The sequence below is a fragment of the Archocentrus centrarchus genome, chromosome 8 (genome assembly GCF_007364275.1).
Source record: "Archocentrus centrarchus isolate MPI-CPG fArcCen1 chromosome 8, fArcCen1, whole genome shotgun sequence".
NCBI classification, from domain to species: domain Eukaryota; kingdom Metazoa; phylum Chordata; class Actinopteri; order Cichliformes; family Cichlidae; genus Archocentrus; species Archocentrus centrarchus.
Window position 1 is genome coordinate 12,371,450 of NC_044353.1, and position 228,951 is coordinate 12,600,400.

General features: G+C 40.2%; 3 protein-coding genes across 8 annotated transcripts; all 3 read right to left on the reverse strand.

The window, feature by feature from the left end:
- Positions 1 to 11,982: 11,982 nt before the first annotated feature.
- On the reverse strand, positions 11,983 to 35,896 carry LOC115785240 (E3 ubiquitin-protein ligase RBBP6). Of its 4 annotated transcripts, XM_030736760.1 has the most exons (20): positions 35,730 to 35,896; positions 35,335 to 35,462; positions 33,103 to 33,190; positions 29,627 to 29,675; positions 26,931 to 26,975; positions 26,740 to 26,828; positions 26,480 to 26,576; positions 25,752 to 25,894; positions 22,384 to 22,556; positions 21,466 to 21,569; positions 21,126 to 21,296; positions 20,122 to 20,273; positions 19,484 to 19,583; positions 19,322 to 19,397; positions 19,063 to 19,108; positions 18,632 to 18,967; positions 18,388 to 18,525; positions 15,561 to 17,678; positions 14,128 to 14,239; positions 11,983 to 13,780 (listed from the first exon to the last, which is right to left on the reverse strand). In XM_030736760.1, exons 2-20 carry the CDS (start codon positions 35,399 to 35,401, stop codon positions 12,521 to 12,523), a joined length of 5,364 nt encoding a protein of 1,787 aa, XP_030592620.1. In that variant the 5' UTR covers positions 35,402 to 35,462; positions 35,730 to 35,896; the 3' UTR covers positions 11,983 to 12,520. The 4 variants fall into 4 exon arrangements, with proteins under 4 accessions (XP_030592620.1, XP_030592619.1, XP_030592618.1 ...); XM_030736759.1 differs by having other exon boundaries at positions 25,752 to 25,891; positions 35,335 to 35,896; XM_030736758.1 differs by having other exon boundaries at positions 19,063 to 19,105; positions 35,335 to 35,896.
- Positions 35,897 to 56,531: 20,635 nt separating this feature from the next.
- cacng3b (calcium channel, voltage-dependent, gamma subunit 3b) lies at positions 56,532 to 88,122 on the reverse strand. 2 transcript variants are annotated; one of them, XM_030736731.1, is made up of 5 exons: positions 86,622 to 88,122; positions 64,859 to 64,942; positions 60,454 to 60,594; positions 58,859 to 59,216; positions 56,532 to 57,386 (listed from the first exon to the last, which is right to left on the reverse strand). In XM_030736731.1, exons 1-5 carry the CDS (start codon positions 86,836 to 86,838, stop codon positions 57,317 to 57,319), a joined length of 870 nt encoding a protein of 289 aa, XP_030592591.1. In that variant the 5' UTR covers positions 86,839 to 88,122; the 3' UTR covers positions 56,532 to 57,316. The 2 variants fall into 2 exon arrangements, with proteins under 2 accessions (XP_030592591.1, XP_030592590.1); XM_030736730.1 differs by having other exon boundaries at positions 56,534 to 59,216; positions 86,622 to 87,399; positions 87,594 to 88,122.
- An 11,190-nt stretch (positions 88,123 to 99,312) lies between these two features.
- prkcbb (protein kinase C, beta b) lies at positions 99,313 to 200,628 on the reverse strand. 2 transcript variants are annotated; one of them, XM_030735731.1, is made up of 17 exons: positions 200,267 to 200,628; positions 198,888 to 198,919; positions 166,076 to 166,158; positions 158,153 to 158,264; positions 157,384 to 157,512; positions 146,954 to 147,110; positions 146,235 to 146,369; positions 144,140 to 144,236; positions 140,116 to 140,259; positions 132,356 to 132,529; positions 130,712 to 130,803; positions 129,617 to 129,679; positions 128,684 to 128,822; positions 126,214 to 126,294; positions 125,643 to 125,750; positions 119,610 to 119,750; positions 99,313 to 100,200 (listed from the first exon to the last, which is right to left on the reverse strand). In XM_030735731.1, the coding sequence occupies exons 1-17, from the start codon at positions 200,443 to 200,445 to the stop codon at positions 100,045 to 100,047; spliced, it is 2,022 nt and encodes a 673-aa protein (XP_030591591.1). In that variant the 5' UTR covers positions 200,446 to 200,628; the 3' UTR covers positions 99,313 to 100,044. The 2 variants fall into 2 exon arrangements, with proteins under 2 accessions (XP_030591591.1, XP_030591590.1); XM_030735730.1 differs by lacking the exon at positions 99,313 to 100,200 and adding an exon at positions 113,702 to 114,753.
- Between the last annotated feature and the right edge of the window lie 28,323 nt (positions 200,629 to 228,951).

Consider the following 228,951-nt stretch of genomic DNA (forward strand, 5'->3'; position numbering starts at 1 on the left):
TGTGTTCGTGCGCGTGTGTGTCACAATGTTGCCGGCCCATCTTTATTCTGATGACAAGACAGCACGCCAATTTACATAATTCCCACAACCTCCCCTTCTTCCTTCCCCCACAAGATAATGAGGTGTTGCCATGGATGTACAAATTAGACAGAGTGCACACTCATCCAGTCAGGAGTACAGAGGAATGTACACATCTCTCACTCTCTCACTCACTCACTCACTCACTCACTCACACACTCACTCACTCACTCACTCACACACACTCACACACACACACACACACACACACACACACACACACACACACACACACACACACACACACACACACACACACGCACACTTGGAGTGATTTCTTTCAAGTGGAAACACACACTTAAATGGACGACAAGGGAAAACCCACAATACACACTTGGGAGACTGGCCTGAAGGCCATGCTGTACCTGAAAACTTATGTATGTGGGAAAGAGAGGCCTAAGAAAAGAGTTGTCTTCTGTAGAGTGCTCACTGCCCTTGTGTCTCTCTCACACTCACACTCACACTCACACAAACACACGCACAACCATAAAGAAGGTGTCTAGACAGCACAGTCGTCAGTCTGCCCTCTGGTGTGTGTTGAACATACAAATCAACAGAGTGACAAAAGAGAGAGAAAGGAGATGGGGGATGGGGGGTGGGTTAATACATATGCATGATCTGTGCGCTCCTTCAGGAAAGACTGATTCATCCAGTTGCCTCGCTTTGCTGGCCCTTACACACACACACACACAAAATAATGCGCCAATCTAAAGGTGTTTAAACAGTCACCTACTATTTTCATCCATCTCTCTTCTCTTCCTTTCACGCACTCTTTTCAAACTTCAAAAGAGTGCAATTCAGTGATCTGCATTTGTGGCTTGATAAATAAGAGCAATTCTAAACTTTGAGGTCAGTATGGCCAAGAAACTGTTAAAGTGCTGAGAAGAAAAAAAAAACCCAATTTAAACATCTAATGTTGAAACCTATAAGCCTGGAAGCTCCAAAGTGACTGATGTGTTAATAGAGAGGAGAGATCATTTTGATTTAACTTTCTTTTCCTGCCTTCTGTTACATCAGATGGTTGTAGATCTCTTATCTATTTTCCTGGGTATCCATTTTTTCTAGTTTAATATAGTAAAAAAAAATTTAAGCAATTCCACTCCTCATCACTGAGCTGAGAAACACATGAAAGCCTCCTGACAGCAAAAGAGCAACCTTTTCATTAATTAAAACACTGCATTCATATCATTTTTAAAGCAACTTCTGTAATTGTACATATTTGGGTTCAGTTTTCTGTATTTCTTTTTATACAAAGTTTATGAACACAATGATGTTAAAGTAGCATAAACACAAGAAGTGCAGGAAAATAGCTGCAGCTTGCAAATGTACCATAAAAAAGGCTGAAAGTGGCTCTTCTTAATGCAGGTAGATGCAAACTTTTAAAAAACATCTGCAGCCATTTATTGTTGGTGGGATAAAACATGCAAAACAACCTGTATGCTACATGTTAGAAAGCGAGCCCTTTCCACTGAAGGTTCTCTGTGCATGCATGTGAGAAGAGGAAAGGAGAGGTGGGATTTAAATCTGTTCTTTAACTCAACAGGGCAACGCCAGCCCTTGGCCAAGGCACACACACAAACACACACACACACACACACACACACACACACACACACACACACACACACACACACACACACACACACACACACACGCGTGCGCACGCAAACACAGTCTGGGTAGCCTGAGACTCTCATTGTTATTCTGCACACAGCTCTGGTCACAGACGGGGCCAGGCAGGAGTGCAGACACACACACACACACACAGACACACACACACTAAAAATGGCAAATAACATACAGGATTTACTCATACAAAAGCAGCTCTGATTTGCATACGCACAATTGCACATACTGCTGCACACAGATGCATTCCACTAGTGACAGAGAAATATCTGCCAGCGATCCTCCATTAAACAGAGACGGGAGGGCAAGACTCACCGAGCGGTAAAAATACAAAGCACAGACACAGCACACATTAACAATCGTGAACCTACGACAAACCACCCACATGTGGTAAATGGACTAGTTCTTATAAAGCGCTTTTCTACTCAGTATGAGCACTCAAAGCGCTTATACAACCTGTTTGCATTCACCCATGCACTCCCATTCATACAAGCACTTCCATTTTTACGAAGCTAAGTGCTTTAATTATGTAACATTCACACGCATTCATACTCCGACAGAACGGTCGGAGAGCAACTTGGGGTTAAGTATCTTGCCCAAGGATACATTGGCATGTAGCCCGGAGTAGCCAGGATTCGAACCGCTGACCTTCCGATCAGTAGGTGACCTGCTCTACCTACTGAGCTACAGCCACCCCATGTGTATTTTGATTTATGCTTAACCTCCAACCATGTACACTATATAAATCCATGTGAACAACAAGGTCATCTGACTGCAGATAGGGTTTTTTTTTTTTTTTTTTTTCTTAAAAAGTGCAGCTCTTCACTAGAGGCAATCAAACATGAAGCCAGTGACTGGAAAAACATAACTTCCCTGACGGAAAAGTCTTATAACAGTTGAATGAAAGCCTCTGTGCTCCTATCTCCTGGAGGCCAATGAATCAGCAGCAAACTGTGAGGATTCAAAGAGCCCACTCATTTTTTGTGCGTGTTTAATGTGCTGGTGTCCCTGTGCAAAGGCACAGAATTACTGACAGTTTATGCAGCAGGTGACTGACCTCTTACCCCCAGATATCATCAGTGTTCCCTCCACAATGCTCTACTTATTCCTTACTTTCTAGTGCCAAGTTCACATAACAGCAAGCCACATATGATTGCTATGCTTTCTTCTTGATTAGATAATATTAATGTGTAGTTTCAAGTACAGTGGCTTAGAACAGCTTGAAACTTCCTGCTACTTTAAACACATCATAATGTTTTGTTGTTTTCCTTTACTCTGGGAGAGATAGGGTTGTCTAACAGACTCTGGGATCAAGGAACAAAACATACAAAAATCTGCACTGGAAGATACTCTAGACCAGTGATTCTCAAATCCAGGCCTTGTGGCCCGGTGTCCTGCAGGTTTTAGATGTGTCCCTGATCCAACACACCTTAATCAAATATAGAAGTCATTAGCAGGACTCTGGAGAACTTGACTGCATACTGAGGAGGTAGTTCAGCCATTTGATTCAGGTGTGCTGGATCAGGGACACATCTAAAACCTGCAGGACTCGGGGCCACGAGGCCTGGATTTGAGAACCACTGCTCTAGACAGTACCAAAGTACAAATCCAAGGTAGTTATATTTTACTAAGTATTTAAATTTCTAAGGCCTCAACACATCCATTCAATTCAGCGGCCTCGATTCTGATTGTAAATTACAGGATTTCCTCACCACCATACTCTTATCCATCTTTTTCCCTCTGCTTAGTTGCAGAGACAGAGTGAAAGACAACCATTTGTCATACATCCGCTAGGTCAGGAGCCAACTAAACTGACAACTACAATTCAAAAGGATTACATGGAAAACAGACAGCAGGTGAAGTGCTATAGATAACAACACAACAAAGAGCAGGAGGAGGACACACACACACACACACACACACACACACACACACACACACACACACACACACACACACACACACAGTAATCAGAGAGATAGATACATGAGGGAGCACAGCTGAACTGAATTTAACTAACAAGACAAGGGAAGTAAAACTGAAAACAAAGCAGACGATACAAGGGACTTGCAAAGTAAAACAGGAAGTAACTAAACATGGAGACAGAAACACGGACATGACTCCACAGGTAGGACGGCAAACTGAGGAACTGTAACACACAGCACACAGGAATGAATATAACAGGGAAGGCAGGCACACTGAGGAAGGAAATGCACAGAGAACAGGAGGTATGTCAGAATGGGAAGACAAGATAGTTAAGGCAATAGGGCACAGATGAAAACAAAAACAGACACAGAAATGTAGAATGACATGGAAACAGAAACACAAGGGAGGCAGGAACAATCAGATAATATAAACAGAACCCAAGAATAGAACTAAACCACAACCAGAACCTAGGAATATAAAGAAACAAACCAGAAATTATAGTACATAGATATTTCAAAACGGACCATTAGTATGGACTGGGTGATATTTTAGGAATGAAAGGATGCCACATTGTTTGATAGAAATGAAACTTATCAACCTACAGAGTGCTGAATTCAAAGACACCCGAAAAAAATCAAGGTGAAAAAAATGATGTGAAAAAAAAAACGATATGCTTGGATGCATGCCTGACAACGTTGGTGCATGGTCCTAATGACAGATCACATCCCAGAGGTGTTCTATTGGATTTAGGTCAGGAGAGCGTGGGGGCAGTCAGTAGTATCAATTCCTTCATCCTCCAGGAACTGCCTGCATATTCACGCCACATGAGGTCAGGCATTGTCATGGACCACGAGGAGCCCAGGACCAGCGTATAGTCAGGGTGCTGTTGCCTAGCCTGTAGAGGTCTGTTTGTCCCTCCATGGATATGCCTTCCCAGACCATCACTGACCCACCACCAAATCAGTCATGCTGAACAATGTTACAGGCAGCATAACATTCTCCACGGCTTCTCTGGACCCTTTCATGTTTGTCACATGTGCTCAGGGTGAACCTGCTCTCATCTGTGAAAAACACGTGGTGCCAGTGGTGGACCTGCCAATTCTGGTATTTCCACAGCTCCACAGTGCTGGGCAGTGAGCACAGGGCTCACTGTTGTCAGAGGACAACAGGCCCTCAGACCACCCAGATGAATTCTGCTTCTGATTGTTCTGTCAGAGACATTCATACAAGTGGCCTGCTGGAGGTCATTCTGTAGCTCTGGCAGTGCTCATGCTGTTCCTTGCACAAAGGAGCAGATACCAGTCCTGCTGATGAGTTAAGGACCTTCTACGGCACTGTCCAGCTCTCCTAGAGAACTGCCTGTCTCCTGGAGTCTCCTCCATGCTCATGAGTCTGTGTTGGGAGACACAGCAAACCTTCTGGCACAGGAGCTGGACTACTTGTGCAACCTCTGTAGGGTCCAGGTATGGCCTCATGCTAAGAGTAGCATGAGACCCGAGCCAAATGCAAAACAAATCAATATCATAAGTCTTATAGGTTTCACATATCAGAAGTTTAACTGACTTGATGCTAAACTCTGATTAAAAAGTGTTCCTTTAATTTTTTTAAGCAGTGTATTACTGAAGCATGACTGTAAATATAGGAAAACCATTTATTTGTATGAGTAGCTTGCTTATATCAGGAAGATTCCCACTCATACTCTGTGTTTGCCAAACTTGCCAAACTCCAAACTTGAAAGATAGCACACTTGCTTCCTCAGGCCTTAGAAAATCTGCAGGTCAACATGATGTCCTTGGCTTTTTACTACTGTGCAAAATATATTTATACTCTGTGCACCATTTTTGTATAAGACATATATCTCTAATATGTCCCACACAGGCACACAGCATGAAGGAATTTGCTGCCAGTACAGTTAACACAAGAAATGTAAAACGGGATTTAAAAACCTTTGAAACAATCTCTATTTGCCCTGAATTTTGACTACAGATAGGAGCTGTTAATCTGAATCTGAGTCATTGTATGTGCTGCAGTAATGATGTTTAATTTAAATGCTATATCATATAAATATTATATTACACTGAACTAAAGTAAACAGCACTGGCTGTGAGCGCAGAAGCCCCACCCACGCGCTCTTCAAACCTTCTGTTTGTGAGAGAAAGCCAATCAGAACTCAGCTGACTTAAGCAACAAGCACAGCTGTGCACTAGTCCTACACAAATCCCGGCAGACCATCTTCTACGTGCTGTAGCTGTGCACTGTCACTAGAGGGCAGTGTAGAAAATATGTGAAACATCCAGAAAACTGGGCTGCTTTTGCTTGTCTCTGTGCTGCTGTTGCTCTCTTTGGTTTAGTATCTGACACAGAGAACACAGAAGTTATGCAGACAAAAAACTAATCAGTAGTGAAGTGTTAAAAACAATGCAAACTACCCCCCCCCCCCCTTTTCTTTAAATATTTGATTATTTTTTGGTGCTTCTTCCTCTTTGGGGTGAACTCCACTGATGCTGCCTTTCCTGCTGATGTTGACAATTCAACCAATAAGCATTCTTCCTGTGCACAGTGTCATCACTGTCGTGATTCACGATGCCAGTTTTTTGGAGGCGTTGGTTGCATTCACTCTGCATAGACAAACCTACCCAAACAAGACGTACACACACACGTACACACACACACACACACACACACACACACACACACACACTCCCATGACGTCTGCTTTAAAGGTAGGGTGGCTTTAACAGCCTTGTTTCCATAGCAGATGAACTGAGGTGCACCAGTAACTCCCTGCAGGATTATTCTGAACTGTGAGTAATGCAAAACATCCAAAAATGAGGTTATGGAGCTGGAAATGAGCATAATACAGTAGATCCACATTCAAGGATGCATCCTTCCTCACTGGCAGATTGCATGGCAGGCCACTGGCTGCAATTTTCTTTCACTGCCTTCCGTAGAGATAAATATTATTTTGGACTTTTAAGGCTTAAGATAAAACTATAATGTGCAATAAAACCTTATAAAGACACTGAACATTTTGCTTACCAGTACATTCAAAATTACTGCAAATTCCAAGCAAATTCTTACATTGCAGAAGCATGAAGTATCATGAGAATCATAACATCAATCATTTCTTTTCTACCAATTGGAAAGGGTTTCACAGTGTTTCACTTTTGAGCTTAATCTTTTCTGTGCTTTGTTTTTAAAAATCTATTTATTTGCATTTCTCTGCACTGTTGAATGATAAAGAAGACTTGGGCTTAATTATGTGAAAGTACAGGCTGGCAGCAGGTCCTTTACTCAATAAGCACCTGCGTGTAACACCACAAACAAGTGTTTACAGCTACCGCTGAACCAAAACAAGCCGATCTGCATACATCAACACACACACACACACACACGGGCACACACTGCCTGGTCTTCATCCGGCAGTGCTGGCACAGCGCCCTGAGACGTCGGCACTCATCAGAGGCACAAAAGGAGGGCAGGAAGCACGGACGAAAGACAGAAAGAAACAAAGAAAGATGGAGAAAACAAAAAAAGAAAACAGGCAAACAAAAAAGAAAAAAAAACTGCACCGGATGGTGGGACGACTGAGAACTCATGAAGGCTGAGAAATAAATCAGACAAAGCGTACCTTGTCTCTGATCCCCGCCACGCTGGGAGAGCAGGAGGGATGTTGCTCTTGATTGCTACAGGGTCCACCTGTCTGTCTGTCTGTCCTTCTGCCTGCCTGGAGCTTTGTCTGTGTGTCTGTTTGGCATCAGTACCTCTGTTTGTCTGATGTCTCATTTTTTTTTTATAAGCCTTTCTGTGCTGGTCAGTTTCCTGGCATTTTTGTTCTTACATCATAGTCTGACATCTACTTTTTTTTTTATTTTGCCACATCTGTGCAAATACTTGTGTGTCTGTTTTTTTGTGTGTCTCACCATGATGCTCTGTATTTCTCTGTCTGTCTGTCTTATGCGTCTCTGTCTGTGTGTTTGCCTTTTTTTAAATATACAATCTGATTCTGTCTGTCAGTCATTTTCACACCGCCGTCTTTGTAGAGACACAAAGCAGTGTAGTTTGAGGATTAATAAATGCAAGCACAGATGTTGCACTGATGAAAGCAGCCAGTGAAGTTTAGCAGCCATCTTGGAGGACATGCAGCAATACACAACAAGCCAACGGAAGAGGACATCTTCTCTTATGAAACTATTTCAGATGCCTTTGTCCCAGAGTGACCTTGTGTCCCTCCATCAGAAGTTTGGACTCAAGCCAAGTGGAGCACCCACCCCCCACACCCATCAGATCTCCACTGTTCAATTCCAGCATGGCTTGGCAAGACACAGGGTGATTACTCTCACAGCAGTAAAACAGAAGAGACGGAAGGAAAGACAGAGAGCCTGGATCTCTGCCATGTCTTCCTTGTAATGAGCTAATGAACCACGAAATGTTTGGATAGACTTCAACCGTCAACATACACACTCACAGATGCATGGTGGGCACAACACCCCTCGCCAGCACAGGCATCAGGCATATTGAGCATGTCTTTCACATTTGTTCTAACAAGAAAACCCGACATGGCGGACAACCGCCAACCGGTCCAAAAACCGACTGCGTCAGCGTGTCTGTGTTCTCAGTTAAACTGTGTTTGGCTCATGCTTTGATTCAAGTGATTTTTGGGGCAGGGTTATTGTGCAAGGAGGAAGTAAAGATGGGAAAAAGGGAAATTTGTTGTGTTCAGTGTGAGCGTCTTTACCTGGCGTGTAGGCAAAGTAGACAGATGAGGGGAGGGGAGTCTGGCCAGCTGGCTGAGATGTTGGGTATGGCTGCTTTTGAACAGGAGTGGAGAGATGGCAACATGCAATGATGCGAAGACAACAAAGATCTCAGAGGTGGTGATCATCATGACAGTCTTGATAAATATTTTTCAAAACTTAGGGTGTAGAGTAAAGTGCAAAAGTCCCGAGTCAACCTTCATTTCTTTATGTTTTGCTAGGACAATGGGTGCAGTGATTTACAGAAACGTGCAAACACACACGGAAATACAGTACTTAAGACAAAAACTGAGTTTGTGCAGTTCTAACAAGCTTGAAAACACTGGTTCAACAGTTGATTTAGGTGATTTTTTTAAATGCCTGAATGATTTACAAGTCAGTATTAAGTGACTCAACAAACAAACAACCAAAAAAAAAAAAAACCCATTCCTGTGAAGATGGTCAGGTACTTGTACTGGACTGAAAATGGGTGAAAATGCAGCCAATGACCAAAGAAAAACTTTGAAAAGCCTGGAGAACTATTGCTCAGGGCCAGTTTAAAAAAAATTACAAGAAAGTCTGGCTCCTTGGAAGGAAAATACAAAGAAATGACAGGTGGCTCAGGAATTTTGCACAGTACTGCACAAACACCCCATAAGCACAGCCACTGTTTGATATTCAGATAGATGTTACAGGCACTAGAAAAGTCTGATGGAGGTTACCAGATTGCACATTAAAAGAAAGAGGCACATCTGGAAAACATGTTACACTCACATGTAACTGTTTCAAAGAAAGTACACATTATTATTTCATTTTAACCTTTATTTAACCAGGAGGAGTGTCTCTTGAGATCAAGAATCTCTTTTGCGAAACTGTCTTGGGTTCAGGCAACCCAGAGTTTTAACAACTTGTTTATTCAGATTAATAATTTAACCAAAAAAGGAAGAAAACAGAGCCCCCAGTAGTGGCAGATAATTAAAGAGAAATATGGCTGTCTACATACACCAATCAGGCATAACATTATGACCACCTGCCTAATATTGTGTTGGTTCCCTCTTCTGATGCCAAAACAGCCCTGACCCATCAAGGCTTGGACTCCACTAGACCCTCAACACCTCAAACTTGTTGTTGTGCTCCTCAAACCATTCCTGAACCATTCTTGCTTTGTGGCAGAGCGCATTATCCTGCTGAAAGAGGCCACAGCCATCAGGGAATACTGTTTCCATGAAAGGGTGTACATGATCTGCAACAGTGCTTAGGTAGGTGGTACGTGTCAAAGTAATCTCCACATGGATGGTAGGATCCAAAAACGTTGCCCAAAGCATCGCGCTGTCTAACCTTCTTCCCATAGTGCATCCTGCTGCCAGGTGTTCCCCAGGTAACACACACGCATCCGGCCATCCACGTGATGAAAAAGAAAACTCAATTCATCAGAGCAGGCCACCTTCGTCCATGGCTCCATGTTACAGTTCTGGTGCTCACATGCCTGTTGTTGGTGCTTTTGGCAGTGAACAGGGGTCAGCAGGGGCATCCTGACTGGTCTGCAGTTATGCAGCCCCATATACAACAAACTGTGATGCACTGTGTGTTCTGACACCTTTCTATCAGAACCAGCATTCACTTTTTCAGCATTTTTCAGTAGCTCTGTTGGATCAGACCAAACGGGCCAGCCTTCACTCCCCATGTGTCTGTGTAGGTTCTCAGTTATAACAGGTCATAGTAGTCTCTGGAGCTTGAAAAAGAAGTCCAGTTGCCTTTTTCTTTTCCAAGCTCCTAGAGGCTTCGCTCCCCATGTGCATCAATGAGCTGTCCATGACCCTGTTGCTGGTTCCCTCCTTGGACCACTTTTGATAGATACTGACCACTGCAGACCCAGAACACCCCACAAGAGCTGCAGTTTTGGAGATGCTATGACCCAGTCATCTAGCCATCACAATCTGGACCTTATCAAACTCACTCAAATCCTTACACTCAACCATTTTTCCTGCTTCTAACACATCAACTTTATGGACAAAATGTTCACTTGCTCCCAAATATATAGAACTCACTAACAAGTGCCATGATGAAGAGATAATCAGTGTTACCTGCTTCACCAGTCAGTGGTCATAATGTCATGCTTGATAGGTGTGTACAGGCTCCAATGTGACAGACTGCTTTTTAAACAGGAAAAATCTATCAAAGCTTTGTATAGATCCTGTATTTTGACATTTTGGCTCGATTAACAGACTGGTAAAGTGGGGATTTAAACCATAAACCCACTTACCTGCCATGTGTTTTTGTGCATATAATTCACCTGACCACCTCAACCACCTGAAATAATGGATACTGAACATATGGAGGTTATAAAAGGAAGAAATATATATTAGAAATCCACATTTTACTATGCTGCAAGGGAGAATGGTAAAACTCTATTCACAAATATTTGAAAGTAAGCATGAGTAATAATAATTTGCCTATTATTTCTAAGAAAACAAAATGTGGCACACTTTAGCTGTGTGCTCACAGTGATGCTAACACTGTACACAGGTTAGTCTCTGGTATTAGGCGTGCAACATTTCCTCCAGAGGGCCCTGCTGACTTAATTTAGGCAAAGGGCCACATATTAGATAATAATAAAAATATTACATGGCAATAGAAAAATTGGTTATATGAACATTTAAGTTAGCTTTTATCTTGTTTAATAAGCACCTACGCAGGTTAAGGGGCTTTTCCAGGATTTATTTATTTTTTTAAATTGAGCAGGGGTTGCCCAGCAGAAATGAGAATATTTTATGAGACGTAAAATCAGTGTAGAAAATACAGGGAAAGTTTTCAGGATCATGTTATGCTACTTTCTATATTTTGGATGCAAATACAATATTGTATTTTGTACAATTTTTTAAAAGCGTGAGTTCATTATTATTTTGCCATCTCTTTATAGTGTGGTGGTTTACACGTTCACCTAGCAAGCAAACGATTCCCTGGTTCAGGCCCAGGAGACACCAGTTCCTTTGGGGATTGTTTCTGGAAGGACTCTCCAGGACTAAAAGAAATCTGCGACATCAAGCCAGCACAGCTACCTGCTGTGGTGTTCCCCTGTGAATGAGGGAGCAGCTGAAAGTAACTTTATTAGTTATTATTTTTCAGATAAACTGCATTATTATAGATAAAATAATCAGCAGCATGACAGGAAGAGTGAAAGGAAAAGTTTACAACAGGGATCCTCAAATCCAGGCCTCAAGGGCCGGTGTCTTGCATGTTTTAGATGTATCCCTGATCCAACACACCTGATTCAAATGGCTAAATTACCTCCTCAGTATGCAGTCAAGTTCTCCAGAGTCCTGCTAATGACTTCTATATTTGACTCAGGTGTGTTGGATCAGGGACACATCTAAAACCTGCAGGACACTGGACCTCGAGGCCTGGTAGGATGTATTGTTTGGAGACAGTGGTGCTGATAAAAAGGCTGGAGGTCTGATCTCTAATAATGCAATTTAGCTGCCAAATAATGACTAAAGCTTTAAAGTAAAAATAGAATACAAAGATATAAAAACAAACATGATTTTAGGAATGTTTTTAAATATTTATTTCCCTCAAAACAGGAAAAACGTAACTTTCCTCTGGTAAGGTATTCGTCTATCAAGCAGTTTTTATATTAGACATATAAAAAAAAAAAAAAGAATGAGAAAAACAAAATACAACACAGGTTAAATCCTGTCTGTTTTAAATTAATCTTTTTTCAGCATCCCTGTGCGAGCCAAGTCAAATTACAGACTATTCAAAATGTAAGATTTCTATCATACATGCTATATAACATAGCAGGTTCAGGTCATGAATCATAACTGCTGGCAGTCCTAAGTTGTAAACAAGTACAAAAATCCTTCAACTCAAAATAATTCAAGAGCTTTAAGGTTTGAAATGTGATTTCAGTCACATTCAGGCTTAGATTTTATATAAAGTGCCATTTCTTTACAATTTTATACGAGCATTATTAATGCTATAAATTAATTACAAAGATCTTAAAGTGATACAAAACCTATCAGGGTCAAAAAATAAAACAAAAGCAAAAAATAAATCTAGGCACCTTTTGGTCAGAGAAAGTAAAATATCATTCAAGTAAATATAACTATTTCCATCACAGTCTAGGTGGCACATGCGAGCAGAGCTCAGTGGTTTTATTTTGGTTTCCACCTGCCGCCCCCCTCTCCTCCAGTCTCCTCGTCTGTGCCCTCTCTGCTTTTCTTTGACTTCTTGTGTTTGTGTTTCTTCAGCTCTCCTTCCTGCAGCCGCTCCGGGGTGGCCTCTCGCTTCTCTTTTTTCTGCCGCGTTTGTTTTTTCTCTTTTTCTGTCCCCTTGTCGTCTTTGCTGTTCCCCTGGCTTGGTGATGAGCCGACGCTGCTGCTTTGGCTGCTGAGCATCTCCCCTTCCTCCAGCTCCCTCCCTCCCTCCCGCTTGCCCTCTCCGCCCACATTGGTCTCATCCTCCCACCAACTACCTCCTCCCTGCCCAGCTGGCATCTCTCGATTTTCTCTCTCTCCTTTGCCGTGTTTTACCAATTTATCAGCCTTGTTTGGTTTCCACTCTCCTTTTCCTACTTTGCTGTTTTTGCCCTGCATTAACCCCACATTAGGGGATTCCCTTTGAGGGTATCTAGAAGATTCAAAGGGGAGCAGGTCTCTCCCTTTACTATAGCTGTGGGAGAGGGAAGGCTGGGAGTGGTGTGTCCCTGGAGCTTTGTCTTTATTTCGGTCACTCCATGATGGATCTTGGTGATTACTGTGGTAGTGGAAATAGTCTTTATCTTTATATTTGAGATTCAATGACAGGTCTCTTTGTGTTTTATATGCATTTTGATTAGCCAGCTCAGGAGCTCTGCTTATTGTGCTGCTTTCCCTGTTTCTGAAACTGGTGAATTTCCCACTGGGACATGATGAACTCTTGTTGCTACCCTGGCTGCCCCCATGCCGCCGCTCTCTCCTCTCTGCATCTTGCGATGTTGAGAAGGAGTAAAAATGAGAGGAGGTGGGGACAGTTCTAGTTGGCGATGAGGCAACGCACTTTCGCTCTTGGTCCCTGTCTCTCCCACTCCCTTCCTCTCTTATTCGTTCTTTTGACCTTTTGCTGTCTTGTTGTCTCTCCCTCTCCCTCCCTCTCTCTTGGTTCCTCTGCCTCTGCCTCTCTTTTCTCATCTCCCTGTCTGCGCCTGCAGACACGTTGGTTTCAACTCTGTCTTTGCCACTAGAGGGAGCCACACTTCTGTATGACCAGGACCAAGCAGAATTTCTCTCTTTCTCCCTGTGCCTCTCTCTCCGTTGGTCCTCGTCACCCTCTGCTTTGTTGTTGGTCGCTGATGGCTGAGGCAGAGTCACAAAAACACTGTCAGTGTGAACTCTGGTCTTTCCCTCATCTTCAGTCTCGCATTTTGATCGGGGCACCTGGGAAATAAAAGCAAAAATAAAATGTGACTCAGATGTCATGACTTTTCTGTTTTCTTGCCTGCTAAACAGGATGAACCACCTACATCAAGAAAACAGTGGTAAAAAAAAAAAAAAAAAAAATTACAGATATTAGCACACAGATACTCTATTATACAAACGCTTTATTTCTTTTTTGGACAAGTCACGGTATAACACAAGTGATGCACAAGTTGACCCAAAGTGAGGTCAAGAAGTAGCTTAAAAAATTTTAAGCAGGTAGAGCAGGTAATGTGACTGCAAACATTTATTTTTATTTCTTTGCTGTTCCACACATTTAAAACCCCCTGGTGGTCGGACATGCACACCTGATTTTGTACCAGCTCCTTCCATCTGTCCTGGGTGTATTTCTTCAGCGTTTTCACCTCTGTCCTTTTCTCTTGAGTCTCTGTTCCTTCACAGCTGCCCACCACAGATGTGCTGTTGTATTTAACACAGACACACACACACAAATTAAACATTACAGATAATCTAGGAGAAAAAAGACACACAGCTGCAACACTAGATCTCTTCAATCCTTAAATGTGCCCTAGGACGTTCTTCAGTCTTTGTAGATCCCTGCAGAGAAAATCATTCTCTGTGTTGTATGGGTTAGGAGCATTGGGCAGCCACCCTGTGGAGACAAACTCCAGATAGAAGTCTCAATCAAGGGCATGAGGAAAATTAACCTAGCATGTTTTGATAGTGGGCAAAATCTGAGATCGATCCAGAAATAAACTTGTGCAAGTGTGTGAATGTTAGACAAGACGCTTGCTGTGAAGCAGCGATAAACAAGTAGCAACTGCCAGGAACAATAAAAAAACAAACTGATAAGACTGCAGTATCTGTGCAGTTCTGACAAGAAAATATTTTCCCACCTGTCAAAGATCAATCCTGCGCATTATGTGCTTAAATTTGAGGTAAAAGTCAATTTATTAGTTAACTGTCAGAAATTGAAAGGGCAATCATTTATAAAAGCTATATTAATCTATTTCTGTAAATTTGAAGCTAAAATGTCAAATGTCTCTGCTTCCACTTTCTCCCGTGCAAGGAATGCTCTCACTTTGTTTTGGAACAGTTTAAACTGAATATGCAAAAAGAAGACAGACAGTATGAAAACATCACTGAGGACTCTGGAAGACTGTGATGAACACTTTAATGTATTTGAACACTTTTATGATTTTCACAATGTCATAACAGACCAATGTGAAAGCACTACCTGCCAAATTCAACATCCCTGTATTGTGTGTCTTACAACCCCCCCCCCCCCCCCCCAAAAAAAAAAAACTAAAGCTGATACCTCATTAATTATCATCATCATCACTTAACCCAATGAAAAGTGCAGATGTTAAACACTTGTTTAACCAAACCAACAGCTGGTGTTGTGGCTCTGATTGTGAGTTGGAAAAAAAAAATCAAACTGGGCACATCTGTGGCTGCCAGACAAAGCAAAGTGGTTACAGTATGAGCTCATATTTGTGCACTCATCAACTCTGTGCTTTTTTGTTTCTACTGTCAGAATTTATAAATAACACTTTGCTGCTAATATATATAATGTTGAAACCACACTGATTGACAATAACAACCTGTTGTGTTGGTAATGCACTTTGATCTAGACTTTGAGAAGCCCAATCATATTTTATTATCAGGTCAGTCAATAAAAACAGTGTTTATTAATCGAAACGCTTCCTAGAAAAGAAATCTAATAAAAAGAAAGAATAAAGTGCAGACAGCTGGGAGAAAGAAGCAGTAACACTCTGACCTGCCATCATCCAGCCTGGGGTAAGGTGCGTCTTGGTGGCCCTCATTGCACCTTGGTGAGCTGATCATCACTGTATCTTCATCTCTCATCCTCATCTTGACACTTTCCATCAGCCCCTCCCTCCATGTTTTTCCCCCGTTTTCTTGCTCCTTCTGCGACGCTCCCATCTCTCGGTCTCTGTCATCATCTCTCACCCTCTCTTCTTCCTCTTTTCCCGTCACACTCTCCTCCACTCCTGTGAGCGCGCAGTGCCATAAGTCTACGTCCTCCTCCTCTTTATCATCTTTTCTTTCTACAGTGTTTTCTTCTTCCTCTCCTGGAATCTTCTCCCCCATCTCTCCATTGTCAACGCTGAAGGTAAATTTGTCCCATGTCAGTCTTGTTTCTCCTTCACCTTGTTTTAGTTTGTCTTCGGACCAACCACGCTGGTTTCTGCTAAATTCTTTTTCATTTACTTCATGTGTGTTGACCTTCTCCTCCTCATCATCTCTATTTTCAGTGTAGTTTATATTTCCCTGTGATTTCCCTGTAATTTTCTCTGAAAAGTTGAGTTTTCCAGTGTTTCCCTCTTTCCTTTTGCCATCCAGGTTGATGTTGATGCTTATCTTCTTCTGTGGCTTCACCTTCATCCCTTCCTCCCAGATGTCTTTCCTTGTGAGAGGTGATGTTTTCTTCTCCAATTTCTTCTCTGTTTTTTGCTTCTCTCTGTCAAGTGGTTTCAGAAATTCACTCAAATGGTTTTCAGGCTCCTCTGCTGTTTTAGTTTTCATCTGTCTGCTGCTTTGCAGACTACTCTCTCTTTTATTCTTCTCCAGATCCTCCCCCTTTCTTTTCCTGTTCTTCTCTGATCTACAGTCAGACGTTTTGCTGCCTCCAGGGCTTTCTTCTTGCTCTTTATCCATCCCATCTGGCTCTTTGCTGGGCTTTCCTTTGTGCTGTCTCTCCCTCTCTTTAGAGTATAAATTTTTGCTTCTTTTCCAGCTATCCACTCTTTCTAAATTGCTTTCTATGAATTTACTTTCACAATCTTTCTCCAAAGGTTGGTTTTGTTTCGGGACAGGTTGGTCTGTTTCTAAGGCAGTGCTGATGGTTGCTTTGTCCTGTATTTGAGTGCCATCCTTGCTGGCCTGTGTTCCACTGTTGTGCCTCTTCTTGTACTTTCTGCTCTCATGTGTACAGTTTGCAACATCAGGGGGTGATGACTCCTGTCTTTTTTCTTCAAATTTCTTCTCCTTTTCTTCAGGTTTCAAGGGACTAGAGTTCTCCAATTTTTTCAATTGCTTGTTGTCTATATTCGGTCCTTGCGGTTTCATTTTCTCATTACTCTTTGTAAGTGTGACTGGTTTATGTCTTGACTTTTCACTGTGCCTCTCAGGAAATGTTGTCAGCAAAGCTCTGTCTTCAGATGGTGTGGAACGACCATCGCTGGAAGACTGAGACGGAGGGGATCGGCTGTCACTGGCCTTATAAGACAGAGAGGAACTGCTGTCACTGCATGACTGAGACAGCGTGGAGCGACTGCTACTTGAAGAATGAGATGGAGGAGAACGGCTGTCACTGGACAACTCCGATGAGGGGGAGCAGCCATCTATTTCGGCAGGGCGTCCACCTTGTGGTTGGAAGCAAGAATCAGAGCTGATGTGTGATTGCTTTCTGCTTCCTTCTGTGCTCACCCACTGAGGAGGAGGTGGAGGAGGAGGAAGACTGTGGAAGGGAATAGGCAACTGGTGGAACTGGCTAAAGCTGCTGAAATATTTCTCATACCACTCTTTGTACTCCTTCTTCCACTGCAGCTCTCTGTCCAGCTCCAGGGTGCTTTTTTGACTTGTATACGTGTTTCTGGAAACACTGTCCTCTGAGTGTGCTGCTTCCCTGCCTGAGCGTTCTGCCCGCCTCCTGGAGTGGTTGTTGCTTGAAGATATTCTCTTGCTATGATGGCGGCTGTGATGGTGGTCCTTTCTGCCTGAAGGAGCCTTGGACCTGGATTGATAATGCCTTCGAGGTGAAGATGATGAGGATGGTGTAGGAGAGCATGAGCGCTTGTAACCGTAGGAATAAGAGCAGGGCTGGCGAGAGTGTGTATGAAGGTTTTTGTGATGAGAGTAGGGAGAATGGTGCCTGAAAAAGAAGAAGAAAAAAAAAAAAGAGTTCAGTTTTCCCTGTATGTAAAACAGATAGTGTTTGTTTGGTGTGCCTTATCAGGCGGCTGTGGAAGAGCAGTGCAACCACTATTCAGAAGGTTGCTGGTTTGATTCCAGGCTCCTCAAGTGTGCACACTTAAGTATCTTTGGGCAAGATACTGAACCATTGGATGCATCCACTGGAGTGTGAATGTGATTGCTAGACAAGGCAAAAAGGAGCGTATGAATGTTTGTATGATTAGGTGAATGAGGCTTGTCATAAAAAGCACTGTGTGCTCAGTGAGAGTGGAAAAGTCCATTTACCATTTTTCATTCAGATTTTATTTTAACTTCAAATTTCAACATTTTCCCATGTCTATCGAACAATTACGAACAGCAGTCATTATCTTAGCATGAAGGCTGGAAATGGGCTAGCCTGGCTACATTACCAGCACAAATAAAGTTTGATAGTTAACATGTTTTCTATGACTTATTTTACCCAACAAATGTGACATTAATTTTTCTGGTTTTTAACATAGCCAAGCTAGTTTCTTTCTTTCTTTTTTTGCTCTGTATTTGCCCTGTATGTTTTTAGCGTAATCAGTAATCAGTTACTGTCAATTCTGAAAATTTCCATTTCAGAATGGTGCAAAACAACACATGCAAAATAATGTAAATAACATTTCTGTAAAACGGACACAAAATACCTTGATCTACTTCTGGAGCGAGAGCGAGAGCGAGATATAGAGCGACTTGAAGAGCGAGAGTAGGAGCAAGAGGCCTTGGCTCTCGAAGACTTTGAATGGGAAGAGGAGTGTCTGGAGTTGGATGCTCTATGAGGTGACCTGAGTGACAAAAAGTGACGTACAGAAAGACATAATTTTTGTTCACTTCATTGAGTACATTATGCTTGAAGGAGGTGCAGACTATATTATATTAAATTTCTTTTACCTGTCCTTTTTCTTTCTCTGATACATGTACCACTCTTGGGGGATGAGGCAAGGGATAGAGGAGGAAGTGGTGGCAGTGGTAGAGGAGCAAAGGGAAGGGATGGGGGCACCCTGGGGGGCTGGAAGGGTCCAGATGGGTGAGGCAGGTGGGTATCTAGGAGGGTAAGTGCTTGGGGACTGTTGAGCTGATAAGTATGTGTGAAAAAGTGGGGAGGGAAAAAGAGGTGGTAGAGTAGTTGAATATGTAGAAGAGGATGATGTGGAGGAGATGGTAGAAAGCTGCTGGGTGTTTGATTCAGTCTTGCCTCCAGAAGGGCAAGCTGAGGAGGAAGAAGAACTGTAGGGAAGATACGAGAAGGAAAAAAAATATCAGTTTTGAAAATGTAGCAAGAGTCAAATACAGACCTCTACCCAGAAACACACACAACTGACCTCTCCAAGCTGACTGATGGTTCAGGGTATACTGGGGTTGGACCTGCTGATTCAAAGGAAAAAGTGTTTTTGTCATTACTTCCTGGTTTTAACAGCATTACTGCCATGTAAATGGTAAATAGACTAGTTCTTATATAGCGCTTTTCTACAATAGCTGAGCACTTAAAGTGCTTTATACAACATGTTTTATGTCCCTAAACATAAAGTAAACAGTAGGGAAAAGATTATGACACACTGATGACATTTATTAGCTGCTCACCTGAGGAGGCGTGCTGTTGATTATCTTGACTCACATTTACTGGCTGAGGCTTCTCTGCCACTAGAGTATGGTTATCCTAAACAGACACAAACATCACAAGATTTCATTAAAAAATTTTTTACTAGTGAGTGCGAATGTGTGATACTATGTGAATGTCCTCACCGGAGTTAACGGCTGTGACGGCGCATCAGTCGGGTCTTTGTTTGAAAACTTAACAGATGAAGCACTCGTAGAGTCATCGCATGTCTTTCCTTCAGTCTCGCTGAGTGAATACATCACAGCAGTACAACACAAACACAATCATTCAAATTCTTCCTATTTTTACTCTTTAGCAACACTGAAAAGCTGTAGTTACAGTGTAATTACTTGAAAAGGTTCTTTCTAACAAAGAAGGTTTTATCTTTAAAATAGCTGGAGCTGCTCTTTGATTTCAAATCAGAAACACAGTAGTAGAATTTATGGTTTATTGTTAGAAAACTAGCTTTACTTCATTGTCAGGCAATTTTAGGAGCTACCAAACAGCTTTAAGTGTGTTACTGCTACCCTCTGGCTGGAGTGGGACAAATCCTTAAATCCCAGGACAGCTTGGTTAAGGTTAGATTTGTGATTTGAGGAAAACATTCTTGAAATGGAAGAAATGCACAGTGAATGACAATTACAATGCCAAATCATCTGAAAAGCAACCTCAAAGCTATTTTGTAACTTTGTAAAATGTAAACATCCTCAAATATGATGATCTTCTTCCACAATATTGATGTACAGCATACCCATGTAAAATCACAGTATAACATTTTACATACTTCTCACATAGCTCTAGCTGGCTTTGTAGAGGCTGGAGGGATGTGCCTGCTGTGTCATTATCAGAGGCAGGGTCTGTTGTTGCAGGAGGAACCCCAGTCCCCTGAGGCAGCAGTGGTGTGTTTGCAGCCTGTGGCTCATCTAGGAGAGAGTCCTGAAGAGGCGACACACCAAGACAATGTTGTAGAGATCAGATTCCAGTGGAACAAACAAGAAAACATTTTAGTGCTAAGGAACAAGGATGGACCAATATCAGTCTAATATGGACTCAAAAAAACTAAATGAGTATTAGTGAATATTTGTGACTAATTTATGGGCTGATCTATTCAATTAAATTCTATTAAATTTGATGTTTTTCACACTGGTTGCTAGAAGAAGAGATAACTTAAGGAGGAAGCTAATAACAAAGGGCGAGTTTAGACATATTTCACACTTGCTGTACCAGTAGCAAACAAAGATTCCTTAGGTCACAGTAAATTTGTAACTTTACCACAAAAAGATCTTAACTGAGTTGAGTCCTCATCAGCACTCTCACTCTTTATATTTTGTCAGGTTAAACACCTTTTGGATGGCTTTTATTATTCTTATATGAACATAAGTGCAATAAAACATAATAAGCTGTTGTGAACTTTATTACTATTATTTTCTCAACATTTTTTTCTTTATGTGGTAAGGTGCTCTAAATAGATAGCCAAAGCCAAGGTGTCTATCAGTATGAGGCCTGAAAAAGTTGGATTAGTGCTCCTTATTAGGGAAAACTTTCAGCCAAGCTATTAAAATAAACAATTTAAAAAGGACAAAAAAGCAATAAAGTATAGGCATATTTCTTATTTGGGGAAATACAGAACATGATGTTTAAAACGTGCCACTTTTAGAGAAAGAGAACTATTGCTGAGACCAAGCAAAAGTCTCATCCTGAAAAGAAAACAGTAATTATTCTCTTTGCTAGGTTTTTTTTTTTTTTTCCTGCCTGCCACCATATGAAACACATTATTAAAAAGGTCACCTGCTGGCTGTGAGATGACTGCTGAGGCTTCTGTGGCTGGCTCTGCATAGGGAGAGGGGGCGGGGTAGGGACAGGCGTTGGTGTTGGAGTTAAATTTTGAGATTGGGAGGTGGCGGATCTCCATCTCCCGCTTTTGGCATAGCCTTGCTCTTTCTTAAAATTGTTGACAGTCTATGGTGAGAGAAAAACAAGTGGAGAACAAGGGGAATACGGTCACTGAATCTTCTGGTGAGACGCCACACATCAACGATGTAACTTTGCCTCTTGAAAAAGAAATCATTGTTACAAACCTACCAAACACTTGTATGAATATATACTTATTATCAATCTGTCAATTCACCTGTCTGAGAAATTTATTGGCTATCAAGGTGTCAGGAGAGACCTCTGACTGGTCACAGATAGGACAGATATGGTACTCTGATTCCAGCAAGGCAGTGCGAATACCTGAGTGAGAGAAAAGAAGGGGTCAAATGTAAAGACTAAAGAGCAACTAGAGCACCATTTATTGTACAAAATCACACATTCCTACATTCTGAATCAGTGTCATGCTTTCAGTATGGAGAGTCTTGGTTGTGCCTGTTTGAAATTGTGTATGCGCTCATGTTTATGCCACTTTTGGTAGGCAATATTTGCATATTTCTTTTATATCTGTGACATACTTTAACTGGTTCTATAATTTTCTAATTAAGTTGTTCAAATCGGTTCATAATTCTTATGGACAGAATTTCTAGGCATAGCCAAGTTGCAGAAGGCTATCGCCTTGGTGGCCTCAGAATCTCATCTCTGCTTTTTTGCAGATGAGGTCCTGTTGGCTTCATCAGGTGGTGGCCTCCAAAGGGTGGCTGGTTTCTCCCTTATAAACAGGGTGAAGAGTGCAGTCATTCGGGAGGGGCTCAGAGTAGAGCCACTACTCCTCCACATTGAAAGGAGCCGGTTGAGGTGGTTCACGCATCTGACTAGTATGCCTCCTGGACACCTCTTGGGTAAGTTGTTCTGGGCATGTCCTTCTGGGAGGAGGCCCTGGGGTAAACCAAGGACATGCTATAAAGATTATATTTCTCAGCTGGCTTGGGAATGCCTTAGTGTTTACCCGGATAAGCTTCCTAAGTTTCTCTGTTTAGGTTGCAGCCCCCACGACCCGGGGAAAAAGACGGATGGATAGAGTTGGCAAAAACTGGATATCAGGTTCAGGTTATTAGTTGTTAATGTAGACCATATGTACATTAAGTTTGTTTTGCTGTGTATAGTAGATACTCACATTCATCACAGTAGCTGTTTCCACAGCAGGGTATGACCACAGCATCGGTCAGCAGTTCGTTACAGATCAGACAGAGGAGTTCGCTTGGTATGGGATCATCCTCATGTTCAGACTCGGGCTGCTCGTTTGGAAGGAAGGGAGGTTTCTCTTTCTTGCCAATAGCGTACGCCACACTATGGACAGACATCAGTACAAGCACGTTTTCCTTTATTTATGGTTTTTAATGCTTTTAACTAGTTGATTTAACTAGATTGACTTCAAATGGGTACTTTTAAGGGAAGGTTGGTATTTTGACATTTGACTTGAAAACTGGCTACTAATAAGCCCAAACAGACTGATGAGTCTATAAATTATTTTTGTATGTATGAAAATTCCACTACTGAGGTCATAGAATATCTACCAATCACTCAACAGACTTCTGCAGGTCTCTCAATGGGTGGGGGTTCCTGGCAGCTTCACATTCAATTTTCCACTTATAAACATTTCCACAACACAAATTAAAATATGAATATAAACATATCTTGTCAGTTCAGGGTAATTAACATTAATTTCAATATATTATACATGTTAAAATAACAATATGACACTTGGATATAGTTTAGGTGCATAGTATAAGGATAAACAAAAGTGCCATTTGACCAGTCAAATATTAGTTCATTCTGGGCTCTTGCACCTGTTGAGGCATAATATTCCCTATTAGTCCAAATCATGTCCCATATAGTTTCCCTCTCCTGTCCATCTTGCCCAATGTCCTCCAGCCTATGTAACATAGATTCATAAGATGAAATTTCCACCATGGCATCGGTCCATTCTTTCATCGTTGGGGGTAAAGTTGATTTCCATTGTTCCAAAATTATCCTAGAGGCTGTAATCAATCCAACCATAATCACAAAAGTCTTTTTTTTTTTAAAGGTACATTTGCCATTTGTGTTCTATCTCCTAACAGACACACTGCGGGCGTCAGTGGGACCACTACACCTGTCCAATTGCTCAACATATCCACCACTTTAACCCAGAAGGGTTTAACCAGTTTGCAGTCCCATATACAGTGTATCACAAAAGTGAGTACACCCCTCACATGTCTGCATATATTTAAGTATATCTTTTCATGGGACAACACTGACAAAATGACACTGTGACACAATGAAAAGTAGTCTGTGTGCAGCTTATATAACAGTCTTCATGTAGAGCAACAATTCGTCTTTTAAGATCCTCAGAGAGTTCTTTGCCATGTTGGAACTTTCAGTGACCAGTATGAGAGAGTGTGAGAGCTGTACTACAAAACTGAACACACCTGCTCCCTATGCACACCTGAGACCTAGTAACACTAACGAGTCCCATGACATTTTGGAGGGGAAATGACAAGCAGTGCTCAATTTGGACATTTACGGGTGTAGTCTCGTAAGGGTGTACTCACTTTTGTTGCGGCTGGTTAATGGCTGTATATTGAGTTATTTTGAGGGAAGAATAAATTTACACTGTTATATAAGCTGCACACAGACTACATTTCATTGTGTCAAAGTGTCATTTTGTCAGTGTTGTCCCACGAAAAGATATACTTAAATATCTGCAGAAATGTGAGGGGTGTACTCACTTTTGTGATACACTGTACAGTGTAGGAAAGTTCCTACTTCTGATTTACATCTCCAACATATATTATCCAACATCAATTTCATTCTATGTAGTCTTAGCAGGGTGTGATAATATCTATCACCTATCTCACCTCTCTAACGTGTTTTCCACAATCTGCCAAAATCCTTAACCACTGCTCCCTTCCTATATTTAGTCCCAAATCTTTTTTGCCACAACAGTTTAATATTTGTAGATTCCTCATTACTTGAAAGTTTAATCAAAAACCTTGAGGCTGTGATTTGTTCTTGTGGTAAGTTCAGATAATCTAGGATTGGGTTCTCAGAGTCAATTTGAATTCTGGATTTCACACTGTTTCTGATTTGTAAATATTTCCAAAAGTGATGTTTCCCCTCCAATTTATATTAACTTTTTATTTCTTCAAATGTTTTAAGTGCCTTTGACAGCAGCTGATTTAACAGCCCTGCTAATGACTGCATTTAATGCAGTTTTACAATGTTTACAGAATAATTTGAACATTTAGCTTTTCTCAACAAACTTTCAATTTGTTTAAGTATTATTGGGGACTAATAAATCCACAGTATTTTATTGTGATCCCTTCAACCAACAACAGTAAATGCTATATTAAAGACAGAAAAACTCAGAACATGACAAGAAGACAGATACACTCACCATGACCTTTATTAGATAAACCTGTTCGACTGCTCATTACTGCAAATATCTCATGTCCAGATGCTTAAACGCAACTCAATGCAATTAGTCACATAGACATTTACAGGCCAAACTGCTGAAGTTCAAAGTGAGCACCAGAATGTGGAAGAAAGGTGATTCAAGTGACTTTGAACATGGCATGATGCCATGGTGCCAGATGGGCTGATCTGAGTATTTCAGAAACTGCTGATCAGCTGGGATTTTCCCCCACAACTATCTGTAAGGTTTACACTTGTTACAGCTGAGGTACGCATAAGAGCATCTCTGAATTCATAGCACATCACACCTTGAATCACATGGGTTACAGCAGCAGAAGACTACACTGGGTGCCACTCCTGTCAGTTAAAAACAGAAAACTGAGGCTACATTTTCACATGAGCTCAACAAAATTGGACAACAGGAGATTGGAAAAACATTGCCTGGTCTGATAAGTGGGGGATATTTTCTTAGCATAACTTGGGCCCCTTTATGCTAAGTGAGCATAGTTTAAGTATTGCTAATTTGCTGAGTATTGTTGCCGACCATGTTCTGCACTAACTGTGTGGTGCTATCATGTCAACAAACCTCTGAGGAATGTTTCCAGCACCTTGTTGAATCTATGATACGAAGAATTAAGGCAATTCTGAAGGTAAACCTGGTCCAACCTGGTACTAGCAAGATGTACGTAAGAAGGTGGCCAGTGGGTGTACAAAACAATAAAAGAAAAAAGTGTCCCTCACACAAACTAATCCAATAAAAGTAATGTTAGACAAGGTACAGCAGACTATTCTTGACTATATTACTGTAGCTGAACTTGTGTGGAAGAAGCTGATAATCATAGTTGTGATACTGGGGGTCTGGCATGGATAGGTTGCTTACTAGTAAACCCCTCAGGAAAGCTGCTTCCCCCTATTCACCCTTATGCAAAGCTCTGCTAACCAGCTGCTGAATGCAGCCTTGCGCAGGTAATATCAATCTGTATGTCTAAGTCTTAGCAAAAGTGTAAATATTTTTTTTCTCCAGCTGTCAAACTATTCTTTTAAGTCAAAAGAAACAGTTTATTAATGCACACACAGTAATATACTCACGCGTCTATGGCAGGGATTGCATAGCGGCCACAGTTGGTCAGCTTGGCGCCTTTCATGTTGGGATCATCCACCTCAACCATGAAGGAACGTGGGATGCCGGTGCTCTTCTTTATCCTCAGCGGTACCTCATTATTTTTATCCTGCTGTCCAAAACACATCTACATTTATTTCTAGACAAGTGCTCATTGCAAGAGTAGATTCCTGCCTCATGTTTTCAATTGATCCTCTGGCTGAAACAAGACATTTTAGCTCCCTTATCTTCTGCTCCTCACAAACAGAAGATTTGAACAGCATTCGGGTGGAGCTTTTGTGCTAACAGTCAGAGCTGTGTGCCCGAGATGACCATATTATATTATATCATCATGGTATATCCACTCTCACTGACATCATACAGAGCCAAGAGTAGAAAGAAATGTTGAAAACCAAAGCATTTAGAGCAGTTTGAAGTTTGAGCTTTGGAACTTGCACATACAGTATGCTGATCTCATTATCTGGAACTTTGGCCATGTTTAATGTGTTGTCTATATATGAGGCAAAATAAGGCATAATAGATATCTAAAGTACATGTACGCACATGCCAACACTACCAGCACACAAATAAATTATGCATTTCTGCATTCCACTAATAAAGTGGATACGTGTATGTAACTGTAAAAATAGACTAATCGGCCAAGTTTATTTTGAAAATCAAGTTGCTGATTCACTTAAGGGACACGTTATGTCCTTACCCCCTTAGCAGGACAGTTCCTGATGTGGTGTCCTGGATTTCCACAGCGATAACAGGTGTAGTTCACAGAAAGGGCATTGCTGGGCTTTGTGTTTACACTGGAGAGACAAAGAGACGAAGAACAGGAAGAGGCGAGGGACAAAAAGGTGAAATGTAAAAAGAACATTAAACAATAAAGAAGGAAGAGGTACAGAAGAGATATGAACACACGAGGACAGTTTAAGAGATGGAAACTTGACAGCATTAGGATCCATAACTCACTTCATGGAGTCGTAGGCGGACTGATTTATCATAGCTTTGATTTTATCCTCCTCTGACACATCTGCATCAACCAGGTTAGCCATCTGCATCTAAATGCAGATGCAAAGATGTCAGGTCAGAACGGTATTTAACTTGAACTGAAGCACATAATCCAAGATAAATGTGTATAACAAATAGAAAAGAGCATGTACCTTGGAGAAAAAGGACAAGGCCCTATTAGAACTGTAGTCATCCATCTGTTAGAATTAAACACAAAACAAGTTTCAGAAAAGTAACCATGAGAGCTGCCTCTGTTACACAGCTTAGGAACAAAGATTAAAAATCTTATATCTAAAAATTTATGAAAATAAAACTTGGTTTTACAAACAAGCACAGATTGTGCTACAATCTTAAAACTATTACCCCAGTTTTAGAAGTGCTTTCCTGTGTAACGTGATTTACCATAAAATTTGCACCAGCATCCATCTGTGGATTTTCATACATTGTGGATAATCAATGCCAGCACATCCATATAACTCACACTGCATCCTTCAAAACTCTTACATTTAAAATGAAGGAGAAACTTTACAATGCAACCCGGGACGCCGGCCTGTCCAGGCAATTAAGCTAATGCCTAACATTAGCTTAATTGCCAACTGTTTCCTATTGCTTGAGTTTTTTAATTATTGTTTTAACAGCTATTCATATTGTCTTCCTCTGCTGTGCTGGAACAGAGGAGCACAGAAAGACTCCAAAACTACATGTGTGACAGAGACCGTGAGTGGTTTGACAGAAAAAGCCGCCTGCTGTTTGGCAGGTCAGAGCACATTTGGTCTAGAGGCCTTTGAATGGAAATACTATAGAAACGCGCAATGCCCCAAGAGGATTAATCCTATCAGCTTTACCACCTGGAAGTTGAGACTTTGACCAGATTGTCTCTGATTGTTGTGGAAAGTTTTGTGCTCCATTCGAGGTGAGCTGTAACAACTTTGGTAAACCTTCAACCATATGCAGGTCAGTATTTTCATTTGTAAAAATATTTGGTTCACAGGTCAGAAAGCTTGGTAAATAAGCCAAGTTAGATGAAACACCCCTGAACTGAGCTTTGAGCTAAAGACACTACCATACAGAGAAATTAAATACATTGTTACAAAGACACCAGCATGGGAGTATCCTCATTCCTTAAAAAAAAGATTAATAGCATTCACAAAAAAACAGCACACACACAGTACGAAACATCTGTTATTCTTTTCTCTCTCTCTGATAACATTCTTTAAGCCCATCAGCAGTAACAATTTATACTCAGATGGTTACATTATTATACAGGGGCTGTTAATGGCATGTGTTGTGTCTACTAATCTTTATCCAAACTACTAATCTACTAATCTTTATCTGAAAATCCAAATTCACGGACTACTACTTAAAGTGTAACATCCAGCTAAAAGTCACTAGTTAAACCTCAAAGTTAGGGTTGCATTTAAATGGCAGCGTGCTACAGTCCAGAGGCAAACCAGCAAGAAACACTTCCTGACAGAACAATGTGATATTGTTAATGGGAATGCCAGGTCAGGTCTTTTTGGTCTGCATCTCTCTCCCTCTGCATATTGTACCAGTTACCCAATTTGAGGAGTCCAATATAAAATGGGTGGAGTAGCCCTATAAGCTTATTAAATGACCAAAGTGATTCCAGTGTTTGCTTCAGTTTACTCTGTCTTTTCTCCCAAGGAGAACCGTCCACCAAAGTTTTCTGACAGTCAAAAAAGAAATGTGTAACAGCATCACTCTCCACAGTGAATAAACATATACTCAATACATAACCCAATTTTGTACAAATGACTTTATTGTTTAAAAAAAAATAAGACAAAATTATAATGTCTGTGTGGTCCAAGAGACTCAAAAAACTAAGAAGAGTGGCAAACACTTCTCCTACTGAGAAACCAAAGAGAGAAATAAGGTCAGTGCACACCAATTCAGACTGCAGCAAGTGAGTTTTACCACTTTTAACTGTATCACACACCAGACCTCACTACAAAATTTATGAATAAAATAGCAACAATGCACAACTCTGTTTCCTGAGAAAGGTTCTTGCAGTAGATCAGAGAATAAGCCTTTTTAAGGTTGTATCTTTAGCAGTAGATGATTGCATTTATTATTTAAGCTCCTGTGACATTATATGCCTACACAACTTAAATTTCTGCATAAATCTGCATATTTCTACACTTGAATGTGTCATTTTGATTACACTGCACAGTAGATCAAACTAGTAATTTAAATTATTGTGGTTCTAAGTTGATCATTGATGATTTACAATATTTTATAATAACTTGCAATTTTACAGCAGCCTAATAAACTAGTACTATATAGCACTTGTCCAGCGGTGATGGAATTTAGACAATAAAAAGTGCTAAAGTGGCTTGTGACGAGACACTACTGGGCAGTGCCAGCATCATAAAACAGTTGGGTTTATCAGCTGTGAATAGCTGGCCTGCATGATAATGTTTGACCCACCCGAGCAGCTCCACCTCTCACAGACAGACACTGAACAATCTTCAACAATAGACACTAACTGGTGACACAGCAGCTTGAAAACTTAACAGCTGAGAAGATTTATTTAAAATAAAGTGAGCACATACCACCTGTTTAATTGCAAACCTCCCTTCTTTTTCATTTACAGTTAGTTAACTTCAAACACTGTAAAATACAAACACTGAGATTATTACAGCTTTAGATCTAGAACTAATTTTTCTCAATCAAATAGCACAATGCACTTCACATGTATTTTGTGTATTATTTTCTGCTGTGAAATGCTGCATGGCATTTTAAAAGACACAATCTTTTTATATAAAAAAAAAAGTGTGTTTTGTGGAGATGAAGGCGCAGTGCTGTGGGATTTGGTTTGGCTACATACTGCTCTGCTGGCTCCAAAGGCGTGGTGAAGCTGGACCTCTGATTGCTCACTGAAACAGAAAACAAAACCATTTTTAACCAGAATTCCTCTGTTCTTTTATTCAAAAAAAGAAAAAAAAAAAGTGCACACAAAGCCAATATCAGGCTTCAAGAGGATCAAGAGGATATCTTCCTGAGATGGCTTTAACAGTATGAATCCTTTGCCTTTCCATACACAGCATTCCCTGCAGAGCTGCACAGCAGGAACAGTACCACACAGACAGAATTGTATATCAAGTAGAACAACTTTGAAAGCTGTCTACTTGATTTGCCTACTTACACTACTGAAGCTTCACAAAAAAACAAACAGGCCTAAAAACAAACAGAGCAGAACTATGGAGTTTGTCCCCTGTGATTACACTGGAAACACCCCAGGAAGGCAGTTCTTACTGTCCACTACATGAAAAGGGCAATTTCTGAAACTCCAGCATATTTGATTGCTCATATGGAAACCTGTTTATATCTTAAAAAGGCTGAAGGTTTTGTGTCCTGAGATAATTTAATTGGGAGGACTCTTAATGCACTCAGACACATAATTTAAAGAAGAACGGACACAAAGGTATAGGACTGGCTAAAGGTCAGTTCTTGTTTTGTTTAGATGTGAAGAGAACAGAAAACAGTGAATCCTCTCAGAGTTCAGGGTTCTTCCTGCTTTCTGCAGTCAATCCTTGGTGTGGATTTCAGAGGTGGAAAGCCAGATTTATATTGTTAAACTTACATACAACCCTCATTCCAAAAAAGTTTGGATGCTGTGTAAAATGTAACAACAAAACAGAATACAGTGGCTTACAAAGGATTTAAAGTCTATATTTAATTGAAAATATAACAAATGAAAGTCCTGAGTCACCCTTCATTTCTTTACATTTTGCTTGGAAAATGGGAAATAGATGGAGTGATTTACTGAAACGTGCCAAAATAGATGGAAATACAGTACAAGGCAAAAACATTTTGTACAATTCTAACACGCTTGAAAGTCAATATTTATTCTCGTTATTCTTCAACACAGCCTGAACTCTCTTTGGCAGCTTTCTTCTCATTTCTTTCAGTACTCTTCAGGAATAGTTCTCCAGGCTTCTTGAAGGACATTCAAAGCTCTTCTTTGCATGTTGGCTGCCTTTTGTTCTGTTCTCTGTCAAGAAGCTCACACATTGCTTCAGTGATGTTGAGGTCCAGGTTCTGGGGAGGACAATTCCTGACTGAAAGTGTTCCATTATGTGGTTTTCTATCCAGGTATGTTTTTACTGCATCGGCAGTATGTTGGGGATCATAGTCGTGTTGAAAAATGAAGTTGCTGCCCTTGAATGCCCTCCATTTAGTACTGCATGGTAGATCTAAATCAAATGGTACTCCACTGCGGTCATAATTCCTCGCTTCGGTTAACAACAGATGGATCAGCTGAAGAGCCAGATGCATCTCTCAGGTCCTGTGTGAGCTCTTTGCTGGAGTTTTTCCTGTTTCTTAAGGACATGACTTTCAGATACTGTTCATCTGCTGTAGATAGTTTTTCAGACCTGTCACTTCTTTTGTCCTCCACTTGTCCAGTTTCCTCAACTTTTTTTAAGGACACAGTGCACAGCATGCTGACATATGCCAAGGTTTTTGGCAAATAGCTCTTTGGAAATCACCTTGTTGGTGCAAAAATACTATTTTCTGCCCGTCAAACTGTGTCATCTTTGGTATTTTTCATGGATTAAACTAAAGAAATGGGAACAAATTATGTGTTTTGTCACAGGCTGCGAGCAACAAAGTGCCTAAAGAGACAATTTAAAATTGGTTCTTTGACAAGTTGTCTGTTATGTGTGGACAAAACTCTGACTCTTCCCTCGAGTGAGGTGTTTAAGCTTGAATGATTCACAGGTCAGTGCTAAGTAGCTTAAACAAACAAACAAAAAAACAGGTGCAACCACTGGATAAAAAATGAGTGAAAAAGCAGCCAATGTCCAAAGAAAAACCTTGAAAGACCTTCAAAAACCTGGAGGACTGTTGCTCAAGACCACTTAAAAAAAAAAAAAAAATGCCAAGAAAGTCTTGGTCCTTGAAAAGAAAATATAAAGAAATGTGGGGTGACTCAAGATTTTACACAGTACAATCTGAAATGAGAACACTGAGAAATGTAATTATTTTGTTTGGAAAATATATGCCTATTTTGAATTAACTGACAGCAAAATGTTCACAAAGTTAGAACAGGCTGCATCCCGTCTTCTTTTAGTGTTTGGGAGCATTTAACCTGCATTTGTGGATGCAGCAGGGAACTACATTCTCTGACAATGGTTTGGTTTTCATGACCACATGCAGTCAGTTCTACTCCCTTGTATAGTGATTTCACCAGATTATCTAAATCTGTTAATGACATTACTTACAGAAGGTGATGAAATCCCTGAAGTCTTCGCAATTTTATGTTGAGAAACACTATTATTAAATTGCTCAAGCAGTCTTTCCCTGAGTAGTCAACACCTCACAATCCTTACTTCAGAGTCTCTTTATAGTCTGAGCTAGTGCTCATTAATTTATCTTTCACAACTTCTTCAACAAGCACACTGATGGCATCAAATTCAAAATGGATATTTCTTTTTCTGTAAAACTTTCCAAAATTATATATATGTTCGTACCATTTTCAATTTTAAAAACATTTGATTTGAATGATCACTGGATTCTGTTTTTATTTACATTTTAAAAGATGTCCAAGCTGTTGTTTGGAAACAGGGTTAGAAATGACAGACTTATTGTTTGAGGATAAATGAGACAGCTCGTGCAGGCAGAGAGCTCATTTTCTGCTTTTAATCTTGTCTGCAGTGTTACGCCACTCTTTAGCCCTCATTCCTCTCCACCAGTCTACAGGGTGCTGACAGGGCTAGTCACGTGATCGCCAGTCTGTTCCAGCGAGGTCCTGCTTTCCAAGCATAAAACCCACAACACTGCTGGCTTTCCTGCGTAAGCCTGACCAATATCCGGGTAACCACGAAGTTTGTCACAGTGTAGTTTCCTCAGAGTATTTTATCTTGATCATGTTATGCAAAACCCTGTAAAATGAAACTTCCTCTACCTGCAAACCTGTGCTGCTCAAAACCAACCTTATGAGCAAGAGTAATGACTGCTCTTACAAATTATTAATTTATTAATTACATTTTCCAGTTGTCTGCATCCACTATTAGCTCATCATTTCATAAACCACAGCATTAGTGTGCAGAAGCTTCCACCATCGCTGGTAAACTGACAAAATTAAAACATGCCAACCAATATTTTGTATAATTTTCTTTTATGTCAACTGAACTGAATCTTGGCTCTTTTGAGAAATCCTCTTACAGTGACATTACAAAATTAAAAGTAAACCTTTGAATTCCAGGTTGTAGCTTTCTCAGGCAGGGCAGAGCCTTTGCTATGGCAGGGACTAATAACAGTGCAGGAATTCAGCTACCAACCCCAAAAATATACACTCACTTGTTGTGGGTCTTGGTGCTCGAGATAGGGATCCTCCTGACGATGACTGAGGAACCTCTGGGGATCACACTATCACTGTCAGTGTACTCTGAGAGAGAGAAATGAATAGTTAAGTGAGGCTTTTAAAGATTAACGATTAGCTCTCCAGAAATCATTTGAACTGGAATTAAAAAAAAAAAAAAAAAAAAAAAAAAAAAAAACAAACTGTTAAAGAACACAAGATTAGCTCTCAGCTTGTCTGAAAAGAAAAAAATGCACTCTTCATTGACTGTCAGAGAGTATTTGGCACGGTCTTGAAATATGCTGCCCATACTTCCAAACACCTTCACCCATCTTACCAGCTCTGATTTCCCCACCCAGCAACCTTGGCTATAGGAGCAAATTAAGGGTCAAAGAAAACTACTAGTTATAGGAGCAGAAGAACTGGTGGAAATGGTCCCGGGTCACTATCGCAGATCAGCCTCTATTTGTCACAAACTGGCATGAGGTTTACAACAAATTGAGAGACCACCCAAGAAGTTTATATAAATAAAATATGATTTATTACAGATATAAAACAGAAATGTCAGAGAAGGTTGCTGTCAGATGGAGTAGAAAGTGGGGGGGGGTGGGGGGGGGGGGGGCATGACACATTTCAAAAGCAAATAAGCTGGATTTGTGGGTTTCATCTATATAAACTTGCATAAATAAATCAACTCTCAAAATAACTGCTGGTGAACGAGATTTTTGCCTACAAATGAATCAAAATGTGCAACTCTGATAAATGCAGAAATCACGCATGTTTATGAGAACATTTCATATTCAGGTTTTTTGTTTGCTTGTTTTTATTTGCATTTCTTCATCGGCATTTTTGAGTGCTCACAACTTCATAAAGCCATGAAAAGCACAAGTTCTTCTATGACCAACATTAAACCTCAAATAACATGGGACAGGTTTAGCAGCAAATTGCACTAATTTAACATCTAAGATGTAAAGTAACAGAATCATGCATTGGTACACCCTGGAAGTTTTATCTGTTTTCAGACAATTTAATTTATTTATACCTGAGTGCTTTCACACATACAAACTCTGATGGACGCACTGGGGACAACTCAGAATTCATTACCTTTCCCAAGGATGCTTCAGCATGTGGACTGAAGAAGTCAGGGATTGGTTTACTGACCTTCTGATTGGTAGGCAACTTGCTCTACCACCCCAAAAACAGTTAAATGTTTCAATGAGCATGGATTACTTATCTTTAACCCTCATGTATAATATTCACAGCAAAACTGCTCCATTATACTTTTGTGATCCCCTCCTCATGGTTACAGTACCCACAGACGTGATTTATCATATGTCACTCCTATTGTTAAAAAACAAGGACAAGATACTGTGCCATAAAACTTTGGAACAAACCACCTTTCTTGATTCATGTTTTAGTCCATGATATTTCTGTGATATATACTGGAATGAAAGAAATAATAATAAAAAAAGCAATCAATTAATGAAAGTCCTTATTTTTACCTATACTTTGATACCAGGCTCATCTTCTAGCAGTGATTCCTTTTGTGCCAAAATCATTTTAGAATACAGTAGCACCCAGGTGGGAGGCACTGTCTGCTTTGTTATGTAAAGAACCTATGGATACTTCCTAAAGAGGCAGACTTCAAATTTACAGTCTGGAAATTTACTTTCTGAACAATCAAAAGTTAAGGAAACGTCAACACTTTATGGTCTTCAGAAATCCACAACCACCGCTACATCATGCACCACTCCAATTCAGGTGCTCAGTCTATGATGGATTAAAAAAAAGTTTTGTTCATGCTCCCAGTATTTGTCAGCAGATACCCTAATTATTCCTCGACGTGCGTGCATCTGGGAGCGCTTAACCGTATGGTCATGGCTAAAGAGGCGCTCCTGTCCCACCTTTGCTATTTTTAACCCACGCTTCCCCTGAGACTCGCACATGCACCGACCGACAGGGCTGACCGACTACCACCATCAGGCCGCATGTTTAAGAGCATGAGGCAGAGGTAAAAGCGGCAGGCAGGAATGTGACGCATTCATTAGACCTCTTTGTCCTGGCTTGGCTTTTCTGACCCCCCCACGTTAAACCTGAAAGAGGTGACGCAATCCTTACCTCTGTCTCCAGACAGCTGTGAAACCCGAACCACGTGCTTTTCTACAAAGTTGAAGCCGTTGATCTGCCAGTTTAAAACACCCTCTTATCAGTGCACACTCATGTTTTATTACCTTCTTTGGTCTGCGCATTTGTGATCTGCAGGTCGCAGTCCCCGGCTCGGAGCTTCTCCTTGCCCATGATGTGCCTCTTCAGCTCATTCAACGTGATGCGCTGGCCATCAAAAACCACCGTGTCGTAGCTGAGTTTGGAGGAGAATTTATAATGAATGTGAGACATGATGAAAAGCAGCAAAAAAAACCACCACCCCCCCTTAATCCTAGGGTGTCTAAAAACCGACAGCTGACAGCTTTTCTGCGATGCCAGAAAACCTGAACTGTGGTAGTTGCTATGGTAGTACAAAGTTAGCTAGCTGGCGCTAGCAGCCGGTGCACCGAGCGACAGCAATGGTTCAGCGCTAACAGGCTCAAGCGTTAATTAACAAGTGCCTGATAAAAGTGGCTTTTACGGGATGACATGTCCCGGCGTGGTCTCTGACAGCGGTAAAAATTCAAATTAGGGAGCCTTCAGTCGGTTTCGAGTCTATTTTGAACTTTTTTTTTGCGGTAACGTTGCTCTCAATCCCGAAGAGTCGCTGACAGAAACCACCAGCTGTTTCCACCAGCAACGGCTCGTCAGCTCAGCGAGCGCACCAGCTGATGCCGCGTTCACGTGACACCCCCAACTTCCGAGCCTTCGACTTAGTCCATCCGCGCAGTCCGCAGGGATTTAGAGAGAAACTCAGCCTTGCGTGCTGATTATAGTTCAAACAAATCGCACATTTTAGTAACATTTTCAGCGCATTCAAACAAACACTTATGATCGCGTGTGCGGGCATCGGAGAAGCTATTGCACAAATAGCAATATTGTTTTAACAGCGGGTTTTCCAATGTCTTCTTTTGTTGTTAACCGATACATTAAGAGTTTCTTGTATCTTTATAATATTATATGTAAAACCAAGGACGTAACACACTGGATCTGTTTATTTGTTTAAAGTCATTTTATTTTGTCAACTTCAAATATAAGCTATAGGCCAGGTACAATTGCGTTAGTGTGCAGTCTAAATAATCCACTAGAGAGAGACAAAGCACCATTTATGATGCTTTTCTGTTGGCTGTTAGCTGAGATTCATATTTTGACTCATTTGGTGCAATAGTCAAAGCAAAACGTGCTTTTTTTTTGTCCTGCATTTAAATAACAGTCCTATGAACGCACCACCACTTTGAGCCCCTCTGTCACTCCTACTGCACACCTCGCCACTGGCATACATGTCTTGCATCATCCTCACATACTTGTATGCATGTACACTTCATGCAGTACCACAATTCCTCTCTTGGCACTCAATAATATGCTTTCTCTAGATCCACAAAGACACAGTGCAGCTCCTTCTCCTTCTATACTTCTCCATCAACACTCTCAAAGCAAACATCCCATCTGTAGTGCTCTGATCATCACATCTCTTTTTAAACTAGCTTCAACAACTCTTTCCCGTATCTCCATGGTGTGACTCATTAACTTTATCCCTCTGTAGTTCCTAATCGGTGCTAATACACTTCTTCTCCATTCCTCAGGTATCCCCTCATTCTCCAGGATTGTGTTAAACAATCTAGATAAAAAGTCTACTGTGCTCTCTTCTAGACACAGGTATGCCAGCTGGCCTTCACTTCCTCCTTAGTAATCCTCTGCACTTCCTGATTCACTAACTTTTCTCCATCTGATCTCTTATTTTCTCCATTCATCAGTCCTTCCATCTTCTCATCACATTCTTTTCACTTGTTAGCACATTACCATCTCTATCCTCACCCTAACCTGCTTCACATCTTTTCCAGCTCTCTGCCTGGCCAATCGATACAAGTCCTTTTCTCCTTCCTAGTCCAACCTCACATACATGTTACTATAAGCCTTTCCCTTTTCCTTTGCCACCTCTCTAGTTGCTGTACGTCTAGCCTCCCACCTTGTGTCTACTTTCTTAATTTCCTCAACTATTCCACTTTTTCTTTGCTAATCTCTTCCTTTGAATGCTTTCCTGTACTTCCTCATTCCACCACCATGTCTCCTTGGTGTGATATGCTTTTTTAATTAGTGGCTTTTGAAGTCACCAGGAGGTGGATTTTCTTATCTTTGGAAAGAGCCAAGTGTAACTGACAGGTCACTGGTTGTGGCCTCACACCACGGAGGTTCAGGTGTGTTCAGTTTGAACCTCCCAGATGGCTGGGATCTTTCTATGCAGAGTTCTCATGGTGTCTCCAGGTTTCTCCTTCACTCCAGGTTAAAGCACCAAACTATGTTTGAATGATTATTTGTCTCTCCGTGTTAGTTCTGTTATGTTGGTGTCCAGGGTGTGTCCCACCTCTGATTCAGTGACAGGTGGAATTTACTCCAGCACCTTCCCTGAGCTGCATAAACTGTTAAGAAAATGAATGGATGTATAAGCTCACTGGCTGGTGACTGCAGCTTCATGTTTAGGGACTAATGTTGCAGCACTAACAGCAATAATGTAAATGGAAAGGCGGTGAGGAAGCAAGACACGAGGAAACAAGTATAGCTTGGGAAGCAGGGCCCGTGACATCATCACCACAGGTTGGTAGGGGACAGCCATGCACTGACACGCAGTAGTGGACTGCAAGCTGATTGGCTGAACTCCGATAAATGAAGGCAGAGAAAGGACAGATGAGAGAGGAATGCTTCTGCACTCAGTCCTCTTTCTCTCTTCAGCCGCTTGCTCTGTTCCTTTCTCTCCTGCCTGCTCTGCTCAGAGGAGGGATTTGCCCTATCTTCCTTGGCTTAGCACACCATTGTGAAGGCAGTGGGAGGATGGAGAGATGCAGAAGGAAAAAGAGGGGGAGAGGATGAAAGGGAAACAGCTGCTGCCTTTAAACTGATGTTCTTCTTATCGTGATATAATACAGGATATGTTCAGTGACTCAGCCATCAAAGAGCTGCTTGGAAACAATTATATCCTCTGCTTTATATGTGTGTGTGTGTGTGTGTGTGAGTGATTATGCATATCTAAATTGTAGGCATGTTTTATTTAAATATGAATTTGTTTATCATGCCTGTGTATGGAAAACTATTTCAATTAGAAGAACATGAAACATTAGATGAAATCATCTGAGGGATGACAAAAAATATATAGTTACATACAGTGACTCATAATAATGTCATAATTATGGCATACAAGTCAAAGATTTGGATTATGAATGCAACATGATTGGTACTGTTATTAACGCTAAATTGCCAGTTTAAATTGTTTCTGTTGGACATAAGTTATATAGGCTCTTGTTGCATGTATAATTCTGCATCTGGTCTATAGTAACCATATGGCCTGTCTGTTTACAGGCTGAAATGAATGCTGATTGGTGGATAAGTGAGTGCTAATGAGAATGAGTGTGCCACAAGCCCTCGTTGGCAGTTTAAACACTAATTCAGTGAATTTGAAAAATGGTACAGTTTTAAATCCCACTGCATAATTTCAGATAATTTCTTTCCGGTCTGGGTGTTCAAGTTAAAGCCTTAGAGGATGTCAGTGGGTTGAGCAAGGGCTAGCTGTTTCCCATTGTTTCCAGCATTTATGATAAAGTATGCTAAATGCCCCCCAAAATAAAATTGGACATACCTCAGGTAGTAGTATCAAATGCCTCCTGATAACACATTGGGCTCATTGTGCAGTGCTATTTAATGTCCTCAATAATGAAGCTGCAGACCAATATGGGAGTGGCATTGGTCTTACTTATGAGACCAAACAGAGCAATTAACAATCTAACCAAAATGAAGAGAAGCCAGTATTTTTTTGGTTCAAACGAATCAAAAAGAATGGTACTGGGTTTTTAGTTTTTGACGCCTATTAGGGTTTTTTCTTCAGTACAGTAGGTAGGCCAAACCCTTCTGAAACCCCACACCTTACAAAAGCATGAGCTGGGAAGGGTGCTGACCACTCACCCAGGCTATGTGGTAGGGTCTAAATTGATTCAAGGCAGCTTAAGTTTCATGACAAAAACACTGCATCTTTTAAAAACACGGATGTGCTGAAAAACTGCAAAGTACCTGTTTACATAGGAGTTTGTGAGTATTTTTAACCTATCAGCAATTTTTTATTCAGTTGATGAATAAATAAGTCCAAGCGGAGGTCTCTAAAGTGTTCATTTTTAGCTGGTGAACAGTCCAAAACCTAAAGATTTATAATTTCCTTTACTATAAAAGAGAATAAAGCAGTAATAATTTGCATTTATGAATTTCTGATTATTTCAGTGCTTCTATGCAGTTAATCCCTTGTTGCTCATCTGTTTTCCAGATCCTCAGTGTAACAAAACACGGGTACTTTGTGCCTTACTGTAGATAGAGGACCAAAAGTGAGAGAAAGCAAACTCTTTAGAGTCTGATTTCTTCTTTTTTTTGCCATCCTCTTTTGTTTCATGGTATCGTTGACTCTCCTAATCATCCCTCCACTGATGTCTTCAGCCCTGGATGCTTTTCTCCCCTCCTCCCCTCCTCCTCTCTCCCTTTTGTCTTTCTGCTTGAGCAGAATTCACAGCTCCAAGGCTTTTTTCACGCTTCAGATGGCCATAGTGTTACTATAGTCAAGGAGCACACACACACACACACACACACACACACACACACACACACACACACACACACACACACACACACACACACACACACACACACACACACACACAAACATATGAGACTGCGCTCTTCGTCAGTGACAATGACTCTGAATGCTCTTCACTCATAGTTTGACCTTCTTGGAAATCACAAGTGTCTCTTGTCCACAAGAACTCAGCATTTACCCACTCAGTCTGCAGCTCAGTGCAAGTAAAAGCTGGAACACTGGACTAACATTACATGATTTAGAAAAGCGTTTCGGTGGATAACAGCCACATGGCTCTTGGGATGCTTGAGTCAAGCGTCTGATGCTTTATACCAAACTGAACTATCTCAGCATTTTCTGGAGTTACCAAAACTTTTGTTGGAGTCTTTGTGACTTTGCTGATGCCTTAACATATTTTCATTTTCATTAGGCACATTTGTGGTTTCATTTGGAATGTACTGTATAACAACAGGATATGTTAATTTGTGAGAATATTTTCTGCATGCATTAATGGTCCTCTTAAGACAAACTCTGGGGCCACTTTGTTGATCTTCTGACTTAATCACTGTCAAAAATTCAATTGAATCAACATTTTGTTTAAAAAGAAAGTATTTGCAAAACTAATGTTTAAATAATGTGTTCACATTAGTCCACTGAAGGCTCAGGTACATGCTCCATAAAGCTGCTTGCAGTCTCTTGGCAGATTATTGATCTTTGGTTGTTTCATAGTAATATTTGTGCCTGAGCATGGAATATATTACTATTCACTCACTGGTCATTTAGTTAGTTACACCTGTCCAACTGCTTGTCAGAGGAGAATGGCCAGACTGCTTTGAGCTGATAGGAAGGCAAGAGTAACTCAAATAACCACATTACAACCAAGCAGGGTTATAATAGTTTTGGATTTTACATTATAGTTTAGTTTTTACTTTTTTTTCTCTAATTCAGTTAGTTTTAATTAGTTTTCAGAGTGGTTTTGCTCGTTTTTATTAGTTTTATTTTTGGTTTCATGCTTAGTTTTAGTTAGTTTCAGTATTAGTTTTAGTATTTTCATACCTGATCAGGTGCAAGATTCAAGGCGCAAAAGTGACTATTGTGTAATGAAAACTTGACAAAAGATACAGTTTAAAGAAATATAGTCAACAACCAACTGTTCACAAGACATGCTAAATTTGTGTAATATTAAGGACACACATGAACATCAACAGGGAGAAACAAAGAAAAACATGAACTCCCAAACTCAATAAATTCTACAATAAACTCCACAATAAAGTTCAGCATCAGTGCAGCAGATTAATAACGCCTACATGTGGTGTTAAACAAAAACAAACTCTTTGAAGGAGTCAAAGCTCAAATCCAGCTGCATCCTGATGTTCTCACCACCTGAAGCTGCTTCTGTTTTGGAGCTAGCTTGGTTAGATGCTCGCTAATTAAACCTGCAGGGTCTTTGTGGCCTCTGTACACAACCTACAGAAGTTGCCGACCTCATGTCCGCATTTATGCTTGTGTAGCTGGATTGTGTGTGTTAATTACCTTGTGGTCGTGTGCAGGTGTTTGTACTCAAAGAACCTCCATACGGGACTCTGCCGCTTTCTCGGCAGACCGCAGCCATTATGGGCTCGACACACGGGGAGCGACAAACGACAGCGACGAATGGGTCGCATCGCCACTGGGGTGAAACCGAACACACGGGAGGCGATAGCGACGGCAGCTTTGCGAATCGCGCTCTTACGTCACTCGTCTCCAAGAAATGTGATTGGTTATGAAACTGGAGGGATTTAGACATTTTCAAAGCAGTCCGTGTCAGACACGGGAATAAAGATGAGGAGTCTGAAGATTTTATTGGAACTGACAGAAATCTTGCTGTTAAGTCTCCTCTACAAAAGAAAAAGACAACCTCGCGTTCATCCTATATTAGCACAAAAGTCCTCTCTATCCGTCTGTTTAACGTTAGTCTTGCACCAACACGTTCTCATATGGCTGCCTTTTATGTTTAACTCGATAATCACTGCGTGAAGTGTCATATAATATAGGAAAGTCAAACACAGCTAAAACGATGCTTTCCTTCCTGCTGAAAGTGGTTGCAGACTGCAGTGTGTAGCATACTCTTCGCTCATTGGTCAGTCAATGAAACTCTTGCTGATTGGTTTAGTGCCACGCGACAGCGACAAAAGTAGAACATTTTCCAACTTTGTTGTGTCGCGTCGCCTGGTCGCGTGTGCACGTCTACGTGTACGAGCTCGAAATTTCACATGCACGAACGTCGCCGGTCGCTTAGCTGGAGGAGGGCAAGCGATTGTCGCCTCATCGCACAAGCTCCATAGGAAATGAATGGAGAGCGAGCGACGTCGCTCCCCGTGTGTCGAGCCCCTTACTTTGCGGACCAGCGCGGTGAGCGCACGCACATGCGCACTCACACAGTTGTCCTGTGGCGCTCCCAGCTTAAACTCGGAGAGCGGAAAAAATGATTTCATATCAATCCACAAGGCTTAAAACCCCCCCCCCAAAAAACAAGTAAATGAAAGTCAGTTTATCGATAATTTCAGTTAGTTTTAGTTAGTTTTGTAAACTCACAATTCAGTTTTAATTAGTTATCGTTTTTTCCTTTTAATTATAGTTTTTATTTATTTCAGTTAACGACAATGTTTTTTCAATTTCAGTTTTCGTTATTTCGTTCGTTTTCGTTAACTATAATAACCCTGCAACCAAGGTATGCAGAGGAGCATCTCTGAACACACCGTACCTTGAAGCTTATGGGCTACAGCAGCAGAAGACCACACTGGATGCCACTCCTGTCAGCAAAGAACAGGAAATTGAGGCTACAGCTCACACGGGGTGACCAAAACTGGAACATTCAGAAGGCAGGGTCCGGGTCAGGTCAGGGTGTATTTGTCTGGGGGATCTTTATTTGGCACATGTTGAGCCCCTTATTACCAACTGAGCATCGTTTAAATGCTCAACCTACCTGAGTATTGTGGAGGATATTATGATATGATATATTATGAAAAACATTAAGAAGGTCACTTGCTTGAAACTCAAAATAAAAAACAACAAAGCGATGCCTGAGATCTAGCCTTTGCACACAGCTTGAACTGCACCACATCAAACACACATAACATGCCTCACTCTCCTCATGTCACATATCAAACACGCACTCTATATTTGGTGGTCCATTTAAGCCGCTGCTGACCTGGATCACCTGGTTGTTTTAAGCCCTCCACCTCCCCAGTAGCCACCTGTAGGCTTCAGGTACACTGAATAAAACAGAGGATGGAAAATATAAGCTCAAATAGCACACAAGTATAACAGACAAGGTGAGGACAGTGAATTAACAGTCACTGATTGAGGACAAATATGTGTATAGAGACAGAAAAACAGGCATCCAGACAGACAGACAGATAAATAATTAGGACATCAAAGCTGGCAGCTATTCTCCCTCAGAGCCTCATTCAGTCACAACCAGCTGTTATGGGGTGCCCAATTGGGACACAAACACACAAACATTCAGACACTCACATTTATGTGTCATGTTCGGCACTTGTCTGGAACATAACTAAACAAAACCTGGAACAGAAACCTTCAGTATTCCAAAAAAAAAAAAAAAAAAGCCAACTATCTTTGTCACAGATTTCTGTTTTATTTTTAGATCATGTGGAGGAAGGACATTACTGTCTGCTACTGCTCTATAAAATAATCTGATGTGGGGTCCTGCTGGGAAATGTTCGGTGTCTTTATGGGCTATTAACATAACGGGGGCATTTTCTCTTATTGGGCCAATGGAGCTGAAGAAAGCAATTACGACAGTAGCACTGCGCTCAGTGGGAGGGTGGGGTTTTAAAACAGAACTATGTGGCAGAGGGGTAGAATAGCTAAGAGGATCATTGGGAGGGTGGGCAGTGCCAAGGTGAAAACTGGAAAAAGAAAAATGGAATAATGAAACATAGGCGATGGGCACAACATGTCTTTGAAACAGAGGAGCTGAGCAGTGTGACAGGCTGACAAAACAGCACACAAAAGTAGAGCGCTATTCAATCCCATTGTGACACAGAGACTGTCCCATAATCCAGTCATCCATTTTAAATCTATAAAACCATGATGTGGAGCTCCATCTGTGACGTCAGAGTCATGAATATTCATTAGGTGAATCCAAACTCCATGCTAAAACCTTCCTTCTCATATTACATACACTCATACTGCCTCAAAGTGCTGTTATGGTAAAGTCAAAATAGGAAAAAGGAATGGCCAATGTTAAAGTTAATGTTAATAATTACTGTAGAAGGTCAAGGTCAATTTATGGTCAAGATAATGTAAAAGTAGCTCCTTTGAGAAGTAATACTGTAAGGTATATTGCATTCAAGGAGGGAAAAAAATGGTTTAGAAACAGAAAAATGAATGGCATGATAAAAAAATAGAAGTTATGGCTAATGATAAAGTATTTGTGGTTAATGTTAAAGTTTTAGTAGAATTTCAAAGTCAAAAAACGGGGATAAATAAGTAAAAATGCATTTCAGGGTTATGGCCCTTGGTCTTGAACATTATAGGAGTTATGGCCACAATATCTTGACTTTGTTTTTGAAATAACCGAACTAAAAAGGAGCTTTTATGTTAATTACCGGCTCCATAGTTTCATTCTCTTAGAGTAGAATGTTTGAATCACAGTTCAAAATGAACTAATTTGCAAACTAATTTTTGTCAGCGTGTGAACCAAGCTGTTTTAGTTATTTTCATTTAAGCTAGCTTTGTTTTAATTGGCTACTCTTCACAAACTGAAGGTTTGAACAGAAGATGGATGGGACTGCTCTCAGCCAATTATATGTGCCAAAGACAACCATATTAGGTATATCCAGGGTTAAAGTGGGCCAGAAAGATCTGTAACTGTGTTCTGACACTTCAGTTAATGAGGTATTAATGAGTTATTATTGCTCAAAACAGTGACATTGCACAGCCTGCTTACACCACATTTTGGCTCTGGGGCCACATTGACTTTTTGAAATTTGACAGATGGGCCAGGCCAGCACCAGATGCATACATATCAAACATAAACATAAAAAAGGCATTACAGTGTTAATACTTACGTTTACTTTTAGTGGGAACAGTGTTGTTTTTGCCAGTGCATCGAAGTCTGGTGTTAGTTTTGTTGTAGCAATTCTCAGAATCCTTGACATCAGTCATAATTATGATATGATTTGGGCAATTCTGTACCAATCTTCGGCAGGCCGGATTAAAAAGGCCAACGGGCCGGATGTGGCCCACGGGCCGTAGTTTGCTCGCTCCTGGTCTAGGGGTTGGAAGTTAGCTTTTTTCATAAAGAGCTGTGAATATTTGAGTTGCTGCACAGGTCAACTGATCACAGCCTGTGCACAAAGAAAAATCTAATGGAGCTCACAAAACAAAATAATTAAGCTTCATTCTTGCTTGCACACACACTGACCTCAATATCTGACGCTCTGACCAGAAAATGGTAAATGAAATACAGATCATCAAGACCAAGATCAAGAGGTTTATTGTCATATACACTGCAAAACACATTGGTTATGCTGAGCAAGGAAATTCTTACTTTGTGAGTACCCTACACACAATTTAAATAAACTAAGTTAAAATAAAATGAAAGAATTAGTATATAGAAAAATAAAAAGTAAATATAAAGCAAGTTCAATACATACAGATTAAAAAATGCAGGTAATAACATCAGTAGCCTGATGGTCCGAGGATAGAAACTGTTTTTTAGTCTGGTTGTTCTTGCTTTTACACTCCTGTAATGTCTGCCAGATGGCAGGAGTGTGAACAGTGTGTGCTGTGGGTGGGTGCGGTCCTTGATGATGTTGTATTATAAGTGTCCTGTAGTGATGGGAAGGCAACTCCACAGATGAATTGTCTCACTTTGATGACACACTGGAGAGTCTTCCTGTCCCAAGTAGTGCAGTTCCCATGCCACACTGTGATGGAGTTTGTCAGGATGCTCTCCACTGTGCATCTGTAAAAGTTTCTTGGGGGATAATCCAAATTTCCTCAGCTTCCTTAGGAAGAAGAGTCTCTGTTGAGCCTTCTTGACAATCTGCACTATGTTGTAGGTCCAGGTGAGATCTACACTGATGTGAGTGCCGAGGAATTTGAAGGTCTTCACCCTCTCCACCTGAGCAATAATAATGGATAATGGGGCATGCTGGTCTTTCCTCTTCCTCGGGTCAATAATCATCTCCTTAGTCTTCTCTGTATTTAAGGAGAGATTATTTTCCTGGCACCAGGACACCAGCTGGGCCACCTCTTCCCTGGAAGCTGCTTCCTCTCCCCTATTAATCAGCCCAATGATGGTGGTGTTGTCAGCAAACTTAACGATGGAGGTGTTGCTCTGGGAGGGGATGCAGTCATAGGTGAAGAGGGTGTACAGGAGTGGACTGAGCACACAGCGTTGTGGGGACCCAGTGCTCACTGTCTTTGTTTCTGATGTCCTGGTACCAAATCTGACTGCCTGAGGTCTGTCTGTAAGGAAGTCCAAGACCCAGTGGCAGAGGGAGGGTGTTAGTCCAAGGGTGAAGAGCTTTTCAACCAGTCTGCATGGGATGACAGTGTATAATCCTGAACTGTAGTCTATAAACAGCATTCGAACATAAGTGTCCTTATTTTCGAGGTGTGAGAGGGCTGTATAGATGGCTGCATTATCAGCATCGTCAGTTGTGATGGTTCTGATGATATGCAAATTGCAGGGGATCTAATGTGTCCGGAATGGAATAATATGGGACATGACCATCCTCTCAGAGCACTTCATTACAAGTGAAGTGAGTGCGATGGGACGATAGTCATGCAAACAAGTTGTGTTGTTTTTCTTTGGGAGGGGCACTATAGTGGTGGACTTGAAGCATGTAGGCACAGATGACTGGGAGAGGGACAAATTAAAAATATCTGTAAAAATCTCAGCCAGCTCTGAAGAGCAGACCCTCAGAGCACGGCCGGGGATGTTGTCAGGGCCAGGTGCTTTTCAGGGGTTGGTCCTCCTCAGGACCTTGCACACCTCAGTTGATGTTACAGTGAGTGAAGAGCTCCGTGCTACCTCTGGTAGTAGACTCTCTCTACGTTGGGTGGTGTTGAGGGTATCAAAGCGTGCATAGAACTCGTTCAACTCATCTGGTAGTGCATTGTGGCTGGCTGTGACCCTGCTGTTCCTCTGCTGAAAGTCAGTGATGTGCTGCAAACCCTGCCACGTGTGTCGGGAATCAGAGTGGTTGTAGTATCCCTCCAGCTTCAATCTGTACTGGCGCCAAGAGGCAGTACAGATTGAAGCTGGAGGGATACTACAACCATCACTTCCTGATGGATCTACGTAGGTCATATTTAGCCTTTTCATATACCATATATCATATACCTTGACTTCAAAATAAATCACCTCACAAATACCAGACTGTCAATGTAAATAAGAATGACCTATGACCCCTATGACCCTGCACAGATACACAGTTTAGAAATATATTGAGATTTTAGCAATTTAAAAAGTAAAATTATACAATGTAAATTAACTAAAGACCTTGACTGCATTTTCAGTGCTCTGGTGTGTTAAGGTTTTAAGTGTTTTAAGTGTTAAGGCTGGAATATATGCATGAAAAGGGCAAATCTAAATTCTTCTAGAAAAACACACGTTGAAAGGAAGTAGTGCAGAGAGGGGATTTCGGAGGGTTTACAGAGCACTTTTATTTATTCTTGGTGACTCCTTTAGGATGAACCGTTTTAGTGTAGTCAGGATTAATTGAGGTTTCATGCTGCAGTGGAAGATGGGCACTGACTCCTGATAAAGGATGAAAAGTGCAGGGGTCATGCCACAATCTAAGTTGACCTGAATTTGGAGGTATAAAAGGACAAGATCTGCCAAGATGTTTAGAGTCCAGGATCTCATCCAGATTCCTCACTGGACTGTCAGTAAGGATCTTCTGGTCTTGGTAAGTTATCTCCTCCTATAAAGACATCCACCTTCAGTCTCATGTGATACACACACATGCATGCACAGAGTCCTAGAGGAATTTCTCTCTTTATCACCTTCAAACACCCCAAATCCTGAATATCCTCCAGTCACCTAATTAACTTTTTCTCTCTCCCTCCCATTTCCCCTCTCAACTCTCATCTTCCTCCCACCCTTCCTCTCTCTCTCTGTCATTCGGACATCTGTGCGGTGGCTGTGGAGATAAGCAGAGGCTTTATCTATCAGAAAGCCAATTCAGAATAGTTGACACAGCACAGCTGATACACATCTTGTGTGTGTGTGTGTGTGTGTGTGTATGTGTGCAGGTTTAGAGGGGAGTGTGTGCGCAAGATGTTGCAGAAATGTTCAAACTGGCTTGCATTAACAAGCAAGGCACCCGCCGAAATCTAAAAATAGACAGCAATTAAAACATAACAAAGTGAAAGTGATCTCTCTCTTTGCATTTCAGACCAGGATTCTGCCCAGTAAAGGCTCTCCTATTGGGGATGTGCAGACATGTGACCACTAACCATATGATGTTAGCTTGTTCACCATTTTGGGATATGTTGCAACCGTGGTGACAGTGTACAATCAACTGAATATGCTCCCAGTCACATAGGTTTGAGATTGCTCTGCACACATCTGGCAAACAGCGGTCATTAGGGAAAAATTGGTATTCCCTGGATGGCTGCATGTGGTTGCTGGCAGTAGCTGGAAAAATTATTGCTAAAGTCCCAGTCACACTGGCCTACAGACCGGTCAGTGACCCCTGGTAACCGTCTGTTACTAGCGAAAAACGTATTTCCCCAACTGGTTGGCAAAAACCTTCTTGTGATTGCTAGCATACTGCTGCAGTTTTTTTGAATGGAAGTGACAGACTTGTCTCTCTGAGCTGTAGTGAAACCGTGAAAAGTGTGCCACAAACTGGAAATTGGAGACCGTCTTCCTTCAAAGTTGTGCTCTTTGAAACATATTGGCTACAGCTTTGAGGTACAACTTTTACTTTGAAGGTGAACCATCCCCAGTTCTGGTTTGTGCCACGCTTAATCAGTTTCTACTACCACTTGGCTAGACGTTAGTATTTGCTGACAAACATGAAAAATTGCTGACAACAACCATGGCTAGCAATCTGCTAGCAACCAAAGCAATCTCTAGGAAGTTTTTGGTGCAGCACCTTCTTCACCCAGCAAGAGCCAGCAACCTATACAAACCACTTCCAACCAGTGGAGTGATACATGTTTCCCCAGCAACTGGTGGGTGTATCATGTCCAATATAGTGAATAATTCTTGCACAATGAGCATATGACAAACCTGAAGGACCTGTTTGGATCAATTCTGTAAATTACTGCTATCTTGTGGCTGCGGTTGGCTACTGTCTCTAGAAGCTAGTGAGGTTTTGATAATGTTTGATTGCTAATTTTACTAAAGAAAAGGTTCTGAAAGATCCCTCCATCATTCATCAGTGTATGCTAATGGTAAATATGTTGATAATAATTACAGAAGTTATAATATTGTATTATTCTTTATCTGGGGAGTAGTGCAAAAAGGTGAAGATGTCCATGCAGAGTGCAGCAAGGTGCAGGAGACTGTCAGCATTTATAAAACAATAAAAGACAGGCAGCAGAAAAAACATGAAACAGTATATTCGAATCTCATCCAATTTGTTTTGTTGGTGTGTTCAAGACTGTATTAGATGGAGTTTTTTTTCAGTGGGTGGGGTTGGTAGAGGGTTGGGGTTGGTCAACTTCTCTGCTTGCCTGTCTGTTAAAGTCACTACACACCATTCGTGTTTTCTTCTTTCTTCTTTGTTTCTGATAAATTTTAGACAGCATTAATTTCTTGGAAAAGAAAAAGACAACCATATTATTGTCTGTGTGGGGGAGAAAGAACAGGAAACAAGAAATCACAGAAGCACTCATCAGGCATCCTGTACACATAACCAAATAGAAAACAAACTCACCACAGGCACTTTGAAAAGGTGACTCTTTATTTTCTAATATTATACTGTATATAATATCCTTCATATAGGTAATCATATTTATACCATGTAAGTAAAAGTGTGCTTTTAATCACAGCATGTGTCTGTGTCAGACTGCTGTTAGTTGGAGGTTTACATTATAAAGTATACAGTGAAAGTGGCTGGCAGCAGTGTGTGTGTGTTTGTTGGTATGTGTGTGTTCTGTGAGAATGATGCAGCCATTGTTCCTGTGTATAGAAAGACAAATGTGAGTGCCAGCATGTTTCTGCATGCATGTGTGTGTGTATATTTGTTTGTAGAGGACTAATTATCTCATGATAGGGCTCAGAGGTATGGAGTGAGATAAAAAAAACTGCCCGCTGACACCGATTTACACAATCTTTAACATTTAAACCTATCATCACAATGCTTTTAGTTATTTATTTTAAAATTACGACCCATATTTTGGAGGATTTCTTTATGCTACTTGATTTTTCAGCTGTACATTTGACTTTATACTTTCACAACTGCTGCAAGGAAACACTCAATGTTACCTTTAAAGACACACAGAGTAACAGCTGATTGCTAACCCTAACCCTAACTTCATCAACTGCTTTATCTTGAAGCAAAATGCTAAAATGCCTCAAAGTTACACTCCCTGAAAACAACTTTATGCTGACTTACATTAAACATATGATGATACAATATTTCTGGATCTTTTGCTCTCTCTTTGTGTTATTCTTGTTCAAAAATTAATAAACCAACTGGAAAATCCATTAAAAAAAAAAAGGCAGACTCTTCTCCTGAGTTTGTGCTCTGGCATTTCTTTTCTAACAGTCCTTGGGTCAGTTTGAAATGGACAAAGTCAGGTTACATTTATTTACCACCAAAAACTGGCAGTGTATTTCAATTTGGATACTTCCATGAGTACACTTGCTTGCTTTATGTGAGGATTTCAACATGATAGTATCAAACCCCGGTTTGATCCTGGGAGGAGGTGCATATCCCTTTGGGGTTGTGTCAGAAAGGGCATCCAGTGTAAAACAAATTGGCCAAATCGAACAAGCAGCGCTACCTGCTGTGGCGACCCCTGTGAATAAAGCAGCAGCTGAAAGTAGCTGCTTCTTCTTTTTAGTGTTGCATCAAAATAGCCTGGAACACTAACTGCTACCTTTTCTATCCTTTTCTAGTGCAAAATTCTTCAAATTCTTCTACAGTGAATAGAAAAAGTTAACAAAGCCCCAAACTATGCCACGACACGTACAATGTCTGTTATTTATGGGGTTGCCATATGTGCTGACTGCCTAGCTTTCTCTCACTGGCTTAAAAATTTGGATTGTAGCCTTTTTTCTGCAAGACAGGCTAACCAATATGGCGACCTCTGTTGGGCAGAAGTGTACACTCAGCTGTTTATTGCAGCTCAATCAAACTGTAGGTGTACAGAAGTATGCAAATTGAGACACAGCATAAGAGTTTACAGCCATGCTAGCCATGCTACTTTGAGCTAAATGACACCATACTAGTATGTTACCTTATACCTGATTTGTAGGGACAGTGTTCAACTTAGTAAATTAACTTAGTACAAAACATAATTAGCACAAAACACAAAGTGAAGCTATCCCAGCAAACATTTTGATGTTGAATAACTGTTGGATGGCACTTTTGTGTTGATGTCCATTCACGGTCTAAATGAAAGCTCAATTGATGTTACGAACGCTACCTCGAAGTCAGTTCAAGATACTTCTCGAACGTCGCCTGGGCATCCTCGTTAGACGTTCTGAGAAACGACAGTGTGTGTTCAAGAAAAAGGTGAAACATTCTTGATAGAAAGATGACGAAGAAAAGAAACAGACTCCAGCTGTAACTGGAAGTTTCAGACCATGTTCTTTTCCTGCTGACTGCACTGAAGTCACATCTCTGGGTTTCTGATGCTCTCATCACTGACAGGGAGGTGATGGCTCTAACTGTCAGACATTTTATGTTCACAGTGCAACAAAAGAGACCGATTTTAGTCCGTCTACGGCTACGTTTTTGCACTCGTACCACAACCAGATTTGACCAAGAAGATGACATTAGGATTTCTATCTTGTTTGCTGGGTAAATTATATAAATAATAAGTAACTTAGTTAATCATGAAGGGGTAAACTAATATAACAGCAATTGTTTTATAGTCTGAAATAAAGTAGTTCACTGACAAGCTTTGCCATTCAGAGTTATGCAGCTAACAAGGCTAAAACCCCAAAGCCAGTGCACTGTCACACTGGTTTCATACACTGAGTAGCCTGACTCTACCCATTACAACATGGCTCAGTAAAAACTCAAGGGCAATTTAGACTCTTTGGGGCATGGCTTTCTCATACAGAAATCTGTGTAGTAATCCAATACAAGTATGTCACATTGTACAGTCTAGATATTTCCCTGCGAGTCTTTTGTAAATATCAGTAAAAATAGATGTCAGTCAGAATATCACATTCTTTCTGTATAAGACCAACTTCTGATTTCACTTGTTCACGAAGAAAAAACTTTTAGCAAATCTTGTTGCTACCTTCAAAAGGATTTTATGCAAGAAGGAGGCTGAATATTCCTGATGCAGAGCAAAACTCTCCAAGCTTGGTAAAACAGTGTACTGTTTTGGGCCTTTCATCCTTGGTCAGTCAACCGTGCCAGCCTCAGATATTATCCGTAAACTATGTAAACAGCACTGTCTGAATGCAGGGTTTGAGGCAAAACCGTTAAAAGCACATTTTAATCGCTCTGTATTCCCTGTCAAAATAATTCATGTGAAATATAGGACAGGTACAAAATCTCTCTAGCTAAAATGCTAAAAATTGGCACAAAACAACTCAAAACAAAAGAAACCAAAGAAATATATCAAAAACAGGAAAACAAGCCTAATAGTCACCAAGGCCGGAATAATTCTTGGAATAATGGTTGCTATATTATTAATAGACTATTCAGAAAACCTAAACCAACAATCACCCTGTCCACAATCTCTCCTTAAATTGCCACCACCATTAACAATGTTTTAAGTTTAAATGCACTCCATGTTGGAAAACCACTGAAATCATTTCGGAGAAGAAATCTGTTGTGGAATTTCCTATAGCACACATTGTAAAAAGCATCACAATTTTACAAGCAAGTCTTTCAGAGCAAACAAACAGCTTCTCCTTTTGTTTTCCCAAATTTATGGGACATTTGGGAACATGAGGAACAGCAGGCAAAATCAGTTTGTGCTGATTCAAGACCAGGTGTCACTAGGGACTCAATAGATCATAGTCTATCCCCCAAGCCCCCTCTGCTGATCCTAAATCAGCTGCACAGACAGAGATGGCAATGTAAGAAAAAACAAGAGCCAAAAAAAAAAAAAAAGAAAGTTTCCATCAGAGTCAACTGAATCCAGAACAGTCCTATTAGCTTGTATGGCTGCATCTGCTGAGGAATGATCGGGGCAGTTAGCTCTAAAACTGATCCCGGTCCAACCATTAAAGGTTAAGGGGATGCAGAGGAGGTTATACTGGAAGCCCCATGGCTGATCTTGGAGCTGTCTGAAGGCAGGACAGGCAGGCACTGGGTGCATGGGTGAGGAGAGGCTAACTGGACACACGCACACAAACACGCACAATGTAAATATTAACACACACAAACATGCAGGCACATAACTCCATCTGTAAGCCCTCCTCACACAGTGACCTTAAGTGTGTGTGTGTGTGTGTGTGTGTGTGTGTGATTTAAGTGCAAAGTGTAGAGTGCTTATAGCAAGTGTTTGTCTCAGAGTTATTCCTTTAAATTCACATTTCTCAAACAGTTTTTCTGGTCCTCCGTGGTTGATTAGCTGGCTCAGTGTACCGAAGTCCCATCGAGGAGCAACACAACAGCAACGCAGCGGTAACAGTTTGTTGTTTTTCTCCCAAAGAAACACTAAACATGACACAGTGATTTTTTTTTTTTTTTCCTTTTAACAGAACATTTCTCTCTGCGCCACACTGGGCAAAGCTGAAGCTGTGAGTATGTACTGTGTGAGTGTTTCTGCTCATGTTTATAAATCCATGGATGTGTCTGTGTATGTGTTTGTGACTATGTATAAGCATGTGTCATTGTGTGCTGTGTTTTTGTGCTTCTATACTCATGAGGACCAATATCCCAAAGCTCACGAAAAGAACATTTCTGATTTTTTTCCTCCTTTTGTGTTTATTTCAAGGTAAAGTTTAAATGTGTAAAAGTGTAAATATACAATCCATAATTTATGCCAGCTGATTAATATAGATGGCAAAAAAAAAAAAAAAACAAATTTGATGACGGCATCGTTTCAGTAACCTTATGCAATGTTTATTTTTGTCCAGAGTTTTTTTTGTCTGCAGCACATTCCCAAAGATTCTCATTCATCTTGAATCATGCCTGTTCTGTAAGGGGAGAACAGAATCCACTGGTGGATTAAGTATATTCAGGTTGTAAGCTGACCACGTTTTTCTGGGCGCGTAAAGTTGCTGAACCTAGACCTGACCACCTAAAGGAAGCTCAGATCATAGCACTGCATCCAGTAAACACTGGATGCATCACTTCATCCATCACTTTCATACCCTGATGCACCCATCACTCTGGAACACAGTAAATCTGGATTCATTAGACCATGTGACCTTTTTCCTTTGGTCCAGAACTCAATCTTTATACTTTTGAGCAAACTGAAACCTTTTATTCCCCAATTAGCCTTACTGATGAGTGCTTTTCTTAAAACTACACAGCTATTTACTCCCAATCACTTGAGTTCTCTTGTGCATGTGGAAATGCTCTTATTTGGCTATTAAACATAGCAGTGAGTTCCACTTTGATTTCACCAACCCTTTAAGTAATCACCAATCTCTTAAATGCTAGGATCACAATCCGATCACGATCATTCGAGGTTTTTGCTGACCATATTTCATCATTGAAGACGATGGTTCACTACTTCGTAGTCTCAGTTGTTTCTAAATTCAGGTTTAAAAGCGAATGAACACACTGAATCCAAAAAAAAAAAAAAAAACCCAAGAAATTCCCAACTCAGGAAACCGGAGGATTTATTATTATTAGAGATGCTTGTAGCCTGGCTATCTGTGGTCCTCTCATGTGCAGTGTCATAAAATTATTTAGGGAACTCATTGGTGCTCCAGTATTTCACGAGTTAAAGCAAACAATAAAAACAAAGGTTGTGCACTGCTTTGGGTAAAAGTCCTCATAAGTACAGTAACTTGTACAGTAAGTTGTATGTATAGTTAGTTGGAATGCATGTATACGTGTGTATGTGTACGTGTACTGCAGTGCTGAGCGTCCTGCTGGCAAATTGTAAAGTGACCTCTGGCACCGGTGAGGTGAGGTTTATGTCCATGAGCGATCGTCCGAGTGCTCCACTCCTGCTAATGTCCTTCCTGTCAGAAACTTCAGATGTGATTAAAACAACACAACCTCACAATCACATCAAAGTAGAAAATGAAACTAGAATAATAGAATATTAGAAAGACTACAACCCCTGCTTCCCGACTCTGCCCCCTGTGATCAACCCTCTCCACCCCCGCCCCAATGAATAGATAACTAACTATAATATGTGACAGAGGTTATCATCCTCTGCACAGTGGCACCTTTAGAATGGAATTTTTTTTTTTTTACTAATAATATATCAGAGTATCAAAGCTTTATGAAGAAGAGATAGACAGCGGTCTAGTCTCAAAAAGCACCCTGTGCTCTACTGAAGTAAACATTACAGCGCAGGCTAACCGGCCCACACACCCTTGTAAGGCGTCTTTTGTGTAGCAGTCGAGTATCCCTACAGAGTATAGAGATTAGGGTGCCATTTGAGACTACAGCAAATGTAAGCGCTGGAAGCAAATGGATATGGCATGCATGGTTTGAATGGTCAACGCTGACATGGCTCATGGATGGCAGTTCTGAACTTTGACCCTAAACAGACCCTCGGAGTCTGAGTTGATGTGAGCTACAAAGCTACTGCTACTGCTGAGTCAGTATATCCTACGCAGAGAAGAGTACTTACAGCTGCAAACCTAAAGCTAACCTGGAGGTCATGATACACAGAAAATATCTCGAGTAATATTTGGCACCAGGTATATTCTGCTAATTTATGTTTGAATCTTAAGCAACTGAAATAATTCTTAATTATTATGCTACCTTTGCTTAAGGCATTATTCTTCATCTCTAATTACTTCACAAAATTACTCATCTAACCTAAAGTTAATCAAAAAAGTAGCAGAGCAGAAGAGTATAGTCGGACTTTCCTCTACCTCTGCTTCTCTTTTGCACAAAGCGTGCATTATTACTGCTTAGCTTGTTTAACAACAATTGTTTCTGTGCAAATTTACTTTTTTTTCCTCCCCCTCCCTCCCACATTACACCCTTAAAATGACATTGCTGCAGTGCTGAGCATAAAAAGCCCTTGTGTGCTCCTGTCCTTTAAAAATTAAAAGCCCTTGCTTGGAGAAAAGTGTTTTTTTTTTCCCTCTTTTCCCACAGCCCATGACAAAAGCTGATGCCGTAGTTGCAAAATTAATATTTACATGTAGAGGACAGCAGCGATGCACGTTTGTCCCTTTAAGCTCCCTTTATGGCGTATAAGACAGGAGATAAAACAGCAGCATAATAAATTAAACAGTGTGAGCGAGGTTTAAAACATATTTTATTATCAGAGTAATAACTGTCAGAGTAGTAGCTTGACAGTGTCAGGGTTGGTGTCGTTTCATGTTGAGCTTATACAAAACAGTGCAATGGCTGTTTATCGGGAGGTAAAAGAACAAAAAAAAAAAAAAAAAGCATTTTTTTTTTCCCTCTTTGAGTTTCACACTTACTTGTTACTCAGAGTCCCAGAAACACGTTGAGGAAAACGGTGTGACTCATGCTCTGTTTTCACAACCCTCCCTGTCTCCTCTCTGTAGATTTTATGGCTATGTTGCCTTTTTCCTCACAGTGTCAAAAGCCTTCCCTTTGTGTTGTGTCTACACTGATAGAAGGTTATTGAGTAATGTGAATAATTCAGCTTGTTTTCTTTTTGAATATGCCTTTTTGGGGGTGTTGGTATTACTTAATACTTAAGAAGTATTTGCCACTTCTTACAAATGCACAGATTGTCCGGAGACCAAGTGTGGACTGGCTGTGTAAATATTAGGTATATAGTAATCGATAAGAGGTTTATCAAAGTCGGTTTTTATGCTGCTTTTTCTGCAGACCTCAGAGTTAGACTCCGCACCGAAACTTTCTGCAATAAATAAACGTGCATCACACGTTAATCTCGCTGGAGAGACGCTAAAAATATATTAACTTGTCTCAAGTCTCAAAGGTGTCCAACACTGCTGTTCGGTCATGCTGTTGGCAATGCACAAGGTGCACTCTAGAGTCAGTGCCTCGATGCACAGGTCACAGCAGTATTAGACACTGGGTGATAATGGTCCTTTTTTTAAGGCTGGAGAGGTGGCAGTGGAGTAAGTAACTAGTTTGTCAGCCAGTATGTACGCATGTAATGGAGGTAAAGAGGAATGAGGAGGCTGATACAAATGTTTTCAATAATACAATGAATATCCTTCAAATCCATCTCCCGCTCTTTAAACTGAGTGCTACATACGAACATTTTCCTCCTATCGGATATGCGTACCTCAGCCTGTGTTTATTCCTACGGCTGTAAATCTGTTTTTAATGTTAAATTAGAAATACGTTCACCAAGAGGTAGTGGGAAAACAAATGTTACTGCCTTAAAGCCTATTCACAGCTCAGTGGTCTCCGCTCCACAGTACCCTGAACCAACAACCTCCAGAAAACCTAACTAGTCTCCAAACACCATCGATGGAAGACAGGAGCTAAATAAATGGGAGGACGGGCAGGGTGAGAGGATGTGTGGCTACACAGAAAAAGGTGAAAGGTGACACATGAATGCAGACAGACAGCGTGACAGACAGACCACCTCTTTAGGTTTTGAGCGAAAAAAATAAATCAAGAAGTGGCAGAAAATCAGAAGGAAGCACCAATGGATCTTATGTTACCATCTGAAAGTGATTCTTTAGGTTGTTGAGTCAGGACTTCTCTACCCAGCCGGCAACAGCTAATCTGCGGTCTCTTGTTCACTCATCGAAACCGCCACGCAGGTTCAACAACTGACCGGGGATCAGAGTGATGAGGGTAAATGTTACCAGGAAAGAGCTCAATCCATTTTCAGTTCAGAGAGTTATGAAGTGAGCTTTCTGATGTTAAAGTCAATCAATATGAAAGTTTATATACAAAATGTATAGAAAATAACAACTTCTGCCACAAATGCACTGGTTTAAATGGGCAAACTGATCTTCAGTTTCAAATTTGAATCCAGCTGAACTGAAAAGGAATCAAAACCCATGATGAGGCGCTAACGTCTTAGAGCTGGGAGCTCTAAGGCTAACGAATCCAACTCTGCTGCTATTCAAAAAGTCAGGAGGCTAGAGGTTCACACAAAGTCTGTCACCTCTTCTCCTCAAATTCACATTATTGTTTTTGTTCGGTTTGGTTTGTTTGTTTCTTTTTTTTTTTTTTAAGGAGAAGTTGCCCCAAACAGGAAACTGCTTAATATATTTTAAAGTTCCCCTCAATCCCATTTCTCTTGTGAGAAAAAAAAGCCTGAAAATCAATTTATGAACATTAAACTCATGAGCATAAATTGAATGTGCCTTGATATATAAGGAGTTACAAGTATTACTACAGTGATATGTGGTGGAGCTGGGAACAACTTCTCCATTAAAACCAACCCTGCTACACGCACTCTCACAGGGCTCAGGATTCACAGTTCAAAGGCTAAAAGTTCACAGTTCACAGTCGAAGTTTATCAAACCCCCCTTCCCACCCCATAACCTTGTGTTGTCCCCTGCTTTTGCTTGCACTCCCCCTGTATTTCTCATCCTCCTCCTCTTTGATACTCTGATTGGGGTGATATCTAAAGCCAGCACCTCTCAGACAGGTGTGGTTCTGCGGTTGGGGTCCTTGCTGTAGTCTTTAGTGAGCGTGCTGCTCTGGAGGAAATCCCTCTCCGAGTTAAGCAGCCCGCCCATGCCGCCGCCAGATTTGCTGCTGGCATTGCCAGGCTCTCGTGGGTTCAGCGTGTACATGGGCATCTCGGAGGCGGCGGGTCCTGTGTAGCCACCTTTCCCCAGCGGTGAGGCATCGCGGCTGGGGGCCTCGGAAGAACGCACGCTGGAGCGGCGCCGGAAGCGGTAGCGATAAGACGGGATGCGGCTAAAGGCAGACTTCTTGATGAGCTCAGTGCGGGACTTGGCCCGGAGCTTGCGATGCTTCTCAATGAACATGTGCACAGCCAACACACCCACCATTTCTGCCATAATAAAGGAGAGGGCGCCGAAGTAAAAAGACCAGCCATAAGAGTAGGACTTCTTGCTGTCACTCTGGCCTGGGTCACCAGAGTTGGCTGAGATATAGACAATAATTCCAATGATGTTACTGAGGCCTGGGAGGGAAATAAAGAAAGAGATAAATATTTAGAAATGGGAGAAAAAGTGTGAGAGCCACAAACCCATCCTAACAAAAATAACACAACTGCAGTACACTAAGAGTCTTCAGTCCTGTCCTCATTTCTCAGCACAGCTTTGAGCTGCATGCTAAGATAAACACACTGATAAACATGCTCACATGTTAAAGTATAATGGTAACTATGTTCACCATCTCCATCTGTCCTGTTAGCTTCTAACATGCTAACTAACACTAAACACACAGTACAGCCGAGGCTGCTGGATAAAAGCCATCTCAATCAAAAATAGTTGATTTAGATCAAATGAAAGGTCTCAGTGAGCAGAAGAGCCCTGCCTGTGTAGGATTTTAAAGACTGATACTGACACCGATATTTGGTGATTTAAAATTCTGATATATCAGCCAGTATTTTTTGTTTTTTCATTCAGGCACACGACAGTCAATAAATGCATCGGTAAATGTTAATGACTTCTTAATAATTCTGATTCTAAAATTGGCCAAAAATGATCACCTTGTAAGATAAAATGAAACCCTGGGAACATAACCAGGAACAACAATTAGAGAATTGGATGTGACCACGAGGGTGTACAATATGCAAAGATGTTTTGCTGTGTGTCAATGAGAGACTCTAGCCATGTGTGCGTGTTTGCACTCATACATGCTCACAGTACATCACAGTGGCATCATGGTGTTCTTGTTGATTGATTAATCAGGTACTATGTCCCATATCCACACTTTGGGTCCTCACGTGTGCTCTTTTGTGTGCTTTAGATGCTTAACGGGCCCCTCAACAAATATTTGAATGCTGTACCTCCTCTGTTTAGAGTCAGCCCACAATGACACAGCTGCACACACTCACAGCACACACAGACAACCCCCTTGTTGTTATCTCAAGCTCCTTTCATCAGGTCAGAGGATGTAAGTCATTTGGCTGGTACTGTATTTAGAAGAAAAAGATGTCCAGCATGAGGCATGAAGTGTGGGATTTGAATTTGTGAATTGGTAACTGCTGTGTCTTTTAGCAAAGAAAAACATCTTTCCTTCAAATGCAGGATCTACTTTATGTACAATGTTCTGGTGACTGACAACCATTGTACCTAAACTCTAAAGAGGAGAGAAGACACACACACACACACACACACACACACACACACACACACACACACACACACACACACACACACACACACACACACACACAGGCAGCGATGACTAACCTGCCGAGACGAAGAAGATTCCTGCGCTGAGGATGACGTTGTGTCGGCTTCGGTAAAACTCACTGGCAGCCACACAGAGCCCACCCAGGAACAGCAGACCCACACTCATGATGGGAAAGAGACTGGAGGCACGCACAGCACCTGTATACACCCACACACACACACACACACACACACACACACACACACGTGCGCACAAAGAGTGGAAACGCATTCGTAAGTGAAAGGTGCAAACTTTTTATTTTTCTGTGTACAGATGTTGCCTTTCAGATCTATCATTTTAAGGCAGAAACTGATGAGGAATAATTTGTGCTGGATGAACAGTGGCACCACCAGTGTCAGTCAACACTCTAATGTCAAAATCATTGTTGTGCATCATTTCTGTGCTAGAGGATAGAGATGCACCACGGATTGGGGTGGGGGTTTCCACTTTACACACATGAGGCAGCGGGCTGCTAAATGCTTGACTGAGCCTGAATTCAGAACATGTTATAGCATTCAGAGACCTTGCTAGAGAGAGCAAGGGAGAGACGGATGGAGAAGGGAAAAAAATGGACAAAACCCAAGACAGATGGAGAGTCACGCTGACATATGCAAGGCAAAATAATGAATATGAAAGCGAGGCTGCAGTGGGAGTGAAATATGTGTGCATGATGCGATAACATATTGAGGAATATTTGCAAACAGCTTGTTGCGCAGAACTGAGACGCGGGCTATTTTGAGACACAAACAAGATGAGAGCCTATGCATCAAAGTTTTAGCATTTACGGCTGTGTCTTTACAAAAAAAGAAGAAAATGAAGCAGATCACTGTATTTTTTTCCATCTGTTTTCTGTATGTTTGTTTTTTTCTTGCGTGACTGAAAGCTGTAGAGACTGAGAATACAGACTCCGCCCCTCTGGCCCACACCCCTGGGCTGTATGAAATGCTGGTCACTAGGTCCCTGCTCCTTATTGGCTTATCAGCTGTGAGGCCTGTGATCTAATTGGCTCCCTCTGGGGATGTTGCTCTGTGTTCAGTGGAGCAATCAAAAGGAGGCACAGGCTGAATCCATTCCCCCTCTTTTCCGTTGTTGTTTTCCATCCTTATGTTTACAGTGGGAGAGAATAAACAGAGGGTCCACTTGTCTATGTTTTCTGCCAAATACCCTCTCTTTATCTTTTTATCCTTTTAAATTTTTTTTCCTTCTGTCTGTTACACTGTTTATGTGTCTGGAATGCACTTTTCCCCTCTCTATCCTTATGATGGCATAGAAAAAATTAGGTTAAATTTCTTACATACTTGCTGATAAAACTCTGTCATTTCTTCATTATGTTATATTATGGGAAGCCATTAAGGTCATAATTTGTTTCATTGTTCCTCCTATTCGACATTTTAATATCACCAGCTGCTGTTTATAAACACTGTTCTTGGCATATAATTATACCAGCTGGCATAGAAATGCCACCCACAATAATTACTGTTGAGCAACTTTACCCCTTTACCATTATCCTTTGGATGAGAACACCCCCAATTTCTTTATATTTCCCTGCACGATCCTGCACCTATTTCCCATTTTCTGAACAAAATATAAAGAAATGAACAGCTCAAGACTTTTGCACAGAAGCTTTATTTGCCCTGCAGACATGCAGTTAATGACTGCACTTGGTTTTTACTGGAGACCAGTTTACAATCCAGCTTGAATAATAATGCATTAGTCTTATATAGCGCTTTTCTAGACACTAAAAGACGCTTTGCAATTTCATGCACTATTCATTCACACCTCAATCATACCTGGTGGTGGTAAGCTACTGATGTAGCCACAGCTGCCCTGGGGCAGTCTGACAGAGGCGTGGTTGCCAATTTGCACCTACAGCCCCTCCGACTACCACCAAACACACAACCACATAGGCAATGTGGGTTAAGTGTCTTGCCCAGGGACACAATGACAGCATGAGCTCAGACGGGGACTCAAACCAGCAACCCTCCGGTTGCAAGGTGAGCACCTGCCCACTACGCCACTGTCACCCTAGAATGAATCTGCTAGCATGGTGCCTCAGCTGTCAGCACTTTTGCCTCACAGCAAAGGGGTACTGGTTTCAAGCCCGTGGAGGGACCTGCTGCACAGAGTTTGAATGTTTTCTCCATGCTTTCACTCAGGTTTCTCCTGCCATCGAGAAAGCATGCAAGCAAGGTCGTTACTACCAACAAATGTGCATAATAGGATTGAGTTAATAAAAATGATTGTGTTGCCTAAGCTGCTCTACTTGTTTTTAGCACTGCTGGTTGAGGTGCCCCCCAGGCAATTTCTTGAATGGAACAGAATGATTTAAAGTTTTATTTGGGGAAAGTGGAGACCAAGAATCAGGTATGAGACATTGCAATTGCCTAGAAATGAGGGCGGTTTGGCTCTCCCATGTTTAGAAAATTATTATAAGGCTGCACAGCTTAGAACCCTGGTTGCATGGTGTGTTCAAATATGTGATGCCAAGTGGAAGGAAATAGATCAGGCTGAAGTTCACAACCCCCTTCCCTCAATATTAGGGGATAAACCATTATTACAGCAGCTTCTAAATAAAATGCCTAGCTGGATCAAGGTACCACTGAGTATTTGGCTTAAAGATCTTAGGGACAAAACTTTGGAGGATGATGCAAAAATGCTATGTTGGCCAGCATATGACACAGAGTTTCTTTCTGCAAAGATTGACAGTAGGTTTAAACACTGAAGCAGAAGGGGCATCACAGTATATTGGAAGATATCATCTGAGAAAGGTCTTAACACTTTTCAACAAATATTGGAAAGTTATTACCTAGAGAAGGATGATTTCTTTAGGTACCTTCAACTAAAGCATCACTTCAATGCAAATATTAATCCCAAACAACAGGATAAAAAGTCACTAATATTTTTATAGACGCATACAAAGGGAAATTGGCTAAAAAACAGTTTTCTAAGATTTACTCAGTATTACAAACTGAAAAAAAAAAAAAAACAGTCGAGTGTATACATTAAGCACAGGTGGGAGAAAGAGATTAAGTTGGACATATCTGAAGAAGATTGGTTAAACATTTGTAAGGCTGTAGCAACCAAATCAAGTTCTGATTTATGGAGGGAATTTACTTGGAAAAATGTTGTGAGTTTTTTTTACTACTCCCACACTTAAGGAGCTCCAAAGCAACAATACGAAACATGGTAAATGCTAGGGGAAATGTGGTTATACATCAGCTGACCATGTGATTAGGACCACTAAACTAATCACCGGGCTTTAGCTGGCAGAGAGCTTCACCGTATTCTATCTTGGCAATAATCCAACTGGATTGACGAAACAGGATAGATACCTGTTACAAATACTACAGGCAGCCAGCAAAAAGGCCATAACAAGAAAATGGTTAAGGGAGGAACTACCTGCACGTGATATATGAACTTTATGCAATGGAGCGACTGACTTTTTCCCTTAGAGACTCTACAGAAAAATGTGAACAATACTGGAAAAAATGGAAACTCTTTCTTTGTAATTAACCACCCTGCATCAGTGTTGAACTCTATGTATAATATCCATAATCTTGAACTAAAACCCTATAGAATGTTTTATTTCTTTTTCCCTTTTACCAGATGGCTTTCCTAATTGTTTGTTCAGTTTGTGTCGGTCCTTAGGTTTTTTTTTTCCTTCTCTGTTTCTGTTTGCCCTTGTTCAATATGGAAAACATTCAATAAAAATAAAGTATAAAAAAAAGAAAATGCATGCAAGCCTAGGACAGTCTCCCCAAAGGTTCTTAATTGAGATTCTTAATCTCAAGAATTAATGGTTAAAAAAAAAGGCATGACAAGACATTTACTAAGTTGATAGCTGGAATATTTCAGTACAATTTCATGTAGAGAAGCAGAGCAGCAGGCCACCATCAAAGGAACAACTTTAGGGCTTCAATCACATGCCTTTTATTTGTGAAAAAATCCATACGCATACGTACTGCGCACATAAGGTAAGCCGATTTTTAACTTTTGATTCTTAACCATACAGCCCCCTGTAGTTTGTCCTGCAGATGGGGCCGGTGCTAGACAGGAGACAGCATGATCGTTAAATACATTCACTTTTGCCCTACAAGCTCAAATCGTGCTTGTGCGATGTTTGTAATGCAGGCTTTACAAAAAGAACAAACTTTTCAATCCAATATGACCATGAATACATTGTTCTGTAGGTTAATGTATAACACCTAATAATGGAAATGGCTTTATCTCTTGGGAACATACAACGTGCTGAGATAAGTGCAAACTTTAAGCTTCAGTGACACAGGAACAAATGATGACAAAAAACAACTATAGGTTTAATGATTTGTCAGACAGGTCTGCTCTAAATACGGTAACACTCGCCAGTAAAAGCTAACCCTAGTTGTGAATACACAATGCAGTGTGTTCTCATATCAGACTTACGTAGGAGGTATTCAGCAGCATCTGCCTCATAGTCAGCATCTTCTGGGAAGTGATCAATTTTCTTACACACACCTCTGAAGGTTCCTGGAGAGGAGACACACAGATCAGTTCAGATCTTCAGACACAGTAAGAGTGTTAGTAAGAAGAATTTACTTTTATATACTCACACACACACACTGGATTTTCACTGGAAATTGTTAGCATATTATAAACAATGCAGACATGCAAAGGTGTGATATCTGATAAATACTCAGTGAACGTTACAATCAATTTTTGGATGTATCTCATTGTCAAACTCAACCAGCGTACACATAGGCCACCGTGAGGCACTGTCCAATCAAATTTGCACCCTTTGTCTGAATCTGAGCAGAAAGTTTAGCCCTGTACACTAAGCAATCCATCCTGCTGTTGCTATCAGCAGTCACATCATCAATAAACACTAGTAACCCAGTTCCACTGGCATCCATACATGCCTGTGCCATAACACCATGTTTGACAGATGATGTGGTTTGGTTCAGCTCATGAGCTGTTTCTCTCCTTCTCCACACTTTTTGCTTCTCATCATTCTTGCACAAGTTCATCTCGGTCTGTTCAGAGAATTTATTTATTTATTTTTTTATAGATGTTTTCTGGTAAAGTCTAATCTGGCCTTTTTGTTCTTGAGTGTAACCGGTGGTTGGCACCTTGCTGTAAATCCTCCGTGTTTCCATTCACGAAGGTGTGTCTTGATTTTGAATTTTGACAATGATATGCCTAGCTCTTCCAGAATGTTAATGACTTGGTTAGATGTTGTGAAGTTGTTTTTGTTAACCACTGAAATGATTCTGTCATCATCCACTTTCAGGCATTGTGGTGTTGCTGAGCTGGTCAGTGCATTCCTTCTTTTTAAGAATTTACCATCATTATTTAATTTTTCAACCTAATGATAGTACATGGACTAGTTCTTATATAGCACTTTTCTACTCAAGAACTCAAAGTGCTTTTTACAACACATTTGCATTCCCCCATTTACACACACATTCATACAAGCACTTTTTTCTACATCTAAGTGCTTAACATTCACACACACATTCACACTCTGATTATACTGCCCAAATGGTACAGGAATCAAACCACCAACGTTCCGATTAGCAGATGACCTGCTCCGACCTCCTTCACTTGGACCAACATCTCTTTGGACCGCATATTGAGAGTTCCACTGAACAGCTATCAAATGTACGTTCAACCCTCAAAATTACCTCCTGATATTTTATCAGCTTCATTTGTCATAGAATAGTGAGGGAACGGACCTCACCTGTACATGAAACTGCTTGTCAGTCAACTGTTTGATTACTTTTAAGTTTCTGAAAATGAGGAACAGTGTATAAAAATGTCTTTAATTCCTGAACAGTTAATGTGATATTTTTGTTAAAGCCCCTTGAATTAAAGCGGAATCAGCTTACTTGTTGATTATTTGATTTAAAATCCACTGTGGTGGTGTAAAGAGACAAAACTAAAATGTGCCATTGTCCAAATATTTATGGCCCTAACTGTATGTACACACGTACATGTTGTTACAAGGTATATTTAGAAGCAAAAAGGGTGATGTCATTGTTTATTAGTGTCCCAGCGATGTATTTCACAAACTACTCAGCAGCTTACCCTGAAGACGTCGCTTAGCTCTGCACCACCATCTGCTCAGCTCAGACACATCCAACTACCGAGGGTCTTACAGGCAGTGGAGTCAGAGCTAAATTACCCCAAGCATCTTTTGCTGTATATTCTCACACACATTAATAGAGCTGCTTTTTTCTATGCACACACACACACACACACACACACACACACAATAGTGGACGCACATTCTCATTAGTCACAGCTGCACCTGTGCAAGCCAGGTATCAACAGCATAGCAGCAACATTAAGTAAAGGTCAGCACAAGGTTAGGGACAACTTTTTTTTAACTACTGCTTGTTAATCATAATATCATTGCCAATAGGCACACTGGTTGTCACTCAGTCACATTCTTTTACTGATTGACATCCGATATAAATTTTGGGAGATCGAACACGAACACTTCTGTGAGCAGACATGAAAGTATATCGACAGGCAGAGAGAGAGAGAGAGAGAGAGAGAGAGAGAGAGAGAGATGACAGATGATGCAAGGCAGAGCTGTAGCCTTCAGGCTGTATATGGGAAACACTAATGAAAAGCCTTATCTCACCCAGCACACACAAACACACACACACAGTTACAATGTAAAAACAAAAACACACAATGGCTAAAATAAAGACATCAAATGAACACACACACCACCAAGTGCACCAAGCTCATTAAAATGATACATGAACACTATCAATCATGCATGCAAATAAAAGCCCTGTGTATTTAGATTGCTTATATGAGTGTATGCTGGTTGGTCCATGTGTGACTGAATCTGTGTGTCTGCGTTTCATGCAGAGAGTGACTCATCCTCCTCAAAACACACACTCAACAAGACACGCATACACACACAAAACACACCCACCAGTAAACTCTGTGTGTGCGTGCTCGTGTGGAATCATGTTTCTATGTGCCGTGGACGTGCGTGGTTGTGCGTGACTACACTGCATGCAGCCTCCTTCCCACCCATCATTCAATCCCATTCACACATGGTCAACACCACAGGGGCTATGAAAGAGAGCGGCACTGAGGAGGGATGAAGGGGAACAGCAGAGAAAGAGAGATGAAGAAGGATGAAGAGAGAGGAAGTGCTGCCTGAAAGAGGTTTGGTGGTAAAACGGCACGGGAGAATTAGAGAGAAATAGGAGGATAGAGGCTGGCAATGAACAAAATAAACGACTCAAGCTAATTGCTTCTTTGCACATGAAGAGGCTTTTTCTAGCACCCACACTCAGAAAGTCATTCATAAATTGATTCATCCAGCTCATGCAGTAAGGGATAGAAACTAACATCTGATTGAGAAGCTGATTGACTGAAGATTTATGGTCTTTTATATTTCTATTTAATAAGATAATTATCCGCAAAAAACATGTGAATCAAAGTCTGTTTTGCTGCACTCTTAAGGCAATAGATACACCACTAATTCAATGCATAACCACAAATTTATATCACCTTAGCACAGTCCTTTTAAAATGTTCCTATTTTCCTCTTTTTGGTTTTAAGTGCAACCAGTCCACAAAGAAATACTTCAATAGAAACTATTTGGAGGCTTGATTTTCTCTCTGTATACTGATGAATGAGAGACAGAGCCTTTTTTCTGCTCCCCTCATCAGCATCTGTCCTGTTTGATGGTGTTGAGTATGAGCAGAATGAGGTCTTGTGTATCCAGATCACAAAAGCTGTTGCTGGGAAAATACTACAGCACGCAATTATAATTTAGGCTCCAGTCCACACAGGCCTAGAGTCTGGTCAGTGACTCTCTAGCAATGGCAAGTTGCTTGAAAAAAAATCACAATCTGCTAGCAAACAAAACAACCACAAGGAGGTTATTGGTACAGCACTTTCTTTGCAACCAGTTTTGCAGTGACAGCCAACAATCTCCAGCAACCACTTGCCAACCAGTTGGGGAATACACATTTTTCCTAACAGCTTGAGGTTGCCAGGGGGTCGCGGACTGGTCTCTAGGCATATGTGACTGTGGCTTTAGTCTATCAGCAAGTATTTTTATAGCCAACTATCCAATATTTTGAATTTGTTTAGTTTTATCCCTCTAGTCAACCTAGTTACAGTATACAGTATATGAAGTCTATGACAAACAAAACAAACATCTGACATTTCATAGTCCAAATCATGTATTAATTAATTAATCAAGAAAATAGCCTTACACCAGACAGATAATATATGAGATATTCAAATACTCCTGAACTGAAGAACTACGGGAGAATTCCAAAACCCCCCCTAAAGAGCCAATCAACTGCTTTGTAACATCTGCAACAGGAAACACATGAACCATCGGTGTTTTTCTATAATAAAGGATTCACAGAGTTGTCTCTCCGGGATTCATTATGACACTTGCAAGAGGCCCTCATTCAACAAAAAGCTACTACAACTCATATAGAAATAAATGTCCATCTATCTGTAGATCTTTAGCTCAGTGGTGTAAATGGGAAATCACTCCTATGATGTGACTCATCAATGCCTTTTATGTCATAAGTTTCTATGGCAACAATAAAATATTTGCCTTTTTAGGATTAGGCACACTGGATGGGATTCATGACAGTAAGAAAATATAAACTGCTATTCTCTTTTAATGCGGGTGGTTTGCATGGATGATACAGGTGGAGTAGACGGCAACTGGAGCCTCGACTGCTGATGCTGTAAAGCCTCATCAGTCAGAGCTGCTTTGTGTCAGGCGGCTGGGAAATTCATTATAGTCCCAGCCTTTTAAGTGAACAGATTTGCATCAAATCATTCTGATGCACAGAGCACTAAACAGCCCTGCACAATAAAATTAGTGATGCACCAATATATTGGCTTTGCTGACTGCTGTCAGGAAACAAAATGACCTATGACACTGACTGACGGTGTGCCGTCTGCAGTCAATTTCATGCTAGGCAAATGTTTAAATATAACCCTATGAAGCGCTGAAAGACTTTTAAAACATTTCAGTTAATTCTTTTATAATAAAGTTATCTGTGTTTCTCTGTGGTTAAAGCTGAAATAAATAACAACAAAACCAAAAATAGACAGGCTCGTGGACATGGGGGAGGAGGGAACACAGATAGATGACCGCTTTTATCTCTCTGTGGGACAGAGAATCTAAATCACAACTGAGAAAACACAAGCGATGAGCGCGCACACACACACACACACACACACACCTTTTGTTTTTGTACATGATGTCATATCTTTCCATTTTAAAAAACAAAGACTGCTAAAAATAACCTGAACATCCACCTACACCTTCAAAACTAGTGTGTTGGACCTTCAGGTCAGTGTGTTCATCATGCTGATGCATGAATAACAGAGCAAGTACCCACAAACACTCAGATAAATACACAAAACCCCCCAAATCCCACCAAAGCTCAAGTAATATATCTTCATAACACCACAGCATGCACACTGTCAGCATCATGCGATTAATAAAATGTTTGCTGAGCTGTGATGGGCTCCAAATGTGCTCCACCACAGAGGACAGGACAGGGTGTAATGCTATTTGTATAAGGACCATTTCTAATGTTATGGGACCACTGTGGTGGCTGCCTTACGTACATCACTCAACTATAAATGACCATGTAAACAGATAAGGACATACAGCTACATGTAACTTACACTTGCTACTTCATTAGGTAGACCTGTTCAATGGCTCATTAACGCAAATATCTAATCACCCACAGCCTACCTGAGTATTGTTCCTGACAATGTCTATCCCTTTATGACCACAGGGATGGCTGCTTCCAGCAGGATAACACACCATGTCACAAAGTTTAAATCATCTCAAACTGGTATCCTGAACATGACAGTGAGCTCACTTTACTCAAATGGCCTCCACAGTCACCTGTTCTCAATCCAATAGAGCACCTTTGGGATGTGGTGGAGCAGGAGATTCACATCATGAATGCACAGCTGACAAATCTGCAGCAACTGTGTGATGCTGTCAACGTGGACCAAAATCTCCGAGGAATGTTTCCAGCGCCTTGTTGGATCTTCGCCAGTCTATGCCAGTCTATGCAACTTATTCAAGTTGCATGAGTTGCATCAATCAACACACCTTAAAACCTATAATGACAATTGGGATTATGCAGTATGTTTATTTTGCCTCTTTTTTATGCCATGATATGCCAGTGATAATTAGATTAGGTAGATTAGATTTTTTTAGCTATTAAAAATATATGTAAATTAATTAAACTGATGTAAACATAATATTCTGGAGGAAAAATGGCAGAGTGTTGCTCTGGTGTGCAACAAAACAGTAACAACAGCATCTGACAAAATTCAGTCAGTGGTGAAAAAACTCCCAATACTTGAATGTGTAATGCCAGCTAAAAAAGCACTAGTGATCTGATGTGTGTTTAGATTTATGGAAAAACTGGTCATGAATGCAGCAGTAGCAAAAAAAAAAAAAAAAAAAAAAAAAAAAAAGGACAATATCTGCCTCATAACTTGACCATTTTTTGTATTTTGTGACCTGTCTGCCATATTAAAAGTGAAACCAGCTCACGGTTTAGGGTGGTCACCCGGTTGAGTGGTCAGCCCATATGCAATAAGGCTAATGCAGAGGCCTGGGTTTGAATCTGCCCCAAGACCATGTACTGCATCTCTTCCTCCCAGCTTTCCTGTCTTTTCTCCACCGTCCTATATAAATAAAGGCTGAAAAGGCCCTAAAAAAGATTAAAAAAAAAAATATCACAGGTTGGAAAACCACAAATAAGACCTTGAGCATAATTTGGGTGAAGACCCACTGGGTGATCATTGTGTGTAAGTTTGATTAAATTCTTTCCAATACTGTAGAGGGAGTAATTCTTGTGAATTGTGGACGGACAAAACGCCTCGCTGTGGTATAAGATGATCGATCAGTCAGCCAGAGGAGCTAAAAAATTTACACATCATATTTCTCAAAGCATGCAGTTAAAATTCTGCATTGAAGTGTGAGATCTTTTTTTGGAGATATCCAGCAGCTCTTAGACAAACTGTTTCTTAAGGTATATCATTGCTTGATGGTTTCCGCTTGGGTCAAAATGTGCTAAGAGTCTGCCGTCTGGTTGTACTACTGTTTTTAAAGATTTATGTCTTTGGGAGAAACAAATCGACTGTGTGCTTTGACTGAAAATGCGTGAGCAAGTCGGATTAACACATGCTCAAAATGTGTATTTCTACATGAGATTTGCAGAATATAACAAAATATATAACATTGTCATCCTAGAAATCAGAGGTATTCATGTTTTATCTTCACTAAACATCTGTCTTGTTAAGTATAACTCAAAGATTTTTAAAAAAAATATCTTTCACTGATTTTATTCAACTCTGTTTAAAGTAAATCCACTGCTGAAGAAACTGAATAATTGCTTTTGCAGCCAATACAGGACTTTTGAGGACATTTTCATATAAACAGTGTATGCATGCAAGTTCATTTCCAAACATTATTAAAATAATGGATGAACAATTGATTGAAAATCTTTACAGTGGTGTGAAAAAATAAGTATTGTAAGTAATGTACATGCTAAGGTGAAGCGGGCTGCAGCCAATCACAGCATGCAGTGGATGATCTGTGATAGTGTGTCTCCAAATGTGTACTTCTGTACTTGCTTTTTTAATCATGTAGGTGAATAAGGGGGAGGACATGAGACATCGGAGGCTCAAATGCTGCAGCTGTCGCATCTGATAATCGCACAACTTCCACGTCACCCTGTCAAGCACTAAGCAATAAATACGTGGTGTACACAGTGTTCTATGGAGGAGTGTACTAATGCAAGGATCCAAAACTGAGGACCAGGTAGCTGTCAAACAGACTTGATGTGAATCCCTGTCAGTCAAACTCTGTCAGTCAAAATCTGTCAGTCAAATGCATTGTCCGGCCCTGCTACTGTAACTAAAAATGTGTGCGTGTATCTGTACATGGGGCTACATGAGTCACATATTTTTTAGCCTACAGTGATGTTTTAGTGATGTACCTCCAAATGCTGTGTCAGTAAGCGAGTCAGTTGTCACATAGACTTATGTCAAGTGTCAAAACCAGCCTATGATCCCACACTCCCTTCACTCTCTCTCTCTCTCTCACACACACACACACACACACACACACACACACACACACACACACACACACACACACACACACACACACACACACACAGGTTTGAAAACCCCAGGAGACCACTATGCCCAAACCACACCCCACCATTTGATATTTTATTTTATTTTATTTTATTTCCTGTGCTGACCTCTACTTTGGATATCCACGGTATCATCTGCACTCGCTAATGCCACTTCATTAGTTATAACTGCTCAACTGCTTGCTAACACAAGCAAGCAGTTGCATGGTTGTTGATGCCAGATGGGATGACCTGAGTATTTCAGAAACTGTTGAGCTATTGGGATTTTCCCCACACATCCATCTCTAGTGTTTACAGAGAATTGTCCAAAAAGGAGAAAATATCCAGTGAGCAGCAGATCTCTGGGAGAAAATACCTTCCTCTTCAGAGGTCAGAGGAGAATGACCAATTTACTTTAAGCTGATAGGAAGGCAACAGTAACTCAAATAACCATTCGTTACTACCAAGGTATGCAGAAAAGCATCTCTTTTTTTAAATTTAATTTAATTAATTTTTATTGTTTTTATTATTGTTTTTATTTTTTTAAGCATCTCGAAATACACAACATATCAAACCTGATGTCAGCTCTGATGGCAAAAGGGGGTCCAACCCAGTACTAGCAAGGTGTACCTAATGAAGTGGCTGGTGAGTATACATGTCTGTCTCCTAGTCTCCTAGGAGTCTCTCCTAGTCAAAGTAACTCCTAAAAAGGAAGCATTAAAAAAATAATAATAATTATAATCAAATCTGCACCACAGCACATTTATAAAACATAAAAAAAGTAAGTGGAAATGCACAAGGGCATGTGGCATTTAAGAAAAATCCAATACGAGGCACTCAGGTGGCTGGTTAAACTAAAACACGTCATTATGGACTTAACAAGCTGGCTTAGAAAAAAGAAAATCTTTCCATCTCATTTACAGAAGATTAATAAGATCATTAAAATAGACCCACACATTTGTCTCACTCTGGAAAGGAGAGGGGACTATTGTTATTATTTTTTTAAGTGTGTTTCTATTCATCAAATTCTACTCAAACCAGCACATCCAAATCTCTCAATGAGGGCATATGGACGACAGCATTTTAATAAATTTCTCTTTTAAGGATGGAATTTTGACAAGCTGAGGCCTCCTTTATCAGGGATTCTAGCAGGCAACCATTTCCCTCATTCCTAAAGGCCACTTTCATTTATCCACTATGTGCATACCACAAGTTAAATTATATCCGTTGCCAGCTGGATATTACTTCTCCTTATTAGATGGAGCTCCTAAAATAATGGGACTACTTAGTATGCTTGGAAAGTTCATACTCGCACTGACGATCATACACTGGATCAATTATTGCTCATACAAGTATTATACTGTAACTCCAGCAGTTATATTAATGTGGGGAAGTAGACAAGAGTGCCAGTTCTCCTCAGTGCTATTTGCCACTGTGTACAAGGTACTAGGTTCCTACACTGATTGGTTTCCAAAAGCTTAATTTCATTATAGTAAACAAGGAGAATTGTGTTGTTTTGAGGTCTGAGCACAGTAGGATAAAATTTGGTAGACTGGCTTGAGTCCAGTCTGTTCTTTTCTCAGTTTCACACAAAGATAATCATTTTACTGCGTGCAAACATTTTTGATTATAAGCGATTGAGTGTATTGATGGACTGACACATTGATTCAAACATATGGGAACACTGGCATACACGCTAATCTGTAAAGTCATGCACGTATGTGCTTGGGCAGTCAAGTGCAAGTGTATGGAGGAGACTGCGTGTTTGTATCTGTGTTTTCAAAGACACAACCTCAAATTTGCTGTTGGTTATTGTTTTTTCAGTCTAATAAACAGCACACTAATGAGCACAGACACAAAAAAGAAAATAACACACACACACACACACACATAGTGGGAGCATCTATCAGGTGATATTTGCCTCACAAAGGTCAGGGTTGCTTGAGGCTTCAACCACCGCCACAGCAAGGCATTATGGGACACAGCAAATGGAGATGGGAGTTTGCACGGGCAGACAATCAAGTATGCATGATTGTCTGCCAGTGTGTGGTGTGTGTTTTATCTGAGTCACGTGGTTGAGTTTCTCCTAATGGGCCCAGCATGTAGCTGTTGTCACTTATATATAAAACATATGTGCATGAGCACTAATATTCACCCCCTCTTGTGTGCCATGTTTCCTTTAAGACACATTGTAATAATAATCACTACTTAAAAAAAGAATAGTAGCATGTTACAAAAGCAGCTCTTGACACACACACACACACACACACACACACACACACACACACACACACACACACACACACACACACACACACACACACACACACACACACACACACACACAGATCTAAGAATTATGAGTGATTAGCTACTGAGTTGCATTGTCAAACTATTTCATTATTTTAGAAGTCAAAGCAGTTAACATTTCAAAGTTTCATTTAAAATACAAGTATTCAATACTGCATCAGTCTAGTTCTTGTGAAGTGAGGTATACTAAACACTCGAAAAAAAAAAAAATTTTTAAATGGATGCCTCAAAACAAGGTTAAAAAGGGGATGAATACAAACAACACAGAATCTGCAAAACCCTGTGACTGTGACAAATTAGCCATGAGGTGGATGTTTGTCCTTGATCCAATTTTTCTCCTTGCACAAACCCTGTATGTGCAGCAAGAGTCCAAACACTGAAGCTGGTCACCAACTAAAACACAATACATTAGTATAAGATGCAACAGCTGAATGAGAAACTGAGGGACACTGCCATGTGTCAGCGACAGCCACACGTTCTTTTATCGTAGTTTTTTACTCTAATGGGGGCCATTAACATGTTGTATTCAGTAAGATGTGATTGAGATAACTAGTGAGTGAAACCATAAACTCATCAGGAAAGTGCTTACTGAGGCCCGAGGGTCATTTTCCTATCTTGTGATTGCAATGTATGCAATCACAGGAGGGCCACTTAAGACACTTCTGCATTGGCTCAACTCTTTAGAGCTGAAAATACATTGCTCTATTATAGGCAGTCTATGGTAAGAACTGGCAAGAACAGCAAGCCATGAACAACCAGTGGGAGGAAAAATATTGCTACTACCTCATCTAATTTGATGTAGTCAGAGTCAGGGGGCTGTGTCTGCATTTGAGTTCAGAATCTAAAGCGCAACTTACAAAACAAGTGATTAAAAGCCAGAAGTGAGCTTTACTTGCAAGCATCCACAGGCAAGGTTTTTATTAAAAACACACACACACACACACACACACACACACACACAAAATGCAAAACCCAAACAGGAAAACAGAATGCTACAAGGCACTGAGCCACAAACAGGCAAGTGAGACGTGGTGAGCTGCGGTGGTATGAATACCGCAGGGCCTCATTAGTGAAGTGAATGCAGGTGAGTGGAAAGGAGAGGCAGGTTTGGTGACTCTTCAGACAGCAAATGGCAGGAGGAGGAAGTGTCAAGGTCTGGAATGATAAATAGGACTTCAGGCTTATTCCAAAAGCAGAGCAAAATTAGTAAAGTCACATTTACTAGAAATGTAAAGTGTAATTTGTAGCACGGCATTGAATCCCTAGAGTAGTGGGCAGCATCACTGTATGCCCATGTGCTCGCACTGCCCTGTCTTCGTGCGAGACTCAGAGCTCGGAGCTAATAAAGCTCAAACAAAAGTTACTTATACTCAAACACAGGAAGACGTCAGATTTGACTGAGTGCATTTATGGATTAATGGTTATTAAAAAGAGAAAAACAGCATGTCTATGCTGGCATAAAACTAGATATTGCATAGGATTATGAGCAAGCTACATACAATTACAGCATAATACATTTTATTTCCCAGAGGTGTCATCCTTCGGAATCAATATACTGTGTTTACACCGTATATCACTACCAAACAATGTGTAATTACACTTTTGGAAAGCTATACTTCAAGCTACACATACAGGGCTACAGCCTATGTCGGATTTAATGGAGATCTATAAATCAGTCAATAACGCTCTGCAACTGTTTACATCAAATGAAACACTTTGATTACGTCACTTTTGCAGCATGTAAAAGACACTGACTTATTAAAATGCTGCCAGCTGCTGGTTGGCAGACCATGCATTTAGATTTAACCTAAAGCTGCTAACATTACACCACATGACACAAGTTGTTGATTTGGATTGGAACAAACCCAAGAGCCTATATTTTGGCATTTTGATGCTATGATTTATAAGCATAAACAATCTCAGTGGCTTGATTAGATTTTAGTTTACCTAAAATTATATATGACAAGTAATGAGAGTGGTGGTTTGAGCCATTAGTCAAGATCCCAGTCACACGGGCCTAGAGACTGTTCAGGGACCCCTTGAAAACAACTGCTTGCCAGGGAAAACTGTATATTCCTGGTGTAGCCGACCGGGTGGGAAGTGGTTGTTTGCAGTGGCAGTCACTACGTGAAACTGGTCACAAAGAGGTATATGGTGCAGCACCGAAAACCTCCTTGCTATTGCTTTGGTCGGTTGCAAGTTACTGTGGTCACCTGTAGTTTGCGTGGAAGATGCAAAACAATAGCCAACTACTTGCTGAGCAACAGCGAAACTGTGAAAGTGTGAAGCAAAATATAACATTTCAAAGTAAAAGCAGTGCCTTTTGAATCATGTTGGTTGCAGCAGCAATGCACAGGAACTTTGATGATCCAGCGACAGCCAGGAACCTTCAGCAACCACTCGCCAACCAGTCAAGGAAGTCACTAACTGGTCTCTAGGTCTAAATGACTGAGACACAAATGATTAACTAAAAACAGAAACAGGGAGTTCCCAGTTTCTAAATGAGAACAAGACAGAAAAAAAGCTTAAGAATCAACACACCTCCCAAACCCAAACTAAACCGAACAAAAAAACTTAAAGTAATTTAGTAACTGAAATGATTTCACCATGTAGTTAAAACTACATGGTGAAATCATTTCATAATTTTTCAGAATGACAGTGTAGTTAAAACTACATGGGGTAAAACACTTTAATTCATTTGATCCTCTTTGGGTAGCATCTAAGGCCATGCTACTGCTCATTATGTTTAACATCTGAGTTTAGTGAGCTAACATGCAACTTTTGGGCAAAATTTGTGACCTGATTTTGACACTACACCAAAAGTTAGGGGATCATCAAAGTGATTCCAATCCATCCCAAGAGGACCATGGCAATCCAGCTGACAAAGTGAGTAATTTCTCTCCCAAAAATATCAGCTGCATAGCTGAGCATGAAGGAAAGTCAAAGTAAGTTACGCCTAGCAATAGAAAACACGAATGCCTGCTGGATTTGAGAGATCAAATAAAAACTTACTGACCAACATACTGTATCTTCTTACTTAGACAAATCTTTAGCAATGGGAAAACTCTTAAACCTTAGCTTCTCCATGGCTACAAAATCAAAAGTTCCTAAAATGTAAACAGGTCTTTTTTTTTTTTTTAGACATTTGAACAAATAACCATTCCTGTAGGTTGTATGAGGAGGACAGCTTCAGTCCCAGGCGAGCTGCCCCCAACCAGTCGGCATGTACTCCGAAAGCTGCATGTAAGTGGCCTCTGTAAACCCAGCCACATGTGCCCACGAGCACATGGAATCAAAATTTAAATGGTTTTGTCAACTAGATAACGGAGGAGGAGGGAGTGAGCAATGGACAGGAAAGAAAGTTGAAAAGCAGAGCAAATTGGACTGCTTGTTTCCTCGGAGCGCCTCTGACAGCTCAGTCTGGGTGACTGTGCCGCTTTCTTTCTCTCTCTCTCCCTTATTCTCTCTGCGCCTCTACCTCTCTCACTCTCTCTGATTACCTTTTTGCAGGCGAAGGAAAGAGAAGCTGGGAGGGAAGGAGGAGGGGGAGGAGGCTAGTTTCCACGGTGATGGCTGATGAAAGAGAACGAGGCAGGTTCTGCTCGGTTGCACACCTCGTCTTTATCGCTCTGTTTTTCCCTCTTTTCTGTCCTTACTCAAACAGCCATGACCCCCCCCCCTTTTCCCCCTTGTCCAAAACATCTCTCTGTTCCCATTTCAAATCTTCTCATCTCCCATCCTTTACTCTGCCTACTTTTCTCTCACATTCACAAAACATGAATTCGTCCCGTTCCAGTCTTCCCTCTTCCCTCTTATCACTTTCATACGTGCTTGTTTCAGGCTTCCCTCCACACGATGCGGCCAAAGAACATGAGCTCGCATGTTATTGTTATGTCTCATTTCAAATCCAGGACCATCAATGTGCTGCTATAACAGCCTCCGCTCTTCTGGGAAGACTTTTCTCGAGATTTCGGAGTCTGGCTCGAGTTCATTCAGCTGTTGTTGTTCAGCTGCCCTGAAGCAAAGTGTTGCCATGAAGCTGGAGGCTCAGTGTTGTCTAAAACATCTTTATGCGTTTCCACACATTATTAGTGTGGAAACAAAAACATGCTAGACTTGCACCTAAACCAAACCAAAACAAACCAAACAAGAACACCCTCTGTAAATTCTAAGGATTTACATATTGGGACATAATATAAACTGTCCTTACCAGGTCTTAAAATTAGACAATAACTGTGACATATTACACTGTAATTTATTTAACAAAAATTAAGCCAAAATGTAGAGGAAGCAGTGTGTGAAAATTATGTAAACCCCAGGATTTAATAGCATGTAAAACCACATTTACCAGAAATAATCATTTTCTATATGATTTTATCGGTCTTTTGCATGCTTGTGGAAGAATTTTGAATCCTACATGTTGAAGCCCAAAAATGCTCACACTGGTACCACGCTGCTGTTTCTCCCGTTTTAGTGTTTGTTATATTGTCTTGGTCAAGGCTATTAGAAAGATGTAACGTGATACCATATGGTGCTCAGGTGAAATAACCTGCTGTGACTGTAAACATGGTGACTTTGCAAACCAATTTAAAAAGTTCTAATAATAAATGAACTACACCTGAGATACACTCACATATTGAATACTGAAATACTGAATTGAGGTTCCTGGAGATTAAATGTTGACATTACTACTAATCACATTCAGCTTCTGGTCTTTGTGTTTTTGTTTGTTTTTTTTTTAAAGAGAGCCATCTCTCTCACTGGGTGTCAAGTCTCTTTCTCTGAGTGTTTGGCGAGCCCCAACTTGACCTCCAGCTGATGTTTTCCCTGATTAAATAATTCAAATTGTGATGTGTAACTTGTAACTGCACAGTCTCCAAATAAATATAGTTGAATAAGAAGGACAATATTTCATTCAGAAATAAAATAGAAATATACGGTATCATAAAATGGAAGTGCCACGTAAAGATGTTTCTAACTGCATTTTATTAGAGCCCCTTCCCTGTAGCTACTGTCAAACACTTGCTATCTTCCTTCAGTCCTTCTCTCCATCTCTCTTGACATTCTCTGATTCATCATTTTTACTCCCCAGATTCAGTCAAACTTTTCATCTTCTACTAGATCTCCTCCCCTCATCCTTCAGCCCACCTAACCACCCAAACCCCCTCTTTAGAAACGTGGCTAAAAGTCCTGTGGGTCTGTCTGAAACTCTCCTTCTTTTTAAGCCCTGGAGCATTTATTTTACATTCCTGTCCAAGCTTTTCAGCTGAGCAAAAACTCTCCTTTTCTGTTATTATTTTCATCACAGCTGTGGCTAAATATCTGTTTTCAAACAATGTCCATCCTTTTGTCAGCCGTTATTGTCTTTTTAATTTCTCTATTCATTACACCCTGTTCCTCTGCTCACCACGTTTCATCCGAGATGTTGCTTGCATCCTACACAGGGCTACATTCTGCTTTCTTCTGTTTCGTATCTCCAGCTCCATCTTCTGCCTTCCTTTCGTTCTTTTAAATTTTGCGTTTTCACGGTGCGCAGTGGATATATTCATGCTAATGTTTATCTTAGGAGGACGGTTTTGGGAAAGTGCTTGTTTGCTTTTATAACAGAGAATAAACTGAGAATCTCTGTTTGACATGAAACTACAGCCCGTTTAGATGAGCTGGGAACAGCGTAAACGAGAAAGCGTGGCTGTGATTACTATTCACCTCTAAAATGTCAACTATTTACATGTTTCATAGTCTTTTTAATCTAAAGGTTTAAAAACGATAGTTTCCTTCATGTGAGTTTATGGATTAAGCATGGTGGTGTTACAGTGGCAGTGTAAATAAAATTACATATTTTGACCATATACTTTCACAGTATTTGGTTTTCAATGATTTTTAAACAGTTTCTTTTTGATGACTGGACTGTGTCTAAAAGGGGGAACATGGTGGTGTCAGCCCCTGAAATATTGGGCTAGGCTCCCGTCAGTCCAGTAATGAAATACCATTATCCCTATATTTTGAAGGGAAATATTGTACTTTTTACTCCACTACATTTAGTAATTCATAGTCAGCATTAGTTAATTGCTATTTTATAGATTTAGATGAATCATAATAATAAATACACCCATACCAATATGTGGTAATTTAATAATCAGATTTATTGGACATTTTTCTTTTGAGTACATAAAACAAACAGATTTCCGTAATATTTGTTATGTGTAGTTATTTATGAGTCCTTACTAAGATAATATGACAATGCAGGTTAAAAACAATCTTATTTTATTGTCACAAGTCATGGATTACTCATTTACACTCTGCTGGACTCTTGTTTTGTTTGTGGCATTCTAAACCATGTTGCCAACAGGGAAGTTGCAACATCAACACTCATAACATGGCTGAAATGCTTTTCTCCTGTTTCTTCTTTACTTTTTACATTTTTGTTTATTGTTCAATAAATGAAAATTATTTTCTTGATACTCATATATGGGCAAAGAGCTAAAATCAGCCAAAAACGTCAGCCTGCATATGAACTTGAGTGACATCCCGTTCTTAATCCATAGGGTTTAACATGATGTCGGTCCACCCTTTACAGCTATAACAGTTTCAACTCTTCTGGGAAGGTTTTCCACAAAGTTTAGGAGTGCGTTTATGGGACCATTCTTCCAGAAGCCCATATGTGAGGTCAGACACTGATGTTGGATGAGAAGGCCTGGCTCACAGTCTCCACTCTAATTCATCCCAAAGATGTTCTATCAGGTTAAGGTCAGGACTCTGTGCAGGCCAGTCAAGTTCTTCCACACCAAACTCGCTCATCCATGTCTTTATGGACCTGCTTTGTGCACTGGTGTGCAGTCATGTTGGAACAGGAAGGGGCCATCCCCAAACTGTTCCCACAGAGTTGGGAGGATGAAACTATCCAAAATGTCTTGGTATGCTGAAGCATTAAGAGTTCCTTTCACTGGAACTAAGGGGCCAAGCCCAACTCCCAAAAAACAACCCCACACAATAATCCCCCCTCCACCAAACTTTACACTTGGCACAATGCAGTCAGACAGGTACCATTCTCCTGGCAACCATCAAACCCAGACTCATCCATCACACTGTCAAATGGAGAAGTGTGATTCATCACTCCAGAGAACACGTCTCCACTGCTCTAGAGTCCAGTGGCAGCGTGCTTCACACCATTGCACTGGATGCTTTCTTTGCATTGTGCTTGGTGATGTAAGGCTTGGATGCAGCTGCTAGGCCATGGAAATCCATTCCATGAAGCTCTCCACACACTTCTCTTGGACTAAATGTAAAACCATCTGCATTAAGCTGCAGAGCACAAGAGCCTGATGATCTTGGACACCAACTGGCCTCTACTGTAAATGGACACTGTAGTGGTATTAATCTTCCATTCTAACTCTCTATAAGCAAATAATGTAAATCTGCTAAAATGGATGACTTTTCTTTTACAGGACACATACAAACTGATTTTTTTGGTTGAAAATGTAGAATTTTTTTGTGAAAAATAACTGAACAGACAAAATGTAATTGATAAAATATACACCCTTCCTTTTCCTTTCATCTCAATTTCCAGCAATCATGAATGCCCCTTATTAGTCATGTTACCCCTCTCACACATATATATATATATATATATATATATATATATATATATATATATATATATATATATATATATATATATATATATATATATATATATATATATATATATATATATATATATATATATATATATTTTTTTTGCCAGTCTTCCTTCTTTTTCTTTTACTCCTCTCTGTATGACCCCTCTCTCTTTAAATATCTCTCTTACCTCCTCTGTCTTTACCACAGTCCCTCTCAGTCAGGTGATTGCTTCTACCCTAGACACGGTCAAACACCCCACATATTTAATTAATGCTTATCTCCCTATGCTGTGACCTCCTTTTTCACTCTGTCCTTCATTGCTCAACCCCCACCTGCCTCTTTATACCTCCTCTCCTCCTTCCTGCAGCCACCTGAGTGATCACTTTTATCTCTGTCTCGGTTCCTTCACTCTTTTACCGAGTGATCACATAGATCCCCGGTGTGGTCACACACTCCCCAGAGATTCACCTGAAACAGAGAGTGTGCACAGCTCATCCATCACTTTTCACCCGCTGCTCTCCTCCTCCCCTTTCCCCCGCTTCATTCATGCACACTGGTTTCTCTTCATTCATGTTTTGCCTCCGTTCTCTAATGGAGAATACCGCAACACCTCAGTATACCTGTAGAGAAATCCCTAGATTTTGAAAAACATCCCTGTTACTTAGATTCAATCCGTACTGTACATTCTCTTGCACTAAATTAAAAATAGACCATTATAAATGCATCTAGAACTTATTTTATGAACTCTGTTGTTGTTAAATTTTAATGCCTATTATACTCTTTTCCTGTTCTTTTCTTTTGTACTTTCTTTTTAGGTATTTGCTTATCTCCAATTGCAGTTAGCTGATGCCTTGCACTGAGGCCACATTCCTGAAACACTGTCCTGAATCTTAATTTATAATTTAGGCATGAAGTGCTGGCATATTTTTAAACAAATACAGTGCATCTGAAGTCAACTATGTTGTATGAGAATTCTTGCGATATGCAAAAAAAGGGGTAGTCTTTAACTTTTTGCCAAGCAGCTTAAGCTAAGGTTTAATTATCCACATGCTGACCTCATTATTTGAACCACTGGACAGGATTAATATGAGCATCCATCACTGTAATAATATATGTGACACAAAGTAAGGAAAAACATAACAAGTTCGCTTTAAGAATGGCCAAGGTGTGCAGTTGCATTTACACTTGGCTTAGTTGGCTTATTTAAAAATAAGTCAAAACATTCAAATAACACAACTTTCTTGCCACTAATTACAGCTGATTATTGGCTCATTGCTGAATAATGTCTGGAGAAAACTTTTGTTTGAAGTAAGAGCCCTCTTTTTTTTTCTCTGTGCCCGTTGTGGATTGTAAAAATAAAACTGTAAAAGCTGCTACATGCTTCATGCTGCACATAATGCATGCATAACTGCTCTATGTATTTGCCTGTACTGTAATAACACTGCATATATGAGGTTTTGCTACTTTCCTCTCTCTGTCACACATACGCTCTCTGATGTTGGACACAGTGCAGGCCACAGGTACACACATCTGCTTCCTGTCAGCTTATGTGGCAGTTATGAATTATAAAAGCACGACTAGCAGTGTGCTAAGTGGGTATAAGATGGGCAGAATGACAAAAGAGATAAGAAGAGCTTATTCACTTCAGTTGTGCAATTGTTGAAGGTGTGCATAAATGACTATATGTGCAAATGATGTTTATGTGTCTGAGCCTGTATGTGTGTGCGTGTCTGTTTGTGTGTGTTAATGCACTGACATTGTGCTGACATTGTGTTAACTTGGCATCCTGCTCTCACAGCTGTGCTTCTTTGGAGGCTTGGGAATATCCAATAATTTGTCTGTTTATTCATTCAATGACATGTGCATGTCACTGTGTACATAAATGCACAGCCACATACCTGCACCATCTGGCCCTTTAATAGCCTTCTATCCCCCCCACCCCCCAGAGTGTGACAGTTATGTCGAAGGGATGCATGCATGCTCATACAGGCAGCAACATATATTTTTTATGCAAACTGAAGAATGAAGTTTACTTGCCCAAATGCATAAAACTGTTAGAAGATAAAAAATAAAATACTTTACAGTGAGCTACGTTATGTGTGAAGTCATAGTGAAGAAAACTCTATATTTACTGTGAAGTTCAACTCAGGTCATGAGTAACTAATCCTCAAGCTTACAGAAATGATTAAATGTGGTACTGCTAACAAGCAGTCGGAAACGTTTACAGTATCAAATAGCAGCTAAACTGAATTATTTATAAAGCAACTTTGGAAAAAACAACTTGAATTGTAAAACGCCATATTAAAAAGGGTGTTATCCCTATCATTTGAACAAGACGGCAAGAGGAAACATACAAAGGTTTTTCATTGGGCAAAAAGGGCCTGTATCCAGAAAGATCTGGAACGCTCTGGAATGCTCCGTGGCAAATCCGACTTTATGGATCTGCCACGTATCCGTAATGTTTCCGGAGAGAATACAGGAAGATCTGATCTGTCACAGTTATATTATCTGCATATTATCTGGATATGTAACGGATGTTCATTCAGAGTTTGGATTTTTCAGGGTCCAGTCTTGTAAGTTCACCTCCAGGGGACCAGGAGCAGCTCGTCTATTAATTGGAGGGTTGGTGGTTCAATCCCTGGCTATTCCAACATGTACGTTGAAGAATCCTTGGGCAAACCAGGAGCTCCCCTGATGCATCCATCAGAGTCTGAATATGTGAATGTTAGGCTGAAAGGACTCAGGCATTGAAAAAATTGCTTGTATGAATGTGTGCATGAATGGGTGAATGAGGCTTGTAGTAAGAAAGTGCTTTGACTTCTCAAATTGAGTAGAAAAGCACTACATTTGTATCAATCAATATAGCCACAAGGCTTTAAAGAGACACTGTGATCAAGGCACACTCTTTTGTGTTGTGCTAAATATGATGGATGTGCAATCAAATGCCTTGAGTTTCTGGAAAAAGTCAAATTTAACAAGAAAATCACTCAATTTTAGGGGGTTAGACTTAATTGTCTCAAATAAATTTAAAAAAAAAATTGTGAAAATAAGGACTTGAAAAAGTAAGAAGCACCAAGTCAAATTTATCAATAGAATAAATGGCAAACCAAACAAGTTATGAAACTCAGCAAACCAGCTCAGCAAATAAGCAAGCAAACACACAACTGTTTGCTTAGCTTAAAGTTTCTGTATCCTGTATTGTGTACCTTACACACGAAAACAATCAGTTTCAATCAGTGATATCTACATGTTCAGTATAAACTTGTGTGTTACGTTACATTGGTCGACTGTGTTGTCACTAAGTTTAAGTCTAAAATGCCACTAATGCAAAAGGAAAATCCAATAACCACACTATGTCATGAAGGTCAGTTTTGCAGCCCATGAAACACACTCTAGACACAATTCATAAAGTTGGACTCAATGGAAAGACCAACCTCTCTTCAAAAAAATACAAAACAAAAACAAGCATAATGCATTGCCCGCTGTGCAACTTTGTGGCAAGAATTCAGTGAATTACTAGTGTGTTAGTTTGCATAATCAACCGGTGGTTGCCAAATTCACACCCAATCCCAGTGCCACTCAGGCCAAAACAAGTATTTTCTACTCCCAGCAACAAGAGGGCAATATGGCTTCAAAAGAATAACTTCCCATAATTCCTATGGTGATGCCAGCGTACAGATCCAGGTTCTTGGTAGTGGTGCAGCTGACTGGCTAATAACACTACCAGCGCTTTCTGTTTGCGCCTGTTAGTGCTTTATTTCTACCTTCAGCTATGCAGCGTGATGACAGCCGCATCTATTCAGTTGTAATCTATTCTGTGGTGGAGGGTGAACTCAAGAAGAGCAGCTTAAGAAGTGAGTTACAGGGATTATAGGCTGCTGTCACACTCTCATAGGCAAACACACAGACCAGGCGCACCAACGCTCCTCTGGTATTAAAAGGCAGACAGTAGGGGAGACAGGGCGTGTGTGTGTGTGTGTGTGGAAACAGCTATACGCACGGACAGACAATCATATCCACGCAGCAGCGCGCGCACTCACACGCACACACGGGGCAGAAACAGAGAGACAGACAGGCAACCAGTCAGACTGATCACGTACCTTCCAGACAGCAGGTTCGCCAGAGGCCGGAGTGCGTCATCACCTCCTCGTTCTTGCGGCTCGTGTCGTTGTCGCCGCTGCTCTTCACGCGGCAGACCCCGCGCGAGTACAGCCAGTAGTCGGTACCGACGGCGATGGTCATAAGGCTGAAGGCGGCGAACGCGCCCACCGTCGTCACGAGCATCTGGACGCCGCGGTCACACATCAGCATCTTCATATAGGCGGCTCCTGTTTGTCTTAATCTTTTTTCCCCCTTAGCTGTTTTAGATTCACCCTTTTATTTCCTTTATATCCCGCGAGACTTGGAGAATCAGGGTGAGGGACTCGGGAGACAAGCGCGCAAATAAACAGTAACAATAATAATAACAAAGAGAATGTGGGTAAAGGTGGCGAGTGTGTGTGGAGGCTATGGAGAGAAAAATTAAGCTGGACTTGGCCGCCTTGTTCGCTGAGTTGACTTGAGGCTCGTGGCAAAGGGCGGGAAGGTGGGAGAGTGGCACGTCACTTTCTCGCGCATCAAAAACCGGGTTTCACCATCACAATCCACATACAAAGGCGCGCGCACGCACCGTAGGATTAACGGCCACCGGTTGTCCCCAACTGCTGCCACTGCCCGCTCTCACTCAGAGTGGAAGTTAACGGCGATAACGCATTCTGCCTCTGCTCCCCTCCTACTGTGCTATTTGTCCAGGGGGTTAAGGAGAGCTTTTTGTCTACTTCTCAGCTCCGTTGCCTCTCCTTTGGCTTCCAGTCCCTTCCTTTTTAACTTCTGCAGCAGCTTTTTCGAAAAAAAAAGGAAAAAAAAAAAAGGTCTTAGTTATTAATCTGTGAAGCATTAACAGCCAGGGTCTGTGTCGGGGGACTCCATCTTTAAAACAGAAAAACGGGGGATCATTTTGTCTGTACTGATGTCATCCCGCAGCTCGATTCTGTATAAAACATCGCTGTTCAGGCGGCTTGCCCTTCACTCACCGCTTCTTGACCGGTGAAGGTTCTCCTCTTTCCACAGTCTCTCTTACAGCACGACCGTGGATTAACTGCCTGTTTTCTATTCAGTTTCCTGTCGAATGAATGGATGAATGAATATGTGGATGGTGAATAAAGCCCATGTGTTATCTATGAAGCGAAGACTGACCGAGATCCGTCGTGTGTTTTCCGCTCCAGCTGTTGACTCAGTGGCATGTTTTATTCCCCCTCGATGAACCAGAAACCAGTCCAAATCTTATCCTATGTTACCTGCAGTGAAAGGGTCTATTTAAGTTAAACTGGATTTAAAAAATGTACAAAAACCACACCAAGAAGGGATTAATCAAATTTCTCCTCCATAGTTGTAGATTCTCTCTCTCTCTCGGAAGAACCGCAACCGGGACAAACCGGCCGATGACAGTTACACCCGCCTGTGTTTGCTTCCAAGAAACGTGCCTGCTGGTAGGCTACAAATGAAAAAGAAGAAGAAGAAGACAGCCGTCGCCTCCACTACTTCGTCCTCCTCTTCTTCTCCTTCCTCCTCCTCCTCCTCCTCTCTGTCCAACCAACACAAACTAAAATTAACCGCGGGTCTCCTCAAACTCCGCCTGAGGCAACGGCGCTCGGCTGGGATTGGGCTCTTTGGTGAAAGCGCCTTTCAGGAGCTAATCATGTGTCTTCACCGTTGTATGTCCCGCCCACCGCCGCAACGCCGTCTCTATAAAGTCAAGCCAGTTTCACTTGTGCAGCTTTAAATCGCATACTGGTTCAAAAGTGTGAACAGGCCAACAGAAACCGGCTGGATACACCCTTCAGTAGAGAGTTAAGAGAAAGTTTGGCTTCCAGTAAAGCCATGCCTCTACATACAGTGATAATCAGACCAACGCATTTATGCCTCTTCTGTCAAGAAAATGAGCGCAAACATATCAAAGCACACCGGGCTATTTTTTTTATTTATTTATTTTGCACTGACCAAGTTTCACAGTTGAAGTGGACATAATATGAGATAATAAGCGGCTAGTATCGCTGTGCGTAGATATTGGACGGCATCTACACACAAAAAAGTTGTAATAACACGAATTGTATTTACTGAAATACAGATCTGGTTTTAGTTTTGTGGCTTGCCGTTACTGCGCCTGACTGTCTGCCGTGTCTGGAGAGCTGTCCCTGGTGCTGAGTGCGGCGCTGTCCTTGGTGCTCATTTGAAACGCAGCGTCATTCCCACCCTCTGTTTTTCTGTTTTCCTCTCTCCTCCGCCTGCCGCGGCGCCAGCAGCTCCTGCGCCGCACTGATTAGTTAGAAAAGAGAGAGAGAAAGAAAGAGAGAGAGAGACTGGCAAGCGATGCATGGAGAATCGCGCCCGGGAGAGAAGCAGAGACGCCACTTAAAGAGCCGCGGACCGTTTTTAATGACTCCACTTCAGCGAGGATTCCACACAAGGCGGCCTACTCTTCATACTGCACTTAACACGTTAGAGTGCGTGTGTTCGCGCAACTGTGATGCAAATCCTGTAGGCCCACGCCGGTGTATATCTGGGTCACGTGACTCATATGTGCAACGCGTGTACATATGAAAATCAAGGATCTGGATACATGGCTGTTTTAAAGCTCACTGTTTTATGTTTAAACAGCAAGAAATGGAAGAGTGGCTTCTTTACTAGAGTCCCATCCATCCATCCATCCATCCATCCATCCATCCATCCATCCATCCACTAAGTGTTTAAGTGCTATAACTAAATGACTGATTTTCTGACTCTATTAAAGGCAGGAAGAAACGGAGGAATTAAAACAATCAAAAACAGAGAGAAAGAAAAGTGGCCACAGAGCAAGAGAGAGGGGAGAAAGATTACTGATAAATAAATGCATGAACAGATCAACAGCGAGAGCGCTGACAGGTCCTATCATTCTTCTCACTTGCTCTTCCCCTGTGTATGTGTGTGTGTGCTTGCATGCGTGTGTCCAAGGCCTTTGCTTGGCTGCGTTATCTCACAAGAAGACTCATTAACATAGAAATGACTTTAGGAAGAGAAGTACAGCATTTCACCTCTGGTAAGAGATGGAAAGGAGGGAAGCCAGAGAGAGGAGGGAGGAAAAGGAGAGCGAAGAAGATGCTGAAGAGAGTTGGATGGTGGTTGACAAGAAAAGTGGAGAGATAAGGAAGAAAAAGGATGAAGAGGCACTGATGGAGTCAACAAGTGAGAAAAGGACAGCTGGAAGTAGACTGAAAGAGGTGAAGAAAAAGGATGTAGACAATTTAATAGTTGAATGGTTACCCCCCCAAAACAAACAAACAAAAAAACAAGGTAGTTACAAGTTTACAAAGCACAAGTGGCATTTTTTTCAGTAAATGAAATGCTATTTTTTTGTAGTGCATACAAGTTATAGAGTTAAGATTCTAAAAGTCTGGCTAGTGGCAGACCATGGTAACAGTTTGTGCAGCCTGCAAGGGTGTCTAAGAAAGACCAAGGGTGTCAAAGAAAGACCAGTTTCATATCTTCTTTTCTGCCCATCTAATTAAAGCTTCCGAATATTAACAAAAACACTACTTTACTAATGGTTAAAAACTATGAACTAAAAATAAAATAAGATTCTCTGAGCAGATTATAAACACTACTAAAATACTGTATGCTTAATATTTGCATTTTTCTTTTCCACTCCAAAGTCATACACAAGCCTCCTAAATTGGCACTTAGTTATCAAAACTTTGAAAACCTCTGCTGTCTCGAAACTGACTTTTCGGTATCCATCTATTCAGTTTATTCTAACGCTGGACAGGTCGCCAGTCCATTACAGAGCTCACACAGAGAGACAGACGACCATTTAAGCTCATATTCACACTTATTACCGATTTTGGGTGACCCATTAACCTAACATGCATGCAAGCTAGAGTACCTGGAGCCCATGCAGATGCAGGGAGAACATGCAAACTCCACACAGAAAGGCACCAGCTGGCCTTGGGATTCAAACCCAGGACCTTTTTGTGACAAGGATAACCACTTCGCCCTGTTACCAATGTAGCATTGGTAACATTAAAAAAAATCTAGGCTTCCTGTCCTCACCTATGGCCATTAGCTTTGGATAGGAAGAGGAGTAGTAAAGACTAATGGGCATGATTTGTGGGACAGAATTGTGAAAGTAAGCACAACATCACAATCACAAACTGTATATAAAGTTTGGATGTGGCTTTCAGGTATATAAAGTGAAACAGTGTGGGAGTGCCTTAAACATTCAGTCTTCTGTATGATCAGCAGGGGTGACTCCTCTATCTGCACAAAGAAGTCAGACTGTTTAAAAATCTATGTGAAAACAACCCTATTAAAACATTATATTAGTGAGTTCAAAGTCTTAATTACTAGTTTTTTTTAATGCAGCATGTTTTTTTTGTACATCACAGTCCTACTTAAAGCAAAAAAGACTAATGCACGGCATGCTTAACTTGTGATCAACAAGCCACTACCTTTTGAGTGTGCAGTATTGTTGGATTGGCAGCCGACAAGCCAGTAGATGACATCAAGGAGGTTAGGGCTAGGATAAGGTGGAGATTTAAGGTGATCTAGCTATTAACAAAAGCATGCTATTAGTCAGTGGACAATACAAACTATATTAAGGTGACACAGAGCGGTAAAGGGCAGGACAGACAAAAGCTTATCTGTTACTGTTAAGAAGTAAACACCTCAGTTCTAACACATTGCTCACAGGTGGGAGATGTGTTAAAATTTGAACAGCAGTAAATGTTACCTTTCTTTTAGGATGTGGGCACCCCACCCACCACCCCCCTTTTACCAATGAGTAGTGCAGATTGTTATATGATCAGTTTCACCTTCTGTCTTTTCCCTTTTAGATACAACATGAATTGCAGACTGCTAACATTAAGTTTTCATAAAGACATTATTAACCGTATTAACTTCTAACCAAAGTGTGATTACAGTGCTGGTGTTGCTAGGTAGCAGAGAGAGACAGGACTCAAGGGGCCCTTGTGGAGAAAGGCATCGGGGACATAAAGTTAGCAATCACCAAAATGTCCTATGTTTGCCCTTTCTCTGTCATTGAGAGAGCTGTTTCCACTCTCCTCTCCTTTCCTCTCTTCTCCTCAGTTACTGGCAATACAACAGAAGGATGAGGATAGAGAGATGGGCTGGTTCTTGAAGCAAGGAGGAGGAGGAGGAAGACTGCAGGGTTTCTGCTCGGTGAGCTGGAACCTTCTCACGCCTCTGGCCAGTGTTCAGAGACTGGGTGGTGGAGGAGGAGGAAGAAGTCAGAGGAAACTGAAAACCACAGAGAAATTAGACAGCAAAGATAAGCTGTATGGAGGACGAGAAATGCGCTGTAAGGAGAGTGAGCTGGTGATGGTGATGTGGCATGTTTGTGGCGTGATGCTAGCATGTCAAAACTATGATCTATGACTCAAAATTTTGCAGGCAGCTTTCAAGGAAATGATGTATAAAAGTGTGCGTTGGTGGGAAACCTGAATTTTTCACACGTGTCTTTTGCCTCATTTGGCAGCACAATGGTTTATGGCCAGAGTTCAAGTTCTATAGGTGGTGCACAAATGTGAAGTAATCATTCATTCCTGGGGGACTGTAATGTACATGTCAAAACTTTGTCGGGGAGTTATGAGATAACTTGTCACGTGAAGGTATTTCTAATGTGTTCTAGTGTTTACTTTGTGTAACTCATTGTGTGGGGACATGAATCTTAGTTTGAAGACTTTATGCTACAGTCACACTTGGGAAAACAGCTGTTGGAGACCACGGCGTGATTGTATGTAATGAACCTGCAATCTGGTCGCTTTTAAATAGTTGCTTTGAAGACAGAGAGCAGATCTGCGACCACTTGCTGTCAGCAGCAGTCTTCAAAGCAACGTTGGTGTGTCAAGATGGTGATAAAACAGCAATAAAATGGAGTCAGTTTTGGTCAAGTTGGCAATTACATGCAATCTGTTTGTGATAATAATATTAACGGTAATAGAGCAGCAAAAATTGCAAATCTGTTACTATCTGCTATAAATCCATTGCCACCTACATGCTTGAATATTTATTCTGGTGGATTTAGGATGTTGATGCCAGGTGCCTTGAAGCTCTGGAGGTGTCAGCATAACATTATATCTCTCCAGAGTCCCTCATGCAGGGTGCAAATTGTGAGAAAAAAAAAAAAAAACAGAGGGAGGGATAAAAATAATTTAGAAGAGGCAGGAATATGAAGACCAGAGGTGGGAGAGAGGGAGAGCCCCCCTAATTTTAGGCCACAAGTTATCCATTTGTTTGAGACCGGCCACAGGCTGACTTCAGCTGATTGTTATGTGTTGGCAGTTTGTCTGGATTTCTAAATTATTTGCACTTATTTTCAAACCTTTGCCAATCTATCTGAGAGTGACTGCCATCAGTCAAAGTCAGACGGCAAATTATGGGAGACAGGTTGCCTCCCATTAGGTGACCATGCAGAGGTTCGGGGCGTGGCATGCTCAATCTCCAGGTGAGCAGCGGGTCACTGTAACTACTTGCAGTCAGTCTCCCACAGCAAAAAATAAAAAGAAACCACCAATTTTTCTTAGTTTTAAGGCGGTCGCTGCACTATTTTTACTGTAGTGTGACTGAGGCTTTAAACAGGAAATTAATGCAGGTCAGTGAATGTATTCTAAAGAGATAGGAACACGACTTTGTGTGCCTGATTAGGTAAGAAAAAAAAAGACTGTGAGTTGATTGATTAAGAATGGGGTGTAGTGCAGTGTGGAGTGAAAGAGAAACAGAGAAAGAGACATTTTAGCTGTGAAGGCACATGTCTGATGGTGTGAAGGTGTGCCTAATATGGTTGCCTAATGAAAATGTCTGTAGGGCTGTATGAGAGAGAGCGAGATGGTAAAAGAGAGGGCAAGAAAGGAGATAGCGTGAAATAAATCCAATAAGCTCCTCTGTCATGCTACCCTCTTCAGCGTTTTAAAGATCCACTGAATGAAAAAATAAGAGAATCTTTTGCTTTTGTCAATTTTCCTTTTTCATCTTTCTTCGGTTTGCCGCAGAGCTGCGGTTATTCACTTGAACCTCCATCATCATTTGTTTTCTTTTCAATCAGCAATAGCAGCTAGGGTCTTTGCTCGCTATTTAAGCACTAAAACAACATTCAGTGGTTAGCATGCTCTGAAAAGCATATATAAAAATCAGTGTTTTCCCAACCATTGCCTTGGGGGTGGCTCCAGTCAACATCCTACTCCCCCACATTGCAAGCCTAAGGGAGACAAACAAACATTTATGAGCCCTTGTTTCATTTCAGTGCCGTGTGGAAGTCTCTCATAGTTTATGCTGTCACTGTGTGTGCTTATGTAAGCCTGTATGCATACAGTATGTGATCAAATGATTTTGGAAAACATGTCTTCAGGGAAGGTTCATGTTTGGTTGGACATCATTTATTTTTACAGTTCTCTTCGTGTTCTCATATAGAACAAATGCTTGTTTGAGTTTCAATTTATTCACAAAACAATTAAAATGCAGTTGCAATCATGGTTACGCAGACATCAAATAACTAATAAGCTGGATCCTATCCCAGCTGTCATACGGCAAGAGGTGGGGTACACCCTGGACAGGTGGCCAGTCTGTTGCAGGGTTAATGCATAGAGACAACCACTCACACCTAAAGACAATTTAGAATTTACCACCTAAGCCCATGTATGTCTTTGGACTGTGGGAAAAGCCAAAGCACCCAGAGAGGACCCACACAGACATGAGGAGAACATGGAGAATAGCAGTACAAATTAAGAGTATGTATTTCAAATAGAAAACCCTCTGGGGTTTTAGTAGTGAACATATGGCAGTAGCAGCTTTTGTCTTTAGCTCTTTTTAAAGCTCCTTTTAAAGACAGAGCAAAATGTTGTCATGTTTGCTTTCAAGCTCATTCCAAAGAAGTATATTGGTCAGACTGCTGTGTTTTCATTTTAAGTCCATGTTCTGTTTCTTCTTCTTCTTCTGTTGACGACAGACGACAGTCAGCAGAGCTGATCAGATACCGAGCCGTCTGTCGTTCAACTTTTTGCTAAATTCGCTACTCTTCGGTCATTTATTTGAAATCTTATGAAACTTGGCACAAATACTCTTTAGGTAATGCTAAACAACACAGGTGATGCACATGGGATTCACATTCAGAGGTGTGTGTATTCATTCTTCTTCAATGCCATTAAAAAGTATGCATAACAATAAAGACACATTTTGCATTTGCTGTTGAACTTTCATTATGTACAATTATTAGGAGGTACCTCATTAATTTCTGTGCATGTTGCAGATTTACTACGTGTAATAAAAAGGGTATCTAAAATCTCATGACATTTTACACCTGCTTAAGATGTTTTCAGTCCAGTTAATAGCCTTTATCAGTTCTTATCACACTCATAGATATGCCAGGAGTACTTCTCCACTCCCTAGTTGGCTCAGTAGGTCTCATCTCATCTTAATCTTGTGCCGAAGTAGCTTTTGTGTGTAAATCTAACCAAAAGTGAAATATCGCTATATTATGTTTCTAATTTTAGTGGGCAGGGGCAGACAGGTTGGAGGACTTGTTGCCAAACTAAACTGAAATAAGTGGCAGCTTTTCACCCCAAAATCAGTTTTTAGTTATTATTTATATTTACTGTCTGCCAGTGTTGCTACCTAACTGACCTAACAGAAAATACTTATGGGTAAATTTATATACTTTTTAGAGTGAAAAGAAAAAGTAAAATACAGTCCTGTGAAAAGGAACATTTTCATAAGACTCTATGCGGGAATTTGTTTACGCACAACTTTCTTAAGGTCCCATCACAGCTTTTCAATCAGAGTGAGTGCTGGACTTTGTCCTTGTCATTGAAACACCTTGGTTCTTTTCTTTTTTAGGTATTCTGTTGTAGATTTGCTGCTGTGCTTGGGATCATTGTCCTGTTACATGGCCCAGTTTAGGCCAAGCTTTAGCTGCCAGTCAGACGGCCTCACATTTGACTCTAGAATACATTGGTTGACTCAATGACTGCAAGGTGCCCAGGCCCTGTGGCTGCTAAACAAGCCCAAATCATCATCCCTCCACCACCGTGCTGACAATGCTGTTTTTTTTTTCTTCCAAATATAGTCCTGTGCATTATGGGTAAACATCTCAACTCTGGTCTTATCAGTCCATTGTTCCAGAAGTCTTGTGGTTTGTTCAGATGCAACTTGGCAAACCTAAGCCATGCTTTAATATTTAACATCCTAACTGAGGCCTATAGAGTCTGAGCTGTAGCTCTTGTTTATTTTATTTTTTATTTTTTGCAGTTTCTCTGAGTGTTGCACTGTCTGACCTTGGAGTGAATTTGCTGGAATGTCCACTCCTGGGAAGATTGTGGCATTGTCCTGAATGTGCAAGACCAGCACACTGCCAAAACCTCTGATTTTATAGAGGTGCTCACACTTGCCGGTGATCAGGTAATCAAGTGAATTTGATTAGCAGCTACTTACCCTCTTGAATTTATGGAAGCAGTAAGGATGTACTTAGTTTTTCACAAGACTGTATAATGTAGATCACATGGTTAATAAAATTGCCTGACAAGCTTTGAAATTCACAGTTAACACAATGGTCTATACCTCTGGTTATAAGATGTAAATAATGGTCTCATTTGACCAAATTGTGTTAGATTAGGAAAATCTCTTACATAATATATATAACAACAAAACAAATACATACAATTAAAAAAAATACTGATGTCAAAGTTTAACCTGTCATATGGCCTATATGCTACAGCTATACTACAATTACTCTACCTACTTAACTGGTTATATTTTTCCACATATTTTTCTTCATAATAGTACAACTTAATTCAATGAGAAAATAATGAATGATCTACATAAAGCTGGTATTTATCAGTCCTAACACGAGCCTGTATCAAAATTATAAAAAATAATCCTTCCCAACTGAAAAATATTCAAAACTAAAAAAGACCAAAAACAAGGAAACACAACAACATGTGATTCTGCAACATGATTTATTACTCTACAACTGCAAACATCACAATACATACTTTTTTTTTTAAATCAGTGAACTACCCTATCTCATAAAACACATACTTACTCATTTCTTGCAGTTTTCTGCATTTAAACACTGAAATTATCTTCAGGTTATTGTTAAATTACTTGTTTAGAATGTGAGCCCAGCTTAAATCAAAGCAGAAGTAAGTTCAAAATGCAGCCATCAAACTTTAATTAAACCTTAGTAACAGCCCATCAGTTGTCATGTTTAGTGTCATGCAGCTTTTAAAAAGCTACAAACTGTAAGAGAAAAGAAGAACGGTAAAGGGAAAGAGTATGAGACTAATCAGGGATAATGAGAGGCAAATGAAACGGAAATGCCTCGAGAAGACATCAGAAGCAATGGGAAAACCTCTAGGAAGGGATAAAGGTCAGGAGGACAGAATTGAAGAAAGAGAAAGACAACGAGGAAGCTGAGTGGGAGAGGAAGAGAAGGAAGAAGGGGAGAGAAAGGTCAGAGCAGAAAATAAAATGACAGACGGAAAGGCGTGATCAAAGAAAAGGTCGGGAGGAGAGAAAGGAGGGAAGGACGGAGGACACTTTCAGGCCAGTACAGTCCACCCTGCGCAACATGTGAAAATGTATGAGTGGCAGAGCACTAAACATCTAGATGTCCCTGTACTTCAGTCAGCACAAATATTTTTTGCTCCATGTTTTCTATTACAACCTAAATATATCATTTTTACCCCTAAACACATTGATTTCTGAGTATAAATACAACTATGGAAATGGAAGACTCTTACTCCTATGTACTTCAAAAATATTTATATCTGTACAAATAAAGCAGAACACAGCCCGTCAATAATATTCAATAAATGGGCAGCAATGACATGAGACATATCATAATTTAAGCAATGCAAAACCCTTTTAATGTCTAATAAAGTAACTATTACACACACACACACACACACGCACCCACACACGCACACACACGCCAGTCTAACACTTAATATAGAATAAATCCATATTATATGGAACAAGATATGAAAAAGAGAGATCGTCACATGCATGCATAGTATATTTCCCCGCAGTCCTTTAATTTTTCTTTTTTTTATGTGAAACATAACTGATGATGTTGTAATTGTTCTTAAACCAGATGAAGAAAACCAGCTCGTGTGTGTTTCAGTATTTGTGCGTCAGTTTTTGTTTTCCTGATAGCTCTCTTAAGGTTGGCTCTGTTTAGTCAGAGAAATTTCTTATTAGATTTAAAGGGCGGCTTATAATAAATCGTACAGTGCCCAACATATCTGAGTTACATGTGTGTAGCATTCCACACTCATTTGTTAACTCAGCCATACAAATTCACAAGACAGCTGGCGAGTGCTATCGACTGCTTCAGGGTGTAGGGTTGTCAACAGCAGATGTTGAGATTGGGCGTGATTGATATTAGGAGATATTCACACCCTTGACCAGAGAAATATATGGCTCTACACTTGAGAAAGGCCAATGCACAAAATGTACTTTTTGTATTTTACAGCCTACAACAAAGAAGCAAAACACAAGGACAGCAGAGTAAAATTTCCAAAAGCTGAAAGACTGTGTGTGCACATTCATAAAGGTGTACATTATAGGTATGCGTCCTTTCATGAAGATGCTGTTTGTGCTGATTAAAGTGGGGGCAGGTGGGGTGGGGGGAATCTAGGCCTGTGCAGCGGACCTACAGTATATGTCTTGTGTGCCTCCAGGAGCAAACATTTCTCAGTCATTGTCCGCCTTGTTACGCTTCACCTAGTAATTCCAACCCTCGGTAAAGGATCTGACTGTGTGGCTGTGTGGGTGTATACAGGTATGGGTGCTTGTGTGTATTTGTGTGTGTGTCAGTGAACGTGTGGGGCCAAAAACACACAGTTAGTTGCCATTATAGCCAGTGTAATTGGGTTAGAAGCTAGAAGGCAGATTTCTCAAAGTTCAGCTAAATATGGAATAATTAGCTTTATCCATTTGAAACACACACATACACACAGATACATATATTCTAATATATGGATGACTGTCAACAAATGTACGCATACAGAAATGAATTAGAGGCAGGTGGTTTAAAAGAAAAAAAAAGAAAAGAAAAGCAGCACTGCTGTTTTTATTATTGCTGTTTCTGAAATTACTCCCTTGGAGGCTGTCAAAGCAGCTCATCGTTCACTGTCTGTGCACGTGTGCATGCCCCACTGGTGACTGCTGCATCGCCAACCCCTGTGACAACTCATCACACCAGGCTCCCACTGAAGCCTTGTCAGACGTGCGGACTAGAGCCAAAATAATAAGAATCATAATGATAATAAGAGAGACATCAGGGAGGTGGAGGGAGTGTTAAAGGAACGAGAGAGTAAAAAGAACAAGAGGAGGGAAAAAAGGCTGTGAAGCTTGCTCATTAGAGTCTTCTGTTACGACCCAGTGTGAGACGCTAAGTCTGAGTGTGATGACACTTCCGCAGCCCAACTCATGACAGTGGGATGGGATGGTTGAAACAGGGAACAATAGTCAAGACACGCAAGTAGATAGAGGTGGTTGGCAGTACTGCTCGTGGTGCGTGTCAGGATAGCTGCACTGTCTCCCACACGAATGATGTCACAGAGTAAATGACTGCAGAGGAAACGACTGATATTATTACTAAATGAAGATGTGCATACAGTTTGTTAGCTTCAAGAAGCTAGAAAATTTTACTCCTATACATTTTTACAAAGACACGAGTAACAACATTAGAATATAGAAAACTTTACATTGCTAACACCATGACGCATCAGTTATGTCATAAAAACATTTATAAATATCTGATGTACATTCCAGTATGCTTTGTAGTTCTTGGTCCCATTTTGCTGTGTGTGACACGGGACAAGAGTGAAACTTGGTACTTGAATATATTTATGTCAGTGAAGAATGTGTTTATCAGTGCTTGTCAGTGGCAGCCAATTTAGCAGTACCAGGAAAATCTGAAACTGGATTTGCATGATGTTACTTTCAGATGTCACAATGATGCTGCGAAACTTGTGGAATAACACAAGAGAACATAACACAATACTTCACTTTAAGAATACTGAGAACAGTGAAAGGCTTGTTGCAAATCCAATGTCACAAACACAGCAGCAAACCAGATTCTATTGTTATCATCACTGTATGGAATAAAGAAAGAGCGCACTGACACAAGTGAAGCGGTACGTTTGTGCTTCCCTACGTTGAATACAACTGGTCAGATTGATGGAAGTGATATTTTCCCTACAATGTCACATTTGCTCCTGCCCTGCACAAAAAGCAGATGTTGACACCTTGGACATTTCTGATTTAATACTTCAACTTCTTTGGTATCCAGTGTTTGGTGCTGTGATTCCTGTTTCGGGCTGCAATATTGGATATACCCCACTATGGCCTAAAAGAAGTGCAGACATTTACTGAAAACACACATTTACTGAAAACTGCTCTGAAACCTCCTTTTCTAATGGTCCATCAGTGTTAATTAGCGGGGGCCACATATTCCGGGTTGATGTACGAGAAGCCGAGGAAGTCGTCCTGGTCCAGGTTCATGATGACGAGCTTGTCTGTTGGCGTCAAGTCCACAGCCATCTTGGTGAACTCCTTGTCAAAGTTGCAGGTGTCCCGACGGTTTCTCTGCAAGTGGGGTTTAGAGATTATGAAGGGGAGAGAAAGCGATGAGTGGGAGGAAAGATAGAAAAAAATATTTTTGGAGGAGAGTGGGATGGATTGGGAGGGAAAAGAGAATCCACTGCTGTTAAACACTCTATAGTGGAAATTCAACTTAAAGCACAACCTCTTTTCAAGGGGAATGTTGTTGCATTAGATTTGAAAGAAATTGTATTATTGTTCAATTTATTACACATGGTGTTGTCATGAACAGATGACAAACATATCATATTAGCAAGTGCTTCCCTTTCCTGCCCAAGGTCAGATGAATCCTGTTCACTCTCATTTCTGTCTGTGGAGACCAATTGCAACTAGTTGTGGAGCGTGCAATACCGTCAACCTCTGGGCAAGTACTTTCAACTGCAAGGTGATCGAACAGGTTGCCTGGTGGGAGGCAACCTGTTTCTAAACAACTGCAGCCCCACTCAAATTGAATGCCACCACTCTCAGACAGATTACAGACAGACTAACTTATAAATGCAGACAGATTGCCAATATGCTGCAATCAGTCTGAGTCACTCTGTGCCAGTGGGGGATTCAACTAACTTGGTTGCCAACTGCTTATATTCTAGTTATATTCCTATATAACAGAAAGATTGCTGAGCGCTTACGTCATTTTACAGTGACTGTGCAGCAACTATTCACCATAGTCATATTTGTGGAGGAATTTCAAAATTTTCAAAAATTTTCAAAATATAAAATATAAAAAATATACAGTGAGCGTGTTGCATAAATGTGCAATGTAAACTAATACTTCATTGAAGCACCTTTTGATTTTATCACAGCATTTGGTCTTCTTGGGTACACGCCTGCTATCAATTAAAGAGAATCTGATTAACCCCAAATAAAGTTCAGCTGTTCTTGTGGGATTTTCCTGACCTTTACTCACTTTGGCCACAATTCCAGAAGGTATATTTGGTGCAAAAACAACACTGAATGAAAGTTTTGGAATGGCCCAGCCAGAGCCCAGACTTAAAACCAATAGAAAATCTGTGGGGTGACCTGAAGAGGGCTGTGTGCAAGCTTTGCTCTCGCAATCTGACAGATTTGGAGTGATTTTGCAAGGAAGAGTGGGCGAATATTGCCAAATCAAGATGTGCCATGCTGGTAAGACTCCTATCCAAGAAGACTGAATGTTATGATTAAATCAAAAAGTGCATCAACAAAGTATTAGTTTAAAGAAAGAAATGTTTAAAAAAACAAAAAAACAAATCTGGACATAAACATATGGAAAGTAAACAGCTAGAACAAAGTCAAAATGGCATCAGGGAATTTGTGCTAGGATATCAGAGGATGAAGCCATTTTCAGTGTATTCAAGGATATGTTGGGAAATTGCATACAGCAAAGGAAAGCTGCAGAGAGGAGTGAACGGTGAGAGAGAGGGATGAGAGAGAAGGTGCTAAGCAAAGAGGGGAAAAAAGAGTTGAGAGAACACCAACTCTGTGCAGGATGTGAGGGATTCCTGTGTGGATGTGTTCGTAGTAGTAGTAGTAGATGGTTTCTCTGGGGCAGGGAATCATTAACGCACAACTTAGCTCATTTTTATATGGATAGAAAAAATTTCAGTGTACCATTTAAGAAGAAGGAGTATATGTTTATGAGGAGGAACGGGCACTCCAGCGTGTCCATTTCCATCTTTAATCAAAGTCAGTATGACAACTTTTACTCCACCCTAGTTTGATATTTTATGTAGTGTTTCACTTGTTCTTTATCAGATTTAGACTGTATTTACAGTCACTCCCTGGATCTCACATCCATCCCCAGATCATTTATATAACAGACACTAAGTGTTTGAGCAACAAACTAAGTCTTTATTGGCATATTTCACTGGTTTTTAGTGCTATTAGATATTTAGGAATTCACAAATACTGTACTATATAATAATATATAAAACATATATTTACTGGCCACGCCATTAGGTATACCTGTTCAGCTGCGCTTTAACACAAATATGTAATCAGCTAATCACATGGCAGCAACTCATTGAATTTAGGCCTCATTCTCAGATGTCAGTGGAAAAGGAGTAGACTGCTCTGAGCTGACAGGAAGGCAACAACAACTCAAATAGCCACTTGTGTCAACCAAAATAAATAAATAAGTCCACCTCTGAACACACAATGCATCCAACCTTGAAGAAGATGGGCTACAGCAGCAGAAGGCTACACCTAATGCTGCTCCCGTCAGCTACAGTAAGTAAGAACAGGAAATTGAGGCTACTATTCACACTGACTCACCAAAATAGAAGATTGGTCTGATGAGTCTTAATTTCAACTCAATTTTAACTGCAACATTCAGATGGTAGGATCAGAATTTTGTGTGAACAACATGACAGCACAGATCCATCGTACCTTGTATCAATGGTCCAGGCTACTTAAACACCACAGCCTACCTGAGTGCTGCTGCTAACCATGTCCATCTGTTTATGGCCACAGTGTACCCATCATCTGATGGCTGCTTCCAGCAGGATAACGTGCCATGTCACAAAGCTTAAATCATCTCAAACTGGTTTCTTGAACATGGAAAAAAGTTCACTGCACTCAAATGGGCTCCACAGTCACCAGATCTTAATCCAACAGAGCATTTTTGAGATGTGGTGGAGTGGAAGATGTGCAGCCAACAAATCTGCAGCAACTATGTGATGCTGTCATGTCAATATGGACTGAAATCTTTGAGAATGTTTCCAGCAACTTGTTGGCTCTGTGCCAATGAGGTGGTCAGTGAGTGGTACTTTTATATGTATGTGACTGCATATGGAGTTGGCAAAATATAGGAAAAGATGACCAGAATAAAAATACAGTCACTGGTTAAGACATAATATTAAAAAGCCATAGAGTCACAGTGGGATGAAGCGAACAGCAAGGAAGGAGAGAATAAAATATAATAAAGCAGGTTGCTTAAATATTCAGATCACCGAGAAAGCAGCGGTTCCATGGGAGAGATTATAAGAGGCAATTCACAGAAAAATCCACAATCATAAATATTTTTTGATTAAAAAGACAGCAAGCAATTTATCAAATACATCCATAAAGTCAACAGTCTGATGATCTAACAGCATGTAAGTCTGAAAAAACAAATAAATGAAGCCACAGTTGCAACATGAAAAGGAAGCAAAAAAGAGACAGGATTAAATAAGAGAAGAGCCAATATTCATAAAGGCAGAAAGTAGATACAAGCTTTGGTTATTAAAATTGTTTCTTTTTCTCCAGTTTGACCAGAGTAAGGAAGACGTTGGAATCAACAAGGAGGACAGAGAGGGACAGGAGAGTTTCTAAGATCAGGGACACTACAAATGTGTGCATCTCCTACCTTTATCTGCCAACTTTCACATAGCCTGAGACGAGCGCCCTCTAGCCATAGGGACGCACCTGCCACAGCTGGCTGAGGTCCACTTCACGTTCCTGGTCATAATATCCACTGGAGTGCCTCCTCTCAGGAGAGGCCTGCACTCCTGGTGGGTACAACACTCATACAGATGATGTGTGATTTTTCCTTCCATGTAGAATAATGGATGTGGTTCTGGAAGTGTTACATTAAATTTTGTCTAACCCTCATTTCACAGTCAACACAAACTGCTGTGCAGTCAAGCATTGTGAAAATGTTTATTCAGAGTTCTAGCAAACACCACAAAGCTTAAAACAATGAAAGCAAAGTTATACAAAGGATAGCTAGAACATTCTGTGTGCATTAGTGACATACTGTATGTCAGTAATCTGGTTGATTAGCTAAGTTCTCAGGTTGATGGGAAAGGTGCTATTCTAGTATTAAATGAGGTCATGTCTAAAAAACATGATTTTTCTTCTATAGATCTCTCTGAGCTAATTTCAACAAATTATTTCAAAATTATTTCAAAAACTACAAACATGTCCACCCAATATGATTATCCTGATCATATTTGATAGCTTGTTGTTTCTCAATGGTCACATTTTCTCTCTCTACTCTACTTTCACCCTTTATTAAAGCACAAAAAACCCCCAAAACAAAACAAAAAAAGCTTGTGTTTTAGCCTGATGGCTGTGGTCTCTTTCAGCAGGCTCATGCCCTCTACCACAAAGCAAAAATGGTTCAGGAATGGTTTGAGGAGCACAACAAGTTTGAGGCGTTGATTTGGCCTCCAAATTCCCCAGATCTCAATACAATTGAGCATCTGTGTAAAGTGCTGGACAAACAAGTCCCCCCCCCCCCCCATATTAGTTTCTCTCATATTAGTTTCAGGAAACATTGCATATATTTCAATTCATATGCAGATGACACCCAGCTATATTTATCAGCCTGGCTGAGCAGTATTTTTTCCCTCTAAAATCAGAGTCTAGGATGTAAATAGAAAACTGAAATAAATTTCTTCCATATTAGCTTCTCTTCATTGGTTCCATTTAAAATCAAATTGAATTTGAATTAACAATAACAAACAAACAAACATATGTACAAGACATAGACCCATGTTATCCAAACAGAGCACTTTGCTATGAATGGGAGTCAGTGTCTTCAGCTATCAGGCCCTTCTCCTGTGAAACAAGCTCCCAGTTTGGGTTCAGGTAACTAACACCTTGCTTTTAGGATCAGTTGTGAAACTGTCGTCTTTGATAAAGCTTATCATTAGGTCTAGCTCAGGTGAAGTACTCAGGCTACTGTGGACCTCCCAGAAGTCAGCCAACACCTATTTCCTCCTTATATTCTATGTAAATTGTATATAAACAATACTGCATGTTTAGTTTACTCTTTTCCCTCACTGCCCTCTCTTTTATCCTTCACCTTTCTTGCAGGTATCTCTTGTTGTGGTGCTATGTGTTTCTTATCTGCGATCACTGAACCTACCAATTTTATAGTTTCTCAATGGTCAGCTTTTTGCTCTCTGCTACTCTCTCCCTAACTGATGGAGGAAAACAGCCACCCTCAGTCTAGGTTTTTCAGAGGTTACAATACTTGCAATGTGAAGTTCCCTGTGATGACTTGTTATAATTTGGCAGTATAAAAAAAAAAATCAATATAAGATATAAACTTATAAGATGTATGCAGATGGGAAGCACAAACACATAAAATGATGCATCTGTGTGTCTGTTGCCAAAACCTTGAAAATGGTCCACTGTGTGCATTCCAGCTATTTACCAAACATCATGAACACACACACACACACACACACACACACACACACACACACACACACACACACACACACACACACACACACACACACACACACACAGCTGCTAGCCATGTAGGCCAGCTCATAATGTGTTCCAACTCAACACGCTTCAGTTGCAGTTAATGCTGCGAGGCAGAGAGACAGAGATATGAAGAGAAAAAAAAGCGAGAGAGAGAGAAAGAGATGACGTAAAGGACAGAGGGTGAGATAAATATCAGTGGCTCTTGGTATAGATGCAAAGATAGAAAGCTCAGAATATGCAGTGACATTAAGGAAAACACACACAATTGTATTACACACGACTGTGTTCTGGAGGCAGTGGTTTTGATGGAGAAACATGACTGAATCTTTAATTTAGTATTTGCCTCCTCACACCTTCCTCCACTTTCTCCCTCTTCCTCACCTCTCCTCTTCTCTTTTGCCTTCCTGCCTGTCACCTCTCTCTCTCTCCCTTTCTTGCTTTCTCTCTCTCATCCCATCTCTTTTCAGCAACAAGAGGATTAGTGGGAGACGAGCCGATGTCAGCTGAGGATGTGGGGAGAGTGGGAGGCACAGGAAAGGGGAGGTGAAGAGGAGAGGAGGGTGAATGAAAGGCGGTATCGAACGCTGACCTGTTTTGGGCTGATAAGCGCAGGCTGCTTTGTGCTGAAGCCACTGGCTTTAATTTGGGGGCCGCAACATTTGGAATTAATTATCATACATACTCCAGCACTGCTGTGGCTTACTGTGTACACTGGCTATTACATCCACTCCAATACAAACTTTATACAGCTTATGTGCTGGAACTTGCTGTTACACAGAAATCTGAATTGCTTTATAAAAAAATTTGCATAAAATACAGCTGCAGTACAGTGTAAGCGTACAGCTAACAAAGAGGGACATAGGGCAAAGTATGTTTTCTGTTCTGGCTGTTGGCTAAAGCAACAGAAAAACATTAGTCTTGACCATTAAAATGCATGTAGCCCATTATATGGTATAATCAGGGAAATGTTCTTTACAGGATATATTTTGTTTTCAATGTCAGAGCTTGAAGTTTCTCTCTGAGCTCCATACCAAAGCCTGAAATTAGTAAACATGATCCTTGCCCTCCAAAAAGTGATTACCACTCAGACATACTCTCACCAGATTCTTTATGAGGATACCTTGATAGTACTGTGTTGGATCCTTTTTTGCATTTAGACCTGCCTTAATTTTTCATGGCATAGATTCAACAAGGTGCTGGAAACATTCCTCAGAGATTTTAGTCCATACTGACATGACAACGCCACACAGTTGCGGCAGATTTGTCAACTGCACATCCATGATGTGGATCTCCCGTTCCACCACATCCCAAAGGCGCTCTGCTGGGTTGAGATCTGGTGACTGTGGAGACCATTTGAGTGCAGTGAACTCAGTGTCAGGTTAAAGAAACCAGTTTGAGATGATTTGAGATTTGTGACATGACACATTATCCTGCTGAAAGCAGTCATCAGAAGATGGGCACACTGTGGCCATAAAGGGATGGCCAGCAGCAATACTCAGGTAGGTTGTGGCCCAAAGTGTGCCAAGAAAATATCCCCCACCCCATTACACCAGCAGCAGCCTGAACCATTGATACAAGGCAGGAGGGATCCATGTTTTCAAGCTGCCTACCCCAAATTTTGACCCTGCCATCCCAGTGTAGCAGCAGAAATCGAGGCTCATCAGACCAGGCAACACTTTTCCAATTTTTTATTGTCCAATTTTGTTGAACTTGTGCAACCTGTAGCTTCAGTTTCCTGTTGGCACCTGGTGTGGTCTTGTGCTGCTGCTTCAAGGTTTGAGGTGGTATATTGAGAGATGCTCTTCTGCATACCTTGGTTGTAATTATTTGAATTACTGTTGGCTTACTATCAGCCTCAAAGCAGTCTGGGCATTGTCCTCTGACCTTTGACATCAAGAAGGCATTTTCACTCAGAGAACTGCAGCTCGCTGGATATTTTCTCTTTTTCAGATCGTTCTCTGTAAGCCCTGGAGTTGGCTGTATAGGAGCAGCAGATCCCAGCAGATCAGCAGTTTCTGAAATAGTAAAACCAGCCAGTCTGACACCAACAAAGTGATTTGCTGATGAGATATTTGTGTTAATGAGCAGCTGAACAGGTGTACTTATAAAGGGGATAATGTCTATAAATTTACAGTGTAAAGAAACTGCTGTAAAAATACAGGGGATTTAGTAATGTACTCTTATTTGTGACTGCAGTTAAATACTGTAGATACTGATGCCTTTGAGACAAAAATATGGATAGAAAGCTAGTGTAGAAACTTACTGTATCATACAGTATTTTCCTTAGTTTCAGTTTATCCAGACTTGAGCCTAAAACTCATCCAAGCAAAATCATGGTGCAACAAGTCACTTTACGGTGACAGCAAACGTTTGTCTTTGCAGAACTTTAATATTTGTTGTAACCATAAATCAAAGCTAAATTATTATTATAATGATTATACTGTTAGCATAATCAGGCATGGCATTTATGTTAATAAAAGCAAGTTTTTTTTAATCTCATTTTTTTTGAGTGTTTATGTGCATTTGTCTAATGTTCTTGTTAAACATTTCACAATTTATGAGTAAAAAAAGCTAACAGTGGTAATTAATAAAATTTATTTTGCTTTCATTCTTTTTGTATCATTTTAAGGAAGAAAACAGTGAGTCACAGCCCTGTTAGTCAGCAGTAAGGGACGATTCAGTCAGAGGCTGCTGCTCTCCTCTACAGCAAGTTGAAAATTAGTTGATGAAAATGTATTCATGCTTGTAAGTCTGCAAATATATATGTATACCAAAATGTTATTTTACCCCACAGAGAACATGCGTATCTGTAACCTGTTAATTAAGGAGAATCAGCAGTACTGGTAGAAGAATGAAGGTGTTTCTCAGTTTTTTTCATTGTTTAAGCCAAATTTGCTGCCAGCTCCAGCTTCATAAGGACAGATGCGAGAGTAGAATCACTCTTCTTATCTAACTCACCAAGAAAACAAGTACGAGCATTTCCCTAAATGCCAAACTATTTGTCATTTTAGAGAAAACAACATTACAGCTGTGATTATGTAGAGGAAACAGTGATTAAAAAAAGAAGTACATTCTGTTGTAGAAACTCAACCATAGTGCCGAAGCTTGCTGACTGATCCGAAGTACTTTAAAGTCGGTGCATAAATGTGGTACAGTACACCTGTGTGGATAAGTCAGAAGGTTAACTTCTGGAGCTGTAGAGTTTCATGACTGTATGTTGCAAATTGATAGATACAGATGTGATGCTATGTTTCAGAGTATCTTAGGGTACATGTCTCTGGAGCTTAGGGTACATGGAATAACGTATTTTTTGGGGGGGAGGATGGTTCAGAAGTGCATGCTTTTAAAAATATTTTTACTCTCATGTTCAGTATGTTAGGCATACATCAGGTCTGGTAAAAGCCTGCACAGATGAGACACATGTAAGGTTTGTTCAATACTAAATAGTAGCTATTATTAATGGTGAATTTGCTGGATATTCACAGGAAAGTATCCTACTATGCCTGCAAGCACCAGTCACATGTTTTATGCTTGATCCAACCAACCAACTAGAACTTGTTTGTCTGAGCCAGATGTTTGATTCATGTGTCTTCTAGGATACCAGGCATGCTCATATAACAGTTTGCTTTGAGATTCTACTAAAATCTTTTGTTTACCATCCTTATTAAACATTAAACCTAGCGTGCATGTTTTTAGTCTTCATTCATAGATTTTGAAGCTCACTTGCCTTCACAGCCAGAAGCATTCCTGGCGGACAACTGTTGTGCTGTATTTTGTTTCCCTTCACACTCTACCATGGGTCAGACATGGTTCACAAACACTGCATCTAGCTGGTGTCCACACTTGTTAACACTAAATGTACTAAGAGAAATAAATGGTGCAAGATACAGTTATTAAAAGTAAATGTGCAGCAAGCAGCGGCAGCCGCTTGACTACAGTGGATTGCAAGCAGCTTTAGAGGCGGTGAGAAGCGGCTGAGTGGCTCAGCAGGGCCGTGTGTATGTAGGCCGTGTTCTGCATGTTATTTCCTTGAAGTCATCAGACCTACGCTCCCCCATCAGGAAAAGGCTCTTATGATAAGTGGCAGCCATGAAATATGCACAGCCTGTCGTAGCCGCCTGCCTCGCTTCACAGAGCCTCGCTTTGCTTCCTCGTCCCCTCCCTCCATCCTTTTCTCCCAGCCACTGTCCCTTCTTAATGCTCTTTTCGCCTTGCCTCCCTTCATTGTTGTTCATTGCCTCCTTCTTCTTTTCATCTCATATTGTTTCTCTTTTCCAATTGCTCAGCAAACCCCCGTCTGTCAGCCCTCATCACTCTAATCTCTCTGTCTTCTTACCTCCTTTACTCTCTCACTGTCCTCTATCCCGTCATTCTCTTTTAAAATCAAATCAGTTTGGTCTCCACAGACAGAAACAGAGCATGTGTTTGTATGCGAATGACACAAATAAAGAGCAAGTAAATGAGGGGCTGAGAAAAATTATGAAAGCGCAGAGCCACAGCACTACAGACATTTCCTGCAGCAGATTAAAACATACACGGTGCACTTGAAAACACATTAAACATTTTGTAATGCATCGCTGAAATTCTTTATTTTAGGTATGTCGGCTTTTCTTGAAAAACAAGCAAAAAAAAAAAAAAAATGGCACATGGAAAGCATTGTTTAAAGCCTTTTTTCTTAACTTTTTTCAGTATATATGAGTGTTTATACATAGCTTTTATAACAGTAGCTGGAATCACACTCTTTAAAGCACTGCTGACACAGAAAACATGGATCATCCTAATATGTTAAATATATATAATATCTAACTAATAAAAAAGGTCAAACAAAAAGTTTTTTTCATGCACAGTCCATGTCGCTTGAAGGAATTATTGAAACAGACACAAATCCTGGAGGATGACTTCTCCTCTCCTTCACATGTATAATTATATGTGTATATCAGTTTTTGACAGTAATATATATGTTTATATGCATTTATCGTTGCTGTTAGAATTCAGGAGAAAGTGGCTGAAATAAATACTGACACTGGAGTTTCGACACAGATAACAGACACAGATGTCATTAAGTCGTAAAAACATCCGCATTCACACTCATGACTGTAAAAACAGTAACATGTTCTCCACTACTGCGCTCAGCAGCTAAAAGGCAAAAGACATCCAACAAGACTGCTTTAATCAAAAATCAAATTACTGAACATTATAGTCCTCTGTCTCTGCTAATATCTGAGTGGATTTGGGGGGTGTTAAAGTATTCTGTGACAAAGCCACTGCTGCATGATAAAAAAAAAAAAAAATACTCAGTGCAGGGCTCTCGCTAACATACTGTTAGCTATGTCAGTTTCCGGCTAACTCTTCCTCACCTGTCTATTTGAATAGGATAATTATACCTGATCCAAATGTGGCCTACAAACACCTGCAGCGTTTTGTCTCAGAAAAAAGCAGCAATCTAACTGCAACATCCTAAAAAGAAATGTAAAGCAACAGAAACTGATTCCAAAAATTATTTGTTTACATTGCACAAACACAAATTTACAGAAAAAAATTATTCTGTAGCTGACTGTGTGACATAGAGGATACTTTTCTACCCAATCTAAAGTAAGTCAATTTTAAGAAAGTAATTAAAAAACAAAGCTCTTTGAAAAACTCCAGAAATGTCTTAAATATTTCCTCCTTAACTCATTCTAAAGATTTACATTTGATTATTATTATTATTATTATTATTATTATTAGTTTTAACTATGCATAATATAGATCAGATTCAACTCTGATCCTGGTCAGGTCTTGGATGTTTAGAGCCAGGTGGACCCCTAAAGACTTCTAATTTTTACCAGAAAAAAAAAAGAAAAAACTGAGTTCATCAGTTGCAGAGATACTTGAAGAAAACTGCACACAAACTCCAGTGAACCAGGTTGTTAATGCACCAACTTTGCAGAAAAAAAAAAATCCTCCAATGTCCCTCTGTGATCAGAGTGTCCAAAAACAAAGTGTGTGAGCTGAATAGACCTACTGCTAACCTCACTGCCTCGACATGTTTCTGCTTCAGGAGGTCTAACTTTACCTTTTGTCCCAATGACTCTTATTGCACACACAGATGGCTGCTTGAAAAACACAAATTACTGTGGGTTGAACCTCAAATCCTACTTCTAAAACCGCAGAGAAAAAATACAGGAAAGCCTGCTATATTAGTCTGTTTCTCTATTTCTCTTTCCTTGAAGAAACTTTTCACAGGCTCAGTAACTTTTACAGGTGCTCAAGTACTTAAACTAGAATTTAAAAGCCGAGGCCTCGGCCAAGTTTTGACTTCCAGAAAAAAGATCCCAACCTGTAAAATAATTGTCTGAGGTGGTGCTTTCCAGGGTCTATAGGGGTGGACTTTGCTATTACTGTTTATCCAAACTCAAGATTTTGCACTTTCTAAGGCCCCGGGTTAACTGACCTCAAGAGTGGCCCGTACTCTCTGGCACTGCCTGATTGTCGAGTGGTTGCTAGAGACTCTTTGCAGTTGCTAGGTGAAATTGGTCGCCAAGAGGTATACAATGCTGCACCAAAAACCTCCTTGTGATTCTTTTGGTTGCTAGCAGATTTCCACAGTTGCCTCTAGTTGAACACTCACCAACTACTCACTGAGCCGTAGGGAAACTGTGAGAAACTAGAAAGACCATTCACCCACAAAGTTAAACTTTGCACCTTTTGAAACATGTTGGCTGCAAATGTAAGGCCCAACTTTTAACATTTTTTTTTTGGTTCTCTGTTCTCTGTTTTCAGTTTTCATCACATTCAGCAAGTAGTTGGAGAGTGTTTACAGAGAAACCACTGTCTACCATGCAAGCTGCGGGTGACCGTAGCAATCTGTTAGCTACCAGCAATCACAGGGAGATTTTTGGTGCAGCTCTCTCTTTGTGACAATTTCACCCAGCAACTGTCAGCAACCTTTTGCCAACCAGGAATGGATATTTTTTCCCTAGTAACCAGAAGTTGCCAGGGGGTTGCCAACTGGTCTCTAGAGGCCTTAGATCACTTGTGACTAGAAAGGGGTGTCATTTTCTGACAACTACTAAAACATTATTTTGTGATTGCTTCTATTGTAGAAAATCCTAACATGCAAATAGAGTTTTCTCTTCTATGTTTATCTCTCTTTCTCTGCCACTTTTAGAGCTGCTAGCTGGAACTAAAATGGTTCATAGTAATACTGCTTTATCTAAAGACATTCACCACACTAACAAACGTAAACACGAGGCCAGGCAAGATGCTGGGAAGGCAGTAAGGACACACAAAAATGTAAATGCAAAAGTCCATTTTCATACACAGTACTTGTTCCCTCACACAAAAAACACAAGTACCCACACACACACACACCGGAGCGTGCACACCCACACACACACACACACAAACACACACACACACACACACACACACACACACACACACACACACACTGTAAACAAATGGTCAGGTATTGGAATCATGCTTTTATAAAACACAAAGAAATTAACTGCTAGTCTTTTTCATTGCTTAAATACTAGATAACAGATCATATCAGATCAGAGAACAAGAAATGGCATTATTTATCAACGTATTTGTCTGCCTCAAACACTCTGTAAAGACTACATTTCCCAACAGCATTTTATAGTACCATTATGAACCCAGTGATGGACAGAAAGTACGTAAACAGAATATCCGATATTTGTGGTACAAACCTGAATGGGTGGTATTAATTATTAAAATAATACTCCATAAGCAAAGATGCTAAAATGCAGTTGGGAGACAAGGTCCAGGGCTACTCTTGATATAGAAACTCATGCATGTATGTCAAGCATTCCAGTTATAAGTATAAACATACAGACACTATTATTAATATATGCCCACTAAGAAGCACATTAACATTATAGGCTTATCAAAATGCACCGGAAAAGCTGAGGAATGAGTGAAAGGAAAAACAAAATCACAATTTCCACCTTAATAAAAGTTTGAAAATGGAGTGCCAAAGCTATGTTACACAGGACGTCTTGCGGTTGTTTATTTGTGGTATCCTGTAGTTAGGTAAATAAATCTATACGTTTAATCATAAGTTTAATCATCCTTCAGTGACACCAGAACTGTGCTATATGAAATCCATTTATTTTGGTCCCTTGGTTTGAAATTCATGATTTATGCACTTTAAAAGATCTAATTAATTACTAATTCTTTTTCTAATTGCACATGCTAAATTAAACACAAACTCTTTGTTCACACTGCAAGCAACGCAATTTGAAAATTGGCCAAAATGCAAAATAAGACAGATTCAAAAAGCAGATCAGATGCTTCTTGTTTTTACCCACAAATGTTATGTACTGTATCATGCATGGTATTGTTCTATACTGGTTTACATTGATCATCCGCAACGTTTAACCCACTGACAGCAGAAATGAATATAATAACACTTATTATACTTATTGCATACCATGCACACCTCGTCATGGCAGTGGTATTCCTTGTTTACAGTGGTATTTGTCTTTGCAGAATAATGTGTCAGGGTGATCAAGTCAAGTTGTTAACTTAAAATTAAATTGTCCAGCTCTCAATCTAAGTCTGATCCACAGAGGCCCCACTTTGAAACTTACAGGATCTGCTGCTAACATCTAGATGCCTGATATCACAGGACATCTCAAGAACTCTTGTGGAACCCAAGCTGCAACAAATCAGAGCTGTTTTATGGTATGAGGGATCTAGGGAATATAAGCTAGGTAGTTTTAATATTGTGGCTGATTGATATATAGTAATAAAGCTCTCAGTGCTAAGAAAAAGCTAATTGCATATTGTATGCTGCATTGTGCTAAGTTAAAGCCATGATTTGATTACATTTAAGCATGACAAAATTTCTTTAAATGCATTTATCCAAAGCTGTCAATTAAATCATTAATTAAATTGTGCAACAGCACATGAAATCAAGCTTTTAAATTTCAAGAAGGGGCCAACACCTTATCCAAGCTGCAACAGTGTGAACAACAAATATGTGTTGTTATTTTTAAAGCTTACTTTGTATGTCAGTTTAATGACACTGGCACCAGAAATAATTTCCAGGATAAATTTAAGATGACACATTTGTGTGTGTATGAGTGTATTCCCGGGTAGATAGGGATTGATACTGGAGAGACGCTTATGTATGTTTGCATGTGTGTCCATGTGTCCATGCATGAGCTGTAATCAAGCCTGCTCGGCGGCAGTGGTGGCAGCAGCATTTCCTGCGAACTCTGGGTTGATAAAGGAGAATCCCTGGAACTCGTCTTGGTCCAGATTCTGAATCACTTCCTCATCGGGAGGGGTCAGCACCGGCGGGTGGCGTGTGAAAAAACGGTCAAAGTTTTCGGCATCCCGTCCACACTGTTAAGGGGGCGGGGAGGGATGGAGTACAAGGTAGGGGTGGATTGGGAAGGGGAAGAGTGGGAATGGATAGGAGTGGATGGATCAAGGTCGGGTGGGGGGTAGAAGGAGAGGAAAGCAAAAGAAGGGGGAATGGCAGGTTGAACCAGGGTGTGACATGACATCACTTGAACAAGGTTTCAAATATCAGAACAAGTGGCAGTACTCGGAGTGTGCTTGATTTAACTCTCCATTAGCCGTGCATACGATGCCATTTTTAATTAGAAGTGAAAAAAAAAATTACTCCTTGGAGAAGATGAATGAAGCACGCCTCAGGTATGCCTTTCTTTTTCAAATATTTGAAGCATTTTCAACTCAAATTTCAAACAAGGTTCTGAAGTCTCAAACATCTTGTGGCAGTGCACTACATTGAATTGGTGACCATGCAAGCATTAATGCATGGGAGTGTAGACTTATTTATTTATTTTTTGGTTAAGAGAATTTCCACCAAAAAGATCCCAAAAAAGAAACAAACACAAATATATATACTTTTCCTTGGTGTTTAATTTAGATATGATAGTTGCAAAACTGGAATTTAAATGAGATTTCTAAAGAGGCTTCCTAGAAAAGGCTTAAAGCCATGAGATAATTATTGGTGTAATTGTGGGTTAATTATATGCTGCAGCTGTGGAGATCTGCTGAGATTTGATAAAACAAATCAGACAATAAGTACTGGAAAAAACTGGAAAATCTTTTTGGATATTTGCTTAGGAAATGCACAGTTTGCCAAAAATAATTTACAAACCTTCAGGATATCCTGTATATGACACTCATTACCTGAAACTGTTGACATGTGGATAATCACAGTCCAATCTGAATCTGGCTACAGTAAGCACTCAGAAAGAAGTAACTGATGTTAGAATGAAATTATCTCAATTACGTAGTGTGAAATTTACATTAGGTAGAATCTGTTTTCTAATGAGTTGGTAAAAAGAAGTCATTGTTCATTTCGGTCTACTTCATTTCCTGCTTCTGACCACTGGGAAGCCAAATAGAGCTTATATACCCTTGAGATGCGCACCCATCTAAGTACATAAAACAAGTTATTAACTTGAAAACTGTATTTTCCCGGCAGTATCCCTCACAGGGACTGTGGGCTGAACTGCTACCCCCCCATGCACCCACCCACCTCCATCTCCATCACTGCACTGAGCTTTTAATTAACACAACAAGGATTCAGTGTCCTCTGAAAACATCACCCAGAGGAAAACTACAAACTCATTAAATCTTTGCAACTCAGAAATACCAAATGAAATTAAGCCAGACTGTTTATAGTTTGGGGAAATAATGTGAAATGAGAAATACACCAGGGTCAATAGTATTTGCAGCTAATTACTCACATTTGTTTAACCTGTTTGGGGAACCAAATGGGAAGAATCAGCCAAGAAGGGGAAGTAAAATGAGTGCCACAAAGTTTAGAAGTTTCTGGAAATCAAAGGCAACGACCTGAGGGCACCATGGATGTAACAGGGTTTATTTTGGGTGAATTGCCCCTTTAGAAGAGAAAAACTGCAGAAAAGTATTTCTTCCTGTAATAATTTGATTTTACATAATACTTTCTTATACTATGAGATTTTGTAGTGCACTCCAGGTTTCATTTGAGACTTCACACAGAGCATGCAAATAAATATATACAACAAAAAAACTGAACACAGAGGACAAATAAAATGTGTAGATCAAAGGACAGATTGATGGATGGATTAGTGGAAAGATGGATGCATGGATGATATCTTTAGGAGGATGATGGAGAAAAAGACTGACACTGGATTGCTGACAGACGAGTGGAAACATTGCACAGTGACAACTTTAAATGAAAAATGGTATTTGGAACATTTTTTAGATGATGGATGAATGAATGAGCCAGCGAGTCAGTCCGTCTGTTAGATGATCAGTCAGTCATTCGCTCATTTGTCAACCCTCAAGCTAATTAATCAAAGCATCAGCAGCATATAAAACCACAAACTGACAATAAATAAATAAAGTTAAAATCTGGTCAAAGCAATAAGGACTTGAAAACTAATAAATATCCCTCATAAACAAGTACCCGCATGAAAAACACCATCATTTCTCACATGGGAAAGAAAAAAGACAAAATTATTGTAAATGTTTATCTGTCTCCTACAACTTATTTTTTCATGCTGGTATTTCCTCATGAAACTGGCCCCATTTCACTTTGTTGCATTTTTCAAATGCAAAATAATTATAAGAATTTGTTTAAGTGTAAATGAAGCAAACACTATATTGCATAAGAAAAATGTAAAAGGGGTTAGAAATCCATATATATGATGATTAAGTCTCATGTGTTCTACTGTATATAAAATATACAGTACTGTGCAGAAGGTTTGAGTCACCACTCACTTCATCATAGACGTAGACCTTCTTATAATTTTTTAAAGTGGTCTTGCACAACAGTTCTTCAGGCTTTCTGAAGCTCTTTCAAAGTTTTTCTTTGGACATTGGCTGCTTTTTCACTCAGTTTCAGTCCAGTCCTTGTGCCTGACCATTTTCAGAGGAATATTTTTTGTTTTTTAAGCCACTTAACACAGACCTATGAATTAAGCATAAAAGTCACCTAACTATAGGGATGACCCATTGTTGTGTCTACATGTAGCAGACAGCTTAGCAAAGAATTAGGTTTAAACTGTACTTTCAAGCACTTTGTTAGCAACACCCTGTCATGCAAAATTTGTTCCAATTTCTTTAGTTGAATCTGTGGAAAACAGCAAAGATCACACAGTTTGTCAGACATAAATGTGATTCCCAAAGAGCTATTAGTCCATGAATCTTGGCATGGTGTGTCCTTTAAAAAAATCTGGGAAACTGGACAAGTGAAGGACAAAAGAAGAAGCTGCATGTCTTTATGAAAAGGAAAAAAGAATGCTTAAAGTACCATCAGATTTTGATTCATCATGCAATTCCATCTGGAAAGTGTCTGATTGGCTGCAGCTTTAGTTTTCAACATGACAATGATCCCAAACACACTGCCAGTGCAGTAAAAAGATACCTGGATCAAAAAACACACAGTGCATCACTATCAGTCATGGATTGGTCTCCCCAGAGCCCAGACTTCAACATCATTGAAGCAGTGTGGGATCATCCTGACAGAGAACAGAACAAAAGGCAGAAACATCCAAAGAAGAGCTTTGAATGTCCTTCAAGAAGCCTGGAGAACTATTCCTGAAATGGCAGAAAAGCTGCCTAAGAGAGTTCAGACTATGCTGAAGAATAAACGTGGTCATAACAAATATTGACTTTCAAGCTCTTTAGAACTGTACAAACTTTGTCTTTGCTGTATTTCCATGTATGTTTGCATGTTTTGATAAATCGCTGCACCTATTTCCCATTTTCCAAGCAAAATATAAAGAAATGAGGGGTGACTCAAAACGTTTGCGCAGTACTGTATGCGACATTTAAATCTTTTGATTTAAATCTAATGAGTTAAATATAAAAAAAATTAAAATTTGAGGGTTTTTTTTCTTTAATTTCCTTTTGTTGGGGTAGCACTCTGAAGAAAAGTGCTCTGAGATGGTTTTAGTGAGAAATAAAAGGAGACCCTCCTTAAAATAACACAGCGGCAAAAACTAACCTACTTTACTGAAAGAAGTCTGGCAACATAGCACCATAAAAGATCAAAGAACCACCTTCAGATGCTAAACTAAACTAAACTTTCATGTGGTGTAAACACAATAGTTCATCAAAAAAGAAAAAAAAAATCCAAACCTATTTATTATCACCACTAAATGACAGGAAGAGAGAAAATAGCAAGTGACAGGGCAGAGGGGGAGAAAGATACAAGATGTTGGAGAGACGAGATCAAACAGAAAGGGAGAAAAAGTAGAGAGGAGAAGAGATCAGACAACAGACTGTATGACTCTGCAGAAACACTTCTAAGTGTTAAAACAGCCAGGTCTTAATGGTGACCTCTACCACACGAGAACGTATACATGTACTGAATAAAGAGACACATTGCAGGATTACTGACTCAACACGCACACGCACACGCACGCACACTGCAGGCTGCGGGAAAAGCTCAACTCCGAAAAACTCTTTAGCAGCAGCATGGCCTCAGGCTGCGTGGATATATGTGTGTGTGTGTGTGTGTGTGTGTGTGTGAGAGTTTGTGTGTGAGTGAGTATTAGATGACATCATTCTGACTCTGTTCATGATCAAACTTGTTTTGTCGTAGATAAAAAAAAGTCCAACAGCGAACAACACAAACACACTTGCTCAGACTGTACAGACTTATTCCCTGAAGGTTTAGCGTAAACTCAGCCTAACCTCAGAGAAGCCAAAAGCCCTTTTATTTCATACAGCAGCACCAAACTGCAGCTACCAATTTGGTGTACATGCATTCAAAACTGTGATCATCATCACCAACATCCAGTATCTTCTCATCTAACCCGTGTTTATATCTGTACCTGATTTATCATTTTCTCCATCAACATCCCTGGCATTATTATCATCACCGACACTGCCCTTGTCACCACACACCCTTCAGCATCACTGTCAACATCATATCCATCATTTCGAGACTTACCTGTGTGCACCGTCCCAAATTAAAGGAGGAGAAAGAGACAGAAACATCACATTGATAGTGAAAAGATGAGTAAAGTCAGAAAGAGAGAGTTGAAAGGAAATAGAGGAAGTTAGAGCAAAAGTAAGGAAGCGAGAGTCTTTATTATACATTTAACCTCTAATGAATTAAACTCCACATCGCCACTCTGGTCGAAGAGTATTTTGTACACTTATTATTGTGTGACTTGTGATTTGCACATGCTTATCTGCAGTCATGTCGGGTTCAGCGAGGACAGACTTACAGCTCTCGGTTTGAAGGGTGGTTGCACCTCCTTGTTCTCCAGTTTCTCCCAGTCCATGTAGCGGAAGAAGCTGTGTTCTCTGATGTCTCTCTCCCCCTCTGGACCACAGCCCAGGCGTTTGGCTGGATGCTTCGTCATCAGCTGTGCAGACAAGGAGAAGAGAAAGGATTACTGTGTGTCACTCCTTTTCCTCCTTCATTCTACCCTTTTTCTGCCTTGTGGTTTTTTAAAAAAAAAATGTTCTTTAATCACAAAAAAAATCCATCTTACCGTCAGTATTTCTTTTCTCGTTCCTGATTTGAAAGCAAATGTTTATTCATCTTTCTACCTTCCTGGCAGTCTCAACACTTTAATAAAGCTAATAGCCATGTTAGCAGCTCTGTGAGGCTGTATTTTCATGCATCTGTGTTATGAAGTGCACCTCACACTTACAATATTAACATGCTGATGTTTTGCAAACATAATGTTTACCATGCTCACCATCATAGTTTCAGAGTATAGTGGGTTAGCATGGAATAAAGGCCTCATTCACACAGGCCTAGAAACCAGTTGGTGATTGGTTACCAAAGGAAAGCCCATGGGGCTGAAAAAAGGAACCCAGTGCTGAGTGCCAAAAACACTGTCGGCCACAAGTGCTACCCCTCAGCCTCCTGGCAGTAGAATCTTTACGTGGCACGAATCCCCTGGAAGTACAAGTACTAGAACACATAATTACAGGTCTCAGTAGATCTTAATGGGGTGCATATGAGCCTTAATGACTTTATTCACCATATCAATTCAAAAGCAAATGGCTAAGTAAGAACCAGGGACATTAAATGATAATATAAATATAATATAAAAATATAAACCACTGAGAATACTGTCGCTCTCTGTGAATGGCATTACATTTGAACCCCCGATGCATTTACTGTATCAGTTTGAAAATCCTGGGTCACATCTTTCTTGAGTTATCGCATTCACAAGCTTTTCAGAAAACCTGACCTCTCAGATTCAATTTCATGCAAGATTTTTAGCAGATCCATCTATGGTATGAATTTGAACACCCTAGGTGACATCGTTCTTGAATTATTGCATTCACAGGGTTGAAAGGTGGCTGCCTGCCCGCCTGGTGGTGTGACAATAACCCATCAGCCTTTTTAGGCTGAGGGGTAAAAACTGCAATTCCTCAAATGGCCACTTATAAATAACAAAGAAGGCTGTGGGTGCTTTGAGTTGGTGCTAACTCTGATTGGCATTTTTAATGTGTTATACAAACCATCCAAAGACTTCTGTGCTCCACTTTTGAGGAATGAAACCGTAGTGCTTTATTTGTATATTACTTAGTGCTGTGTAGGTATCTGTCTCTGTGCAAGCGGCCTATACAGTCTACTGATGTAACTTGTTCACCAAACTTGATAGCACTCCATTGTCTCGTCCAAATTTGAGCTCAGTAAAACCAAAATGCCATAATGCTAAACTTCGGGCTTCAAAAACCAATGGGCCCTGCTTTTTGGCTATAGTCATCTTTTATATAGGTGTTGTGGATCACCAATATAGCTGCAATTTTCACTACGGGTACGAAGAGTGTCTGTACAAAATTTCACTACAATCCACTGAAAATCTGTTGGACCAAAATTGCAGAGTGATCAGATGGGTAACGCTAAAAGCCCTGGAGCAATGCTTCTGGTGTTGCCAAAAAGTTTAATGAGCTATTTAGTCACGTCTTCTTTGCCAAAGGAAAAACGTTGTTTTAAGTGTTAACCGTTTACAAATGAGCTGCACCACTAAATTTTTCAGGACAATAATGATTTTACGACTTTTCATTGTGATGTGTACATAAAGTTACATAAAGTAAACAGCAGTCATATTACTAATCTGCAAGATGAGCCTGAATCTGATTTGTGCTCAAGAGTGTGCTGCTGCTATGCCCAAAATATCCCCTCTGGAATCATTAAAGTTTCATCTAATTTATTTCCGTCTCCTGCCCTGTGTTTCAAACCACGACTCTTTTACTCATTGCTGTTTATGACCAAACTCGTTACAGTTATTAGAGTTTCTTAATCCTTCATTTTAACCATCCTTCCATTTTACTATCTGTCATCTTGCATGCTTCTCCCTGGAGAGCAAATATAAACCACCAAGTAACAGCCTGCAGACAAATGAATAACTGTTGTCTTTCTTTCCTCTTTTGCCACAGCAGTTGTCCACAGGCATAATTAAAGACCGTTTATAATGTCTGTCCACACAAAACCTCCAAGGGGAGTGATGCTAGAATGAATGTGCGCGTGTAGGTGGGGTGTGCCTCCCTCAGGAGCAGCAGTCATAACTCATTATATTACAGCTAGAATAACATTTTCAAGGGGTCAGTCAATCTTGCACTGCATGCACATGTGCACGAATCTGCATGAAACACATTGGCTGCTCAGAGTGCATGGGCACACACACAAATTCCCTTACTCTTCCCCATACACACATGCCTAAAGTAACAGGCAGTGGAATATATACACATGTACTCTTGAACCCTACAGTGGGGGATCCAGTGGTTGTAATGCTGGGGGATCACTGAATAGTCTCATGCGTATGAAAGTGAGTGGAATAAGCTGTTATGGCCTTCCCAGTCACCACATTTCAACACAATTTAAACACCTATAGCAGATTGTGGAGGGACATTTTTAGACAGGACATCCAACCATTCATCTATTAACCGCTCATCCAACTTAGGGTCACTGGCGGCTGGAGCTCATCACCGCTGTCACAAGGTGAATGGTGGGTTACACTCTGGACACGCAGACAGCGACAAAAACTTGGAGAATCACATTTCTTAGTCATTTTTACATCTGTGATTCATATTTCTAGTTCATATTCTGAACTTGAAAAGTTGAAATGGGCACAGAGCAACAGTTTTAAGGTACACTTAAAAACACACCTGTCCTATAGTTGATTAAAATTCCTTTGGCAGCTTTATTTTAAGAGTCAAGCAGCAAAACTTGTTGCCTTTTGAACAGAGGGTACAATCACAGCAGCTACTTAGTGAATATGTACCTTTCCTCAGTGTGAGTGTTCAGGAGTCAGACAGAGCACCACATCCAGTCGACCACAAAGCAGACAAAGTGAAATCGCCCATGATTGCAGAAAAAAATGGCATATGTGAAAATGGCAGGGTTTTCCTCGACTCTCTGTACTAATGGGCTGCAACTGCCATCTGGCAGACATTAGTTTGACATACTGTCAGTGTATCCTTTAACATCTTTTTCTTGGATTTGATTAAATACCTGAAACTCTCTCGGTCTCTAATTTGAAGGTTGTTCTCTGTAAATACACAAAATCCAGTTCTAACTTGGTAAGTCACCAGCGTTTTAAGTTTACACAAACATCTTAGAGTATACAGTAGCTGGCTACCCTGTCAAAGCTGTCTTTAAGTAAAAATCAAGGATTGTGTTAGTTTAGGCAGGACACAAAGTAAATATCAGCCACCATCAAGGCAGATGAGCTGATCTCTGCCTCCACGTGTCAACTGATATAAGTGGCTTTGCAGCCCACCTCCACCCCAACTCCTCATTTTAATGCTGTAGTTTTTTTTGTTTTTTTTTAAATAATAATGCTGTAATTTTCATGCTGTACCATATATGACATTGACTTAATCAATGTCATATCTGTTGTCATTGATGTCTGCTCTTTTCTGTATGGGGGCCTTGGTGCTGCTCTCTCTGCCTTTCCATGTATGCACATAACAAAGTCATACCATTTGATTACTGCAGATGGAAATACATTTTCTTTAAATAAGCTTATATTCTAAATGATAATTTAGCTAATAATCTTCATTTAAACTTAAGCTTCATACTTGTGATCATACTCATGAGGCTCTGAGATTTAATTCACGAAACTTCCAGTGCTCAGTGCAGCAGAGAACACTTTTGCGCACACCTACGTTTGCTTTTGAGGACATATCTGAGCAATTACTCTTTGCTGTAGAATCAAATCAAGTTGAGCAAATCATGTACCTAACACTGCAGCGCTACAAAACACATTGTAACAGCAGCTTGTGCGTGTGTGTGTGTATGCACGTGTGTGTGTGTGTGTGTGTCGCCCATTGCTGGCTATAAAATATGGATGCTTGATAGGGTGGAAGCAGGGGAGTGGAAATGATCACTCCCTCTCCACACATGTCCTAACCCACTCTTCCTCCCCTCCCTTCCCCTCCCACGCACACACATACACACACAGATTTTAAGCATTCAATGAGAATACAAGAGTCTAGTAATATACTGCATGTTGGCAAGAATTGAACTATTTGCTTCTTGTCTAAGATTACTAAGATGTTGTGAAATTGTGCAGCAACCTCAGCAGAGTTGGAGTACCGAAAACTTTTAATACCTGAAAATGCACTAATAATCTGATAATGGATTGGAGGTGTTGCTTTCATTTGGGCAGCGTGGAGCTATTTTCAATTTAACTCTAACATTCAGCTCTCTGTACGCAGGCAGAGAGACCTGTATCTCTGTTCACTGCAGCCAAAAACAAATTAGAGTAGAATGAGTCAGATACATTGTATGTTGTTGCAAACACTGACAAGTATGCTTGCTTTTACTGTAATTTGACTACTTCTCATACTGCAGAGCTCCATGCAGTTTGCTGATTTTTGTCAAGAAAGCATCACCTTCCGGTTACAAACTGGTACTTAAATTTTAGTCATTTTTCATAGAACAGGCTATTTAAGGGAAAGCCTGTCCAACATGTTGACAGAATGCATGAACTTCATGGCACTGAAAAATTAACTTTATGAATAGAATAATGGAATTATCTTGTAGCATTTAAAATGAAGCTTTCATGTTGTCTTCACATGCACACTGACTCTCTCTCTCTCTCTCTCTCTCTCTCTCTCACACACACACACACACACACACACACACACTGAGTTAACTCAGGCAGTCCTAGCAGGGTGCAGTGGGAGCTCTGGGGGTGGACGGAGGCGAGGTTTCATGCTCCACTGAAGATGCACTGTTGTAGCGCTACTACCAAGTAATCATCACTAATACATAACACAGCCCGTGTGGGTGTTTGTATCTCAGCGAACATACTTGTCATTAATTTGACTACGAATGCCTTTGCCTTTAAATTTAGTAGGAGGATGTATGACTCAGGTCATGGCGGAGCACACGTGTGTGTCCTCATCCACGCCTGCACTACACGCTGATGTTAATGTGTAGGTGTGTTCTGTAGGTACTGCAGATCTTTAAAAAGAAAATAACTCATTTATGTATATATTTTTTTCTCTCCAGCTTTAACGTATGTGAAAAAGGATGGGAGTGAACGCTGTATGTCCCCAAAACATGAATAATCCAAGTATTCACACAAACACCCACCCAATCAAATGGGAAGTGTCAGTGCGGCATTTAGTGCTGGCCAGTCTATTCTGAAAAGGAGTTTCTACAGCCAACTGAACACTGCACAGGCTTAAGCTATTAGAGCGATATAGTGTGTGTGTGTGTGTGTGTAGTGTGTGTGTGTGTGTGTGTGTGTGTGTGTGTGTGTGTGTGTGTGTGTGTGTGTGTGTGTGTGTGTGTGTGTGTGTGATAGAGCGATAGAGAGGATGTACAATGAAAAAAGCACAACAATGGCTTGACAATGGACACTGCAGAGTGCGAGAGAAAGGATGGACGAGGAGAGCATTATGACAGAGACAGCGAGCGAGATGGAAGCGGGGAAGATAGTGAGAGGGAACAATGTTGTTTCACTCCAAATAAATGTTCCACCACAATGGCTTTAATTATGCAGATAATTTTGATGTCTCCTTCTTTTCCTTCTTCCTCCATTCACCTCCTCCCTCTTCCTCTCCCTGCTTCCTTTTCCTCAAACAGATTTAATCCCTTCCTCATCCTCTCGTCAGTGCATTTGTGTTAAAGAGAGAAGAGTGTCAGGAAGAGAGGAGGCAAGAGAGAAAGCAAGAGAGAGAGTTTGCGAGGAGGGAGGAAGGTTGAGCTTGAGAGACGGGCGAGGACTTGTGGGGTAAAGCATGCTTTGCGCATGTGAGTGTGTGCGTGTGTGTACTCTCACCCCTTTACAGATAGCGACAGCCTCCTTGGACAGTGACTTGGGATAGGAGACGTGGTGCTCCATGATTGACTGAAATAACTCATCTTCATCCTCTCCATCAAACGGAGGCTTGAGAGGACAGGAGAGAGATGAGCGAGGAGAAGCAGAAGGCGGCACAGGACAAATAGAGGGTATTTAAATTCATTCATTAAAAGCTTTTTTGTATCCTAGGAATCTAAATGCTGCAGGTCTTTAACACTTACAAATTCCAAATATCCACTCTGAATGAAATATCCAGAATTTGAAAAGTCAAATCTATTCTTAACAATTATTAACTCCATGAAAGAAAATCTCATTATAGCATATAATTTAATAGCTAACCTTTCATTACACAGTGTCACATTTTAAAGATCGAGAGTGTTTGTTTTTATTCACATTCAGCCGTGAATACAAAAGCTGCTCTGAAAGGAGCGTGAATCACACATTTAAGTGGATCCAAAGATGCTGTTCTTTCTTCTTTTTTTAAATAAACACACACACACACACACACACACACACACACACACACACACACACACACACACGGACCAACCTGTCCAGCCAACATCTCATAGAGCAAGACGCCAAAAGCCCACCAGTCCACAGATTTTCCATAAGGCTGGTAGGCTATAATCTGAAATAGAGGACACTTTGTTCAGAAAAGTTGCAATCATTGCCTCAGTCTAATGCAAAGCAAGTCAGCATGAATGAAAATGATCCTATCTGTTAATCAATAGCCTCAAGAAACACAAATCTTTCATTCCTTTAATTCTTATAATTCTTATAACTATTACTACTGTCATGGATCAGCTGTGTGGCAGGCAGGAAGGAGGACCCCAATGTAGGATACGCCAGACAGGTAGGATATACTTGGCTTTATTAGGCAGAGCTAACAAAAGGCACGAACAAAACCGAACTCCAGAAAAACAGGGAAAACTGACAGAGGCACACAGCATGGGGAAACGAAGAGCAAGACGAAGATAAGACGACGACGACGCGACAACAGGCACTGAAAACACGGGACTTAAATACACAGGAGGATAACGAGGGAAGTGGAAACAGCCAGGAACACAGGTGACGCTAACTACAAGGACAAGATCAGGGGAAGCAAAACTGAACACAACAGACAGAGACCGGACAGCTATCAACATAAAGTAGGAAGTAACTTAACATAGTACACACCGACTTGACACCTGAGGATATGACAGACACCAACACAACAGAACACAGGGGGACAGAAACAGTGAAACCATAATAAAACAGAACTATATAACAAGAACATAAAATACTGGGCCACCGGCCCCGGACCATGACAACTATTAGTAAAGAACCAAATTCATTTTTTTAAGATGGATGGTCTGGTACTTCTCTACTCAATCCAAGCACTTAAAGTGCTTTCCTACCCCAAGCCTCATTCACCCATTCACACACACATTCATACAAGTCCTTTATTTCTGTGCCTAAGGATTTTTAGCCAAACATTCACACACACACACACACACACTCCAATGGATGCGTCAAGGCCAGCTCTGGATTCAGTGTCTTGCCCAAGGATACCTCAACGTGCAGGCCGGAGGAGCCGGGGGTCAAACCACTAACCTTCCAATTAGCAGATGTCCCCCCTCTACCTCTTGACCAGACCAGAGTTCTGATGACTTTTTATTTGTGCTGTTTTATTTTTGCTTTCTCATCTTTTGTTTTCTTTTTAAAATCAGTTTGATTGCTTTATGTTTTGCTTTATTGTTATATTGCTTTCACACATTTAGCTATACAGCAATTTGGTCAACAGCTGTTGTTCCTAAATGTGCTTAAAAATAAATTTGACTTGACTTGTTATTTGTAATACAAGTACAAGTACAGTACATGTCCCCACTGGGGTACTGCCAATACTTAACAAAGCTTAACGAACACCTTAAGGGCAGAGCAGCATTTTTTTTTTTTAACCAGTACGAACAGGTTATGAATTGTACTGGACATTGCTGATATTCCATCCATCCATCCATCCATCCTCTTGTGAAATAGTTTTGTGTGTCACATTTTTGTATGAGGGAAAGCCAGTTAACAAATCACCTGCATCATCTGCAAGAGGAGCCTGAGTTTTGTAGATCAAAAGTAAGAAACGTGTGGACTCTGCACCAAATTTGCAATTGACTTGCCAGGTTTACATAGAATTATTTCTTTCATGGTTTGATGTTTGTTTGAACTTTTGGCTTTATCGGGGTGCTGTTCGAGTCTTCCAAAATGATAAAATACGAAACTAAAAGATAAAAAAACTTTGTGTACATTTTCAGTGTAAATTTACTGAAGGTCTTCTTTATCGTGTAAATTCAGGCGGTAAGAGTGTTCCAAAAAAAAAAAAATACCCAAACAGACAATCTTAAGGGAAGTTTAGTTTAAACAGGCTGGCATGCTGACTGACTAAAATGAGATCCAGCTGATACTGAAGCTGAAATGTATTAAGGTCTCTTTATGGACTCCAGCTAATAGGAGCTCATTTTCTCACAGCGTCAGCAAACAAACAGCCACGGCAGCAACATCATCACACTGACCCGACAACTACCAAACTACCACCGCACTTTAAGAAAGAGTTTATTTTTGGAAAGATGCTCATTGGCATTCTTCCTGCGTGTTACATAAGAAGACAGCAAGACTTGAGGAAATCCCTGCTTCTGGCCAAGAAACAATCTGGCACAAAAAAAACCTGCAAATTTTTCATTTTGAGCTTTAGGTAATTTAACATTGGACAAATTCAGTGTAGTATTTTAGTGAGCTTTAGAGACTGCTTGTGTTACCTTTAGACAGAACCAAACTAGCTCTTTCCTTGTTTCATCAGTAAAGCATGGCTCCAGCTACGGATTTACAATACAGACATGAAAGTGGCATCAATATGTTCAAAATGCTGAAGTAGCTGTGACTGTCTGTCTAGTGCTGACAACCTTTTGCAGCTTCTTTTATGGCCGTGTTGCTATTGCAGGACAACGATGAGTGCTCGCATACTACTGAGCCAACCACCTTCTTTTTACCTCAGGAGCAATGTAGTCAGGTGTGCCACAGAAGGTCTTGGTTGTGATTCCATCATTCATATTCTCTTTACACATGCCAAAGTCTGCGATTTTAATGTGGCCCTCACAGTCCAGCATTACATTGTCCAGCTTCAGGTCTCTATGGGAGGGTGAAACAAAGGGAAAAGGGAAACAACACAGCAGCATAATATATGTGGCTACATTTTGCAGTTGGGATTCTTAGCAGTGACATTAGAAACAGCAAAAAAAATTTACATTTTTAATCTTAAGGGTCAAAACCTTCTTGAAATTTGTTCCTTGTATCTTTAAGCAAGCAGATATGAAGACATTGCTTTCAAAGGGCTACTCTTGGTCAAAGCTCTACAGTGTGCATTCAGAGAACAAAACTGAACAACCAGATACTTGCAAAGATGGTTCTTGGTTATATTTTCATTATGTTTTTTTTTTTTCCTATGCTTTCTTACTATTTGAAGAAGACTTATAGTATTTAGCTGTAATGTCTATCACAGAGCTCTGGGTGTGATCACCTTCAGTCTGCCCATCAGAGAGAAGATATCTTAGGGGGGGTAGTCTTATATGCGGAAGAGCTAAAACAAGTTTGTTTCAGGCAGACGGGGAACTGAGGGCTCGCACCAAAGATTAAAATAGCGTAAATAAAGATTTTTTTCAACTGTCAGTCATAGAAAGCCAGTGTAGTAGTATTATTCTAGCTGCTAATACTGTGCTGGAATAAACTTGTAGAGTACTTTATTGAGACAGTAACAAATTCAGTCAGAAGTTGCCTGACAGAGTTGGTGTTGTCACAATACGTTTATTATCATATCAGACTTTTTGTTGATACATATTTAGGTTTGAGGTTTTACACGAAGGAGCTCGAGCTCAGCTGTATTTGATTAATGTTCTGCAGTCAGTAGGTTGTGGTATGCATGTTACCTGTAGATGATGCCCTTTTGATGAAGGAAAAACAGACCAATCGCTATCTCTGCAGCGTAGAATCTGCACACACACACACACACACACACACACACACACACACACACACACACACACACACACACACACACACACACACACACACACACACAACAGAAACAACAACAGCAATTAGACAGAGGCTGAGAGAAAGGACAGCAGGAAAACAGAGGGATAATTTGTGTGTGCATCAGCGTGTCAGAATAAAGGTCAGTGCTGTCTCTTCAAGGCCAGAGAGCAGCTGATAAGATCAACAGCAAAAGTATGGACGGACTAACTGCAGTCAAACATGCTTGCACAGGCGCGCACGGTCAGTGTCTGTTTGTAAAGTGCATGTCAAAAACGTCAAGAGTCATTTGGTGTGAAAAATGTGCAGAGCCTGTTTAGAGTTAGTTAGATGTTCTTTCTGTGATCAGAATGACGACCAGCAGTGTTAAAGAATAAATACAGAGGATCACAATATACAAAAAGACACAGCAGCACCGAAGTTGAAAGCAACTTAATCATCTATAAAGCAGGATACCTTGACTACTGTTTAATAAAGAAAGAGAGTAGAATAAGCTGACGGCCTTAGTTAAAAGAGTTCCTCACGTAGTTTAACTTGCCCCCTCAGCAGTCTAAACCTTGTGCCACAGGGTAGAAACTTTAATTCTATATAAATTACAAGAAGGGTGAACTCCTCCACGGCTCTCGCTCTATAACCGACAGCCTGCTTGTCAAATGTGTCAGCCTGCTGGTTCGACTTGACACCAGAGATCTTGCCAGCCACCGTAATTATATTCTGCAGTTTCGGAGGTACTGTGCCACGCACTGAAAACTCTCAGGAGCTGCTGGATTACTTTCATTTCTTTGAAGCTCTTCAGTGCAGCAAGCTGCACTGGGGCAAACAACATATTTCACCTCCAAGCTCTGCTGCGATCGCTCATCCATCACTAGTCAAATTGCTGATGGCTTATTCACCATAATTTAAACAGGTATTACTAAAGTGTGAAACACCTACTTTCAAAGGGCTCTGATTTTGTGTGTGTGTGTGTGTGTGTGTATCTGTGTACTCACACGGCGTGAGGCTCTTTGAACTTGCCGACCTGTTGTATCTGATACATGAGATCTCCGCCATTTATGTACTCCATGACAAAATACAAACGGTCCTGTGGAGGAGTAGAAGGGCAGGCAGAGAAAGATGGGTCACAAAGTGCATTTTGATAAAAGTAGATGACAGGTCAAAAGAGTGTAAAAGACTAAGGAAGGGGAAGAGACTGTTCAGGGGAGAGATGCACAAAAAATGACAGAGGAAGTGAAGAGGACGGGGAAAAAGTGGTGATTGGATTGTTGGTGCAATAAGTCTTCAACTGAGGGAACGCATCAATTTAGGGACCTGTAGTCCTCCATTATCTACAGAAATTGCCAATAAGTTTCAGTAAGTGAGAAAATGTGGAGGGATTTGGTGTGCGGCCACGTGCATGTGTGTGTTTTGGAGTGTATTGTGGAGTTTGTAGTGTCTGTACTCCCTGATAAGTTTTATGAGCAGAACCGTATTTGTGTGTGCGCACTGCATAGACACCATATACTGTATGGATAAGTGTATGCATGACTGTTATAACTGTCTGCACAAAATAACTAAATTCCATGTACAAAAGCCCTCCTATGGTCAGAGAATTAGTGCTGAGCAGGATTAACACACACACACACACACATATCAAGTTTGTCTGTGTATCTGTGTGTGTGTGTCTTGTTTTATTTGTCTATTCTTAAACCACCAAACTCAAATTTATTAATAACACATCAGTAATCAGTGAAAATATACAGATGAGTGTGTTTATGTAGCAGGAAAGTTATATTTAGTCATCTGTTGACTCACTGTTAGGATTACTATGGATTATATATAAATCAGAAGATGAGCATGTATCATATATGAATACAGCCTGTGCATTCCAGCTGTAAGTTTATGACAACACTTCAGATTTTTTTAAGGTTGTAATCATTGTGTTTGTTGGTATGTAAAGAAAATCCACATTTATCCATTAAACAGTTAATGTAATCCACAGACTCTAAGCAAACAGATAAAAACTATGAAACAAACTTAAAATTTAAATGACATTTTGTGAAATTTGGTTTAAAATCTGCATTCCCTGAAATACACATACCATCACTTTAGAAGATACAGCTGTTCATGCAAGTTAATGCACCATGTCATAAAGCTCATATCATCTCAAACTGGTTTCTTGAACATGACGGTGAGGTGTCGTGGAATGGGAGATTCACATCATGGATGTGCAGCCGACAAATCTGCAGCAACTGTGTGATGCTATCATGTCAATATGGACCAAAATCTCTGAGGAATGTTTCCAACAACTTGTTGAATCTGTGCCACAAAGAATTAAGGCAGCTTTGAAGGTAAGGTGCACATAAAAAATGTCCAGTGAGTGTATACTGAACACTTATTAGTTTTACTATAGGTATTAATGTTTTAATGTGTCCACGATTAGAGTGAGATCCATAGCAGTGAATATGATAGTATTCTCTTCATATTGATGACTGAAATTGGAAAAGGAATGACAAGTTAAAACAGTTAGCAAATAGGGCAGCTGGGTTTTTTTTCCTTGTATGAATATATATGTATGAATAAATGAATGAATATATTTTGGAGACCCTATGCATTCCAGCTGTAAGCTTATGACAACAGGGACTCAGCCCACCCACCATAGTCTGAAAGGTAGAGTGCAGCTGTGTTAAGAATGGGGGCTTTCCAGCTAACGCTAACACTCTCTTCTCCACCATGGTGCACTCTACGTCGTCATCTTGGATCACAACGTCCTTCTTCAGGATCTTCACAGCGTACAGTTCCTCGGTTCCTTTACGCTCCGCCAGCATCACCTTAGAGAGAAGGAGAACAAAGAACATATGTGAAATGCAAGAAGATGAATTCATCAATATTCAAAATGTTTAAGGCACACAGCTCCTGTCATGGCTCTGTACCAACAAAGAAAGGAAAGAAACAGAGAGAGGAACGAGGGGGAGAAGGAGAAACAGGGGAGGTATTGTGAAGGACGGGGATAATGGATCAGAGTGATAAAGGAAAGCTTCTCTGACTGTTTTGGGTTAGACAGTCAAAGTAGAAATAAAGAGAAAAGGGACAAAGAAAAACTAATTCATCAGTTTTCAAGATGCCAATGGAGGCGAAATAACCAGGGGGAAATAAAAAGAACAAGAAAGGAGAGAAAGAGGAAAATGGGATAGAGAAAGCCTCTTACACAGAGTGACTCCATGCCAGTTTAATACATTACATCCTGTACATTACATGGGGTGTGCAATTTGTGTCAGATAACAGAAATTTTAAGCATGTCAAATTTGTGAAATCACCTTTATACCATGCTATATTTGAGGGCTACCTTTATTTTGCATTTAAGCAGTTTTAGTAGTTTTGTAAAGCAAAACAAAAGTGTAAGGAATCGATTAAAAAAAATGCAATTATCTGCTCTGATAGCTGAAATCTCAAGCATGTCAGGCTAAATAGAATACTACCACCAGAAGAGAATATTACTTCCAAGGCTAAGCAGCACTGTATTTATTAATTGATGTTGCACAGGTTTATAATATTAAATATTATGTTAGGCCTATGTCTTTACTGAATTTGGAAAATACTCCTGCAGCCATAGTTTGTTAACAGAGATAATGCTATTTTACCCAGAAACAGTGTTAAAGTATGACAAAGTATATATGCCAATGATGCTTTGCACGTGGATTGTAGGATGATATTATGTATACTGGGAATTTTTAGGACTTATTTCAGAATGAATCATCTATAAACAATTAAAAAGCACTGTGGAGAATTTTTGAAGCCCCATTCTGTAGCTTATAAAATCTGTCAGTGTTCAAAAATAAGTGCTTGATGGCTAGAAAAGCTTCTATCAGTCTAAACTCAAGGATACATTAATTAGAATGCAAAACTAACAGCTGCAGCAGAAACCTCCATGCAAGGGGAGGTAGAGCTTAGCCAGTGGTCCTTACACTGTCACCAAGATTATTCAGAGCTTCTCAAAGATTTTTATGCTGTTTGGCTTCTTTTTGCCCTTCATGAACAGTAAGGATAATGCTTATTTAAAATTTTCTGGATCATATGGGGCACAGTTTGGGGAAATTGCAGATAAAAGAAGGTGGATAGGTGAAGAGACTAGGATTAAAAAGCGGGGGGAAAAAAGGTTAAACAAATTATAAGGAGGGCAGGATGTAGTGAGGGATAGAAGGCCTGAGTGAGAAATTGACTGGCAGCAATAAAGTTTTATTTTATTTTTTATTGGGAATTTAGGGGTGACAGCTACTTGTAATCACCCCGTGAGATGCACACAAGTTTAAAACACACCCTGGATTGTGGCTTTATAGGTTTCATAACTTATATGCCATAATATGTGGTTGCCAAGTGTGGGCCAGGTCTCATCTCATGAAAGGCTGACACAGACTTGTAACCAGAGCAGAAGTTCAATAAAGTTCAGCCTTCAAAAGAAAAAATAATTTACATGAGCAATTGTACCTGTCGAAGGTGTTTACGCTGTGTGCGAAACTTGAGAAATTTTTTTTTCTTGTGGAGAGGTAGATCAGACTTTATCTGTGCCAATTAAAAGCTGTGTTTCAGCTTATCTAAGTATATATCTACAAAATGAACTATTCCTTATATGTTGATTTTCTAATTAGAAGCAGATTAATGAACTTCTTTAAATTACAGGTGGTATTCATGGTAGGTCACATATACAGTCATGGGAAAAACTAAGTACACTCCATGATTCAATAGCTCGTAGAACCACCTTTTGCAGCAATAACTTGAAGTAGCTGTCTTCTGTATGACGTTATCAGTCTCCCACATCATTGTGGAGGAATTTTAGCCCACTGTTCTTTACAACATTGTTTCAGTTCATTGAGGTTTGTTTATGCACAGCTTTCTTAAAGTCCCCCCGAAGCATTTCAATCAAGTTGAGGTCTGAATGTTGACAGGGTCATTGCAGCCCCTTGATTCTTTTCTTTTCAGCCATTCTGTTGTAGATTTGCTGCTATGCTTGGAATCATTGTCTTGTTGCATGACCCATTTTCGGTCACACTTAGCTGTCAGACAGATGGCCTCATATTTACTCCACAATACTTTGGTATACAGAGGAGTTCATGGTCAACTCAATGACTACAAGGTGCCCAGGTCCTGTGGCTGCAAAACAACCCCAAATCAACCACTGTACTTGACAGTTGGTAAAAGGTGTTTGTGCTGATATGCTGTGTTTGTTTTTTGGATAAATGTGGTGCTGTGCATTATGGCCAAACAGCTTTGGTCTCATCTGTCCAAGGGACATTGTTTTTCAGAAGTCTTGTGCTTTGTTCAGATGAAACTTTTCAAATCTAAGCTGTGCCATGCTCTTTTCAGAGAGAAGAAGCTTTCTCCTGACAACCCTTACAAAAAAAAAAAAATCATACTTGTAAAGTCTTTTTCTAATTGCACTGTCATGAACTTTAATATTTAACACGCTCGGGCCTGTATAATCTGAGATGCAGCTCTTGGGCCTTTTGCAGTTTCTCTGACCTTGGTGTGAATTTTCTGGGACAACCACTCCTGAGAAGATCATGGTATTGTGCTAATACACACTTGCATGCTCCAGAACAGTAAACTGCCAAAACGTCTGCTTTTATAGAGGTACACACACCTGATGGTGATCAGTTAATCACAAGCTACTACTTACTTCCTTAATCCCTATGGAAGCAGTACAGGTGTACTTGATTTTTCACATGACTGCATAAAGTCTGTGAAAATTGTCTTTTTCACGAGTGTGTAGTAAGAAACTAAGTGTGACAGTAACTTAGTGAAGACTTTTCAATGATTTCTCCGCTGGAATACTTCAGAAGGGCACAGACACCAACATAGTCTTCAGAATGCTGAGGAAAGATGGCAGTGTTTTCCAGATTATGGCTTGTATGATGTGTAATTCCCACAAGGCTAAATTACTTGTGTGACCTCAAAAAGTTGTTTTTCATCTTGTTGTATTGTGTATTTAACCCTATTATTAAACATTAGGGTGGTGCTCTCGCTTGGTGTTGATTCTCACTGTGGTATCACTTCCTATTCCTGTTACAATGCACAGTGGTGTTTTGTGTAGCTCGTTTAATTACAAAACCTTTAGATAACAACTTATAGTGTGACCCTTAGATACAGTATGTTACCCAAAGCACATGCTCTACTGAATCACCTGTAAATTATATTCATAGTATTCACTCATTGTGTCATTAGAGATTTTGCTAGCTTTCTTTTTAACACTCTAGCCAGACTGACAAAGTCAGAGCTCTGTTGAGCCGAGTATTCCTTTAACTAGTGAATTTCTTCACAAATAAAATTTTAAACATTACAGAAAAATATTCATAACCATCTCAAAGATATATCAGCTATTTTCAATACTCCTGATATTTATTTAGACTCTCTCCACCTGATCTTTCTGAGTTGACTTCAGTTCTTACTTCCTTTAAACCATCAACATGTCTATTAGACCCCATTCCTATAAGACTGCTCACAGAAGTCCTACCATTATTTAATGCTTTGATCAATGATATGATCAATTTATCTCTATTAATAGGCTACTTACCACTGGTCTTTAAGGTGGCAGTAATTAAACCATTACTTAAAAAGCCATCACTGACCCAGCTGTCTTAGCTAATTATAGGCCAATCTCCAACCTTCCTTTTCTCTCAAAGATTCTTGAAAGAGTAGTTGTAAAACAACTAACTGATCATCTGTAGAGGAACGGTTTATTTGAAGAGTTTCAGTCAGGTTTCAGAATTCATCACAGTACAGAAACAGCATTAGTGAAGGTTACAAATGATCTTCTCATGGCCTCTGACAATGGACTCATGTCTGTGCTTGTCCTGCTAGACCTCAGTGCAGCTTTTGATACTGCTGACCACAACATTTTATTACAGAGATTAGAGCATGCAGTAGGTGTTAAAGGCACTGTGCTGCAGTGGATTGAATCATATCTTTCTAATAGACTCCAATTTGTTCATGTAAATTGGGAGTCTTCTTCACACACTAAGGTTAATTATGGAGTTCCACAGGGTTCAGTGCTAGGACCAAAACTGTTAACATTATACATGCTTCCTTTTGGCACTATTATTATAAGGCATGGCATACGTTTTCATTGTTATGCAGATGATATCCAGCTTTATGTATCCATGAAGCAAGATGACACACATCAGTTAGTTAAACTGTAGCAAAGACATAAACACATAAAGGCCTGGATGACCTCTAATTTCTTGCTTCTAAATTCAGATAAAACTGAGGTTATTTTCATTATTTTCTTTAAATTCTTTAGGAATAGAGCAATAAGAGTGACCTTTTATCCCTTTTTTCCCTCTGTGATGGGAAACTTAGCAACTTTGCTGTTTATGTCTTATAAATATTCAGGTATGGTAATGTAGAGAGGTTACTGAGTTCAGTATTCTATGGGGAGTGCAGCACAGATGGACAAAGGCACAGTTATATATGTAGATGGGTGTGTGTGTGTGCGTGCGTGCGTGTGTGCGTGTGTGTGTGAGCATGCATGAGGGTATTAATATGCGTTTTTGCCTATACAGCTGCCAGTTTTAAAAACTTTAGCGGGATCTCTACTGGTAGTATACTTTTTTGAACACAATATAAAGGTGAGTGTTTGTGTGTGCATACGGTGGCAGTGTGACTTTATGTAAATACAAACTTTATAGAGTTGAAACAGAGAGGAAGGACACCATCTGGCCTAAAGTTCATTTTATACATCCACAAGGACAAGACCAGCACAGGAGAAAGACATAAAATGTGTAGGTCAAAAAGTAACAACGGGAGCTTTGTGGCATCCTTACACCACCTTTAACTTTCACATTATTATTATTTTTGTTACCTTTCTTCTTTTTTTACCTGATATTTTCACCTTCCCAATTACTGTTCTTGACCACAAAGAGGTTCAGTGTCTGGCCCGTTCATAGACTGGCTGTAGTATGAATTGCGGCATGTGTCACTGTTTGTACCCCAGGAAATATTTCAGGGTTGTTTGCCAGAAAGCCATCCTGAGGATATTAGCTGTCATGTGTCGTAAATGATGCCACTGTGTTTTCTCTGCTGACCTTGCAGAGTGAATTTATCCAGGCAAAATTAATGAAACCACATACTCTACTGCACTGCATGAATCTATGCTATGCTGTATTTCAGTGGGATGTGCGTATTATTACAAACTGTCATTTATTATATATAGAATAGCCATTGTTTCCACTGAGACATTGTGTGTTTCCTCTGTACAAAGAAGTCCTACATGAAAACAAGCTTTTTAAGATGTATTTTTACCTGTGCTTATGCTGTAAAAAAAAAACAAACGAACAAAAAACATCTTGGATCATGTCTAGATTAGATTAGATTAGATTAGTTTGGATTAGATTAGATAAAACTTTATCTATTTAGTTATAATGTCTGTGTGGTGGACTTGAAGAGCATATGTTTTGAAATATAACATCAGTTTGTTTGTTACTCAAACAATTTTTCTATATGCCAAGTCTCAAAGACTGCAGGATCTTCTGTGAGGGGAAAGGGGGACAAAGAGCTGATTTGTTGTGTAATAGCCCCCTCCCGCATAGTCTTAGTTGGTTTAGAGGACTGTCAAACATGAGGTTCGTGGCCTAAAGATTCCAAACAAGGCCCACTGGATGGCTTTGCAAAGTATGAAAAGTGCAGCTATATAAAGGAATGATGATGCAGGTCTAAATGAAGCATACCTTCTGACTGCATGTGTGTTATAATCACGCTGTAAGTGTGTCCAAAGAGAAGTGTTTCAAGCAGTATTGTGATATTGTGGTAGTGTGGTGCAGTAGCAGCTCCTACCAGCCTCTTACACAAACTCAGGAACCTTTGTGACACACCTATCACGTGAATGACTGGTTTCACAAAATGTCCTCGTGTGTGTTTGTCTGCATAACACAGACCAAAAGGACTAATGGATATACATTTGCAGGAATGTGCCCCCAACACGGGCTGCACCTGTGTGTGTGTGTGTGCGTGTGTGTGTGTGTGTGTGTGAATGTGTGTCTTCCACTGAAGCTGCGTATCTCTGCATGCTTCGGCAATCTGTGTTTGTGTGTGCGCATGTGTGAGTTGGGTATTCCAGTAATGATCGAGCCTCAACTCCAGCTCCATTACAATGACGCATCAGTGTAGCTTTAAATGCTTGTTACCATGGAAACAGGCAGCAGGCATACAAGTCTGAGACACAGACAATGGTCTCTCTCTCTCTCTCTCTTTCTCTTTCATGCTCTTTATGTCACTTTCAGTCTCCCTCCACCCTGCTGCTCAACCCGATTTTTTTTCCTTCTCTCTGTCTCTCACAGCATCTTCCCATTCTTTCTGTTTCTTGCCTTGATTTTCATTCATTCATGTCAGCGCCCCCCCCCCCCCCCCCCCCCCCCCCCCGATTCCCCGTGCGCTTTTCATTCAGTCCGACGTTTTTACCTCTCTCTCTCATTTTATTCATGTCAACCTTGTTGCGATGCCTCACGTCTCTGTCTTTCTTCTTTTATCACCACGCTTTGTCACATCATCTTCACCTCTTTCTCTTCATCCACCTCTGTCTACTGTCAGTAATTAATATTTTTAATTCCCTCCTTCTCTAGTTCCTCTTATGGTCCATCTTTTCTTTCTTTTACTCTAAACTCTGTTTGTAGTTATACTATAAAGCACTGATGCTCAGTCAAACACAAACACACACACAAAAGCCTCCCAAATATCTTTACTATAGCACACAATTAAAAAAAAAAAAAAAGGTTTTGCATATGCACTGTGGCTGCTTTGCATATATATGTTTTTCCTTGGGAGGATTTTAGTGTGCAGATGCTTAAAAATGAATGTCATACCATTGATTACATTTTAACATAAAATACTGGAATTTGCTAAACCTATATGAGTTGCAATCAAAACATTCTGCTACACCATGTATTAAAAAAGATGACTCCTGATTTAAGCTACTATCACCTTTGAGGTTGTCTCCTTGTGCACCTCTGGACAGAGTCCAGCACTCCTGCTATTGTAAAATTGCTGCCTGGAAGTCTTGCTCTGACCAGATGCACTTGTGCATTTGCAGTGCATGCTGGTTCCCTTTCAGTGTCAAAATAATGACCTTGCAATTTGAATTTGTTTTAGGTGAAGAGGCCAAAGTCACAGTGAGCCAAATTTGGCCTCATGGCCAGTTGATAAGCTATGGTTGTGTTGTTTTTTGGTTTTTAAGGGTGAGCCCACTGCACTTTTAGATTGCACCTTCAATCACACACATAATGCTTATGTTTCATGTTTTTTCTGTTTAAAAAGTGAAACTATCAATTGAAATGGGTCCATATAATTTTCATCTGCAATCTCCAGCAGGTCAATGGTATTAAACAGCAAAAACAATAACACACACACATACTTAAACATCATGTTTTACCTTGCCAAAGCTGCCCTTGCCCAGCACCATGAGAAAGTTAAAATCAGACAACTTCATGCGGTCTTGGTTGCCATTGGAGTCAAACCGGGATGCAGCATTGGCTGACTTTCCTTCTGTGTTCTTCCCAGGACCAATTTTAGCCCTCTAGATGGGGTGAGAGAAAATGAAGAAGAAGAAGAAATTAGACAAAACAAATCTGGCACACAGCTCCAATATTTCATAGCCAGCTAATATCTTTAAAAATGTTATGATGAGGAGGCTGTCATTATTGAGCCATCTGGACTCATTAAGAAGCGCTGTTTGTAGCATTTTAATGTTAATGAATAATATCAGTAATTTTGAAACCTTGGAGTAATTGCCATAATCAAAGGCTACTATTAGAGACAAACTGGTAAGCATAACCATGACTATAAGCCCTAACAGCTGAGAAGTAAAACTCTGCTCTTTATAGTTTATAAGGTTTATTACAGCAATTGTTATGAAACGTGCCAGTCACAGCATCTGTAGTTTTCTGGAAACTGAAGTGGGAACGGGTGCAAAAATGTCAGGAGATTGGTCGTTGCAATTATAAAACAACTGCTGGCTGCCCGGTGATTGCATAGAATATTTTTGGGCATTAGGCGACCGATAGCACGTAGTTCCAGTATGCAACACCCTCAACCTCAGGTCACCTGGTGGGAGGCAACCTGTCTCCAAGCCAACACGGTCTGACTCTGAGACTGAGTATAATCACTATTAGACAGATTGGTTTCCAAATTATGCCTGTCTAATTTATAAGCATAGATTGCCAACACATTGCAATCAATCCGAGTCAGCCCGCACAGATGAGCACAACCTGTCTGCAATATGTCTCTTTGCAATAGGAAATTCAAATCAATTGGTTGTATTCTCGCTGTATTCCTATACAAAAGCAAGGTTACCGAGTGCTTACGTCATTTTGCAGCAACTATGTCACTATTTTTGGAGGAATTTCTCTTCCAAATCTATGAGGTTCTGGCTGGACTCTGAATTAAGGAGTTAATGTGAATTTCTGTGTATGTGGAAGGCAACAGATTCGTTTTTCACAGTTAGTCGCTGTATTATCACAAACAAATTGCATGTAAATGCCAACTTGACCCATTCAATCACATAATCAAAACTGGTAGCAGACTGACTCTTACTGCGGTCTTATTGCCATTTTATTGCCATTTTGATGCAACAATATCATGTTGAAGATGGCATCTGATTGTAAATGGTTCATATCTTCAAAACAACAATTTCAAAGGCAGCAAGACTGCAAGTTCAGTGTACGCAGTTGGCGTAATTTTGTCTGTGCTGCACTTTTGGTTACGTGTACCACTGCGTTCCCTGTTTTACTTTAAGATATTGACTCCGCAGTCATAAACATAGCTCTTTGCATAGAAGTTTTACAGTCAAACTCATCAATCAAAATGTGTTGAAAGGAGGAAATTTTTCTTGTTCTGTTTCATTTATCCTGTGCAAACTCTTTTACACTTAATCGCACACTTTTATAACAACTATGGCCTCCCTGTGAGTCTCACCATACTCAGTCACCACTGTCACTACTTTCCGCCTTTCATCGCTCTCCCACTTACTCTAAAAGTTTTCAAAACATTTCTCATTCTCTAAAATAATTCATTTGACCTTCATCTTCATAAATTTGGCCTTTGTCTCCAACTTTCAATTTATGCACGTCTGTCAGTCTCAGTCCTCTGCTCACTCTTCATTTCTAACAATCTCTCTGTCTCGACCTTGTCATTCACTCTTGTCTTATCTCCTTTGTAAGAACTTTAATCTTATTCTCTACTTTGCTAAGCCATGCTTCAGTTTTAAAATGCTCTTAATATATTAATCTTAATTAATACATGCCTCCTCACTCAGAAACAGAGGTAGAGGCTGAGCACATCTAATCTTTCCTGATCTTATCTTAAACTGATGATCCACAGTGACAATCTCTACACTTTTTGTCCTGTGCAGTTGCGGTAATTTCTTCACTGCCAGTACTCAGCGGCTCCCGGTACCGCTCGGTATATTTTAGTTTATTATTTTATTCTTTATTCTTTTATTTATTCTTCTTTTGTGACACAGTTATCAATATAGTGGCGCCAAATTACATTGGCAATGTATTGTGATCATATTAGATCACATCATGAATTACTCCTTGTTTTCTACCGCTAAAGTACATATAAGGGCACTTATCAGTATTGCAGTGTTTCAACAATAAAAACTACAATTACCGCATGGATGGACATGTAAGTGCGTTGTGCAAACTGCTTTGAAATTGGTGGTGAGCAAAGCTGATTCATATCAATCCATGATGAAAAACATCAGGCAGACAGTGCTCCTTCAAATACTGTATCAGCGGTAAAGCTGAAATGTCCTCCAACAAGCTGCTTTAAGTGCTTTTTCAAACAGTCAAACTGAACTATAAACCTACAAATCACAGCTGCTTAATCATAAAACTGAAACCGCTTTGTGTTTCATATCTTATTCTGAATAACATTTGGAGTTTCAGCATGTGTGTGAAATGGAGGCATGCAGCTCATGTTACCATACTGAAATCTCTTTGTCTGTGTCTCATTGCAGCCTCTCTGTGGGCTTCACCCCAGAGGTTGAAATCAAGCTTGTGTGCGCGTGTGTGCAAAGATGCATTTGTGCATGTGTGACATCTGGCCCCCTGAGAATGTGTCTCAGTGAACGCCTGAGGACCGTGACCTTGAGGAGGCAGGGGGAAGAAATACAGATTAAAAGAGAGAAAATCACAAGGGGGCAGCAAAGGTGACAAAGGACAAAAAATATATAAGTGAAGGAGAGAGAGGGAAGCTAAATGAGGACAGGGAGAAGGAACACACAGAGAAATGGAGGATAGAAGGCAGGAATACCAGCTCTACAATGCCAACAGTCAAACAGTTAGCAATAAAAATTATTGCATTGCACTAATTTAAAATTGATAAATGTTAAAGTAAAGTAGCAATTAAGAAGAATTATAGCAAAACCATCTAGTGAAAACAATACTCTGCAGCAAGAAAAAGACGATTCTGTTTTTGTAATGGTCCCCAATGCTTCCAGGGCTGGCAGGCTCCTAACTCAGGGGATGAACCAGTGTTCTGTTGACAGACAACTTAGCAAAGAATCAATTTTAAATTGTATCTTTAGGCACTTTGTTACTAGCAGTCTGTCACAAAAACACATCATTTGTTCCCATTTCTTTAGCTGAACCTACAAAACACGCCACAGAGCAGTTTGACATTCATAAAATAATATTTTTGGACCAACAAGGTGATTCCCAAAGAGCCATTATCTAAAAATCTTGCATATTTTGCGCTGGCGTGCAGGGTGTCCTTACAGCTTGAGGAAACTGAATAAGTGGAGGACCAAAAAGAACAAGCAGGGTTTAAAAAAACTATCTACAAGGAAGGAGAATAGCATCTGAAAGCTGGAGGGTGGGTGGGGCTCAAGACCTTTGCACAATACTTTATTTCACAAAATGTTACAATACCTCATTTGCAGGTATTTTTCCTTTTTTTTTTTAAATTGTCCTGCAAGGACAATTGTCTGAAAGAATCTTTTAAAACTGTGACAAAAGCAAATGTGCCCACTCACATCACTACTTTACTTTAACACATTTAGAAAAAGTCTCTCAAGTTTGTGGCTACGTGTCACCAAGACAGAAGGAGAAGAGGAAAAGAGAAGGAAAAAAGAGAAAGGGGATCTCCTCACCACTGCCAAATGCGTGGGTCTACTGGTCAGCTTCAGCTCTTGCTCACACACACACACACACGCACACACACGAACACACGCACGCACGCACGCACACACATGCCTGGGCTTGCAGTGTGCCAGACCGGATGGTACTATAAGTGTGCCTGCCAACTGCTAACAGCTCTCCCGGAGTGGCCCTCACTCAGGAACACACAGATGCATAGTGCTTGCACACACACACAAGCCGACCATACCAAGACATAAAGCAGGCACACGCACACACTACAAACCTTTAATGCACAAACCTTTAATGCACACACACCTCAAATTTCTGCCGCAGCTCCTCGTTGCCCTCCTCCCCCTCTGGAGCGACAGGAACATTGAAGTACTCGCCTTCTTCCTGGGAGAGCAGCTTAAACCTAAAGTGAGAGAATATTTCCAGTCAAATCAATTCCCAATTAGTTTATACAATTGGGGTGTTTAACTGCTGCCATTAACTGAAGCTGCTGACAGTTAGTGCACCAATTTAAAGGCCTAAAGAATAATCAGGCGATTATTTACTAATTCACTCCCCTTCATGGTAATCTAGCAAAGCCTGATAGAGATGGATCCAAATCACAGTGGAAATGCCTATCATCCCCCCAAAAATCAATACAATATAATTTTCACATTTTCAAATAGTAAATAATTTGTGCTGGGTGTTTATTTATACAGTGAAACAGATCTCTGCTCTTTATTCTCTTTGCTGCTGCTCAGTCAGTTAGACTGTGAGATCAGAGCTGTGTTTCAAGCGATTACACCTCATACCACAAAGTTATTTTAGTTAAAATATTTTATTTTTGTTTTCGCAATGATAAAGCATAAGTAGATAATATAACTGGCACGTTCCCTGTTCTGTGGAGCTTGACATGATTATAAGCTGGTCATGGTTGCTTATCTCATAATAAACACTTAATAAATACAGCCACTATGTTTGCATACTGATGGAGTTACTCAGTTTGTGCTAGCTTCTTCACACTGTCAACAACATATGGGAGTTATCACCCTCGAGGAATGGATAATGATATTCTTACATTTGCACATTTACAGTACTGTGCAAAAGTCTTGAGCTGCCCCTAATTTCTTTAGATTTTATTAGGAAAATGGGAAATATGTGCAATTTATTGAAATATGCGCAAATACACATGGAAATAGAAAATATAAAGCAAAAACAGAGCTTGTACAATACTGATGAGGCTTCAGTAAACAGTAGATGGATCAACTGGTCAGATGCACCTGTGTCAGGTCTTTGCTGGATTTCTTTCTTATTTCTCAAGGGCATAATTTCCAGATGCTGTTCATCTGCTGCACATAGTTTTTTAGCCCTACCACTTCTACCACAATTCTTTGAGCACATACTCCAAGATATTCCAAATTTTCAGATAATAGCTGTTTGGGAAGCACCGCATTAGTGCAAATATACTATTGTCAAACTGTGTTATCTTTGGCATTTTATGAAGAGTCAACTAAAGAAATTAGAACAAGTGATGTGTTTTTGTTTACAGGCTGCTAGTAACAAAGATGCTAAAGGCAAAATTTTAAATTGGCTCTTTTCTAAGTTTTCAGTTATGTGTAGACACAACACTAGTTTATCCCTTGAGTTAGGTGCCTTTTTATGTTTGAATGATTCATAAGTCAGTATTAAGTGGTTCAAAGAAAAGGTTTGAACGACCTTTAGAGAGCCTGGACAGCTATCGCTAAAGACCGCTTTAAAAAACAAAGTCTAGTTCCTTGGAAGAAAAGTTTTTTTTAAAATGAGGGGTGGCTCGAGACTTCTGCACATCACTGTACACATCTGGAAAGTATAATTATTGCACAAGTATGTTTCAGCATAATTTCAAATACCACCCATAGGCAACAAGAACACAGAAGTATACAGATTTTTAGCGTTAACAATGAGATGTTACATCTGTGTCACTCTCACTCTGTATCTCCACTTGCCAGCAAGTGTGAGTCTTTTGAGCTGCACCAAGATGGAATAGAGGAAAACCTACACTTGCACAGGTTTGCTCTGAACATCAGGTTTTTAATGGCATCTCTCCACCTCCACTATTCCACCTCAAAACCTGGCATCTCATTAAAAACCCTGACAGGGCAGCGTCAGCAAAAAAGAGAGGAAGATAGATATAGAGACTGGGCTACAGATAGAAAGTGCGGGAGGGAGGGTGGTGGAGATAAAGAAGCAGAGATAAAGAGATGGGGGTAGAGTTGCTCTGGCACTGAGTATAATCAGACTGAAAAGAGAAGCACCAACTAAAGTATTTCTCCTACAGTGCATTAATGAACAAGGTCACCTTCCCTTTCCCTCCTCCTCTACCAGCGCTGTTTCTCTGCCTCATGTCTCACCATACCCTCCTCTATTCCCCCTTTTATCTCACCATCCATCCACCCCTTGTTTCTGGAGCTCTGAGATGCCAAAGGACAGTGATCCCATGAAGTCATTGCGGCTGGTCAGGTCCCAGTCCCACACCTCCACTGACAGGCGGCGGTCCTTATCATATTCTTTCAGGTGGCTGCAAGGGACGGAAGGACAAACGATGATGGCTGACAGTGATAACCGTAGGTGATTTTATTGTCATCTCTCTCATTCAAAGGTTTAACTTTAAAAGACTTGCAGCAGTAGTATTAAATTCATTTTTTTAAATCTCCCATAACCAGATTACTAGTATCATTCCTCAGAGTTACATTTACATTTATTCATAAAAGAAACAAAAATACAGTAGATATCAGGAAGCTTTCCATTTCTATCTTCTGTCAATATTTTTATAGACAGAATGATAGAAATGCCTTTGAGTGAACAAATGCACTTCCACAGCAAATGCAGTGTAGCTTATTAAGTATGTCATTGGAGCTAACTGCAGCAAATGACCCCAAAAGCAAGATTTTACAAAAACGAGGAGCCAGATGTTTCTTAGCTGAGTGCCAGCGGTTACACATGCTTGGAAAGACAAGCATAATATAATGTGGTCTCAGATCACTGCACTGAGTGAGTGAGGGAGAGAAGGAAAAGAGATAAAAGACCACTGAATAGAAGGAAGAGAAAGACAGGCTGATAAATAAATAAGATACCACCACACTTGGTGTGATAAAGCCTTACAATTTAAAGGTCTCATTCCAGGTGGGGTTGAGGCAGCACTTTATGGTCTTGGTCTTCTGTTTACTCTCGCTGCGGGGATCTGGGATCAGTTTAAGCTTCACATAAGGGTCTGACAGACCATTGGGGTCCATAGGAACCAGATTCCTGGCCTCTTTGACTGAAGGGAGAAATAAAAAGAAATGAGATGGAGTGAGGAGAGAGAAAGAATGTCAAAAAGAGAATTAATAATTTCAAGAAGTATTACAAGTTTTCATTTATAAACCTTTGTTTAGGATAAATAAATGACAAGGATGAGACAAAAAAAATATACAAGGGGGCAGGACCACATATTTAATATGAAGATAACCTATTTTTGTGTGTAAAATTAACCAAATGTAGCTAAATGTGACCTTAATGATCATTTTCATAAAACAACCTGAAGTCATTTTCATAATATAAAGAAAATATTAGTAATGGTGTGCATTTATGGTTAAAAAATGTGAATATAAATCACTGTGAAAATATTTATTATTGCAAATTAAAATAAAGAAGAAATATGTTTATTCAACTTTCGCTTTTGACACATTTTGAAGGACACCCCACCTGGTTTCAGTCAAATATTTATAATCCTATATCGGCACTCACTTTGCTGCCTCTTCCATATTAATTCTCCCGCTTAATGAAGCTGGAGTAAACATGAAGTTATGTTTTTTTTTTTTGAGTGATAATTGATAAATGAGGTGACATTGCTTTAAATAGAATTACCACCTCACAGTGAATGCCTATGCCAGCCAATCTCTTGGTCGTTCTATCTGTATTACATCCATGTAGGTTCAGCATTGAAACTTTATGCTTGGCCAAGAAAGCAGATTTTGACAGACCAATGCTTCAAATATGGATGTTGCTGCAAAGAAACTACAAATTCTAAAATGTACACACATCTTCAAGCCTTTAGCACAAAAACTCTACAACTGTTACAGAGTTGGTGTTAATTTACTCTCTGACCACATGTGAAATATGGCCAGAAAGCACTCCGCCTGCTCCTCTATTATGGCCTTAAATTATGGCCAGTGTTTTTGCAGATCATTACAATGCCAGAGTGATTTTTGGATATAAATTGTCATTACTTCATTTTATCCCATTAAGCATTTCTATGGAATTTTGTCATAATTAGCAAAAAGATTCTTGAGTTAAGGTCAAAAACAGTAACCTTTACTACTGACCCTGAAAATCTAATCAGTTCATCCTCGAGTCTAAATGAATGGCGGTGCAAATTTGAGGGAATCTGTTCAATATGTAACAGTTACAGTGACCATGAACTCTGACCTTGGACTAAAAACGTCCAATCACTCCATCCTTGAGTTCAAGTTGCTCCAACCTTTGAGACATTTTCTTCAAGATACTGTGTTTCCAAGAACAGGACGTACCTGTTTTAGTAGTTCTGTACTGTTCATGACTGCAAATTTGTCCAAATAAGACTCTTAGTTTTTAAATCAAAACTCTCCCCTGAAACCAAACTAATTAAACTAGGCATGCTTAACTTGAGGCACACACTCAAACACACTGTATAGGGGTTACAGCCTTGAGGTTACTGAGTCTGTCTATAATGACCATGTAGACCAATGAGGGTTGCCAGTTCCAACACTAATCCTTCTTATGTGGCTGTTTGTTATTGGGCTGTAATTGTATTCCAGTGGTGTAAAAATCCCAAGCGGTCAGAGTGTGGGTTAAATTGTGTGTGTGCACAATTACAGTTCCTGGTCAAGTTGTGAGGTCATATCCAATTACCAAAAGCAGGGCTGCTGCGTCTTAGGCAGCCCGTTAGGAAAGCACTCGACACACGAAAGCACACAAGACCTTTCTCACCCCTTGTGCAAAAATCCACCCACAACACACAAATGCGCTCGGCTGGAGCTCAGTAATTTTTGTTGCAGAATGACTGGCATAACAATGGCATAAAAACTAAGGTAAACTAAGGTATTATGTGCAATATTGCATCTGTAATGCTTCTGGAGCAAACTGTTACATCATGTGAAAATTAATTATGAAGAAAATAGATCCATCCATCCATCCATCCATCTCACAGGACTCTATGCAGGACAAAACGTGTTTACTCACATGACTTCTAGCTTCTTTCACTTGTATTGGTGAAATGCAGGAAGAGCCACATGTGGCCCAAATGTCACAACATATCTCAAATCTGGCCATAAGTTGGACATTTGGCTGAGTTGAGGCAGCTAGATTCACCCTCAGTGCAGACAAACGTGGCCCATAAAAGAACTGCATAAGTGTGCCATTTTAGGCCAAACATTTATTGCAATCTGGGTTGAGCGTGTGAATTTTAGCAGACTCAGTACCAGCTTTGATCTTGCAGTGCATCCTAGAAGAATTTGTGCTGTTTAACGAGTGGAGGAGATGCAAACTTTGAAGAGAAAGGAAAAATGTAGCATGCGCTGTGACTTGTTTTTAGCTTAATTTGGCGAAAGGGCTGTTTTTATACTGACAAAAAGTGTTGCACACTGTTGCAATAAAAGTCAGTAATCCTTTGGGGAACATGCAGCATTGCCAGGAGAGAAACTAGAACAGAAAGAACAGCTTGCCAGTGAACTCACAGTGTGAGGAAAACCCCAAGATGTCAGAGAGATGAGGTCTTCAAGCTGTTTAACCATTACTCTACACTAAACTCCAGGAGGTTAACCACAGCGCACACGCATGGCTGGCATTAAACCCTCAGTGTGGCAGGTCAATAAATATTAGATGATTCCTGTTAAAGTGACTATCAAATGCTAGTTGTGGAGCAGAGCTGTAAAGAGGGTAGCATGCCAAAGAGTCTCAAAGGACACTTACAGTAAAGAGTTGAGGATGTGTTGTTTTTATGTACGTAAATGGAGCTGCTTGAAAATGCACAGGTACAGTAATGGGAATGTGAGAAATTCTTGCTTGCATACAGTGTGTGCTAAATGCAAAGAACATGTATGGATCACTATTTGTGTGTGAGGGGCAGTTAGAGGTGATAAGAGTGCAGTTACAGCAGAATAATATATGTGAACAGCAGCATGGGTGTTGGTAGTGCCCCTTTTCCCTTGTGAAGCTGCTTCATCAGATGTTAGTAGGATTACTGGATTATGTCCACCTTCTTGCTTGCAAAAGCATTCCTGATAAAGTCATCTGGTGGATGGTGACAATGATCACTTTAGGATGTCTGAACAGATGACGACAATAATGATAATCCACAGTCTAAAGAGTTGCATTTCTTTTTCTTGAAAGAACTGGGTTGTCATTTCAGATATTGCTACTCCCTCCTGTACATCTAAATGCCTGCAGTGTCACCTGACCCACCTTTTCTCTTCACTCTTGATTGGCTGCTGCTTCTCAGCCAGTCAATTATGCAGCATACTGTACATGCTTCCAGCTCTCCATCTGTCATCGTTCAGTCTCAGAATAATCCTCAGTTCTTTTTTGAAACATGCTTATGTTTTGGGATCAGCCTACTAACATATACTAACTTATGTCTACAGACAAATTCATCCAAGCCATTACGATGTTACAGGTGAAAAACATTCTGTGCCCTGGTTTAGTTTGACCAAGTGCCAGTTTTCATTTATATTTAGGAGTGATTCTTCTGAAGTGAGTGATTCTGCCACATTTATCCGCACAAGCTGGATGAGCACAGTGAAGCCTCCATTCAGCTTTTAGTCAGAGATAATGCCTTACAAAACAATTTAACCCTGGATCAGCTGGCTTGGTGTTAGATGATGGTGCAGCTGTTATGGACTACAATCTGATGTTGAGGACCTGAATAATAAAATCTAAGCAATAATTGTAAAATTAAGTCTTTCATCCATTTTCTTAACTGCTTATCCAATTAATGGTCGTGGGCAGGCTGGAGTCTATCCCGGCTCTCACTGGGTGAAAGGTAAGGTACATCCCGGACAGGTTGCCAGTCTATCTCAGGGCTAATACATAGAGACAGTCAACCATTTATGCCCACATTCACACAATTTAGAATCACCAGTTAATCTAACATGCCTTTGGACTGTGAGTGGATGGTGGAATACCTGGACAGAATTCACACAGGCTGCTACTGCACCACTATGATGCCCCCTTATTAGAAGTAAAATGTATAGTAATATACATCTTGTAATGTACATCTAGTAATCTTGACTCAATATACTGAGTCAAGATTTATATTAGTAAAAATATAGTAACACAGCTGCAACATTCCTTGCTTGTGTTGCATCATCAGAGTCTTCATTCCCGGCTCCTGATCTGTTATTTTAAAAACAAACAAACAAAAATAAAAGTGTACCAGCTGTGCACTGGTTGGAAAGGAGTTGAACCTTATTCTAATTCTCGCTTTCTTAAAACAGCTTTTTAATACAGTGTCCCAGTTTCAGTATTTACACTGCCATACATCTCACCTCTCAGAACAACTAGACATGCACAACATGTTGCACAAAAACATGTAAATGCTATTCTTCTCTACTGTTAGGCAGCTTGGGTGCAGCACCGAAAATAGGGGACACCTTTAAGACACCAGTTTAGTGCCCCACTGCATTCTCCCTGCTGGAGTGTCCTTGGGCTAGATGCTTCCACGTGAGCAGTTCTGTCATCGACCTGAGCTCTAATCTCTCTATGAAAAGGGGACAGAGGTGAATTAAAATTGACTATGAAAGTGTCACTTTACAGCCATGTCAATTACTTTGATTAAATTCACAACCCAAATGCATTTCTCAGTGTAGCAGCTGTTTTCACCTGATCCTGCTACATTGAGCTGTAAAGTAATTCCTAGTGGTTCTGCAATTCATTCTCTGTGGTGGCATTTTTTTTTTTTCACCTCTACCTCACTGCATCGTAAGCTACTCAAAGCTCCATACTGACCCCTGTGGACAAAAGTGAGCGCTACACCTCCAACTGATTTTTATTATTATCTGCAAAGCATAACCACAAGTTACAAGAATATCAACATATAATCAGTGGATGTGAAAGACTGACATTTAGATAAGACTAAACTTAATGCAAAATACTATTAGTTGTTAATTTACTTTGAAATTTTCTAACATTTAATGCAACTGTCTTCTGCTCTGTTTTGTAGCACAAGTGAATTTGTAGCCTTTTCTGCTGTCTTAGCAGTCTGCCTGTGATAAGCCTGCTCTCTTATCCTTTCCCAGAGTAACCACCAGCTAATGATCAGTCTACCAGCGTGGGAATCGTAAAGATAGAACAGAGAAATAAGAGCGAGAAAAAAATCTGAAATTAAACCCAGCAGCAGGCCATACAGGGGAAATATTCTACGTGCAAAAAAAGGGAATTTGAATGTACTTTTACAAGTTCTTGCTAACATTTATTGAAAACTTAGTGAGGACATTTCTTATATTTTCACTGATCCAATCAATTACTGAAGGAAGAAACATGCACATGGATTAAGTGTCACAGTTTATACATCTACACTTCTTAAGATGGAGCAGGTTTGTGTAGGCAGTGTTTAGTTAATCCGTCCAAACTCAGCGAGATGTAATCAGACTGCCACATTAACTGAACTCACATCACGTGGGTGGAGTCCGAGTCCTGATAAAAGTTTTTCTTTATAACAAGAATGTCTTATTATTTCATTTTAAGGCAAAGCTGTGATTAACAGGCAAATGAGAAAAGTGCATGTAAATCTCTGCAGCCACCTGCAGGTCAGATAAGGCACTGCAGATAAAACAGGGATCAATCTGATGACACTTTTTCTCCAGTTTTCCATTTTTAGTTAAATATACCATGACACAAGAGAGAGATCTGAGCATATAGTGAACCTATCCCTCTGAAACAATTTTTGTTTAAATGATATAGTATGGATTTCTATACATTATAGTGGCATAGATACTAATTATTTACCACAATAATAATTTTAATATGTCTATGGTATACCAGAAAGATTAAACACTTAATGTTATATTAAATATAACAAAATATACATTTAATTAGGTAGAAAGAAAAAGGTAGGAGATATTTTTTAAGTTTTTTTTAAATTACTTTTCACAAATACTAAAAACATTCCTCTTGGTTTTGGGTTAAAGACAGCAGTTCAAATATACTGTTAGTGCAAAACAGATACTGAATTGTTGTTAACGACATAATATAATCAGATGAATGGATTAATGATTAATTTCATTTAAGCTTGGTAGACAGTGCTTTCACTGAGCAACACCATACTTTTTATTTATTCAGAGACATCTTAGGGTCAGTTGGCTGCCAGATACAACTACTGCAGTCCTAAAGGCTTACAGTGAGGGAAGTAGGTAGAATGTCTAACTGGCAAATACATAAAGATGGTTTCATAAATTTTTTTTTACAACTGTGAAAGTGCCAATGGTACATGTACTATCTGACGGGGAAACAAAACATTAAGAAGACACCACAGAACAAATGGACATAGAGTCCAAAGAGGATCCACAGCTACAGCTCCCTTCCCCAGTGTAACCATCATCACATTTACTTTCTGTTTCAATATATTTAACCCAATGAGACCCATGCACTGAATGCACTGGTTAAATCACAGTTCAAGGGGCTTGCTAAATGTGTGAAGCAACTTCATGAAGTACACATAAATTAAAAGATACAGTGTGTAAAATCCCACCACTAGATTGCAGACTGCAGTCAATTGAGTTCTGTTTTCTTACCCCTCCCAATTCAACAACATAATCTTAACTATGGTTGCTGCTGTTCATCTGTGGTGAGTGTAAGTTGTCAGTCCGCTGTTTATCTCAGCTGGTGTCCATGTCTATTTACTTTGTGAAAAAAGTCTGATACAAGCTGATGAGTTAGTGAGGCTCACTTCTGCGATACTGAGATGAACTGTTGAGGATATCCTGAACTTTTCTGTTGGTAAGCGCTGCTGTTTTTGCTGCTCTTTGCTGGCATTTGTGAAACTTTCTTTGAAATGGATCTAACATTGTTGGTCTCGAACACTTAGCGAATAAACTCTCATACAATGTGAGAATGTAATCAAATTGTTTATCAGGGGTAAAGTGTGATTTTTAGGACACTCAAGCCTGACATTAGTTGGAATAATGTGAGCTTATAACCAGCTGCTGTTGTTGTTTAGCTGGCTCATTGTTAGCTGTCCCGAGATGGGAGGGTTGCATGTCTAATTTGCTGAAAATAAGTAATTGTAAATTGTAATTGTAAAAGGAGAAACATACATACCGTATTTTCCGGAGTATAAGTCGCACTTTTTTTCATAGTTTGGCTGGGGGTGCGACCTATACTCCGGAGCGACGTATATGTGACATTTATAACACATGAACCAAAATACTCCAGCCACTTGACATCTCCGTGAACTGCAGCTTTAAGGCAGTCTTGCGTAACCTGTGGGCGCAGTGGATGGAGAGCACAGCTTAACGGCAACTGGGAGAATGCGCCACCCAACTTTCCTGGAAGTCATTGGATGGATCAAGAAAACATGGGCTTCAGTGACAAACCATCCTGTTGGGATTCAGAAAGGCTGGAATAATTGGAACTGCAGCTGACGACGAGTCTGACTAACGCGACACAGAAGAGGAAGCGGCGCTTCGTCTACGGAGTGTACGGAATTGTTTAGAAGTGACACCGAGGATGAAGAATTCAATGGATTGATGGTTTGGTTAACTTGTTAGTATGTTATTTATGCTATGGTTATCTGAATAACTTAATGTTACGTTAACATACTGTAGCGATTCTCTTAGTTAGAGAGCGTGTTGATGTTGTGGGATTTCGGACTGTTCGGGAGGTTCGTGAAGGCAGCATGGAGAGAGAGAAAAAGACCGAGAGCTTGCCTGTGTGTGTGTTGCTGTTCCGCTGTTGTAGTTGTGGTTGGCGTGGCTGTGGCCTACAGCAGCCGTTTTTCTGTTAATAAAGACGACCTTTGTTGTGAATATCGCCGACTTTGGAAGTGTGTTTACAACGTAACAATACCGAACACGTGTTCGTTGTGCGTCATGTAGCTGAATGTGCTACGTTAGCATAACGTAGGTGTAACCGTGTTCGTCCTGTTCTTTAATCCATTATTATTTTAAATTGCCGTTCAAGATGGAATTTGTGCTCTGAGTCTCGGATTCTATCAACCCCCCCCCCAAAAAAAGTGCGACTTATAGTCCAGTGCGACCTATATATGTTTTTTTCTTCTTTATTATGCATTTTTTGGCTGGTGCGACCTATACTCCGGAGCGACGTATAGTCCGAAAAATACGGTACATAATGAGAAAGAAATGAAGAACATTTACATGTACAAATGTTAAATGGCCATATATAGTCTGAAAGAGCTATTTGTGATCTTTCAATTAAAAGCAACTTATAAGGGGTACAACATATGTGGCCTGTCTCTAGCCACATGCATAAAACACGATTAGGCAGTACGGCGATGTCCATCACTGTATTCAAGATGGCGGGCAACATGGCAGCTTCCACAAACTGGTGCCTGCACCTGTGTGTTTTTAATGGATTAATTCTAAGTTTGTTAGAATGCTTCAGTTTATTGGAAGATGTAATAACACACTAATCTAGGTATATTTATGAGTACATCATTCTTTTTTAAACAAAAAAATCTAAAAATGTTACTTACTGTACCTTTAAGTCAAAATGCAAATGTACGACAATACTCTGAACAATGCTAATCTAATCCCTGATATCAATCAGAAGTGATACTATCAATAATGGCAAAGGACAAAGTTACTTTCTTACTTGGCACATTTAACACTTCCTGTAAATGAGCAACAACCAAACAAAGTTAAAGAGCTACAAAATACAAACACCTCTGTGTATGTGTATGTGACACACACACGATGTGAACCTGAAAATGGATTTGACTCCTGTTTTTCTTCTGTTTGGTGAGATAGTAAAGTAACAAACTCACTCAGACTCAAGAAACCAACCAATCAAAATTAAATCAAATATGTCTCACATCTTATTTATTTTTATTCTTGAGCCACATGCTTGATGATTTAATGCCAGATAATCAAGAGTGCAGGGAGATTACTATTGTTATTGCCCCTGCTACTGCGCCACAGCAATAAATTTTCTAGGTTATGCTGTGGTGGAGCACTAGAGTCAAACATTTGATACATTTGCCAAATGACCTTTTAAATCACTGACAGCATCGTGTGAGTTTTGGACCTGGAGATAACATTTCATAGAAATGAGGCCATTACAGAATGACATAGTTCTCACTAGCTGAGTCAAGAATGATAAATGATTTGATGTTCAGTCATACCTCAGTCTGCCCAGAAATACTGCCAAAAACTGCAGTGGATTGACCACTTTAGGCTGGCTCCAAAAAGTAAGTCAGTGCCCACAGACTCCCATGCCAAGATGCTCAACTTCAGAGCAGAAATAAACATGTTTACAGTCTGGTCCAAATAATGCTTTTGGGCTGCATATTTCAACAACTGTATGAAAGAAGTTTTTTTTTTTTAAATACCCAACTATATAAACTGTATAAAGGAGGCTTGAAAGTATGAATTATTAGGGGCATGATTGCTTTAAGTGACAGGTCTAATTGAAATAACTGAACTGGACCTCTTGATTGTGTTCATCATTCAAAATGCATATTTAATGCAGTTACAAATAATATGGCCTAGTGGCGCCATGGTGAAGTAAACACACTAGCCTTACATGTGAAAGCTCAGGGGTTCACAAGCTAGTGTACTTCTCATGCCAGTCCCAAGCCCACATTAATAAGAGGGTAGGGTGAATAAGAAATCAAATACGCGGATCCATCAGCTGTGGCATCCCCTTGGGAAATAAGGGAGCAGCTGAAAGCACTTCTCATCTGACAAATAATATGGCCTGCTGTCCTGTTAATTATCGTAACAGCCCATCTAAGTCTGTGCCCCAGTTACAGTGATTGAAATTCTAGTATTTTATTAGTATGTCACTAAGCGCTAATAAGAATGTGTGTCTGTGTGATGCATTCATGCAGTCCATGGATGCAGTTTGGTAACCAAGCATGTGGGCATTCGCTGATAACTCGTCCAAATGTGGTCACATGTGGATCCAAAAATCTGAGCTGGCCCACGTCCTAAAATTGAGGCTTCAAAAAATTGAGTCCACAAATCTTTTATATATAGTGTATGGTTAAAGCAAATCTGGCTTGTGTTGATTTCTAAAGCTTCTCAATGGCCACTCGCATTGAGTTTACTCCAGGTTCACTTTCATTGCACACAAAATAGTTAAAGCTCAAGATGTTCCTTCAACATCAGCATATTTGAATAAAGACCTGTTAATTATTACTCTGTAATAAAAATGAATGCAGGCCAAATGTGAATGATTTCTAATTCTGAGCTCATATTTTAGTTCCATCCTTCACCTCTGCCAACAGCAGAGGGAGACAGATGACTGGTATTCTCAAACTTTAAAAGTCTTTTTAAGCCTGAAGTCTGCACAGGTGTGTGTGCACTGTATATGTGTGCATGCTTCTGAGATGTACTTACTGGTAACAGTGAGAACATTGGTCTTAACCTCAGCTGAGATCTGGATGCGACCTCTCCTCTCAGTGTGGTCTGTGCCACACAGGCTCGGCACATTGGCCACACATCGCTTATGGATGTTCATCATACAGTCTGAAAAATACACACAGATGTAACTGTAATCTTATGCAAGAATTTTATTTATGGTGATATTTGTGACATAAAAATACTTTCTTCCGGCTGCTCCTTTTTAGGATTCACCACAGCAGGTCATGTGCTTCAACCTGAGCTGTCCCTCTGATGTACTCATTTCTAATCTTGTCCGTTCTGCTCACACCCAGTGAAAATCTTAACACCTCCAGCTCTGCCTCCTGTCTCTTTGTCAGTGCCACGTCTCCAAACCATACATCATGGCAGGTCTCACTACCATCTTGTGACCTTCCTTTCACTCTTGCTGCTATTCTTCTGTCACCAATCACCCCATCTCCACCTGCTCCACTCTGCCTGCACTTTCTTCTTCACCTCTCTTGTGCTTTAATGACATAAGGTATAAATAATGTTGTACAGATTATATATATATATATATATATATATATATATATATATATATATATATATATATATATATATATGTGTGTGTGTGTGTGTGTGTGTGTGTGTGTGTGTGTGTGTGTGTGTGTGTGTGTGTGTGTGTGTGTAATTAAGTATGGTTACTTTTATGCATCCCTCTGTATGAGAGCAATATCTAAATACTGTAATCTAAATATGGATGGTGGAAGGGTGTACGACATACGGTCACATCTCATGCCCTGGTGTATGAGACCATAGAGTAGAGAGCCACAGTGGTCACAGAAGGTGGGGCTGGAGTAGGTGTGTATCTTAAACTTGTGCTTTGCCCTCGGGTCCTGAAGAGCAAGAAAAGACAAAAACAAAGAGGATTAAATGCTTTTTCACTAGAATCATATTCACTCACATACTCGATCTTCTCTTTAAGGAAGACACAACTTTCAAAACTACAACATAAACATTTCTTTAATGATGGCACTGTTCAAAGTGTGCACCATCCAACCCATTAAAACAAAAAACAGAATGAATGAATCTTTGCCCGTTCCCCTCCTCCTCCATCTGTTTGATATTTTTCTTTTATCACCAGCATTCATCTCAGTCTCTCTCTGACTTTCCACTTTCTACTGTTCTGAATGGTAATGGTGCATGTACAGGAAAGTTTGGCAGGTGGAGTTTATGCAGAGGCAACTGCACTGTAATCTGATTAAGACATATTTCCTCAGAATTTCTTTGTTCACTTTAATTTAGAAAGACTACAAAGGATGCTGCATAGCGTGTCTGTGTGTGTGCCTATAGGCACAATAGCGACACAAAACTTTGCATGGAGTCAGTCTTCCATTACATCTGTTAAAGTTGACTGAATAGCAGAGACAGTGCATGGCTAAGAATACATGTGAATCTACCACGCACACACAGAGCTGTGTCCCAACCACACAATTAAATCACATACACAGGTCTGGGTGTGGCTGCACTGATGCTTCTCTTGCCAGTTTCCCTTACTGATAAAAATGAAATAAGTCATACTGTAAGAGCACCAGTAACACTGTATGGGAAAAGGGCTAACAAAAAAAAAAGAAGAAGAAGGTAAAACTGTCAATTATCTGCAATTTGGTCTTTTCCCCATTTTGATGTTAATTATGTGCTTTGGACTGACAAAAAAATTAGATGCCATTACTTTTAATGGACATTCATAACTGAAGCATAACTAGGGCGGAAACAGGGGCTATTTCTGTCTAATGAGTCTTGTGAGTTCATGTGTGTGTGACACCTGCAGCCACACCTGGATCTAAGCACTGTGATGGGAGCGATGTCTACTGAGAGGCTGCTTATTCTTACACTTACACAATCACACACACACACATACACACACTCTCTCTCTGTCACATGAACCCATGGGCCGTGCGCATCCCATAGACCGCTTGTGAAGGATCCAAATTGTGCAGTGAAGCGGGCATACTTCAATGTGGGAGTTTAAATATTTCTGCCAAGGGGACCCATTGCAGTCAGCAAACATGCAGATACAGAATTTAATATGATTTGTAAGGGATCTCCTCCAGTGGAAAGTGCTTTGATGACATCAAATAGTCAAGTGCTTACTGCTGATTTTCCTTATAAGCCAATTTAGACAAAGACCACAAGTTCCAGTTTTCTTTGACATGTGCATTCAGGCCTTTTAATCTCATGAGCCAGAAAAAAATGAGATGATTGATGTCTTCCTCTCCTCCACACCTGTCCTGGAAATAACGTTGGATTTAGGTGACCACTGCCTGAATTATACCGAGCGTCCCCACGGTGTCTTCAGGAGTGTGTCTCTAAGCCTGAATGCGTGGATGTCTGTGATTTGTGTGTACATTTCTATACACAACTTTGTGTCTGCAGTTGTGCATTTGTGTATTTGTTCAAAATACTGTTTTTCGCCTTTCTCAAGGACAATACCACCTCCAGTTTGTTTTTTGTTCCACATAAAAACAAGGGAACATTGTGCTGCTGAAGCTCCAGTGATGAGCAGCAGCAGACAGAGAGCAGTATGAGGGCTGATTACAGTGTGCCAGCTTCTTTATAAATATGAATGATTAAATGCATCCGCAGTGAAAACTCAAACATCAATGAGACAGAAAAATCATTAAGAAGACTGCAAGAAAGTAGTGAATAGGAGAATAAAGACATCACTTTTATTGTCTCCCCCTCTTTGATTAATTTTATTTTGATGGAAAATTACTTTAATCAGAAGAAAAATTACCTTTTTTCTTTTTCCATAGAAGTCAAGATATGAGCAAAAATGAGTCTCAGCTTGAAACAGGAAAAGGCTGATGCTCCCATGTGCCCTTCCATGCACCCTGAACTCCTCCTTACAGGACCAGAGCATTGTCACCTATGAGGTTGCCTCAATGTGACAGTAGTCTCAAGGTCAACTCTAGTCTCAAGGTCAAATGTAATTGCTAATGCTACTTTCATGAGTGGCAAAAAAAAAAAAAAGCTGTGAAAAAGACTGGTAGGTTTACTGTAATCAATTCAATGTTTCCATATACTGTTATTTAAAGTAAGGCCCAAAGTAGCAAACACCATGCATACCATGCAACTACAAATGTTACTCTGCAGCACTTTCAGTCACAGCTCAACAATCAGTTTAATATAGCATCCTAAGATGGTAGGTTAACTAGAGTGTGTTTGGATGTGCTGCCAACTTTTGCATTTAACACTTTCAGATTTGAGTGTGAGCTGATCAGAATTGGCAATTTCAGTATTTGGTCTAATTTTTTATTTTTTTGTAACAGCATCCAGTCACAGCTTCACTGGCTCCAGCATCTCTCAGTCTAGGAACAGAGAATAAGCTGCATGTGTAGCGTCCTCTGTCAAAATGACATTACAATTGTTCATTCAGCTTCGAGTTATCATTTAAGTATAAAATAACCAATTTGAGAGAACAGAGACAGGCATTTTGTTTATCCCTTCAAATCTTCTCCATCCTAGCTGTTTAAATTAACCTGCTCAAACAGTCAATCCATTCTCAGTGAGGGTATGCTGCCAAAAATAAGTATATACAAGGGATTTGGGCTTCTTCCCAGACTCAAAGTGGGGATCTTTTGCATGTTAGGCAAATGTGTAAACCACTACACTATGAAGCCACTGGGCATGCTTTCACCAGTTAAATGCTGATATATGTGTTTTTGTGCATTATCAGTCATCTCAGGAAATTTGCTTACCAAAATGTATTGACGTGTTTTCGTGCCTACACTGTACATCTAGTTTTTAACAGTTTCAGCTTTTTATTTCACTCAATAAGACCCAAGTTACTTAAAGCAGACAGCTGGTGAGTTTTTTTTTTAACAAATTAGGGTTTCTTTATTCTTTTTTTTTTTAGTGTCTAAACAGAAAGCCCGCTCATAACATCAGCCCAGTATGACAGGACAGTGACTAGCCAATTAGTCCATGCTCAGTACCCTGTTTTGACCATTTTCCTGTCATTGTGTTGTCTCTCACTCTCTGCTCTTCTTTTGTTTTTTTAAAACTCTACTGTCTTTTAAATTCCCTGGCATTAGCATCAGCCAGCTCACAAAAATTGCTTACGAATCCTGTCATGTTCTTCACACTCTGTGTGACAGGCAGATCCTCGCTGACAGTCACTCACATGAAAACTTTTTCTTCACTCATTTTGCCTTCAGTCCACTTACTCTTCTAAAGCGAGTACTCACCGCCTTTCTGACACATCGATGGTGGCATTATCGCTGCACAGACTACAGCTATCATCAAACTGTGTCACATCAACAGGCACCCTTAAGGTTTTTGTGGGGTTTATTTTATATGGAGCTCAATTATAAATATATAAATGTGCTCATGCTAGGCAATTTTTATTAGCATTTCCTTTCATATATATGACATATATTCTGCCATCATATCTGACTTAGCTGTGCCTAGGTGAAATAACCAGCTGTCTTTATTAAAAAAAAAAAAAAAACACTACTCAAAACTAAAATTAGGCACCAAAACAATGGGAACTGAAGGAAATGATAAAATAGCTTACAGCTTAAATTTTAGTAGCAAAACACATCATTTATCCTGTAACAATATCAAGATAAAATAAAAAGTAACTGCATCTATTCTTGGTCCTTGGTTGTGGGGTTAAAGACATTTATTGTAGCTTGCATCATCACATAATGTGAAGTAATGAGTACACAGAGTAACATTTAAATTTAGAACAACTTAAGTTAGCCTGACTCATAATATTGTTACTGAAAAAGTACGTGCATTTCCCCAAAGACTGTGAAAATAAACCAGCCACCCACTCTAACTCAATAAGATGCTGTAAACTTTCCTCCAAAAAAGTAAAATGTAATATAATGGAGGCTGTAACAGCTGCTTTTGCTGTCCTGATCAATAAAATAAATGCAGTGCCAAGTGTTTACCTGACTCAGGCTTATAATTCTTCCTCTGGGAAACATGTAAGTGAAAGCGTGTGAGATCTTATTTAAAGGATGTGAGCGAAACAGATATCTCAAGCGATCATTCTTGGAAAAAGAGCTTTGAAAGAGCCGTGAAGAAAGAGAGTAATAACGAGATAGGGGATGGAGTCTGCCACGCTGCATATTTAACAGCAATCTCTCCATCAGCCTTCCTCTGCCTTTCAAAGGTTGCCTTGTAACTTCAATGTGTTTTTAACCATCCCTTCAGGCATACTGCTAAATATCTCATCATACCTGTAAAATACCTTTTGCTCATATGTTGTTGAAATCACATTTATATTGTTTATATACAGAAATGAGAATAGCCATATATAAATGTACACTATGGGGGAATGTGTAATTGCTGTGTTGGTGTACCTGGAGAGGCACTGCAAACAAAAATGTCAAAAAGGGAGAAAAGGCAAGTAAAACATGGAATTAAGTGCTCTGAAGGAAAAGATCAGTTGCTTTATTTTGCAGTTTAGAAAAAAGGGGGAAACACTAATAATTCACATATTGTGAAGGTATGTCAGCCAGCTACGTGGCAAGCTAAAGTTTGACCTCTTTTGGGTCTTTATGCTATGCTCTGGCTCACACAGCTTTGGAGGAAAAAAAAGTAAATAAGCAAATTAAGCAAAAAACAAACAAACAAAAAGCTTGGACAACTCTGTAAAAATAAAAACAGGTCTTCATCTACTCATCTTCTGTGACAAAATTAGATGGCTGCCCTGAAACAGTTTGTATTATTTCTTTAGTTCAACAAATTGATTAAATCTGTTGATATAGTTCCACATCCTCCCACACTGCCTAGTTTCACATAATGTCATTTTATCATTGTTAGTTTTTTTTCCCCTACACATATCATCCGTCATGTTTCCATATGAGAATCTACTTGCTGCACTCTAAAAAGTGTAAGTGCATAAAGTTGAAGTAATTTAAAATTTTGAGTGAAAATCTACATAAACTGTCTACTTTGAAGCAATGCCATCCTTGTGCATCCACACACACACACACACACACACACACACACACACACACACACACACACACACACCACACACACACACACACACACACACACACACACACAAACATTTCAGGCACATACACTATACACCTTCATGCCTGAAATGTAGGTTTCATTAGAGGAGCTCATCCCTCGACCTCTCCCACGGGGAGCCCATTCTATTAACCCAGATCTATAATTGAATTCGTCTTTTAATAAACATACATAGCTGACAGAGAAAGAGAGAGGGAGAGACGGGCAGAAGGTAAAAGGGAGAGATGGGCTCATCGCCACAGAGCACAATGTAATATTTCTGGTAATAAAATCTTTCTGACAAATCTGTCTTTCTGTTTTCTTTGTATGACAGAATTGTCAGTATCAAGGACTCAGCATGATCAACCAGAACAGTTTTTTTTTATAGCTAATGCACATTTATCCATATATATTATTTAAATACATTATTTTTGCTAGTCTAGCATGAAAATACTGGAGTGCTGATAAACTCCTCCTCTCCGTGTCAGCTCAAAAAGGCTGTGTCTGCATGTGTGCGTGTGTGTGTGTGTGTGTGTGTATATAGGTGAAGACATTGTGTGAAGTCTGACATTGTAATTAAGAAATTAATTTATATCCACAATGTTAATAACAAAATTTGAGCACTTGTTAACAAGGTGCTTGTAATGAGACAAATATGCATACGTATGCATATGTTTATATATCTGATCTGACTTGGCCAAAATCCTCATCTTCTCTAACTAAAATAGTTATATGACAAAATGCCATTTTCATGGAAAACAATTTTGTGAGTGCGTGTTGTCAGAGGCATCGCCATCCTCCTTTCTTGTAATCAGGAGGCTTCTTGCCTTCCTGTCGTCTATATTTAAATGAACAACTAGTTAGAAGCAGAGGTACCCTACATTCCCACTGTGCAGTAACCAAGGTCGTAAGGCCATGAACTCATAAAGAGATGACATAGTGGGGATGGTGAGGCCCCGTAATTAAGAGCAGTGGCCCCCTGAGTGGAGTGGCATTTAAATAGAGGACAGAGTTTGGTGTGGTGGAGTGGGAAACAATGGGAGACAGATTAAGAGATGGGAGAGTTGCATGTGCACCAAATATAGAAATATACAGATAAGTGCCAGTAAGGCTGAGGGGACATACAGAGGAAATAGAGAGGAGATTACAGAGATGTGGAATGACATTTGAAGTCACTAATGAAGAAAATGGCTTTCATCTGAACAAGATGAAGGAGAAGACCAAGAGGAGAGGAAGTAATTTGAAAAAGTGTTAACCAGCCGTAAAAACATGTACACAAAATCATTAAACAAAGTTATTATCATATAAAGAGAACAGTGGAGAGACATTAGTTTAACAGCAAGTCAATGCAAGCACAACTTCAGTCTTCGCCTAAACTGGTAATTTACATGAAAACTGAATTTACTGCATTTTTTTAAGTTCTAATTTTATCCGTGTCGAAGAATAAAACAAAACTCAGGCAGATGTTTAGAAATGTATATTTGTGCCCGGCCTGGCATTTGAGGTGCTGCCTGTGACGGAAGCTATCAAAAAAATAAACTATTTGTGGTCATGCTCTGTGGCAGAAGGAGTTAAAGGAAAAAGAAATTAACTACTTGTTATATGTATTTTGAGTGGAAAGATTGCAGAGAATTATCAGCTATACAGTAGATTCCACAGGAAGCCAAACAGTGTTTTTCTGAAGGCGGCATGCTAAGTGTGCTTGTCAGCCTGAAAAGGGTACTCCAGAGGCAGGTAAAGACATGGCTGAGGAAGTTAAGGAGGGGCTTTTGAGAGGATAAAAATGGCATCTGGAGAGTACTCTTAAGAGAGAAAGAGAAAGAAAAAAAAATGGCAGATCATTTTGCTCCTTTTTGGAAGGATATGCTGGAGAATAGATTTGCATTTTAAGAATATAAATCAAAGAAAAGACAACTTATCGGCTCCTTGACAGAGCAGCACACCACTTAACAGCACTTCATGTTGTTAGAGCGGATAAGAAGGTGAAGAGAACATTTAAAGAGAATTAATAATAATACGAGGGTGGCGCAGCTTTTAACCTCTGACAATACTCTTTGAATTCACGTCAAAGAATGCGAACTGTGATCTGTGGCGTTGTCTGCACGAGCCACAGATCACAGTTCGCATTCTTGTCATATAACTTCGCATTCACAATCAGCATGGAGTTTTTTCAAACTTTAAAGATACTAAAGAGATAAAGGGAACATCTGAGTTTGAGTTATTTATAGTATAAAATCTCTGCGAGCACAAAGAAAAGTAACAAGTGAATACAGGCAGCAATTACAGCTACTTTGGCTCCCAGTGGTTAAATATAAGGTCATAATTTTCTCCATATAGAGTCTGAAGGCCAACAACTGTAATACAGTGGTTATATTTGGCAGCTGCAGGTGTTACATGCCGTCCCTGAATTTTACAGTATCACTTTTTTTGTTCTGAGTCTATATATGAATTTACTAGAGAAACTCTTAGAGGTTCCAGTTGAACTGTCAAGACAGAAAAAAAGAAAGAGAGAAAAAGATGGAGGCTGCTCAACCGTAACACTGGTGTCGACAGGTGACGGAGGAAATTCTCTGCGTCTCTCACTTTCCACGTGTCTTTCACTTGCTTGTGCATATTCTTACTCTCATGCTCTCAGCCTTCAGTTTAAAATGATTCATTTATTTGTACTCACATCTGACGCAGGCCCTTTATCAGCACCCGGACAGGAGAAAGTGACAAACTCATGGCAACGTTTGTGGACCACGAAACAACACACTGTGAAGAGAGAAAAAGAGGAAGAGAAAACATGAGTGTTCTGTACACAGTAAAGACATTCTGAGATCTAAAAATGACAATCTTAAATTTTTTCTTTGACCAGTGAACACATAGTGCTTGTTTTCCAGGCTTTTACTTGCTGTTTTTAAAAGGTTATCGAACCTTGTACCCAGGCCCAAACCTGGCAGCTATATATGGGCCAGAATCAGCTCATATTTGGCCCTTCAGTATTTGGGTGGAAAAAGCTCCAACATTCAAAGCTTTTCTTGTATGTTGGCTGCTTTTTGTTCAGTTTTCTCTCAAGCTGATCCCACACTGTTTCAGTAATGTTGAGGTCCAGGCTCTGGGGGGATCAAAGAGCCCGGACCTCAATATTGTGTGTTTTTTCTATCCAGGTATGCTTTTACTGCACTTGCAGTGTGTTTGGGATCTTTGCCATGCTGGAAAATGAAGCTGTTTTCAATCAGATGCTTTCCAGATGGTACTCTTCTGTGTTCATGATTCTATCAATTTTGACAAGATCTCCACTGGCTGAAAGTTGGTGCCCCAAACCATGACAGCGCCTCCACCATGTTTTAAAGATGGCTGTAGACACTCTGTTGTACCTCTGTCCTGACCTCCTCTGTATATACTGATGGCAATTAGAACCTGTTTCCCTTCCTTAAGAAGTGGCCTTTATTACAGCCACCCTTCCACTGAGACCATTTCTGATGAGTCTTCAGTGAGTATCAGATGAAGGGCCAGATACATCTCTCAGGTCCTCTGTCAGGTCTTTGCTGGATTTTTCTCATTTCTGAAGGACATAGCTTTCAGATACTGTTCGTCTGCTGTAGATAGTTTTTAAGGCCTACTACTTCTTCTTTTTGTCCTCTACTTGTCCAGTTTCTTCAAACTTTTTGAGGACCCACTGTGCAACATTCAAGATACACCAAGTTTTTGGCTAATAGCTCTTTGGGAATCACCTTGGTGGTGCAAAAATACTTTTTTTCATGCCCGTCAAACTGTTATCCCTTCCATTTTTTTTATAGATTTGACTAAGGAAATGGGAACAAATTATGTATGTTTGCAACAGGCTGCTTGTAACAAAGTGTCTAAAGACACAATTTGAAATTAGTTATTTGCTAAGTTGTCTGTGATGTACATCCTTTGAATTAGGTGACTTTTTATGCTTGACTTAACAAACAAAAAATAACATTCCTGTGAAAAATGGTCAGGTTCAAGGACTGGACTGAAAGTGAATGAAAAAGCAGCCAAAAACTCTGAAAGGCCTTTAGAAAGCCTGGAGAACTGTTGCTCAGAAACACTTTAAAAAATTACAAGAAAGTCTGGCCCCTTGGAAGCGAAATTTAAAGCAAGTGGCTCAAGACAGTACTGTAGGATTCACACAAAAAATATAGTCATAGCTGACTACAGCTAACATAGATTATATAACAAGTACACTAACCATCTTTATCAAGATCAAAACATCCCAGCCACAAGAGTATTATCGGCATTTACTGACTCACTGACTTAAATCTTGTTGAGGCGAAATCGCTGATATTTTTAGAAGAAGGTTTGATGAAAGCTGAGTTATTTTGCTGTCCCTAGGCTGATAGAAGCAGCACTTATTTAACATAAGAAAAGCTTCAGCAGTGGTAAATGTACACTGGGATTCACACCCACACTCTCTTATTGTCACTCTAGCACCGTTGAATCACTGTCAGCTACTCTTTATAAGAGCACCTTCTAAATGCCTTGGATATCCTGTTAAATGTAACCTCATATTTATGGTACAGTATGTACAAATAATGACTTCTTATTAACAGAATTTGCTGTGTTTCCAAAGTTTACTGTGTCAGCAGATTAAAAAACATCTAAATGTTTATTCAAGGTTGAAGTATTTTTTGTTTTTAAATAACAAGCATACACATCATCACACATGAACGATCAAAGAAAGCCTATACAATCAGAATCCAAATGAGATGAAAAGCATAACATGGCTTCACCTTCGGTGTTGGTAACAATCGGTGGTGCAGAAACATGTGAAAGCTTTGATGCACAGTGAGTCTGTCATCTCCCCCCAGATCAATGTCAGCTCCAGTGACAGGCAAGACTAACAGAGGAAGCTAAATATATCTCACATACACAGTCCTTATGACTGTGCCCAGGAGTATATTTACATAGCATGTATGTCAGATGGAAAATGCAGAGGTGTACTAAATGCACTTTGAGAACAGTGGTAGCCAGAAACAGGTTATAAAACAACTACTGAAACTCTTGCTGTCACTCTATTAAAGCACACTAAAAATAACAAACTGATTAATAAATTACCAAGTGTTTTGTGAATCACCCGAGTCATTTTTTTCAAACCAAAAACACTACTTAAAAACAGCCACGACTCTAGTGAAGGTTTGCTTCCTTTTTTTGTGCCTAATTTAGTATGCATACATCTATGAATATGCAAATCCGCCCTTGCCCCCCCCCCCCCCCTCTCCCCTCCCCCCTCAGCCACTTGCATGCAGTGACCCTGTTCTTCCTTTGCATCTGAGCTTCACTCACAGGTTATCTTGTGAAATGGAAAAAAAAAAAAAAAATGTTTATTTGGTTAATTTGTAACTCAGGAGGTCCCAGAACTCAAATCTAGTGCTGTTCTTGTTAGTTAAATGACAGAAAAAAATTAAATAAAATCATAGAACACATGAACAAATTTATTAGGCGTGAACACACTATAAATTTAACTGTATAAATTAAAACTATCATCACAAGCAAAGCATTTGAATGGCAATCTCAGTACACTTACAGCTGGTGTCAAATTACGTAACATCATCTTTACTTTCACTTGTTTGACAACGACACACACAGTTGAGGAGGAGAAACAAACAAATGTTGGAAAAGGGATAAAAGCAGATTTTCCTGCTAAGCTGAAATGAACGGAGTCCATGAAGACACCTTTGACTTTACAGCTTAATAATGTGTTGCTGGTGTTTAATAAATCACTTATAAGTTAGCCCCATTCCCAGGCTGCTGGAGTTGGGCCTTCTCTGTATACCTTCTGGCATATTGAAAACACCATATTAGTAAAACAGTTATATGCTGTTGATTGTTGACCAGCAGTTATCACCATGATCTCACTTACATCTTTGGAGATCAGCTTGCATTGTGTCATATTCTATCTAATTTTTCCTATTGGCAAACCTGTGGTGATCATAGGGGTTATAATTAACACAAAGAAACTTTCTCCAGCACACACATAAATCATGCGCACCTCAATGGTACTTCACTCCCACGCAACATCCTCTCTTTGGTTACACCACCTACTCACTGCAATGATACTGTACCACATACACACACACGCACACACACAAAGACCACCCACTCATTCCAGTGATATCGCAGATTGAATACATGGGTGTGAGGGTGGAGGGATGGGAGTACAGAGAGAAATGTGTGAGCTGTGTGCACATATTGCTTCAAGGCAACTGCTCTTTTCGAGTATTGCTACTGCCAAATCCCTAATGAAAACACACTAATGCGCGCGCGCGCGCACACACACACACACACACACACACACACACACACACACACACACACACACACACACACACACACACACACCTGCTACTAAAATAGTGGTGTATGCCATTCAAGGATATGACCTTTGAGCCAAAGCAAACACCTCTTTTTACAAAAATAGTGTCAGAACTAAAATATGCCCCCCTTTTCCCTCTTTAAATCAGTGAATTAGTAGTTACTTGATCAATTCTATACACATCCATTTAGCTGACCCTACACACTCACAGAGGGCATCATCTAATATCACAAACACCCAGATCCCATATCCTGGATTCATGGTCCCACGCTGTCTGACACAAAGAGAAGGAGGCCTTCTTGAAAGAAGTCCTTTAGTCAGCCAGTTGTGCTGAGACACAATGCACAGGTCAATTAATGACTGGTTGAAAAGTTCACTTAAAGGGAACCACAGACAGTAATAAAGATGGATTTAGCTTCAGGGTTAAAAAACAAACAAACAAAAACAAACTAACGCCAATATGGAAGTTCCTTAATGCTTTTTTCAGCCACCAGGGGGCGATTGCTGTGACAGCAGTAAGACTTGTGGTCCTAGAACTCTATGTGAAACTGCCCTCGGCAACCTCTTTAAACACGTTCCTGATGTGTATATGGGTTCAGTCACTCATTTCAGGTCATACTCAACAAAACTTTATAAATTTATATATTCTTGGCTTTTCTAAGGATCAAAAAGGAGGATCGTTCAGGAGTACGTTCACTGGCTTCCATGTTATCATGGAGCAAGAAACATGGTGGGGAAGGAGCCTGAGCTAGTGTCTGAGGCATGAGGTTCTTTTCCCACAGTTCGGTCCCTTTACATTGGGGATGTTTCCCTGTTCTTTCAGGTTGGGGTTGAGCTTACATGACAGGTGTCAGTACACAGTTCCCGACCTTCTTGGAGTCTCTGGGTGGGGTGCTGTACCCCGGAGAAGTGATGTGAGAAAAATGATTATTGTAAAATAAATGAATAAAATTGCTTTTAGCTGTAGAGCAAATTCCTATTGAAACTTAAGAACTTTAGCAGAAAAAGCTATTTACTGTGCATTTTTGTATCCAGTGCTGTTAACAAATACTGGGAGTTGCATGCATTGAGGCAAACAATAGGTCATGCCAGTTTCCCAGTTGGATCCCATTAAATGACTGCAGAAGAAGAGGGTGTGATTGTAAGATCATGTAATTTCCAGTCAAAAGATGTGCTTTATTACATGATGAAAACAAAGATTTTATATTTATATCACACAGTGTCATTATTGGTCACATGGTCTAATGTTGCTCTAAGCCCAACTGGAAATGACGGATTGCATATCAGTGACAGCGGGCCGACCTATTCGGTGCTATCATTATTCTGTGTTTACCGCCTAATGAGCCAATAGCAGTGCGCTGTTTGCTAGTGGGAGATGTAAAGAATGGAGGAAACTAAAGGTCAGGTTGAAGGTATTCCACACTTGCTGTCTCTCTCTGCTCTCTTCTCTTGTCCCTCACCCACTAAACATTCGTGCCAGATGGCTGCCCCTCCCTGAGCTTGGCCCATCTGGAGGTTTCTTCCTGTTAAAGAGCGTTCTTCCTTCCCACTGTTGCCAAGGGCTTGCTCATAGGGGGTCGTGTGATTGCTGGGGTTTCTTTCCAGTATTATGGCCTCTTTACCTTACAATATAAAGCACCTTGAGGTGACTGTTGTTGTGAATTTGTGCTATATAAATAAAGTTGAATAGAACTGCTTCACCAACAGCTTATCTTTGCATTTTTGCTGCAGTTTCTGATTTAACTGCAGTGGTCAAGCACATTGAAACAATGGAAAAGTTCAGATGACGCTACTTCTTGTGTCAGCTTCTCTATATATACCATGACTTGCAGTGCACAAAAAAAGCATAGACTGAAAAAGCCAATAGGTAACAAATTCAATCCAGTCAACTTGTGGGGTGGGGCTAACTTTTCAGAGCTGACGGCTGGAACCAAGGTTCAAATACTCTAGAACTGTGCAAGCAATCCTGCTCTGTTTACCTGTCTCTTCCCATTTCCCCACCATGCCCACCTTTTTTTTCCCACCCTCTCTATCATTTCTTAGGGGATGCCAAGCTCAGAAGCCGTGGTAGATTCTTCTGGAAGTGTTCCTGTCATCCTGTTTCTTCCTTCCAATTTGGGAGTCCCTAATACACTAAATATTTTATAAACAATCTCAGTAGATGGTGTGGTTTTTGCTAATGAAACCAAGATAAAACATTTATTTTTCAGCATTCAACAGCTGCAGTTACCAAAGTCAGATTGTGTTATCCTGCTCTGACTGTTGCATGGATTAAACTGAGGGTTGTTCCCTAGCTACATCCCTCACAAACGCTCCCTTTTCCCCCCTCCTTCTACTCCACACATCTCTGCCCTCTTGGTGCCCTCTGTGTACTTTGACACTCGTGTAGCTGGCATCCTGCCGTGCCTTCATTATTTATCGTAGACATTAAATATTTATGATATTCATCAAGACCACACACGCAAAGAGTTTAATGTACATACTACACCCAGGCACAGTTTCTCCCATCTTTATCTTTCCACTGGTCTCTCTTTTTTTTTTTTAGTGTCTCCATCTCAGTATCTCTTATCAGTTTGTTAATCTTCAGTTTATATTGCTGAAATGGAAAGCACCTGCAGAGTTTGGCACAGCATGAAGTTATTGGTTGCATTTAGCACAATTTTTAAATATTAATTTTATTTAGTTATTTCTTTTTTTAACCAATGAGAAACTGGTGGATAAACCAGCTCAAATCTCAAATGGTAGGTCACTGAAACCCCGCTAGCCCTTTTCTCTGTGGTTTTAGAGAATTTACAGCTATGCAAGTGCAAACATGTCCCAAAAGCAAAGATTTTCATAGGCCGTTTCCCCCCCAGGAGTGGACAATCACTGCATGCAGTCAGCTGTCCACAGTATATTATATTTTAAGTCCTGTAATGTGCAATAACAATGAAACTGAAAGGCAAACTCAGATTTATACTACAGTATTTGATAATGAATTACTTTAACAACAAAAAAAGCTTTTCACTTGGTAGCAAAAATGCATTACTGTCATAAGTGTGTAAACTTGCTATATCTGTGTAGCATGTACATTTTTCATTTACAATAAATTTCTTGTTTTTGGCTGACTGTCAGAAGTTAAAATCATGAAGATGAGATTTTGGACTCTGGGTCCAAGCATGATGAACATTTTTATTTTTTTTTTTTTGCTTTCCTCTGAAATGTTGCTTGCAAACAACTGGTTAAATTCTGAAAAAAATAATCTCCAGATTAATCCATAATGAATTCAGTCATTAGCGGTGATTTTATTCCCAAATTGTTTTTAATGGTTGTTCAGGTCTTAATATAGCCATTGGAAGCAAAATGCAAAAAGTTTCATAATGTGTATCATTTGGTGTTGCAGAAGAAATGAAAGCTTTCATACCAAGACAGACACACACACACACACACACACACACACACACACACACACACACACACACACACACACACACACACACCTACACACACACACACTCTGTGACTACCTCTTGAAATATGTTTGTGTAACTATAGCTCTTTGAAGTATGCCACATTGCCCTAATCCCTCTCCAACAGTCACATGACATGATTATATAAAAGCTTATTGTCAGTCAATATCATCTTCCCATCAGGCTTTCTGTCTATCAATACGGTCCAAAAGAGGAATCAAACAGAGAGACACTGCACTACAGTAAGACTGCATCATGAAGAACATGAAGAACATTTTGAGAAAGATTACTCAGTGCACACAAAAACCTAAAAACTTTCTGAGTACAGATAATAAATCCTTTGCTCTCATACTGAACCGAAACAAGTAGCAATTAATGTTTTCATTAGGAACACGTATCAGAGCCAGCATTTACTGAGCTCTAATTCAGTGAAGCGCTTTTCTATTTTTTTTAATCTTCTCATTTATGCTCTTTTTTTCCCCCCCCTTTTAATTTTTTGTTCCCCACTCCGCTCTCTTCATCTCTCTTCTCCAGCTTGCTCCAGTATATTCTGTTTATGAAATGTTGGCAGAACACTGATGTCGTACACAGCCTTTCCCTCTAATGAGCTGCCAATGTGCCTGTGCCTGTGCGTTTGTTTTGGTGTGCATGCGAGATGCAGTGACATGCAGTGATGCCCCAGATTTAGATTTCAGTAACCAGGTTCAATGCCACACCACACAGAAATCTGTAGCTGCACGTTTTTATTAATCTATAGCCACAGTAGGATGTCACCTACAGTGTTTCCTACATGGTCAATGCTTACCATAACTGACATACATTTGATTAGTTACTAGAGAAAAAAAAAACACGGACTGATACGAATATTACTGAGGGTCAGATTTGAACTTTTTCTTCAGAATTTCAGTCATTACTATAAAGCAAACAAACATATGTATAAAAACACACATCAATTAACATGACGAATATAAGAGATGAAGAATTTTTTGCTTCTGACAACGAAGGTCTTCAATCTTGAATAGTTATTTTTCATATATATATATGTGTGTGTGTGCGTGTGTGTCTGTTTGGTTTGGCATTGACAATATCAACACATAACTTAAGCATGTTTATCTTAACCTTCTATGATGTACTGAGAAGCCACAATGTTCCCACTGATGCTGGAGGATCTCTCAGCTTCTCATTTAACTTCTAAAATAACAAGAGCGCAAACCTCCACCAAGGCAGCGCACTCTCAGGGCAGTATTCACTTTTAAGGGAATAGTGTTGTATTTTTTATGAATTCATTTTGCTTTCTTTGATCTTTTTAAATGTACTTTTAAGAAATTTGTAGTGCAGCAAAAAAAATCAGATACGGGCAACATGACAGATGTTTTTTCTGATTACACAAACATTATATGGGAGCAGGTAATGAATAATAGGTATTAATTTGCAAATAACTGGACATGAATAACTTGAGCTTATTAGAAATATACTGCAGCATAATATTATATAACTAGCTAGGTGGCTCATTCTCTTTTGCTTGACAATACAATTAAAGATATAACACTTTTTGGGGTCAACTTGAAAGAAAAGCAGATGTGAAAGGTAAAAGTGAGGTCAGAGGTCAAATATGACACGATAGTTGGATGCAAACTGTAAAGAGATATTTAGAACTTCCATATATCAGTATCATTTCCTAAATGCTGACAATACAAGCAAAGGCAGCAGAATTTTAAAGACATTTTATGTAAGTTTGGCCTTATTTGACCTTCAAGAAGAGGTCAGAGGTCCAAAGTATCATGATATTTTGAATCCCCATATATCATTCCCTGTATGCCTATATGATGACTATACAAACAAGGGCAGTAAAAAAACATCATGCATTATTATCACTTTGACCTTCAGATTAATCTATTTACCTTGAAGGAGAGGTCAGAGGTCAAATGTGACATTTTAAATCTTTATACGATACTTTCTGTATGTTGACAATACACACTACACTTTCACCATAGGTATAAGGCATTTTGTCAATTTTGACCAATAAATCATTAAGTTGACCTTAAAGACCTTGGTGGATGTAAGCCAACTTTTAATGGACTGTTAACATGACCTTACTGTACACCCCTACAAAGTTTTATCAGATTTCATTCAAAACTTTTTGAGCTATTGTGTTTACAAACAGAATAACTCACACACACACAAACATTACTAAACACATAACCTCCTTGGTGGAGGTAATTATGGAAAATAATTACACCAGGGTTTATGCTAAACCCTGGTGTAATTATGTCACAATATAGCCAGGGTTATATTGTGACATAAAAACTTACATGTACACTCCCCAGACACTTTATTAAGTATACCTTGCTAGTAGCCAGTTGGACCCCATTTTTGGTTCATATTTGACATGAGAGCATCACAAAGTTGCTGCAAATTTGTTGGCTGCACATCCATGATATGTATCTCCTGTTCCACCACATCTCAAAGGTGCTCTGTTGGATTGAGGTCTGGTGACTGTGGAGGCCATTTGAGTGCAGTGAACTCACTGTCATGTTTAAGAAACCAGTTTTAGATGATCTGAGCTTTGGGACACGGCACATTATCCTGCTGGAAGCAGCCATCGGAAGATGGGAACACTGTGGTCATTAAGGAATGGACATGATCAACAACAACACTCAGATAGACTGTGGGGTTCATTTTTTTGGTATTTTAATTGGTAGTAAGGGCTCCAAAGTCTCAGTGGTTATTTGAATTACTGCTGCCTTCCTATTAGCTTGAAGCAGTCTGGCCATTCTCCTCTAACATCAACAAGGCATTTTGACCTGGAGAACTGCCGCTCACTGGATATTTTCTATTTTTTCAGACCATTCTCTGTAAACTTCAAAGATGGTTGTGGGGGAAAATCCCAGTAGCTCAGCAGACCAACCTATCTGGCAGCAACAACAATGATACATTCAAAGTCATTAAATCACTTTTCTTCTACATGTCTAAAAGCACTGAGTTGCTGCCACAGGATTTCCTAATTAGATATTTGTGTAAATGAGCACTTGAACAGGTGTACCAGTGGGTGTATCCTGACTGACTGGGTTCACTCATTCGACTGCAAAACACCTGCATCACACCTTCTGCCTGACTGCAGCCTCGCAGACCTGGCACAGTGTTTAAACAGCGTAGAGAAAGGCCTAGGCGAGCACTACTGTTGCTGTTTCTGTTTCTTGCTCTTCCTACTGTCTCAGAGAAGAGGAAACTTCCTGATGAGTGGGGTGAAAGACTCAAAGAAGAGGCTGATGCAACAGGAGGAAGACAGGAAGAAGAGCGAGATGATAAAGAATCGAATGCAAGAAGAAGAAAGTCAATGATGCGAACAAAACACACCATTCACCTTGGGCACCTCCCCTCGTGTCTGTGTGTGTATGTGTGTAACTCCTTATATAAGGGGGGTGAACAGCCTACGCCAATGTATAAATACCCACGATGCCGCTGGTGGAGCAGGGAGAAGGGTCAGAGTGAGTCAGCACACCCATATCACTCCTCCTCTTTCTCTCTCTCCCTTCCATCAATCCATCCACTCTTCTTCTCCTCTATTCTCCTCCTCCATCTCTACGCCGATCATTTTTCATGTTGTTACACAAAAACACAGAGGATTTCACTTGGCAGGCAAACTGCGACCTTGGGTTGGTGATGCTCATAAGACAAGTAAGGGTGTAAACAAAATAAAATAATTAGACTTGAACAAAAGCACCCTTTTCACTCAGGCTTTGATGCAAAGGCTTCCAGAAAATCTGTTAATGCTAAAGAGTTATGAAAACACTCCATTTGTGTTTGTTGCATGTGACTGTTTGCTGTGACTATGGCTTCATTTAGAGAGACTTTTCTTGGCCAGGAAACAACAATAGACCTAAAATCTGCTATAAAAAACAAGCCAGATGTTCACCAAATCATTTTGCAGTTTACTACAGGAGGAGTGCACTGTGACGCAATGCCTAACTATCAGCCTTAAAGTCACAAACGGGTCACAACATTTGAAAAAAGGGGAAAGAAGAAGTAACTGTCAGTTCAACAATTACAACCATACAATCATCAAAGCCAGGAACATGCGCTTTTAATATTTAATATTTTGGACCGTGCAAAATAGCAGTGGACTTGTAGTAAGAAAACACTTTATAAAGCAGCTAGATCTACTATCCCCCAGTGAATATTATTTAATAATATGGTGTCTCTTTTGATAGTTATTCTAATATTAAATAAAATGAGAACAGAGTGACAAAACAATAAAACTGCCTTTTCAGGAGACACTACAGTCTGTCTGGCTTCTCGCGCCGTTCGATTTCAGTTTCAGCTCTGTGCCAGCGCTGTAAAAGTTTTGGCACAGAGCGATTTTACGTGGTCCAGCTAACACCTCCACCCTTATCCTCTCTCTCTCTGTCTCACTCTCTCTCATCCGCTCCGTCTCTTGCTCATTCACTGCATTCACTGTCTTTCATTCACGCCGTCTCCTTCTCTCAGTTTCTGTCCATCATGGCCTTTCAGTCTCTCTTTTTCCTTTCATCCCACGCTCTGCTTCATTCATCCGTCTCCTTTTCTGTCACTGAATTCCATCCCCTACTCACTTGATCACATTTTTCACTGTGCTCGCTGTGTGTCTCATGGTTAATGTATTTGCACGCATGATTTTTAATCAGCATTGCTTTTAATCACATTCGCACAATTGCAAACTTCCAGATCTGGGAGCTGCGTAGTGTTCACACAGTCTGCAACGGAGTCACTGCAGTGTGGGCGTTACGTAGGTGTCTTGCTTTTGTGCACCTTGATAGAGCTTGTTAAGATGGGGAAGCGTATGTTTCCATGTGTATCAGTTTCCTCTAATGGGTGTAACACTGATGGTGTAGGTAGGGCTGTGTGCAATGCTTATGTTAGGTACCAATACCAAAATGATACCTAAAATAAAGGAGGTATGTGGAAACAATTTACTTACTCCTAAGAAATACAAGTTTGGATTAAAAATGTATTTTCAAGAAGATGTGCAGAATAGCTGCATGGCACAGTAAAAAACATTGACATTTGCACTGTTAATCTTTGCACCAACAATTGTTGTCTCCTCTTTCTCTGTTTGTGTGCGTGTGGAGGGCTCTTCGTGTCCTCTCGTTGGAGAAGTACATCTACCTCCGCATCTGCTGAACATGTCCAGTTGACACACACACACACACACACACACACACACACACACACACACACACACACACACACACACACACACACACACACACACACACACACACACACACACTCACTCGTAACCCTGTAATCTCCTGTACTGCACATCAACTTTTCTTCACTATGCTCCACTCTCCTGCCCTCATCCCTCACTCACTCCACCCTTCACTGCCACTCTCTCTCCCTCTCTCTTAACTCCCCCGCAAACAGTACCTGCTGTTTTCGGCCAGACAGCAAGAAAATAACTAAGGGTAGGAAAGAAAAAGCTGAGAAATTGAATTCTTGAGTGTATACAGTGTGTGTCCTTTACATTGGACTTCCTTCTATTTAGAGCTGCTATAACTCTAAACATGCAGTTTTACCTGATCTGATTTACTCATTAAGAGAGAGATAATATGAAGAGGATGAGGGAGAAAGAGTGGGTGAGAGAGGACATAGGGGTGAGAGTGGAGAGCTGATGAGACTGATGAAACAGCTTTCAATACCAAATAATACATGAAATACAAGTAGATATGCTAGTACTGGTTACACAACGAAACACAAAACTCAGACCAATACAGATGGCATCTACCAATGACTTAATGATAGCTAAATATATTTTTGACATGCTCAGCTAAATGCAATCCAACATGAGATTAATGGCTTAGTGAGCTGCGTCGAGCTTCAAGTTAGAGTTTTCTGTGTCCTGGCTAAATCACCATGCTAACTTATGCTGAACACATAATTGGGTAGGGAACAGGTTATGTTCTGAGCTTTGGTTTTAAATTAGCTGGAAGTGCCAAATTTTCACTCATTCTTTAATTTACAGCATATTTTAAGTACATTATAGATTCTCTGCTGAGGAATACATTTCATATGTGCGACTTGTTAAGCCATACATTACTAAAACTGTGTGTTGCATTGTTACTGGAATGTGTATATTAATTTGGTGATTTTTAAAAAAAATGTTTTTATACTTAATTCTAATCTGCTGCGTCATGCAGGGATCCTGCGTGACCATCTATCAGAATATCAGAGGACTGTTAAAGCTGCAAAATCTGCTTTTCTGTCTAACCTGATTTCCAGAAAGAGTCACAAGCCACAAGTTCTTTTAAATATTTTGAACTATTATTAACCCCTGTGACACTCTTCCTATAGATGCTTCTTCTGCACTTTGTGATCAGTTCTTGATACACTTTGCTGATAAAATCTCCTACTTACGGTCTTCACAATCACTGGCTGTTTTAGATCAAGCTTCACCTTCTAAATGCTGTTTTTCAGCAGTTTGAGCAGGTGACTTTTTCAGTTTTAAAGGAAGTGGTCTCTCATCTAAGACCTTCTAATTCCCCTCAAGATATTGTCCCATCTTTCCTGCTCATAGAAACTCTTAACATTATTGGGCCTAGTATTTTGCTCATATTAAATGGCTCACCATTATCAGGCTGTGTAACAGTTGCCTTTAAGCATGCTGTTGTGCAGCCTATTATTAAAAAGAAAAATCTCGAGCCAAGTGTTCTTTATAATTACAGGCCAATTTCTAAACTTCCTTTTTGTCCAAAATATGGGAAAAGGTTGTTTTTAAATGACCTTCTTTTAATTGTTGACTCAGGTTGTTCTGCTGTCTTTGTTCTTTTAGACTTGACTGCTGCCTTTGACACGGTGGACCACAACATTCTTTTGTCTAGACTTGAACATGCTGTCGGTCTTAAAGGCACAGTTTTGTCATGGTTTAGATCATATTTGTCTGAGAGGTCTTTTTCTGTAGCCCTGGGGGAATTCTCCTCTTCCTCAGCCCCTATTAGTTGTGGTGTACCTCAGGGGTCCATTTTGGGTCCAGTCTTGTTTTCATTATATATGCTGCCTTTGGGAGGGATTTTTAGGAAGTACAATATTCCCTTTCATTGCTATGCAGATGACATCCAAATTTATTTCCCTTTTAAATTGGGTGCTTCTGTCCCGCTGCAGTCTCTGCTTAACTGTCTACACGATTTCAAAGGCTGGTTAACACAGAATTTTATTACCTTAAATGAAAATAAGACAGAAACTATTGTGTTTGGATTGATATCAGCTAACTTATCCACAGGGATACGCTAGCTGAAATCCTTGGCCCTCTTGCTTCTTACCGCTCCTCGACTGTCAGAAACCTTGGTGTTTTTTGCTAGTTCCTTTAAATTTGAGAAGCAAGTGAACACAGTTGTAAAGAACAGTTTGCATCAGTTACAGCTAATTGCCAAAGCTAAATCCTATCTTCCTCCCAAGGACCTCAAAAAACTTATTCATGCTTTCATCACCTCTAGATTGGACTACTGCAATTCTCTGTATTCGGGTCTTGAACAATTATCTCTCCATCATTTGCAGGTAGTCCAAAATGCTGCTGCAAATATTCTGATGGGCACTAGAAAACATGATCACATCACTCCAGTTTTAGCAGACTTATATTGGCTAACCATTCAATTTCGTGTTGATTTTAAGATTCTTTTACTTATTTTAAAGTCTTAAATGGAATGGCACCCAGCTATTTAGCTAAGCTGCTCAAACTATATAACCCTAAAAGAGCACTGAGATCATCTAGCCAGATGCTCTTAGTGCAGCCGAGGTCTTGTTTTAAGCATAGAGGGGATTGGGCTTTTGCAATTACAGCCCCTAGATTTTATAGTAAGTTGCCACTTTATATTCATACTGCTGAGTCCATACAGTCATTTAAATCCCCTCTATTTTAATGTGTTGTTAGTCATTTTTATTGCATCGTATTTATTGTATTTTTTTTTTTTGTATGTTTGTTTTTACGTTCTATGTTTGATTCTATTTTATTGACCTATGGAGTTATCTTGCTTATTTTTGTAGTTAATCTTGTAAAGAACTTTGGTCAACATTGTTGTTTGTGCCATCAAAATAAAATTGACATTAACATTGCCGCTAAATCGCTTTTACTCTGCTGGAATTGTGGCAACTAGAACACAGTACACACACCAAGAATACCTGTTCAATCAATAAAATTAATTTCACTTTGATCTGTCAACAAACTAAAGCAATTTCCACACCTCCTTTATTTGACTTAAACCTTTAACGTTTAAATGGATCCAGTTTAAAGTTTCAGAGCTTTAATGTTCAGCCCCCACACTAGAAGTAAACAGCAGCATTGAGAGTGCACTAAGAAATAAAATAATTAACTTATAATGTTTATTTTTCGATTTTTATCACCATTTTACCATCATCATCATCATCATAATCATCATCATCATCATCATCTGATAACCTCTCTGACTGGAGTAGGCTGCACTCACGGCAATCATTTTGTCTCAGAAGAAGAGTTACGTGATCTGTGAAATGCAACGTAGCTCTCCTTCACTTATTAACACATACAAGTGGACAGATGAGATGGGTTAAGGCTGATCTTACACCATGGACTTGATGAAGTACATGATCCCAGACACAATATTATACCCTTTGTCACTTGAACCTGAAATTGTTGTCATTTTAGAGAATGTACTGAAACAAAATATACTGTATCTTTGCTTGCTCAAACAACCTGTTACTACAACATGTTATTGTTCATTGGGAGCATATTCATTCTGCTCAGGACTACCTGAAAATAAGAATCTGCTTGCTCAGTATTTTGTACAGACAACTGCTGTCTGCCAAAAAGTGAGAACAGATAAGAGATTTAGCATCAGTGTTCAGGAAATTTTCTTTATTTTGCTAACCTGGATGTTCATAGTAGAAATCATAGTCGTTCATACTGGTGGATCCAAACAGTATTTCACATTCACCCACTTATTTACACTGTATTAAGTAGCAATCCATGGAGGAGAGTAGCGCTGCAACACTTGCAGGTTGAGGGAGATAAGACTCTGAGTGGCTTTACTGAAGCCAAAACTTATTTTAAAAAAAAAACCCTCCTGGCTCAATCATGATAGTGACACTTTGGCTCAGGGGGTCTCTAATGGAAGGTACTAATCAAGGTAGATTATAGCATCAAAGTTCATGCAGGCACTCAGGCAAAAATAAGGATGGATTTGGTCTGTGATGATTGGATAAACTTGGCTGGTGAAAACTGAATATGTTTATAGGAAAATTATTAAGCTTTGTAGCCACAGTTATAGTTTGCCCCCACCCTCTAATGTCAATGCACTTTTAGCTCATCAGCCATGACTTTGCAAGCATGATGAAACAAGCTTTGTCATTTTTAGTTCCCTAACCTTTGTATTTTTTTTAAATAAAGGTATGTTAGAGTACAACCTTTTTTCATGTAGTTGCCAGTGTTACTATTCAGACAACCCCCCCACTGCCGCCGCCGCCGCCAAACACCCCCCCAAAAAACAAAAAAACAATTATATTTGCAAGTCCTTGGCCACAGCAGGCAGGACACAGTGCTGCTATGTGAGCATGTAACTAGCTAAAACGCATAACACAAGGATTACAACAACTTGTGTGTGTGCATCCGTGCTTGCTTGTGTAACTGCACGTTTTAGAGGGCAACAGAGCAGGAGCTAAACAAAACATACACATATTTTGACAACAAAGAAATTTAGCAATAATTATAGCTAAGACCACACACAAAAAACTCAATGACACATACTTGAATATCACTTGTTTTGTCTTTCTATCGCTTTCTCCCTCTTACTGTCAAACTCAAATTTGAATGCGCTTTGATGGCATGACAGGAAAATTACCATTATGGCTATACAGAGGTTGTTTACATTCATCTGAAAAGAGTACATGAAATAAAATGATAATGCCAAATTGACAATAGTGTAGGTGGATGATATTTAAAAAGAAACGGGCTCTGTCATTAAGTGACAGCCCATAAAGTCAGAAACTTAGATGGTCGGCAAACAATAAGGAAGCTAATAGGGAGCGAGCGGAGGAAGAAGACTGCTGCAGTTAAAATCAAAGAGAGAGAGAGAGGAGAAAGGGACACCTGTCAGATGGGGGGGGTAAAGTGACAGATGTGAAGGGAGAGTGGTACAAAAGGGCAAAGTCAAATAAAGAAACAAAAAGAATAATGGAGGAAGAGGCAGAAAACGAGGTCTGGGATAACTGCTCTCCTGTCAGCTTGTGCCCCTGTTGCTAGGTTACCATCCATAGATGAATGGGTTAAAGCATCTCAGGAGCAACAGTGACATAGTTAGCTGATTTCCATCAGCACATGCACACACACACACACAAAAATAGAGCAACTCTGAAAACTGTGTGTAACCCTATTTAGATTCAGATTTTGCGACTGAAGATCTGCATGCAAACAAACTCACATCAAGAAGACAAACATACCACAGGCAGAAAGTCCAAACTTGGAGCAAGCAAAAACCTGTGGCAAGTCTGCAAACGGATGTGTTCCAGAGATGCTTATGGGGTAAAATCCCCATAACTCACCATAAACACGCTGTTATCGCAATCTTAGCAACATTCCAACGAAACACATCTTCCAGTAACATAATGAAACTTTAATCATCTGAATTTATTTTGCCTTTGAGGGGTTTTTTCTTGTGAAACAATCTTCAGACATGCACTTTGTGGTTAATATTTGCACAAATCCACAACTAAAAGCTGATCCACTAGAGATGCCCAAGCAAAGCGGGAGAGCCACATTTGCATACATTTCTAAGAAGATCTAGACAAAAACATCAGACTGTAACATCTCTATTAGGGGAAATACAGTGCCTTGCGAAAGTATTCGGCCCCCTTGAACTTTTCAACCTTTTGCCACATTTCAGGCTTCAAACATAAAGATATAAAATTTTTATTTTTTGTGAAGAATCAACAACAAGTGGGACACAATCTTGAAGTGGAATGAAATTTATTGGATGTGTCAAACTTTTTAACAAATAAAAAAACTGAAAAGTGGGGCGTGCAATTTTATTCGGCCCCCTTGCGTTAATACTTTGTAGCGCCACCTTTTGCTGCAATTACAGCTGCAAGTCGCTCGGGGTATGTCTCTATCAGTTTTGCACATGGAGAGACTGAAATTCTTGCCCATTCGTCCTTGCAAAACAGCTCGAGCTCAGTGAGGTTGGATGGAGAGCGTTTGTGAACAGCAGTCTTCAGCTCTTTCCACAGATTCTCACTTGGATTCAGGTCTGGACTTTGACTTGGCCATTCCAACACCTGGATACGTTTATTTGTGAACCATTCCATTGTAGATTTGGCTTTATGTTTTGGATCATTGTCTTGCTGGAAGATAAATCTCCGTCTCAGTCTCAGGTCTCTTGCAGACTCCAACAGGTTTTCTTCCAGAATGGTCCTGTATTTGGCCCCATCCATCTTCCCATCAATTTTGACCATCTTCCCTGTCCCTGCTGACGAAAAGCAGGCCCAAACCATGATGCTGCCACCACCATGTTTGACAGTGGGGATGTTGTGCTCAGGGTGATGAGCTGTGTTGCTTTTACGCCAAACATATCGTTTTGCATTGCGGCCAAACAGTTCGATTTTGGTTTCATCTGACCAGAGCACCTTCTTCCACATGTTTGGTGTGTCTCCCAGGTGGCTTGTGGCAAACTTTAAACGAGACTTTTTATGGATATCTTTGAGAAATGGCTTTCTTCTTGCCACTTTTCCATAAAGGCCAGATTTGTGCAGTGTACGACTGATTGTTGTCCTATGGACAGACTCTCCCACCTCAGCTGTAGATCTCTGCAGTTCATCCAGTTCATCATGATCATGGGCCTCTTGGCTGCATCTCTGATCAGTCTTCTCCTTGTTTGAGATGAAAGTTTAGAGGGACGGCCGGGTCTTGGTAGATTTGCAGTGGTTTGATACTCCTCCCATTTCAATATGATTGCTTGCACAGCGCTCCTTGAGATGTTTAAAGCTTGGGAAATCTTTTTGTATCCAAATCCGGCTTTGAACTTCTCCACAACAGTATCTCGGACCTGCCTGGTGTGTTCCTTGGTCTTCGTGATGCTCTCTGCACTTTGAACAGAACCCTGAGACTATCACAGAGCAGGTGCATTTATACGGAGACTTGATTACACACAGGTGGATTCTATTTATCATCATCAGTCATTTGGGACAACATTGGATCATTCAGAGATCCTCACTGAACTTCTGGAGTGAGTTTGCTGCACTGAAAGTAAAGGGGCCAAATAATATTGCACGCCCCACTTTTCAGTTTTTTATTTGTTAAAAAAGTTTGACACATCCAATAAATTTCATTCCACTTCACGACTGTGTCCCACAAAAAATTACAATTTTATATCTTTATGTTTGAAGCCTGAAATGTGGCAAAAGGTTGAAAAGTTCAAGGGGGCCGAATACTTTCGCAAGGCACTGTATTAGTTATGTGTCAAAACAATTAACAGAACCTGTAGGTTAATTACATAATTTTACAATAAAAGTTGGAACTTTCTGTCTAAAAATAAATAAATAAATGAAATAAATGCAGGAGTAATGATAATAATAATAAGAAAAAGAGTACACATACTGTGATGACCCACTCCGCCCTTCCTTTCGGCCTGTTTGCACGCCAGGTCTCATCTGCAGGCACTGGAGGGCTGGTGTGGTTTTTTTCCCAAGAGTGACACTGGCAACACCTGGGCCCAGTGTGCCAGTGCTCAGTGGCTGTATGGCTCTTTACCCTGAGACACTTTTTTAGATTTTGGTTGCACTTTGGTTTGAGTTTTGTGCTAAACAACATTGCATACACCATTTCTTCACCCATGCGGTCATTTACACCAGTGATTGCGCTGCTTACTCACACCACAGTTTAAGTTCTTTCCTTTTTTCACTTAAAATGAAGTCTTTTAATTGGCATTTGTGTGCATTTTGTTTTTTGTTATGGCTGTGTGGCCCAGTTGGCAATAATAGTAACATGACAGTGCAATGAATCAATATAATTCCTGCTATTTGCCTTTTTAGGACCATCTTTTCTTTAGTTACACATGATATCTCGTGGATGACTGCCTTGTCTTTCAAGTACAGCATCATTGTGCAGCTGTATTGTGACACCATTGTATTGTGTGTAACATACTGTATCAAAACTCCCATTCCCACTCCTACTATCATAAATTATTTATGCAGTTGTTCTATTTTTACTCTCCAACTCCTTAAACTGATATACTCAGTATAATTCATTGGCTGAAAAAGATACAAAACACGCAAAAACATGCATGTCCTAATATTATGCTTTTTTAAACTTTTCAATCAATATTGCAATATATTGTGAAATGTGATTGACAAGCAACATGGACTCTGAACATTCATCATTCCTTTTTTAATTTTTTTTATTTTATAATTCCAGTTCATCTCACACCCCTGGCAGTTTCACTTCTTCACACTGCTTTCCTGACAGTTTTTTGTAATAAACGCTTTCAAGTAGCCAACTCTTCAGTATACCTTCCTCCTGTGCAGCTCTTCCTGTTTGCCAGATTGACTTTGCCCTTCTCAGTTGAGCATTCCAGTACTTTCTCCTTTTTATCCTTCTTTTCCCCCATTCAACCAGTTTGCAACAAAATTCATCACACGATTGCATCCCTTTTCAAAGAAAGGCTTTCAAACCCACAATAGCAGCACAGCAGCTTCTCTTCCCCAGCAGTTAGTAATCCAGGTGGGCTATCACACCTACACACCATGACTCATGTTTTAGACATTTAGCTCTTCTCATCATCATCAGCAATTTGCCCTGAATGCAATAGATCAAGTTCAATTCGTAGATCACCTACGCTACAGTCAGGCAACAATGCAATGAGCAATGCAAAGGTGCTGTGACAGTGATCAGGTAGGAGACAAGTGTCGGGAGAGTCAGTCATTTAAAAAGATGAGCCAAGGGGGGAGGGGCTTTGATTTTTGTGATGACAGTAAATTGGGCAGAAAGTGTTACCGAACACAGAAAGGAAAGCCTGCTTAACTTTTATTTCAACAATGGCACGTGAAATTATTTTGAGGTTATTACAAGCGACAGAAATACAGCCATCGCTCCAGCACAGCCACTAACCAATTTTCTTTTTCTTAAAGCTCTTGAACCACATGAAGAAGCTTATCTGTACTCTGATTGAGAATCCTTAGATAAAATTAAATTAAATTAAAAAACTGACTGGATTCCTAAACATACTGTATTACAATTCATCCTCAGCTGAATGTGAGCATAACGCTTTACTCAAAACCACAACCTCATGGTATGAACATGTATACTGCCTGAGGAATGCTGAAGTACGTGTACTTCTTTAGTTTTTACCTCTTATTTAACAGACAGTGTCACATAAATTAACACATTAAGTTAAAAAAATTATCGTTGCTGTCATTACTGAATATATGGTAGGAGTTAAATAAAAAAACACGCACAGGCCTAACAGCCAAACACAATTCATCAGACTTTGAATATACAATGTTAGAGTAATAATAAGATAGAAGTCTGTCTTGGTTGGAGTATTGATTCAGTACATGTTTCCATGAACTACACTATTTACACTATGTTGCCACAAGTATTCACTGGTCTGCCTTCACATGCATATGAACTTGAGTCGCATCCCATTCTTAATCCTTAGGGTTTAACATGATGTCAGCCCACCCTTTGAAGCTATAACAGTTTCAGCTCTTCTGGGAAGGCTTTCCATAAGATTTAGGAGTGTGTTTATGGGAATATATGACCATTTGTGAGGTCAGACACTGATATTGGACAAGAAGACCTGCCTCACAGTCTCCACTCTAATTCATCCCAAAGGTGTTCTATCAGGTTGTGCTCAGGACTCTGTGCAGGCCAAGTTCCCAACTTTGTGGGGAGTATGAAATTATCCAACATGTCTTAAGAGTTCCTTTCACTGGAACTAAGGGGCCGAGGCCAACTCCTGAACAACCACACAACATAATCCCCCCTCCACCAAACTTTACACTTTACACAGTGCAGTCAGACAGGTATCGTCGTCCTGGCAACTGCGAAACCCAGACTCATCCATCAGATTGCCAGATGGAGAAGTTTGATTTATCACTCCAGAGAACACGTCTCCACTGTTCTAGAGTCCAGTGGTGTGTGCTTTACACCACTGCATCCAACAATTTGCATTGTGCTTGGTGATGTAAGGCTTGGATGCAACTGCTTGGCCATGGAAACCCGTTCCATGAAGCACTCTACACACTGTTCTTGAGCTAATCTGAAGGCCACATGTAGTCATTGACTCTGCAGAAAGTCAGCAACTTCTGTGCACTATGCACCTCCTCATCTGCTGATCCCGCTCTGTGATATTATGTGGCCTACCATTGTCATGATTCGCGGGGAAATGAAGGACCCAACTGCGAGAACAACCGTTAAAAGTTTAAAGTCTTTGTTTGCACAAATCCAGAGGTTAGTTTGATAAGGAATGTCCGGGTTTATGCAGGGGGAACTGCATGGGGCTCACTTCCAATAATCCATCAATCAGATGACGCTCTCACTCTCACTTCCTATTCCTCGATCACCAGTAAACAGAAATGGGCTCGGTTCTGCACACAAACAACGGTTAATCCACAAGTCACATAGAAGGCTGATCAACAAGAAAACCCAGAGCATAATTAGGCTACCTGGTAGGGGCAACAATCCGGTGAGGACTGAAGATTTCTCACAGCTTAAATACCCATCAGGACAGCGTTCAGGAAGGACATTACCACCATATCATAGAGATTACCATCGGGTGTGCAGACTGCTGCTGGAAGAGGCTGGCCATGGGTGGAATCATCACAAAACCTGCCCAGGAAATGGCACACCCATACACAAACAAACAACAAAACAGAAGGAGGCCAGCTCGGAGAGAGCGGGGACCATGACAGCCACTTCATGGCTGAGTTGCTGTTGTTCCCAATTGTTTCCACTTTTGTTATAATACCACTAACAGCTATGGAATATTTAGTAGGGAGGACATTTCACAACTGGACTTGTTGCACAGGTGGCATCTTGTCACGGTACCATGCTGGAATTCATTGAGCTCCTGAGAGTGACCCATTCTTTCACATATATTTGTAGAAGCATTCTGCATGTCTAGGTGCTTGACTTATACACCTGTGGTCATGGAAGTGATTGGAACACCTGAATTCAATGATTTGGGTGGATGAGTGAATACTTTTGGCAATATAGAATAGTTTATTTTGCAAATCTGAAGAGGAATGATCTAAATTTGGGTACTGTGTAGATGCTGTCCAGTCCTTTTTTGTTTAAGATGTCAGAAAAGCTTGACCCACATGGACTGTCTGATCTGCCAAGATCGCCACCGTGTCACCCTGGCAACGGGTGTAGTATTGCTGCAAATGTCAGCAGCAAGGACAACCAAGCCCTGAAGGAGATTGTCTGTCAATCTGTAACTGAAAGTGAGTACAAGCACACACTCACACAAGCAAACACACTCTCAGTGATCAGAGACTTTGGATGTGTGAAAGTAGATCAGAGCAAAAGGAGCTAGTACTCAGCAGCAAGTAAAATTAGACTTTGTTTCACACACACACACACACACACACACACACACACACACACACACACACACACACACACACACACACACACACACACACACACACACACACATACACACACCTGTGGAATAACAAGCATGAGATGCATCAGATAGCCACCTCTGATGAGCTGATGAAAGACAACAATTTTAAGCTCAGCTTCCTGACTCTCTCTCCGGAGAAGAAAACTAAACATGCAGTACACACATATGCTGGCACACTCTCAAGAACATTCACACATTATTAGATGCGCACACACACACACACACACACACACACACACACACACACACACACACCCACACACACACACACACGGCAGTTTTTTTTAATGTGCTCAACTTTAAAAACTGAGAAGAGGAAGTTATGGGAGGAAACACTACAGTGAGATGACTAGGTGAAAAACTTACTACAAACATAGCCTTTGAATGCCAGTTACCAAACTGTAAGTGAAAACTGGAACTGAACCTTTTAAAGAAGAACTTAAAATCTAAGACTGTAAAGTCTAAGACTGTTTATATTTAGATTTATGCTGAACACAAACACTTTAATCTGAGGAGTCAAACGAATCCAGTAGTACAACAAAATTCAATAATAAAAATAAAGCATCTCCTCCACTAGTAATAAGCAGAGTGAGACTTCCCACCTAAAACATACAGTATGATTCATACTATGTTGCAGTGTGCCATGGGCTTAAGCTGTTTAGGAAGCATGCTTGTTGTGTCTGAATAACACAGGGGAATGATCAATCAATGCACTATAATGCTGCAATATTTTTGGCCCCATCAATAAGTCGACTGTGGCTCACTATCAGAGCTATACCCACTACAGAGGCATGGCACAAGAGACTGCACAATAGTGTTATATAACAGGAACTCTTGAAAACTGTACATATCTTTATTCTCTGATCATTTCATTCTGTTATCTTGACACAACACCGCTGTCTCTGTCACTTCTTAAACCCTGCCTTTATTCTGTGATTTTCACTGTGGCAGGCATGCCACAGTGTGCCCCGACCCCCTTCCCCCTCATCTTTTAAACTCCATCCATCCATCCATCCATCCATCCATCCATCGATCCATCCATCCCATTTGGTGGTATTCTCAGTGGAACACTTTTGCTATTTATAAAAGCATCAAAGCCCACAGCTTCCAGCGCACAGCCACTTGAGAGAAAGGGGAAAATGGAAAGCGTGGAGGTGGTGGGGGGGAATGGTGGAATGAGAAGAGAGGGGGACTGGTAGACACAAGGAGGTGGAGAAAGGGAGAAATACAGGCAAAAACAGACCAAATAAAGGTAAAGATATGTGTAAGAAGGGGAGGAAAAAATGTATGTTCAAGATGTTAGAAAGGAAAGACCTGTTGGTGAAAAGAAAATGTTGGAGACTAAAGGGCTGAAAGGAGGAGAAAAACAGAAGACTGGATTATAGAGCCTGATGTTTTCAACCACTTTCCTTTAGCACAGGATCTCAGTGATCTCAACATCACTTTGGTGTGTGCGCACTTAATGTGTCCATGCATGAAAACACATTTCGTGTTTGTGCGCATATGTGCGTGTGTGTGTTTGTCTGTGTGTAGGAGGCAGGTTGTGGATCCTGAGACCTCCCACCCACACAGGTTGGACTTGCAGAAGCACCTGAGCTGCATTCAACATAGCCAACAGACACTGGTGTTTGCAAATATTCACTAAGTCATTTGAACCCGAACAGACTCATGAAAAGCCAGAAGACGTATTATGTGATTCCAGAAGAAATGTGGGCACCGTGCCCAACAACAGCTTTATGGTAGATGGTGAAAGCCAGAGACCACTCGGTTAAACTCGCACACAAAAGACGGCATGAGTCAAAGGGAAGCTTGAATAGAGCTCTTGAATGGTGCTTTTTATATACATTTTTCTGTTTGAAGAGTGCTAATAGCTGCAGCAAACAACACCTTTATGGGCTTGTTTTAAGTGCAATCTACACTCTGTGCCTACACCATTTTATCTTCCCTCTCTCTCGCCTCTTTTCTACCTCTTCTTCCCTGTCCATTATCTTCTCTGCCTGGCAAAAAATATCTCCCACCACCTATCTGCTAGAGTGTCATTCCAGCATACCTTTTTCTCTCATTTTCAGCCATTTGCGCTGGTTTAATTTATTCTGCTTTTAAGAATAGATTTAGTGTGCAGAAGCAGACCATTTTAGTTCTGTGCAGGTCTCCGGATCCAGAACAAATTCTTTTAAATCAAACACACAAAAATGGCCCTCACTTTGTCTTAATGAGATCATCGGCAGCAGCAAGTTAGTGTGCACATCCAGATGTCACACTACAAACTGATTACGTACGGGATGCTAAATAGAAAGCTAGATTCAATAAATTATGCAGAACTTGGTGTGCATCATTTATCCTTCCTCCATCCTTATAAATTCCCTTTTTTAGCTTACTTCCATGTATGTACCTTGAGCATGGTACATTCTTGATAGCTTTCATTACTGGATACTACAAAACTGCAGGATAAGTATTCCTGCACTTGAGATCAGCTACTCTGAAAAAAAATTTACAATCCTCCTCTCCCTCCTACGCCTTCCCACTCACTGTCTCCCCCTTTCTGACTCCATCTCTTCCCTCTATGAATTCCACCCCCACTTCTTCATTATGTCTTTCTTTGCTTCTGCTTCCACCCCTCTCATCTCATCATGCTTCGTTTCCATCCTTTTAGGCGTCTTTTCTGCTCTCCATCTAATTCTCCATCTCTCCCTCCTTATTCCCCTAGTTGCAATGTTTACCACACTTCCTGCCACTCACTGTCCCCTCCATGCCTCTCAAGCTCTTTAAAGGGATAATTTGTCCATTAAGTCTGTGAGGAGACAGTGGAGGACACTCAACAGCCTGTTACAAACTGAAACCCTACTCATTATTAACATGCTCATTTAGGAACACGTGTAGACACACACAGGCAAAACCCAATCACGTGGAAGCATTAGCGAGGGCACAGTTTTGCACAAGCAGCCATTAAGGAAATAAGTGCTCACCAGCTTATTAAATGGAACACGAGGCACGTGCATGCACACACACTCCCAACTCAAAGAAGTATGAAATATGCTCAAAAATCACACACACACACACACACACACACACACACACACACACACACACACACACACACACACACACACACACACACACACACACACACACACTTCTTGGAAATACCACATTGCATAATACAAGCTGCTACTGCCCTTTGAGTCCCACAGTCTTTCTTGTGTATGGAAAACAAAACGGCAGAATCCCACTGAGGCATTACAGTTTACTGTTTACAGCAGAAACAATACTGAGGTAGTCGGCTGCTCCAACCTGCAATTCTCGATACAAAGGTGCAAAAAATGCAAAACAGAGTGAGCCTCTCTACTCACATTTGCAGTAATAATATCTGCAGTTCCAACAGATGGGTTTGCCTTAACTTTTTATTCTTTATTACCAGCAGTGAAAAACAAAAGAAACAAACAAAAACTGGTCACAGCACACAGAGACGTTCATGCCACATGGTTTTAGTGGTATTTACTGCCACACATTTATCTGTCTTTGTCTAACATGGAATCAGCTTGTGTCCATTGCTGCGCATTTGTAAAAACTAGACCTAGAGTAATTAGTAGGATAATCAATTTGTCAGCTGACATAAAGTTAATTAAACTAACTTTTAAATCAATTTACATGACACTACTTTCATGATAACAAACTCGAGATCTCTGGGGTTGGACTGCTGTTGGACAAAACGTGGAGTTTGATGCTGATTCAATTTTAATTCAGGCTGTGGGGAATTCTGATGGATATTTTTTGACATTTCCTGAGATTTTAGCTGAATACAGCTACAAGCAGCGAGGAGGGGCCAGGCAGTTGAAAAGGGTGCATCACCAACTTGATCTGATTATGTTAAACGTTTGGCTGAAAGCCCCAATTAAATAAAAGGTGGACATAGATACAGCCATTTGGTTTCTGAATTTTCACTATGAATCCTTCAGTCTGGCAGGTTGGCGATCACCTTCTTGTTTTTTGGCCTGACAAGCAAGAGGTGGCTGTCACTGAACTCATGCGGCAGCGGCTTGTCAGTCACAAGGTAATCCTTCCCTAAAGCAAAACCTACTTTATTGAGCCATTTCATTCTGAGGGGGATATGTGATTTACAAGGGGAACATTATGCTGTGTTAAATAAGATTAACAACAGGTGGTTTATGTCATACACACATAAGGATAGTGTGTACAAAGGTAATAAATTAGGTGAAAATGTAAGATTATTTTCCTATAGATGTACATACAATCAGACTTCTTTTGGCAACTGGATGAGTCGCCCTCTGTTGGCCATTACAAAGAATGCAAGTTTAAGGGACGTTTGCATTGGATTCACTTTTCAGATAAAGAGTCCTGGACTATGAAGCAGGACTTTGGCTAAATGAGATACCTTGCAATTTAATGAAGGGTTTTCAGGGCAGTACACATCCCGGGTGCACCCCCATGATAACTTAAGCTTTGACTGTACTTTGTTGCGGACATAGACAGCTGGAGACTCAAAGGGCTGAGTAGTCATTCCTGTTTTGTTAAAGTTAAAGCCTGGTGAAAATGTGTAGTTGGTGCATTGTGGACAGTCACAAAAAGCAGGCAGGACACTCACGCTCACCATCTGATGATGAAATTTATGTCACTCAGACGTGAGCTGACCCTGAGCTTTATACTGCAGCTCTAACCTGATTACCATCCAAGTACATTCCAGGTAAGAGATCAGCATATCATCACCCTCTTAAATAAAGGCTTAAATCATTTTTTAACAAAAAATATGCCTAAATCATCATATTTTCTATATTGGTTCAGTTTTTTGTCTTTCTTTCTGCCCCCCCCCCCCCCCCCCCCCCCCCCCCCCCCACACACACACACACACACACACACACACACACACAAAAAGAAAAGAAAAGAAAAGACTTAGGCCATTATTTTCACAGGGTGACAACATCCAAAACTACCAACTACTGACTAACTAGTTCTATGGAAAATGCCAAAGCCATTTGATTCTTATATACTTATCCTAAAAAAGGGAAAACAAAAACCTTGCACTTCTTGACCTTTCATAAAATTTACAAGTCTTCTTCTCTAATTCTCTTTTTTTTAAATGTTTTCTTTGCTTATCCTATAGCTATATATACAGCTCTTTTCCCATCACACAACTGATGGGTTGGCTCAGCAATAGTGTTGCGTTTAGAGTGGATGAGATGTTTAACCTCTTCAGATTTTTTGATTTTATAATCTGCTCTTCTTTGTAAAATATGCTGCTCTGCTGTTAACAGACCTGCCCATTTTATTGATGGGCCTTATCATGTAAACATCAACTGTTTTATGTGTTTCCTGTAGTTAATATGGGAAACTCTGGAAGCTGATAACTACTTGTGTGTGATGACCACTCGTGGGCTTGCCAGTGTTAGGGTGACTGAAACCAGATAATGAAAAGATATCCTGGATATGCTGCTTCGTCGTACAGGCTCCCGGAGGCTATGAATATCTTATATCCAGTGATTGCAGTGCCTTCCAGTGGTGATAACTATAGTCAATGCATTTACTCAGTGTTACAGGGGATTCATCCTTCTGTGTTAAATCTACATTATAGGTATATCACAGCTGCAAGCCCTCTGAAATCCTACCTGGGGATTTTTCCTTTAGCTGATATTCTACACCATAGCTACATCGTAACCGCAAACCCCTCTGAAACCCTACGATGTAACCTATGGCATATTCTGATGTACACGTCCCTAGAAATGTAACTACATGTAGTACTGATGCAACTATTGTGATTGGCCTGTTCAGTACCATTGATTCTTCCAGTGTGTTTCTGGGTAGGTTTTCAGTTTATCAGTGAGAGAATAACAATCATCATCTCAATATAAGGAACAATAATCATAGCATCAATATAAGGAATCACAAATATCTGCAAATGCCTGCTGAAACTATCAGGATGGACATGAGGGAACGTACAAAAAAGTGGACAAATATACTTGCCGCCGAAAAACAAACAAATAAAAAATAAATGACCACAACAAAGACACAACAAAGCATTTTATTTGTTTCCATCAGCTGGCACCACATATAAAACACTGGGACACAGCCACAAGGTAATTAACACACAACGCACCACACACAAGCATGAATTCTGACAATGGTGTCCTGTTGTAGGCGCCACGAAAATTCACCGCAGAACTCTAAATCAGCCGTCCCACTGATTGAAAACAAACATGTCATAGCTATAATCATAGCCAAGGACAGCTGAGATCGCACTGAAACTGAGCTCACAGCCATCACCAGTGTAGTAAAATACGTGGTACTGTTTCACGATGCAGCCCAGAGTAAAATAAAACACGTTACTGAGAGGGAACGCAAGGGAAGTAACTCAAATCGTACTGCACATTATTCAAATGTAGTTCTCAAAAAAGAAACAAAAAAAAATGAGTCGAGATATTTTTAGGTGGCTTCTGACAGCATGTTCATTCATGTAGACAACATGTAGACAGAAAAACATTAAATGCCTAAAAGCACTTGAAGCTATCTTTGATACGCATCACATCAGCTAACTGTCAGGAAATTTAAACGTCTATCTGATCATATAAGAAGCAGAAGCTACATCACATCCTTTGTGATCATAAATGCTACCGCAGTGCTACCACAAACTGCTGCTGGTTAGCTTTGTTGTTCTTTAAAACCAGCTACAGGCTGATTATCATCTTGACATTTGCTTTGCAGCTCATCAGGCTAACAACGGCAATAAATAAGTATTTAATATAGTATCTCTAAACCCTCTATATCATTTAGAGATAAATGGTCAGGTATGGTCAAAGGTCAGACAGTCTATGAGACTAGAATCATGAGGCAAGAAAGAAGTGATCAATGGAGTTGTGTGAGGAGAAATAAAAATCAGTCAAACATGAAAATGAAGACAGGATATGTTTGAGGCTTTCACGAATACCATCAATTCATATACACCATGCCCACTCAGCTCTCACAAGATATGGAAGAGCTTCATGCATACAGATAATGATTGATCAGCGATCGATCCTTGAAAGGCATGCCTGCCATAAATACCATTTCTCTCTTTACCGTAACATCCAGAACGCTTTCTTTAGTAAACTCTCTTTAAAAAATCTCTCTAAAAAAATCTGCAAGGCACTCTGAATGGCGTATTTGGCTGACTTCACATGAACTCCCTCCATTTGATTCTCCAAAAACTGTGTGTACGTGTCTGTCAAAGAACCACAACCACACAAAGCCAAGAGGCAACTTAAACCCTGATCTCTTAACTCGCTGCCAGTGTGTGGATGTCTTTGTGTGCATGTATACGTGCGCGTGACCTTGCAAAGGAATTCCCTTTCTCCCTGAGCTCTAAGGAAGTGATACCCTGTTCCAGACGGACAAATGGGTCAGAGAGCAACTCAGGACACACAAAACATCCACACACTTGACAGAAGGAAAGTGCAAACTGTGGTTGTGAGTGAGCTCTAAGTCACTCCCTCACAACCACACATGTCAAACACACACCCATGTTATTTTGTGCATCAATATGAATGTAAAAATCATTCATCTTTTCCTTTTAATCATCCATGTATCCACTAATCTTCTCCAAGCTGTGGTACTAGAATATATAGGTGCTTCCAACACACACCTTCCACACACTCCTTCGTCTCCAGAGGCATTCAGGAGCCCCTACAGTGCAACATTTCTTCCAAGAATATTATCGACCCATTACACATACACATGGGACAATTACCAGATAACCTGCTGCTATGTTAAAGCACACCTCTTCCATCCCACAGCATATAGAGGGCTGCGTCTGAATGTTTCACTGTTGCTAGGAGACGTGAAAATCCTTGAGCATCCAGTTGGCAGTTAATACAGTGGAAAAAAACACAGACTTCAAACAAATTGAAAAATATAAATGCCAAAAGCACCTCCACATTTTTGTCACATTCCTCTGGTAGCTTATATCGTTTCCTGTGGCAAAGGCTGCAAAGCGGATACCGAATCTGTCCGCCGTACAGTAGGTGATGGACAAAGTGCAGAAGAAAGATAAATTGTCAGGGGTGAAAAGCAAATAAGTACCCTTATTTTGCATATAATTCAAATGTCAACCTCAACATAGAAAGTCAGAAATAAGGCTAATGCGTTACTCCCTTGCTTTTAGGAGACCGAGTTTTTTCAGTCTGATACGTCAAATGACACCAAACTACATACTTTTTCTGATACAGACACAAAATAAAATGTGACAAAAGAATTGCCTTTCTGATGTGACTTTGCAGGCATAATAAGCAGAATGTATTTCCTGAGTCTTGAACACCTTCCTGCTGTCTATAACTGTACATGCACAATGTTTCATTTCATGAATTTATCAGACAAGTCCTGCTTCCACTTCCACATGTTCAGCTTCTATTCCACTATGCTCTTACCCATATGCTCTTTCCTCACTAATATTAAAAAGCAGAAACATAGTATCAGGTTAATTGATTTAAAAGATAAGCCAAGTCTACAGCTTTATTTACACAACATATTGGACATTTTCAACAAAGATCCTGTTCATCAGCTTTCATTTTTACTCCTGGAGATTCAAGGTGTTATTCTTCATTCTCATTAAATCTAAACATACTAGGACTTTAGACCGCTGTGCTTTGGATTAATTGTACAGCAGGGAGACTGACTGGCCTGTTGAGCTACTTTTTAGCTGACGAATGAGCTTTGGAAATGGTACAATAATGTGATAAACTGCACCATATTAATAACAACACCAAATACACAGCGAAAGACTGTTGTTTAATTCACATTTTCAGTGGATGTTTCCCTGTCAAACAAGAGCTTGGAATATTCTCATATTCTGGGAAAGAAGAAATGAAAACTGGAGAAAAGGATGCATGTAAAGAAAGCTGGTAAGACAAGAGAGACGGAAATAAGGAGAAGGTCAGTGCAAAGTTGAAGAGAAGTACGCAAGGGACAACAAAATTTTCATTCATGGGGGCTTGCTGCCAAATAATGTGTGTGTGTGTGTGTGTGTGTGTGTGTGTGTGTGTGTGTGTGTGTGTGTGTGTGTGTGTGTGTGTGTGTGTGTGAATTTAATTGTCCTACCTTGACACTGAAATCCTTGCTTGCCAAAACCCCTGTGAAGAGAACACAGAACAAGTTATAAAGCGTGCGCGCGCACACACGTACGCGTGCGCACACACAGAAAAACGTTTTTTAAAAAAACTGGAATCTACTATGAAACCCTATCGCTTAACCCTAAGACATTTACATGGAGGCAAACGTTTAAAACGGTGTGCCATTTCCTTCCAAAATAGCACACACACACACACACGCACGGCAGTGAGGTATGCAAGCAGAGAGGTTATTTGATTATTGTACGAACAGTTTACTGGGCAGGTACTGAGGTCGCACGCTGACAATGACACATGCTGTTCTGCTGGGAGGGGCTGCAAATGCCCCTGGGCATAATGGTCAGCCACACCTAGTCAGTGGTATGGGAAATGCTGGGATTCCCGCAGGGACATACACACACTGCCCAGCTGATTGTGACTACAAATAGATTATCTCTCAGGGCGTGAAATCAGTGCTCTCATTGTTCTTTTTCATTATGCTTATTGACCTAGATAGATAGATAGATAGATAGATAGATAGATAGATAGATAGATAGATAGATAGTTCAGTTATTGACAAATTTAAAAAGCTTGACGCAGGACTTAAATAACATCCGTTTAGGGAATAGCGCAGATACTAAACGGGATAAATTAGGCCAAACTAGAGCTCAAAATTCCTTTAATAGCCCCGGAGTAAACCCTGGTGGGCTGCAGGGTGACATGTCTGCACAGGTGACTGAGAGAAGAAGCTGCAGGAGGAAGAGAAGGAGCAGGAGGCGGCGGAAGGCTGGAGTTGTGTCAGCGGCAAGACTTTCTTGTTACCACTCAGGTTATCCTTGCTGGCAGCACTTCATTGCTTCGCACTGCTTTTTTTTCTCCTGCCTTATTTTCTCAGCCTTTCTCAGTTCCTCTGCCTACTTAATAGCACCAAAGAGTGGTCTGCAGCTATTCCTTTTTTAAACTTTGTGCTACCCACATATTTTTCTAGCTTCCTCTCTGCCCTATCTTACACATATAGTATCAACAAGTATAAATATAAGACGGAAATCGGTCTTTATTTGGGAAAACTAAATCCAGAGCAGTCTTCCTCCCACTTTTTAAATTTTGTTTTTGTAACATAATGATATAAAATGCTGGAATCTATTGGTTTTTTTTTCTTTAACATATCACCAATCCTCTCAACTTGTTTCCTTTTACCCCATCTTTTTGTCCACTCACTTACCGTAGCCCTGATTTTTTTTTTAAGTGTTATCTTTGCAACAGAACACACATGTACCTTCTTCATTAACAACACCAACACGAGCAGTGACTTAAGTGAAATACATTTTTTGGGGGAAAAACCCTGCGTCCATCCCCGTGCCCGCTCCTCACCAGATGAAGTCGGTGCAGTGGCTGCAGAAGGTGGGCTGCTTGAAGAAGCGCGCGATGAATTTGTGGTCCTTCACCTCGTGGACGTTCTTCTGCCGGAGAGCTCCCTGGCGCGCGAAGCCACGCATGGGCTGGCGGGGTCCGTCCTCCCCATCACTGTTGGCCGCCGCCGAGTCTGCCATTCTCCGAGTGTTTGAGCAGCTGCCTTTCTTTAAACTGAACTACCTAAGTTGCCGGTGCTCGAAACAGACGCTTTCTGGAGCAGCAAAAGTCTTTCCTCGTGTGTTTCCCCCCCCCCCGAGAAGAGGTGTTGTTGACGGTACTGGGATCAGCTAACGGATAGTTTTCGGTAGTTTTTTTTTTTTTTCTCTCTCTAAATAAGTTGTTTTGTCCTCCGGTTGAGTAGACGGCTGCTGCTGCTGCACTGCCTTCCCTCTGCTTCCTCCTTTTCTTCTGAGCGCTCTGACAGCAACTGAAAGAGAGAGAGAGAGAGAGAGAGGAACGTCAGCTATTAATATATCTCATTTGCTCTTGCACCTCCTATAGAAGCAAAGCACTTTACATAGTCTAAAATATAAAAGGTTTCCAAGTGAAAATTAGTGAGTGTGGGATAAGCGGATAGGTCCTCTGACCTAGTTGTAATTTCATACTGTGATATCGATTGTCATTTCCTAGAATAAAACAAGTAAAACACTGTTAATAGTTTAGCACAAATAACAAGACAAACAAAATGAAAACACCTACTAGCCTGACTTCACTGTGTCTCATCAAAAATGGGACTTTTCAAAGTTTTTCAAATTTATCCAGCAATGGCCACATGTAGCCTACAATAACACTGCTGCTATTTTTCCCTGGAGTCCAGTAAGAAATCCTTTGTTGACTGTGTTGCTAATGTCAAACTTTAGCAAAACAGGATAGGAAAATTAAGTTAAAACAATGTATTCCTGATAACTAATATTTTCCACAATGGGGCAGTGTGATAAAAACCTCTGATGAATGATATATTTACACTCACCAGACATTTCATTAGTTACACCTTGCTACTGTAGTATCAGGTTGGACCCCCTTTATGCCTTCAGAACTGTCTTAATTCTTCTTGGCATCACCTCAGTATCTTGAGTCAGCAAGGTGTTGGAAACATTCCTCTGAGATTTTGGTCCATATCGACATGATCACATCACACAGTTGCTGCGCACCCATGATTTGAATCCCCTGTTGCACCACATTCTAAAGGTGCTCTATTGGGCTGAGATCTGGTGACTCTGAACTGAACTCACTGTCATGTTGAAGAAACCAGTCTGAGATGATCTGAGCTTTGTGACACGGCGTGTTATTCTGCTGGAAGCAGTCATCAGAAGATGGGTACACCGTGGTCATAAAGGGATGGGGCTCAAAGTGTGCCAAGAAAATATCCCTTACACCATTACAGAACCAGCAGCCTGGACCGCTGAAACATGGCAGGATGGATCTGTGCTTTCATGTTGTTTCTGACCCTATCATCTGAATGTTGCTGCAGAAATCATGAGTCATAAGACCAGACAACTTTTTTCCAGTCCATTTTGCCATGTTTGGACTTCAGTAGGTTGTGCTGACCATGTCTACATGCCTAAGTACATTGAGTTGCTGCCACATGATGGGCTGGTTATTTGCATTAACAAGCAGTTGAGCATGTATACCCAATAAAATGGAGGGTAAATGTACGTATCTTATGGAAGTGAACGTCAACTCTGTCAAAAATGAGATAATGATATTTACGGAATCCTTTCGACAAGTACTATACACCAATCAATCGTGTTGATAACCCATTAAATACCCATCTTTGACTAGTCTGAATTATCAAAAGCCTCAAAACACCACTTCCCATTGCCCGCAAAAGCCTCCATGTCCCTGGAACCAATCAGAATACAAGATCAGCCCACGTGACTTCAAGTATTTTCAGCACTGTGTTGCACTGCTTTTGTTGGTGGTGATCACATTGTCAACACAACTGAAGGTGAGTCTAGTCTTGTTTTGTGTTGAACTTGTCTAACTAAAGGAAGTAAAAGTCGTAACAAGATTTCCATTGGTGAACCAGCAGAAGGATCCGTGTGCTCCGAGCGCACTTTATCATAGTCTAATATTTGGGCCTTTTGCCTTCATTCACACTGGGCAGAGGACGGACTGAAGATTTAGCTGGTTTTGCCACAAAACAAAACATTATTGTTAAAAAAGTAGGTAAATTACTATAGTTACATTTTTTTAAAAAAAAAAAAAGCACCTCACCTCACTTGTGAAATGAAATTCATGAACTTTTCCATAAGATCCAGATTAAAAAAAAAAAAAAAATGCTCTTTTAAAAGAAAAGTGTCCAGGCAGATTCAGAGGGTTTTGCATCTGAACTCTTCATGTTTCTATATTCATTAAAAAAAAAAAAAACAAGCAACAAAAACACCTTCTGACAAGTAGATTGTGCATAGATAAACTCATTGCTCTCATTTAACATTTTATTGTTTCCCGTGCTCATATCTACAAGAACTGTGCACAATTGCGGTGTTTGTATAAGAACCGTCAACATAACAGAGCAGAACATGTAAGTGCAAGACTTTCACATCACATTTAACCTCAAGTTGTATTTGCTGCAGGTTATGCAAGTACCGCATGTGGAAAACCAGGAAAAAAATGTCATTTCCATCACCAATATCACACAGAGACATCAGTAAACACAAAGAACGATTCTAAATATTTGAAACTGAAGTGTTCGTTTCCAAAAGGAGATCTCAGCATTTGGGGAAGAAAGAAAAAAACACAGACTCTCTTCTCCTAGAGTCTGAGTTCTGGCATTGAAACCAAGCACAGTTGTTGAGTTGTGACTCATCTTAAGACTTTTGCTTTCAAAGGGATTTTGAAGGATCATCATCTGCGACTGTTGGATGAATTTCATGCCACAAAGTTTTCCACGATACATTCAAGGTATTTTTGGAATGAAACCCATCAATTATGTGACTTTCTGTTTCATTTCACCATCCAATGTGATGCTTCATAGAAAGAAGCAAGAAACTGTAAACCACCTGCATTGCTGCAACTGTAGAGGGATGAATATGGGAAGCAGGACATCAGCATGGTCAATTTTTTATATATTCTACATTTACATACAGCACACAAATCAAAGAAATATGCATAAACATGAGATATAGTAGTAGGATCAACCTTAAGGCCACAGAATCTGAATTCAGGACAGGGATCCACCCCAAACAGTTCATGCATGTCTGCATGCATGCTTCACTAGCCCCTTACTCTAACACCTACTCTAACAAGTGCCTCACCCCAGCCCATATTACACCCAAAGAACTGTCCAAAAGGTTCCACATTTTCTAAAACATCTTTGCTCTGATGGTCTAAAACTCAAATTAGTCCTCACTAAGATAGGTAGACAACACACACACACAGACACACACAGAGACACACACAAACACAGACACACAGACACACACACACACACACACGCACACAGTCAGCTGGCTAAAATGACCTAGATGTGATTGATTTAGCTGTAGGACAGATAACAGTATGTTCAGTCCATTCAGGTCTCCTCATTTGGAAGATTGCTGTAGATTTAGCTGCCAGCTGAAATTAAGTTTTTCTTTTTATAACCTTTCTGCCTCCTGCTACCGGGCTTTCACAGTCATACAACCTTTGCCGTTAGAAGCACACCTACTTGCATTTTTACATAACTGTCCACCTCAACAGCTGGCAGACTGTAAAATAATGACAGCTTCATTTGCTATGATGCCAGGCATCAGATGACATGAGCATAACCTGTGAGTAGGTCTAACTGAATCAGTCTATTGTACTGCATGCATGCACTGTAAGTGACTCACTTTACAGGTAAGTCATCGGCCTCTTTCAGTTTCATAAATGCAGGATCTTTTCCTGGGGGCTTCTGAGCTAGAAAGAGCATACAGGCAAGTCTGAAATCGGCCTAAATGGCCGATATTTAACAATATACTGCATATTTTTCTCTTTAAAGAGCAGGGTTTTTTTATAGCTGCTACTGAATTTCTGTTCACTAAAGCCCCATTCACACTGACCTAGAGACCAGTCAGTGAACCCCTGGCAACCACCAGTGGCTAGAGAAAAATGTGTATTCCCGAACGGTTGGCTAAAACCTCTTTGTGATTGTTCTGGTCACTAGCAGATTGCCGCGGTTGCCAGTAGTTTGCATGGAAGACACCAACTTTTTTGCAAACACTTGATAACTACTAGCCGAGCGGTAGTAAAACTTTAAAAAGTGTGATGCAAGCCAGAAATGGACAAAGTTCACCTTCAAAGTAAAATTTGCACCATGCTGCCTGCAGTTCTGAGTCACAACTTTTATTTTGAAGGAGAACATTCACCATTTCTGATGAGTCAGCATCTTCTGTGCAAACTGCAGCAATCTGCTTGTGAACAAGGCGATCATAAGGAGGTTTTTGACAGATAGGGAATGCACATTTTTCCCTCATGACCCGTGGTTGTATCACATCCATTATGGCAGTCAACTCTTTAGCAAGACCCAAGAAATCTCCATAGCCTGCATGATGGCATGTTAACACACACTTTAATAACTAGTAAAAACAAAATACAATTGAGGCTAATGGGAACATACGGAACCCCTAAAGGTCAGAGAATTTTTAACTTGTCAGGCTGTGCTGCTTGTATGCCTTCAGACTTTCAGTACGTCACAGTTTTGGAGCCAAAATAATTTGTTACACAACAGCCATTCTCCAATCACAGCTGGGGCATTTTTTTATTTTACCCTTGCCCCCACATACATCTCAATCCAACACACTAAAACAGACTGAACAAGTTTTTTATTATATTATTATTATTATTATTATTACTAGTAGTACAATGGGGGGAAAAAACCCCCAGCAGAATCAGAGCATCAGCTTTAGCTCAATATAAGGACAGACTGCGCAAGAGGCAGCACACATGACACCCACTATCTGGCAGTGAATACACAGGAATATTAGCTGGTCTCCTCTCACATCAGCACAATCTGGCACCACACAGACTTTGGACTAAGCTGATGGCAGGTTGAAGGTGGGATCTGTGTTCTCACATGCACCTGTATTAGGATAAGTCCTGGAAAACCTCACGTTTGCGGTGCCTTACTGATGATGGTGACTCTGCTGGACAATATGGCATCTGAAGTCATAGGCGTTGATATAATTTTGCAGCAAATTATCTTTTGCACACATTAAAAAAAATAACTTGTGCATACAACATAATTAACTTGTTTGCACATGATAATGATGTTGCTTGCTCAAGATAGCAACCACCTGTCGGCCCACCTGCACCTCATCATCCAGTCGAGCCTTAGCATACGCCTCTTTGCTGTTCCATTTGTGTGGTAAGCAGATGCTTTTCTGCCACTTTGACTCTGGTTTATTTGTTGTTTTTTAGTGTATATGCCAGCTGCTGGCTTAATTCTCCCTAAGGGTTACCCTGGCCTGACCCCATCAGTTCTACAGCATTCATACTCCAAATAGCAGCCTCCAGGTCTCCATTGATTCTCAAAAACCATGTGTGCACAAGACAAACAATTAGTTTAAACAGGATGACTAAGATAAGCGAAGAAATCTATGGGACTTCCGTATGAACATTGGTTTTACAGGCATCTGGCCATTAATTAAGCCGTGTGCCACCTAACCGCAGGGTGATATTGCTGTCCGCAGCACCAGTGCTGCAGGCACACACAGATACAGTCTGAATTTTTCTTTTGATTAGAGACAAATTAGATAAAGTTATTCTGCTAACACAGAATTTTTTTTTACAGTATCTTTTGCGCTGCCTAAAATGTTAAATGTCAGCACTCACCATTTCACAGTGTGCATCAGAAATATAACAGCAGTCCACTGCATAAAGGTGTAACTGCATCACGTTAATAATGGTGTGGCCTACTGTCACAGCTAAAAGGACGCCATCGTTAACTTTACTTGTGCTTTAAAAAAAAAATAAAGTCTTAAAATATGTGTGTTGCTTGTGTTGCTTTTAATGACTCAGGATTTTTTTTCTGGACTTTACTGAAAAGCATTTTGAAAAATGTAGGGAACAGCTGATTGAAACACAAGTAGAATTTTGTTGAGGAAACACAGACGCTGATCAGAAATAGATCTGTGAGCTACAAGCACTTTCGCCGTTTCTCTTGGCGTTTTTATATTTTCTTTATCTTTCTTGGATATATTCAATATTCCAAACTATATCTCCCATGTTCCCAATTCTCTGCTGATTCCCCCCTCTATATTTAATATACTAATTTTACATCTCTATGCTCCATCTTCGGCCTTTTTGTCTCCGAGCGGCTCTCCTCTCCTAATTCCTAGGCCCTTTTTTTTGTTTGTTTCCATCTTTTTCCTCCACAAAGGGAGGGAGTTGTTATATAAACCTGTTGTTTTTCCTCATCATCTCCTGACTACAGTGCGGAAAGCTCTCTAATGCAGTTTCCACAAATGCAGAAGCTCGCACATTAACTGGGCTGCTTTAGACGCTTTGCTGCACTGAGTTTTGATCACTTGTATCCAGTCAGTTCTTTTGATTTGTTTTCCCTGCACCTTCATGTACTGCAAACCTTATACTTTCATCTCTGCATTATCTGCCCTGGTTGTCATTATCACATACGCACACGCTTACGCAAATGGTCAGCCATTAGCACAAGTACAACACTTTGAAGCTATAACCCTTACATGCATATAAACACATTTTGTCTATCTACTCCCACACACTCTTTGTGGCCTATACCAGCCGGTCTGCAGAGGGAATAAGTCCTGCTGTATTAGGCAGCCCACACACACACACTCACACACATAACGGCACGCTCATAAACACAGGTATGTTTAGCTAAAGGTAAGTATGTGGCAAACCCACACTTACAGGCACAATTACCTCTCTTATGCAACTTGTCTGTCTCTGATGAGTTACCACGTTCTTCTTTTCCTTGGTGTCTCACTCTCTCACTCTATCTCCAGCTCTAATCTGGTCTCTGTCGTTCTCTCTTTTTTTTTTTCTGCACCCCTCAACCTCTCACTCGGTCTCATTTTAAGGGTGGTTAATACAGCTCAAACATCATTGATCCGAAACCACAGCGAGTACATTCTTCTGCTTTCACACCGCATTTGCATATTTGCACTTCTCTCTCTCTCTCTCTTTTTCGTTGGCTGGGTGCATGCCTGTTTGTGTGTCTGTGTGTGGTTAAATGAATGTGTTTGTTGCACTGTACTCTGCTTAAACCCGTTGTTGAATCTGCATGGGTGTACAGCTGTAGTGTTCCTGTTTGACACCTCCAGCAGCACTTGCAGCTTTGGGGTGATCTATGTAAATGACGTCTGCAGTGTTATTGACTTTTACAGCATGTGCGTGTGTGCGTATTCATTGTTATGGTAGTGCTTATATAAGAAACAAGCTTTCTGTTTCAGGTCGAGAACAATTAATGAACTTGAGGTCAGTTACACACTGTATTAGAGTGTTATCTTTCCGCTGATTTGAATCTTTATCTAGCCTCTCTAGATGGGTAACAGCTAAGGCCAGAATTCAAATCATCGAACTGAGCACTTCGACTTTGAGGCAAGATTGATCCAATTAATGGTTTCAGATTCAGTGTGTAATGATTTGGTAAATTATGCTTCGCAGAAAGCTGTGCTTCTTTACAAACATACCAGTTCTGATTGATTGGCGTGGGTGATGGCCGCATTAGTAATGGGGCCAAGGAACCTGCCAGAAATCTTGTTTACTCCCTCTGAGCAGCGCAAACAGGTCAGCTCAGGAGCTGTGCACAAGACTAAAATCTCTCTGTTTCAAGCCTTACAAAACAGAGAACGCGGGCAGCTCTGTGTCTCTCGAGATAGGGCAGCTGTGACCCAGGAGGCAGAGTGGGTCGTCCACCAATCAGACGGTCAGCGATTCGAACTCCTCCGATCCGCATACTTGAAGTGCCCTCGTGTGTGTGTGTGTGTGTGTGTGTGTGTGTGTGTGTGTGTGTGTGTGTGTGTGTGTGTGTGTGTGTGTGGGTGATAGTTAGAAAGTGCTTACAGGCATAAAATGAAGTGATGCGCGAATGCATTTGCGCATAAGTGAATGTGGCTTGTAGTAAAAAGTGCTGTGAGTGCTCAGAGTAGAAAGGTGCTATATAAGTACCAATTATGTACACACCCAAACATGCACATTAAAACCCTAAACGAGTTCCAGAGGGAAAAGGTCACTTGATGGTTTGTATCTTGGAAATTTTGCCATTTGAGCATGCAGAGATTATTCTCAGTAACATGTATAAAAAAAAAACAAAAAAAAAACAAACTGTTAATTGCTCAGCTAAGCTGATTTGCAAGGAAACTTTCCAAGATTTCTGTGAGTTTGTCATGAAGGACAGCTGGAAATTATAGTCGTGCACATTTGTTTAAGCCATTAGTCATCACACTGTAAAAGGTACTATGCAGGCTTTCCTTTGAAAAATCAACTCAATTTAAAATGAAGAGCTTGACAGACCTATTTACTGTAAGTGTGCAGCACTCAGACTGATCAGGACACTAACATAAGGGATAAGTCATGTGAACGTAATCCACTGATGAAATAAGTGAGCTCTACTTAATTCTTAGCGAAATGCGAATCTCACTTTCAAGACTTAAAAATAAACTCAGAAAAAAGTGATATTAAGAAAATGTACACAATGCCGCACATCCAAAACAATCAAGGCCAAAACACTATAATAAGAGAAGCAACAATCACTTAATCACTTCTTATTCAGACAAAGCAACTGCAATTAATAAAGAATACAAATATGGACTAATATGAATCAATGCACTGCTAAAAGTCATCTGTTAGACCATATTACACATACAGTACACGAGGCAGATCCACACACAGGCATTGAAATCATATTGTTTCTGGCAAAGAAAAGACCAATATGTGCTCATCCAGCTGTGGATTAGCCACTAGATGTAAAACTGTTCGTGGGTGTGTGCATTCACCTTATTGTACCAGCACACCTGTGTTGGCAAGCCGGCCAAAGCTAGAAGCGCAGAAAACAGTGTTTTTCTGGAGAACATCTCACATTTATTGTTGTATTTTTCTGCACATTTTTCCCTTTTTCTCCCACACTGGATCAGCCAATTCCCCTCACACTATGTGTTTCTTCTTGCTGCTGCTTACTCCCACCACTGGCCTGGGGACGATGTAAACAACATTTTTCTTCTTGTGCACATGCTTCCTTCCACTTTCTTTTTTTTTTTTTATTTGTTTGGTTTTTTTTTTTTTTTTTGGAGAGGAGCTTCACCGGGAGATAATACCATGCACAGAGGGTCGGCATTCAGGTGCCCTCAACAAAAGGCACTCAACCAAACTGTTGGAGGCATCAGACATTTTTTTTCATGGGATGCAAGCTCACCTTTTCACCAAAGCAGGGACATAAAAGGTCTATAACAACCCTGAGTGTGCCTATCCTGACTCGCAGTTGGTGTGAAAAGTTACAGAACCTTCACATGATCCACTCTGAAGACAGATATTACACAGAGATAGTAACACGCTGGGAGTTTCTTATGGTAGAAAGCACATTCTGTGATATGTTCTCTGCCCACTCAAGAATATACTTGTACATACGGTATATACTGATGCTAATTGCTCCTCTGAAGAAAGCCTTGATCCCAGAACATCAAATGTGTGATGTGGAACGAGGAAAAAAAAAAAAAAGGCTGATTACACTGCGTACAGTACTGCTATTTATATAGAAAGACTGCATCTCATGGGAGAGACAGAAAAGAGAGAGATGGAGATGGAGGAAAACTGAGAGAAAGAGAGAGAGAAAAGCTGAGGGAGAAAATAGTGAGAGACTTTCTACCTCCAGCCTGGTGGTGATCTCCATCTCATCTAGCAAACACACCCACACAGCACCTTATTATGACCTGTCTCTCTCTCTCTTTGGCTCTCGCTCTCTCATCCGCTGTATGTCTTCCTGCTTTCTCTTTCATTTCTCCGCACCTCAAGAATTTGATCCAAAATGACGAAATAGCGCACTCTAGTGGCTTCAAGCTGCTCACGCTAACCATACTGTGCTAACCTCCATCCATCCATCCTGTGCTAACCTAATACTGTAAAATTTCTGTAGCTGGGAACCTTTTGCCATGCGCCAGGTTTCCTCTTTTCACCTTTTCTTGCTGTGCACCAATCCACTGATCTTATCTTATGCCTTGCTGCATTTTCTCACGATTCACAATTTTTTACTATTTATCCCATTCTTACAATTAAAAACAGTGAAACAGCAAAGTAATTCCACGAAGATAATAAAATAAAATAAAATAAAATGTATTGGCACTCATTGTTTTGAGACTTTTGTTTTCTGCCACTAGAGGGAGACAACGCCACATATTTGTTACCTTCCTTCATAGCTGTACTCTGTTGCTTACTGACCTGACAGTAATGTAATATGTACTGTAGGTTTGAATTTCCCAAGAATATATTCATATAGACAAGGTCACAGACGCTGAGAAAAACTATTTTGTAAACTAAATAAATTTTAGAAATAATATACAATAAGTAACCATGTATCTATTTTTTATTTGTTCAAAGGTAAGGGTAAATGTTATTGGATGATTAATAGCTGGTTAAAATACAGTCATTACACTCGGAATGTCCGATTAAACTCTTCCTTATGATTGACTAGGGAGTGATATTTCAGTTTGGTTGGGTGTCTATTCACACCCAACCAAACAGGATTCAGCTGCACATTCAAAAACACACATCCACAGTAAATACTGCAGTTATTAATTATAGTGATTTATCACTCATAAAGGCTCCACCGTGGCTGATGGCACCACTCCTAAAGGGCACGTGTACTTTGAGGAAACACCCAGCTCTTTTTGTAAGGCTGTCTGTGTGTAGGATTCTTTATATTTCAGCAGGTAATCTCTTGGTTTCTTTTGTTTACCACAGCAAAGAGTTGACAGCTGCATATGTATCACATGTAGGCCTGAGTGAATTGCAAGTATTAGTTAGGTAATTCACTAAACAATGCCACAGGACCACACATGCATCCCAGGTGAATAATATGTGACTAAGACTTTGTGCTGTCAGTGTTTAAGCTGTCAGGCTGTGAAGCAGGTAACTGTCAACTGTCAACTGGCTGGGGATCTAAAACAATGCTAAAAACCAATGTCGCTCTCATTATATCAAGAAAAAAGTGCCATGAAAGGGAAGGCAGGGAATAATAGTTCATTCACAAGAGAAGAAGGTGGTTTCTGTCATTCACCCATCTTATTGGAATATATGCTTTTATTTCTTTGTGAGTGTCTGTTTTAAGGGGAGAATTACCTCAGAGAATGCATATACTCTTGTATTAACAAACACATTTTGTTTGCCCTAAAGAATTTTAATTGATTACTTTATATTTAGTTACCGCAAAAGATTTTTATCAGGTTATCAGATTATGCATTTATAGCGCTATCAGTTTGTGCAGTGACAGAAGAAACATGAGGGAGGGTTGGACCAGTTTCCAGAAACAAGAACAGAAATAATCGTTTGCATAGGTGTGACACTGACTGTCCTGTGCTTGTAAAAGGAAAATTAAAAGGACTGTGAGTCCATCTATGGGTCGCACCAAGAAGACAGTGGAGGTTTTCCTTCAGGCTGTGATTCTTCTTGCTGTGTTTACAGCTGTGTGAGGAAGATCTCTGCGCTCCTTTTGGTCTGCACTGCGAAACACATCATCGAAGTTGTCACACAAAAAGAGCACAAAGACTGTATACAAAAGATGGAAGCAGCAACTTTGATGTCAAATTCTGAAGCCTGGTGTGGAGTTCCCTGTGAAACCCTGGATGCTCATTGGCTAACCACTTGCGATTCACAAGTGGTTTAACTTTACATCTTTCAGTGTCACACCTGGTTTATGCACACTGTTGTTGCCCTCGTGAATGCCAAAGGTGACATCACAACAGCTGGTGTGTGCCACCCTTTCGTACCATTTGGGCTTGTCGTGCGCCTCTTGATTTTAGTAACCTGGCTGAGTTGAAGACACCAGGGTTTCATCGTGTTGGCATTTCAGTGACGTATAAGTGCAGGAGCTCAGAGATTCCCAGATTATAGAAAAATGAGACTTTCTGGAGAAAACTCTGAGGAAAATCTCCCCATACTCCAATACCAGCAGTGATGTGGAGGGGGTTTTTTTTCTAAGTGGCGACACTTATTGTTCAGGAAAAGCCTGCTGTGAGTCCAGCGCCACTATAAATGAGGACGAGGCAGAGGGGCGTCACAGCTGGCGCACAAGAACACGAACAATGTGGTGACCATAATATGACCAAATATGCATATTTCCCCAAATGTTTTCAGATTCCCTCAAAACACAGCCATCAAACAAAGTCTTGCCTCAAGCTTGTATTCATCTTTGTCTCCTGTTTGAAAAATGGCTACATGACTGCCACCTTTTAAATGACAGTGCCAAAGCAAACATTCTGTCGCACAGTACAGGTGTAATTAATCCTATTTCAAAAGGACTAGGAACACCTGTATCATATCAAAATGGCTGTTGTGAAAAAAGCCTACCAAAATATGACAACAACGCAGCATGCACAATACAAGTACTTCTATATGTAAGCAGCTACAGCAGCTAGAACTCGGCCAACATGCACCTTATCATTTGCACTTGTGAGTTTCTACTGCGACTCGTGCCCACTTGTGAATTTAAGCGTGACTGTGCCTTGTATCATCAAGCTGAAATTTTGACATTTATAACAATCAGCTTTTTATTATTTTTGCAGCATCATCACATTTCACACTGAGTAACACAACCGTACTAGCACATCACAACTCTCAATCTTGTGCAAACACATCATCGATGCTTAACGATGCATGACCTTTCATTTTTTGTTTCTTCTTTTTAAAGATCTGGATGCCAAATCAAATCCAAGCTCAGTGCCAAATCCAGTGCATAGAACTGGACTGTGTGTGTGTGTGTGTGTGTGTGTGTGTGTGTGTATTTACTGTAAACAGCACACTGACATCCTCTTCTTCTGAAATACCAAATTATTACAGAGAAGTGCTGTTTCCCTGTTTTTATGGTTTTGGACAGACAGACAGACACACACACACACACACACACACACACACACACACACACACACACACACACACACACACACACACACACACACACACACACACACATACCGAGGCTCCAGTGTGGACAAACAAGGGCAGAGTATTTCACAGAAAATGCATGATGCAGATGCTACTTTCATTTCATCATTACATTTTGCTGAAAGCTAAAAGTGAAAAGCATAATTCCAGGTGCACCTAATCAACTTTTGTGCGTGGAGATGAGCTCACATGAAATCGTGGAGGCCACGTAAGGGTTAAATGTCGAGTGGGTGTAACGTATGGTGACTTTATTAAAATAGAACCATCCTATAGTTAGCAACAAAGCCTGAAATGATCAGTGGAAATAAGCGTCATGAGCAAAAAGAAAAAAATAATAAAAAAATTCCCATGATTCAAGTTGATGTAGATATGCAGACAGAGATGCTGTCACTCATACATTTAACATTTATAATCTTTTGGGTTATTGGGTATTACTATGATTACTATCAGGTGAGAAACATTACCAAGCTGATGTGGGGGGTGGGTGGGGGGTAACAGCTTTAACTGAGTCAGTGTGGAAAGGCGATGACCACACAAGTCTGTGGTGTGTTTGAGTGAGCGTCTGAGCAAGACTGGGTGTACTTATCAAAGGTTAGCTTATGACTGTGAAGGGAAAGATTCAAATTACGATCAGGACTGTGTACGATAAGCATGTTACTGTGTCTTTGTCTGTGTAGGTGTGTGTGTGTGTGTGTGTGTGTGTGTGGGGGGGGGGGTACTTTGTATTTAAGTACTTTGTTTTCATAGTAATGTGGCCAAGTAAAGTCAAGATGTTATATCCAATTCATGAGGTCATATCTAACGTAGTTTCCAGGAAATACAGTATGCACTCAGATTTTGAGCCTTTTTCTGGTTTTGCTCGTATTAGACCCTGGCAGACCCTGGAACATGTGACTATTCATATTACTGTTTACATTATAATCGTATTCAGGTTTCTGATCATCTTTGTATACTTGCATCTTACTGCTGCAGCATCTCAGTTAATTCAGAAACCCTACGAGAAGTTTACTGTAAAGTGCTTTGAAAAAGTATTTGCCCCTTTCTTAGTTTTTAACATGTTTCAGATCATCCAACAAAGTCTGATGTTAGACAAAGATAACATGAGTCAATACAAAATGCCGTTTTTTAAATGATGAGTTCATTCATTAAGGGGAAAAAAGTTATCCAAACCTACCTGGCTCTGTGTGATAGTTGCCCCCTAAACCTAATAACTGTTTGTGCCACCCTTGGCTACAAGAACTGCAATCACATGACTGTGGAGGAATTTTGGCCCACTCTTCTTTGCAGAATTGTTTTAATTCAGGCACACTGGAAGGGTTTGTAAAAGGTATGTTAAAACATCTCAATCAGATTTAAGTCCGGATGTTTACTAGGCCAGTCCAAATCCTTCATTTGTGCCATTCAGAGGTGGACTTGCCAGTGTGTTTCAGATCATTGTCGTGGTAAACAACCCAAGTGTGCTTGAGCTTCAGGGCATGACCTCATGGCCGAACATTCTCCTTCAGGTTTTTCTGGTAGAGAGCAGAGGGGACCTTGGGGACCTTGCATTGGCTTTGCTGCACCTTAATGAGGTTTTGCAGTCACAGGAGCACATGCGCGTAATTTGCGGGGGGGATAGGGGGGTTATGAGCCCCCCAATAATCTGATCCAATCACTATAACCCCCCCAATAAAGTCACATCATTTCGATTTACAAAAAACATCTTACATGAATAACATGTTAATTTTCTTTATTCATTATAAATTTGGGGTAAAATACTAGCATGTTTACTCATTCGGTAATGTAACCCACCCCTCTCCCCACAAAAACTTGGTATCACCCAACCTGCTTTCTCTACCAAGCGGCGGCGTTTACCGGTTGCTTGAAGAAGCAGCTGCTGGGGAGTGGGTTTAGTTTGAAAAAATGAAAAGAGCACAAAAAGCCTACAACCAACAATTTTTCATTGTTGGTCGACAACACCTTGTAAATGAATGACTTGAAGCTACCGCAGTCTTTAAGTGCTCTAATATTATATAAATTAAGTACACAGCTGCAACTCTCTTGTTGTCTTTAGGTAATTTTGACCTGATTTCAAAATTTACAATGTCATATATGTACAATTAAGCATAATTGCTGAAAATGGCATGAAGGGTTTTAGACTGCTCTTGTTTAATTACTAATGGCTATATTTGTGGAACTGTGTCATAATTTCTCCTAGCCAAATTATAGTGTACCATGTAAATACATACACTTGGAAAATTGAGAAATTTAGGTGTGTCATATACATTCTAAAAGTGTCAAATATTTGTTACTGTTGGAAAAAATGTGAAAGATGTAAGCCTTTTCTTAATCGTTGAAGGTGCAGAGTAAATACAAAGAAAGTTAAATAAATACATAGTAAAAGCATTACAATGTATTTCTAATACGGTTAACCCCAAATCTCCTGAATCCTTTTAGAAAAGTAATGATTTAATAAATAAATAAATAGGCAGAGAGCTTAACCCCCCCAGTGTTGGACCCAAAGTTACGCCCTTGCAGGAGCACTAACTGCATGATATTAACATGTCTGCCATTTTGGATGTGTGACAATGTACAGTAGGGTCAAGCGAATAAAGCCCCAGCCATACAGTTCTAGAAACCACTCCACAACAATCTGGCAACCACTGGTTGTGAGGGAATAATGTGTGACCAGCTGGTGAGTGGTTGCTGGAGGTTGATGGTAGTAACTGTGAAACTGATTGCTAAAGCCCCATCTGTAATGCCGAGAGAGACCAGTCAGTGATCCCCTAGCGAAAAGGGCACATTCCCACACTGGTTGGCAAAAGCTCCTTGAGCTGTGGTTGCTAAGATTGCCCATAGCTTGCATGGGCCAAGTCAACTTGCCTGCCAGCCACTCTCCAAGCGGTAGTAAAAGAAAAGTGTGTCACAAACTGGAAAAAGAGAGTGTGTACCTTCAAAGGATAACATGTTGCGTGCAGTGCAGCGGCACAACTTTTACTCTGTTGTATCCCAAACAAGAACTCAGGTCCCAGAAGGTTAAAAAATCTTATGTCCCTGTTGCTACCGGCTTTTTGAGTAAATGATCTTTTCTTGATGAGCACACAAGTCAAGTTCTGATGTAATGAAGTGTGACAGCGATAGCGCTGAAGTGTTACCAGATTGTGCTACACTAGTAAAGAGACTACAGAACATCTTGTACTGTAACATAATCTTACTCAGTGCAGTGCTTTTTGTTTCACTCCATATATTTATATATATGGATATATATATCACTCCAGTTTTTCTTAAAAAAACAAAACAAAAATCCAGTATTGTTTTTCTGTGGCCTTAGACTGATACTGACATCTGAAGTTTGCTAAGCATAAAAATGTGTTATGACATCATTATATAATGGCACATATGACCCCCCCCCCCCCCCAAATTGGAATTAATCAGGAAAATTAATTGCAGCAGTGTATAATCAGTGTCGACATCATGCACACAAGCATGGTGACTCATGTGTTGTAAGAGCCAGCAGACTTATGCTAGTATCATAAAACAAAGCACTGCAGGAAGAGTGGTGGAATTTGAAGCATAATTGTGACTCCATATATATATATATATATATATATATATATTTTTTTTTTTTTTTGTATAGGAAACAGTTTAAGAATTTTTAAACCACAGGAGTTGCTTCTCAGTTAACCCCTGAGTGGCCAAACACTGATAAGTTTCCCTTCCCAGAAAGCAGATGTAATGATAAGTACTGAAAATGAACCACTTCCTGCACACTGAAGTTAAGAGTGGGACTCATAGGGCTGATAATGAGGCTGGGGCAAAAAAATGAGTTTAGGAGGAATGAATTCAATTCTGTTCAATTTAGTTTGAGTTTATTTATAAATCACCAAATCACATCAAGAGGTACCTCAAGGCACTTTACACTGTAAGGTAAAAACCCTACAGTATTTGGGAGAAACCCCCAACCCCCTACCCCCTACGAGTAAGCACTAAGTGATGGTGGGGAGGAAAAACTCCCTTTTAACAAGAAGAAACCTCCAGCAGAACCAGGCCTGGGGAGGGGCAGCCGTCTGCCACAATAATTGGGGGTGAGGGGAAAAGAAAACAGTGAGCAAATGCTCATGACCAAATGCAGGTATGTGGCACGTGCACTGTTCAATCAGACAGATCATTTACAAGTTAAAGAACAAAACATTTTCAAGATAATATTCTTGAACCTGAAAGCCTGTCCTGTCCTTTGTTCAGTTGCTTTGTATTACCATAATACAAAGATCTCATTGTCAGCTGCCAGTACAAATACTGAACAACGGATTTCCGCTCAAACCTGCTCAAGAACATTACTTTCAGATTTCCATCCTTAATCTTTTGATGTAAGAATCAACGGACGTGTGACGAGGAATTCAAAAACAATGAAGAAAGCTTCAGAAGCAAATGAGAATGCCAACATCACATCATTAAAATGTGTTATTATAAGGTGACCTGTGCATGTAAACCTGAAATTTTGCATCCCTAATACATTACAGACTCAACAAAAACAATTTGAGACCTAGAAGCCAGACTGAAATACGTTTGGAAACCCATGAAAAATCTATGGGTTATTTTTTTTTTCAGCGGTATAGCCAGCATAGAGAGAAGAGCCAATCATAAATCCTAAAGGCTACGCACATCACCTGTTGCTATGTGGTGTGGGCAGATCACACTCACTTTCGCTTTCGTGTTCCTAGAAAAAGGCCCATTTCTACGGATAGAGACCGCAATTTTAGCACACATGCAAACTCACCATCAAATACTATAATTATGCACACACGCACTCACACACGCGCGCACTTCCACCATGCAGTCACACAACAACACAAGTCCTCTATAAACAGAGCAACAGCTTAAAATATTAGTGTATGTGCGTGCCTGGAAATGTAAACAACAGTGATATCATGGCTTTAGCCTATGCGTGCATATGTGTGCAACGCACGCAGCTAGGTGTGCCACTGTGAAAACAATTTGTCCCAGCGTCAGATAAAAACCTGCTTGTATGTTTGCACTGATTACAAATCAGAGTGTGACAAGATGCGCAATTCATCTCCTTCCTCTAAGCCCTCCAGTCTTGACTGCTTCACTTCTTAAACCGTCGTTTCCCAGAAAGTGAAAGGGAATAAGGAGAGTACAAATCACCAGGAATCCTTATAACAGTTAGGGAATTGGTAAGATGAGAAGTTTCATTTTGAAAACTTCTCACTTCACATCCTCCATACATCAACTGGATATAAATGCTTTCTTTGCTTTTCTTTTCTTTTTTATTTCTATGTATGAATTTAGAGTTTGAGATTTTGATACCTTTTGGGAACAAACATAGTTTTCAGAGGTCTCAAATGCAGAATTAACTAAGAAGACTTTATCCCTGCAAGATCTAGGCCTGACAATTAAATGAAACCCTAGCTCTAACCTCTAACACTATGTATCATAAAATGTGATTTTTGGCTTCTGTCCTCCCATGTCTTGGCAATAATTAAAATTTTGACTTTTAATCCAATTCGGAGGTTAAAGGTTGGGTTTAATTCTCACAGCGATGAATGACTTAGGCCTAATAGGGTTACTTCAGCCACTGTAACTTTGTAAAAACAAAAACAAAAGAACCTATAAACATGACAACCCACAAGCAATAATTTTACAACCGACAATTTTTTTTCTTGGAAGGGAAATTTTGAACATTGTCCTCTAATAAACAGGTCTTTGTTCTGGAATTTGCATCCACTTTATGGCGGCAGAGCAGAAGGCCAATGTTTAAACAGACAGTTCCCAGCATGTCGAGCCTGCAGGAACTGATAGCAAGGTTAAATGCCTGTTTACCAAATATATATATATATATATATATATATATATATATATATATATATATATATATATATATATATATATATATATATATATATACCCTAAAAACCCTAAAAAGTAATAAAGTAAGAAGACAGTACAATGGACGATCTACATTATTTATACATTTAACAGCATAGCAAGGTAACAGAGGAAGTGCAAACTGCAATAGGGTACATGGTCGCAGTAGTGCAGTCACAGTAGTGCAATAAAATAGCTGTGTGCAAGAAGCTGTGTGTCAAAGGTCTATCATGTATGTGTGTGTATGTATGTGTGTGTGCATGTGTGTGCATGTCCTAGTCCAACATGAATGTGTGTGTGTGCCCATAAGTCTATAATGTATGCATGTGTGTGTGTATTAGAGGCTGTCATGTGTGCATGTCAGTCCATCATGTGTCAGTCTGTCATATGTGTGTGTGTCCGAGTCCAACAGTTCAGGTTGGAGTTCAGGAGCCTGATGGTTTGTGGAATGAAGCTGCTGCATAGACTGGCTGTGTTTGTGTGGTGGCTGCGGTACCTCCTCCCAGATGGCAGGAGAGTTAAAAAGTCCATGTGATGGGTGAGATGGGTCATCCACAATGCCGAGAGCTTTGTGAATGCAGCTGTTATTAAAAATGTTTGTGAGAGATGGAAGAGAGACCCCTGTGATCTTTTTAGCTGTTCTCACTACATGCTGGAGGGTCTTGTGGTTTGATGCAGTGCAATTCCCCAACCAGACAGTGACGCAGCTACTCAGGCATGCCCTACATGGAGGGAACAGTAGCAAAGACAATCCTGCTGGTGTAGCCAGTGCATATCATGCAACAATATGACAAGATAGACCAAAATAGATAATCCATGCATAATTTATAGCATTATAATCAGGGGTTAAAGTGGGCTGGTGGTGCAGATGTCCATTAAGTTGTGGTCAGCATCTAGCTGGTGCTACAGAAGAAGCATGAGCATAAAGTAATGTTTTTTTTTTCAGTCGCAGATAATTTAAAATGCAGGTTTTCCTCAACTGCTCAAAAAATATCAGCAAACCCACAAACTGTTTGTGTGCAGTATGTCACACAGTGTGTCTGCTAGCTAAAGTTACAGCTGCAGAGCCGCTGTGGTGTTCAGGGTCAGTGTTGGTTTTCATAGAGTCGCAGACATTCAATTAACTTTAAGCTGATGATGCTTAGATTGATTCACTGAATTCCACCTTATTACTATAGCTTCATGCTGTCTAGAGGTTGGAAATCAGCCAACCCTGGGAACCGAGGGTAATCAGGCTTTTCCTGTCAGGGCACCCAGTCTTTGGAATAATCTGCCTGAGGAGATCACTATCGTCTTAAAGACATACTTTATAAGGAGGCCTTTTCTGTGCTTCCACTTTCAGTCATTTCTGTGTTGCCCTTTATAACTGTTTCATCATCCTTTTCTAGTGATCATTTTACATTTGCTTTTAGTTTACCAGTTTTCCATTTCAAATTTTCCTTATTCCCTACTTTCAGTCTCTTTGTGCTGCCAGTATTCCTAATGTTGTTTCTCTTTATTTTTTTCTCAAGTGTTTTATTTGTTCCTCATAAACTGTCATGGCACCTTATAAGACTCTAATGGAGTAACTATATAATGCAAGCTGACAGACTGCTCTGTTGGTCCTTGACGACAGCGCTTGCCAGCTGGGGTCAGCGTGGCTGTTTTATCTGCTGATGCATCACAACAACACCAGCGCTCTCTGTAAAAAGACGTCTGCACGTGTACATGTGGAATGCAGCTTTTCATGAGCTTTTCAAATGTTTTCTTCATTGCCTTTCTTCACTTGCAGACAGAATGGCTTCAGTTAACATAAACACACAAGGTTAAGGAGCACAAATCACATGCTAAGCAATCACACTCATACCCACATGGTGTATGTAACAAAAAATGTGTTGATGGAGTTCAGGGTCACCATCAATTAGACAGCATCACTTCCTTGTTTCCCTGAGGTTTTGAGGTATATGTATTGCACTTTTGTTGCATTCATTTACTCTACTATATTTCAGAGGTATATGTTTAATATCAGTCAGATAGCCTTTACATTAGCTATCTGACTGATATGACTAAATAAATAAAGCACTGGGAAATAAACAAGTAATTCTATATTTGTAAGCAGTTCCACCACATTCCTACCCTCGGAGTCATTTAGCGGTGAGTTTATTGCTTAGAATAATATTGTCATAACAAAGTAAATGTTTTCATAAATAAATAAAGAAAGAAAGAAATACATAATTTCTTTTCCCTTCCTCTTCCTTCCATAAATCATCCCATGACCTTCCAAAATGATGTGACCCTTTGCACAGGACATACCCCTCAACTGGAAACACTGGCCTGTAAGGAAATAGTATTTAAAAACTGCAACCTAAAAATGGCAGGAAGTATCTTTACTTTTAGCGTAGGTTTCTTCACTTTTACGTAATTCAGTTTGAACTTTTTCAGTGCATGACTTTTCCTCAAGGCAGTTTCATCTTTCACTTTAGGAGACAGAAGCGATCCATTTCTTGGCGTCAAGAACGTTGTGTGAATTTCGGGAGGTTGTACCTGCTTCTCACATGATTAAGGCATAACAAATATTGATCAGTTCAGTTTGGAAACTCCCCAAAAGGCCTCCTGAAAAAGAAAAAGAAAATTCCACTGTCTGTGTGTGTTTTGTTCTTTTTTGTAGTGCTGATGTCAGTGATTCAAACAAAACCAATCACAGAAGCACAACATTCAGCGGCCGAGAGGATCCCTTTGTTACGCTCTTTGTGTGTTGGACCAGCTCGATGACGGACCTCCTGTTAGTAAACACCACAGTAAATTCAAGGCTCAGACAATAGATCAGAACTTAAAGTTATACTTTGGCAGCAGACCAAAGTATATTTCTGGGACAGCTTCTGTACTGGGTTAACAGGAAATTAAGATCTTCCTAAGAGGCTGGGCATTTCTCTGGAAGACATTTAACATTAATATCATGATGGGGAAGCTACATTCATGTTTAGTAACGCAGCCGTTTGACTGGTTTCTGAGAGTGCCCTTTCAAATAAACCTGCTGTTTTACTGGCTGCAATTGTTCTGCAGTAAACCTTTGCATCTTATAAAGGAAGTTTAAAGAGTAGGCTTCAGAGGAATTTCTATAGATGTACCATCCCGTAAACAGAATTGTTCTACAAGAGCACAAACAGAGAGCCTCAGGAGTTGGAAACAATGGGCAATTAGCAGGACTAACAAGTGAACCAAAGATACAACTTTTTTTTTTTTTTGATATACAGTAATCCCTCGCTACTTCGCGGTTCGCTTTTCGCAGACTCGCTGTTTCGCGGGTTTTCAATCAATATTAGTGTTTATTGCATCTTTTCGCTGTTTCGCGGGGTTTTGCGGTACTCGTAGTAAGTGTTGTACAGTAATGTATATATTTGGTGTATAAGTGTGTGGGGAGGGTTTATAAAAACTTAAAATAGTGTATAACTACTAAAATAATGTATAAGTATTAAAATAAATATAGCATCCCTACTTCGCGGATTTTCACTTATCGCGGGCGGTGCTGGAACGTAACACCCGTGATAAGTGAGGGATTACCGTACACTATCTTCAACTTACTGTATTTTTTGTCATGGAATTGAGGATGAATATTTTCTTTAAAAAGTGTCTCTTCATGGAAGACAAAACCCTGCAAAACTAAGACTAACTCAGTGGGGTAGAAGCCAAGATGTTAAGGCCCCCAGAGTCACACTGAAAAGGATTTAAAAGAAGAAATAATGAACTAAGCACAAGTTTGATCTGCTGTTTGCTGTCTGATGGCAAAAAAGCAGGAAAGGAGATCACTGAAGGGATTTTCATTGGCTGGCGTCTGTAATGGTTTCCAGCTGTATCAGGAATTTATGGAAAATTGGGTTCTCTGACACAGAATTGCTTTTCTTGCGACGCTGCAACCTCCTTACTATAACTGGTGAAGATTCGTTGAAATGCAGCTTCTCATTTCACTGCAACTCCACTTCCACTTTCATTCCAACTCAGTCATGTTTTAACAAAATACAGGAAGGACTGGATCATATGTATTCTGCGGGAACTTCAGACAGGCATGGCCAGGGCCTGCTCATTCTTGTTCTGCCTCAGCATACAATGATCACAAACACACTGCTGATGCAGAAAGAAAAAGAAAAAGAAAAGAAAAAAAACTACTGTTTTCCTGAGATTGGGATGATTGAAGACAACTGGGGTGGAAAGCTTTTTCTTCTGTTTTTTCAGAGAAGCTGGGAAAAACCAAAATGATTAACTAATCTATGTTGGTTACCGGTGAATTAAAATCACAGAAGAAAAAGCAGCTTCTGCACAATTCCAATATTTTACACTAACATCAAAACTCAGCTGTTTCCCAGGAATTTTAGAAAAACTGCCTACCGAGGAACCACCTCACATGGTCTTCGACAAACTTTCCGAGTCTCGTTTTGAATGCAGCATCATATTTCATTATTAAAACTATCTCATCACTCTCCTTTTTATGATATTTGCTACACTTTTTTACTTTATGGTTTTTTTTTTAATCATTCACCTCTCCAACAAATCAGTTACAGTTTTATGCTGGGGGTTTCTTGACTGAAACAAAATGAAACCGTTAATCGTAAAAGGCTTCAATAAAGTTTAGAAGGCAATAAAATGATTAGGTTTTATGATTTACTGCACCACTGCACACCAGAGCCATAGCATAGGAGTTTTACAGTACACATGTGCGCCAGTGGAAATGTTTACTAAAAGATAATAGTTATGCACTGTAGCAGCTTTGCATTTATTATCAGGATTATAATATCCAGTGCGAGTGAAAGTAGAGCAAACTGAAACTGTTTTCCAGAAGACTACGAATGACATAGTAAAGAATTTCAGGTCCAGTTTTTTGGATCTCAGTCATAATGAAAGTGCATTCTGCTATGAAGCAAGGCCTGACTGAAAGGGAACAGGTTGGGGGGGGGGGGGTTCTTCTTACTGTAATTACCTGTGACTGTTTGCAGTGACTCTGAAATATCCAGATTAGGAAAGAATAAATGAAAATGAGGACAACACCAGTGCTGTTGCATGAAAAAGTCCCAAGAAAACAAGCTGTACAATGTGAAGGTTAATGAAACAACACAATCAGAAACTTCTTGTCAGCAAAACTGGCAAATGTGCAAAGGTTATCAGAGGCAAAGAGAAACAAAGAGGCTATTATACACTAAAGAATTCCTGTTCTGCCAGCAAGGAAGTGCAGATTTTTGTTTGTATATGTGTGTGGCGTGAGACAGGGAGCAAAGAGGAGCCCCACAATTCAGTTTGCAGCGTGGCAGGATAGCTGCTTAAAACACGACCTGATTATCTGTTGCAACTGCAGGACAAGTTAAAACATTGTAAATGACACTTGCCAATATCTCTGCAGACCAATAACAAAACAAAAAAAGGTAAACGTGAAAAAAGGGCACTAGAACAACATCTTGCTGCTGCAGAAATTTGTGCATGTGCTGGGACATGTTCACGCTGTTTTTCATCTGCTCATGTTCATGATTTTCAGTCCAGTTCTTTTGCCACAGGCTGCACGTAACAAAGACACAATTTAAAATTGTCTCTTTTCTAAGCTTGTTCAATCTATTATGTGTAGACACAGGACAGATTTATCCCTTGATCCCTTGAGCCTTTTTATGCTTCAGTGATTTATATGTCAGTGTTAAATGGCTTAACAAACAAACAAATTCTGCAAAGGGCCAGATGCAAGGACTGTATAGAAGATGAGTGTAAAAGCAGCCAAAGAAGCCAAAGAAAAACTTTGAAAGAGCTTCAGAAAGCCTGAAGAAATATTGCTTAAGACCACTTAAAACACACACACACACACACACACACACACACACATACATCAAAGTGTCTCCTTGGAAGCAAAATATAAAGAAACAAGGGGTGGCTCATGACTTTTGCACAGTACTGTACTTTCAAAAGCAAAGAACACTAAAATTACCACCCAGCGAAGCTCCAGTTTACATTATTGACTGTTCATAGAATATAGGCAGTGAAGTCTTTGAAAGTGATTTAACAAAAGGTATTATTTTGTTTGGACAATAAATCTGGTTCCCGTTGTAACACAGAGTTGCAGCCACAACAGCAGACAGTGCTTTTGATATGGGCACGGCTGCACTCAGTCTACAAAAGTGGCATCTTTACACACCACTGTCAGGATGTGACCACATGTGAAAAATTATGAACCACGTGTTTCTGAAAGTGTGTTTGCACAAACATCGTGATGTCACAGTGAAGCTACCCTTTAACTTTATGGATATAAAATGTAACCACTTCATTGTATCCTGTGCAGTAAATTCATGCATTGTAGTCCGGCACACGCTTTTGGAGGATCGCAGTGACCTTTCAGTCCAGCGTTGAGCCCAAGTGGTTGCTTGTGCAGAATTAATTAAATATTCCCACAACGTGCTCCTCACTAATCGTTTTCACTTAAATCAGAAAGTAACTGGCCATTTTGGCTGCTGTGCTGAGGTACACAAACAATAAAACAAGCTTTAGTCACCAAATTTACATGCAACACATCTGGTTTGAAATTTGTCAGTAATTTAAGTCCTATAGATAAGTGAAAATACTACAAAGAATGTTGATGTTTTGGGGAAAAGGGGAGATCAAATCCTGCAGTTTTCAAAGCAAAAACAGTTCGGAGCCTCTTTTGTCATATTTTAATTTCACAATGCTGCAGATTTTTAATCATGTAACAGATCTGACCTGCTAGCAGGCAGCAATGACTCTTATTCCCCTGAGTCATACTGCTGTGAAATATGCTGAATGTAATTTGACATCGTCTTGCTGAAACAAAAAGCTCTTTGAAAACAATGGTGTCTGCACGTTGCGTTAAAACCTGTATTTCCAGCAGACCATAGCCTTCACTGCTGTGCATGTTACCTGCACCATGTACACTGTGACACCACTGCTGGACTCTTGAATGAAGAAGAGATGCTGGATGCCTGATGCTTCAAAAAAGAATGATAATTTTTGACTGGTCAAACAGCTAGACAGCTTTCCACTTCCTCCCAGCCCTTTCTGGATTACATTTACCCCAATCGGGCATAAAATTATGACTACCTGCCTAATACAGTATTGCGTTGGTCCCCTTTTTCCCTGCCAAAACAGCCCCTGTCAGTGGTTATAAGGTTATGCCTGAATGGCGTATCTCTTTAAAATGTTAACTTGCATTTGTGGCAGCAGTAACAAACCGTGTTCACTGACAAGGCTGTTGGAAGCAGCCATGCATTTATGTTGACAGTGACGTACATATTAGCAACTGTTTATAATGTAGTTCTCCCTGAGGGGAACTGTTAGAAGTATTTGTCCACACATTCTTTCACAAAGTGGTGAACGCCTTCCTATTCCTGCCTCTGGGGTGCTGTTTATTTCATCTTGGTTGCAGAGGGATATTACACTATGGTTTTCAAAGCATTACATAACTTTTCCAGTGTTTTCTGCAACAAATTAAAAATCAAAGGTTTTAGCATTGTTATCTTGGACTTCTCCCTATTGCAGCAGACTTAGAATCAATGGCAACCTTGCATTCTGTTTTTCTTCACATTTTGCATGGCTTGTGTGCCAATGTGCACACTGGCAATGCCTTCTATATACAACCAATCATCCACACACATTCGCAGTAGCCTGCAGTGAGAACATGTGCTTCGGTCTCTTGTTTCTCACCATTTCACAGAAATGAAACTCATGGACCATATGCAAACATGGAAATAAACATTGAGCACATTATAATATCAATGCAAGCCACATACACATACACTGTTACAAAACTGCACTGCACAATGGTAGAAATTTAGAGTATTGCTGATGTACTGCAATACATCATATTGCAGATCTACTGCAGGAAAGCCCAAAACAGACATGAAACACAAGCAGAAAGAGCAGCAGCATTCATCCAGTGTAACAGCTGCAATGTGTTACTGTTTATAGCATTTAACCCGTTCCTAACCTATCATCACAGGGCAGAGGTAAGAGACATGTAGACCCAGCAGCATTGCATCTTGATAAGAGTGAGAAATGCACAAGTTGTGAGCGAAGCATTTATTTATCAAGTGCAGCATTTGAACAAAGACTCTGGTTGAAGCCAGGTGGAAGGTCAACTGTGATGCTGGCTCAGTAGAAACAGCTTGATAAAAGACCTTGAAGTTTCAAAATGAAATGTGAGACCAGCTCTTACAAGTCTAAAGTGATGATGATAGTTTTAGAACATCTTCTTCAGTTCTAGCAATTGTATAAATGTGGTATGCGTCACTTCAACTTCAACATGGGCATTAATATTTTCCCTGCTAATGCTGTATGGGGGGTTGTTTCTGCAGAGTCTCTGGCAGGATCAAACATTTCACAGTGGTGATGAAGTTGAGCACAGTATCTTCTATCATGTATGCAAAGGTCAATGGCCCACCACTAGAGTGTGGACATACTGGTGAAACCTGACTCAGACTCATCTTGTTAAAGTGAGACTAACACTGACATATGCAGACAGTTACTCACCCAATTTGTCTTTGCTATCATGTGCCTTGCTGCCTGCGTGTCTCTGCCACTTTAATGAATCCAAGTCAGCTGATCTCCATTTCCTTAACTTTCAGTTTACTCTGTTGTAACTTGATGACATTATCAGCTGGAGGTTGGTTCACCATGATGTTCTTGTGTGTTTGATATGTGGCACTGAGTGCCAGCACACAACATCAGGAGACTTTCATTTCTCTCTGCCTTCTAAAACTGTACTTAAAGGCTTGGTTGCCCTCAGCTGTAGGATTATGCTGTGATGACACTGTGTTAGAAATGAAGTGGAAATGACCTCACTGACCACTTTGCTACTTATTATTGACATGAAACACTCATTCCCAATAAAGTGCTAAAGAAGTCCTTCATTCGTAGTAACAAGAAATCTGGGAAGGACCATGTTTGGCCTGTGAGTGAATAAAATTCAGTTTTACTGCCAGATTTCTCTGAAATTTGTGTTGCGTCATAACAAAACTCTGTTTCACATGCAACGTCCTTCAAAGGAAGAAACACTCGTGAATGGCATGAGCGAAGCACCACGGTCATCTGCTTCTCCAACCGTTCACACACTTATTGTGAAACACATAGTACCCTTTCCTGAAAAGGAACACACCTCACATAATTCCATTGATTCAAATTTTTAAGATAAGCTTCGCAAAACCCAGGCATGTGACTATAGTTAAAGTTAACTATTAACTATGCTATAGTACGATGACACATCTGAATCCCTGATTACCACACACCATATAATAATAATAATAAAAGCCCAGTGTAGCTGCAAGGAAGTGAAGTTCTGCAAGCAAAACACTGAAATTACTGTAAGGATGTCACACTGTGCACATTTCTGCAACGAATTACCCCGCAGAACTTAACAACAAGGAAGAATTGCAGCAGAAGTACCAGCATGACTAATTTGCAAGCCCAACTTGTTTGCCAAATGTGTATTTTTTTAAAAAAAAATAAACACTATGAATAGAAACATCTCTATATATCTATGACATGTTAAGGCACAGGACTGCTTCATGTAATGTTTTGCCACTAGTATTTGTTGGAATAGGAGATTATTATCTGCATGGGACTAACCTGCAAAAAAAAAAAAAAAAGACTGTGCAAGGTTTTCTTTTTACGAGGAGGCTTATCTGTGTGCAAAATCTGCTTACACTGAAAGACTAATGCCCAGCAGGGAA

Excerpts from the sequence above, each read along its gene's own strand:
- LOC115785240 (XM_030736757.1), bottom strand. The coding sequence starts at position 35,500 with ATGTCTCACATTCATTATAAATTCTCCTCCAAACTCAGCTACGACACG. Across the intron at positions 20,274-21,125 it reads AGTCATCTCACAGCCAGCAG|GACTCTCTCCTAGATGAGCC; the intron begins GTGACCTTTTTA and ends TCGCCTCTTCAG. Across the intron at positions 17,679-18,387 it reads CGCTCCAGAAGTAGATCAAG|GCACCATTCTCCCTACTCTC; the intron begins GTATTTTGTGTC and ends CTTCTTTTTCAG.
- cacng3b (XM_030736730.1), bottom strand. The coding sequence starts at position 86,838 with ATGAAGATGCTGATGTGTGACCGCGGCGTCCAGATGCTCGTGACGACG. Across the intron at positions 60,595-64,858 it reads TGCTGCTGAATACCTCCTAC|GTGCTGTGCGTGCCTCCAGT; the intron begins GTAAGTCTGATA and ends GGGTGTATACAG. Across the intron at positions 59,217-60,453 it reads AATCTTCTTCGTCTCGGCAG|GCCTCAGTAACATCATTGGA; the intron begins GTTAGTCATCGC and ends TTTCCCTCCCAG.
- prkcbb (XM_030735730.1), bottom strand. The coding sequence starts at position 200,445 with ATGGCAGACTCGGCGGCGGCCAACAGTGATGGGGAGGACGGACCCCGC. Across the intron at positions 140,260-144,139 it reads AGCTGCGGCAGAAATTTGAG|AGGGCTAAAATTGGTCCTGG; the intron begins GTGTGTGTGCAT and ends CACCCCATCTAG. Across the intron at positions 119,751-125,642 it reads CTGTCGCTATCTGTAAAGGG|CTGATGACGAAGCATCCAGC; the intron begins GTGAGAGTACAC and ends TTGTCTGCACAG.